The 288,358-nt window shown below is 40.9% G+C and overlaps 10 protein-coding genes and 1 non-coding gene across 19 annotated transcripts; 5 read left to right on the forward strand and 6 right to left on the reverse strand.

Annotated features, from left to right (window-relative positions):
- Positions 1 to 50,773: 50,773 nt before the first annotated feature.
- igf2b (insulin-like growth factor 2b) lies at positions 50,774 to 58,368 on the reverse strand. Its single transcript, XM_028407712.1, has 4 exons — positions 58,169 to 58,368; positions 57,222 to 57,372; positions 55,589 to 55,770; positions 50,774 to 54,220 (listed from the first exon to the last, which is right to left on the reverse strand). Exons 1-4 carry the CDS (start codon positions 58,241 to 58,243, stop codon positions 53,981 to 53,983), a joined length of 648 nt encoding a protein of 215 aa, XP_028263513.1. The 5' UTR covers positions 58,244 to 58,368; the 3' UTR covers positions 50,774 to 53,980.
- Positions 58,369 to 60,200: 1,832 nt separating this feature from the next.
- Positions 60,201 to 65,373, reverse strand: th (tyrosine hydroxylase). Its single transcript, XM_028407779.1, has 13 exons — positions 65,194 to 65,373; positions 64,537 to 64,740; positions 63,787 to 63,961; positions 63,598 to 63,686; positions 63,427 to 63,494; positions 63,272 to 63,322; positions 62,675 to 62,820; positions 62,436 to 62,571; positions 62,200 to 62,269; positions 62,046 to 62,102; positions 61,319 to 61,414; positions 61,095 to 61,228; positions 60,201 to 60,558 (listed from the first exon to the last, which is right to left on the reverse strand). The coding sequence occupies exons 1-13, from the start codon at positions 65,275 to 65,277 to the stop codon at positions 60,399 to 60,401; spliced, it is 1,470 nt and encodes a 489-aa protein (XP_028263580.1). The 5' UTR covers positions 65,278 to 65,373; the 3' UTR covers positions 60,201 to 60,398.
- An 8,445-nt stretch (positions 65,374 to 73,818) lies between these two features.
- nap1l4a (nucleosome assembly protein 1-like 4a) lies at positions 73,819 to 80,943 on the forward strand. 6 transcript variants are annotated; one of them, XM_028407933.1, is made up of 14 exons: positions 73,819 to 73,937; positions 74,847 to 74,884; positions 75,024 to 75,096; positions 75,448 to 75,592; positions 76,104 to 76,418; positions 76,490 to 76,561; positions 76,646 to 76,785; positions 76,995 to 77,140; positions 77,686 to 77,705; positions 77,807 to 77,926; positions 78,388 to 78,423; positions 78,559 to 78,612; positions 79,570 to 79,604; positions 79,964 to 80,321. In XM_028407933.1, the coding sequence occupies exons 2-13, from the start codon at positions 74,869 to 74,871 to the stop codon at positions 79,573 to 79,575; spliced, it is 1,143 nt and encodes a 380-aa protein (XP_028263734.1). In that variant the 5' UTR covers positions 73,819 to 73,937; positions 74,847 to 74,868; the 3' UTR covers positions 79,576 to 79,604; positions 79,964 to 80,321. The 6 variants fall into 6 exon arrangements, with proteins under 6 accessions (XP_028263734.1, XP_028263729.1, XP_028263735.1 ...); XM_028407934.1 differs by lacking the exon at positions 79,570 to 79,604 and having other exon boundaries at positions 73,820 to 73,937; positions 76,104 to 76,190; positions 76,284 to 76,418; positions 79,964 to 80,943; XM_028407928.1 differs by lacking the exon at positions 79,570 to 79,604 and having other exon boundaries at positions 79,964 to 80,943.
- Positions 80,944 to 82,495: 1,552 nt separating this feature from the next.
- unc45a (unc-45 myosin chaperone A) lies at positions 82,496 to 88,658 on the reverse strand. Its single transcript, XM_028408616.1, has 19 exons — positions 88,502 to 88,658; positions 88,188 to 88,380; positions 87,278 to 87,453; positions 87,094 to 87,183; positions 86,789 to 86,956; positions 86,418 to 86,586; positions 86,135 to 86,305; positions 85,777 to 85,948; positions 85,382 to 85,682; positions 85,210 to 85,304; positions 84,911 to 85,052; positions 84,632 to 84,772; positions 84,405 to 84,532; positions 84,264 to 84,330; positions 84,053 to 84,166; positions 83,845 to 83,960; positions 83,428 to 83,545; positions 83,184 to 83,339; positions 82,496 to 83,097 (listed from the first exon to the last, which is right to left on the reverse strand). Exons 1-19 carry the CDS (start codon positions 88,523 to 88,525, stop codon positions 82,816 to 82,818), a joined length of 2,823 nt encoding a protein of 940 aa, XP_028264417.1. The 5' UTR covers positions 88,526 to 88,658; the 3' UTR covers positions 82,496 to 82,815.
- Positions 88,659 to 90,778: 2,120 nt separating this feature from the next.
- man2a2 (mannosidase, alpha, class 2A, member 2) lies at positions 90,779 to 105,084 on the forward strand. Of its 2 annotated transcripts, none has more exons than XM_028407756.1 (23): positions 90,779 to 91,105; positions 92,049 to 92,943; positions 93,338 to 93,595; positions 93,682 to 93,826; positions 94,799 to 94,970; positions 95,212 to 95,339; positions 95,662 to 95,835; positions 96,353 to 96,539; positions 96,994 to 97,171; positions 97,470 to 97,672; positions 97,843 to 98,025; positions 98,241 to 98,355; positions 98,459 to 98,529; positions 98,614 to 98,779; positions 99,725 to 99,961; positions 100,201 to 100,323; positions 100,613 to 100,727; positions 101,351 to 101,484; positions 101,589 to 101,730; positions 102,031 to 102,164; positions 102,985 to 103,179; positions 103,309 to 103,422; positions 103,753 to 105,084. In XM_028407756.1, the coding sequence occupies exons 2-23, from the start codon at positions 92,812 to 92,814 to the stop codon at positions 103,903 to 103,905; spliced, it is 3,459 nt and encodes a 1,152-aa protein (XP_028263557.1). In that variant the 5' UTR covers positions 90,779 to 91,105; positions 92,049 to 92,811; the 3' UTR covers positions 103,906 to 105,084. The 2 variants fall into 2 exon arrangements, with proteins under 2 accessions (XP_028263557.1, XP_028263558.1); XM_028407757.1 differs by having other exon boundaries at positions 90,794 to 90,890.
- A 2,472-nt stretch (positions 105,085 to 107,556) lies between these two features.
- On the reverse strand, positions 107,557 to 184,328 carry furinb (furin (paired basic amino acid cleaving enzyme) b). The gene is made up of 16 exons (XM_028407687.1): positions 183,324 to 184,328; positions 176,292 to 176,571; positions 147,687 to 147,785; positions 140,442 to 140,537; positions 137,968 to 138,096; positions 137,648 to 137,724; positions 125,610 to 125,698; positions 121,427 to 121,599; positions 117,537 to 117,749; positions 115,749 to 115,849; positions 114,090 to 114,193; positions 112,788 to 112,905; positions 112,382 to 112,561; positions 112,093 to 112,220; positions 110,086 to 110,214; positions 107,557 to 109,493 (listed from the first exon to the last, which is right to left on the reverse strand). The coding sequence occupies exons 2-16, from the start codon at positions 176,466 to 176,468 to the stop codon at positions 108,778 to 108,780; spliced, it is 2,529 nt and encodes an 842-aa protein (XP_028263488.1). The 5' UTR covers positions 176,469 to 176,571; positions 183,324 to 184,328; the 3' UTR covers positions 107,557 to 108,777.
- Positions 184,329 to 184,352: 24 nt separating this feature from the next.
- Positions 184,353 to 192,857, forward strand: accs (1-aminocyclopropane-1-carboxylate synthase homolog (Arabidopsis)(non-functional)). Of its 2 annotated transcripts, none has more exons than XM_028407686.1 (16): positions 184,353 to 184,674; positions 184,819 to 185,486; positions 185,564 to 186,303; positions 186,385 to 186,444; positions 186,566 to 186,636; positions 186,764 to 186,833; positions 187,925 to 187,991; positions 188,702 to 188,799; positions 188,914 to 188,991; positions 189,149 to 189,249; positions 189,708 to 189,797; positions 189,905 to 189,950; positions 190,082 to 190,223; positions 190,606 to 190,748; positions 190,861 to 191,014; positions 191,438 to 192,857. In XM_028407686.1, exons 2-16 carry the CDS (start codon positions 184,844 to 184,846, stop codon positions 191,854 to 191,856), a joined length of 2,922 nt encoding a protein of 973 aa, XP_028263487.1. In that variant the 5' UTR covers positions 184,353 to 184,674; positions 184,819 to 184,843; the 3' UTR covers positions 191,857 to 192,857. The 2 variants fall into 2 exon arrangements, with proteins under 2 accessions (XP_028263487.1, XP_028263486.1); XM_028407685.1 differs by having other exon boundaries at positions 184,353 to 184,660.
- On the forward strand, positions 192,850 to 195,884 carry LOC114437181 (uncharacterized). 2 transcript variants are annotated; one of them, XM_028407690.1, is made up of 4 exons: positions 192,850 to 193,028; positions 193,167 to 193,369; positions 193,935 to 194,126; positions 194,513 to 195,884. In XM_028407690.1, exons 2-4 carry the CDS (start codon positions 193,177 to 193,179, stop codon positions 194,824 to 194,826), a joined length of 699 nt encoding a protein of 232 aa, XP_028263491.1. In that variant the 5' UTR covers positions 192,850 to 193,028; positions 193,167 to 193,176; the 3' UTR covers positions 194,827 to 195,884. The 2 variants fall into 2 exon arrangements, with proteins under 2 accessions (XP_028263491.1, XP_028263489.1); XM_028407688.1 differs by having other exon boundaries at positions 192,850 to 193,369.
- A 9,171-nt stretch (positions 195,885 to 205,055) lies between these two features.
- rag1 (recombination activating 1) lies at positions 205,056 to 210,101 on the forward strand. Its single transcript, XM_028408358.1, has 4 exons — positions 205,056 to 205,159; positions 205,955 to 206,311; positions 206,385 to 207,511; positions 208,357 to 210,101. The coding sequence occupies exons 2-4, from the start codon at positions 205,977 to 205,979 to the stop codon at positions 210,099 to 210,101; spliced, it is 3,207 nt and encodes a 1,068-aa protein (XP_028264159.1). The 5' UTR covers positions 205,056 to 205,159; positions 205,955 to 205,976.
- A 2,286-nt stretch (positions 210,102 to 212,387) lies between these two features.
- rag2 (recombination activating gene 2) lies at positions 212,388 to 214,925 on the reverse strand. The gene is made up of 2 exons (XM_028408339.1): positions 214,847 to 214,925; positions 212,388 to 214,003 (listed from the first exon to the last, which is right to left on the reverse strand). The coding sequence occupies exon 2, from the start codon at positions 213,987 to 213,989 to the stop codon at positions 212,388 to 212,390; it is 1,602 nt and encodes a 533-aa protein (XP_028264140.1). The 5' UTR covers positions 213,990 to 214,003; positions 214,847 to 214,925.
- Positions 214,926 to 248,634: 33,709 nt separating this feature from the next.
- Positions 248,635 to 248,716, reverse strand: trnas-uga (transfer RNA serine (anticodon UGA)). Its single transcript has one exon. It is a non-coding gene; the product is annotated as a tRNA-Ser (tRNA).
- Positions 248,717 to 288,358: the final 39,642 nt, after the last annotated feature.

The following is a 288,358-nucleotide window of genomic DNA, read 5'->3' on the forward strand; positions in this document are numbered from 1 at the left end:
TCGAGTTATATCTGCTTATGCGTGTTTTTATATTACATGCATGAAGAGATACGGGCACCCGCGGGGTATGTAGGGATGTGTGGGTGTGCGGTCAAATGTGTAAGTGACCTCTGCAGCGAAGACTGCTAATTTGACAGGGGATGACATCATCCTATAAGACATGATCTAAACTATACCCTCTTAGATGTTTTTCCTGCTGCTGTATTGGCCACAACTAAATGACACTTTGGCACAGGCCCTTTTAGCAACACAGGACAGGTCTTCAGTATGACACAGGATCCAGAACATCTGAAGCTCTGTGCAGACACAGCAAATTTTCATTTAGTTCTAAATGACGTTTTATTTAAAGGAGTTTGTTACAACATTGTCAAAAGGCATTTCTCACACGGTTTCTTTTAAACAACCCTAAGATACAAAAGCTACTTTTCATGCAAATATTAGTGTTTTACTGACTCACAGCTATTATTGTAATACCATCATACACAGTCAATCCACAACACGACCTGCAATGATCAGTAACTTTAATCTAAAATCTAAAACCCAATTTAACCCTTGTCATGTTTTTTTTTCAGGTTTCTTGCGAACCTACAGCAGTACCTCATGAGAGGTTGGTTGTTAGGTCGTTTTAATTGGAGACGCATTGGTGGCACCCTAGATGCTACAATGATTAGTCCATCATATACTAGCTAGGCTAGCTCATTTGCCTGCTAACTGAAACTCATTAAATGTTAAATGTATTTTTTTTTATTCTTTTCAATATTTTATTATACTTATCTGGCCCTTCACATTTCTCCAACCTTTCCCATCTTTCTGTACTGTCTATGTGAATGTGTGACAAACTGTGTGAGTTGGCGGACCTGAGTGAGCGTAATGGGTGTGTGTCCTGTAGTCTGCAGGTCCAGGGGCCTTGAAGGGAGCTGCAGTTCAATCCAAATGAATAGGGGCATTATGTAAGTGCTTACAACATCGAGAAATTATGTAAATGGATCCGTTGCTACACAACAATGCTCCTCCTGTCAAAACATAAACAACATTGTACAAACGGCCAAATGTTCACAATGTTGAAATATGATGAAATATACCCCAAAGGAGATACACATGATTATATGTACACACATAAGGGAAGTTTACAACAGGCTTCTCTCAATTTTATGAATCATAGTCTGCTCCCATAAACGCTGTATTAACTTTTTGGCCAGACCCCACAGGCTTTCACGGAACACATCAAAAATTTTGTGTTATTAAGATTTGTTAGGATCTCAAGTAGTTCTTAAGTGTTTGAAAAGGGACATGCTATAGGATGATGAGTGTCTGGTCCACTTAGTTCATGTCTGAAGTTGTAAGTGACGTGGGGAGGTCCAGCTGCGAGCTATCATCGAACACAGCGCTGTCCCTCCTCATACACCCTTTATGCGTCACTCGCTGTTTGAACTTCCCTGGCTGTTTTTATTTGGTTATGCATCTAAATCATCAGGGGTCAAGTAAACAGCTCTGGCGGAGGTAAACAGCCAGAGGGATAGGCTTTCCTCTGGGGCCTTCAGCTGCTGAACCTTACACATACACAGGTAGCATGCATACAACTATGCTTGCATTAGGGTACAGATGAAACAGCTCATGTGTATTCTGCACTTACCATAGCGGGTTCAGCTCCAGGCTTTATTCTCTGCTGTCAGATCCAGCAGTGCTACACCATACTGATGGTGAGATGATGTTTTCAAGGATTCACGATGAACTCTGCACTCTCACAGGCACGCAAATACGCAGCCACCTCCTTACCAAATCAGGGTGAGCAAGAGAGAAAGAGGGGCAGAGAGTGAGAGGATCAAAGCCAGTGAGTGGGATGGATTCTCTGAAATGAATAGTGCTGGGGGATATTGCTTTAACCTTTGTCCAAAGCGCTGTGCTCAGGGACCTCCCTGTTTGTTTTAACGGCTCTGAGTTAGCAAGGGTCTCTCTAGCCTCAGAAAGAATCTAGGGTAAGAAGACATTCACTACATCTAGGCAGGTGTTTCACGTCACGAGACGTTGTTTATCTACAAATGGTGCTGTGTTCCTCTAGCCCCGCTGACAATGCATTTTTGTGGTCATCATGATTTTTTGGCAGTTAAGTCATAATCAAGGGGTTTGATCATTCTCCCAGTCAGATGTACAGTAGTGTTTTATTTCAGGGGTAGATCAAAAGTCTCTCCATGCTGTGTCGAACCACAACTATGATTATATTAGGATTTATTTGTTTTGGGTCCCTTCACTTCACAGGGAGGGCAACTCCTCTTTGCCACTCCCTGTTTTGATGAAAATGTCACAAGACATTAGACAAATCTGGATGCACATCAAAATGCTCACGTCCATTATGCACTTATCACACTGTGGGACCTTTCAGCACCGCCTTCTTTCAGGCGCTGAAAGGTCACACAGTGAAGCAGAGATGATGTTGGGGAGTGACAGCGGGACCCCTCCTCTCCTCTCAACACTGTCTGTGTCATCACCCTCCCCTCCCATCCCTAAAGGAACCAGCACACTGCACACTACACACACACACATACATTATGGACCACAGGGAGTAAAGTGCTTGTTGTGATGTGGCTATGAGATTGTGTGTGTGTGTGTGGTAGAAGCATGTTGAGTGTTTGCATGTTTTGAATGAGTCATTGCAAGTTTGCAATATGTCAGCCGCCTTTGCCTAATTCAATACCTTAAGCCCTGAAGAATCATCTTCTTGCATGCTATGCTCATCATTGGGAAACATGAAGGTCTTATTAAATGATTCCCCACATGTGGCTTCAAGTGAAGTTTAAACTTTCTCTCTTGAAAGTAATTAATCTTTTGCATGTTGTACATGGCAGCTGACCCCTTTAGGGTAAAATAATTGAGGTGGGGAAGCAGATGATGTGTACAAAGGAGCTTCAGGAGGGTCTGAAGATGCTAGCAGGATTGGGTGGTTACAATAACAATCTGTAAATGCAGTAAACACAAACACTCTCTCCTTGTGGCTGACTAAACGGGTTTCTCCAACTTCTTTGTCCCCCTTGTAATGTGGTGGGACATATTGAACCCCTTAGTTCTTTCTCCTTAGTCCCAATCAGACCCTCTCTTCTGGGTCTCCCTCCATCCTCCATCTCCCACCATCAGTGCCCCTGTTCACCTCAGCTGCACCACAGGGTGGGAAGAAGCAGGGTGAGGAAGAGCATGGGGATCTAGATGTGTACACAATGAAATAAATAATTAATTGCACAATTTGCTGTGCAAGTAATTGCTTTTGTCTCTACTGATGGATATTTAAATGTAAAATTGGAGTGAATATAGACGCAACACAAATGAAGTTATTTTAATTTGACTGCAGCTGCATCGATCCGTTTTGTGTGCTGTGACTAGCAAGTACAGTGTTATTGTTGGTACACTGTGCTAACGCATATTATAAAAAGTGTCTGATGCTTTTTAACCTGCAGCATTTTAGCTCTTTTGGTTGTTTCTTTGCATTAGATGCTTAGAATACTTTTTATTCTGCACATAATATGTCAGTAAATACAGTTTTCTTTAACTTTTTTCTAGGAAGTAGCTGAATGAAGTTTAGTGGTGGTGATATTGAAGCAGTTCCACTTCTGGTGGCTTTATTAAGGCATCAAATACTATAAAAGGGATACGAAAAAAATCCCACTGACATTTTGTTGATATAACCAGGAGGTGGTATGGTTTTGGCAGCACGTGTTGACAGGTCATATTTCAGACCACACAGAGAGTAAACAAAATGCAGCACATTCAGTGCATTATGTATTTCAAATGAATTGTATAAATTAGGTTAAATCTGACAGCACTAATGCCTGGAGGGTGTAAACATTAAGGAGCAATGCAAGGGAGGAGAAGCTGACTGCTGCACATGCATAGCAAACAAATATTCGATGACACAACAACCTGCCTGTTTGATTTATAATCAGCAATTACTTCGACTATACGTTGATATGGAGGGTCGACTGTTCATATGCAGGGTCTTTCTGGCTTCCACTCTCTTATCTCCATCCCTTGGAGGATAGTGTTCGTGCCTGTGGTCATGGCTTTGGTGACTTTGGTTTCTGACTGCCAGACAGTTCATCAACTTGCCCTGTGTAAATCTGCCTGGGTGGGAAACAATTTGTGGCTGATGACATGTTTTTTTGCGTTCATTTGTGCACATTCAGCACACGCCCGCTGGATTTACATATCATATCTATTCTGTCCAATAACATCTCTATCCAGTTAGTTTCTCAAACTGTCCTTCAACATATACAAACACAGACTCAGGGAAACTTATTGGAAGTTTATCAAAAGCCCCAACCTGATGCTGAAGCGTATTTCACCGCAGGCCAGGTGTATATAGTTGTTGAGTGTGTGGGTTTCAAAGGTTAGAGAGGGTGTATGGTGAGGGGCCTGGGTAATAACTCACTGAGGTCTCACACTCCTCTCAAAACAGCACAACAAGCCCCACATCAAGGGAGCTTTCAGAAGGAAAAGAGCAAAGAAAGAAAAGCACACAGCAGGAGCCAGAAAAGCCATTTTTCCAAATTATTAATATTGTTTTTCAAAGAAACCCAAACACTCTCAGGGGATTGGGAGAAGGGGGGCAGGGGAAGAGAAGGAAGCAGGTAGATTATCTGTCCCCGGTTTTTTGGTTCAGCTGAACTGTCAACATGTGAGAGACACAGAGAGGAGGAAAGAAAAAAGGTAGCAGCCTTGGTTATATAAAGACTGAAAGCTGAATGAAACACTATCTTTATGGCGCTGTTACAGCAAGAACTGGGACTGGTGCTTTGGCTGTAGCTAAAAAAAACATCCTCAGCTCTGAGCTTGTCGTTTTCATTCAGACTCTTGTTTTCTTTCAGCTAAAAGCAAGCCTCCCTGCCCAGAGAGCTGGCTAATACTGGACACACAGTCACACAATGTGTTTCTCACTTTCCCGCTGCCAAGCAGACACATGCTGCTACGGTACCATGGCTATAACATGAGGAAAAGAGATGGCTTAAACACAATGCAAAGTAATGTAACACAAAGGGAGAGGCTGATGTGGTAGTAAATAGCAGTCTGGGGTTGTTTCAAGAATAACAGCCCTCTGAAATCAGAGACATATTAACAAACCCCCTAGATTTCACTCATTGAAGAGATGTTTTTCTCTGTGCTCCGGGAAACACTGTTGTAGTGACGGGATAAGTTGTCACATTTAGCCAGTTGTGTACAACATGGAGGTCCATCTTGCTTCAATTAAAACTCCAACGCGTCTGGTTTTGATTAGGGGTCCTGGCAAAACCAAGGTGATTCCTTTCTTAATGAAAACCACCAGAGAGGTTGAGCAGTGCTAAAAACTGGTTAACAAAGAATAATAGTTGTGCGGGGAAGGTATCTCACTCTCATCCTCCTTCCCCTGCCGTTTCCTTCCTTCTGGCCTATATAGTCTACATGCCAGATGGACAGACCTTGGAGAGCTGTACAGGGTGATGGGGTACAGGGTAAAGAGTTTATGAAATCAGCCCCTTTCCCCGTAACACTTCTTTATCCATTTCATTCCTGCATTTTTTTTCTCCCCTTGCTTGTTTTTTTTACCCCTGCTCCCTCCCATTCGTTTGCTCTATGAGGATTTCTGTGAATCCACAGTGTCTCAGCAGAAGTAGACGCATGTTTCCGCTCTGAGCGGCTGAAGATTTACTCCCGAGTGGAGGTCTGTTTGCTGTGATTTGACATTGAACCATCACTTCCCTTCCTTGGCCACACAGTCACCTCCTCCCTCATCTTGTGACCAATGGTATTTGGTATTTACAAGCGCACTACATCTTATCTCCGACCTTGTCACTCTGTAAGTTCAAATTCCAGATAGGCTGCAACCACAGATGGTGACTTGAAACAATTAGGCTTGTTTCGCACATTGAGTGCCACAGAGCACTTTAGTCTGCAAGTCTAGTAGTGGGGAGCGCAGCGCAGGGTGAGTGACAGTCAGTGACAGCATAATGTATGCCCCTCTACTATCATCGACGTCACAGGATGCTCCGGTAGCCACAAGTGTGCCTCTTACAATGTGACTTGGCCAGTGTGAAGCTCATGGAAATGTGTTGGTCGTCAAGAGTGCAAGGATGCATAAAGCAAGTGCTGCCAGAAGCAGAAAGAAAAGTTGGATGGGAAAAGATACACACCACCCGGTCTTCTCATAACGTAGGGCGTTTCTCAGAATGCGGTCTGATCTAATGAGCAATTCAGCTGGTGACGCAGCGATTACCTCCTTTCATCTTGTCATCTCTTTTATTCTCTTATCTTTGATTGTCTCACCATCCTTCATCTCTGTGATCAGGTCGCCTATAGGGCGGCATGTCTGTGTCTCGCCCCCCCCCCCCCTCGCCTCAAAGGAGAGGAAGCCTGGAAGAGACAGGCCAACAAAATATAAGGATGACAAATACACAGACTCCATCTGATAGGTTCACGGTGTTGTAGATTAACTTTCCGAAGATGATCATTTCTTTTGTGTAATGGACCAAAGTGGAAAGATTTATCACACAGTAAAACTGGAACAAAAAAAGGAACAAATGAAAGAACAAAAAAATAAAGGTCAAACTTTCCGTCTCAGTGTTTGAAAACATACTAGATAGATGGACAAATTCTAAAATTGACTCTTCTTTATTGTTCATTTTCCAATAATATCCAAAAAGAGACTCCCTTTAGTCAGATTGGACTGCTATGTGTGTTTTATCATAACAAAAAAGTAGTAATAAATATGTGATTCACGGCTGTTCTACCGGTGCAGCTGGGACACCACCTGGGAGTAGAATTAATGCGCCTCCAGGGTACCAGGTTGTCCTTCGGTTTTTTTTTTTACCCTTGACAGGAACAGTGTTAGACAAAGATAATGGTTCAGGTACAAATACAACCTTTGACATTGTTAAACACTTAACTTCTTTAAGCAATTTTGCTGGTTTTTTGGTGGATGAGCCCAGCACTAAATGGGAGGTTTGAACTTTAAGCTGCCAGAGGCTGAACAGCTCTCTAGCAGCTACAGAGAGTTAGAGCTAATGATGCTCTGCTGGATCTGTGAAGCCTGCCTACCTTAATGTTTATATGAAAAACATTACTGTAAATCGGCTGTTAAATCTCTTCTGACACATGTCACCCAAACTCAACTCCTTTAACAAAATAGATGAAGCTGTCAGAAACACAAACATACTTATGAAAGCTTAATCTTCTGAATAATTAGACTGAGGCCAGTGGAGGTTGTTTTTGCATCAAATGATATATGTCTGCTGACATTTTACTCTAAACCGGGTGTTACAAAGCTTTTGGCCTGCAGCCAAAACCATACAGCAATTTCAAACCACTCGAAGTTTGTCATAAGTACATCATAGATATTATGGTTTGTCACTCTGTCGGTAAATAGAATAACTTTTATTTCACAGAATATAAGATAAGTGGCTTCTTTCTCTTGTTAGGTCACAATATTATTCAATTCAATCCATATATCTGTTTCCTCTAACTGTTTATTTCCATTCTTAATTACAACCAGGCTGGAGGCAATCCCAGCATGCATTAGGTGATGCATGGCCATGTGTCACACTCTCACTGATGGGGGGAATTTTTCATTTATTATCAACAGAAACAGTTGTATCATCAACATAAAGGTGATCATCTTCCCTGTTAGAGATGTACAGTTTTAGGGGTTACTTGTTCTTTACACATGTGATCCTTGGATAACATTGCACATGTGTGCCTATGTGCAGTCCAGTGACATAACTCCTCAACCACAATCTCCTTCTAATGAGACTTTTGGAGCATTTTCATCCATTAACCTAGAATGGTATGAATTCTACAACTTGTAAAGCCACCAGACTCACTGTGCTTGCTTTCTGACCACAACTACTCAAAGGCAAAAACATAAATCTGACCGCTTTATCCGACTCCCAAGGCTGCACAAAGCGTAACACTGCGGGAAGCCCAGAGGAAATGAATGATCAGGGCAAATAGTTTAGTAAAAGTATGCAAAGGGTTTTTTGAAACTTCCTTTATTTCCTGTTGGGAGACGAGTGACAGGTGTTTGCAGTGGAGCAATAAAGAATTGATGCTGCATGCAGGGAAATGCCGCTGGGCACCAGGGGACAGGAGAAAGGTTCCTAATGAAATATTGAATGAGACTGGAGATGGCTCTAGAGTACATCTGTCCTTCCTCCTTTACTCCTTCTCTGACAATGTGCTTTCTCTGGAGGGGAACTTGCACATTTTGCAGCTATGGAGAGAGGGTCTCTAACACCTGTTTTCAACCAACCTGGAATAGGCATTCTGAACCTTACTAGTTCTAGGCTAGAGACAAAAGGTAGCAGGTTGACCTTATTTGAATAGGAGATGAATAGGTATGAGTAGATAACCAGTAAAGATTGAAAAAGACTCCATACCTTTTTGTTCTGTGTTGGTTTTGCTTTTGTTTTTTTGGGTTTACACATATACTGGTAACAAGAGCCTACAGGTAATCAACACAATTTACCCCAATAGTTCCTCACACAACTAACAACTAATTTGATGGCAAAGGCTATGTTCTTTGTGCATATTTTATGTGTCATGCATAGCCTGTAAATAAACCCAGCTTGACCCCTGGTTTAACCCACATAGAGCTGGTGAACAAGTATAGCTGAATTTGTTGCACAGTTGCATAGGTAGGCTGCTTTCAATCTGAGTCAGCATCAAAAAAGAATGTTTATATAAAAACTCCATGCTTGTTTTATAACACGTAAAATTTAGGTGATGGAAAGAGTTGCATTGTTTTACATGAGGGTACTATGTGGGGACTGTCACGCTTTTGGAAACAGTTATGCATCTGCTTTTAAAGCATATTGCATAACATTTTACAGTGTTAAATGACATTCTAGATGGTAAAGGGTAGGGCTAAGGTCATTGGAGAATGGGTTGGAAAAGTTGAATGCGAATGTGAGTCAAGGCTGTGTCTACCTGCAGAATAGATATCTTTATATTTGTAAGCTCTCCTGCATGTGGGATAATTCATCTGAAATAGGAGCTGAGTTTGGATAAACACAAATTCTGATTTTATTCCAGAAGAGAAGATACCACAACAGATGTGGAGTGACAGGGGGATCATGGGAAACAGATCTGCATTCCTGAATATTTAGAACCATCCTCTTGAAATGCAAAATGAACTTCCACAATGCAAATAGCTAGAAGAAAGGAGCTTTTATGTGAAAGTGAGTCATTATCTGAGGAGCAGTTAGTAGTAAATTCCAGACGTGATTTGTGTTGATCTTGTTATCACTTACAGTATCTCATAGTAGTAACAGTAACAGTCTTTCCTCATCGATGCTGAGTCCTGTGACAGCCTGGCTGCACAGCAAGAAAAATGGTTTGATAGATTTCTTACTCTTTAAAGTAACTTAATCAATAGATTTAACTGCAAACCATTCTGAGAGAATTACAGAAGTATAACACGAAAACATCAACATGTCAATGTCACATGGCCTTGAATGCAACAGCCACCAATCTTGTGACAATAGCCTTCTCATACTTGGGTGCTAGCACAATTAAATTTTTTTAAAAGAAAGAAACATCGTCAGGCAAATAGAGCAAACTTGACAACCGTAATTGTTGATAATTGCTCATAAACATCCACTATCAACTGACACATGCAATGGCACGAACTGGGAGAATAGAATCAATGGCAAGAAAAATCCAGGCAGATGAAACACACAGGCATAGAGGATGTATTTGTTTGGGTCATTAGGAACTCATGGTGACCCAGTGAGCCACAGTGTTATGGCAGCGACAAGGCCAAAGCCCTTTCTTGCTTTGTGTGTATGTGTAGGGCCAATTGGCCTGCACTGATATCCTCCAGTTCCTAGAAACAAACAAGTTTGCATGGCCTCAAACACCAAATTGGAGGCATAGTTGGGGGCAGTTTTGGCAATTTGCTTTTGATTTGTCTGTCTGTGACGGAAAATGCATAATGAGCTGTTATCATAAAATAAGAAATGTCTGTGCTCGGTAACCTCTCGTCATTGTTGTACTAATGGCAGATATTAAAGGTCTCCACAGCTTTTGTAGTTGTTGTTTGTTTACAGCGTCAGCTTTATTGTATTTTACAGCAAACAGACGTTTGTGAGGTCATTAACTGTGGTGCTAATTTGCACCAACAAAAACATTCCCTTGGATTAATAGTTGCTTTATTCCCCAAAGGGTCATTTTTCACTTGGTCACAAAGACTGCCTTATGTTAATTCTGAGTATTCACATGTACCCAGTCAGTCTATAGCACAAAACAATTGTGAGATGTTTGATGATGGCAGCAGATGGTTCAGTGGTAGAGCAGGGTTGTCCATAGGGTTGTCCAATAACCAGAAGGTTGGCGGTTTGACCCCTAGTCATTGTTGTGTGTCCTTGGGCAAGGCACTTTACCCACATTGCCTCCAGTGCACTCGCTGGTGTATGAATGTGTATGAATGAATCAGCAGTGGTCGGAGAGGCTGTAGGTGCACCTTGGCAGCTAGGTGTCTGTCAGTCTCCCTATGTGAATGCGGTGTGAATGAATAATGCATCTGTAAAGCGCCTTTGTGTGTCCTTAAAAGCGCTATAAAAGTTTGATATATTATTATTACATTGTTTTTGTCTGGTCTTCCAATTTGTTGTTTTCACTCACTGTTTATTTTTGTTTTACAATGATCTTTTCTGTTAGTGCTTGGACAGATTTTGGCAAAAATTTGGCTCAGATACAGATTAACCTTAATTTAGCATTTTTTGCATTTTGTTTCACTGCAGGAAGGAGCTGTGTAGGGCAATCCACATATTTTTGTTTCTACTGCTGGAGCCTCCCCTGCAGGACCTCTTTCAAGGAGAAGAAAGTACTGACGTAGGCTAGTAATTGGGCCAGGCAGGGCTTAAAGCTGGTTGTTTAAACTCAACATCCTGGTTACAAATGGTAACCACCTTTATACATATTTGTATTGTATTCGAGTGTTTTCTAGTCAGTTCTGATACTGGGAAACTAACATAAACCCATTCATGTCAAGGTCAATGAAGCAATCAAGGTTACACAGGGAGGCCAAATCCTCGAAAGAGCAGAAGATTTAAACAGCCAAGGCGAGTGGGCGGTTGGAGTGTAAACAGTGTTTTGCAATCCTGTTGCACATTGTTGAACTGATACACCATCGCCTTGCAGCTGCACTCCTTTATAAATATCTACACTATTGTTTTCAGCTACCTTGAGTTGTTGTTGAGTGGAAAAAAAGGCCTTTGTTGTACCATTAAGGCTTTTATATGAAAGTACAAGGCCTTAATTATAGTGTGAAAACTGAGTACAGAGAGAGGAAAGAGAGTGAGAGAGCGACGACCTGATGGAAACCAAACACCTCCAACTCAGCGGTAGCACTTTGACAAAGGAGGTCAGTGCCGAGTCAGATAAAGTTTATTTATGTTTTTCTATTACTCCCTTTCATCGATGTCCGCAGCACACAGATAGTATCCCCACTTTGCTTATTTACTCAGAGAGTCCTACCTCTGAAAGGCTCTCATTCAGCACTTAATGTACATAACGCCTTTGGTAATTGTTGTTTTCCTCTGGCCCTGAAATCGCACCTCTTCACAAGACTAAGCTCCTCTGTCCTCTTGTTTATTTTCAAAGGCCTCAACCAGGACATATACCCTCAGGTCAACTTCAACAGGCTAGAGGCCTTGTGTCTGCCTCTAAAGTGCCCTGAAAATCTGTTGAGCTGACATAAATTTGTTCCAGTTGAATGAAGGAGCAGGAAGAATGTGGATGGTTCTGAGAAAGAGAGAAGAGTCCTGGTGGTTGGACGGACTCGGGTCTTGCCCAGACAGGGGCTTACAGCAGGGATTGCTCAGCTTCGGTCAGCTCTTCCTCGCTTCAAAGGCTGGGAGGAGAGGTTCTGTGAAATCATACAATAACAGTGAATATAACCACCCTTTCAAAACACAACTGGGCTGAACTGGATAGGTGGGAATGAGACAGGAGGAAGAGATGGGGTTTCACTGCTGATACAAGGAAAGATAAGAACATATAGTACTTGCTTCTGTGCTGTACAAATATTCTCACAAGCTTTATAAAACGGCATGAGAAAAAAAATACCCTGTTTGTCTGAGAACCATGTACTGGCAACACCCTGCCTTACATTTACACTGTGATACATATTCACACATGGATGTGACCTGAGCACTCAGCTGCTCCATTGGAGCACATCAAAAGGTTATTACTCAAAAAAAATAGCTGATGAGACAGACCCATGATAATTTCCCCTTTTTGACGTACTTGCTGTCTTTTACTCACCTTGAGGTCACACCCGCACACATACTGTATGTGAATACTGATAAAAGCTATATCTATATGGCACTTTTTCTACCTATACTCAAGGCACTTGTAACTCAAGCAACTATCCCAGGCACACATAATCATGAATTGCAGTGTGTCTGTCTGAATGTGAAATTCTGTGCTACTGTCAGTGTCCCAAGCACTAGCTACTGCACAAATACTGGAAAACCAGCTGCACACATCTGTACAATTTGACTTTAAAAGACTATAAAGACAACCAAATGTGCAGGGAAAGTTCCCAATCTCTGAGAAAGCACTTAATTTGTCAGCACGTGTGGAATATAAGATCCTGTGGATGCTGATCTATTGTGCATGTAAAATGCCTTCCCCAGCAGGGATCCTTTCTGTCATTGTCTCCTCTTAACATTAGGTGTGTAGTACAGTGTGAGCATTGTTGTGTGTTGCACATTGGACATCAGACATTTGACATTTGACTTGACAAGCTCATTAGAAAGGCTCATTAGAAAGGCTGGCTCTGTCCAGGGAGTTGAGCTGGAGTCTATGGTGGAGGTGATAGAGAGGAGGATACTGAGGAAACCCCCCCCCCTTCATGCCACACTGATATCCTAAGGAGCACAGCAGTAGACTAAGGCTACCAAAGAGCAGCACAGAGCGCCACAGGAGTTCCTTCCTGCCAGTGACCATCAGAGTGTATAACTCCTCCCCTTTCTGTAGGAAGAAGAGCTGGAGGAACAGATAATTCTCATACTCTCCACTGGCTCTCGCTGGCTTTCTCTTTGATTGCAGAAATTCTGACAAGTGAATGAAAATCTATGACGTCATCCAACGGAATGGTTTATGCCTTCTTTTTCTATGGTGGCTTTTCCGCAGAAGCAGGCATTTAGAGGGGATGCCACTGTAGGGTTGCCCTTCCTCTTCCATGGAAAAGGTAAACTCCACCACTGATATTCAACACATGGAAGCCATCAGCACCATGGACTGGAAGTTTGTGGTGTGGAGACTTTAAGCAGGCGCCTGCAGAGTTACATATGCACGTATAAATATACACAAAGATACTATACACACACAGGATACACGATGCACGAATAACAACATGTGTTTGTGATGCGGGTGTGAACGTGCGTGTCACTTGCATTTGAAGTGTGTGTGAGCTCCTGTTATTCTCTCTTTGACAGCTAAATCATCCCCTCCTCCCTTCTTGGTACGTAACCTCAGAAGATGATTAGTTCATATTTTCCCCCAATTGTATGGACTGGTCCCTGGTGGCGGGGCTGTAATGTGTTTTATAGATATGCTACAAGTCACCCTGTAAATAGGTCAGCAGTCTGAAGTGTGATGTGTCATGTGCTCTTTTCCAGCTCTGAAATGTCTTCTCTAATGAGCCCTAGTGATTTTGGAGGGGAAAACACCGCAGCCCTTTTTCCAATAAAGCCTCTCTCTGCCTCTCTGAGCCTTGTATGACAGAAACAAAAGCTGTTTGTCCTTTTGGGGATTTTGTGTGTGTCTGTGTGTGTGCACATGGCTGTCTCTGCCATTCTTTCTGTCACTGTGTGTTCTTTTGTCTTCTTTTATCTTTCCCCCATGACACATGTTTCTTTTAGTGCTTAAGGTTGAGGATGGTCACAATATTGTCACAGTATGATGTTTTAGTATGAAGTTAAGACTGGTTGTATTATATAAGGAGAAGAAACTGGAAACACGAAAGCCATTTTAAATGTTATGTTTGAACCTTGTCCAATTTCATGTCAAAAGCCCAAGCCATGTTTGTGCATGTGTGACAGCCACCCATCTGTTCTTTTTTCTGTGAAAGTCTGTGGTGACCTGAACTGCAAACTGGTGTAGACAGATATTTAATATGGGGGGGGGGGGGCAACAGTGGCGCAGTGGGATAGCAGGGTTGTCCAATAACCGGAAGGTTGGTGGTTCGATCACTGTTGTGTGTTCTTGGGCAAGACACTTCACCCTAGCCTGTGGCGTGCCTTGCTAGTCATTGTATGACACTGCTTGTGCAGCAGCCGTAACAAATTTCCCTCTGGGATTAATACAGTATCTAAAATAAAAAAAATAAATAAATAGTAAGGATTGTAATAATAATCACAGGCAAAATACATTATGCAGAGTAAACTTCATGGGTCCTGTATAGCTGAATGTTTAGGGGCACCCAATCAATCAATCAATCATGCTTGAGTGTTCGAGTTATGGTCTAAATGAAAAAAAAAGGTTGGCATGAATGGCACTGTACGTAACATGGCCACCTAAGCAGCCTGATAACACTAGTCATGTATGTAATAATACATTTTTCATGGCATAGATTAGAAGAATGTAATCAAAGCCGAGTCGTGATTATCACCGTGCTTCCACTGCTGATGGTTAACATATGCCGGTGCTCAGGTCCGCCCCCTTCTTTTCACACTCTGTGCTGCCCTTTCCCTGTACCATGGATTCACAGGGCCCCATTTCCTATCTGCAGCCAGTACAAAGGGGCACAGTATCACTCCTGCCTGACACTATATCAGGGGCAACACATTTCTGTGACTCTGTGTTGTGTCTTTGTCTGCCTCAAATAAAAAAAACATATTATCATCTTCATTATTGCAACTGCTTATGCATCACCCACATGTGACAATAAATAACATCATTGGCCACCAGTGCTTCCGTATCTGACATGAATCATAACAGCCAGTTCTACCACTGGACTTACTTCCCAGAACTTTTACCATTGGCCTGTGACAGAAAGGATGATGATGGGAAATCTTTGTTTTCCTTTTGATAGTTGGTGTTTTCTTTTTTCCTCTGCCTCACATTTTTTGGGAAAGCCTGCTGTATTAATCAGTGACACACATGTGTGCAGGGCTCCCCGGAGCCTTTAGTTCAACAGGCTTAGAAAAGAATTTCCAGATTTTATTCTGATTTGCGTGGAAATTTTAGAAGAAAACAATCTGTTACTGTTTCCAGACTCCTGGTCAAACCAAACCTTTGTGTAGTCTTCTGTTGGACTGCAAACCTTTGGGGGTCTTCCTGTCTCTTACATAATGCAGCCAGAATGTTAAAAATGATGTGAAGATATAATTAAGGTATGAATCACTCATGATCAGATATAGAAGCCATTATGAGTAAAATTTACAGTGATTAACAACATTTATCAAGCTAAAATAACACTCATTACACATTAGGGATAGAAGAATTCACATATGGCATTAATAAAATCCATCACCCTGCTGTGACCTTTGCTAATCATCAAACCAACATGAGAGAAATATAGCTGAGATTTGTCTTTAGTCAGCATTTTATCATGTACTAGAACACATTAATGAACACCAAGTATAAAAAAAATGAAACATTGATGCTAGGAATGGACCTGAATGGAACTCAGTTAGCATGATCGACTCATCGAGCCAGAGGAACGGGTTTGAAGTTCATGTTGTCATACCGTGACATGGGAGATAATAAGGATTCTGCCTTTGTTGTGATGACTTCTTGGAAATATGGGCACATAAAGCTTTACTGCCAGGCAGGAATGTGGCTATTAAGCACTGCCCATGACATGGAGTGGGTGCCAGGCCCGGGCGGCAACCACACTGTCAGCCTCTGCTCAATGTACAGAACTAAAATGGCTGTAACTGAGTGTACATTGTGTGTCGTAGCCTTCACAAGGTCACAAAGGCACTAGATGTGGGCCCCTTGGTCTGCACATTACACAGAGGGCACAGCCATGTGTCAGTAGCCTTGCCAATCTTTCAATTCACCCATTTCATTCTCTCAATTCTGCATCCATTGTGTTTCCTCTGGTGTGAACTAAAGGCCTTAATTTCTGCCATGACAGAGCACACAAGACTGCAATAATCTACCTGACCTCGGCTTTGGACATTGGCTCTCACGTCCTAGCACGACTGAGCCCTGCACATTAAGTTCATTACCTGACACATTAACCTCTAAATAGGCTCTGCTGAGGGGGCCTTAATCTGTCTTTGGCCACACAGACACTTTAATTCCCTCGCATGCGCTCACAAACAAACACATGCAGACACACACACAGACGCTCACTCTCTCTCAGAGACTCACTGAAGGAACCCAAGGGGTGAAGGGGCAGGATTTGACCGTTAGCGCTGCCGGCAGTGAACTCATTTAACTCCCTGCTGAATGATGTGTGCATTGTGTGTTTGTCTGAGTGAATGTGTGCATGTGTGATTGCATGTGTTGTCTCAGGCACTATCTATGACACCAAACCAATCAATCCCATGACTGGCTGCCAGCACTGTCCTTTGTTTGTCTGCTTGTCAGTGTGCTCTGAATTCACATCTATTTTAGTGTGTTTATTCATTTTTTAGCTAAACAAATCCTTCCATAAGGAGGCTGTTTTTTTTACAGCTTGAACCCTCTGCTAGCCTCAGCCTGGCCTACCCCAACATTATCCAGCGTGCTTCTGCAGGTGACTCCCCATCCCCTTAATCTCTATCTATTATTTCTAAATTTAACTGATCCAACCTGGGTAGATGGTGAAACAATTTAACAATGATTTTAACATTCCCACTCACCCTGGTTTTCTTGCTTCTCCCTAGAAAGAAGCCCATATAAATAACCTGTTCACTAAACTTCGGGCGAAGCTTGGATTCTTTATAGAAACAGAACCGCTTTCTCTCTCAGGGTCAGAAAGAAATTAGTGACAGCTTCCTTCTTTCCCATTCTTGACTATGGGGGACGTACTTTATTTGAGTGCGTCACCCAAATGTCTCCAGTCCTTGGACACTGCTGTCTCACCCACCACTGTGAATTATATATGCCTTCTCTGAGTGCACGCAGACATGCAAATAGGCTGACCCTAATTTATAAGGCTCTTTTAAGCTTGAGTCCTCCTTATTTGTCCACAGCAGTTGCTATGCCTTGAGTTCGTGCACTACACTTGTTTTATCTGTTCTTTGGGTAAGGACTGAATTTGGAAAAAGAGCTTTTAGCTTTGCTGCCCCTTTAGCATGGAATATTTTACAGACTAAACTTCCACTTGCAGCCTTTCATTCAATCCTGAGGGACAGACAGCATGGGACCACTAGACAGTGCCAGTGTTTTTAAATGTTAAATTATTGTTGGTTGTTGCATTATAGCTCTTGCTCTTCTTGTTGAAAACGCTACTGCAGTTGTAAAATTGTATGTTTTAAATTATCCTGTCACTTCCTTGTAACTGTTTTACGATGTGCTCCTCTTGGCCAGGTCACCTTTGTGAAAGAGATCCTGATCTTAATGGGTTTTATCTGGTTAAATAAAAAAAATGTATGCCAGAGGAAAGAGGAAAGGAAGAGAGAAAAGAGGAGAGGGGGTACTTTCATATGTGTTGGGAATTCACATGTGTAAGATGCTGTAAGCTCCCATAGTGTTGCAGTCAATGGAATTTTTAGTTAATCCTCATTGAAACTGGGAACTCCTTTCATGTTACGATGCCAAAGTGACCCATCGTGACCTTTTGTCCTCTCTCTTTGAGGCCTCGCTCTAACGATTAGCCCATGCTCACAATGCCGACGCATGGAGAGGCAGAGACCAATGTTCCTAGGGCTCCAATACCCCTCCAGGGTCTGGGGAGCTCCATCCTCACCACCCAAACTGGCACATCCTGAATCAAAACAGGCACCAAGAAGAAGAAAAGGAGCGAGAGAGTGAGAGGGAAAGCCGGCGAGAAAAACAAGTGAATAATAGAGGAAATCCTTGAGGCTGGTGATGGAGGGAAAAGAGGAGGAAGGAGAGGGGGGGTGGTGGTGGTAAGAAAGAATGAGAAACAGAAAAATACCAGAGCAGCAGTCAGCATGGCGGATAAAAGCCACTCTTAAGATAAGGTTGGCACAAATGTTTTTGATCATGTTGCAGGGTCCACGGCAAACTTTAGAGAGATTGCCAAGTCACAATCACAGACATGCACAGATGTCTGAGATATTAATGTTCACAAAAACACACGTCCAGGATGGGTGAATTACCTTACATGGCTGTGTCTTTGGCAGACGACTGCAACAGTGCACAATGAAAACCCACACACCGACAGAACCCCATTTGCACAAATGATGCAGACAGACAATATCAGCACTCTGATCAACCTATCAGAAATCTTTGACCTTTCTGTTTGGAGATTACAAAATCAAGACAAATTGCCCTCGGTGTCTGTGTTTATTTGTTGAATTTTGTGTGTGTCTAGGTATGTGTAGGGCTCATATGGAGAGAAAGTGTGTATGTGTGTGTCATTGTGCACACACATTCATTATTCATGAATGTGTGTGAATGCTTGCCAAAAACATATCGTTCAAACAAAGGCCATTTCTCAGTGTGTGGGTGTCTGTGTGTGTACACTTCAAAAACACATACTCACTGAACTCCTGTCATACCCTTCCAACATATGCTATGAGTTTGGCCTCTGTCCCAAGGAGCACTGCCATATGACTGAAAGCCCAGACAGCCCCAAACAATCAAACAATCCAAACGCTGAATTGCACTCAAGCACTCTAGGCATTTGTAATGTGATACATGGAGTATAGAATTCGACCATATAGCCACAGATTTTTTGATGTAAATTAGCCCCATGCTCTGATAGCTTTTCATCCTCATAGCTTGAATGCTGGGAGCATATTTCAGACCTCGGTCAAAGAAACCTCAAGTTCTCCCGGTATCAGTCACATTTTCTCTTCTAAATCTTTCCAAGAGTTCTCGGGATATTTCCAAGTAGCAGTACACAGGGTTACGTTGTCTTACCCTTTTAGATGAATAAACAGTGTTCAAACACTGTTTTCTCCTCTTGCCGCCAGTGAATTGGTGTTAAAAGACACTGACACACACATACACACTGTTTGCACAGCAGGACAGCTGCAAACTTAGAGCCTTGTCCATGTTTGAGATCATTATTTCCACTATGTCTCAGCAAAACTGTTTAAAAAATTAAGGATTCTGTCACAAAACAGCACACTGACCACACTGACACAAGTGACTTAGTATCAGAAAAATTAGTAAAACTTGGTGTGCAGCAGGTAGAACTACCTTACCTACCCCTTGCTTACTGGTAAGTCAAGATGTCAAGATGCAAAAATTATGAATTGACTAGAAACAGTGAATGTCCACACACAAACAACGTGATAATTTAACAAGGCAGGTCCCAGGACATTGTCTCTCTGCACTCGCGCCTGTGATACTTGATACTTGTTTTTTCGGCAGGAGAAACAATGAAGGTATTTAGTCAGATGTCACGCAGAGTGAGTTTGTCTCTTTCGCAATTCAAACCTTTGTTCATCAGGGCTTTCTCCCCTTCACACATATTTGCAAACATATGGCCGCACACACACACGCACACACTGCACCTTCCCTTGGTAGCTGGGTTCTCTGAGTCAGTGCTCTTTGTGTGTTTTCAATTACTCGCCCTCTGATCGCCCTCTCCTCCGCTGCAGATTCCTCTCTGTCTGTAGCCTGGCTAACGGATATGCAGCCACATTATAGGTGGAGAAAGGAAGGGCAGGATTAGAGAGGGGCTGTATGTTAATAAGGTCTGCCAAAAAGCACTCTCGCTGTCTCTCTAGCTCGCATAAACACACATGTTCACAATAGAACTGTTGTTTCCTTGCATTGCTGTGAAGCAGGTTGTGATAAGGCTGTTGCCAATACAGCTGTGTGGACCTCACATTATTCTGACATAACAGTGAACAGGCCCACAGACAGAATAAAGTGAATGGGAATGCATCTTATGGCTTCCTGTGGGCATCTGCAGCACGAACCTCCCCATTCACCATTCATACCTTTCTGTCTTTCTATTGTTTTTTTTTCAATAGCTCATGAATCAGTGTGTTGTTGTCTCTGTCAGGATAATGTTTCAGAGACTTCAAAGATCTTGGCACACTGAATCTCCTTTAATCGTGAGGAGTCATTGTGTTGATGATATGGTTATGACATTATGATAAATCTCATCAACGCTGAAGACGGTTAAGAATGATCCACTGAGCACACATGCTCAGCAGCATTACTTAGCTCCTTCGGCAGCTTAACAAAGCATGGCCTGTCTCCTCTCTTTGCTTGTGTTTTCTAGTCTTAATGAAGGGTTACCGATGCATCAAGGAGACCCCCCCCCCCTCCCATGTGTGTTTGTGTACACACATGCACACACAAAGAGACAAGCATGCGCACAAGTTACGATCTGCATTTCTGTGAATGAATCTGATAAACGTGCTTTGTTCTGTGCTTGGATGTAAATCAGCAGCTATTATCTGTGTCAGTACAGTTTGTCTGGGAAGGAAAAAAAATTGTCTGAATGTTGACTGAGCTACTTAACGCTGTTTAGAAAAGTAATCTCCTTAGCCAAGTTAAATATCTGTTCACATATTCAGACAGATATATCCAGCTTCGGCTCAGAGACGCTTGAAACACATGGGCAGGAGAACATGTTGTTTTCATCTGCCCCTCTTGCTGATTCCTGTGAGTACTTATCTGTGCAGCACCCACCCTGGCTGACTCCATTGTGCTCTGTTGTATCCCCCCCCCTTTAATCCTCAAAGACCAAGTTGAGGAGTTGTCTTGTGGAGGAACACCTCATTCTCCCTCATTCAAAATGAAGCAGAATGAAACCCCCCTTTGATGAGTAAGTCGATTAGAAACCTCTATTTATGGTAAGTTATTCAAAAGGGGCTCAGGTTGGTTAGAGGGATGAGTTGTTCTTAAAAGCACACACTGTACTGGGTGTTTAATGGCCAGGTCTCCTCCTCTTTCCTGTAGCTCCCCCTCTTCGCTTTTCTGTCCTCATCTTTCTTCCTCTATCAATCCTGTCTTCATGACCTCCAACAGCCCCCCCCCCCCACATCCCACACCCTGTCCCCTCTCTTTCCATGTCCTCCTCTTATCTAATTCTCCCCTGACCTCATTGCCAAGCGCGTGCACCAAACTGATTTATGCAGTGGCCATCACAAGACAGCAACCATTCTTGGCTGTGGCCGGAGAGAGATAAAACCACACCATAAAGACAGCATTGTTCCCAGTCCTGAAAACAGCCACAAGTGGGATAAATACTGCTGCTTTTTTTCACGGCCTCCTCAAGGACTCGCATCTGCGTGGGCTTGTGACTGATCTTACCCAGATCTCTGAGAGAGGCAGCATCTCTGCGAGCGGTTATGGAGATGTATTAGTTACCTACAACATCAAAGCGAGGGTCGATATTGTTGGCATAATGAAGACTAAATACAGTGAAATGTGAGTAATAACACTAGGACTTATCCAATACAAAAAAATTGGAGCAATCCACTAACAACATAATCTGTTCCCCTGTCCTGTCTTGTATTTTTTTTCACTTCATCTTTAATAAGTTGGTTTTCAAGAAGTCAGTTTCCAAGAGTGGCTTACAGAAAATTTTCATTATTTTAAGTAATCCCACAAATCCATGTGAAATTTTCACAAGAATGTTTACATGATTAAAACCAATGCAACATTATAAAGCAGACTTCTTAGCAGAATAAAACACAGCACACTGTGGGTCACTGCCTGTTTTCACAGATAGAAAGCAGAAAGGCTGGCACAACCTTTAAAATGCAGGTCTAGGAGCAAGGATGTTGTTTTAAACTGGGAATGCAATTGTTTTGTTCTGAACTGGTTCTGGAAGAAATGGGCCATGCACAGCATCCCGCTGTTATTCACGTTATCCAGTCAGTCATAGTCTGGAAGTTTAAGTAATGTGTGAAAAACTCATGAGAAGCATGAACACAAGAGAAAAAAGGTCCAAAAAAGGCAAGGTTTAGCCAGGAAGATGGCTAGTGACGTACTGATTAGTATAATGTGTAGGTGTTTTTTCACTGCCGAAACTGGAAGTGGTGTAAACGGTTACAGAAACAGCCCCCTGATTGAACACCAAGGAAAGGAAATGTAAATTTAGACTGCCGCCATGCAGTTTTTCCAATGGAAATCAAAATAAGTCTTGTAAAAGGTCCTATACAGAAAAACATTTTAGTTATCAGAACAGCAATCAAAGGTGACTCCAATTTCCTTGGTTAAACTGCAGCTCTTCTTGAGCATCCTAAAGCGAGGATGCTGTGTTTGGGTTTGTCTTTGGCTAGAATCTCTGACCCTGTTGTGTAGCCCAGAGCCAATATCAGTACACAGTGTGTAGGGGCAGGACTGTAAATACATTTGACCAGATTGCTAACTCTACTATACCTGTATGTAGAGCTTCAGATGTCTGTCTGAAGGGGGCAGAGAGGCCACAGTGGACAGGATAAACGTGCCCTTCGGCTGAACTCATGCAACATCAGAATCACAATCAGCTTTATTATACCAAGTATGCACACCCATACAAGGAATTTGACTCTAGTTTCATTTTGCTCTCAGTGCACTTCACAATGTAAATCCTGCATTTCCCGCAGGGGTGCCTTGAGGTGCAGACATGTTTATTGTGCTAACCTCCATGAAACATTCAAAAAGTGATGTTTTATATTTGCTTAACAGAAATAGGCTTTGCATTTGTTCGCTCACTTCCTTGCTTGCTTGCAGAGAGGAATTTGAATATAGAGACAACAACCAGGCAATGGCTGCATAATACTTGTTACAGCAGAGATATTTCACAATAAAAGCACTCTCGGGAAGGACAGGGATCATGCGTCCTAACCGCTGGAAGTGTTTTAATGTGTAACAGATGAAGGAAGTGTTGAGTTTGTGTTAATGGCCAACCACAGCAACAATCAGAACACTGTGAGGCTTCTGTCTATAAACTGATAATATTATGATGATCGCTCTTACTTCCTTTGACAATAAGTGCATCCTGTTTATCTGTCTTCAGTTATGGATTACAACACTGATACCTATGAGACTAGTCAGTTCAAAAATGTCTGGTTTACTGGTTAGGTCAATTAGGGAAAAATGTTTTGCCTGTGATGTGATCTGTGTTGTTTGTAGCAGGGGTGATTGCTTCCTCTGTCTTGTGTTCATCCTGTTGTCTCTGGTAAATTTCTGGAGGTGTGGTCAGATCCGGCCAGGTCTGGTCAGTTCCGGGTGGGTCAGTTGTGTGGTGTTAATCAGACCTCGTAGAGACTGCAGAGGTAGACAACAGATGCTGGTAGGAGTGAATCACTCTGCACTGAATATACCACATGTCTGGAATACAATGACCACTCAGTCCAGACACAATACCCACACATAAACACAGCAAATACGCCAAGTCACTGGCGACACTGGCATAGAACACACTCTGGTGTATGATCAAACACACACACATACACATAAATATGCACAAACAAACAACAGAAGGAAAAACGGAGGGGTTGCCCCATCATCTCATCATGATTATGACATTCACAGATGCCAGACATGTATTGGTTTCTCTGAATCATCTTCCAAATGCCAACTATGTCATTCCTTTTCTCTTTTCTTTCCCTCATTCTCTTTTGTTCCTGGAAGCTAATTTGGAATTGCAGCCAGACAGCAGCAGTGAATCAGTTAGACACTAAGCCATAGGATAAATGCCAGCCCTGAGGTTTTTGTTGGTCAAACGTTGCTCGTGCTGGAGGTGTGGGGGTGTTGGGTGGTCACTGTGATGTCTGCCAACACGGAAAAGACCCTTTTACCGTCACCTTGGGGGCTCTAAGTCATTTCCAGCCCTGCTAGGAACATTTCACACATTGGTTAAAAAGGGCATTTAGTCACTTGCACACTAATGCAGACGCACAAACACAATTGCTAACATCTTGCATCTTTCCCTTCTACCCCACCGCTATACACACACACAAACAGAACAGACACATATGCATGCACTCACAGACGACAGCCTAATTATACACAGAAGTTGCTAAGACCATTTCCAAGAGGATATTTACACTTGTATTTATTTGTCTTTTTTCAAATATTCGATTTATGTCTCAGACTTACTGGAAGCACATGCTGGAAACTGCCAGGGAAAGCATTTGGGTCCACTTTAAAAATGATATGAGGCCAGACAGACTGGGAGATGAAAGGAGTCACGGTGAAACAAACAAAACACAATGAAATACCATAATACAGATCCGAATGGGAAGAGAATACAGGGGGAGAAGAGATGAAGGAAAAAAGGAGAGGAAGGAACAATTTGGTGTAAACGTCTTTGGTAGTAAATCGCAACCAAATGGCCTAGAGAGCGCAATGGTGAAAGTGCTGAGAGATCCTTTGCTGTGATGGCTGCATGGATGGATGAGAAGGAGCTGCGTGAGATAATAAACTGTAAAAAGCTTCCCCCATCACTTTCCAGGAATTACAGCATTCAGCAGTCGGCACTGTTAACATAATCCCTGCCAGAGGTGGCTGGCTAAGGAAGGATTGTAATTTCATATACTTGAATTGAGTAAAATATGTTGAAAGGGAATGCGTGCATGTGTTTGTGTCTGCGTGAGCACTACGCTGTGTTACTGGTGTGTGGCGTCTACAACAGTGAGTCGGGTGAGTCCCGTGGTGAAGTCTCTCCCCCTGAGCTTGGCAATGTACACACACACACACACTCACAGGGGAGGTTCAACAGTGGCTAGAGGAGGGCAAAATCCAGCAGCATTTTCTTATTTATGGCCTATAAAATCCCATGTAATTTGGTGGTTAACTTTAATGGGTAATGGGTGAAATCCCTCTTTGTCTTCCTCTTTAATCGTTTCCACATTAAATGGGGCAACTGTCAAAATAAGATGATGTCATAATGTTAGGTCACCACTTGTTGCCACCGTCCAACACTTGACTTTACAGTGTGTGGCTTTTTGAAAAACTTTCTAATATGTGAAAGTAAGGAGGAAATTGTGAGAGCAGAGTGCGTCATTCTTTTTACAGTGCAGGTAGTTTTCAGTGTATGAGCTGCTAACGATTGTAGCCAAACTCGAACACGCTCTACAGTTGTGCTGCTGCAAAATGAAGACTGACAGTCCACAGTAGCCCGTCTGCTGTGGCATTGTGGCCACAGTGCATGTTATTTTTCTCCATCAAATGAGGATGAGAGAGATCCTCGGCTATAATGGTAACTTTATGTGGCCAGAATTCCACTACTCGCAAGTCTTGCTGCGATGGTAATATGGTGGACAATTTTATTCATACAGACATTCAGGAAATAGTTGTGCACAGCTGAATTTAGTTTTCCATCTGCAAATGGGCTTTAGTATGCTAATACTGCAAACCCCATAAAAACATGGGAGTGCTCTCTCTCCCTTTAATTCATCAGTCTGCTGCTGATGCTCCTGGACTGACCTGTTGTCATACAGTTGTAATGTAATTTGTTTCTGATGCTCAGCTCCGGGTTACAGCTTCTTTTATTATAGCACAATAATATTTTTTATATGTAATAAAGATGACTTTAAGTTACAGATTTGAATCTGTGAATGGTTATGTGAATTTTAAATGAACATTCTTGTAATAAATTAACCCAGATTACTGAAGTGAGTATAATCAAGGATGTAAGTTTAAGATTACACTACATTCCTGACTCTCGCCTACTTTAAATTTGACTTTTAAGATGGAGTCTGAGGGATTATCTTCTTTTAGAAGCCATGTTTTTGGAGGATTTTTGTTACTTCTGCTTCATTTCATAACCCCACTTTTTGATTGTCTTAATATTCCTAGACAAAATGTACAGATGCAAGTAGTGACAGATATCCATTATGGTTTTCCAGGGGATTCACATTGTTCATCCCTGTATCCAAATAGTCACAACAAACCAGTGTGCAGAGCCTCATGTTCATTCTTGCATAATTTGGTGAACAACATCTCTCATCTGAGTCTGCAAACAACCTACAAACACCCACAGGTGGATTCATACAGACCTACTGTCTTATTCAGGTTTTATAACTTAACAGAACCATTTTTTAATTAACCTTCCCATGTCTGTAAATATGAACTGCTGATACGCTGTTGTAAGAGAATATACACTTAATCGATGAAGAAAAATGTTTGTTGTCACAATCATTTCATGAGGTAAAAAAAATATTCTGTTGTAACTTTATGGGCAACAGTTGAACTCACAGTGTAAATATGACTTCCAGTTGAGTAGAATTTCTAGTTTCCTACAGGAATTGCTGAAATATGTATAGTATATACAGTGGTCTCTGTTGTTTTCAGTTGGGCATACTCACACTTCAGCAACTTTTTTTTGTGAGTCAAATATTATCAACAAGAGAAATGATGACTCAGACCTCTAAAACAGAACCGTGAAGGAAACAGATTTTCCAGCATCAGTGAATGAATCTTTTAGGTGGGTTGTGTCTGTCCGGTCTGACCTGATAAATCAGGCAGCGTAAGCGTGGTAACATTAACAATGTGGTCAGCCAGCTCCTTGTAACCTACACTTGACCTTTATGGGAACCTTGATGAGGCATACGTGGCCACTCCTGGGCGTGTGTGCCCATTGTTCTAAAGCATGTTGGTATAACAAGTTTTTTTCTTTTCCTTTTTGTCTGCAGTTAAGAAGAAGAAAGTTTTACCCCTTCATTTTTTTGGACAAACTGTGAGAGCTCTGTTTATTTTATCCATTCATCAGCGAGACACAGCTCTGCATGATTCATATCGACCCATTAAAGACACATTCCAAACTGCAGACACTTGATGTGGTCTAAGGGCAATCAGGCTGGACAATAGCTCCCTACTCACGGTTCACTATTCACCATTCACTGCTGTCAGGACGTGTCTTTTCAGTGGGGTAAAGGTCAGCAAAGCATCCTAAAGTTCTGACAGTTCACTGGTTCAAATGTTATGCAGTGTTACTGGTATATGTTAAGTAACATGTAGAGACAGCACACGGATCATCTGAAAGACATCGCAGAAGAACTAATGATGTAGTTTGTTTTGCTGTGTGCTCTCTTTGGGGCAAAGGTCACAGCATGAGTTTAACAGCTTGAAGAACACGAATAGGGAGAACTATTTCACTACCCACAAAAAACGAACTATATAGATTGGAGGTTTTTTAAGATTTACATTATAATGGCTTATTGCATGGATGCCTGCATGGAACAGTTTATACATTTTATCTGTCAGGAAAAAATATCCGAAATCAGTCAGCCTGTTTCTAAATATAAACTTCTAATGTTTGGTGTACAATTGTTACCAAATTGTGTGAATTTAGGCCTGTATTTATGTCAACAGTGCAGTTTTTCCAACAATAGTACAAATTCAAAAACAGGAAATCGTAGCAGTTTTAAGTGAGGCCACAACTTTTAGAGTAACATGTGTGGGAGCGATATGTAAGCATACAAAGTATATGAGCGAGACATCATTTCATTATCTCTTAAACAGGAGAATGGAGGGGTTGCCGGTAAATTTAAACATGATACTTACAGTTGCTAGGTGAAACAACATGTATATCACCGCCTCGAACTTTTACCCATCTAGCTCTCTTTGTGTTCTCTCTCAGGCTTTTCAAAGTGATTCATGGTGCGTCTGACCAGGCCTTTACTTTGGTTTTTAGATGTGTTAATGTAACTTTTAGGAAAAGATTGCAGTTTGGTACCCTTCTATATAGAACCTGGCAAGTTTTTGTGTTTTTGAGGTGGATTGGAATGAGATGAATGAGATCTTCAAAGAAGGCACACAACGCTCTGTGAAGCATTGACTCCAGGCGTTCATGTGGCTGGCACATTGTACCACCTACCTATGCAGTGTTGTAGACCTTTTATGGCATTAAAAAGGCAGTTTTAATGTTGTGGTTGATGACAGTGTGTCAACTGTAGGGGAAAAAAACACACTTGACATGTTTCTGAGGATTTTGTCATGACCTGATGAATCATTTATTTGACACTAGACATAAAGTGGGAAGGGAACAGTTTGTTTTAAATGTCAGACTTTTTAAATTGTGCCTGCACAAAGCTGTTAAAACCAGTGACGTGGGCCAGAGGGGTTTCAGAAGGGAGCATTGTAAGTCACCTAAATCCGCATGAACTCACAGAGACACAGAGAGACGAGAGAGTGAGAGAGAGAGAGAGAGCCCTCTGTCCCATGTGGATAACTGCAGATGGCAGCATACCACTATGGCCTTTGAAATCAAGGAGGCCTTTTAACAGGAATGTCATTAATGAATTTCTAACACTCCTCTAACAAAAATTACAAAAAAAATAAAATTAAAGTTTTACAGCACTTGGCTGCTGTCACAAGTTCAACTCATTTTACCGCTGCTGCGTGTTGAACACCCACCAGGTCATTATGACCCAGACAAAATCCCCAGAGGCAGCCAAGGAAGATGCAGTCTGCATTTGGCAGCAGCTTTTAAAAAATTTTTTTTCTGTTGTTGGTAGAACAATTTCATCACCTTTCATAGTAGGATGAAATCTTACGTGCTCACAGTGGGTAGGTCTTTGGTATGATGATGATTATTATTGACTCAACAGAGACCAACCTCAGGAATGTCTGGGCATCGTGCAGGTGATAGCAATTATGTCATCTGAGCCTTTTGAGGTCATATCCTGTGTGATGATCCTTTCACTGAACAAATATCCCTGAGTATTAATGGCGGAAAGGATGACTTCATTTCTAAATATTGTTGTAATACACTCTGTAGAAGAATGAGGGCATCGATGGCCTGTGAATACCACAAAACCACAGGTGATCCTCTTCTTCCAGCTGAGATCTGTTGACTTTCGCTTTAGAGACATTTTAGTTCTTTAACAGAGCCACTGTGATCTGATTTAAAATCAGTTACAATTTATTTAATCTGCAGATTTTCTAAAAGCACAGTGGCAGTCAAATGACATCATGATAAAAATCCATCTGTTGATCCACGTGATTTTTAGAGCATCTACTTCCCAGGCCATCCCTGAACCTAAAGTCCAAAATCTAGCAAACCAAACAGAATTATCTGCTCAAGGACGATCCGTGCTAAAGCAAAGTTTTTTGCTCCCTGCCTGGAAGTATGATTCACATGAAAGTAACTGTTTGCAGTAGAAAATGTGTGTTCCTGAGCAATGTACGTGCCCATATACTGTACCGTGAGAGTGTCATGTGCTCGTCTGCAGGTACTGAAATACGTGACTTTGTGTGCACCAAAGTGTGTTAGTGAGGGAAAACACAGATAGAAAGAGGAGGGTGGAAGTAAATGCCCCTTCACAATAAAATTAGTTCAGTTGTTTTGTAATTATCTTAAACCATTTGTGCTAAAGGGTACATATAAAGAGCAAATGGTCAAAAAAATATGATGACGACTCTTCATTCCCCATTTCCAATTATTTTCATCCATCTTCAACTGCTTATCCGGGGCCGGATGGCGGGGGCAGCAGTCTAAGCAGAGACGCCCAGTCTTCCCTTTCACCGGACACTTCTTCCAGCAAATCCCAGGCCAGCCGAGAGACATAGTCTCTCCACCATGTCCTGGGTACCCCTGGGGTCTCCTCCTGGTGGGACATGCCTGGAACAGGCGTCCAGGGGGCATCTGATATATATATATATATATATATATATATATATATATATATATATATATATATCAGATGCCCCCTGGACGCCTGTTCCAGGCATGTCCCACCAGGAGGAGATGAGAGAGAGAGAGAGAGAGAGAGAAAATTTCCAATTATATAAGTATATATAAACATCATTTGTTTTGTGTTCTTTTTCTTTATCAATGAACTTGATTTTATGAATGAAGGCTTTCATAGATCTATTTAAAGACCAAAGTCCGCAGCCCTGTGGGAGAAAGTTGAACAGTGAAATGTGGACAGTTGGAAAGGTTCAGCAGTGGGCCGGGCTAGGAGACTGATTTCCTGGAGATCGAAATCATGTTGTCTAGTCGGTGTATTGTTCAATGTTTAACACCGAGCCAAAGAAAGCTGCTATAGGCAATTGTTAAGAGATGAAATGGTGCAACATTTATCAAGTTGAAACTAGTTGAACATACTTCTGACTTTTTTCTCATTTCAAATGAGTTTCAAATAGGTGGAGATGGATGTACACTCAACAAAAATATAAACGCAACACTTTTGTTTTTGCTCCCATGTTTCATGAGATGGACTTGAAGATCTAAACTTCATTCCAGATACACAATATTACCATTCCTCTCAAACATTGTTCACAAATCTGTCTAAATGTGTGATAGTGAGCACTTCTGCTTTGCTGAGATAATCCATCCCACCTCACATGTGTGCCACATCAAGATGCTGATCTGACATCATGATTAGTGCACAGGTGTACCTCAAACTGCCCACAATAAAAGGCCACCCTGAAATGTGCATTTTGTTTCTGCTTTATTGGCGGTCTGGGGACTCAGAACCAGTCAGTATCTGGTGTGACCACCATTTGCCTCATGCAGTGCAACACATCTTCTTCGCATAGAGTTTATCAGATTGTCTATTGTGGCCTGTGGAATGTTGGTCCACTCCTCTTCAATGGCTGTGCGAAGTTGCTGGATATTAGTGGGAACTGGTGCACGCTGTCGTATACGCCGGTCAAGCATATCCCAAACATGTTCAATGGGTGACATGTCCGGTGAGTATGCTGGCCATGCAAGAACTGGGACATTTTCAGCTTCCAAGAATTGTGTACAGATCCTTGCAACATGGGGCTGTGCATTATCTTGCTGAAACATGTGATGTTCATGGATGTATGGCACAACAATGGGCCTCAGGATCTCATCACGGTATCTCTGTGCATTCAAAATGCCATCAATAAAATGCACCTGTGTTCTTCGTCCATAACAGATGCCTGCCCATACCATGACCCCACCACCACCATGGGCCACTCGATCCACAACATTGACATCAGCAAAGCGCTCACCCACACGACGCCACACACGCTGTCTGCCATCTGCCCTGAACAATGTAAACCGAGATTCATCCGTGAAGAGAACACCTCTCCAACGTGCTAGACGCCATCGAATGTGAGCATTTGCCCACTCAAGTCTGTTACGGCGACGAGTCAGGTTAAGACCCCGATGAGGACGACGAGCATGCAGTTGAGCTTCCCTGAGACGGTTTCTGACAGTTTGTGCAGAAATTGTTTGGTTATGCAAACCAATTGTTTCAGCAGCTGTCTGAGTGGCTGGTCTCAGACGATCTCGGAGGTGAACCTGCTGGATGTGGAGGTCCTGGGCTGGTGTGGTTACTCGTGGTCTGCGGTTGTGAGGCCGGTTGGATGTACTGCCATATTCTCTGAAACGCCTTTGGAGACGGCTTATGGTGGAGAAATGAACATTCAATGCACGAGCAACAGATCTGGTTGACATTCCTGCTGTCAGCATGCCAATTGCACGCTCCCTCAATGCTTGTGGCATCTGTGGCATTTTGCTGTGAGACAAAACTGCACATTTCAGGGTGGCCTTTTATTGTGGGCAGTTTGAGGTACACCTGTGCACTAATCATGATGTCAGATCAGCATCTTGATGTGGCACACCTGTGAGGTGGGATGGATTATCTCAGCAAAGCAGAAGTGCTCACTATCACACATTTAGACAGATTTGTGAACAATGTTTGAGAGGAATGGTAATATTGTGTATCTGGAATGAAGTTTAGATCTTCAAGTCCATCTCATGAAACATGGGAGCAAAAACAAAAGTGTTGCGTTTATATTTTTGTTGAGTGTAATTATGTTTGTGGTTGTCAAAAGACAATCCAGATTTAAAACAAAAAACACAATTAATTAATATTAATAAAATAAAGAGGAGAGTAAGTATGAGCTTCTGATAATGGTCAAAAACAAGGAGAATACCAGCCATATGTAGCACGTGGGGCTAAAATTGGGCAGCTGTGATGTAGGTTGTTGAACTATACCAATCAGAACAGACTCGAGTTTAAACATCAGCTTCATAACCCAGCAGCTGTCTTTTTAGAACATGCACTGCAGAGTTACAGAACAGGACCAATCAATCAATCTTCTACTTCTGCGAAAAGACGGGTTACTGCTGAAGTATTGGTGTTTCATAATGCTGTGTAAGTGTCAATGATCTTTTGTGTTTGACACGAGTGGACTTATTAGCTTAGCCAACAGATCTTATCAAGACTCGTGGTTAATCAGTGACCGGGCGCAGCATGTTGGAGCTGACCATATTGGAAGGGTCAATGCTGAAAACCTGTGCCCCCTATTGCATTTTGTTCTTGAAGGCCCTTTGGAAATCAGCTGACTTCAGAGAGAGATTTAAATAGTTCATGTGTAGAGGTAGTTCCAGTGAAAACCATGTGAGTGTGTGTATATTAAGTGTCTTCATGTGGACTTAAGACTTTAAACTGAGCTTCTGCAGAAAGTCTCCTCCATGAATCCTGTGTATTTTGTGCATGTGAGTAAATCATGTGCCCATTTACGTTTTTTTCAGTACTTAAAAGGAAAAAGGAAAAGATGGGACACAGTCTCTGGTTACAGCTTCTTCAGCAGCATTTTTTAGCTCCTGCAATATGCTGCATCCCTGGTACATTTGAGTCATCAAATGAGAATATGACAGAACAAAACAGAAATGACAGAAAACTATTTTAAAATAGCAACACATTGTTTTTCATTCCATCCAGATGTGCTTGCATTCTTTTATTTACCATCATGTGTCAATTCATTCTGTGACAGCCTCCATAAAATGATGACGGGACATGTTGGTTTATGACACAACAGACAGTTTTATCATCATAGACAAAAACAACAGGATGATGGGTTTTAGCTAAAATTCCAACCCTGTTAAGTGTTAAGGTTTGGGAACTTTGTTGTCATGGTTACAAAAATAACCACGTACTGTTATGGGATAGGCCATGGTGACTGTTTGAAAAAAAATTGAATTAATTAGTCTCCCTTAATTCAAAGATAAGTGATTTTATGGACTGATTGACAGTGGTTATTGGGACTATATAGAGCAAAGACTATGAAGTGTGTGTATGACTCTGCATGTCCACTGGGGCTCAGTTGACTGAGGTGGACATTATTAGGGTTGAAGGTCAGGAGCTCACAGCGGGCTTATGGCCTGGGGCTCGAGGTGAGTAAGACACATACGCACATCCGCAGCGAGTCACAGGCACCTTGTAAAAACTGTAAAAAAATTAGTCTAATTAACTGATTCAGTTAAAGATCTGGGTTTTCTGCTGTGCACAGCACAAACTGTTCCCTTGTAACTCATATCTGTGTGAGTCGCACACACACACACACACATAAACTGTCTTACCAGGCAACGTATTTACAGCATGTCATTTAAGTTTCAGAGAGCAGGATGTTTCGTAGATTCAAACACTTCCTGTTGTGGTGTTTACTGAGGACATCTCCTCATGCATTATGTGTGTGGATGCCATTTGAGGTGAGTGCTCTGTTCTTCCCGGCACACTTATGTCTCTGACATCTCAGGAGAGAGCGAGAGAAGATGAAAACAAAGAAGGACAACATGCTCAGTCAAGGAAAGAGGACAGAAGATGAGATGGGAAGCTGTCTACCAGATAGCCTGATCTGTTTACATTATACTTTCAACTTTTAAACTTTTAATAGCTTTTAAATTTTTCATGAGATTTGAAGTGAATCTGCACATCTTTGTACTGAAGGCTACTCAAACAGCAGCAGTGTATCAGCAAATATTTTTTGCTCACTTCAAAGTGTCAGACACAAAAAAGTGACACGTTTTTCATTAAGCAAAAATGATTATCTCTCTTTTATGTTTTAGGCATTTTTCTAAATATGCATTTTTAAATTTAAAGGAGGTCATTCCACCAAAAAAAAACTGATGGAAAAAAAATCTCTTTTTTAGATTGGAGCTTGCTTCTTTTTGAACTTAACCTCTGTTTATGTAGTCTGTCAGTAAAACCGGGTCTGGTCAGTCTGTTCTACATGCTCTAGGTCTGTGGGTGTAGATGAGTGGTTCAGGACCATGGACAGAGGCTCAGACAATTGCACAGTGTGTTATTGGATGATCTGCTACTGGAGCCTCCCTCTTCCTCTTATCAAGTGATCACTATAGCAAAACCTGAATTTCCTAGAAAGTAATCCTGCACATGAGAGACACGCTCAGAGGTTTAAAGCTTAAAATCTTAAAAATGTTGTATACTTTTATTAATTAGTGGTATCCCATAAATGCTGCACTTTCCAGTTACTGAGTATGTGTGTGGGCATGTGTGTGTGTGTGTATGTATGTGTGTGTTTTGGCGCCAGAGAGAGTAAAGTTCACCTTGTCCCAGACAGTTAGTCAGACCATTTAAGAGTGGAACAAACTGAGATAAGAGATTTTCCTGCACTTGCCTCCGGTTTGTGCTTCCAAATTCTTTGTAACCCCCAACTGCAGATTCTGTAACAACAATGAACAAAAACAGCAAGGGGAAATGATCTGCGAGTGCAAAATTTCATTCCCTCACATGATAAATCACTGGATGTTGCATGCTATCTTTAGCTTTATCACTTGCAACAGTGCAGCACTCACTCTATTAGGGAAGCGAAAACACATTCAAATGGTTACTGAAGTGTTTCTCAATAGTTCTGCAAGAACTTAGGTTTGCTGATCTTACATTTAAAAAGTGCAGTTGCGAAATAAAAGAGGTTATTTTCAATGTGGAAAAAACAATAGTCAAGTCTCTCAGTAGACTATGATTTAATTTATTTGACTTGACCTTAAAGAGCTTTGTAATTTATCAGATATATGATACGACATCTTTGAACGCTATAATGTGATACCTGCAGATTGAGTAAGATATGCACCAGGTTTACTCATGCTACCATGACCCAGGTCGGACACAACAGAGTGACAGCCAGAGGGCACAGCACCAACCCACATGTCAGGAATGGCTCCAGAGGTTTTGAGACCACTAACAGTTACCTCTTCTCTTAAAAATGGTAAATACTCTTTTTTAACATGGATTAGTGTGCATTTTCCTTAGAGAGATGCATATTGGTATATTTGTGTGCAATTATGTGTATGTAAATAGAATGAGTTTTAGGTTTGGGGTGTAAAAATTAATCAGTTTTTGTATTATCATTTATATATGTATAAGCCCATCTCTGTCGCTGTGGTTACTCCTCTAATGAATTTTGGAATACCACCAGTGATTACAATTTTATCGCTTCCAATGTACCACTGAGGAAATCTCACCACAGAAACCAAATAAAAAAATACAAAAAGATTGCAAAATACATTGAAATATACCTGTGCCCTTATTGGCAAAAGTCCTTTACCTAGGGTAATGCATGGGTATTGCAGCACTGCTCAGTCTCACAGCTGACTGTGGTCAACACATTCTGCACCTGCAAAAGAAAAGAGAAACTCATCATCTCCCAGAGTCCTTAAACAACAGTCTCATCTCATCCAGCTTATCCATTTCACTCTCTTCATCCATCTCCTTCTCTTATCCACCATGTCTGGGCACAGCAAACCCCTCTGTTCATCACTGAGTAGTCAGTGCCAGAGCCACTGCTCATTACAGCCCTACATCTGCACTCAATAACAGGCCGCACTCTGCATGAATAACAGCAGTGTTGCAGACATGAGTGAAATGTCAGTGGAAGACTTTATTACCAGCGGGCAGAGAAGTGTGTATGTGTGTGTGTGTCTTTGGTTGGCCTCTCTTCTGGTCTTCACTGCTCTAGTGCAAAGACTGTGGGTAACCTAGCTTAACCTCTGACCCTGCTCTTCCCCCTGGGTGACCCTGCCCCTTGCCCCTGCCTAAACCCCCTATTACCTCTTCTGCCCCCTCAGCTTTTGGCAGAGATGGATGAGAAGAACGCCGGCAAGACATCACACGCATTCTGCACCCCTCCTCAATGAAAACAAAGCTTGTGGTATTTAAGGAAGACTAGGAGGCCGAAGCTTTAATCTTAAAGGCTGACAGGCCACAGCGGCCTCAGACAGACCTGTGGAACAGCTGAAGAACACAGCGGTACCACACACAGTGGGGAAAGACGAAGGTGGGGGGTGACTGACCTCAGATAGAGACATTCCCCTGCATTCCTGCTGTTATCCGAGCGAGCTGTAAATATTTGTCAGCGGCCCGCAACATGTCTTTACCTTTCCCTACTGTTTCTGTTGAATGAGCCACATATCAGAGATCCCTGTCTGGGCATTGTGACCTGCAGTGTCTCAGGTGGCAGCCTGAGTCTCTTTATTGAAGTGTTTAGTTTCCCCAAAAGCACCTCCGGCTGCTTGTTTGCCCTTCAAGTAAAGAAGTAAAACATGGCCTTTCACTTTTACAACATGAAATTGTGGGAATAATGGAATGGAGGCGGAGAAGGATGTGGAGTGCTGACCCGCCTGTCAGGACGTCTAAACAAAGAGGGAGTGGAGGGTCAATCAGACAGACCTGATAAGCCTGGTCCAGGCCGCCACTGTTTACTCTGCAGACATACCACTGACCCACAGTCACTTCCTTCCAAGTTGGTCTTGGAGAGAGAAGATGATGAAGGGTGCAGGTTGGGGAAAATTGGGACAGATGAGTAAATTATAGCATGAAAATTAAGTTCTAGTTCTAGATATTGCAAAAGAACTTTGGGTTGTCAAATGCTGGGAGAAAAAAAGAAAGATTTCCTGCAGAATGTGAAAAAAATTAAGCGATGGAGATGGAGAGTGAAGGTGGATCCAGCAGGAGCTGAGTGTGGTTTCACTGTAGGGTTCTGAAAAGGTAATGTAATTTAGAGAGAATGGTTGCGGTTGCCTGTACAGAAAGAGGTTTACTGGCCCCAGGCTGGCCGTCTAGAGGGCACACACATCTCTTTGCAGACACTGGGAAACGCAGCGCCATAAAACTGAGAGAGTGTGTGGAGCTCCTCATAAATTAAGCCAAATAACAATGAAATAACAACCCAAAACATGCATAATAAAGAAAAATCTGTAAACATCTTTTATTTCACTTCAAGTAAGAACCTGGCAGCCTCTTTATCAGCTCTCTCGATACTTCTTTTAAGAGCTGCCTTTCCTTTGCTCTCCAATGTTTTAGATCATGACTCCACCAATTTAGTCTCCCCATTCTGTTTTAATGATTATTACCACCACAGACATAAACCAACATTTATTACCAAAGAAGACATCTCACTTAAAAGGTATTTCCTCCTATACTGTAGATTTTCTTCTCTCATCATCGGAGCAGCGGGTGGGGGTGTGAGGCTCCTCTCATCCCTGATGACATATTATCTTTTGGCTTAAGACGTTGACAGGAAACAAATTCCCAGGCATGACAAAAGCCTGGAATGTGCTACAAGGAGGTTGTCTCCCACACTCCCTCAGAGAGCCCACTCCACCCCTCCCCTCTACACTCCCCCATTCCCTTCCCTCTGAAGGATGTTTTTGTTGGGTAATTGATGCAAAGGTGCTATTGCTAAGAAAGAATGAAACATCAAACCATGGAGAAGTAGACAGGTCGGGTGTGTGTGTGTGTGTGTGTGTGTGTGTGTGTGTGTGTGTGTGTGTAAGAGAGCTTAAATCAAACGACTTGAGAATACCACCAAAGGGAGGATAAACCATCCTTCTTCCCCATTTCTGTTCTTACGTTTTCTGTTTTCTTTCTTCTCTAACCCCCCGCCCCTCCATCAGAGTCTTTCATCCTTACGTGTGTATCTGTGTGTGTGTCCGCAATTGTGTGCACCCCATCAAGACCTTGTAAAATTTTTAGGGGAAATGAGTGCAATACAAATTATGTGATGCCGTCGGTATATTTCTCTACCACAAATTAGATTATGTGTCAACAGCACATATTGTGTTCATCAGGCTTAATGATTACCTAATGGTTAAGGTTAGTGTGAGACTCAGGCAGTTGCAGGTTTGGCAAAGGTTAGGAAAATAAAACAATTTGGTTGCGGTTGTTAAGGGTTTGAAAGCCTTTGGTCATGGTTTAAAAACAAGAACTCACCACAACAGCATTTTTGTGTGCACCTTTTGTCTGTTTCTGCTCTGCTCGGTCACGTCATCTTTTCATGTATTCTGTGGGATGTTACTGAGAATTTCTTCTTTTTTTTATTCCATGTGGTTTGTATGTTTTTATCAATTGTAGAAAGAGGTTTAAAACAAACGAAATCTTCAAAATTTTCCACCTGGAGTTTATAAGCCCATGCCGGACAGACTTTGGCCTCTTTGCAGCAGACTGATGTCATAGGTCGAATTCCTGTGCAGAAGTAGGCCAGGCCCTGTATGATTGCAGATTGCTGACTAATCATAGAGAACAGACCGGGGAGGAGACAATGCTCAAGCTCAAAGGAGCTTTGTATTGACAGAGACTATCTGAGCGTTTTGATGCCACTGGGGCCTCAGCGACAGACCATCCCCATCCAGAGAGGTTGATGTGGTTTAATGCAGCCTGAAAGTGGCTTTATCAAATGCTCTGTTTGACAGAAAGACTGTTTGTGTGTGTTTTCGCTACTCCTGCTGGAGCATGCAAGCTATCTGTCTCTTATCTGTGCCTTGTATGTGTGAATCACTGGCTCACTTAAGTCCAAGGTAGAAGCAGAATGTAGCCAGTGTAGATGGTGTTTATTGTTCTGCTACTGAGCAGATCTCTCACTGTGGCCTTTTAGAAAGTGGACATGCCTTTCCATTGTGAGAGGGGGAGAGGAGAAAACAACAACAACAAAAGGAAGGGGGTAGGGGACTGTCTGCTTATTGTGTGTGCATTGTGTGCGAGTGCATCTGTGTGTGTGTGAGAGACATGTTGTGTAAGGCTTGAAGTTGCCCAGAGGGGGATTTGGGCTCGCCTGCTCTTAGGGCTGGGCATGTTCCTCGAATGCCGACCCTGGAATTCCACACCCTGAGGTCAGGACTTTTATTTGCAATCCCACCTTAAACAAATCTCCGAAACATTCACACACACACACACACACATCCTTGATATTCTGCTGTCCAGGGGAGGGAAATAGCTTTTGAAGCTGAAGTATTTACTCATATGCTAAGGCAGGTTAAAAAGAATTTGCTGCAAGCAATGACTACTCCACCAATCATACATACTGGTCCAGCACTGTCAGATAAAGCAGTGCAAGTTCTTTCATGCAAATTATGGTGCAAAGGGTCACTTTCTGAAAAAAAAAAGAAAAAAGAATCCATTAAGAGCAAAGGTAAGATCAAGGATTCCTGTTACACTCAACAAAAATATAAATGCAACACTTTTGTTTTTGCTCCCATGTTTCATGAGATGGACTTGAAGATCTAAACTTCATTCCAGATACACAATATTACCATTCCTCTCAAACATTGTTCACAAATCTGTCTAAATGTGTGATAGTGAGCACTTCTGCTTTGCTGAGATAATCCATCCCACCTCACAGGTGTGCCACATCAAGATGCTGATCTGACATCATGATTAGTGCACAGGTGTACCTCAAACTGCCCACAATAAAAGGCCACCCTGAAATGTGCATTTTGTTTCTGCTTTATTGGCGGTCTGGGGACTCAGAACCAGTCAGTATCTGGTGTGACCACCATTTGCCTCATGCAGTGCAATACATCTTCTTCGCATAGAGTTTATCAGATTGTCTATTGTGGCCTGTGGAATGTTGGTCCACTCCTCTTCAATGGCTGTGCGAAGTTGCTGGATATTAGTGGGAACTGGTGCACGCTGTCGTATACGCCGGTCAAGCACATCCCAAACATGTTCAATGGGTGACATGTCCGGTGAGTATGCTGGCCATGCAAGAACTGGGACATTTTCAGCTTCCAAGAATTGTGTACAGATCCTTGCAACATGGGGCCGTGCATTATCTTGCTGAAACATGAGGTGATGTTCATGGATGTATGGCACAACAATGGGCCTCAGGATCTCATCACGGTATCTCTGTGCATTCAAAATGCCATCAATAAAATGCACCTGTGTTCTTCGTCCATAACAGATGCCTGCCCATACCATGACCCCACCACCACCATGGGCCACTCGATCCACAACATTGACATCAGCAAAGCGCTCACCCACACGACGCCACACACGCTGTCTGCCATCTGCCCTGAACAATGTAAACCGAGATTCATCCGTGAAGAGAACACCTCTCCAACGTGCTAGACGCCATCGAATGTGAGCATTTGCCCACTCAAGTCTGTTACGGCGACGATCTGGAGTCAGGTTAAGACCCCGATGAGGACGACGAGCATGCAGTTGAGCTTCCCTGAGACGGTTTCTGACAGTTTGTGCAGAAATTGTTTGGTTATGCAAACCAATTGTTTCAGCAGCTGTCTGAGTGGCTGGTCTCAGACGATCTCGGAGGTGAACCTGCTGGATGTGGAGGTCCTGGGCTGGTGTGGTTACTCGTGGTCTGCGGTTGTGAGGCTGGTTGGATGTACTGCCATATTCTCTGAAACGCCTTTGGAGACGGCTTATGGTGGAGAAATGAACATTCAATGCACGAGCAACAGATCTGGTTGACATTCCTGCTGTCAGCATGCCAATTGCACGCTCCCTCAATGCTTGTGGCATCTGTGGCATTTTGCTGTGAGACAAAACTGCACATTTCAGGGTGGCCTTTTATTGTGGGCAGTTTGAGGTACACCTGTGCACTAATCATGATGTCAGATCAGCATCTTGATGTGGCACACCTGTGAGGTGGGATGGATTATCTCAGCAAAGCAGAAGTGCTCACTATCACACATTTAGACAGATTTGTGAACAATGTTTGAGAGGAATGGTAATATTGTGTATCTGGAATGAAGTTTAGATCTTCAAGTCCATCTCATGAAACATGGGAGCAAAAACAAAAGTGTTGCGTTTATATTTTTGTTGAGTGTAATTATAAAAGCCGCAGCTTGCAGACAAACTTAGGAACCATGATGCTTGTATAACTTACATCTTCTGCAACCTGAAAAATGTCTTTAAAGACTCAGACTGTAGCCGGTAAACTTCCGTTTATTTGCAACATTCATCTGCCAGATTGGATTTTGGCAGGTTTAACTGTCAGTATAAATGTGCACCAAAGTATCAAACCTAAACATCAACCTGGCTGTTTGTCCTATCCACCTGCTCTAAACATTATTCATCATTGATGCCCTGCTTGTTGTTGTTGTAAAATCCCCCGGCTGCCTCTGCACATCTTCTGTGTGTTCTCTGTGAGTCACCTTGAGATGAGAGGTCCTTGTAAATGTCAGCTATAGGGCGTTCAGCTGGACGGCTGTCTGTGTCAGAAAGCTGTTCTGGGGAACTGCTGTGAAGAAACTCGTTGAAGTGAAACTCAGTAAACTGTGTTGGGGGTCAGCCAGCTCAGCCCAGCCGTATGAGGACAGTCAAGGGTATGTTGGGAAACGTGCAGCCTCATATGGAAAACAATTTCAGTAAGCTCAGCATATGCTATGGAAATATGCATTGTATACATAAGGGGGGCTTGTCACAGCACATTTGGATCTTATTTATATCCACTTAAGCTTTTGGGGAAATTTTTCACTGTGTTATAAATTGTGTTCTATACATTGTTCTGCCACATTTCCCTGCTTTACCTTAGTAACATGGAGAAAACTAAGCTTAATAATTACGTGTGAAAGAGTGGTGAAGTGATATATGAAGAGCCAGAAATGAAGTTGATGCAAAGCTTTCTGTGTCCAAGCAGCTGTAAGGTACCTTCTAGAGTTACTTTTAGGAAACGTTAATGTCCTGGAAGTAAAGGGGAAAAGGCCCACACACAGTATGTGGCATATATAGCATGCCATTACAATAAAGTGAGGACATATTAAAAGGACATAATGGCTCTCGGTCATTTTTTAATAACATATTTTTAACAAAAAACATGCAAGGCCTTAAATTTATGACCCCACAGAGACAGCAAAGAAATGACAAATATGATCTGTCGGATGACTGAGCCAAACAAATGTAGGGTAATCTGCTACACTGTCAGCATCTGTCTCGTGTGTTACTGTTAGTGATGTTGCACTGACGATGTTGACAACCAAACCTCAAAAGCTACGCAGGGAACACTTTCCATACCTCCTACTGTTTCCCAGGAATTTGTGTTTAAGCAAAGCAAACACACTCCGGCAGACAGACACACACACACACTTAACACACGCTGTAGCCTAATGAACATAGCAGAGCAGCAAGCCATTACACATACCTCATTCATTTCCCCGTACTGTTTTCGCTCATTGCACACGTACAGCTGCAGACACTGCACACACGTACACACACACACACATGTATCCTCTTAGGCACACTATTTATCACACACACAGACACACACGCAGTCACAAAATCACACAGGCATGCTCCAACTTACGCACCGTCCCATTTTTTTGTTTGTGACACTGCGTTAGCGGGAAGCCCGGCTGTGAGCTAACCCCATCATGTTTTTCTCGTCTCCTCTGTTATGCTTGGCACCTGTTGTGAGTTGAACTCACATACACACTCACAGTCCCACACACACACTATTTCTTTGCCTTGTGCTATTAATAAATTTAAGAAATCAAAATTCTTTCCATTCCTGTCCATAGACTATCGCCAGAGGTTTTGGATATATCCGTTGTCTTTTGTATTCTACTATTCTCACCACATTTTACACCAGGGAGATTCTATTAATGGGATTTGTTGGTATTTGGAAGCATTAAGTGTATCTGAAATTATCTGTGGTGTAAGGAAAACATGTTAGGAATTTCCAAGACGAAGTCCATACAGAAATTTGTAAAGAAAACAAACAGCTGGACAAAAAAATGACCCCTGCGGGTTATTTCTCTCCAATGTGATGTTTTCATGGTTTTTTGGGTACACTCGTTTTCACACGTAGAGTGGACGTGATTAAAAAAAATGATACTGTGCTTTAATCTCCCTGTTTTTCTGCTGTTGTCCCCCTCCACCCCTCCCCCATGAAAAAAAAAAAACCCACACTGATGACACAAGGGAGTTGAGCCGCTCTGGCAGACACATCATCCCTTAGTAACAGAGAACTAGAAGGACCCAGACCACTGGACCCTCTGGACTCTCCCTGTGGTGTTCACAGGTGATCCAGCTGGAATGTGTTCCAGTGGGACAGGTGAAGAAGGACTTTTAGGGGGTGGAGAAAAAAAAAGGCCCTGTGGCAACACCGGCCTGTCCCCCTGCACTGTGCAGTTTCCTTCAAAAAACGTCTGCTGGCAAAACTCCGACAACAACTCTGAATCCTGTTTTCTTTGGCCGCTCAGATTATTTTCATAGAAAGAACATCTTTATTGATAAAACTTTGTCTGTTGTCCAGAGCTGTTTTGTTCACTTTTTGTTTGGTTTGCCAGTCTGTGGCGAGAATTCTGTCTCCCTCCTGACTTGTGGGAGATACATAATATTAAGAATGATTTTTTTGTTTTGGAAGGGAATAATAGCTGTTTTCATAGTGGAATTTACTAGAGCTGTTAAAAAAATGGAAACAAGAAATACCCCAGGATGTTTTCAGTGTTGGTAATGAAATGCTGATTTGGTACATATTTTTGAAATGCTTACATTTTGTTTTTTCCTTTTTTTCAAATTTAATAAATTAGTTTAAAAAAAGTTATTTATATCAATGAATCAGATATGTCTATTAGAATTTACAATATCTATGTGGTTGTCAGTCTTCATGTTAAGTCACTTGAAGCAATACATATGTGCATGCATATATTTACAGAGAATGTTGGGCTGTCTTGTTTGCATCCATACCACAATGCTTATACATTAGCTTAAGCTATAGCCTGACATACACTTCAGAAATAAAACATCATGCCACAGCAATACAGAGCAACAACTGTGATTGGTCCTCTAGCTAATGACAAATGACTAGTCAAATCTGTGTTGCAGTAATAAAACATGTTTAACGTTTAGTAGCAACACAATCCTCTCTGTTTTAGTGAAACCCCTGCACCTGCATCCACCAATGCTGTAGTTCTATAAAACAAATAGATGCCTTGATGTCATTGCAGTTGTTAAAGCTTATGTTGTTACTATCCACACTCTTTCTTTCAAACATTGAACAATAAAGCTGCAAATAAAGTGATTCTACTTGGTTAGTTAATAAATGCACCTTTCAGAAAATAGCCCCCCCCCCCCACACACACACACACACACTCACTTTTCCTTTCTCTGACTCTCAATATAGTCACAGTACAGGTGAGCAGCTGTCTGAGCAGTTACATGTGTTAACAGAGTCCAGAGCTGAAGTACAGGTACAGTTTGTGTCCTACACAGTAACCCACAGTCAGCTCTGACCAGCCCTCATTGTTTATAAGGCTGAGAGCTGCAGGTGGCGAGACATGCAGGAGAGAGATGACCTATCAGCAACAACCTTTTATTTTCAAATTTTTTAAAAATTAGTTTCAGCATGGAGGTCAAATAAAGACAAATTGTTATTTGCAGGAAAGACCAGGCAGTAATTGCTACCAGGCAGCGGTTGCTTCACTGAGAAGGCTTGAAAGCAGCAGTTTGTCTGGAGGAGCATCTCCCTTTTCAACCCGGCCTCAGACAGCAAGCTAACTCTCGCTTTAATGATAATAATAAGGCTAACTTGGTATAGCCTCTCTCCCACCGAGCCCACAATTACTAGCCTGGCACACTGTGTACGCACAGTCTGTCTGGGGAGCAAGCCACTGGATAATTCTTGGTTACCTGTCACTGCCACTTCTCATAAACACACTCAACATACAAATACTAAAAAAAATCATAGCTGAGAGCACATGAATGAATGCACATGTTCTGACATGCATTCAGGAATATGAACATATGCTGCAATATAAATTGACATGTACTGGGAGCCAAACGTGGATTTGTGGCTAATTTTCTTACCCAAAACACCTCGTTAAGGTGAAACCAAAGCTTTACCTCCTCTCCTGAGGTCATTCCAAATCTCTGCGGGTATCAGCATTCAGAGACAACGGAAAAGCACTGATGATGTGAGCCAATTACAAATACTTTAAGTGAATCTAGCAATATCATAGGCAGATAGCATTGAAGTTAGTTAGCACCTAAATTATATGACAAATTTAGTCTCCTCTGATAGTTGCAACAAAAGTACATGTGAGAGATAAACTAATTTATGTTGTTTGAGTCAAAAACACTAAATATAGTTAATGATAAAGCTGACTAAAGCCAGCAAATAAAAAAACACAAATATATGGTCTATAAAAGTCATAACTTTTCTGGGACTTACTCCAATCGAAGCCAAGAGAGCTGCCCAAACATACACATAAGGAATGCAGATTGTTATTCCCAGTGCCAAAACATATCTGATAAACACATGAGTTTATGTACTCATTACCACCAAAGGTCAATATATTTTCCACGATATCTCCCATTCAGCTACTTTTACAGCTCTGCCACATCCTCTGATTTAACATTATGTAGCTGATCATTAATCAGGCCCTTCCACACCTAGCCATACACGCCCCATTTATCTCCAGTGATCTCTTTGCTCTTCTCTATATAAGCAGAGCAGGTGAAGATACTGAACCAAGGGCCGATGTCCTGTGAGGGAGCTGGCGGCATGCTATTGATCCTAACTAATGCAATGTGGGCAAAAGGGCAGGCTGCATGCAAAGGCATGAACACACACACGGACCAAACACTTTCTACAGAACATTAAGTGTGGAATATAACTTGTTTTATACATGTACTTATTGCAGCAGCTTGCATCTGAAGTAACAAAAAGTGATCTAAATCTTAAGCTTCATGCACAAATGTGTTTATATATCTGCCTATGTGTCCTTCTTATCAGCTCTATTTAAGTGGCCCAATATAACAGTAGATAAAGGCTAATCAACAGAATTTCTTTGCATTTAAATGTTGCAGTTTAACCACCTCATGGCCATGAACAATCCTTGTTATTTTTCCTGTCTGATATGTGTACCTTTTTATGCTACCTTAATGAAAACATCCACTCATTTATCTGCCCCTTCCATGCTGTATTGCACCATTAAGATTAATATCTCTCTACCCCATGTTAAAGGACAGTATGCACATCCTTGTGGCTTTCAATTGGGATCCTGTCACAGAGATTAGTCATAATATGATCAATTCTTCCATCATGTCTTAAATTATTGTGCATATGTTCTCACTGTGGCACAGTTTACAGCCCTCCCATAGGCAGACCATTAATTGCTTGGCGCCTCTCAAGAAAAAAAAAAAAAAAAGAAAGAAAAAAAACAGGAAAAAAGCAAACAAAGAAACAGTTTTGTTAATAGCCTGCTGCTGTTGGCTGCTGATTTGGCCCAAGTAGTAATGCCAATTCTTTTGGAACACACACAAACATCAAACTGCCACCCATCATTAGCAGGGCTCCGTGAACACAAATGTGTGTGTGTGTTTACGTGTGTGTATAGGTGGTGCATGCTTGGATTGAATGTGTGTTAACGTGCATGTTTGTGTTTATGTATGCATATTTGCTTTCAAATATTTTGTGTATAAATAAATCTTGTGTTTGTGTTTGTGTGTGTTTTTTTTTCACAGAGAGTCTTCCCCTGACCCTGCCTTTATGTTTAAGTACACACACATTCATGTGTATATGTGCAGGCTGTATAGCATTGTGCATTTTTGGACGTCTTCCCATTCATGTTACTGAAGCATGAGAATGAAATTGACAGTCTTGAGCTAAGCGATGGCACTGCAGACACAAACAACCGCTGCCAGCTTCCATGGCAAGTCTCAGCGGACAATAGTTTGGAGCAGCCAAATGGCACAGTTGCAATGTCCTTCTCAAGCAATTTCCCCACAAATATTTTCACTCTTATGCCACAATGTTGTTTAGTGTGTGTGTATGTGTGTGTCTGAGCTCGCATGTGCGTGGGCTATGACGATAACTGAAATGTCTGTCATTCTTACAAAAGCTTTATGATTTAGACAAGAGAAACAATACTATGAAAACTTATGAAAGGAAATTCCAATGAAATGACTGACGATCAATTGTCATGTTAATTGTTTTATGAGCCACAAAATGTGCGTATGATGACAGTTTCCTCGGAAATCATTGCAACACAGAAAACAGAAGTTGCACAAAAACAAAAAAAAACAAAAAGTAAAAGGTCAAGAAGAGGAAGAGAGAGAGTGAACTCTCTAACCTCCGGGTGCTGGTGAGGGCCAAAGAAATGGAGCTTATCTTGTTTATGTGGAGAAGATAACTAGAATGCTCATCTGGCCAGAGAGAGGAACCTCCACCATAGCTGTATGCTGACACTGTTCACTTGGGACTGGAGATTGGCGCCTGTTTGAGTGTGTGAGAGCATGACAGCTGGACACACATGCTGGAACTCAGTCAAGTGTTGCACAAAAGTCCAACTCTCAACGCTTGTCATTCAAAAGCACATAATAACATCCACTGGGATCTGTGTATGGTTTTTTAAAAATGGGAAAACATGCAGAACAGTTGCTCTGCTGTGTGTGTGTGTGTTTCTTTTGAATCAGCAGATTTTTATATTTTCAGTAGAAACTTGCAGAAACTCGACATCTTGCTGCTGTATGTAGTGTTGTCAGTTTAACCGTAGCTCTTGCAGCACTTGTGTTGTTTATCTCTACCTGAACAGAAATAATATTGCCAGCCACTCCAACAGAGAGTTATTTGAAGTGAGGGATAGGTATGGATCATGGCCTGCCTTGTAATTAGGAGAGATTGCTATTTTCCCCTCAGAATGGGCTCTCCTATCCTGATCTGTAATTATATGTTGTTCAAACATAGAGGGGAGTGTCCCTGGTTATTGTGCAGCCTGCTTTATTGTGCCTTGACTGCCACAACAAGTGCCAGCATCACTGATTGTTTGGTTTGGCCTTTGGTTTTTAAAGTCAATTCTTTTTTTAGTTTATCATTAAGAATAAAAATGCATCCTCCAGAATTTGCTTTTCTGCCTCATTTTTGCACGCTATAATGTGTCAAATGCATCCTGACAGGGAGGCATTACCTGTGTCTGTGTATGTGTGTGCATGCTTGCAGGTGTGTGTGTGTGTGCGCGCGCATGTGCGCGTGTAGTCCCAGGTAGTTCCCCTGTGTGCTCCACATAGTGACACTGACGTGCAACAATGATGAATGCCCTGAGAGAGTGAAGTAAGTACCCACCTGGATAATGTTATAGTTAAATGCTCATGCTTTTTAAGTGACAATCAAACACAGACCAAAGATAAACACTGACATTGTGCAGTTGTTTTTGTGGTGCCCAGATAGTTTGTTTTGGCCTTGTCAGCACACTCATGCACTTTAAAGTTAAGTTCTTTAAAAAAGAAAAGGAGAAAAATAAGACAAGACTTATGATCTTATGGTTAAATGTTGTTAGGGCAAAGGTTCCGTGCCTGTGACCTTCTTATCTTCTCCTTGCACAGTTTTACTTTGTAGAAAACTTCCACTTCATTGTTAATATGTCAGAACCTACGGTTACATAATTAGGAAAGCCTCGTCGCAGCTCCTGGTTGATTAGGAATCAACAATTAGGTAGTTTGTGGGGCGCTGAAGAAACACAATCCCCCCTTTATGCTCTGCCTCTGCTGTAACTACCTCAGACTCCATGCAAGGATGTGGATCAAATGATATTTTTTTACATTATGAACCTACATTCTTTTGGGGGAAAATTTGCCAAATGGCTGTTTGTGCATGATTTACAAGAAAGGCAGCGCTGGATGCTTGAACCCATGCTCACCGGAGTTATGACTATTCCAGGGGGCCAGTACAGTTTGTCCTGGCCATAGAGGTTCTGTGGTATGTCCCCCTTTCCCTCTAATTCACCCTCTCACTGTCTCTTTCTCTCAATCTCATTGCCTTCTCTCCATCCGCTTTTCAGTCCACAGCAATTAGAGAAGCAAAGTGGGAAAAGAGGAATGTGTGAGCACGCTTTGTGAGGGTTGAGGGAAAGAGAGAGGGAGTACAAGAGAGAAAGTGAGAGATAAAGAGATAGACAGAGGAGGAGAGGACAAGAAAGGAGAGGAGAAGGCCTGTCTTAATTGGCCTGTGTGGCCACGCTGGGCTGTGATGGTCTGGGCTTGCCAAACCCTGTGCCTCAATAGTTGGCCTGGCCTTACATGCATCCCGTGCATCCGGCCAACCACAACTAACTCTAGTGTGCTCTTTGGCAGTTTCCAATGTCAGGCCTGGGAGAGTTGTGCCACCCACATCTACACTCCACTCCACAGTTCAGGAGGCCTTGTGATGGGGATCGATGCGTGGGTGTGGGTTTATGGTTTATTTGGCTCCACCAGTCTAGGTTGAGGTGGCATATATCTGCTCCATCTATTGTTTTACTTATTTAGGATAATTTTATGGTGATTTTATGTCTGGACTCCATATTTAGGTTTAGCTGTAAATATAAATTTGACTTAAAATTACACTTGCCCAAATTACTATACATACCTTGGGCTGGATTACAAAAACAAAAACCTTTCAGTCATGCAGTTCTGTTGAAAGTTTTTGCACAACAGTGTGATTGATACCATTTCCTTTGATCCATATTTATTCAAATCTTTCTTTTTAGTCTGTGGCCTAATCACTTACTCTAACGAATGGTCTTGACACCCTGGTTTGGCTTGTTTTAGTTGACTTATAAAGTGCCAAATTTTGCCTTGTCAGGCACAGTGGTGACATGACGAGCCCTGAGGACCAGAGAGTCCCTGATCTCATCTCCAAGCTGTACAAGTCATACTATGAAAAACACCTGCAGGAAAAAGGTTAGGTCCCAGAGCATGCACGCACACACATGCACACACACTCAAAGTCAGTTTTGCTCTTTGTTGGTAATGATGCATCAACAATAACACATTGTTTGGGAAAATATTGCTGCACAATCATTTGCAAAAAGCATGAAGGTATGTGAAAATATGCCTGTGTTTAACATGCAAATTTAGCATGTGCTTGTTGTGTGTGAACCTGTGGAGCCTCCAGCCTTCCTTCAGAAACAAACAGTTTTTGACAGCAGACACTTGCAGTGTTTATCCTTCATTCTGCAGGAGAGGATTGGACTCCTCAGTAGGGCAATAAGGTTTCATGAGACAGGCAAAGGTGATTTAATAGAGCAATTTATGACCATAAAACACAGAACATGAGCTCCTCTACAACGATGGCCGACCAGCCTCTCCACTTTGCCAGAAGCAACACATGTGCATCTCATCACTGTAAGACAAAACTTTACACTAAAGCCAAAGAAAAAAGAGATTTCTCCACTTCTGGCTGTAAAGTTCAAACTCTTTGATACCAGCCTAAAACATTACTCATAGCTACAGCAAACCCTGAACCAAGATGACCCTGGTTCTCCAAACCATTCCATTCTTGGAACAAAGACACTGCGCCGTAAATCTGCCTCTGTAAGACACATTTCATGGTGGGTGTGTGCATGCATGTCAACAATGAAAGGTTGTGCCATTTTCAGAATATGCTTGTGTTAATTTGAGACAAGTGGAGCTAAGGCTAAGTTTAGCGTGGAGGGATTGCAGCTAGCCTGCTTGTCACTACGTGAGTGCAGATTTCCAGTTTGGCACACTTTGCCTTATCACAGAGCAGACAGACAAACAGACAGACAGACAGAGACAGACAGGTGGGGGGTGGAGGTACGGTGTGAGAGAAAGAGAGAGGGTGCTAAAAACAGCTGGAGATTCTTTGCAAGGCCTCAAGACGTAATAAATCATTTACAGGGTACATAAGATTTAATTGATTAAAAAACGACTTCAAACATGGCCCTCAAGCTCAACACACACACACACACACACACACACTTAGACTCACATGCAAAAAAAGCACACATCCAAGACACGTGAAGAAAGCAGTATCTGTTAGACGTGGTATGTTTGATAAAATGTTTTTTTATTGATATTAAAAATGAAAGTACATGAATTGTGCATTTCGGACGTTCTAGCGTGCAGAGGTTAAATCAATAAAATACACACAGGCTGAGTGAGCTACTGACACAGACAAAGTTGCCATTTGCTCGGCAAGATATCTCTTCATATTCAGCAAAAAGAAGTGGTTGTCTTTCACACCATTCATAAGAACACTAGAGTAGCCTGTTTGAACTTTACAATAGTGAATGAATGCAGTCCTAGCAGGAAAATATAAAATAAAATAGAAAATATAATAATAATAATATTAATAATATAATAATAATCATAATAATTGCACTGCCTGCTTTGTTGCACAACTGAAGTAGAATATAATAAGAGACAAGATGCAGCCTTGATAATTGAGATCTCTCTGAGAAAAAAAAAGATAAATTCTCTCAACTCTTCACCACAGTATGGCGAGTATCCACTAAGTCTCCATTTGATGGGGTGATGATGCATGACAGAGGAGGAAGCTGTAATGTGGCACAGAATGACCTTGTTTCTGACAGTGGTTTGTCACAGAGAACTGGATTATTGTGGCCAGGTGTGGGTAACAACCTCAGCTGCTCTTTCACAACATGATTAAACTGAGCAACTACTACACTTGTCCCTCGGAGAGCACAGATTTTTTTTTTTCCTGAGTGCTTCAGAAATGGTTCAGCGTGATAGCCCTTCATCAAATGCATACAGGATGCATTACTGGAAGATTGTGAGGGGGATCACAGTCATTGTCTTTTACAAACAGAGACTAGATAGATAGATAAGACAGATAGATAAGATAGATAATCTCTCTTTGGCAGACAATGACCGTTACATGACCTTTGCTAGCATCATAGCGACATCATTACTTCCAATTAGGGCATCAATAGGATGACTTAGTTAAGTCACATGTAAGCTGAACCCTACATTTACAGCTGAGTGGACATTTATGGTCTCATGATCCCCACCAACAGCAGCAGTGGCACTGGCACATACAAGAGGCTCCTCAGAAGATCATAGGACACCATGCACAATTACAAAGACATGATTTAATGAAGGACTGATCAATCCCCCTCCCTCCTCCTCCCCCGCCAACAATACTAAAGTGGCTTCAAAAACATAGTGGGTTTGAGTACAATCAATGTTGAACAGTCACCGATGCTTTCATTTTCTCAGACAACCCTGACAGGCTTCTGGAAATCCATGCAGACCAACATATTCAGAGTATGTGCCTTATTTCTGTGACATAACATGCCTAAGCGATCCAGGCTATGCTGCTGTTAAAATATTAATTTAAAAAGTAACTATGGCAAATGAAAAATGAAGAGAAAAAAAGACATTATTTTTGGTACAAAGCATCTACAAAAAAAGCCTTACAACTCCAATTGGAAAACAGAGATCATAAAAAATAAATCCGTCAGTTGAGCATCAGTGCTACGTATATTATTTGGACCAATTTTTCAATATATTTTATAACAAAATAAATAATGCCTTTATACAGTGCCCTTATTTGTATTTCAACAAACAAACAAAAAAGCTTGGCGGCTCATTACGCAAGATACAGCTCAGACTAAAGGAAAATAACACAACGTCCCTGGAAACTAATTATATATCTATATATCCATATATATATCTATATATATATATACCTATACATATATAGATATATATACATAGATGTGTATATATATATTTTCAAGTATTTGTTTTCAGGCAAAAGCATGTGAATACTACTGATATACAATAAAATAAAATGTTAGTTGACATTATTGCTGTTTTTTTCCCTTTGAATATTGTGCCTTTCTTTAAAACTGTAAAATAACATAATAACAATAACCATGAAAACAAAAAATATGCCTAACTTGGAAAAACAGGAATGTCACGGTACCAGAAACTGACAGGGTTTTCCTTTTTTTCATTGAAACATTGATATGAAAAAAAGACAAAATAAAATATAATCATCATTATCCCACTCGTTCTTTGTCCATGCCATGTTTCTTCCTGTCATAGCAGTCTGCAAAGCCATGGCAAACAGAACTATAGTACTGTCCCAATCCAGGTTATCCACGGTGTCCCATATGTGTCCCCACACTGCTCCATGTGTCCAGCAGCCTCAGAGGAAGAGAGGGGAAAACGAGGACTGGGTCTCAGGTCCCCCTCCCATACTTGCCGCTTATGCTGGCAAACTAGTAATGAGCCACTGCTAGCACTCGCCATGAGCCTAGATGCCAACACGGCCTATGTTTTTCCTCAGTGACTCTTCCCCCTTGACATTGCCACTGCCAGGAGCTCCCCCATATCCTTTTATTTTCCTTTTCTTTAAAGTCACACTTTCCTTAAAACGGAAAGTTTAATATTCATTCTAAGAAAAAAACGTGCTTTTCAACCTCTTCTTTGAGTCCATTCCCAAAGCTAGCACCATGACATTTTTTTAAGCTACACGTTCATTGTTCATAAAAAAATAGTGCCATTTTTTTCTTTACTTTGACGTAATCCGTGGCAATGTGCAATTTTGCAGACTCTTTTCTGCTTTTTGTTTGTGATCAAAAGGTGCTGGAACAGGAATCTAATTTTACTAAATAATTCCTTACAGTGTGGAAGTCCCTTTATAGGTAGAGGTGCAAACTAATAAGAAAAAGAACTAACAGAGATTTTCTTTTTGCCTCAGGAAAGATGATGTGGAATGGATTCTTTCATGCAAGCCGCTCTTCACTTTCAGTTGTCTTCCACAAGTAGAAAAAAACATTCCGCTAGGTGTCCTCTTGACACTTGCAAACCACAGATCTCTTTCATCTTCTTTTCTCCCTTCCCTTTTTCTCTTTTGCTTAAGGATCCACCTGAATTGCATTCAGCCGAATTGTTAACTTTTTGTTCAACATTTGTGTCTGTGCCTTTTGTATCAGTGACTGAAAGAGAGAGGGAGCAGAAGAGTTCAGACAGGAAGAATGTGAAGGCATGTTTGTGTGCCATAGGAGGGAGGGTGGTCGGGGTTGAGGGGGGCATTAGAAAAAAAGGGGGCCAGGGGTTCAAGACGTAGTGGATGAGAGCAGGGGGGGGGGGATTGGTGGGCTCGGACAGGGCAGGGGAGGTCAAAGAGGACTGCCACAGAAATGACGTCAGAGACAAAGCTATAATCCCCTAGTCTTTTTTTTCACCCTCAAAACTCTTGTCTGTGCAAAGGGCTGGCAGCGGGCTCATTTGTGGTTGACAAAGTTGTCCGTGGTGAGCAACACGGGAGGCAGTTTGCTGGGGAGGCTGATCAGGGGCCTGTGGAAGATCGACTGCTCCTGGGCTTTAATCTTCTCCGCCTGCCTCCGAAATTTTTTGGCCCTCAGGATGGCAGGGACACCCCTCCGGAGCCGCTGGGCCGCCTTCCTCTGCCACGCCTCGTATTTGGAATACTTCACGGTCACATGCTGCTTCCTTGGGACTTCCTATTGTGTTGTGCAGGCGAAAATAAGAGGAAAAAGGGAAAAGAGGGAGTCAGTTCATTAGCTGTGATAAGATACTGTTGCAAGTGCTCATTACAATGGAGGAAAGCCTTGTTTATTTTGAGAAAACATTCAGTCATTGTTGGGCCAGTAAAATGGAAATCAAATGTCATTCTTATGGTGCTGAACGTCATAACAGACTCGCCCTGCCTCCGACTTGCCCTTGTTTTGGTTTCCTTGACTGAGAGAAGCTGTCAACAAGTGCTTGGTTTAGCCTCTTTAACATACTGTCAAAGGAAAGGGCGGTCACTCGTCTCATATACATATGAGGAGCATGTTGTCATTCACCCAACAACTCACTGAACTGCGTAACCTCCATAGACTGAATGAAAGGACACATAAACACATTGTCATTTCAAAACGTCTATTCTTACACAGCAGGCTGGTTGTTGTCCTGAGCACCACAGATTGAGATAGAGTGGGAGTAGTGGCAGCAAAGCTAGAATTTATGCGTGAGTAGCCAGTGCTCCATCTGAATGGCTTGTTTTGGTCCTGCCGCTTGAAGAGTGTTTATCCCCCTTCATTCACTCCAGGCCTGCTCAAAAGCCTCAGAACAGCTGGCCCTCAGAGCACGCTGTACCCATCAACTTTCTCTACCCAGACAAAGTAGGGACATGTCCAAACTAATTCCCTAGCAGCCAGCTTTTTTCCCCACTTCCCACAGAAGGTCCATTACTTTCCCACTGACATTTGCAATATTTATATAATTTTTTTAGGTTGTATCTTTTGTAATCTAATGCCACCAGCACCGGCTGTCTGACTAGTATAAAACAATATGAACAATGACTGGTTCTTATTTAATGGTTCTGTGCAATATATTTTACAACAACCTCAAACTATATTACCTAACACATTTTAGTACAGCCCAGTCTTGTGACTGCAGTGAAAAGATCTGACGATCTTTCTGAGAAGTTCTGCTGGCCAGGTCAGGTGTTTCCTGAAAGCCTTTTTGTTTTTTGTTGTTCCATGACAACACTTGGAACATGTTTTCTTACAGACCAGCAGTCACCATCTCTCTCAGACACACACACACTAGTCTACTACGGCTCTGCCTTTTCCTTACATATAATATGGTGTGGCTGTCTTTGTGTTTTCCACGATGATCAGCACTTTGCATGGAAGGTAACTGCTTACATTGACCATTTAACAAGATAAACCTGCCTGTGTGAGGGTTTCAGTCGGTGCTCAGTGTCAGTAACATAGGGGTGAGGCTCAGAGGTGAATGGAGGCACAGGAGATGGGAGGACTGATTGAGATAGGGATTAGCACTATTTCCCATAGTGGTGTGTTGTTGTTGTTGCTCAGATGTACCTGTTTTAGTGCGGGCATCACGGGTATGACCTGTAGAGAGGTGGCCGACACGTCCCTTTCGGACTTGGCGGGTTTGGCACAGTACTGCTCCAGCAGGTTGAGGTCACAGCTACGGAAACAACACTCCTCTACGATCCCACGGTTCTGGGTGCGCCGATTGTTACCCCTGCTGGTTGGCCTACCTGAGGAGGAACATAACACTGGCATCAGTAATGGATCTAGGTTGTTTTTGCAGGATTGCTTCAACAATCATAGCAGCCCTTGGAACAAAGAGGATAAAAGGAACTCTATGACCAACTGCAACAAATCTTTTTGTTTGTAGAGGATAATCTGATTAGGGCTATCTGGAAGTCCTTAAATGAACGAATACACACGTAAACACCCTGTTCCAGAGACCCAAAGAGAGCTACAGAGACAGCTAAGCTCTCAGACAGACCTTAGGGTGAGCAAATACATAAAATGGAAACTCCTCTGTGACCTTGTCCTTTGCCAAGTCAGCAGAGATAGGCTGAGGAGAGAGAGAGAGAGGGAGACACAGAGAGAGAGAGAGAAAGAGAGGTGGTGAGGTAGAGAAAACAGGAGAAAAGGGATCAGTGCAGAGGGGGAGCAGGAGGGTCAAAACAGAAGCAAAGAATGCAAAACAAAAGAAAAAGGTGTAGAAGAATAAGGTGAGAGGGTGGATGGTTAGCATGTTGCACAGGGGAACATTATCCAGGGATCAATAAAGGGCCTTCTTTGAAGTCCTGCGACCCACACAATGTTGGAGAAATCTCATGAGAGGGATGGCTAGATTTGATTGCAGGAAGAGGAACATGAGAGAGGGTGATCCAGGAGGTGGGGGAGGAGGAAGAGAAGAAGAAGGAAGAGGAGGTGGGAGCACATCTATGTTGGCCCAAATTGGATAATGATCTTTTCTGATTGGAGAGAAGCTTAGCACACAAAAACAGCTTGTCTGTCAAAGTGTTTGAAATCTGAAGAAGTTATGCATGTCACAAACACTGCAGACTGTGCAAACAGAAGCTTATCCAGTTGAGGATTAACAGCTACCACAATGCTTTCACATAATGCTTTACAGCTACTCCATCATAGCCACAATGGAAGCAATGATCAGAATTGATGTTAATGATCTTTCCTCCTTAGCCTGACATCAATACCCACCCACCCACCCCCCATCCAACTCATCAGTGAGTGTGGTCTCCTGGCCTGGGAACACTGGTGCTGAGGTGACTGGTATGCCTCTTGGGGTGCTATTACTTTACTGGTAAACAAGCGGCCCATTGTGCCACTGAGTCGTGTGTGTCTTCGCAGCTCGCAAGCCTTTCATATGCAATGAGAGGTATGGGCTGTAAGCAGACTCAGCAGAGCAGCCTGGACGAGGTTTTGAGACACACAGCTGACTATAATCTCCCTCAGTCTCTCAGCCTGTGTGTGTGTACGCGCGTTTTGGGAGTGCATGAGAAAGAAAAATAGCAAACACGCATTCCACGCAGCCACAGACAGTCTCAGCTATCCAAACAGATGTGCGCAAACGAACAGAGATTCAACAGAGCAAAAGAAAAGAGAAGAGGAGAAAAGAAAGGAAAAGAAGGGAAACGCAGCGCATTGTGAAAACGTATAATGCTCTGGAACCTACTGAAATAGAAGCCTCTGTCTCCACAGACAAACTGCAGCGCATCCACCAGTTCTCCCCCACACAGCGTCTCTGCTGAGGCCATTTCCACAACGTAGAGCGCCAGGGCCAGCGCAAACAGCAGCGCACGACTGGTCGAAGACATCTTCTTGACCTGCAGACAAAAACACATCACTGTCATCAAATGTAACCACATCATTTTAACAAAGAGGTAGCAAATAGTATTCATTGAAAACCCTAGATGACAGCCAGATGGTTGCAAAAATAAGATCCAGTTTTACGCACGAATTCCAGTGCCAAACGCTGTTATATGTACTGACCTACTAACTCAGGAAAAACGTCTATTGAGACAAATGATGTCAAATGTGCACATTCCCCTCCTCAGGCTATTAGCTGCTGTCATGTGTGTCGCACCTGGGAGAAGTGCTTATTCTGGAGGAAAAAAAAGTCGACAGTATCTCAAGCTTTCACACTCTTACACAACTCTCCAGAAGTTGCAGAGCCGGCTGCTTGATAGTTAACTATCTGCAAAAAGCCAGACTCAGCATATATTTTCCCCTAGCTCACCCTGGAGTGAGCTCACTGACCCTCAGACCTACCGCCCCCTATCTGCCGGCAAAAAGACCAGCTGTTTGCTTTCCGTATCCAGCAAACAGCGCACCATCCTGACCAGAGAAATCTAAAATACCACTTCTTCTCCCGTTCAACCTCAACAGCTTCAACCGCGAGCCTTAATGCGCTCTCCGTGCCATTTAATGCATCTTCAACTTTCTCTGCCGCACGCAAATTAAGAGATGTCCGGCTGCACAAAACTGATGCGCGCATTGCATCTACTAAACCCGAAGCAGTTTTCTCCTACTACAAATAAAGCAAAGACAAACATCGCTACAGCCCTGCTACAGGTCTGTCGTTACGCGCAGAGTATAAAACTATCTGCTCCTTCTGGTTACCTTCATTCTGCTGTTCTCCGTTCTCCGGCAGGTGTGGCAAAGTGAGTGGTGTCCGTGTTTTTGCTGGGTTTCCATGTCAGATGGCAGTAGTCAAAATGTTGGGAGTTATTTGGTTGGAGAGGTTGCAGGTGAGTTAGTTTCCCAGTTAGTGAGATGGTGTGTGAGAGGCTGTCCCAACGACCAGGCGACAGACAAAACTTCTCAGTGAGAAGTATTATATACCAAAACACGCCCCTTACACCCACCCCACCCCCTCGCTCCTCCTCGTCACGGCTGATAAAAAATGTCCCAGAGACGCTTTATGGAAAAGTGCTTAAAGGGAGAAAAAGCTCAAAAAAGAGAGAGGAAAGGAGAGGGAGAGAGAGAGGAGTCACAAAATATGGAACACTTCCATAAGTATTTTCCACGTTTACGCACTGTAACCTACAATCACAATGTTTACACACAGAACGCAGACTGAACAAGAATAGACGTAATTCCGTCGACTCCAAGAAAAATGTCAATGTCTCCGCCCTTCTGTAATTAAGATTAACATCCAGTGGAATCAGTGTGGCCAAGGTCTGCGGCTTTCCTCTGACTCAGATGTAGATGCAGTCACTGGGGTCAAAGGTGTCTGACAGTGGAGTGGATACTGAACAGAGGGGAGAGTAGCTATATGCAGCAGGGAGGATGCAGCAGTGAGCGTCTGAAAGCTTGAAATGCAGCTTTATATATGATGGAGAGCCAGGATGGATACAGAAGACAAACAAAACCTGCAGTCCCTCTGTGGGTTCCAACAGTAAAACTTTATCCAGATGTTGTATAGGTCGCTTCACAATAGACAAGAGGGGGCTGTATACGTTGAGCTGGAAAATGTGATGTTATATAGAGGCAACCACGTTGACTTTTTTCTTTGTGAAACGGTGTGACGCTTCCCTTATGTAAGTGTGTCTTTTGCAGAAGGTAAAAAATTTTTGGACACGTCTTGAGACTCAGACTGACACCTACTGGTCCTGTTAGTGAACCTCGCTCACAACCTCTCACTGTATCCAGGAAATATGTCCGAACACAGTCCCCGCAGTTTAATATCGTTCCGTTATGTTAACATGGGAAGGCATATACAGCTGTATCACAAATAAGGCAGTGTGAAAAGCATGATCATTTTATGAAAGTGAGGCTGTATTAAAATTATAATAATTATAATAATTATTATTTGTACTCCTCACTTAGCTGCATGTCTATTTTCAAATCTAATATCTTATAATGCTTCACACATCTACATCTTCACAGCTTCATCTATTTCACTGTGCTGCTATGATTTATATTCATCAGCTTGTTTTTCTTATTTAACATCAATTAACAACAGTAGATGGGCTTACCAATGCTTTAAAAAGACCTATCCCTTTAGTAAATTCGAAAAACATGCAGTGAGATTATGAGCCTACAGCTTGCTGGACAGCTCCCTCTTGTGGCATACTGATAGTATCGTTAAATAACCAATCATTAGCAAAAAAATAAAAAATAATTGTAAATAATAATGTACATTTTTCAAGCTTGATTAATCATGAAAACAGGACAGTAAAGCATAAATCTGCAACTGTTTATTGTCTGACAGATTGTTACTTACATGGAAATATCTTTTATTATTTATTTATCTTTTTTTTGCATTTATGCATTTACACTGCGAGACAAAAACAGCCTTAAATACACTGCAAGAACAAAAACTGATTAGTCAGCATGATCGCATAATCAAATATTGAATTCACATATCCTGAAAATAAAGCCTTTTAACAGAGCAGCTATAGATATATTTTTTTCTTAAAATAAAATAAATAACCAAAATATACGCCTTCATCACATATTCATGTTTCTTTGATTTTAAAATAAGTATACCATACAGTTTTTAGTCACTTTTGATACATTCATAATCACAGTTCCTTTCGATTTTGACACATTTCTCAAACAACACAGTTTTGCTTTTAAAGCATGAGCCCCCTAATTTCACAACAGCATCCACACCTGGAGATTCATTAAAATATCTTTGGGACTACTTTTCTTTTTTTGTTTGTTTTGTTTAAATGGTTGCAAACTGTGTTGCCTCAAACAGCCAGCCACAACAAGCAACAACTCAGCATCATACTGGAAGTACAGCACAGAAAGTAGAGGAACACATTGGTCTCCTCGCAGAGCTCAGCGGAGGGGGGGGGGGGGGAGTGAACAAACAGCAGAGTCGTCACAGACGGGAGCATCATCATGACAAAACACTGAGGGCGTCTGCCAGCACCTTTAGCTCATCCTTCACACCTTCCAGGCCTCCTTGAATCTTCAGTGGGTTGTCCAGGACTTCAATGCTGCTGGTGTATGGATCAAACCGGACAGAGAAGGGTCGCTTGATACCAGCTACATAGGTCCTGGTTGAATGTAAAGATGTAAAGAGGTCAGAGAGCAGTAAACAGTTGTCTTTAGCTCCTCATGAAAATATGCATTGAAGCTGTCTCGGAATTGTAAACCCAGACTTCCTTCTGACTGAGCAAAAAACTAATTGTTGTGTCTGCATACACATTTCTATCAAATAACACACACTCACCTATGGAATAGTATTCACAACAGTCATAAATGCTTCCCCAAATATCCGTCTGCTGATGTTTTCTCCTCCAATGTGGCTGGGATGTCATGTGCTGTATTCTACCAGAGACTGAATACTATCAAAACACTCAGTAAAGCTACTTGTTTTGCAGGGCAACATTTGATGTGTTTGCCAAATAAAACTCCAGCATTTGCCTTGGTAAGAAAGACCACATTAGTAACAGCTGTCTTCTCGCTGCTATGGCTGACCTACAAAAGTTTGTGGCCTCAGGGATTGGCTGTTCTTCGACCTTGTCCTTGCATAACCCTGTTTTGTTCCCTTCTTTTTATGCTTATGTATTTGTATGTGCATGTTTGGTACCTGAATTTCTCCTTTGCATTTGCGAAACTTTCCGAAACAAAGTAGACAGGCTGGTAGGTCTGGTCCTGATAAGGCTGCACTGCTGCAGCATCTGGATCAAACTCCCTAACCTCTGGCTCATCAGACAGAGAGTGCTGACAGGAAGTTAAATGAAAAAGATGGAGAATTAGTGGACAGTTCAGTCGGCTGAGATTGTTGCTTAAAAGAAATAAGCTGGAACGTACCACAAGTTCTCCATAAGAGGAAAGCAGCCCAGCTCCATAAGCCTTCATCTCACCATTTTGTTTACATAAGCCATACTCGATTGTGAACCAGTACAGCTGATGGGGAACAGAAAGAAGGCTTAGCGGGTGAAACATTAAATCCCTTCTTTGTATGTCATGTTTAAATTAGGGACTGTATAAAATGAGGTTGGATTTTTTTGTTGAAATGAATTGATGTGAGTGCTTTAGGTGATTGATCAGCTAACCAAGCACCCTCTTGTGGTTATGTGAAAGGTGCATGTAAAATCTTGGTAGGGCGGGGAGGCATCTACTTTTAGCATCCAGAAAAAGGCAGGTACTTTTAAATAAGATTTACAGGTAGATGATAGATCTATCACCATCAGTCGCATGCTAACATCTGTGCTGTCATCACTGTAATAGATTGTTGTCACATCCACAATTGCTCACTACTCACATGGTTTGAAACCAGGTTCTCAGCCGAACTTGTGATATCACAAATCCAGACTCTCTCCTTGTTTTCATTTGCAGACTACGGTACTTTATATTAACTGTCACCGGCAATCAGCCTATTGTATGTTATACTGTATATCGGATACTTTAATCTCATTCCTAGTCGACAGGGGAAGATCCAAAGGAAACCTTGCTTTTTTTTTCAGTCCATCTCTTCAGTTTAGTTATTCTTATATAGTCCCTGTGTGCTGTTAGTGTAGAAAGAGTTCTTTCTTACTGTGGACAGTTTCTCAATATCTTCATCTGAAGCCCCCAGAGATGCCAGACCTAGGTTCTACAAAATAAACAAATAAAAAAAAAATAATAATAATTTTACCACAATACAACAACACAACATGGGCTATAATTATTATATATGTGTAACCCCTAACCTGTGAAAACTGGGCAAAAGTGCGGTCAGCCAGCATGGGTACGTGTCCCAGCAATTCATGGACACAGTCACTGAGGAGGAAGAGAAAAAAGTGTTACCCTGTTCACACAAAACTGACCATTCAGTCTGAATGTTGTAGAAATGATCCACAAGTCCAAACATGCTTTTTATTATCAAGAATTACCAGTCCATTCACAACATGTTCGCATGACACTGGCTGAAAAGAAGTGTACTCACGGTTCTGGGGAGTGCATAGGGGAGGAGGCATGTCGGATGTACTGGGTGCACTGGAACACCCGGAATGCTAAACTGGCCAGAAAATCTCTGGCTGAGAGCAGACCTGCTACAGGACGCAGCAGGAAGCCTGTACGCTCTGTGTGTGTGTACAGGAGACAGAAAAGCAAACCCTGGTAATTGAGCTGTGTATTCACAAAGCATAATTTATTTTATTTGATCGTTTATCATCCTGTGTTTACCTTTCAGGAAACATGACACTTCTTCCAACTGTGGAATGTTATCCTGACTGTACCCACAATGCCGTTCCAGCAGACGAAAGGCCTCTAGGTATTCACTGCAGGCATGGGTGCTGTATAAGTCCCTCAAAGTTGAATAAACTTCCCGCCTGAGAACAGAGAAAGGAGAGAAAAACACATTTCTGTTTTTAAAAAAGAAAAAAAGTCATTTGTATATGTACAGCAACTGCAATGAAGCTGTTATCCAGTTTAAGGACCTTTCCGTATATTTAATTATTATTATGTTTTTGTATGTCTTCATATCAACTTATATTTAAGTTTTTATTATTCTTCTTTTACAGTTTAGCAAATCTCATGTCAAATATTTTTCACCTCCCTAAAAAAATCAATTATATAGAAACCAAATTATCAATAAAAGTGAAAATCCACTAAGTGAAAAGCTGGTCTCCATTATGAGTTTAGACTCATATATTTTGTAGTCCTGGCTTGTTTGTTGTTGCCTTTTGTCAGGCATAAAATACAAATCATTTACCACTGTCTCAGAGTTAGATTCTACATGCAACCTTTATGTATTAGCAGTCATTTAAAAGCAGTCCTTACCATGTGCCAATCTCATCCTCTGTGTATTCCACTCTGGGAATTGTCTCCCCACTGAGGAAAAACACAAGGACACGTTCATCAGAAATAACCAAATTTCCATGTATTTTTTATGGCTGTCTGTCTGCTCAGAATTTAAACCAAAGCCTGTATCTTACTGTTTGTATCTGAAGGCGATGTCTCCAATCATTTTCCTCCTCTCTCTGTAGGCAGGGTCTCTGTAGCCCTGTTCAAATCAAATATATCAGACACAGATCACATTAGTCCAATGTAATAACTAGGCAAGAAATGAGAATTATTTCTTATGCACAGGCAAAGTCTGTACTTACAGGATGGTCTTGATCTAAGTCTGGATCGAATTTTGTGACCAGATGATGACACCTGTCCAAATCTGCAATCTTCTTTGGGAACCAGTGAACTAAAAAAATTAAGAAACAAAATAATTAGTGCAGTTTTGAAGCATGTTTCTACAAAATAAATAAGGTTTTAAAATATATTTTTATAAAAAGAAGCATCACATTTGACTTCTTTGGTGGTTTTCACATCTTCTGCATTTCTCTTGATGGAGCTGATCAGAGTGTTGACGTCTGAGAGGTGCAGCTCGCAGCGGACAAAGTACTCCAGGCCCTCCAGGCTGTCCTTCGACTTCCGACGTGGTCGCGTCTCCAGGTGATGAATGTGGGCTTCAAATGTCTGAAAATGCAGTCAACAAAATTGAGATGTCACTCAATTACAGTATATTCAGCAAGAGTATATCCAGCCTAAATTTGTCAAACATGAAGCAACGATTAATGTAAATTATGGATTCTGTTTAACATAAAGATGCATAGAAATAACATCAAAAATATGCACATTTGGGACAATAAGACAAACTAACATTGTATTGTTCTTTAGCTAAATGAGGACACAGCATTCACCAGTTAACAAGAGTGCTTTCAAACATATTCATCAAACATATGTTTATATATATTTAAATATATATATGGCAGATAAATTATTTACTAAATGTACTGACAATGTAGGCCTATAATACATTATTTTAACAATTAATTTGGAGTTGCCAGATTGTGAGACCTCAGTTTTTATATTTATTTCACACCTTATCAGAAAGTGGGAAATCAATAACAGTAAAAAAATTTTTTAATTATATACAACTGCTCTGTAAATCTGTATTAAATAATAAACGTGGATAAATGTAGGAGCGACATAGAAGTTAACCATTTATAAATGTATCCATTCTTAACCATGGAAAAAAATGTTTTAAATACCTCAAACACTTTGAGCGTCCGCGACAGTGCAGGCGTCTTAGAGTTTCTTAAGGTGAAGAAGAGGTTGAGGAGCGCCTTTCCGTCGTCTTCCTCAAACACTATCTGTTCACTAGACTCTGCAGCTTCTGCCGCTGCAGCGGCGGCTTCTCTCTCCTTGCGCGCATCCTCGATCAAGCTTTGACGTCTGCCGATGAATCTTGGAGACTGTTCCAAAAAAAGAGAGAAACCAAAGTCCTGCATGATTCAAAAGAACACATAGACAGAGCACTCGGACACAAGCGACAGGCAACAGCTGATATGTAGCTATATATATATATTTTTTTTATTATTATCTCTTTGGAGTATTGATGGGATTGAAGCGCATGATAAATCTAAATGCGCATTAAAGCTGTAATGTAGAAAAAAACTCAGTTGAAAGTTATATATCAGCAGTTTTAGGGATGTATTATGATGCGTGTATTTAAAAATCTATATTTAATTGAAATTGCGCTCCAGGCACATGTGCGTAAAGAACAGCTCACCAACATTTCCTTAGCGCAGCTAAACAGTATTACTGCTTTAGTAGCTTTAGTCACCCAAAGATAACTACACTTCACTTTACTTTGCTGAATAAATGATTACAGGTTGCAGCTTGTAATCATAAAAACCATTATTTACCGTGATGGAATCGGACCTCTCCAACTCGGATGTTGCTCTGCGGATGCTCTTCGTGGAGGACGTGGAGCTGCTTGAAAGGGGCATCTTTAGGCTCACAAGTCTTCTGTGCTGAGAAGTGATCGCGCTGTTCTCTCTCTCTCTCTCTGTCCCTCCCTCTCTTTCTCTGTCTGTCTGTCTGTCTTTCTGTAGACCTCCCGGGCTGCGCTGCGCGTCCAGAGTTTTCTTTTTTATCTCAGACAGGGTTCCTCTTTTTATGGGATCATTTATTTGCAGCGTCTGACGTCAAACTCGCTAATCCCATCCCAGCTCATACAGTATATATGACCTTTAGTAAGACCTTTAGTGTGTGTACGAGCACAGATTATAAAACAGATTATACAGAATATTGTTGTATAGCAAATTAAGCAGACCATGGTTTTGTTTCTGTAGTTAATTTATGTTGATTTGATTAACATTTGACAAGTGAAGCTGTGAGGTTCCAACCACCACTGTAGTCATCTTTTAGACAATAATCAAAGCTTTGACCTCCAGGCTTTACATAAAGGTTAGACCAGAGAAAAAGTCAGCTGTGGAAAATTAAGTCACTTTATCAACTCAATCCAATCTCCACAGCTTCTCACAAATTAGATTGGATTGTATAAAAAAAAACGTGCAAAGGGGAAAGAGAACAACACATTGTTTTCTTGTTTCTGCCACACTATCTGTGTTTCTTACCTCAGCAGCGACAACATCAAGTGAATTTGTACTGCTTTTGGCTGACGACTTTGGTGGTTTAACATGATTGTCAGTGATGTACGGTGCCCACAGGCAAGAGGAGGTAAAAGGATTACTTGTGGACCTCTGGCCACATGCTGCCACAGCAGCAACCTTGTAAGGGTGCAGAGAAAGCAGCTGGGTCCCAGCGTGACTTCCACCTCAACCTGAACACACAGACTGAAAATGCTAAAGAGCACTGATGTAGCCTTAGGCACAGAAAACAGTGGTTCCTTCCTTTATTAGAGGGCCACAAAGTTAGAGTAAAGAGAGAAAGATAAAGCAAACAGACAGGAAGAAAGAGCTGCCTTTACACTTTGTTTTCTGCCTTGAAGTAAATTGGTATCTTTGAAAACAGAGTTTATGTGTTTTCCTCCTTATCTTGACCTTTTGTGAAAGTGATATGACATAAAAAGGCTGAACAGGCAGAAGCCTGACATTTTTCCAGAGATAGCAGCAATGATCAATTAAATGCTTTTGCTCCATCCATGTCTTTTAAGAACTTTTTAAAGCAATCAGATGTAGACAATAGAGTAAAATATAGCCAGATGTCATTTGTCATTTAAAATACACTTCAAACTCACAAAATGTAGGCTAGCACAGCTTTAAAACCAAAAATAGAATATTTAAATATTGCAATGTGCACTGAAAACATTATTCGAATGCAACCAGACTTTCTGTGTCTGTGGAAGAGCAGCAGACCTGCAGGCTGAATCAGCACCAAGATAAACTGATATCTCTCCATGTCCTCCCTTCAAACGTCTGCTTCTTTCAGTTCAGTTTATCAAGAGATAACTGCTTATTTGAAATTTGTCACAAAGCTTTCTTGATTTTTATGTATGCCCACGAAAGACAAGCTCAAATACACAGAGTATTTTGAACTTCTGATATATCATTAAACAGAATAAATATAATTTGAACTCTCCCTTTATGTAAAATCTGTTGGTTTTTGAACATTAAATATTAGAATATTTACATTTCTGGCTCCGAATTAAATAATATAAGGGACACTTAAGAGAGTTTTGAAAATGGCGAAACAATTAAAACAATGAATTTACCTGGTGCATCGTTTCCGACTCTGTTCGCCTGCTACTACTCATCGCAGGTATAAAGGCCACCTTTTGTTAGAAATGTTGCACTTGAAGGGGCAATACCTCTCTGCCATCTGCACCTCTGTGTTTATCCAATTCCATCTTCTTTTCTGGAAGTGTCGTACGTTTCCACAAATGACACCAGGATGATAATTATTACAATTATGTATTGATTCAGCTGCAGCATTGTGGCTTTGTGAGTGTCAGCTTTTCCCTGCATAATTGTGGGACTTCAGACGGGCTAATTGCAGCTAGCACGAGCAGCTGGGCTATTATTCATCATCCTCCACATTTCTTTTCTCCCTCTCTCTGCTGAACAATGCTGCTCACCTTTGTGGAGGTGATTACACTCATCCAGTTGATGAAGAGAAAACAGAAAATAAATGTACTATCAATTGCAATAATGTTGGGTAAACAGCCTCAAAATAAGCATATCAGCTTGGGGTGCTTATGCACGATGAGCCAAACCTTCATGGAATTATGTGTGGGTGTTTTTGGTGTATTTTTTATGATTCTGTCCACAACCATTATGTGTTTTTACTGTTTAATTTCTGGAAATTTGCATCTGTGAGTCATCTGTATGCTGTCTGATCAGATTTAAATACAAGCATACCACAGGTACAGCGTCACAAACATACACTATAGCAAATCTTTCTTAGACCTGACTTTTCTTTAGTCACCTCACCTGTTTTGGGGTAAAACAGACAAAAGATAATTAGCATTTTCTGTGAGAGGAAACCTCATACCTGCAGAGTTACCCTCTCTTTTTTAGGTAATAGATGTGTGTGAATATTGAAATAGTCAAAAGAGTCCTGAATCATGTCAACAGTGCAGAACACTACAGCACTACGTTGACTGGTAAACACTGATTGGCTTTGTGTGTCATTGCTCTAAAACCAAAAAATACAATCTATAACAATGTGTGGTGATAATTAATAAGTCATAACTGCTACTTGCTTGCTAGCGAGGCTTCATATATTTTGATTTTGCAGTGAATCAGAAGAGTTTAAAAATATCTTTATTCTACTTTATTCCTCTCTGTCTTTCTTTTTTAAGTATCTGTGAGTGCCGATCACTGTGATTGTTTTTGCATGTGTCAAAATACAGCTGCCAAGTGGAATGAGTAATCACACAGAGTGCTCCTTCAATGCTTCTGTCTACATGTGTAATGACAGCGGTGGCATAAAGTGTTCCAGGGGTGGGCGAGCGTTTGAGGGACTGATGCTCAATCGTCCATGCGGACTGCCGTCATCACGTTGGTGCCATGGTGGCCAGTAACTATACAGCTGTGTCTGTGATATGACCACACACATTACCAGCTCGCCACTGTGACCCCATCGTGATTCACGACACCCAAACACAGACTTCCTATTCACTCTATTCACAAATCTGTTGTTTAGGCTATTGGCCTCTGCCATAGTCATTCTCACAAACATTTACAGAGTGCAAATGTAATTTAATGTGATCCCATTATGACTGAACAGAGCCGGTTAATTGAAGATTTCTAAATCAAGCACAAGCCTAAAGTGATTTTTGTTTCCACTTAAGGAAAACAAGTCATTTCTGTCAAGTGTTGCTCATTAGAACATTTAGAAAAGGATCTGCAGATGGGATGACGGGACTTCTTAGAATAAAAGATGATGTATTTAAAATTTCCCACTCATTCATCTGGAGAGCAGTTAAAAGAAAGTGGTGGCATTAACCTTTTGAACTACTCAATGATGATTCTCTACCACACATTATCCGGGCTTACAGCTAAACGTGTTATGCCTCTCGCTCAGTCTTTGTTTCTCGCGCAGCCTGTGCTTTTTTCTCTAAATGTCATATCTGATCAGTCTGACTGTGGTCCGGATGCATCTACTCTGTGTGTCATGTTGGATATGCCCAGCAGGACAAAAAAAAATCACAGGGAGTTATAAGTCATTCAAGAACAATTTCCATCAATCACTTTAAGTGTTCTAAGTCTAACTCACTGGACACAAATAGCATAAATTTGTTTGTTTCTTGTTTACAGGCACATAGAAAAATCCAGATGTTGATGCTGATGTTGAATTTATGTGTGCATCTTTGTATTTTCTTAAAGCCGCCACACAGCCATGGAAGCCTCTCCTACAACTCAGCACTTTTCACCTCTCTGATTGTCCAGAAAAATAAACCTGGTTGTAGTCATCATCACCGGGTGGTGCTGGGGTCACAGAAGCAGCACGCCAGTGTTGTAACAGCACCCATTTCCCCTCCAGCTGTGAGAGAAAGCATTGTGGCTGGAGAGACTGTTAATTGAATTTAACCTTTCCTTAATGGGGCTCCTGTCATCTAGCAGCCTGGAGGGTTGAAGTTACTGCAGCTCGTGTTGAAAATCAAGCAGCTGGAGCCTCAGATCACCCTCACCTGTAGTGCTACAACAGCTTGTTCTGCCCGTCACATCACTACACCTTTAAATCATTTATATACAGAGTTGAAAATAGTTTTTTGTAATGTGTTCACTGACCAGAAAAAACCTGAAAGCATGGAATCAATGCTAGCTGCCACATGTTATATCTACAGACCAAATACATTCATTAAATCTGTGATGATGATGCACAATATTACCTAATACACATATACTGAATATCATCCAGTGTTTGTCATCCATCCTTTAACATTGACTGTTATGAGCCACCATCTAGATGCAGTATATGTTGTTATACCTACCAGTCTAAATCACCTAAAGCAAACAGCAGTTTGTGTTCTCCACAGACAGATCTTGTTAGGACAAGATGAAAGGTAGCCTTCAGGGTCCAGGGGGACAACAGTGACCGACCATTGCTGACAGGAAACTGAATGATTTGCTGTGTTCTCATGGACACAGAATCATAACTGCTTTTCTTTCAAAAATGTTAATAATGAAAATGAAAAAGAAACGTAAAAAAAGTAAGTGTGCCCTTGACAGAAACACCTTAACTGTCAGAATTTGAATAAATGTGGTTTTGTTTGTCATATATTTGATGCTTAAATTACAGGGGAAAAAATAGTAATAACAACACAGAAAATCTGTCATGGTGGGTGTCTGTGCATGTGATAGTAGGTGTTATGGGGCGTGTTTTTTTAAAAAGGTTTATCTGTCTTTGCAGAATCAGAGTGATGGAGACGGCAAAGGACAAAAAAACGAACCAACAAACAAACAAGATGTCATGATTGAAATTGCTCATCGGCGCAGATGAAAGTAAATTGCGCTCAAATTGTGTAAAGCATGAACAGAGAACTCAGCCTGCCATAAGTTGGATCGATGGCTCTGCAACATTAGTTACGCATGCAGGTCCTTCTGACGCATCCACCTCTGAGGAGATATAGTAGTTCCGTTTGCCATTTTTCCATCCCTCACCCACCCCCGACCACCCTCCCGAGACCTCCTCCTGTGAATAATGACTGCAGCTGTGTCAATGTAGCAACTAGTCATGTGTGCGTGTGCTTGTTTGTGTGTCCTATTTTGATGGCTTTTTACAGTCAGTGGGTATGTGTGTGTCTGTCTGATTATGGTGTACAGATAGGCCATTACCCATGCTTTACGAGGAGAGGGGCTTAATGGACAACAGAGGATGCAGAGGCAGGATGGCTGGTAAACACCGCCCTGTCCTTGCAGCCATATCAATACTGCCATCTGGGAGTTTGGCCACTTCATTCACAAAACCAATAGCCCAGTGGGATGAGATGGGCCAATGTAGGCACTGTTCAATCAAAAGAAAACACAAGGGCCATCATGACATCCACTTCCCGGATGTCAATTCTTTTCTTCTTTTTGCTTTAACTCTATGTGTTTGCAAACGAGATTGGCAAGAACACCTCGAGTCCAGACCGCTCTGATTCCAGACTCTGACCAATATGAGCAACAAAATCTTTTGATTTGTGAAAATATTGATCAGATGGCTTTAAAATGATAAACAGCTCATTTGGCAGATCTGTCTGAATATTTCCACATTCAACCGATCAATACTCAAGGATTAGCTAATCAATGTATGAAAATGTGAAGGTAGCTTTATACAGAGGTTTAATCACTCATTCAGTTTTTACTACTGAGTTCTATTCATGGTTACAGGCCTGAGACAGTCTAAGCAGGGTAGTTTGGCATGTAAATCACAACGAACATGATCTTTGTCCATCTCTAGTATTATTGTTGACGGCTTTTCCAATTAAAACACCATCCGTTCTAAGATGTTTATTTGCATGATCTGAAGGTGCTCTCTTTGCTGAAGGTGTTTTCAATCTACTCCTGTACATCAGAATCAGAACTTCTTTATTCATCCCTGAGGGGAAATTCTTTAAAATATAATATAAAAATAATAATTATTGTTATGAGGTCAGTACAGCAAGGAAAGTGGTACATTTTTTTATATTGAAACATTTTCTGATCTAACCTCATTTTGTGGATTTAAAGATAGGAAAACTTAAGTTTAAAAAAAATAACAAATTGACAAAATGTTGTGTCTAAATGTCTGTCTATACTTCAGAAGAGATCCAGTGTTTGTGTTGTTCACATGTTGAAAATTTAAGCGATTTTCAAGGATAAACAAACTGCTATCAAAGGATTTAACCCTTCGGGCATTACAGATTAAGTTCCATCTTGGTCCCCTGAAAGCTCTGCAGCACACTAGAGGATGGGCACCTGCTTCTCTCTGTGAATGCACAGTAACACCAGAGTTAATGTAAAAGAACAGATTAAGTAGGAGGAGAGGAGCACTGGATCATTGTTATATCTGTGTGTAGTATGCTACTGATGATGGCAGAAAAGCTAGTTGTATTTCCTACCTTCTGCTTTGAGCAATCAAACCACAGAGATTCTTTTGGCACCAATGATCTCCACCTAGCAGGTTATGCTCAGTGAAATTGTACATTTGCCTTATCTTTACAACATTATGGTAGCATGAAAGTGAAACCTCTATCCACCTGCAGACAGGTACTCAAAGACAAAAAGGTGAAATTCACTGGTCGTTTCTGTATTGCTTCTCTAGTAATTCAAATAATTTGAACAGACAGATGCAGAGATTTAAGGTCTGGGTGTTATTGAGAGTTAATCTTGACTTCTTTATATGTACAGAGGAAAAACTTCCAGTATCATCATCATTGAAATGTGTGCTGGGAAAGACTCATTTGAACAGCCAGGTGTGTGCCCACTCACCAGGAGGACTGGACAGAAGAGGGGGTGTAATCTGAGGACTTGTTGAAGGGCTGAGGCTGTAAAGTACAGCTTGGTGTGAGAGCTGCAGGTGTTACTATTGTCTTAAAAATGTTACTTCAACAGAGACTTCTGCAGTGGGTTGGAAAAAAACAAGTCTTGCATTATAGCACACCAAGCTCATCATATGTTTGTACTGTAGCACTTATGTTCTTAATCTCTGGTTCATCCCAAATGCTACACAATCACATTTGATTTCTTCTGTGAGTACAGACCCTGCTGGTAAATGTCACACTGTGACAGGCACAAAGCCTGGTCACAACAATCCTACCCCGAGGGGCCCCAGCGCTGTCACGTCCTCTCAAAGTGCGTGGAGTACACAGTGGTTGATAGCAAACAGAAAGACGGACGGAATTTAGTGGTTTTACGTCTGTTAGCCTGTGGGCTGTTTCCGCAAAAAGCACATTTCCTAAAGAAGAAGAGCTCAAGAGCTCAAGCTCAAGAGTAGAATGTGACTGCACATGATGATCATTGATGATTTAGTCCTGTAGGATGTCCTGTGTGATTAGGACAGAACATTCTCACTTTATTTTGAAGTGAATCTGATGCTGTAGATTTGTCTAATTTGAAATGTAGTTTCTAATGAAAAGCAAATGACTGAAAGCTATTATCACCTCTCTGTCGCACATAATCAGAATTTACCTTGATGTCATCTCAGGGGTCCGAAGAAACACTGATGTTATCCAACAAAGCAAATAAATTACAACTCTCGTGGTACTGCTTCATTCAAGGCTTACTGAGGCCTTTCCTTGAAGTTGATGGGGTTTTTTAAATAATACTTTTTTTGCATAGCTTTTGAAAAAGAATGCCCTCATCCTTTGCCAAAAATATCTGAAAATGATTAAATCAAACACATGCAAGTGCTTCACAATATAATATAATTCACCATATAGACATTTTGTAAATGTAATAGAGCTTTTAGGTGCAGACACTCTTTTATGAAGCATAGATGTATGAAGCCCTCTTGTGGCTTACATATGATCTGTAGAAGCACTCACAATCCATCCCACAAATCTGCCAAGGTCCAGGGTTTGAAATCATTCCACTGACCTCTGTTGTGACATCCTCCATGTTAACTAAGCATTCCAAAGAGCACCCATACCTGCAAGAGTGTGTGGCCCCCGTTTATGCTTGATGGTACTCTTCTAGAAAGTTGGCAGGCACAGCTGAGAACTTGTCAGTGATGCAGATATCTAAGCAGGCTCTGATCAGGGGGTGGGGTCCTAAGCAGACCTAGGCTATAACACTGTGTTTTTCTCTCCTTTTCACCTGATAACAAGTCACTGTTTGCAGTTTCATATTCACACCCACAGACACAATGCCTAATTAAAACTGCTCATGCAAAAATATGTGGTCAATATGTGCATGTTTATTTATTTAAAAAATGGCAGAGGTGGTTTAAGATTAAAATGTATTAAATTTGAAAGTTTTTATTTAAGCCATCACTGCTTATTTATTCTTTGACTGCCTGTTTGTACCTGCCTATTGTATTGAGTAATAGGCGTAATAGGTGTAACTGTTTCTCAGGAATGAGGTTTTCGCAACTTAGGACTTGAATGCAGCACCATATCTGACTCTCCCAGCCGTCCAACCAGAACTCAGGATACTGGGGCGCGTGTGTCGCTTGCGCGTGGGGGTTGAAGCGGAGACGCGTGAGCGAGGCGACAAGCGAGAATTCCGCTCATTTAGAGGTAAGACTGCCGAAACAGTTAGTAAGCACAGATATTTCGTCAATACAAATATATATTGGCTGGAAGGCCCGCTAGTCATTAAGATTATGAGACATTAAAGTGATCGGACAAACCTCTGCTTAACCGTCTTTCGAGATTTTGTTCTGACTCTGCTTTTACTAAACCCCGTAGCTTACGGTAGCTAGCTAGTGTTAGCTTGTCAATACGGCCGTTGGTACTAAGCTAGCAGCTGTGTCGTTAACGTGTATTTTAATTTAGCTACATACGGAGGATGTATATTATTATTTCACGGACGATTGGAATTAAGGATATTGTACAACTCGTTATCGTTCACACTTGCTGTTAACTAAATTGCTTACTTCATAGCACGTTGTAGTTTCCTGCTAGCTAGTTAGCTAGCCGGGCTAGCTGCTGTCAGAGCTTTGGCACCGCCCATACAACTTCAGTAAATATTTGTATGGGCTTGTTTGTAAACTGATGTTACATACGTGTAATAATTTACATTTACCAATAGGCTTCTCGGGTTGTCAGAGTTAGCAGCAGACACTTTACATATTGTGAACAGTGATATGCTAACTTCGGTTGCCAAAGCCAGCGTTAGCATGTCAATGCGTCATCGGCCTGCGCTTGCTCAACACTCGTGTTGATCACCCGACGTTAGCTGGTGTGCCTGTCCCCGTTTTGTTTGCCGATACTTTTTAATATCAGATTTTACACCGACTGTTTGTGTTGGTGACAAACGTTCTCCATCAATAGAAAAACGTTTGTCAATGGAAACCCCGGCTTGTTGATAACACTTCATTTCCTGCCGTTCACGTTGTTGCTGCTTCGCTCTGCCAGTAGTTACTCAATCACTGTCATTGTTTACAATAGGTACATTACTAATACAACTGATTTGTTTCTAAGCAGAGGAAGGAGCTGATACTTGATCATGGATGCCAATAAAGGTAAAGGCATTTGTATTGTAGCCCTCCACAATAAAATACACGTTTCAGTTCATGTTTACATGTTGGTAAGAACAAGAGCAGTGCAATGCTGTAATTGATAATTGTGATAAATGCATTAAAAATGATCTTTTACCTTAAGGTAAAGGGGATCAAGGAATGCAAAATCCAGGAGGGCAGTTGGATAGACCTGTCACCTTTAACTTTTTGGAAAGGTAAGTGCAGATGGTGTGTACCAGGTTTTTGGGACAGTTGTGATATGTATCAGCTGTATATTAATGTAATCAACCAAAAGACCACATAATAAGAAACAAAATTTGCCACACATGCTAAACAAAGACAGATCTGACCTTTAAAGTAGTACAGATGAAAGAGCCACTGTAGAAAACTACCATGCTATGTCACCCAATACCATACAAAGTCATTCTTCATCTTTTGGTAGCTCCAAAAATCTTAGGCTGAGGATTTACAATGGTTAATTCAGAACTACAGTTTCACATTGTTATTTTAGTTTTGCCTTACAGTATATAAATGGATCTAACCACGCCACTTCTCTTTTCTCATAGCATGCTTCCTAAAGTTGTGAAGAGGCGAGTGCATGCCTTGAAAAGGTTACAGGTGCAATGTGCTAACATAGAAGCTAAATTCTACGAGGAGGTCCATGAGCTAGAGAGGAAGTATGCTGCCCTTTATCAACCACTCTTTGATAAGGTACAGTGTCTTATGTTTTTATGATGAAACATTGTTTTCTCACTACTCTCGACGTGTAGAATTTCCTCTACATGTTTTATATTGATGCAAACAGAGTGAATGCTATGCAAAGGACAACAAGAAAGCAAGTCAGTTATGTCTTTTTTCTGCACTAATGGGTGTTCAAGTATGTCTCCCTGGTCTGACCTGAGGTCAGTGAGGTCACAGCCCTGGTGCTAAATTGAAAACTGCTACAACGAGTAGTCGACTGTTCTTTGTCAGTCAAGGCTATTTCCAGAGAGAGTGACAAGAAGTCTGCCATTCTTAATCACAGTGGAGAGTGGCAGCTGTAATCCCACTGCACCTGTTTACACTTTGTGCATATCGGGTGTTGATATCAGTGAGCAAGCTGAAAATAAGTTAACCTTACCAAATGAATGTCTTACTATATAGAAATAACTCACACCAGTCTACAAACCTCTGTTTAAATACATTGCATTGCAATAAACAGTGTGTTTCACGTATGTCACAGAGACGAGACATTGTCACAGGAACAGTCGAACCCACAGATGAGGAGTGTGAGTGGCACAGTGATCGAGAGGAAGAGGAAGAATTAGCTGTAAGTACTACGTTAGACATCTTTCTCATTGAGACTTTTCAAAAGTTTAAATTGCTTTATGTAATTGTTTACATTGCCCTGCTCACTGTACAGGAGGAGGTGAAGGAAAAAGCTGCTATTGAGGATGCAAAGAAAGAGGAGGCCAAGCCAGAGGAAGATCCAAAGGGCATCCCTGAGTTCTGGCTCACCATATTTAAGCGAGTGGACATGCTCAGTGACATGCTACAGGTACATTTTAATGATTCACTTCATTTTTAAACAATTCTGAGGCTTTCCTGACATGACTGTTGATCTTCTAGGAACATGATGAACCCATCTTAAAGCACCTGAGAGATATTCAAGTCAAGTTTTCTGAGCCAGGACAACCAATGGTCAGTGTTGGCACGGGGTAATATGATGACAAACACAATGCATGCCAGGTCTTGAGTCACATTATCTTTTTCGGTCTTTGACAGAGTTTCACATTAGAGTTCCACTTCGAGCCGAATGGTTACTTCAACAATGCAGTCCTCACTAAAGTCTACAAGATGAAGTCAGAGCCTGATGCTTCAGATCCTTTCTCTTTTGAGGGACCAGAGATCATTGACTGTGAAGGGTGAGAACAAATAAACATCTGTGTTTTACTGTGGTTTTGAAACACGAGTTGATATTGGAGTGGATATTGTGTGGTTAGTAAACCATGTCTTTCCATATAAATATCTTTGCAGCCCACATACCAGCCTCCACTTGGCATGTCCTACAACTTTTACCTTTTTTGTATCCCTGTTCTGTTGCCGCTCACGTTCATGTACTTCTTACCTCTAGCTGTCAGATAGATTGGCACAAGGGAAAGGATGTGACAGTCAAAACTATTAAGAAGAAGCAAAAGCATAAAGGCCGTGGCACTGTCCGCACTGTTACCAAACAGGTGCCCAACGACTCGTTCTTCAACTTCTTTAACCCTGTCAAAGGTGAGAACACACAAAGATAAACTGAAAATATGGTACATTTCTCTGGTTTTAAATGTATCATTCAAGGCAAATTGTCCTACTGTTTAATAGCTTCTGTATTTGTTTCACATGATGGTAACTACATTTACTCTGTGTATAATTGTAAAAAAAAATCATGACATCTGCAAGGACAGAACTTATGAACAGTTTAAAGTATTTTGGCAAAAATCTTAAAAATTGGCCTTTACAGTGGTTACAGCATTGTGCTAAATTCAACAGCAGGTGGCACCAGGCTGTGTGTGATTGTACACTGTTTTGTGTAGGTGGAGCAGTTGGCCTGTGTTCTTCTGTGAAGACTTTGTGGGCATGCTAACTTTGGTGATACTAAACATTAATTTATTATGTGACAGGTAGAGATTAAGGAGCTTTTACAAAAATCATGATGTAGCCTCCCTGGCTCAACAATGCTTATCAGACGTCTTGATGTATAATTACTAAATCATTGCATATGCATAGTATCTTACCTTAATAAAGTTCCTAAATTGTGTATTTTTTTCACCTTATAGCTTCACCAGATGGAGAATTGGTAAGCTAAGAACCGTTTATTCTTCATGTAATAATTGTTTTGCATGTTATTCTCTTCCCTCAATTTGTTGCTGTGTTACACGCTGTCTTCTTGTTCTTTAGGATGAAGACTCTGAGTTCACCCTAGCCACAGACTTTGAGATTGGTCATTTCTTCCGTGAAAGAATAGTTCCCAGAGCGGTGCTGTATTTCACCGGAGAGGCCCTGGAAGATGATGAGAGTGTGAGTGTTTTTCCTCTACAACGCAGTAACCAAATTAGACTTGAATATAGCTGCAATGCACAAGTCAAGTCAAATTTATTTATAAAGCACATTTAAAACAACTTTCGTTGACCAAAGGGCTGTACACAGGAGTCAATCACATATTAATAAAATCAAAGTAAATTAGTAAAAATACAGTAGACAAGATAAAACGCATAGGAGATGGAGATAAAAGCCAAGGTGAGCTGCCTATTTAAGTGTTAAAAGCCAAAGAAACCAAATAAGTTTTGAGTCTGCTTTTAAACTCTTCTACAGACTGAGCAGATCTGACTTGAAGAGGCAGACTGTTCCACAGATGCAATGTACAAAAATTATTCGCACAAACCACAAGATGCATTGCATTGCAGAGTCATCTGTGCTGACTCTAAAACATGCGACTGTTGGACAGGTTTTCATTGTCAATTTTATTGGTTGTATTACAGTTTGAAGAAGAGGAGCTGGAGGAGGGAGATGAAGAGGTTTGTAATACTACATTCAGTCAAACATTGTATTTAAACTGAAATGTTGGACAACTGCTGTTCACACAGAACTCGGGAGGGCAGCTCTCACTGCACACAACACTGCAGTTTTCATCTCTTGGTTTTGTGTCACAGGAACAAGATGAAGAGGGTGATGAAGATGATGACGATGGAGATTTTGACCCCAAGGTCAGTTTGAATTATTTTGTGAAGGATGCAATGTTTGCACATTTTCTTTTAAACTACATTCTGATGAGAGTTGAACTACTAGGTTGTAGGATATAAAAACAAGCAGACAATGTGTGACAGGTCAAACCAGAGAAAAGAGCACACAGCAAGTGTGGTTCTATTATTTGCACAGATGTATCATAACTGATAACTTAAATGACGATACCACAAGTTAACCTATAAACAATGCAAATGCATTGTGGGACTAATAAAGGTTTTCTTAATCTTTTCTTAATGGTATGTCTGAAGGTGGAATGAGATTATTGCACTAATTTATGAAATTATGCTTGTATTGGGAAGGACAAAGCTTCTGTTGTGTTGTTCATGGTGGGCTTTTATCATTCTTACTTGGAAGACTGCTGTCTCAGTTTGTTTTTGCTCCTGCCTGGCATTTGACACCAAGGAAAGAGCTGTTGTCTGTTGGATTTGTCATTTGCCCTTATGGTGCTAAAGGTATTACTTGCTGCATCTTAAGCTTGTAAACACCTGCTCTTAGCAACTTTGTACTTTACAGTGCAGTTGCATTATATTCACATTATATTCTAGTTACATTTGAAATGTATAAAGACGATTAAATTATTATTTAATGTAAGGGCATTAAGAGACCGTCATTGTGGTTTAGCTGCTGGCGTGGTTCATTTATGAGCTAATCCAGTTTGAAAGTGAGTATATAAGTATAATCTGCCCTGCAAGCAGTTGTTTTTCAAGGCACCAACAATGCTGCTTTGTTTGTGAGTGAGGTTCTTCAGTACATTGTTGTGTTGTGTTTGTCCCACGTTCCTGCTGTCAGCCTGTGTTTTGCTTCAGGAATTCATGGTGCTTATTCGTTTCACTGTGCACACCTTCATTTCTGAATGTGATGATTAAATTTGTTCATACTGTTGTCTCTCCCTACCCCGGATTTCCCCTCCATTACAGGCATAATCAAACATTCTCACCCCATGCATTTCTAGGTAAGGGAGAAATAAGGCAGGCAACCCATGTACATTACACCCTGTCTTGTCCTATGGCTTTGGTTTATCATTCTTGCTGTCTTTCTCTTTCACTACATCTCTGATTCTCTTTGTAGTCAGAGGTATTTATGATTCCTAACTCACATCTTGGGTAGAAATGGCTTTCTTTCTCCTTCTGTCTTTGTTTCCATCTAGTTCCTGCTTTAGTCCCATCCCAGGTTTCTAACATCATTTCCCTTTGCTGGTGCTTTCATTTGCTATCTTGTTACCCAGCTCTAGTTGCCCGTTAGTGCCCAGTGGCCTTTTAGCTGCCTGCCTTGCTCTTGTCTAATCTATTTTCTGTGTTATTTTCCCTACAGAAAGAACAGCCCCAGCCTGCCGAATGCAAACAGCAGTAACCATGGTGACCAGGGGAGGTGGAGACCTGCTGTCCTTCAGATCACTTCTTAGCCATTCAGCAAGTCCTCCTACTCTTGCAGGCTCTGCCCTTTTATGAACTCTCATGAACGCAATAGAACGCAAACCAAACTGCATTTTTACAATGTGCATGACTTCTTTTTCTTTTGTCTTGCGCCCATCTCTCACCTCATTATTTGGCTACATTCAAATTCAAAGCAGGAATTGACTCCTAATTCAATTACCATGGCATCATAGAGAGACAGTGTTCTTTGCTAAGGTGCAGTAGGTTACTACTGCCGAACTCAGAACATCATTATTTGAAAAGATATAGGAATAAAATGGATCCCAACTTTAATTTTCATTGAAGTAAGTCAGTTACTCAGGGTTTTTTAATGCCAACAAGAGAAGTGAACTGCTGAAAAGTTTGACTTAATCTCTCACTGGGGTTGTGTTTTTCTTTTGTTACAGTGTGTTTTTTAAGAGACATACAATGTATCAATTTGAATTTAATTTACGTTTTTTAAGTGTTCATTGTCATGTCATTGGACTATTTATTCTAGTGTCATGCCGCTGTATGGAATGGTGTATTTTGGGGAAAGCTTCAAGGCACACCACACTTCTAGGCTCATTGTTATTGGCTCAGATTTTATTTGGGCTAGTAGATCAACAAAACGTGAATACTGCCAAGTCATGTTTTTTATTATCAAAGACTGAAAATTTCATTTCGAATAGTACTTCTCACCTCTGCCCAGGTGTATTGGGCTTAATAAGCATTTAAACTAAGCACTTGAGTGGACACAAAAGCACTACTTAACAGCCTGAGACAGACTTAGTTGTACCTGAAAATCATCATATTTCTTCTTCTTTGTCACTTCACTCCAAACCTAAGACAACAGGGATTAAAGTAATTTAGAAAGTCTTTTTCAGTCTATTTAATGAATACAACCTGAGCATCACTAACAGTCTGAATATACCCGCCAACAGATTTAATTGAAATCCATTAAGCTTTTGTTTATAAAAGATCACTTCTTCCACCAATAGGGCTGGGTGAAGGAAGTTTGGTTCCAATGTAAATTCTGTTGCCACAAAGCCAAAATCGATGTATACGCCGTCCTTTGTTTGCCAATTGTCATTAACATAATATAATCTAATACAGCATTACAAGTTGTTTAAGAATATATATAAATATTTCTGTTATCGTAGAATGTCTGTGGAAAAACCAATTGGATCAGGGTGCCAATGTATTTTATATAATACTGCACTGGGATATTGGCTGTTTGGTTAGACACATTTGCCTGGTGACTGTTCATTGACTGCAGCGACAGCTAATGAGTACCCACCCCCTCTTCTCTTTTTAAAAAAAGATTGTAGATCGTGTTAAACGGATCTCTGAGCCACGGTTGTCATCTTCAAACCTACCACATTGGACCGTGTGCTAGCAATGGCCTTAACTGGTTCTTATTCACAATTTGTTACTTGCGCAATATTTCTTTTCAATTTGTACAGAGGTAGTTAAGATATTCTATTAAAGTTGTGCGACATGCAAAGGTGTTTTGGGTGTCCTTTGTCATTTTTATGTGTTCACCATGTGTGAGTTGAGAGCTCCTAGTACAGGCTGCATACGTCTTAGTTTGTGATAGAAGGGTGTGAGTTAGAGGGAGCCTATACTGTGGATCTTACATTACCAATATGCTATACCATTATAAACTGTCACTCAGTTTGGAGCAGTGTACTGCAGTGTAGGTTGTAATAGCATTAATGCAGTTTGTTTTAAAACAGTGTTATGCCAGGATAATGCTTCCACAAACATGTAAGTTATCGCAGTGCTGGTAAAGCACCTTTGTCTTTTTGTGCTGGGGAGACCTCCACTGGCATCACTTGGTAATGGTTCAATTCAGACTGGGGCCTTTCTGTGGAGTTTGCATGTTCTTCCTTCCTCCCACATCAAGACATGTTAGGTTAATTGGTCACTCTAAATTGCCCATAAGTGTGAGTGTAAGTGTGAATGGTTTAGCCAATTAACAGTCATATTGATATGGAATCCGAAAACAAGGCACACTAGGCAGTAGTGTTTTCCAGGAGTTAATAAGGGGCATAATGACGTTTAGCAAAAAATAACATCATATATCATAGTTATCCAACAACCAAGACTTTTTAATTGACTGCACAGAATTTTTCTCTTGTAAAATATTGAGGAGTTGTGCAGGAAAAAAAAGTGTTTGTGTAGATGGATCAGAATTTTGCAGAGCTGTGATGCATACGATGCCACGTAAATATCAGTGCAGTTTATACAGTGTGACTCAGCTCACAACAGGCACAATGGGTGAACATGGAGCAGCATGTCTATGGTGCATATAGGTAAACACAGCAGGTGACAATACAGTTTCAGGACATGTTTATTTTTTATGTTCAGTCCAAGAGACAGATCATACAATTACCACATCAGGAATGTAGCAGAATGTAGAATGTATCAATACCTGATACCGAAAAGATAAAATCATATGAATGTTTTAGCTGACAAATTATTACAAAATATTGAGCTAAGTAGTGTGTATAACTGAATATAATGATATAATGACAAAAACTTAGCAAATATCAAGGAATGAAGTTAAGCAAGTATAAGAGTGAAATTGGAAAATGCATTTCTGCAGGATGTGCACTCAAAGTCAAAGCTCATCTGTGAGTTAACACTTGTATCTGCTGGTTTTAGTTTAACATTTCTTCATGGTTCTTAAGACACATACACAATTCAGGAACCCTTTACCTGCACAAGTGAAATGATTTATTGGTCCATGTAATTCTTAGCTGTGCTTCAGGGCTCCGTTCCTTGGCCATTTTCTTGCCTGCCTTTGATAATGGCATACTCTACAGCTTTATCTAGACAGTTTTGAGCAATCTTAGAAACAGGGAGAGGTGTGCCCTCTCCTCCCTTTGCAAGTACAGAAAGAATCTCCAGAGCCTCACTCTCCATGAGCGTCTCAGCGAGGCTCTTCTCTGCCTGCATCATGTTATATACAATGACTACTCCACGATGACGTAGGTCGGAAATTTCACTGAGCAGCAGAGCCTGGACAATCTCCAGCCAGTGGGTTGTCTGAAAAGAAAGGACAGTGAGAGTCATGAGAAATAAACCGGAGTAAGGAATAATATCAGTGTGTGTGTCCTATCTGGTATTCTTACTGTCCCAGGGATGCGAGAGCAGAGTTCCGGCTGTTCAGCGGTCAGCATGGCCAGAGTTCCTGCAGCAGCTTTTCTCAGCCTCTCGTCTTCCTCTCCACTGTAAAGCACCAGCAGCTTAAGGCGATCATTCCCTGTGGCCAGATACAGCTTCTGCACCTAAGAACAGACCAAACACTCACTGCTGTTAGTCAATGTTTCATTACATTTGCTAAATAAATTCTCTTGTTATAATAATCTGCCTTACCTCTTGACTTAAAACCAAATTACACATGCACTCTGTGGCAGAAGCTCGTACTAGATCATGCTCTTCAAACATGTAGCCTTCAACTTTTGGTAAAGCTTTTTCCTTTATGATCTTTTGTCTGTGAAACAGCATAATAATTTAAAAAATACACTTGTAAAAACTATGTTCTTTAGAAAAAGAATTAATTAAAGACAGAATTATAGATGCTAATAAAACACAAATACAATATAAATAAATAAATGTAATTTAACTGTTCAACATTCAGAGACTTGAAATTCTTTCTGCTTTACTGTATAATGTAATATGACATTGCTTGGATTTCCCTACAAAAAATGTTTTTTAATAAAGTCATCGATTAGGTGAAATGATTGATTAAATGATTGTATTGTTAGGTAAGCTCTCCCTCTAGTGGCCAACCTGAGTCTATCATTGATTCCAGCCAGGTTGGTGAGAGCCATCAGTGACTCAAAGTTCTGCAGCAGGGTGCACTCCAGACTGAGAAGGCTAACAAGTGGGCGCACCACTTCATAGATCTGTCAACAAAATGTAAGACAAGGTCAGAAAACAGGTATGAGGTATTTGTATAGTTTAAGCAAGAGGACTCTGCCCTGGCTGCTTTTTTTACCCTTTCTCCTGGAAAGGCAATCTCTGGGTTAGATGTGATGGTTATTTTTGCTAGAGCTTGTGCCGCTTTGATTTTTCCTAAATCTGTGTTGTCAGATGTAAGTGGGATCAATGCCTGTGAAGGAGAACCAAAAACATGAATCATTTAAACGTCCTGAAGCACGGTGTTCAGATCAGCTGGCTTCATAAGCTAGGTTTCTAAGGTCCTCTACCTTTCCTCCACCCTGTGCCACCACTGTTCCTCTGTCTTCCTGACGTTCCACCAAAGCCAAGAACACCCTGCCGTGAAAAATCACATTAACCAGAAAATCTACAGAGGGGAAAGTCAGAGGAAAGTCAAAAGATTTTTGTACCTGGCAATACATTCCTTACAGGCCTCTGTGAGGGCTGGACTCTCCTGTTTGACCATGCACACTAAAGCAGACACCACACCAGCCTCCAGCAGCTTCACCAGCCTTTTCTCCACATATGATGGCGCATCCTGACATAAACAGGGCACACAGATGGAGGTAAGGAAATAAATGGGCACTAAACATTATTTCCTCAAACCCTACAGAAAAATCTAAAATATAAATTATACCTTGGGATGCTCCTCAGGCACGTGCTGCTTTGCATACTTGGCCAGCTCCACTAACTGGGGGTCTGGCTTCTCCACTTCATAGCTGTTGGTGCAATTTACTAATGTAGACCCTACAGCAAAGAGCACAGTCTTATCCTCAGACTGCAGGAACACACAAAAAACACAAGGATGTCAGTATTTCTCCATCAGTGTCACGGCAGGAATTTGACTGCATTAATGCCTTATGTTTTGTATGTCAAGTTTTAAAAACAAATCCTAAAATACAACAGTCAGGTAAACCTTTGCAAGTTCAAACATAGCGAGCAGTGCGTTCTTGTCATCAACTAAGTCCTCCTTAACATCAGCATCAAAGGTGAGGTAGGCGAGACCTTCCACAGACCAGCGGCGTGAGGTCGGGGGCAGAGACTCATTACACAGCCACCTAACAGAGAAAGAGAAATACCTTGCCTTTTATTATAAATCCCAACTTCCGTGTGTTAAAAGTTGTTTTTAAACAGGCATTGCAGCAGTGTAGGTGAGGCATAACACATCACATTTAATCTATACCCAAGGTCTATATTAAACACAGGCAAACATACTTTCTGCACTGCTTGGCAAGCTTAAGTGTGGAACCTTCTGCAAACTGCTTCATGCTGAAATCTGTCCCTCCTGCTGATCCAAGCTTGCACAAACCCTATGTAAAAAACACACAAGATTGTTAGATCTACCTTTATTTAGAAATGTTGTTCTCAAACTATCTGCAGTACCCACCACTAGGGCTCTCACGCGTATCCTGTCATTTTCACTTTTTTTGTAGAGGTCCTTCAAAAGGGCCACGCCGTTGGCTGTGATGAAGGAAGCTCTCTTGGCTTTGCCTGCAGCATGGATGAGAGCCTCCACAGCTACCTGCTGGTGTGTTACATCTTCTGAGGCACAAAGAGAGATCACTGCATCCATCATTCCTGACATCTCCAGAGTTCTGTTACCAACGTCGCTCGGTCCTTGGAGGAGCACAGATACTGTCTGAATAGCTCGCAGCTTGACATCAAGGCCAGGTTGGCTAAAGTGTTGCCTACCGAGAAAAATGTCAGATTAAAAGTATTATTCACAAATTAATGTCACCTTAATTAGTTCTTTATGCACAAAATGTTGTCCTTTAAACTTACTGAACATATTCCTCACATAGTTTGCTGAAATTCTCCCTCTCTTTGTCACTTTTTAAGTCATCATAGAGTTTGCTCAGCAAGACAGAGCAGCTCATAAGCGTGTTGTCTGTAAGTGGTAATCCTTCTGAGAGCTCCGGGACGGTCCCAGAAACATGTAAGACTTTTTTCAGCCCTGCAGGAGAGCAAGAAGTTCAGTAATCTGGCTGCAATGACTTTATGCAATGATTTTATAAAAATAGGCTTGAAGAAAGATCTAAAAAATATTAACATTAACTGTCAGCAGGTCCAATGCTATTTGGTATCTATCAAAGGTTAAGGATATAAGACATATTTTATTACATGCATGAGTGTTTCATACCGTGGTCTATAACCCATAATGTGGGAGAGTTGTCAGGGTTTTTCAAGGATTTGCGTGGTACTTGTTTGACCAAGAGGTTGATGGCACTGTCTCTGCCCGGTCCTGACACGCTGGGTGCTGGCATCATATCCAAGAGGTGCCGCAACATTGAACGTAGCTCCTTGGACGGTTCTGTGTCGAATTCAGACATGAACACAGAAAATAGAGAGCTGACACATGCAAAAAAAAAAGAATCCGGTAACCTTCATGAGAATAGCTAATAAACGCGGGTGTCAAAGCTCACCAGGAAGTATTGCTTCATCTTTTCCTCTGATCTCTCTTTTCATGCCCTCTGTCAGAGCCTCAAACATCACCTGCAGGAGGTGGCAGGCAGCCAGAGACACAGCAGAGGCTCCTGATCCCATTACTACACACAGCTGCTCCATACCCAACTCATTCACAATAGCCATAGTCTGGAAAGAAAACAGTGGATGTCAGCAATAAAAAGCTGGAAAGCAACTGAAACTCTTACTAGTATAGAGAATATGATATTCTGTAGTTTTACACTACAGTAGATGGAGGTAGTAATGCATAGAAAATTAAATGAAAAAAATAATTTTAGAGAGCCAGTAAAGATGAAAAATTCATAATTTTAGAAGGAATTGTCATACTTACTCTAGACTGGTGTCCTGTGCATAAACCAACCAATGTCCTGAGAGCAGAAAGCACAACCTCCTCCAGCTTTGACTGAAGAAGTTTCTGAAGTAGTTTCACTCCATCATTTCGGAAGATCTGCTCAGCTCCTGCCTCTTCTCGGGACAACACCACTAGATTCTGAGCAGCCTGAAATTGATTCCAATACTCCATGATGAAAGGATTCCAATGTTTTTTGTGAGTACAGATTTACTAATGCATAAAGATAAATGAAGAAAATTCAAGCACATTTAGAGTAAACTACAAAATGTGTCAGCCATGCTCACCTTCTGTCGATCTGAGTCTTGAGCAGATGCATCTAAGAGAAGAGAGAACATCTGCTGTACACGAGCATCTGTGGAGTTTAGTTGCACTGACTACATAGGAGAGAAAAAGTAAGAATTTGGAACAGCCTGATCAGGGTATCATTTCAAATACAAGACAAATTTCAATAACCTGACATTATATCACCTTTTGCTGGATCTGTGCTCCCAGCTGTCTGAGCAGATCCTGGAATGCTTTGTTTTTGGGTTCTAGCTGGGCACACCTCTGAGCATCTAGAAAGGCCTGGTCAAGCCGCCCAAGTTTCTGAAAAGCCTGCGCCCTTCGAAACCTGGCTTTCACATCGCCTGGGTCAGTATCAAGTGCTGAAAAGAGATACAGCAGCAATGTTCACCACAACTCCATATGGTAACCTAAAAAAACCTAATTCCTAAACCAGGTAACATGTCTAAGTGATGTCATGTATTGTATGTCATGTATGGCATGCAATTAGAGTTGCATGAAGAAGAGAGCCTAGAATAGTCACTGTCTATAAGTATGGTCAATACTTCTGAATTAGACCCCAAATCGGGTCTATACAGAGGGTGAGTGAAAAGTTTGTTCCCAGGTTATGGAATCATTTTAACCTAGACCTATCTCCCTAAACAAATAGTCCATAATCTTATTGTGTCACGGATATTGTCACTGGTCTCTTAGTGGTTACAAGTACTGATCTTTCAGGACACAGGTAACTTTCCAGACTCTGTCAGCCATGTTCGAATGCCACAGCCCACTTCTGCAGCATGTTGTGAGGCACCCTCACTGACCTCCCTGGATGATAAGCCCCAAAACTGAGTGACCACTGCTTGTAGCTTGAACTTTTTCACAATCACTTGATGAGTCAAACTGCACCAGAGATGCTACTCCTTTGACCTTATATTATATCTAGCAATTACAACGTTGGGATGAGGTTTAGCACCTAATATGCATGTTCAACATCTTGAAGACGAACTAACTTAGATGCACTCAGTAGCTTATGTTCAAGGTAAAGCCATTGTGCCAAACGATGTATCTTACTGCGTGATCTTGTAATTCTACAGTATACAGAGGATTGTCAGACCTTTGGAGGCATCAGCCTCTGCCTTGCTGTACTCCTCCAGTTTAAGGTAGCAGGCAGAGCGGTTGCGGTACAGGACAGCACTGTCTGCTTGGCTGTCACTCAGCTTTAGTGCTTTAGTGTAGCAACAGACAGCTCCCTGCATGTCGCCCGCCTTAAAAAGGCTGTTCCCCTCCTCCTTCAGGGCTGCAGGCTCCTAGATTAAAGAGGAAAAGGCAAGTTTAGAGTCCTCTCATGACAGAGAAGCTTCGGACATTTTTATCTAAATGAAATTTGCTAAGCTAAACAGGCTAAGCATCTTTTTATGGTTGTCTTACCTTTTCCTTCTCACTCTCACTCATCTCCAGGCTTCTACGCGCAATGAAACGTATGATAATATGGTAAATGTACTTTAATTTAACTCTACGTGGTCAAAAACACCGCTAACTTCAGCCAAACATGTCACATCTTGCTTCGTTTCCGGGTATTCGGAACACGTTGATGACGTTTACGTAGCATCCCCGCCCCTTCGTCCCACGTATATTACCATAAAAGGAAGAGAGTGGCTAAAGTATCCTTGTCCAGCAGCTCTACTTTATTTGGTTACATTTCCATTCAGTGGATTTCTGCAGTCCACACAGGCACACTGGATCAGTAGGAAGAGTTAATGAGTAATGTTGCAAGGAGACTGAAGTGCTTAGTGTGAGATGGCCACACTCCGTGTTAGCCCCATTGTTTGTAGTTTTCATGTAATAAGAAAACAGTGTTTGGGTTACCAGATTGTTGTTAAATGTTTTGGCTGGTTGCATTGCATATCACTTCCTTATCAACCTACTGGCTTAAACTTTTTAATGACTAATGGCAATCTATAGTGGACTAGGTGGCCTGATCACAACAGTGTTGTAGCAAATCTTATATGAAATACATAAACATAAAGCATCAATGATTGTAAATGAATATGTTCACACGTATGATATCCAGGCACCTCTGTGGTATTTTTTTGTAAAACCCCACAGATCAAAAGTGCTGAAGAAAATCTCCTGTTATTGTATTTCGTGCATCGCTCCCACAGGGAATCTCATTTACTAGGGCAGCCATGCACTATTGTTGCGTGTCCTCTGTTGCCTTGGAGACAAGGTACTTCCCTTTGGGGCATGTGCTCAGGTACACTTGTTAGGACTCTCATATTACCACAGTAGCTTTGTTATTTTAGAAGAAAACCATACAAAAACTATATATTTCCCAGAGGCTGGACTTGTTTTACATGCTTATACATAACAAAGCAACAGGAGAGCCATGAAATTCACAGAGGACAGCAGAAGGAACCCAAGGATAATACCCCCAGCCTGAAATCAAAAGCAGCTGTGTAAATATTTATTCCTCATCACTACTTGGTTTTGTGAGAGATTATGGTTTTTTTTAAAAGAAAAAAAAAGACTTGTCATACTGATGTACTTATCGGAACCAATAAGTTTTTTAAAAACCTCTTTGTTGCACTTTGTAGTTTGTCAAAGTTATGAGTCTATTATTAGTAAAGCCAAAACAGTACCAGCTGTTTCCCACACAGTATGATAATTAATTAATGAAGTGTCAGCTAATCCTCTCTTTCCATAAACACACGCTGTGTCTTCAACAAGCCCTCAAAAAAAAAAACCAAAAAAAAAAAACATTTTCCACACAGTTGTTTACCTACATGGTGCTGCAGCAGTGATGTGAGGTGTTTAGCATTGGTTCCACACTCTTTGCTCTAAATAATTACAGCTCTCTGTTTCTTAGAAGAAACATGATATTATATTATATATATATTATATTATATATATATTATATTATATATTATATATTATATTATTCAAATACTATGAAGAACTTGAAACCTCTCAGATGTTCAAATGTTTTTTTAAAAACATTAAAAAATCTTAATCTTAATCCATTGGCATTGTATATAAAAGTACATATGAAGTTATTCAAACTAGCTCCACCTCCAGCAGCTGTAACACATTATACCCCACACAGTAATAAATATTTAGTTATAGAATATAACATTAGTGGATCATTACTTATCTAATAGTGTTATATGTAAACATTATACTATTGTATACATTATTTACTCTTTCAAAGTCCTATTAATACGTTTTAGAGTTCATAGTTTTGGAAAATTGGAAAATAACTAATAAAAAAAGCCACCCATGTAATAAAACAGTGATTAAAGTTTATAATGATGAGTTTATTTCCAGAAATCAATACTTTGGATTCAATTACACACTGTTTGTGTCAGCATAATCTTACAATTATCTGTCTCTCTTCTACTGAGTGTATTTATTCTAACAGGGTCATGTTCTTGTAACCATGACATGAGGACAGATTGATTGAGTACTTGTTTATTATTTGATGTGTATTTATACCATTGCCTACGTCACAGCCTAACACATAACCGAGTCATTTAACAATAATTATTTTACAATTTACAAACTCATATCGCATTGCAGACATTCAGACTGGTGCTGTTCTAAGAATAAAAAGTTGGTGCATCTATTTAAAAACTTGCTGAAGCTCTTGGTCAATCATCCGCTGCTGCGCATCTCCTCTCCTCCCATAATCCTTTGCAGCAGCTCAGCGGTGCTAGCTGCTAAGCTAGATCAGCTACTTCTGTAGGTAATCTGACAGCCTGGAGCTAAAAGCACGTACACTGCAGGGCTATACACTCTTCCGGAATACTCTTCTTGATAGGTAACGTCAGATTTTTTTTTTCTTTTTGATAGTGTCACGGTCGTACATACATACTGGCCAAGGTTTAGATGGAAAGTGAATAGTTAGCAGGGAAATATCAGCCACGTATTGTCTTAATGTTATCAAGCCAGGATCCAGGCTATCGACGGTACCACTCGATATAAATCTGCCGTGGAGCAGACACAGCTGTGACTGCTGTTCCTACACATTCATCAGTAAGTTTAAACGCAATCTTCGTTCTAACACTGTCCGACTTTTATTAATCAGCCCACAAATCAGTCGGGTTAATGTAACTTCACGGCACATCTGATTGCTAGCGCTAGCTTGTTTTGCTGCATCTTTGTAATATGTAAGTCTACAAGACGCTGGAGTAACAGGGATAATTGAAGTTTGACAGGGGACTTTAATATGGTGAATGGCTTAAGGAGATAGCTGCATCAAACTGTTCCTGTATATCTGCGCTTAGGCGGGATAGCGTCCAAACACATATATCTTAGTGCTTAGTGCTCTTATGTTTGAAATGACCAAAGGTCGCCTGGCTAACAGCCCATAAATAGACGACAACAGTCAATTGAACCTAAACAGAGGTGTCACCCCATGGTCAGTAACCCGAAGAATTCAGTTCATGGGTATTTGATATCTGTTTGCGCATGCATGTATTCATTAGCTGATTGAAAAGGGCTGTTTCACTTGTGCCATCATGTGAGCAGCTTAGGATTAGTCATATTTACATTTTGTCACATGAAGGCGGAAGTCGTTATTGAACGCCAGCCATCCAAACAACAAAGCCTTTCATGTTGGAAGTATTCTGGCCCAGATGGTCTAAGCAATAACCGTCTTTCTGCTGACTTGAGGCTGTTTTTCAGTCAGCCTTAGCTAAAATAAGTGCCAGGTTATTATCTTAACTCCCTGTGGTTATGCTAAAATAGTTAGGAAGTGAGCGGATTATGATCGTGGATTTGCAGGCAGACTAAAACACGAACACCTATTAGTGCAGTGAGGAAACACAGGCCACTTTGCTGCTCAGTTGGATCTTCTCATTTGTTTGCTTTGCTTGTAAGATCCAAAAAAGTGTCAGTGACAGTCTCTCATAATAAGTTTAGTGTGAATATGTGTTTTTTGTACATGTTTTATAACCCCAAACTATTTCCCTAACAGCTGTGAAGATCCTTATGTGAAATCAGCTTCTTCTTCCGATCAAGGACAGACACACTGCCCGTACTCTCACAGCAGATATGCAGTCCCTATGCCACTGAGAAAAGAATGACATTTGTCTCATTTTAATTCCTTGAGCTGCTTTGGGTACAGTTTAGGCTTGATTAAAAAGCTGCTCGAAGCCAAGTTGGCCTTTTTCTCAGCCTGTTTCTTTGCACGGCCACAGCCGCCTGTGTTAACTGTTATGGCACTAGAGGCCAATTGAGCAAAAGGGAACTCTAGCTGCATTGAAGGATTAGACTGCTGTGGGAGTGGGGACTGGACCAGGAGAGCAGGCCCACAGTGACACACATCATGCTGCAGGGACACTAGGCTCCCTGTGTGAGCCCCTTCAGTGTGGCGCTTTTTTTTTCTTTTCCTGCAATCTCATCGATTTGGATGGTTGAGCACAAGGGTTACTTTGAAGAGCCCACCGGTGGCTGTGGTTTGGCCAGAGCTGCCAGACTTCTTGCCAGCTATTGCTGATTTAGTAACCTTCTCCATTGCTACCACTCCTGCTGCTCCTTTCACTGTGGTCTGCAGTATGGTTAGTGGGGGCTGAAAGCCTGAACCGGTAATACTGGCATAGTTAATTTTTTTTTTTTGCACTGTAAAGGATTGCATTCCAGATTTGTTGGACTCTTTCTTTCTGTGGTGGAAAAAAAACACAGCGTCAAGGTCATTTGTTAAAAATTGAAACCTGGAAAAAAGACTGCTCCAGAGGAGGATGAAGCTGAGGAAACAGGTGACAGTGTGTGGAGGGGCCATATTCTGTGTGGCTGTGTTCTCACTATATCTGATGTTGGATCGAGTCCAACATGACCCTGCAAGGCGACAGAGTGGCGGCAACTTTCCACGGGTAAGAGTAATTGCTGTTGTGTTGATGCATATCTTGTCTGAAAACCGTTTTTCTGCAGTTGTTTTTATGTGTGGTGCAACAGGAGCTGTTCATATTATAGATGAAAATTAATATCTCTACATCGCTCAGGCCTGATTGCTAATTTTGCTAATTTTTTTTACATCTGTTAAATAGGGCTAACAAACAAAAGCTAGTTTTGAATATTCAAATACAAACAGAAACATCCTTACTGACAAATAAGGATGAAAATATTTTACATTTCCTGTGCTTTCACGGTTTTTGCAAAATGAATTTCTTGTCTTAAAATAAATAATTGTTTTCTCTTAAAGACAAGGAGAGATTTTTGTTAAAGAGCTGTGTGGTTTTACTATTTCTGTGTGTGTCTATGTTTTAGAGCCAAATCTCAGTGCTGCAGAACCGAATAGAGCAGCTGGAGCAGCTCCTGGAGGAAAACCATCAAATCATCAGCCACATAAAGGACTCTGTGATGGAGCTCACAGACACAGGAGCTGTGTCTCCCAGTGGCCACCTGCCGTTCAAAAGTGCCAATGGTTCTTGGGTCCTCCCCTTTGATGGTCGTCCCACATTCCTCTCTCTCAAGCCCCAGGACTGCCATTTTTCTGTGGGCAGTCGTAGCCAACCAGACGTTCAGGTAAACTAGCTGCTTTGCTATAGAGGGAATACTTGTTGGCCTAAACTCTTTTTAAAGGTTCTTACTTGTTAACAAATGTGTTTCAGATGCTTGATGTGTACTCCCTTCTTAAGTTTGACAACCCTGATGGCGGTGTATGGAAACAGGGTTTTGACATTACTTATGAACCTGATGAATGGGACAATGAACCACTGCAAGTATTCGTGGTCCCACACTCTCACAATGATCCAGGTAAGTTGCAGGAACTTCAGTGAATATGTCTGTGCTGCTTTTAAAGTGTGTCTCTTTAAGAGTATTTGCCTCTGGACACTATCTGAACAGCTTGCGTCAGGTGGTTAAAAATAGTTTATTTTTTTGGATTGAAAAATCAGTCCAGTTACTCGTAGGTCTTACCTAAGTGGGAGGAAAGTTATAGGGGTGCAGAAATCGTTCAGAAATGGATTCATTCATTCTCATTATCATTAGCATAATGCTGACATGATTGACGGCTTTGCCACAAACAATAGAATTAGGAAGATATTGGCAAAGGAAAATTGTAGCTATTTAGAGTGGTTGGATTGGCTGAGATTTTATTTTAGACTGACATTTCCATTAAACTTGTTTACCCGCCCGGGCTGCATGCGTGCTAACTTGACAGTTATTGATATGTTGACAGACTGAAGGGACTGGTAAATTTTGTCCATCAACAATGGGAGCCGACTTCATTTTGAGCAGCAAGTTTGCTCTGAAGTTTGCTTTACGTTATCAGGAGCTATAGACTGTAGTTTTCTTAAATGAAATCATTCTGACAGCGTGCACCAAATATACCTGACACACATTTTGATTCTGCATAACTGATGGAATATATATTAACTGACAATATGTGAGATAGTTATTGGACAATATGTCTTTAGCTTGCAGTGCTTTACGCTTTTGCACCTTTAAAGTGCTTTTTAGCCACTTTTTTAGAAACCACTCTGCTAAATAGCTTTCTGAAAGGAACAGCTCTCCTTAAATAAAATATGAGTTTTATTTTTGATCTATTGCAGTACTTTTTCCATAGCACCGAGTCTCTTTACCTGCCCTTTCTTCATGCTTTGGCATCAGTCAGCTTGATATGGGTAAAAAGGAGTGTATTGTTTCACACACAGTCCAATTTGTTGTGGACTGTGTGCTTGCCAATGTTTGCGCAGATTGCTTCAGTTCATCCTCTTGTGTTGTTAGGCTGGGTCAAGACTTTTGACAAGTACTTCACAGACCAGACGCAGCACATTTTAAACAACATGGTTGTGAAGCTGGCTGAGGATCCACGCAGGAAGTTCATCTGGTCTGAGATTTCATTCTTCTCCAAGTGGTGGGAGACTGCAGACATCCACAAACAGGAGGCTATGCGCAAGTGAGTCACAGATTTGTCAAGCACACAGTTTTACCCTTTATTCGCCCTCAAAAATTTAGAATTGGTTGAGATTCCTTTGAAGAAGAATGGCACAGTACAGTACAGTATTTCACACAGTGGGTGGTATCTGCTGGCAGATTGTGAAAGTTCTAAAAATAGCTTGTTATCTGGTTAATGTGACTCTCCCTCTTTAGGGCTGGATTATCCCCACCTTACTTTCTTAATCCTTTCTTTTCAACAGACTGATCCTGGGAGGACAGCTAGAGATTGTTACTGGAGGCTGGGTGATGACAGATGAAGCCAGTGCTCACTACTTTGCCATGATAGACCAGCTCATTGAGGGGCATCAGTGGCTGGAGAGAAATCTAGGTACACAGTGCATCATACCTGATACTTCAAAGGATTGGTTTATGAAAGAGTCCAAAGTGGCTATATTCTGTCTGTAAATTCGAAGACTTTTACCTTCACAGCCATTTGAACTAAAAATTAAACCACTCCTCGCAGTGCTCGATAATGAAATCTGAGCTGTCATCCTATTTGCAGCAGACATAGCTGCTCACTCAGTGGGTGATGAAGTACTTTGTGGTACTTCTAGTGCGTCCTGCTGTGCAGAGTTATTTCCTCAAAGATGCATTCCCTGCTTTATCCGAGCATGAACCTGAAATACTTACTTCTTCATACTTCATCATAGGTATAACTCCTCACAGTGGGTGGGCAGTGGACCCGTTCGGTCACAGCGCCACGATGCCCTTTCTGCTGAAGAGGGCCAACCTGACCAGCATGCTTATCCAGAGAGTCCACTACTCCATTAAAAAACACTTTTCCTCCACCCGCAGCCTGGAGTTTATGTGGAGGCAGGCCTGGGGTGAGTGGACCAGAGCCAGCGATGTCATCTGATTCATGTGCTTATCTTTGTTAAGCTTATTGCAGAATGAGTCATGCCACTTCCCATAGCCTTTGAAAGAGAGGGGGAATTTGGAAGGACAGCTGGGATGTACTGGCCTCAGAGGAGCTGTCCAAATTATTATTTCTGAATGATTTGGGTGTTTGCCAAGGATTTACTGTTCATTTGTTGTTAATGGAAAAATCTGATGGGCCAGATCTTACCAATGCACGAGTTCTTGTGGAAAATCATTTGGTGATTAAATGTTTTACATAATGCTTTGCTATGTTAGTCTTAAAAGTCCCCAGAGAACGTTGTTAGTGTGAACTTACCAGCATGTTCAGGAGCACCTGTGTCTGATCACAAATATCCCTCTTACTCAGAACAAAACCTTCTGTATCAATTATATTCTGCTATTGTGAGGCCACTTTCAATAACTGAAATCTCTTAAGGAAATGCTTTGTGTTTTTTTCCCCCCTTTGCTTCACTGCTTTAACAGATACTGGGTCAAGTACAGATATTTTTTGCCACATGATGCCATTTTATAGCTACGATGTGCCTCACACCTGCGGGCCCGATCCAAAGATCTGTTGCCAGTTTGACTTCAAGAGGTTGCCAGGTGGTCGGATAAACTGTCCCTGGAAAGTGCCACCAAAAACTGTGGTTGAGGCCAATGTAGCAGAGAGGTAAGCTTTTACTTTGTTCCACTCTGAAAGGTTAAATAAAAAGATATCTCCACACCTTGGTGTGTTTGTGAAATAATCCAATATTGGTTGGGTAACAGTTCCAAATGCGCACACAAACAGATTGGTCACTGCTGTTGTGACTCTGTTTTTTGTAATACTCTCTTACAAATGAGCTCAAAGTAAACTTGTGCCAGTCTTAACTAAAGTGTAGATGAACAGGAAGACTGACATTGGCTGCTGCTAGTCCTGCAGTCCCATTAAGCTGCTTTTAAAGGACTCAAGGAACTTTCCAAAGGACATATTTCAATAGAAAATACCCTCAGGGCTAATTTGATCTCCCTCCCTCCAAGGGCACAGTGATTTCCTGGTAGTAGACTATGCAAAGCAGCAACGAAGATGTCCTCTCAGTTTTCACTTTGTTTACCTATCCCTTTCTGTTCCCTCTTTTATTCAGGGCAAACCTGCTCCTGGATCAGTACCGTAAAAAGTCCAAACTCTACCGCAGCAAGGTGCTTCTTGTTCCTCTGGGGGACGACTTTCGCTATGACAAGGCCCTGGAGTGGGACCAGCAGTACATCAACTACCAGAAGCTGTTTGACTACATGAATTCTCACCCAGAGCTGCACGTTCAAGTGAGAAAATAATTTGTCAACTGTCAAGAATAGTGTTGCCAAATGTCTTTTCTTGCTCTTTTTCATTGTTTTCAGTTCCTCTCAGCATGCATGCCAGTGAACAGCGCGTCTCTGTGTATAACCTTTCTTGTGATGATAAATCATGCATTGGTATTTTAACTCACTGACAGAACAAAGAATCTGTCTTGACTTGATGTTTGCTTCAGAAGATGCCATGTAATGAATATTTTTTTCTGTTTAGATATGAGTGAGACTCTTACTTTTTTTGTTTTACTAACATGTCATCTGCCTCCTTCAGGCTCAGTTTGGGACTCTCACTGACTACTTTAATGCTGTATACAAAGCAAATGGAGTGGCACAAGGATCCAGACCTGCTGACTTCCCAGTGCTTAGTGGAGATTTCTTTGCCTATGCAGACCGTGAAGACCACTACTGGACGGGTTATTTCACATCCCGACCCTTCTATAAGAGCCTGGACCGTGTGATTGAGTCGCATCTCAGGTATGGCTGAGAAAATGACATCATTGGTAACTGGGATGAGTTAGAAGTTTCTACTGCAGCATTTCAGAGTTCAGAGTTCCAAAAAATGCAGTGTCCAGATTTTCATTTGCATACTCGATGTGAACATATCATTTATGTTGTCATAAACAGTGCTTGTCACTATCCTTTAGGGGGGCAGAGATCCTATACAGCCTGGCAGTTGCGAACGCTCGTCATGCCGGCATGGAAGGTCGCTACCCGGTCTCAGATTATGCTCTACTAGTTGATGCAAGGCGCTCTGTTGGACTGTTCCAGCATCACGATGCCATTACTGGCACTGCAAAGGAGAATGTTGTCATCGATTATGGCACCAAGTAAGAACCTGAGGGTTTAGGAGGAAATTACAGTATAGATTTAATTCTTTAAAAAATCGTTGAGATGAAATAGAAAATCTGCCTCGTCTCCTCTTTTTAATCCTATGTCTCTCAGGCTGTTTTATACTCTCCTGTTCAATACATTGATGGGGAAATAACAAGTTGTCTCCTGTGACTACTGCACCAGGCCATTCATTTTTCTTCTTCCTCCTTAGATTACTGCGTTCACTCATCGGCCTGAAGAGGGTAATCATCAATGCTGCTCATTTCCTGGTGATGAAGAACAAAGAGTTTTATCGCTTTTACCAGACAGAGCCTTTCCTGGAGACGGTAAGACGAACCATGGGTTGACACTTCTGCCACTGTATTATTAACCAAATAGAATAAAATGAGTATTCAGTGTGATTTGTGTGTTATATTTCCCTTCTTAAAGGATGACAGGCGAGCTACACAGGATTCTCTGCCTCAGCGCACTTTAATTGAGCTGGACTCAGCAGGACCGAGGTATTATCTGCATCCCTTTTGCTTCTTTCATCTCCCTCCTACACCATCCTGCGCTTAAGATTGCTTTCTCCTCCTCTCCACCAGGTACTTGGTTCTGTTCAACCCCATCGAGCAGGAACGACTGTGTGCGGTGACAGTGTTGGTGAACACAGTGAGGGTGCGGGTGCTCACTGAGGACGGACAGACCCTCCCTGTGCAGCTCAGTGCTCAGTGGAGCTCTGCTACTCAGATGAGTGCAGAGGTATTTGAGGTAAGCTAAATTCATTAGGTGGCTGGTTTCTGCATAGTGAGACAGGTGCAGCACAGTGTGTGCACCATCCTCCATTAGTTTCTGCACAGTTGTGCAGCCACAGCAGTGTGCACTCTGAAATATTTTGACAGGCTCATAACCCAATATGAAGTCATTATAGTTACAGGAAGAGAAGACATAAAGCCACTAATGGTACTGTTAAACATAAGGGAAATTGTCAACCGGCAATCCACAAGAAATGTGGAAAAAAAAGGGGGAAGTGCACTGATTAAACATTCACAAAGTCTTTGTAGGTGTGACAGGACTGTAATGCTGAACAGATGGAGCACTCTTCTTGTCTGTGTACTGTTTTATCTTGTTTAAGCAATTATGTTTCAAAATCCAGCAGATGCAGTTTAATGTATTTTTTATGTTGAAGTTCACATTTCTACACACCTTGCCCTTTGCATGTTACTTAAGAGTTATACAATTGGTGATTTAAGTGAAGCAAAGTTAAGGTGTCACACTGGAGTTTGTGGCAAAAAAGGTATGTTTCTTCAGAATAGTGATTTGCGTTTTTTTAATAGCATTGTTTTCTGTCTTCTGAGCAGCAGTAAAGTGTTTTTTCTTTCTGTTCTCAAAGGGGAATTACTTCCAATCACATGGAATTGAAAGTTGTTAAAACATTTTTTTTCCACTGACTTTTTATTTAACTTTAATTTGTTATGCCAAAATAAAAAGGCTTTTCTCACAGTAATGAATGAATGTAAATGTAAAACAGCAATACAAACACCATCTCTCATCACATTTTAATTACTGCACTGTTGCTAATGTGTAAACACTTTTAACTTAATGAATGCCTTGTGGTCAACACTCGCTCCTCTGATTAACCAGGAAAATGAATCCTCAACTTTTTGGGCTTTGTGTTTTTATTTCTATCCAACCATTGTTCAACTCTCTCTCCAGGCAACATTCATGGTCCGTCTCCCACCTCTTGGTCTGGCAGTTTTCAATCTGTATGACTCTTCAGACTCCCCCATGACGCTCCGCTCCGACACCCTCCTCAGGCTGTCTGGTCGGGGTGTCACCCCCCGGGCCACGGACCCGCTTCCTGTACGCTCCCAGCAGGCTGACTCTCAGACCTTTTACATCAGCAGTCAGTCTCTGACACTGGGCTTCTCTGGAACTACTGGCCTGTTAGAGGTTTGTTGGCCAATATCTTGTCGCATAAATAAGTTATTTAATGAAAGGGTTTCGTTTTTTAGGAATTTCCTTGGTTCATTTACAAACTGTCAATGCAGTAGTCTCTTTTAAAGTTTGATGCTTTGGAGGAAAAAGCCAGGAGCTTGATTTCCTATTAACACCTGGCTGTTTAATCAAAGAGCTTCTGTCCTCTTATCTCTTCTGTAGCACTTTTTTAATGCTTCCTTTTTCACCTACAGAGTATCAAGCGCAAAGATGATCCTCAGGAAGTGAAGGTTCAGATTCAGTTCATGGTTTACGGCACTCGCCCATCTAAAGACAAAAGTGGAGCTTACCTTTTCCTACCCGATGGAAAAGCAAAGGTATTCTCGGGGATCTTTCTCAGATGTTTATTTGCCTCTCAAAAGGCTTTGATTCTTCCTCCCCTGTGTATTGTTGCATTGTAGCATGCTGGGGAGCTTGGGGCAGAAATGCAGGCAGGCTGGGTGATGCTTCATCTTCAGATGATTTGAAGACAACAAAGTGCTAATGCCTTAGCAACCACACTGTATCGAGTTTTTTATTCTTAGTGCCTCCTTCTACTTCCTGCTCTGTGGTTATCCTCCCATTTTAGCACACACTCTCTTCATGATTGTGTCCTCCTGCTTTCAGCCCTACAACCAGAAAGAACCACCTGCGGTGCGTGTTGTGGAGGGCCCTCTTTTCTCTGAAGTGGTGGCACACTACCAGCACTTTCAGCAGACCATCCGCATACACAACGTGCCAGGTAATAAAAGAACAAACCTGCCCAATGGAATCAGTTCAAATTGCGTTTTCCTAAGACACCAGATGGCACAGCACAACAAAGACCAATATGTTGAATTAAATGACAATTTATAAATGAATTTGTTTTTTTGTTTAACCCTCTGAACCCTAAGTGGTTTCTGGTTTCAACTCACATTTATAGTTCATGTAGTCACTGCAATATCAAGACCATGCTGTATAGAAAGGGCATAATCTTGGCTTGAAGAAGAGAGAACTCAGGCCTGTCTTTTGTGTGGTATAATTAGATTATAAAGAATGACAGAGTACAGGGGGGAATGAAATTACAAGTATATAGTCGTAAATTGCAGCCTCCCACTAACGGCCATTTCCTTGTCCACAAACAAGACAATTTACTCCAAGTCTATATTTTGAACAGATGTAGTTTCCTGCATATTGTTTTTAAGGTACAATGTGGTACTGAGGCACAGATTATTTGTGAGACCTACAGTTTTTCTGGGTGCTCCCTGATCCTCATTGTAACACATATTACAACTTTATTCTTATAATATTACGACCTTTTTTTCTTGTAATATTTCCTTTGACAACCTTCTCTGCTCTGACTAGATTTCTGACTGAATTTTTCAGGGGTGGATGGTTTGTCTGTAGACATCACCACCACGGTGGACATCAGAGATCAGACCAATAAGGAGCTAGCCATGCGACTGGTCACTGACATCCAGAGCGGAGATGTCTTCTACACAGACCTCAATGGCTTCCAGGTCATTATCTTTCAGAGCAAAAGAGAAGAATTTGATTTACTTCTTACTATACCATCCAAACATACAATAACGTATTTGATATGTTGCGTCATCTCTCCTTGCAGATACAGCCACGTCGACACTACCTAAAGCTTCCCTTACAGGCTAACTTCTACCCAATGCCCAGCCAGGCGTACATCCAGGACAGCCATCATCGCCTCACACTGCACACAGCTCAGTCTTTGGGCATCAGCAGCCTGGAAAGCGGTCTGTGTCTAATTACATTTTATTTAATGTTGTGCCAGTTTCTTCATTTGATTTTTCTTTCACTGGAAGTTAACTTTGAAATGTTTATCTTTTACTGTCTTTTAAGCAGTAGCACTCATCTCAGATTGCAAAACAGTTTTCACACTGCGCTAATCCTTTTATCATTGTTCTGTGCATAATAAAGGCATTTGTAAATGACGGGTAGCTCAGGGTGTTTGTAGTTATTGACTACTATCTGAGACTTCAATACACTGGCTTTGCATTAAAGCTGCTCTCTCCCTGCTCCCCATCCTGCTTCAGGCCAGCTTGAAGTGATTATGGACCGGCGATTGATGCAGGATGATAATCGTGGGCTGGGTCAAGGTCTGAAAGACAACAAAAAGACAGCCAACCGTTTCCGACTGCTGCTGGAGAGGAGATCAACTGGGAACAAGGTCAGTGAGATGACAGCAGAGGTCCTTTTTGAACCAAATGCGTGGAATTCCAGCATATTACATCTGTGTGATGTTGAATGACTCTGTGCAAGGTTGTTAAACATAACTTAGATTTGTTTTTGATTCTGTATTGTCAGTAACGCCTTCCTTCCATTTTTTTCCCAGTACTCATTACCAACCCATCTGTCTCTTTGGTATCCTCCCAACTCTCTAATTTTGTCTCCCCTCTCTTCTTTTTTTTTCTCACTCCATTACCATCAGCATGACGGCTTCTTTGCCAAACTCTCCTCCTTGTTTTATTCCTACCTCTCTAAAATTTCGAGTGGCGGAGTTCATGAGGTAATGTTGCCTCGGTAACAGTGAGGATGCTTGTTAGCCCATATTTTAGCTTTGTACATAGCTGTAGCTCCAGCTCCAGGTTTTTTTCCTTCCCTCCCTTGCATAGATGTAGCCAAACCAGCTCATCTCTCTCCACTTGAAGATTCACAATTTAAGTAAATGGATGCACATTGGCAGAGAGTGGAAGTCATTGGTTGCTGTTTTATCATTCAGCTCTCTATTAAAGCTGGTCCTTGTGAAGAAGTAAGGCTGGCCTTCCACAAACGATTAAATCCAAAACAATTTTTAATACAAAATTGGACATCACAATGCCCTGATGAGTAATGTCTGTCTGGACTAGAATTAGAAATATACCTCCTACTCTGACAAAGTAATTAGAGCCTGTTCCTGAGGGCTGTAGAGCTTTTCTAGAGGTGAGTCACTGATTTTGTAATAGTTACTTTTACTGCAGTCATTTAAATCTGTCTCTACTCTCCTCCAGATGACTGACAGCTCAACAAACAGCTTCCCATCTATACTCAGTCACATGACCAATGCCTTTCTGAACCATGATGTCTTGGCACTGCCTGTTCTGCCCAAAAGGCGTGGCATCCCTCAACTTCAAACATTCGCCCCTCTTAAGTCCATCCTCCCCTGTGACTTCCACCTGCTAAACCTGCGCAGCATCCAAAGCCAGGTGAGGAGATAAACAATAAAAACAATAAAATAAATAATATAATAAATAAACAATACGTATGCACGTTTCTTCTTTATATACTCTGTAAATTGATTTTTCTTTTCTTTCTGTTTTTTCGGTGTTGAGCAGCAGGACCCCCAATCGCCATCTCCGTACACAGCATTGATTCTTCATCGTTTGGCGCTGGACTGTGGCCTGGAGGCTCAGAACCTCGGATTCAACTGCACCACCACACAAGGACAGGTCAGTGCATAAACCTGTGCAGGGACTTGTGTGGTATTTTACTTAGTATTTTCACCTGCAGTAGATTTTGGTCACAAAGACTCAGTTTTTTGTTTTAAGAAGCAGAATCAACATGTATTTTTAAAACAAAGCAGTTACACAAACTAAATTATCGACACAATGGGTGGCCAAAAACTCTCATCATCATGTGTGAGGAAAACTTTAACTTTAACAATCTTTAAGCATAATGTAAAGGTTTCAGTTCCTCAGTGGAAAAAGCTGTCAGATGCCAGGAGAAGCAGTTAAATTGTTATTTTTACTTGACCTTCCTGTCCTCCTCTTCCTCTGCAGCTGAGTGTGTCGGCACTGTTTAAGAACCTGGATCTGCAGCTGCTCCAGCCGATGTCTTTGACCCTGATGCAGTCCAGCATGCCTCTGGCCAATGACTCCACCATCACCTTGGATCCAATGGAGATCTCTACCTTCAAGCTGAAACTGCACTAAGAGCCGCCCGCACTAAAAGCAATAAAATCCCACTAGACTCCTTGGACCTATAACTGGGCCTGAGCTGGCCCACAGGCTGGCAACAGTGGGGTCTGGGATCTCTCTCTCTCTCTCTCTCAAGGCAGGGTCAGCTGTAGCAGGACTGACTGCACAGCAGGGGGCAGGCAATAGCAGTTGTTGTGGACGTCTCAGAGAGCAGCAAATACCAGGGTGAACTCAAGCTGTTCCAGAACAAGTCAGACTGCCAGAATCGCTCATCAGATACAACCGCGTTTCAAAAGTGATATATGTTTTAGCTCTGCTTTGTAAGGACTTATGTCTTTTTCTATCTGCACTCCATTCCGGCCTGAACTATTGAATGTAAATATCCCAAATAAGTGGTGGAGGATGGGGGGGTCCGGGACTGGTGCCACATCTCAGTGCAATTTACAAAGCTTTATTTGGTGTATGGGTTTTAATTTTTTTTTAAGTATGTAGAAGATGACACAGATCACATCAGTTTTTTTGTTTTTTTTTGACAGACTCGAATGCAGCAAAGAGAATGTGTGGTCTCTTCATCTCAGCTCGCAAGGCTGGTGTCCTTAATCTGATTTTGAGAGTTAGTAACTACACAAGAACAGTGTGATCATGAATCATTCTGGATGACCGTCTACCTTCTGTCAGCTGTTTTTTTGCTTGTAGATAGTCCGGAGACTTCTTTCTTCTCACTGTCCTCCTCCCTGAGCTTCCTCTTTGCTGCTGGAAAAAAAAAGAAACTGTGGAAGGTCAAAGTTCCTGTTGGTCATTCCTGTACTTGTACTTCAATGTGGAGAGGATGTTTTGTGTACCACACTGTATGCAGTAGAAGATTAGACAAAGACTATACCTCATATATATCATAGAGCAGATATATTGGTATGTGTGTGTCTGTAGAGTGTGTTTACGTGAATAATTGGGGTGTGTATGTATTGAGGCTACAGTGTGCACTATCAGGGACCATTAATAGTACTGTTGGGTGTCATCAATTAATGTGGTGTCTTTGTCGAGCAGTGGGTCATATCATAAGAGGGGATGCCCAAAGTAAAGGATCAGTTCACCCAAAATACAGAAATTCACTTATATGTAGCAAGATGAAAAACTTGAAAGATGTATTTTTTACTTGTTTGCACATATTAAAAGAATGAACTAAAAAAACTTAAAGGGACCGATCAGCGACTGTTGCTTTTGAGAGAAGTCTAAAATAACCATCACAATTATCAGAGCCATTTTTTTTATATCGCTTTTATACAAACAAAATAAGATTATCTGGCTCATTTGCTCAAAAACACTGTACTCATTACACTCAGTTATTGATGCCAAAATAATTGTTTCTGAAATGTCTACCACTGCCTCATAGTGAAACAGAATTGATATTAGTTCCAGTAAAAGCGATGGCGAGCATCTTAGTCAGCTTTTCAGTGTGCTCTAAGCAACATTTTGATACTTCATACCAAACTGCCTGCACAACTCTGATATTTTTGGGGTGAACTGAACCTTTAAAAATAAGTTGGATCAAAACATACATGCAGGAAAATACAGTTCTTAAAGTAAGCTGCATTTTTTTTTCTCTCTTTTAATTTCAGTTCCACAGTGCTTCTTATCTTGAGGCTGTCTTCTGGCACTCAGGCTTTCCCGGAGTATCTGCCTTTTACTGTGGAGGATGTGGTTATCTGTGACTAAATCCGAGGCTGGACATCTTACAGCCCACCTATGTCACACTTTGTCCTGTACGGCCACATCTCTCTCACACCCCCGGTGTGTCCCATCACTTTGTCTTCATTTTTCCACAGGACGTCCTCTGACCTGACATGTGGTCCGCCACAGTTCAGTACTCCCATCTTTATGTGTCACTGCGTGTGCTGCAGAAGTCCATCTCTTCCCCCTCCAGCTGTGGTTAACATTTTCTGTCAGACCAGACTTCACTGCATCTTAAATTGCACTTTCTCTCCCGCTGTCTTATAACCTCTGTCATAACCTTCCATCCTGATGTGTGTCCTACTTTCTGTAGAAATGTCTCTTTCTGTTTTTTATTTTTTTTATGTGATATGTTGTAGCTGTTTTTCTTTGTTCAAAGGTAATATATGAAAGACAAATCTCTTCTGCATTTGCTATTCATGGTTGGATTAAAGCTGCAGCAGAGGTGGATGTGAATAAAGATCAAAAGGTTGGACTTAAGTTGATTTGTGGACCACTAATTTGCATGATGTTCTGGGGGGGTCAGTAAAGAGTGACTTTTGATCAGTAGGGGGCAACGTTGAGTCTGTATGAGAAGTGTAGCCCTTTCCTACAGGAATGCTGTCACATCCAGGAGTGTAGTGAGACATCAGCCCTTTTAAACCCAACCAGTGGTTGGTCTCACTCTTTAAGGAGTTAACGTGACATTTAACTAAGCGTTCAAATCACATGAAGCAGTGAGTTTACTTCCCTGCGAGGCGAATGTGTGGAAGGTGTCTGTAAACATGAAAAGTAAAGTATCTTTGTTCACAGTGCATAAAAAAAAAGAATCAGAGAGACGGGACATGAAAAACAGACAGCTGATCAGTGCACTACACAAAAAGAAGTGGCAGCAGTGTGTGTGTGTGTGTGTGTGTCTGGGGACGCTCAGGCTCTGCTGCTCTTTTAACTTTATCCTTCAGCATCAGGTTCAGCACACACACATAATATGTGACATGCAGGAATAATGAAACTGAAAGCTCAGCGTCTGATTGATCTGCATGTGAAATTAACTGATGTGGAGCTGGTATTTAATTAATGCAATATATTTCTTGTTGCCTGGTCTAGTTAATGGACAGCATTGGACAACACATGACAGCTAATTAAGACGAGGCAAAAGGCACACTGGAAGAAAATCAATACACTGCTCATACAAACATGAAATGTTTGTTGAAAGGTGTGAATTGAGGGGAAGAAAACCTTTTAAACTTTTTTTCTCTAACAACACAAGCCAATTCACACTTTGCTTTTCACACATGCTGCATTTATAATGCAAAGCGTGACACATCTGAAGGGGCAGTGAAATTGTGCAGCGAGTTCTCCCGGCAGATCTAATTATGGACCACAGAATGAATGTACCTTCACCCATGAACCCAGTTACCTGCACCTCTGTAGAGTGGAGGGAGGGAGGGAAAACTGCTAATGAACAAAGCTGCTACAGGCAGGCGTTTGTTTTCCCGCAAGCATTCAAACCCTCTCCATCTATATTCATTTAAACTTTTAAGGTGGGCAAACAGATATTGGAGCTGGAGAAAACAGTTTCTCTTGAAGGCATCTTGGCAGCACTGCAGCTGGAGAGAGCAGGAGGAGGAAACGCTGGCACAGTGTAAGAGCTCAACACCCAGCATGGAGAAAACACACTTTAAACAATGATATATGGCCATGAAGAAGAAGAAGAAGAAGAAGTGATGAACCATCTGCTCTCTTGGGTGCTGTTTCTGTGTCAGAGGAATAATTTAAAATGCATAAAAGTTTTAAAGTCTGGCAATGAAAAACACAGACAGTCATACTATACAACAGCCAGAGTCAGTTTATTCCAGCATGAAACTGATCTCCACAAAACTAACACACCATTATCAGTTAAATAAAAAAGGATATAAAACAAACATAGAAAATGCAATACAATATCTCTCCTTCTTCACTGTTACTATTCTGGCCTTTAGATCCAAAGGCTTTGATTGAACTTGTGTAGAGTCTCCACAAAGGAACATAAAGCATGTCTGTTTTATTGATGATGCTCACACAAGAAACAATGGGAGGGAGCTTCACCTTGATGGAGATGTTCCTAAAGAGGGCTCCCAAAATCAATATACAGAACACTCTGTGGGGAAAATAATGAGAAAATTATCTTTTTTTTTCTTACCAGCAGAAGCAATGAAGTGTGGCAATGTTGCAAAAGGTCAGCCAAGCAGCTCTGGGCTAATGTCATTCAAAACATAGTGTTGCTCTTACAAGTCAGTGAGTAAGAGTTTGTGAGTGATGTATCAGCTGTGCTGCAAATTTCCCACCGTGGTTTGATTGAAAACAGAGCATCATCCACAGCTCTCCTGCTTATCAAACAGCCTGCGGGATGTTTTATTATGCTGTCCCAGTGCACTGCAGAAATCTTCAATTTAAAGTTTTCTTATTATTAATGAACATCCAGTCGACTTCATAACCTCTAGCCCTGCAATCTGATTAAAAAAAAACATATAACAACTGCTATTTATCAGGACTCTGCACTGATGGCCAGGTATTAGGGACAAATCAGATACAGATTTGATAAAGTTAACAGCTTAAAGGTGGACTCCGAAAACATCTGGGTCAGTTTAACCCTTCACAGCCTGTACTCACTCTAACTCTGAAAATGTGTAAAATGTCTGCCTGTGCTTCTTGTGCCTCTTTGTCATGTCAGAAAACTCCAGTTATGTCAACAGGATTAGTCTGATCAGGGAGGCTCTAACAAAAGTGAGTCTTGGAGTTGTTATGGGAAATGTGAGCTGCACTGCTTGACCTATATTTGTACAAAAGAGCAGTGTATCATGGCTGCTTTGTTACCCAATCTTCATGGGAGTGCAATTTTTCTGGAATACCCAGAATTATAACTTGCACAAAAAATAGCACATAATAGTAGCTGAAGTAGTGACAGTAGTTAAAGAAAAAAAATAAGCTAAGCATTCAAAAGGTAACAACAAATTAAATGCATAATAAATACACCTGACCTAAAAAGGGAATAATCACACATTGTAAATTAACAACTGTAAATAAATACATAAAAACAAATGAGTGACTGATTAATTTGGCTGAGGTGCTGCTGGGACGGTAAGGCCTCTCCTTCATGTATCACAGATCTAAATGTCGTGGTGTCAGATACTGATTCAGTTAGATTGAGCTCTGAGTCTTAATAAAGGCTGTCCTCTCACCGTGACCGTCCACCTCCTCGCTGTCTGATTCAGACTCATAGGCGATCACGTCCTCGTCTGCCCACACAGTGGGGATCCCTTTGTAGCAAATCCGTGCCTTTCTCTCCCGTCCCTGGCGGAAGCCAAAACCAAAGCCCACCCTCATTCCGTTTGTTTCTGAATGCCCAGAGGGCAGTTTGGTCCTCCAGCCCAAAAAAGTGCCACCTGACCGTATCTGCAGCAAAAGGAAGACCCCGACGAAGGCAGCCAGGATGAAGGCACAGCTGAGAACGGCCACGACGGCAGGCAGCGGACTGGACGGAGCAACACTGAGCTCTGGTGGCTCCTCAGTTTCTCCACCGCTGTGGTCTGCTGCTGCTGCTGCTGGGATTCCCCCTTCTGGCTGCACTCCATTGCCCTGGAGTCCACCTGTGAGAGGGGATTTCCTCTGGACCTGGTTCTGGTGCAGACAGGAGGTGAGGACCAGGTGGCTGTGAGGTGGGCAGGACAGGCAGTCTGTAGGTCCAGTGCCAGAGCAGGTGAGACAGGCAGGGTTGCAGGGCAGGCAGGCCTGGACAGAGGAAAGGTCCACCCAGTTCTCCAAAGAGAGGTTAAGGAGCTGCAGACCTGATGTGAAGCCCGGCGGGCACAACTTCACACAGCCTTGGAGGAAGAGAGAGAAGCCAGGACTGCACTCTGAATGAGGAGAAGAGATGAAAGTGGGGTGAGGTTCAGTCCAATAAAAAATGCCATCAACCAATGGTGCATATGTACTGTATTTTGTTTCAGGGAATTTGCTTTGATTAGGAGGTGTTTTTGGTCTATAAAAGATCAAGAGACTATTTCACATGATGTCTTCAAATTGCTTCTTTTTGTTGATGACAGAATAGCAATACATGGAAACAGAGTTCTTGAAGTAACTATTGTAATATAGATTATATCTAAATTATTAAAAAGTCTAGAATAATTAAAGGGAAGGTCTGGAAGGAGAGAGCTCATGTGCCTCACTGAGGAAGTCATCCTCCTTGATGATTGTTGATGCAGTTTTAATCTCCCCCACCCACTCTCTGATGTGATACATGTGCATATCCATTGTGTACACACGCACAAACAGTTAAGGAGGACTGTTATAGTGTATCTGTATTCACAGCATCCGTTTTTTCATCACACTCTGACCTGCAGCCTGCTTTGTAACAGTGACTATGTGCCTCCACTACTAATCAGCTCATTCAACTCAAGTGGCTCTTGTTAAAAGTTTGTGTGTCACCGGAAGCTCAACTGATCTCACCAATGCAGATCTGCTGCGCATCAAATGTCTTGCAGCTGTTGTTGGACGGGCGTGGGAAGTCAGGCGACGAGGGATTGACGACTCTGGGTCCAGTACCCCACAGGATGAGAGTGAACTGTCTCAACACACCTGAGAGGAAAGGAGACGAGAAGTGGATGAGGAGGAGGAGGAGGGGGGGGGGGGGCAGAGATATTAAGAGAACACCAATTTAGCACTTCTCTGAGAGGGAACAGGGTGAACTGGCTGAGAAGAGAATACGGAGGTGGAAGGAGAGGAAACAAGTGATGCACAACAGAGGAGGAGGATCAACACCAGCAGAGGAAGAGTTCATATCTGGTTTCCCTCTGAGTAAAAAAAGCCACAGGAAAACTCTAGGACTCAACGTGTCAACTCTTCCTGACAACATGCTGCCTGTTGACCTAAAATACAGTCCACATGTCAGCAAGAATAACATTTTTGAGATTTCAAGCTTTGACTACTGCTACTGAATAGCACTGAATCATCTGACCAGCAGCCTTTAATGCAGATGTGTTTCTGAGATCTGACTGCTGACCCCCTCTGCAACCACTGATCTCACCTCTCCACTCTATATGTACATCATCCGTATGCACAATAATGTCAGTGCTGCCAATATGCAGCTGTGAAGAAATCTAAATATAACAAACATAAATGACTGACTTCAGTTAACAGAATCACTGACAATGAAATAAAATGATCCAAACAGCTGTGATGAACCTCTGAACACAATGTGTTCCACTGTGCCATGTGCAAATGCACACAACTCTCTCACATAAATCCAGCTGCTGCATTAAGACTGCAGGAAAAACAGCTGCAGGCACCAAAACAAACTTCAAAGTTTTGTCAAAAGCTGCCAATAACATTGAGAAAGTCCTGTTAATCTGTCATATTTACTTTACTGAAAAGTTGATGTTTTTATATAGTTCAGGGGTCAGCAAGCTTCAGCATTAAAAGAGCCATTTGGGCCTGTTTACCCCTGAATAAAACACAGGTAACACAAAAACCTATTTGACCACTAAATTGAAGAGAACACTTAATGTATAGTTTATTTTTTATATATTAACCAAAAACGCCACTTTATGTTATTTTGAAAAAAGTAAATTTCCTCTGTGCCGTACAGCAGTCAACTATCAACCTGAATATGAAAATTGATCATTTCTTTCACCTGGTTAATGTGATTTCTGCTCCTGAATTTCACAGCACAGCATATTGTATCCATTTCAGGGCTATGACACGTCACTTTGAATTTCTTGCAGGATTGGGAGCTCTCATCTCTGAGGCTCAAGTGACGTTTACTTTTGATGTATTTCATGATTTTAAAAAACCTGCTCCTACAAGTATGAGGGTCCAAAGATCAACAGGACTCCAAATGCTTTTTCATGTTCATGTGTGAATGGTATTCCATGTTTTGAATACAGGTTTGTATACAAAATATCGCACACAGGATGCGGCCGCAATGCATATTTTCACAAAATTATAGTTTTATTAAGGTTTTGTTTTAATGTCACAAGAGCTCCTCAAACGCAAAAATACTTATTAGAATGAAAAAAATGACATCAATAAAAAAAGTAACTTTAAATTGAATGGCATTTCAAAAATGAGCTCGCCCTCTATAAGCCACATGAGCCACAGCAGAAATATGAAAGCACGCGGCTCCCGAGCCATGGGTTGCCGACCTCTGATGTAGATAATTCTGAAATAAAAATTATTATTATATAATTATTAACAGGGGCTCAGGAGACATTTATATACACAGTACTAAAAGAACTAGTTGAATATGCTTCAGGTGCATTTTACTTGTGATCGAATCTCTCGAGACACACTAATGCCAAGACTGAACAAAGCCAGGAGTCATTAGAGAAGGTGTGGAACAAGAAAACGAGACACTGAAAAGCTTTTTTAACAGGACCTGAGTCAGTGAGGGGAGGTTAATGCTGGTTCGGGGTAGATCTGATGAGCTGAACACTTAATGATGATGAGTGGACTTACCATAGTCATGTCCATTAGGTGCTACGTTTTCTATTTCTAAGGTCCACTCTCCCTGAGGATCCTCATCCCATGAGTGGGTAGTCATGAAGGCCCAGTCATTGAATCCCTCAGAGGAGAAGTCATTGGGCCTGAATAATAAAAGGAGGAAACATGTTTGTTCTTTTTTCTGTGTTTGAATGCAAAAGAGTGTTTTTCTGGAGAGTGAACCCGTGGGAGCATCTTTGTGTAACTAAAATTGAAATGTGTTAGGTGTTAGGGCTCGTCTGCCGAGCGGTGTTTTACTGTGTACCTGGGGAACAGCAGGGTGGAGCGTGTGCCCAGTGGGCTGACGAGATGAATGGCCAATTTTCCTCTCTGGTTGTGGGAGAGAGTGAGGCGAGCCTGAACGTGTTCCAGAGAACTGACATACTCTGGTCGTCCCCAGCAGGCATCCACGTTCTTGCTGAACACCAGCTTGTTGCCGATGTCTCTGTGGATTTGACAAGCAGAGGGGACAGTGCTTAATGTTGTGTGGCTGCAGAAATGGACACAAACAATCGCGCGGTGCTACAAATTTAGGCAACTGCTGAGGCTCCGAGGAGAATGCTGTGACACCTATCAGGCTGAGAGGAGTGACAGAGCCAGACCAGTAAGTGCCTGTGACGACACTAAAACTTACTGTAGTTTACACACACACACACAGTCCTCCTTCTAACCTTGGTTCTGCAAGCATTGTGTTAATGCACTGGCGCTGTGGCCCCACTGTTGTCCAGTTCTGTGCCAAAGCCACCATAGCACCTGCATCCAGGAGCCCATAACCGTATGAATGACTCACTGTTGAAGAAAGAAAAGAAAACAAGATGGAGAGGTAAGGAGTGAATAAAAAAAATCAAATTTGTAATAATAATTAAACGTCTTTTTAAATGTATGTTTTTAAATGGTTGAAACTCTCAGGCACCAATTAGAGACCTTCATCCTCTGTTAACTACACTGAAAATCAGGATATGTGCCAAGTTCCATTTCCCATGAACATGTGTTGATGGCTGCCATGCACAAATATGTCATCCTATTCACAATTATGTCTCCAAAAATGGCTCCACTGCTGCTGTGGACACTTTCTGTATGGCCTAACGCACCATAGTGTTCACTATGCTCCAAACCTACTGGACTTAGTGTGTAAATATACTATGTTAAGAAATGTACAAGTAAATAGGAGAAAAAAATCTCTTGGTAAATATCATAAGTTCCCTCACATCTCAGCTGGCGGGAGAGACGTGTCTGTCTGTGTTTGACTGAGAGTAGCTGGCAGGCTGAGCCTTGGCAGGGGAATAAGGCACAAAATAAACAAACTTATCCTGCAACTTACAATCCACAGAGAGGCAGTGTGTTGCTGGGACTATCATCTAAATGGACATTTGCAGGTATGTTTACACACTTTTTAATTAGGTGCCGCTAAGCAGCTAATCAGCTACCAGCCAGCAGTCTTCATGTAAAGCAATGCACTTTTCTTTGATGGATGCGGCTTTTTTAATAAGGGCGGCACGAAACATGACACGTTCATGAAATAGCAGATTTGTTTTTCCAAAGTGGGTCTCTGGCTTTGTGAGGAGGATGTTGTTTTTGATCGCTTTCGATTAGTGCGAGAGATTGATAGAAAGCTGATGACTTATTCAAATATGTTTTTTTTGATTGGCTGGCTGGAAAATAGAAACTAATGATATACAAATGAATGTAAATCCAGGGAACTCGTTATGAATCTCACCATGAAACCATAAAATATAAATAACTTCCTTCTGGTTTCTGATTTGTCCTCAAAGCAGAACAGAGGATATGGAATTTAGAAATGTGTCTGAAGTGATGCTACTGTGAATCATGACAAACAAGATTTTTTTTCAGACTCACACTTTCTGTGTGCTCTCAAAAGGTTTTGTTCTATGTCAGGATTTAGGGACAAATATGAGACCTGTTGACACAATCTGTGCTTGTTTTGGACTAGTAATGGTAATCAGTCACTCTACCTCTGCGTCCCACTCCATTGGTCTTCCAGTCTCCGGCACTGAGGTGCCCGGGCTGGGACGTTTTCACCACCAGATGCTGCATGTCCCTCCAGGTCAGGTTCATACTGCACACAGAAACAGGTTAATCCTATTGACTTTCTGTCATGTAATAGCTGGAGGTATTGCTTTACTCATTATGCACATTATGCTGAGCTCAACTGTGCAACAATACAGCAGGAGGAAATGTGAGGAACTATGGGATGCAGAAAAGGTCAGGAGACTGTAGACACACCTGAATGTGATCCATCTAAGCACATATCTGTCCACACATTTTGAAATACTATACTGAGAACCCCGAGGGATGTTCCAGTCAACTATAACAAAGGTATGAGCTCACATAAAGGTTTTAATAGAGGCACATTAAAAGGTACATCCTAACCTATTGTGTTGAAAGGTCAGGAAACAGTAAAAGAGTGGATACAATACCATGGAGGACCATGTCTAGACTTCTCTGTAATTATTGTTTCTAATGAGGTCTGGGACTGCGGGATGCGGTCACTTTCCACACATTAGGATCCCAGTGAAAAGTTTATTTCTCATATAAAGGTATGAATAGACACAGTAGTGAGCATCAGTCGGAGGAAAAGGGAAAAAGAGAGTTCCGCTGGTTAAGATAATCAAACTGTGAATCACTGAGTGCTACACCACGCTGAACCGAAATAGAAACACTGAATTGCAGTGAGGCGCATCACCTCTGCCACTCTCCGCATCAGCATTCACATCTCACATCCTCTCATGTGTTATTAATGGACAAAATCCCCCAGATCCACTCAATGTCACCTCAGCCAAGAGCAAAATAATAAAACACCAGAAAGCCAAAACACTCTGCCTATTAAATGATTCCATCTCTGTGAATACCAGTGTGGTCCCAGTCTGATAAACCAGCTACCCTGTTATTACAGCTGCCAGTCAGGAGGGGAGCATGCTATGGCGGGGGTGGGGGGCAGCTGCTCACTGAGAAATACCAGTTTAGTGTTAAAAGTGAGAGATAGTCCACATCCTGAAAAAGCGAGCTCAGCCAGTATCTGCCCATTTGTTATATCAGAGCTGAGATGAACTGAGGTCACATACCTGAACAGAAACCAGGATTTGATGTGAAACCTGTCAGCTAATGTGAAGAATTATGCACAGCGGAGAACTGCTAATTGATGAGACTGACTTAACACTTGCAAGATCTGACTACAGATACCACCATAATGGCAAACACATTAGAGCTGCTGACAGAAACTTGGATTCTGACACCTGGAAGTCCTGAGTGAGCGATAATGAGACACATTCTCTGGTTTAAAATCTTCACTGCCGGTCCTACAGGTAATCAGATGTCTGTGTGGGCTGCAGCTGCTGATTTGTCTTGCTAATTAACTGATTATCAAAAGCTTAATTTGCTGTGGAAAGAATTTTTGGCCTGGGATTTAAGCCAATGCCGACTCCCAGTCCCAGAAGTGTCTGTGCATAATGCACGCGTGCACACACAGCGAAGCAAAGCTAATTAAGTTTCCAATAAAATTAAATAAAAAAAATGTTTACACCTAAGAGTCCATGATGTAAAAACACACTGACTGCAGAGCGACTACAAAAATAGCTCAGTGGTTACAGTGGGAGTCTGTCTTTCACACTCACTTGGCCTCCAGAGCCAGAGCGATGATCCCAGCAGCCAGTGGTGCTGAGGCTGAGGTCCCTGTGTGAGAGTCTGTGCATTTTTGCCTCAAGTCTGTGGTCACCTTGGAGACAAGAGGAGAGAGAGAGAAAAGTGCACATAAATACCAAAGCAGACACATGACACACTGAGTTTCCCACATCAGCATGAGCGGAGTTCACGGTGAGAGAAGTGTTAGACAGAAGAGGCCCGGGGACAATGGGAGTTCTGCCTGCTGTCTGAGAAAGGGAGGGAGGTTCAGTCTCAGGTCTGTGGATGGCTGCCAATGTGGGTCACAGCCAGGGCAGTGAATGTCAGCCAAAATCAGCCCAGCAAGGTCAGGTGGTGGTGAGGCAGAGTATGTTAGCACTCCAGGTACACCTCTGCTCTTGCTCTCTGCCGATGCCAGAAAGCTAATGAGGCCCGTCTGGGTCACGACGAGGACACGTCAGAAATGACAAAAAAGCCAAAAGCAAGGCGGGCTGTGAAGGTTAGGGACTGAATCTTGGTTTTGAACTTTTGGCCTGACAGATTGTGGCACTAATGACCATTATCTGCAGGAAAATGTCCGTGAGTCAGAGGAGTAAACAAAGGGAGGGCAGGTGTCTGCACAGGCCACCTGTTAGATTTCAGGAGTGAACAAAAAACAACACAGATTTCACATATTTAGGAGTAAAACAATTCATTGGTAAGCCAGTAGATTTAATGACTGAGTAATCTGGGAACTATAACCAACTTTAAAAATAGGATTTTTCTGTTGAAATGTAACGTTTTGTGGGTTTTATGCACAAAGTAAAACAAGTCAAACAGCATCACTCTTTTCAAAAAAAGAATAACTTAATGAAAAAAAATCAATGGATTAATGAACAATGAAATGACCGTTAGCTGTGCCCCTTGAGGTTTTACTTTTGAAACATAATTGCCAAGTCAATTATTTACAAAATTACAACAAGGAACAAAACAACAATCACTCCTATAATTGCTCTGTTTTACTATTGAAAACCCATTTTTAAGAATGAAAGAAAGAAAAAAAGGAAAAAATAAAAGGACAGAAGAAAATGGGACAATGTTTTGAATCTCGTTCTTTGATAATAGGAGCGTATCCAGCACGCTGCCTTGAAGGGCAATTAGTGGACATTTCTTTTTGCCACACTGGAGGTAATGTGTTTATTTTTGCAACCGTTTGTTCTTTCTAGGTGAGAACATTGGGAAGGTTTGCAGAAGGAGTGCAGCACACACTGGTTTCTCTGAGGCTCCTATGGACAACATATATAACCTGAAGAGATGACAGGCGAACGTGCTGCCTGCAGGATTTCTTTTCTCTATTTTAAGCTGCAAAACACAAAAATCAAACAAACTTGAATGTAAATACTAGTCACGGACAAAAAGCACGATACAAAGGAGTGCTGCTGTATATTTTAAAATGACTTCAATTTCACCCATTTGATGAGCTGCATCTGCTCGCCTGCAGCATGCCTCTGGTGTGTTTTGGAAGGAATAGCAGATTTATAGTTGTTTAATGTTATTGCATGTCCCTGAGGCAAGTCTTTCTTCAGCTGACAAGCCGCTTCAAGGAAGCATGTAGCATCCCTCAGTGTTTGTCAGCTTTGCTTGTGACTGTGCTTCTTTGATGGCTATTTATGATTTGACACCATGTTAATGTGAATAAACTCTCAGAGATAAAGTTCTTTTCATAAAATCCTCCTAAAGTAAAAAAACACAAAATCAGAGAAAAAATCTGAAAGCATGTGTGTTTGTGTGTATACACCCACTATCTGTTTCTCCCCTGGGTTTCCGGAGCTGAAGGTGGTAGCGAGGGTGGAGGAGCAGGGCTCGCTGTACCACGGCACGCTGCCGGATTGTGTGGTGCTGCTGATGGACAGGGTGTAGATGCTATTGGTGTAGCCGTCACAGTTGCAGTTGTCCTGTTCTCTTCCACCGTTACCTGAGGCCCAGACAAAGATGGAGCCCAGTCCGCTGCGTCCCTGTTGGCACAGAAACAAACACACCTTCACATATTTGAAGTCAAGAAAGAGAAGAGGTTAAGAGAAAGAGACAAACAAGAGCTGCTTTAAGTGAAAAATTGCCCTTGACAAAGCCGTTTGTCTCGCTGCTTAACTGACTTGTCATTTATGGGCTTTCTTTCAGAAACACTGCGCTGCTGTAGGCACAACCCTTATTAATACATCATAATGTCAGGCGGCTTATTGCACGCAGAACATCAGATAACAAACAGAAGAAATGTAATTACCAAATTTACTCAAGCCAAATATAATTTCAGGGCTGATAAATGACAACATGATATCTGGCAGAGAGACTGAGCTCCTAAAACACAAACAGTATGTGAGACATAGTCCACTTTGGTTGGGATGACAACAATAGGGCAGAAAACTTCAAATGGTTTACGACCCAGATTAAAATTTCAGCCGTCATTTTAGCAGAGTAACAAAGAGCGTCCTTTGTCAAGTCAAAGAACACTACTCAGATTAAATTGCTTTGTTTGTTCCAAGACACACAAAGCATTTTCTATGCACTTGTCTCCAGCTGATTAGATTAGTGTAACTCTTCACCTGCTGGAAAGCCTCAGAAATCGATGCGCTGCTTTTAGCTATTACCAATCACAGCAGCTGCTCGCAGGTAATTTGCGCACATTTTCTGAAGTTCAGCCTTTCCTCTTCTGGTTACCTCTGGCCTTTAGAATTGATTTTCAAGATTTTTCAGGCACAGGGTTGGTCGGCCTACTTCCTACACTGCTGACCTTCTTTCTTTCAGTATGTTGCAGATTATAACTGAGGGTCTGCTGACCGGCTCAGGCTGACTGTCCCCAGGGTCTTGCTGGAGACAGGGACAGTGGGGCAGCTGCGCTCAGCGCTGTAAAACAGCCTCTGGGACTAAATCCACCTCAGTGTCCTTTTGTTAAGGTTGTACTTATTTTTAATTGGCTTTAATTAGTTGTACCATGTTTTATATTTTAATTAAAGCGTGGAAGCACATGATCTACCCACCTACAGCTGAAACCAAGTGGGTGAAAAACATTCAGAAAGAATAAAAGAAAGAAACCACAGGATATGTGAAGAAATATATACAGTATATGGTGATGATGTCTTTCCACATCCCACATAAAGAAAGCAGGATAATTCAAACTGTTACCAGTCAGAAGCTGAATAAAAAAATCACCCACTGTGATTGTCTGATTGTCTATATATCCTCTCTATATGTTCTAGTTCTGCAGGCTGTATGTTTCAGCGTAGTGGTGCAGCACAGTAAGACCGTCTTAGGTTTGACTTTGCTCTCTGCATGTGTTCTCTGTGTGGGTTTCAGGCTCCCTCCTACAGTCTAGTGGCATGCATGTTAGGTTAATTAGTGATTCTAAACAGAATGTAGGTGTAGGTGCAGCGGCAACCTACACAGCGTGTGTCTCTCCTCATGTCCAGCACCAGCTGGAGTAAGCTCCAGCCTCTCTCTGCAGAACACGGTTTGTGCAGCTGACGAGTCCTATACTGCAGTAAGTAGTAGGAGCAGACCATCAGAATCAAACAGTGGCACCTGAGTCTGGTGTCTTTAGGCGTCTCCCACTGCACAATCCGAGTGGAGCTCTTTTCTTCTTTGTTTGCTTTGTGCCATTCAGCACGTCTAACACCACGCTTTGTGCCCATTCACACAAACATTCTCAGTATATTCATTTCTTTTGGTGTTATAGTCTTGTTTTTTGGATAAAACAAAACAAAACAAAACAAAACAAAAAAAAAAGAATAGCTGTTTTAGGTCCCAGTATTTGATGGGAAATGCTGCTTTTGTATGTTTTCTGTCTGGGCTGGTTGTTAAATAAAATGTGTCACAGCGATGACAAAATAAAATATAGTGAAATATTCGCCTTCTTATCACAGCCCGTGCAAGGCTGTCTTCTCTGACATGATTAATAATCAGAGAAATGTTGAGCTCATAAGTGTACAAAGGGAGCTTAATTGGTTCTGAACACAGACTTTATATTAGCTTGTTCAATGCATTTAAAAAAAAAAGAAAAAAGAATGACACATTTAATTTTCTTAATGGTCTTCAATATCATCATTTCACAGGTGATCTATGCTTCTACTGTGTATTTTGAAGCAATAGGAATCAAATTGTATCCTAACACTAGAGTCTAGAATCTAAATAATAGCCCTACACCTTCCGGCCCAATCTATGACCCGACTCTGCCTTTGCTGCAGGTAACGGGACCAGACACTAACACTCCGGAGCGAAAGGTTATCTGGCTGCCAGGAGAACACGCTGAACCACAGAGCTCCTGTTGTGTTGCTGTCAGGCAGTTTTTTGCTCACTATCGTGCTGTGATATGTGGAGCATTTCACATTGTGGGGATGTGAAACATGAATCACTTTCATTCATTTATACGCCAATTAATGCTGCCTTTGAATCTAACTATTGTTCTTCATCAGCGACTGCTGCTGTTTCTATTTTCTCCCATCTCACATTTTTCATTTGAGCTGTTCTGCTAATGCCTTTTGAAGTAGCATGCTGACACATGAAAAATGGGAGCATTACACTTAGATAATATGTCACACTGTTTTATTCCATCCGAGCCTAAAAGATGAAGACGGCAGGCAATTAACAATCTCACCTTGAGTTTGTCCTTTCCAATATCTCTCCTTAAATACTGATACAGTTATATTGTATAAGTGGGAAAATGTGCATGCCTTATTTTTATTTTATTTATGTAACAAGAGTATACTTTCTAACAGGCTTTTTTTCGCTGACATGAGAGAAACCGCTGTGTGTATACAGTACATAGTTTTTAAAGAAGTAGTTCAGCATTTTTTCACTTTCACTTCCTTGCTGAGAGTTAGATAAGAAGATCAATACGACTCTTATGTCTGTACAGTAAATACGTATGAAGCTGGAGCCAGCGGCCTGCTAGCTTAATTTAGACTAAAGACTGTGAAGAACAGCTAACCTAGTTTCTGTGGAAGGTAACAAAATCCACCTACCAGCTCCTCTGAAGCTCATATGTGAACACTGTGTGTATTGTTTTAAAAAAAATGTACTGGCCTCGGTGTTGTTCTGAAGTCTGTTTTTCCATTGATTTGACCTACAACCAGTTTCAACCTCCAACCAGTTGTCCCAATAATTAATAATTGTAGAGAGTACTGCGTGAAAGGAAACAGATTTTAACACAGTATTGGGAGAAAGTCTCCCCATAAAAATCAATTTTACACTTTTTCATTTATGAAATGAGTGGAAACTTTGTCTTCCCCTGTTGGCAGTGAAAGAGATTACACAAATAAACATGACAAACACTGCCATCATGTTTGTATAATATATAATATATAGTTACTGTAGTCTACTAACATTTTGCAGCAATGAGCCAGTACAGGATCGAATGTAACAGTCTCTCATTTATCTTCACTAAAGCTTTCAAAAGACCTCATGTTAATTACTGAACCTGAGAGATGTGGGTTTCTTTTTTTCTCGCTGTCTCTGGCGTTTATGCTAAGCTAAGCTAAATGGCTAAATCAATCTTCTCATTCAACCAACTTTCAGCACTAAAGTGATTAAGTTTCTCTCAAAATGTTGATCTATGGTTCCAAAGCGCTGATGTGAGTTTGATTGTGTTACCATAAATAAGTAATGGAAGTTATTAGTAAATTAAAAGTCTAAGACTGACCTTGGTGATTCCCTGGAGGAAAGCCTCTTTAGCCAGCTTGGCAGGGCCATCCAGTGACTTGCCGTCATCCTCTGGACCCCAGCTGGCACTGTAAATGTGGATATGCTGAGGGTTGAGGCTGAGAGAGTGAGCCTCCACCACGTCTGTCACCTCCCCGTCCAACATACGAACTCCTGCAAAACGAGCAGACAACGCAGTGAGGATCAGGCTATCAAACGAGAGAAAGGGTGAAGAATGACTGACAGGATGACAGATGGGGAAAACCATATAAATCCTCTGATAGATAGCTGCAAAAACCTGAGGGACATAAGATGATAAAAACTTGTCAGACTGAGATCGGTTGGAGCGCATCCTATTTTACCTTAAGCCCCTAAAAGAAAAAAAAAAAACACAACAGAAGACCGATGAAACAAAAAGAAAAAGCCAGAGACAGCAGAGTTCCAGTTTTAATGAGTGTAAGTGCATGATGCTTCACCTGCAGACTTCGCTTTGATGGATACTACACTATTTTAACCATCGCATAAACAAACCCAGCTGGTTGTTATAAAAAGAAAAGCTGCTTCCTGACCCCAGCAAACACACAGAAGGGAACAGCAGACAATAACAGACTGCTGACAATAGAATAACACACACACACACAAAATGCTCAACAGACTGGTGTGTCCACAGGGTAGCACCAAATGTCACCTTTCATCATACCTGAACATGGCCCAGTCTGAGCCTTTGAAGTGAGCAGCCTCAGATCAGTCCTCTGAACATTAATGGCTGTAGAGAGGCGTGAAATGAACCACCCCCAAATAAGGTCCATTACTGATAGAGGGCCCCCGGACCTCAGAGGCAACACTATGAGTGGCAACGTCCACATTAAGACTTCAATAAGCCATTCTAGACAACCTGCCTGGCCCTGAAGGCACAAACATATGCCAGTAGGGTTGTGGCCAAGGCAGCAATTACTCTGTTGGCGTGGAGATATGTCGTAACGCAAGTTTGAATACTGAGTAGTCTGAAACAAACATAACTGGGGCTGAACATGCAACATAAAGCACAATGTTTGCTCAGTGATCGTTATGCAAGCGCCGTACCGCAGCAGTAATGATAATTACTGTCGTAACAATTCTCATCAACTTCCTGCTGCTTGACGATTTCTTATTAAGACACTGCTGTGCAGGTTGCCCGCAGTTCCACTAATTCAGAGGTAGCAGGTAGAGATGCAGCTGTGTGTGTGCATGTGTGTGTGTGTGTGCAGGTGGGGGGGAACATAGGTACAGTAGGTGGAAGGAAAACATACAGCGAGCCAAGTAGGGTCAATTACAGGTTTTAAACACTCATCACTAATCATGACTCTGTAAAGATGCACACAAACATGCCTCAGCTCACGTGCACACACACACACACAGATAAAGAGCATTTGGGAGCAAATCACAGCTGTTTATAAACAATCCACTGACCCTATGACGTGAACAGATTCACAGAGGAGTAATTTATGAGAACGGGGCCAACGCGTGGCTCTGTCGGGAGATGAATGGTAATGAAGACAAAGAAGGAGAGTTATGAGGAACATCTGTGTACGGGACTGCTCGGGGCTCCACAGGCTCCGCTGAGTCTTGTTGGCTGCCATCGTGGCATTGACAGATTGTTTGATGACAAAAGTTACTAAAAGCCTCCTTGGAATACTTTATCAAGTGTTTTTGTTTTTTTCAGGAGACAAAGAAAAATAAAATGCTCTCAGACATAATTTGTGATCTTGGGTTTAATGTAAATGAACGGCCCTACATATCTTCTTTCTTTAATGCATATCTGCACATGCTGACAGCTTTATTATTCTGTTTAAACAAGAGCCTGCCCTAAGACTCTTATTTTGACCAAATTTTGATGATGATTTATGAAGACGGCGGTGTGAACAGACAGCCACTGGATTGTGAAGTAAGTTCTCTTGGCATCGACTGAACTCAAGAACCGAAGAACTCAACGAAACACTTTGAAAAATTAACTTGCTTTTCATCTGGTTGGTGAAGGAAAGACTGATGCCTCAGGCAAAGAGCCAAACAAAGGTAGGATGAGTCATAATGTGTGCTAAAACTTACATTCACTCTGTCATAAATAATAAAATTAAGAACTCAGCATCTTTATATCAACTATTAACAATGCGACATAATCTCTTGAGGATGAGGCATTTAAGACTTGTCTGGCAAGCAAGAAATGCATTTCTGTATAATTACATTAATTTACATTCACACTGGTTTCCCGAATTTGCTTCAGGTCGATTATATAAATGATGTGCATAAAACTGGAGAAACCTTATATTGACAAGTCCTTTGACAGACACACAGCAGGCTAAACGAGGGCACAAGATGCTTATTTCCACATGAAAAACAGCAGGAAATGATGAAAAAGCTATTCTTCTGTGTGGCACTCGATCAAGGACTATTCACAGTGTGCTACTGCTCGTCTCACGGTGTCATGTCTGAACTGCACCGCCAATGAGACAGAAAACAACAGTCAATGGTCCAGAAAAAACACACGATATCAGCTTTGAAGTCTCTCTGCGGGTCTTCAAAGACATGCTGCACTTTTAAATGTGTTTTTTTGCAGCAGTAAGTTAAAAGATGATGGTACTGAGATGAAACACATCGATGTCTGTGTTGGCATTTGTGAGTTTAAAGTCGCACAAAAGGCGATCTGCTGTTTACAGTCAGTCTGAACCTTCCAAGGGTAATGGCCAGTCAAATGTGTTTAATGTTAAAGCTCTCTAATCAAAAGCTGGGCGGCCTTCTCTCACACATGCACTGCCTCCGCTCAGACAGCTCAGCAGGACTGTTGCTGTGTATTATAAGAGATTTTTGCCAGTACTGTTCATCTTATTCTCCTCATATACAGTGCTGCTTGCAAATATGTGAACCCCTTGAGCAGTTTAGATGTTTCTGTTGTTTTACCATGATTTCTCATTTTATCATTACCAGTTTTTATGTCAGAAATCTCAGATCTATGTTTTATCAGTTGCATGTACTTGTTTAGTGGAACTTGTTTAAGTAGCCCAAAAACTACATGAAACCTGTATTAGTGTATGTTCAAAAGTATGTGAACCCTTGTAGCTTGTGGCTCCTCCTTTTGCAGTCATTACTTCAACCAAACATCTTCTGTAACCTCTAACCAGTCTCTCGCTCTCCTCCTTGCAGAACTCAGCCAGTTGAGAGAGGTTGGAGGGACATCTGGCATGTACCATCTTCTTTCAACATTTCAATAGGATTAAGATCTGGACTTTGACTGGTCCAATCCAGAGTATGAATCCTTTTTCCCTGAAGCCATTCCTTTGTAGTTTTGCTGGAATGCTTTGGGTCATTGTCTTGTTGCATTATCCAGGTTCGTCCCAGCTTCAACTGTCTGACGGATGGCAGGAGGTTCTGGTCAAGAATTTGTTGATATACTTGGGAATTTATGGTTACTTGAATAATATGGAGTCGTCCAGTTCCAGAAACAGAAAAGCAGCCCCAGACCTTCACATTTCCACCACTAAATTAAACTAAACTGCTCAAGGGGTTCACATACTTTAAAGCAGCACTGTGATATGTGTAGATATGTGTGTATATATATATATATATATATATATATTATATATATACACATATATATACATATATACACACATATATATATATATATATATGCACACACACACATTTCTTTAACATTACATCTCTCTTATAATGGTATTAGCATGATAAAATCACAAGCAGCAACACTGCTATTAGTTCCTGACACTCTTGCATCAGCCACATGTGATCATTAATCAGTGTCATCGTATATGACAGTTCGTTTTAGGGCGATGATACTTTTGAATTTTAAAGCTTTTATTGGTGCATACTAATGATGTGCCTGTATCATTAAATTTCTACCTGGGGGATAATTTTATGTTACATTTTAAATTACATTAACTTCTGTTTATGATGATTTTTATTAGTTATAAAATCAGAATTTCAGCTATGACTGCTGGTAATTGAGCAGCCCTTACCTTTTTAGTATTAATAAAAAACAGTGTACGGTTCACCTTCACATTAATTAGTTAGAATGTGAATTTTATTGGGCGTTTAGTTTCTAATTAGACTATACTGAACTCATTTAAATTAATATTGTACTCATTAAACATTATGCCTAATTAAAAATGCCCATGGCCTGCTTCACTTACCTCCAATCTTAGCATTGTAGGCCACACCTACACCGCACACACCGTTGTTGGCTGCAGCAGCAACTTCTCCAGCACATCGGGTTCCATGCCTGAGAAGAGAAAAATCAATGTAAGGAGAGTAATACTAAAAAAAAAAAAATTTGCAGTTAGTAAAGAAGCAAGTGAACTGAAACCTGGACAACTCCAAAAACAATAGTCAAAAGCGACACATAAATTACATACATTTGAAGCTTTTTTTGCATGTGCAATAGATTTTAACGACAAAGGCTGCAACCTCGGCAGTGAAGGTGATCAGAAGAATCAAGGATGTCTTTTCACACAGCACAATACTCATCAACAGGTTAAAACCTCACTGATCTGTACCAGAGATCTGTTAGACAAGCTTACAGAGGAGCTGAAACTGCTACAATAATAATAAGAGAAATTAATGTGTGGAGCAGCTGAAATTGTCACTTGACAAATTGATGGCAGCTCTTGTGTTTCGCTCTCAAGGAGTCTTATTTAATGACATTTATGACATCTTTTCTCCTGTGACACAAGATACAAGGTCACAAGTGACAGACTCTTCTGATCAAAAATGGCTAAATTGAAACCTGAGGTCAAATATTAAGACCTTTCTAAAACTTTACCTTGACAATAGCATGCCCTGAGACATGCCCATGAAATATGACATGTTATTGATTGGCATGATTTATTCACTGAGCCCTTCATTAATGCCTTCAGCCAGCCTTGAGTTTCAAGGAACAGAGGCAGGTTCCCTATAGAGACGTGTGTCAATGTCAAACACAAAGGACTTCACAAAAAGCACCTTTATCAAGATCTTTAGAGAAAGAAAGGTCCAAATTAAAATCTGTACAGATTTTCAGCTTTCCAGACAAAAACAGGAATGATTAGTGAAACAGATTTAATTTGTTGCATTGACTTTGCAGTTGAAACCGTGTGATCAGACTGTGAATGGATGGAGCAGGGCGAGCATTTGGCGTTTACCACAGGTCATTAAGATTGTCTCCTGATTACAGTGCACATATCTGATTAGGAAGCACGCAGTTTCACACCCGTCTCTGGGATGTGCTGTGTGAATGTTATCGGAAAACACAGCTAATTACGTCTCCAGTCCTGTTTAAGAAGAGGTTAAAAAAAAAGCAAATGACTTCCTTTTTGATCTCCCAACCTCACTGATGATGAGGCAGAGGACAAAGTCGTTTCACAGGGTCAGAGTACGGATACACCTCCAGCTGGGATCCTGATTAGATTCTGTGTAGCTCTGTGATATATTAACCACCTGCTAATTCTGCTCGCTCTAAAACGTTTAAGCAGAAAATCGCTGCTGTTTTGTTCCAAATTCTTCTTCTACCTGTCTCTGTTTTTTGTTACAAAGTCAGGATTTATATTGGAACAAAAAGAGGATGGTGTGGGTGCTGCTTCCTAACAAATCATTTATTCCATGACCCGGCCTGTCAACAACTACAAGCATTAAAGTGATCTTTAAACAAGCAATCAGCTTTCCTGACAGGGCTTATTTGTCACTGACAGCCATGCCCTTACACAAAGACCCTGGCACATATGGCAGTCTGTAATGCATCACGCACGCAATTAAAATGTTATCAGAGCTTAAACTAAATTTTTTGTTTCACAATGCATTAATAGATGGATTCATTTGATGTGAATAGATTTTTGTTTTTAAAGCAGTAGCACAGCAATATTTTTTGGCTTGAAAGAGCTTGATATCCTAATAGGCATTAGAGAATCATTAAACTCACATACACAAACCTGCTCATTTCTGTGATTATTAAAGAAACATTTAGCACATGAATAAGCTGGAGGCACAGCCTAGAGTCTCAGTTAATCAGGCTCCAGATATGCTGCTCTCTGTGCAGCAGGACATCTCTGTCTCCATGTGAAGCTGCGGGCAGACCTTTTAGTGTGCAGCCATTGTTTAATCAGAGCACTAAAGAGGTGCAGACCTGCCCACCCATTACATTTTAGCTCACAACAGTGTGTCTGACAAATTTCTGACAGACTGTATTACAGGTTCGTCCACACAAGTCAGTCATGTTATTATGGACTGAAGACGGCACAGAGTGGGTGCGCAATGGTGACTGACAGTCTTTTCATATCGATGAAAAAAAACATCTATGGCAGCACTAGCCTCACTACAACGTTTTTATACTATAAAAATATGTGGTGAGAAGATTTAATGTTGATGGTAATTCATCTACCGTATATAGCACAGAGCAACTGTAGATGTAATCTATATTTGAAGATGCTAAGTGCTGCTACTTTAATTTAATGTTGCCGGGGGTCACCGTAGCACTCCAGTGTCTGCATTAATGCGACAGAGTCTGATGCACATTCCCATTAATGAGCAATATTTTTAGAAATTAAATGATTCTAATAAATGCATTTAAGTTTGGTTAGCAACACACCGTTTTTTTCTTCTTTTGCTGTGCTGGTGAATTCATTGCCCAGTACACACATAAAAAAGCATTAATTACAAAAGGGAACATGTTGTTCTGTTATTCTTTCATACACAGGCCAGAGAGCCTGTAACCATCACACACAATGGCCAAAATCACACATAGTCAGCAGTCAGTACTGTGGCTATAGCCAGATGGCTTGGCTGCATGAAGACGTGCAGTTAAATTACACTGCAAATAGCCACACCATGTATCCGCTGTCAATGACTTTTGCTGAAAAACAAACAAATCTTGGCTTACACTGTTTGTTATGAAACACACACACACACTTCATTAATACCATGATTTTGACAAACCAATCACATCACAGTCTCAATGGAATGATGTGGTATATTAAAATTTCAGTTTTGAGTAAATGGTAATTAGTTTATTCAATTCAGGTCGGCAGTGCCTTCAGCCGAACATATCTGCACGCATTGTTATTGTTTCATCCACAGCATCATAAAAAGGCCTTTCTGCTCCAGACGGCACATTTCCTCACACCGAGGAGCCACAGATGTGTTGCCAGGCAGAGGATTCAGCCAGAGCGAACACAGAGCCAGAGGCCTGGGAAGACATTCATAGAGAGGCCATACACAAGATCCAGCTGTTTAGAATACTATCTGCAGGGTTGCATGCATGTGTGTGTAAGTATCTGCTGGAGCAGACCACAATTGTATCTTTTAAATGTCCATAAAATGAAATAATTTCTGACTGAATGCCTCTGCGATATATCCATGTCCATGGTGTGGTCACACTGTAACAGATTTCACTGTTTTAATGCTTTTACTGTGTTATATTTGCAATTTACTGTGCACTTTTTGAGAAGGTTTTGTACCAAAAAACATGGTAATATAGCAAACCTCTTAAATAATTCAGCCTCACCTTGGAAAAACACAATCACAGTAAATAAATTACTTGTATGTGATCCAGCGGGTCATACCAACTTACTTTACTGAGCAGCGGACAGCTCAAATAAAGCCTAAATAAAAGGAGCTAACCTCTCGTATTCACAGTGTGACCTTCCTTATCTAATCAGAAGAAGCAAAGGGGACAACGTGAGGTAAAGCGTTTATCACTCCTCCCCAGGACAGGGCACCATATTTGGTGATGTCATTGCCATTCATTGGTGAATTTAGACACGTTATACAAGCCCATCTCTCTGTGCATGAGGGAAGGCTGTACAGAATCAATACCGTATATAATGAATTCTGCAGTGTATTAATGGACTAATCTATTATTTATACAGTCACAGTATTCTACAATGCTTTGTTTAGATTTTTCCCTTTTGCCTTTATGGATGAGGATAAGCTAACACAGGCAGAACGCTGTGAAGGGATGGCAGGTATAATCCTATCGAGGGTCTAAAAACATAGTCTAAACATGTGTTGACATTTTTCTAAATGACCCAATATGGGTGGGATGGGATCCAAAAATGGACATTTATGTGACCCCGCTGTACAAGACGCTGCTGTAGATTTTGATTGCTCCCTCAATGATGCATTCTGACAGTTGATATGGCTGTGGCAGCACCATATATACATACTGTGCTTGCTCAGGATACATAATCCTTTAATTATATCTGCCCAGGGTGACCAATGTTCTGTTTACTTACTGAGGGATGATGTGAATGTTCACCGTCTCATTACTGAATTTTGAGACAATTCCCAGGCAGCCTCAGTATTTATGTGCTTTCAGTCACTGTAGCTGTGTGAGAGATTTGCTAAATGTGTTTCTGAAAACAAACAGATAACTAAGTTTTTTTTGTTTTCTTTCAAATCACTCATTGTCATTGTCTTCACTCTTTTATTGTATTGGCACTGCAGGAGAAAACACAAGCATCTTGTTCAAAACAATTCCCGACATTCAGTTACATATTAAAAGACTTATGTCAGGTATGGCACAGTCCTAGCTTAGCCACTATCAACCCTTCACGGTACAATTTCTAAAACACAATAAACTTATAAATAAAAGTTTCCCTTTAAAATCCTCACCTTCCTTTGGATCAACACTGCATTTCCCATTATATCGCTTCTGCAACAATGCAATCTGTAACAGTGTTTTGATACTCACTTCCTTCAAACACCAGTTGTTAGTTTAAAGATCACACTGAGGCAGCTCTGGTGACATCATTAGGATTTTAAACAAGAAAGCTTCAGCTGAGCCACAGAGGTTTTAATGGGATGAGCGGGAGTAAATTTCAGCTAAATCAGTGTTCCCAAATGATCCCCCAATGCTTTCTCATGCAGTACTTGAAAAAGAACCACGTCTATTTGAGCATTAAACGTTATGTTTATAGATGGCAGACGTGTGCGACCACACATATCAGCTTGTGTAGTGTTTGTGTTTGTGTGGAATGTGTGTTAAAATATGCATCGCCGAGTGTGACTAATGTCTAAACCTTGCTCTGTTGGTTGGTATCTGTTTTAGACGGACTGAATACGGTCCGTTCATTGTAGCTGCCAAAGGGATTAGGCTATTTTCTGCTCTGCTCGGCTCAGCTCCGCTCTGGCCTCGGGCAGATCTGTTCAGATGGTTACACTGTAGTGTGAAGTGGAGATATCTTCGTTGGGGTGGACAGAATGAAGAGGTTCTGTCAGAGAAGATAATCTGACATATAACACCTTGGGCTTGAGTAAACATTAATTAAATCCTTGTCTTTTCTGTCTGCCTTCCTGTTCTTCAATACAGTGAGCAGACGACAGGGATCATCTGAAAAAGTTCTCGGTTCCTTAGAAACTATACTGATTGCAATAAAAATACAGATATATTCATATATATATGGATGCTCTTCATCCAGGTCATAGTCATTTCCAAGAGTTTAAATCGAGGCAACTGGACTCAAGGATTGGGCTCAAGGACTCAAGGATTGTTTTTTGAAGACGTTTCACCACTTCCCTGAGTCCAGTTGCCTCGATTTAAACTCTTGGAAATATATTCATAGGTTTTTCTTTCCTAAATTGCACAGTACATCAAGCCTTTGCTATACTGAAATTAACTTTTTAAATTGGATTAAATTCGTGGTGTTGACTTAAAGGTAGGGTAGGAGATTTCATTCTGATGCACTTTTTGTTAAATTAGTGTAACTTCTCTTTACAATCCGATAGCAACCGATTAGTTCTGCAGTTTTGCTTTAAAACGAGGAATATTAATCATCTGTGGAAGCTATAAAACGCTAAAAACATCAGCCAATCCTCCGAGGCGCCCCTGCACGTATAGTTGGCTGGTTGTCACTCTCTTCCTGCTCTGCACGCATCAAAGAGGTAGATGCATGATGGCCGAAGGGAGGCGTGGCTTCGGGGTGAGCTCCGAGAGAAAGGGCCGTGTGTTTACTTTCAAAATCTGGCTGACTCTCACTGATTTTTTCAAAATCTCCTACCCTACCTTTAATGCCAACGCAGAGCAACTATACTCATACTATACTCAACTATACTCATAGACAGCAATTATGCTGTCACACTCATACTTTTTATATGCTCACTGATATACTAGCATCAGTTTTGGTCAGACACAATGAGTATTAGTAAGTCTTTACTTATCTGTAAAACTCTGCATCTTATTGGGTGATATTTGTTTTTCTTTATTTTTTCAAGACAAAGTTGTCTTACCCATAATATTGTGAATCCCTGTTGGAAACTACACAGAAGATAGACATAATATAACTAGTCATGTGACTGATGTGCATGTATTTATGTGGGAGGAAACTGCTATAGACCTGGAAGGGGAAAAAAAATCTCTACAAAGAAAAAGGGCCAACAATTGAAATGTGTTTTTTTTTCTTACACACAATAACAGCTGTGCTAGTCTAAAAATTGATTATTACTCTGCTTTATGGCGCACTGTGGCAGAAGAGGAAATAAACTCTTTTACTGCAACTATCGTGATTAAAATCACCATCACCTGATGATTAAGTAACTGAAAAGGACATAAATGAAAGGAGCACAGCATCTGCATCTAAACTAATTAAATAAAGTCATCCAAGCAACAAAGGATGTTTAAATTATTTCAAGTGCCAACATGGAAAAAAAAACACACAGCTCCACATCGCATGGAGTAATTTCCACACACTGCAGACACTATTGCGTTAACATCCCATTCATCAGTCTCTAGTCAAGCGAGGGTAATATTGATTGACTCCAAGTGATCAGTAATGTCTCGTAGAGTGGGGTTTGGCGTATAGGACTGCCACCTCCAATCTCTAGGAGCTATACCTCGCTGAAATGTTTAGAAAACAGCAGCTTTCCATCACACTGTCCTTTTCTTTGGCATAAATAATAGCAGGATAAACTGCCAACATCCCCTCTGAAAAGTCTGTCTGGCTGGCTGTCTGTCTTGGAAATAAACAAGCTGTCCCCAACAGAATAAACAAGACAAGAGGAGCAGAAAGACGGCATTGAGGCTAGAAAAAAAGGAGGCAGCTCTGTAAATAATAATTAATAAACTCACTATAAATAGTGGAAAGCGTTTATCTGCAGCATGCAATGGCCAGAATAAATAAAGTGTTATTTTGTGGGCAGGTTCCCAAAGTCTTGATTTCTTATTGTTATTTTTTCCATTTAAATCTCACAGAAGCCTTCTTTTGACTCTTTCTGAATGTAAAGTTTACATGTTTATCCACTGGTACACATTGAACAGCAGCTGCTGCTAATCCAACACACACAGACTGCACTGAAGTTAGTCTGTTTACAAAATAATGTTGGAAAAAAAAGTGAGCTCCACATGAGACCATGAATGATTGCAGAATGCCAATTCCACAAAGGCCTGCGTTCTAAAGTGTGTCAGCCGCGGAGTGTAGTAGGTGCGCCCTGCTGTGTCAAACACTGTAACAGAGGTGCTAACGCAGACAACGCAGGAGGAAGCTGTCTTCTTTGATTTGTGCCCTCCTTCAGTCTGATTTGTCCCGTGTCACCCCCTTCATGACGGAGATTTATGACCTCCATAGAGACTTAGAAATGCATGCGGCATATGTACAGAATGGATATAGATTTGCAGAAACCAGCACAAGTCATTTCTAATTGCATTCGCACACTTAGAATAAGGTTCATTTAAGGCCTCAGCCACTTGTCCAGCAGCATCTGGCCAAGGACAGCATGCCCGCAGATAGTATTTAACCCTGTTCCCATTCTTCTTTTTTATAGTGCTGCAGTCGGAATTCAGATTGGATGGAGATTTATTTGACGCGATAACCACCAGTGACACATTGAAAATCTCTTCAGAGTTAGTAACCTGTTTAATTTTAGCAATGTGGTTAAAAAAGAGAGGTGATGTTATGAATTCTTTTATAATGAAAAATAAATCATAGCTAAAAGAAGAGAAGTAATGTCTGTGGGGTAGGTGTACACATCATTCACAGACGAGGCAGTTTTATATTTCAGAAGCAGATCAGAACATAAGAAACTTCAGTCCTTTAATGATATATATATATATATATATATATATATATATATATATATATATATATATATATACATACATACACACACACTTTGTTTAAAACCTCACTATAATCCAGTTATTGGAACTTATCCACTAAAGTCTACAACCAAAGGCTTTGTAGTGTTGTTTGAAATCTTAGCTTTTATTGTGCAACTCTAATTACAAGCCACACCAAAACTTAGTGTGCACGAGCTGTACTCTACATCGATCCACACAGACGCATGTCTGTCTTTTTATGTGACAGAGACCATTCGAAACGCCTGGTGCATAAATATGTAGCATGGCCCTTCTCTTTTATTATTGCAATTATAGTCTAGAAATGGGGTGAAATGTGTACATGGCATAGTTATAGATGATGTTTTTAGTTTAGTACAGACTTCCAATATTATTTAGTCCAATAACTTAAGGTATATAATGTATGCATGTCAAAACATTTTTCTCCCTGATCTCAGAATGATACGAACCCTCCTTGCAGGGGTATGGCGTTCATCTTATATGAGATCATATAAAGATTGGCTTCCTGGTCTCAGAGGAGGAACTGTGTAATGAGACTCAGACTCAGGTGGCAGTGGGCAATAAAACTGGTTTACTTGTGATCTGTATCTGTCAGACATGGGTCATTGCAACTCAAGGTGTATTACAGGCTTGAGCCAGTTTACTAGTATCTGGGTTCAGACTAGATTTGCCCCACATGTAGCATAAAACCAGCTACTCTAATTTATGCTGCATTTTAACTAAAATCTAGACAGTTGTATTTAAGAGTTTCTCACTGCCAGCAGACATACAGCTATCTACAGATCAGATCAGTTGTATAGACAACTGATTGTCTACAGTTGTGATTATAGTGACTATAATGAGTGTAATATTTGTCAAACAAACCTGTTGCTAAAAATGTCCCTGCTGAGAGAGAAATGATGTATAGCAGGTTTACAGTTTGAGTCAGAAGCTCCACACCAGCAAGACAACAAGGTGGTGCTCACAAGGACCGGGTGCCGCCCCTCGGCAGGCTTCTGGATGTTGGCCCATCAGATGAAAGCAGTCTTTCAGGGAAGGGGGGTACGTTTAAAAAGCCTGGAGCCAACATTGCTTCCAGTAGAGACTGAGCTGCATTACAGGCAGTACTGATATATGCAAAGCTATTCTAGTGGAGTCCCAGAATAAAATAAATAAATAGCATGTTGTGCCCACTTGAAGTCCTTAAAAAGTCTCTACTACTTTTTTTAAAAAAAACTGTAGGGCTTTCCACAGCCATTTACTGCAAGGGGTGACTGCCCAACCCTAACTAATGTCATAAGTAATTAATATCTTAGTCAAATTAAATTTGAGTAGTGTGTCTTTTGCAGCAGCTGACACATTTAGCATTCCTCTTATCTAGTGTCTTTCTGCTGAAGAAGCACTTTCATGGTCAGAGAAACAAACAGCCATGTGCCACCAAGGACAAAGCAATTTGTTGGAGCAAGAGAAGCGTGCAGACACTCTTCTTCATCGCTCCCAATGCCATCACCCAAATTAGCCACTGCACCTCTTTCCCGTAGCCTTGACTATAACCAGCGTTAGTATTCAGGGGATCATGGGTTGATTTAGATTAAAAGACAAAATGCTGTGTAGCATGCCAATGTTTTTTTAATAAAGGCTGTAGCTACACATTTTCCCATGCAGGCATGCAGATCTCAATTAATGGACCCCACATAAAAATTCCACACAGAAGCTAAGAGCTCACCACAGGGCAAGCAGGCAGAGACAGCATGAGTGTGTGTGTGTGTGTGTGTCTGAATACATTAGATAAAGAAGGCAACAGTAAACAGGTAAGCTACTTTCACTTGTGGACATTAATAGACAACCTTAAAGAGAAAATTAATCACCCTGACCTTGTGCAAGTGAAAATAAGGCAGTTTTGACGTGTAATGAATAATGTCTGATGTGAATATGGCTCCAGCACAGAAAGATAATAATCCTTTATCCTTGATTTTCACCTTGTCACAGAAGTATACTTTCTTCTAATTCTCTGCAGACATGCACCATTTATGACCATAGGTTTTTATTTACTTTGATCAATAAAAAGTTTCTGTACAAGATTATCAGCACTGTTATGACCTTACTAACTTACTTTGATGCATATACACACATTTACTGAAGCACATTTTGTTGTCTGATATGATTCACAGTATTCTGTTGCCTAGAACGACTCATAATTACAATTAATAATCTGAATAGTTTTAATGTGACACTTTCATAGTTGTGTCTATTTGGATCAATATACACATAAAAAATATGTAATATGTAATGTAATGTTATTATCAGAATTAATAACCCCATAACTGTATTGAGCGCAGAGCCTTTTTTGCCACTGATTGATTTTTCTAATAATTCTGCTCCACTGGCAGGTTGTGGTCAGGAACTGATATTAATCCTGGTAACCCCCCCCAAAGACCAACCCCCATACATCTGTATCCCACTGACGTGATGGAGAAGAAGTGCACTAAAGTAAAGACAGAGTACCAGCTGGACCAGGCTTTAACCAGCCTGAAACTACTGTAAGTCTGCACACTTCCTCTTCGGCGATAACTGCCAAGTCAAGATGGAGCGTCTCTATGGAAAAAAGCCAGAGATGAGAATTCAAAACTCAGCCTTGCGTGTCCTCAGTACAAATGAACCGGCCTTCATGACTCCAGAAAATGCCTGTGTCTGACTCGCCTTTGCTTTTTGTTGTCCTATGAATATATTCATATAATTTCATTGTGGGGGCTCTGCAGAATTACTCACTGGTTCGGTCTGGTTCGCTATGTGGTGATTTACATGAATCATTGGACATTTGTCCACAGGTCACTCTGAACACTGAAGCTTCACGCTGTAGACACACAGACACACCCTTGCTCTTCATTTCATGCCTATAAATTGATCTAGTCTAAGATAATTGCCATTGGCAAGGGCAATAGAAAGTGTGAGTGCAAACCTGTGCATGATGAGTGTGTATGTGTTCTTCAAAAAAAAAAAAAAAAAAAAACTTGCATTGCGCAGCTCAGGAGCTAAAGTGAACCAGACTCAGAGAGTAATCCCCTCCAGTAGTGCTTTGTTCCATCAGCAGGACGGAGTGGGATCTACTTTACACTGACAGAAAATGGCCAGGGTCGCTGTGCATGGCTGCTCTGTGCTGTGGGTGATGACGAGATACAAGGCCTACACAAAAAAACTGCTGATGCTAACTGCTTTCAAAATAAATGAACACAACAGATTAAAAGATGAGGACAGAAAAACAAACAACTCTTCCTCAACAAGAGAAGCGGCTTAGAGGGATGTTTATCGTGAAAGTTCAAATACGAACACCCGCTCAGAAATGATTCCAGTTTCAAATAATAGCTTCTACAATCTCTGAACGTATTTAGCTTCTTTTCTTTTTGACCAGCTGCAAGTCAATGCTATGCTCTGATACTGAAATGAAAAGAAGAAAAACAAATAAACAACTAGATAAAGACTTAGTGCCAGGCGTCCTAAAAAAAAGAGATTTGAGACAAATCCTGCTGTGCGTTTCAGAGGCTGGATGTAGCTTCTCATCTGCTCCAGGGGGATTGGACCAAAGCAGAGGACCAGAGCATTTGGAGAAACAGTGAGTGAGGGGAGGGGGACACATGTTCACGATTCAAGCTTGCTGAAGCCTTCCATCACTAAATTGGGGACAAACATGTTCTAATGTGATCACCAAAGACTGCAATGGAAGAGCATGAATCACCAGGGGCAAGTAAACAAGTATTGTACTGGCAACAAATAAGTGACTGTGTGGCTGTGGGGCTGTACGGGCTGGACCTTGAAATGCAGCTATAGCTGCTTGGCTTGTGTACTGAAGCAAGTGGAAAAAAGGGAACAATCTTTTAAGACTTTGCAGAATCACTGCACCAGTGCTTTCAAACTTTATGTAATTGGATTCTAAATGTAAATGCTACAGCCAAAAGCACTGGACCAAAAGCTGTATAGACTGGATTCTGGATTTCCTACTACTGCTGTTTTCTGTCAGCACTTACAGGAGGCCACTTGGTTAAAAAAAGGTCATCCTATTCCAAATGATTGTTCAGATAATAAATGTGATTGCTCCTGCTCATAATGAAATTAATCATGTAAACCAAATTGCCTTAAAGGTTGAACCAAAATTACCTGTTCTCATTTCGCTGTGTGTATCTTGGTTGTGGGTCAGCATCTTTATCATTGACGTCATAGCTGGCCTCAGGGTCCTAAGATAGACATGAAAAAGGTTAGGACACCAATCAAGTGTTCTTAAATGTCATTTAACTAGATTGTCCCCAATTCTGGTTTATTTTTTCAGAAATGGAAAATGCTACTCACAAATGGACTTTGACTCTAATGAGTAATTTGGTGGCATATAGTTAATAAAAAAATAACATAAACAGCTAAATGTCAGTAATGCACCATTGCCAGACACAAAAAATTAAACTATTTATTTTTTGTCGACTTACATAATTACTGATGAGGTCAGGATGATCTTTCTCAATACCATCATCCAGGATAGTCACCACCACACCTCTTCCTGTGTAGCCTTGAGCCCAGGCGGCTTTTGTATTCAGGTCCTGATGTGTTGGGCTGGACTGGAAGAGACACAAGCCTTTTGTTCAGCTGTCACTCTGCCATGACTGACACTTCCCAGACTGCAAAGGTCTATCAGGGGGAAGCTTAAATCATCTGCTAAGACCTTTTACACGCTGTGTAGGAAAAACACATCATTGCTCGATGCAAAACTAAACATGGAGACATAAAAGGGAAGATCAGAGATAGTTCATGAACACTTTAAATCCAATTTTAATGCATCAACCTGGCATGTCTGCTTCCTCTGATTGAGTTGCCCAGTGCGAGCATCTTACTGCTGTTATGCTGATGGCAGAGAAGACACACAACCTGTTGCAGGTCACAAATCTTGGTGAGAGCATTTACCTCTCTTGCAGTGTGAGAGGAAGGTGGAGGGAGACAGATAGGGATAGGAAGGAGAACAGAACAGTTCTACAGTGAGGAGAAAGAAGAGAAGTGCTTGGGGTGACAGAGATGGTAAGATAAACAAAATGAGATGGGAAGACATCCCAGACAACCTTCTCTACCCTCTCTTCTGTTTCCTGCTGAGTTTTCTCCACTGGGTACAACTCCTGCATGCACAAGTTCTATAATAGTTCTGTAATAAATCCTCTATTTTTGCAACAAACTGATGAAACTCCAAAAATCATACATTTGTTTTGCTACAAAGAAAAACACCTTTGCAGTGGCAGCATGTGCATTTTATCAGCTTTATTTGTTGTTTCTTTGTTTGTTTTTTACACAACTCCAATGTGTGTAGAATACTTTAAGTACTTAAAAAGGGGCTTAAGTCCTCAGACGATTAGAAGCCTAATGCTGAATGGCAGAGGTGGTTTCAAAACTTTTATTCACTGGTGATTTATGTCTGGGACAGTCAGTGTTGTCATTAATCCGTTGCAGTGACAGAGGTTTTGTGCACATAAAAAGAAAAAAAAGGGGGGGGGGGATTTGGGCAAATTGAAGCATCTTTGAGAAAAGCTTTGAATAATGAAACAGACATGACGCCAGGTCCGTTTGCTATCAGTGTTTCACAGGTGATGCAGTTCAGCAGCGGATCTATCCTGACATGCAATTTTGCATTCAAGCCAACACCCTGGAATGCAATGTATTAAAAATTGGACGTTGTGTTGGTGGGTAGGACGGCAGAGCTAACAGATGAGATGCTCTGTAAAGCATAAATAAAAACAGGATGCAATGTTTTGATTATTATATCAACTAATTGGCTACTAAATTCATTGGAATTGGAATTCATTAGTTTCAATTGAGGAGATTTGGAAAGCTTTAGTACGCTCTATCCAAAAGTTCAATTTTTTTTCAGTAAAATGCAAAGTTTTCATCATCTACACTAATAGGTTTAAAATATTCATAGAATCTGGAGAAGGGCCAAAAACCAAGGCCAAAAACAAATATTGAATGGTTGTGATATTCAGACCCTTGGGCAGCAGGCACGTCTCTGTTTTATGGAAATCACTGCATGCTTATCGCTGTATCTACAAATGAAGTTAAAACTCTACCATGCAAAAGAAAAACACACACTAACAACATCCAGAAAGCTATCTGCCTTCTCTGGGCCTGAGCTCATTTAAAATGGACTGAGGCGAAGTGAAAAACTCTGGTGTCCGTGATTTCTGTTCACGGATGTCATGTCCTCCAGACTAATAAGGAGAGGGACCATCTGGGTTGTTTTCAAAAACCAACATCCACATGTCATGAAAAAAAAAGCTGCATATCTATGAAGGCACCATGAATGCAGAGCGATAGTCTGCAGGTTTTCAGAGCCAGCATCCAGGCTTCATATTTCACTGGGAAGGCCTTGCTTATTTCAGTAACACCCCTCCGGAGGCCAGACCTGTCACCCACTGAAAACGTTTGGTGCATTATGAAATAACAAATGCAACAAAGGAAACACCACATTATCGAGCAGCTGAAATCCTACCAGGACTAGGAAGACATTTTGCTTTCCAAATTACAGCAACTTCCAGAGAGATGATAATATGAGCACATATGTCTTTGTCTCTTTACTATTTTCAATTAAATATAGGGAAGGTCATTTTAACAGTATTTCATATTAATGACATATTTAAATGAGGTTTCCTCACAAGCTCTTGAGGCACTGAAATTACTGAATGCAATTTCTGGAGCTTCAAAACCCTGTACTGACGTTTTGAATACATAAAGATGAACAATCATTACATCGTCTACCCACACTGTACAGGCTCCAATGTCTTTGTTAATATTACACAGATATTGCATTTATATAATGACTGTAGTACTACTGCACATAATGTATACTTAACATCTGACATTCTGTACATATCAGTCATAATGATAGTAATTAAAAACTACACAAAAAAAGACCAATACACACCAGGTACCACTGCTTGGGAAAATCTGGGTCTGCTGGATCTTCATAAACATCCCTCTTCGTCCTTTTTTTCACCACTTGCTGCTCAGCCCACAGGACCTTGGGTGCCCACACATGCACACACATACAGCAGCACAAACACACACACACACACACAAACAAAGAGAAAGTGCTTAATTTACACATCCATCCTCATGTGATATTGTGTCATTAGTGATGTTCTAATTTCAGGAATTACTGCAATGTCCCACAGACTGGAGACGTGGAAAAACATGGTCCCAGCTGTGCTCAAAAAGTAATAACTTGAAAGAGAAGCAGAGATGTGCAGAAAATCAAATTTATTTCATTGCTCAGATGCAGAGGGAAAGTGGCTAGCATGTAGTGTGCTGAGCAGCGGCCTTTGAAGTCATGGAGGCCACTGATATATGCATGGGCTCTCCGAGGTAGGGTGACAATAAATGCTGATATTACACCTAGTAAATGCCATTTTATAGCTTCGCTTTGCAAGGTGCAAAAACAATCCCACACATTTTGTCTGACAACACCATGCCATTTAATGTCTCTCGACTTTGAGTTTTCATGCTTGTATCTATGTACTTGGATAGGTATTTCCCTCTGTGAGCATGACTGACAATATTTAAATATTTAGAATGCCAAAAGACATCTGCAGAATTTGACTTTCACTATGAGTACTGATAATATTTTAACAGTTCGTATCGGGCTGTGAGATAAAGTCAGATCAAAAGCTGGCATTTGTAGTGTAATAAAGAGCTGCACTAAAAATACCTCCATCTTCTATCATTTTAAAGCACATCCAAATTTCAACTACTTAAACTGAGAATGGAAAATCCAGGGGAACAAGGAGACACTGAGAATTCTGTGGCCTGAAGCAGAAGGAAGCAACTTTAGAAAACTTAGAACATTTACTTTTTAATAGCTCCCTTCAACACTAACTTACATCCAGCAGTCTTGGAGTATAAAGATCCCTTCTTTGTAGAAGAAACTCCATTACTGACAAAGTGGTGACCACTGAGCTCCCTCTTCATCTTGGGGAAGAGGTAGTACACTGAGGTGAATCAGGTGAACAGGGCAAGTTCAGCTAGACATTGTGGCTGAATGGCTGCAGCGTTGTCCAAGTAGTCCATCCTAGAAACTTCCAACAGAGGCCATCACTTCTCCTGTCGATCTCAAAACGTTTCTAGGAAATTGCTCAAGATCTGGCTCGAAAATGGCAAGACTGGCTTGAAAGCACTTCTTCCCCCGCTGCAACCACATTCTTTGACTGCTGAAGAACAGTTTTGCTTTTTTGTAGTAGATGGAGTGGGCTTAGAGTAGAGACGCTTATTGTCTGCAGCATATAGTGCTCTCATCTTTGGTGAAATTTTGCTGAAGTTGAATAAGCTTAAAGATGCTCCATTTTTGTGTGAAGAGCGCTCAAGTAAAGTGCGTCTGAACCTGTGATTTTTGTTTACAATGCCCTGGAGATTGTCAAAGGACAACTTGTTACTTCAGTAGCACTTTTCAGCAGTTTTCATCTTTCTGGTAATTTCCACGCTGCTGTCAGTGTTGTTTTCTGGTTGTGAAGCATTCTGTATTTGCTTGATTTAATGATTACATGCTTCTATGGAGCGCACAGACTGAAATGTGGTCAGAACAGCTACAGAAGGTGTTGTAACTCCAAATCCAGATAAAAACTTTGCCTTAGAGAATGAAACCATTAACATTATTTAAATGGCCCTAGACTAATTAACATTTATCTCATTTCATTACATCTAGAACTGCACACAACTGACCTCACTGCACTGCTGTCGAGTGCCAACCACATTATTAACAGAGCAAAATTACAACACATAATTCAGGTAACCTGAATACACTGTAGTATATAGTGTTTCAAATGCATAGTTAATTATGGTAAATAATTAAACATGAGCACATTCAATATTCTTATCAATAATACAATTTTAATGAACATTTGACATCACATATAATTTACGTAAAATAATTGTCGAATTATTGCAAATTGTAGATCATTTTTCATAATGTTTCAGCAAGATCACCCACACTTGAGGATTTTGAAAAACAAGGTGATTTATGATAATTCGAGAACAGAGAATTTAACACCACCCTGAGGTCTGAAACAAGGACAAAGACTACACAAACACAAAGAAGCAATCATACGCAACAGGGAGGTCTCTCCACACGGGCTAGGACTGTAATCTGCTTGGGCTGTAAACTGTTCCATCTCTCGCACACAGTCCTGAGGGCTTTTCTGTCTGATGACTAAGGGGAAGCCATGCTGGTATTGTTTGTAATGCTGAGAACTGTAGAAAGACACCTAGTACTTTGATTCATATCTCTACTGCTCACAAAAAATAAGATCTGTCGAAGGATAAAGTCAGAGGGATTTATGATTCTGCTAGCAAGACAGACCAAAAATAACATTTGACAGATCTTAGTAGGGTGGGGCTAAACATGTATTATCATCACAGCGACCGATGTTGACAAATAATCAGGGTGGACTTGCAGTGGTCCTCAAGGATATATATAATATAAATAAATGCAGGTTTGTTATGTTTCAAAACTATCAATTATTTCAAAATTATTAACCCTTACTACTGATTAATGTCACATGACAAACAGCTACTGACGAATGCCTCTCAGAGATTCAGTAATGATTAAAAAGGCTTGTAACACAACTGCTGCATTTGCATTTATGGGACATGAAATGGTGAGTAAGTCTCTGCTGCATCACAGTGGTATGTTGATGGGGGAATTGCATATGCTCCTGCAGGATTGGTATGCTGGAGAGAAACGCCATATGCCACTGGAGGTAGGGGTGAGAAACCACATGCCACATGATGAGCTGCAACCTCATCCCAGGTACATATCATCATGTATATGCTGGGTGAGATCCTTATGCTGAAGAAATGCATTTGATTATGTGGCTTTAGCAGTGTGCTGCTGATTAAACAGACAGGCTACAACAGAATAAGAATGTTAGATAAAGCTATAGCTTTAATTGGTGTTTCTAAAATCAAATTGCATCTATATATAAAACCATGTAAACAAACACACAATATGTAATTTTATTTAACATATTTGCATTATCAGGGAGGACAAATATATGTGGATATTTTGCATATCAATTCATGCCAGTACATATGCTGTGTACTGTACCTTCTCTTGTGCTGATATCTTGCTTTCTACATTCTCAACAATGTATTCTTGTTTTGGCTGTGCACTTGTAAACCACATAATGCTTTTGTTTTAGGTTAACAAGGCGATCGCAAAGATGAGAGCTGATACATAATGTTTTATGATATTTTAAGTCATGAATATATAATCTTTATTGAAAGATAATTATCAAGACCCTTTTATCGTCCACCTGAACGAGCACTGTCTACCTAAAACATGATATATTGACAGCTTATTCCTTTGTGCCATATCGTATGCAAGCTGTAAAAAACCACACCAGACCCAGACATTAACGATAAGCATCCCTTCACCTACAATTTTGCGCCAAGGGTCAGGACTTCCCCAGGGAAAGACAATACTCAGTTGTATTCATAAAAGTGCAATGAGCTTTCTAGAAGACCAAGTGTAAAGTACTGTCTATCAATATATATGACCACAGACAGCTAAACACACACAGACATCCCTTGCCTTGTTAGTAGGATAATGAAAAGAAATAGCATATTCTTTTGCTCCCATTTTCTTGTAAATTACTGGGTAATTTTTCAGGCTTCTAAAAATAATCATATAAAAGTATCTGAGAGGGAGGAATCAATCTGTCATGTAAGAAATACAGCATTTCCTCCAGTTTCTCCTGTGACTCATTAAAACATTATCATCAGAATGCAGAGCAGAGCTACCAGCCTGATTAAGTCAAAATGTATGTAGACAAACTAATGTATTAATAGTTTTCGATATCTCCATGGATATTTTTTTTAAGTATGCAAAATATTTTTTTCCAGTATGGTCTAATGAAGCACCTAAAAATACTGTGTACTCTGTAGTGGAACTGCAAATTAAAGGAAGTAAGAAAGCGAGGGAAAAAATAGAAAATAGAGAAAGAACGCAGAGAGAGAGACAGATGTGGTGTAAAGTCCCTCCAAAACACACTCTGCAGTAAGCTGCCTTACTCTGCGGTTTCTATAAAACCAACAGCAGCCACCCCAAAACAAATCAATTCTTTCCTTCACAGAGAAGATGTGGGGTGTGGAAAGAAGATGACAAACAACCCTACCAAGCATAATGGTAAAAGCTGCTGCTTATGCCGCTGCCAATGTCGTCTTGCCACTGCGCGATTATTCAAAGGGGGCTGGTGATAAGGAGGCATGTTAACGCCATGGAGCAGAGGAAAAGAGACAATGGTGGTAATGTGCGATACAGCTGCCGGATTACAGAGAGGAAACACTGTAACGAGCTCAAAGCTCAGAACTGACTAATCCAAATCCAGCCATTATGTTTTCATTATCTTTAAAATGTGTTTTTTTCAAACCAGGTGAAGCATAACCTTTTTTTTCAGGGATCTGATGGTCTTAAAGACCCACGTGCATATACAAATACACTTAAATAAACACAATCCCACACACTTCTGCTGTGGTGTTTTTTTGGCAGTGGCCATGCTTTGCCTGTGGTTTGCTCTCTTTCTGACTGTGTGGGTGGGTAACCCAGGGACAAACTGTTGCTCCTCTGCCAGAAACCTGATGCCCTAAAAAGCTGGAAAAGTGCAGTATTAAGTTGACCCCCTGACCTTCCGATGGAGAAGAACCTGTGAGATGGGATCTCCTTTGTCAGAAATGTCTTAATATTAGATAAGGCTTTATCTCTGCAGCTCTGCTGTCAGAGCTCCAACTGCTTCCTCTCTCATTTGGTATTGCCAAATAGCATTTACAGAACACACAGTAAACATCAATGTCCAACTTGCTGATTAATTCTCATCCTTGGTAGCCACTTATTGGGAGCATGTCAACTTTCGACTGACTGCTTCTCATCTCTAATGTAATTTTCCAACATTATTTCTGCATTTTGCCATTTAGTGCCGCATTTGTATCTACAATCCAGTACTGCAAATTGCTCATTAAATTCTTCTCAGTAACACTGAAAAATATCCTTGACTCTGTTTCTGTAATACTAAATCTCATTTGTTTTAGATTCTCTCTTTTTTTTTTTAGATACTTGAAACAAATCTTATAATTATTTGAGAGTCATGCTAATGTAGCACCCAGACAGACACCCCTGCACCCATATGCTCTCAGAGACTTGTTAACGTCCATTCAGGCTGACCTCTGACACCACTGGCCCTAGAGAATGTCACCAGATCTCACTAATGATGTCTTGGGGCTTCGGTGCTTGTCAGACCACATAAGTCCTTCATTCAGCCAGCTTGACTTGAGCTCGGGGAAAAGACATACAACAGTCCTTGGGCTTTACTTGGCAGATCTACCTTGCTACAGATGGCCGAAGTCTTTTCTCACTTCGTAAGTGCCACCTTCTTAGAGCCAGTCAGGCACCTCTTAAGATGCTTTTAAAGCAGCAATTACCAATGCTGCCTCTCCGGTTTCCGGTGTAAACATGACAGTCAGTGGTCTAAGTCTGGTGGCAAGAACATTTTATTCTAAGGGTGGCTAAAGCACATGTGTGCACAGGGTTGACAGGTATTTGATTTATCTATTTTGTCAATCAGTTTGGCACTGACTTCAGCAGGGAAATCTATAGCATAATGTGGATTGATATCTTTTAAAAAAACACATTCAACATTATGTATGACGGATTCTAAAGGTCAGTTCAGTCAAATCACAAAGACACCCATGTATTTGTTCTGCCCATACTGTATTCAGCCATTAAATGCAGATACAGTGAATGTTAAGAGCACTGAGCATTTTCTTCCAGCCCTAGAGGCATCCATTATAATTGTAACAGTAACTGTGACATTGTCAACCTACTATTTTGTACACGACAAAGAAAGCCATTCGCTGTGACATTTCTGGAGTACCCTTATTTCTGTTATTATAACCTGTATGACATTTTCCACACTCAGGATTTTGAGCATTCTTTTCTCTTTCTCTTTTGCAGCTAAGGCCTAACTAAAAACCGGAATTAATATGACCACAGCTTGCTCCATCCTTAGACTTCAAAATGTAATAACCCTTAATGCTAACTTCAAACTTAAATTTAAGATGCTGTTTGCTTTGTTTCTGTTTTTTTTTATGTGCTTTTGGTATTTGGTAAACTTCATAATGTCTTCATAAGGCCGCAGTGTAATCATCTATACATTTCACATCTTATTATCCTTTTTATGTTCAAGAACATGTTTTTCTTAGAAATTCTATCTGCTATTTTCTTAAGAATTATTTTCTCTGTGGTTGAGGCGCTTTGATCTGGAGGCTGGAGATGCATATATTTAGCTGTAATAGAGATTTGAGTGTAATGTTTATAATGTGAATCAGTGTAGAGTCTTATCCAGCACTAACCAACAAATTTGTTCATAGCCAATGCAAGAACGTTATCATGTAAATATATCAGCTCGTGGACTCCGCTTTCATTTTATCAAAATTCATGTCTATAAGAAAGGAAAGAAGTGTCACCTTCTCCTCAGAAATCAATACACAGTGTTTTGTTTGGTGGTTATGATCAAACATTGTTCTTGTGCCCAAACAGTACAATTAAAGAACAGATGTAGTGTATCTCCAAAAAAAGCTTCCTTCCTATATGTTGACACTTCTGTGCTGACTGAACCACATCTGGTAACAGACACTGAGGTTTTTCAGAGTTATAGTGCAACCATTTGAAACTGGTGGTGTGGGTGGATGCAAATTCATAGCCAGATGTCCACATAAAGATGGCATTTGGGATTTTCGAAAAAAAGAAAAATCCTGTTTTTAGATGTTACGCTGATTAATGCCAAATTTCCTCTCCAGTCAACACAGGTGCAAAAAACAGTTTTTAAAGAGAGAAAAAAACAAGGCCAAATCATAGAGATACTCCCAGGGGCTGTGTTGTTTGGATGCACTGATTGCGCATATTTATAGCTATAAGGTACCCTGGATTAGGTCAGGAGGGCAGATGGAAGAACGAGTGTGGACTGCAAAGGATACGGAGTTTGACAAGCTGTCATTGATGCTGGCATTCCTTTTTCTCTTGTGATATGCACCCTCTCTGTGTGTAATCCAATCTGTCTTTTGGCCTTTTGTTGCCAACACGGACTGCTACAATGAGCTGTGTGAGAGCTGACAACAGTCTTACCTGTGGTTCTTTTTGCAGTCTGATGTGCATCCCCTTGTGCCCAGACAAAGCCCTCTTCTCCACGGCATGGTGCCTGAAGTGATAATAATCTCCAAAAACCTGCCCAGACACAAAGGAAAAGGCAATGAGTTCACCTGCAGCAAGGATGGCCAGATAACACTCTGTGCTCACAAAGGCATTCATGTGCACACTAAGAAGATGTGGAAATACAATTGATCTCAGAAACAGCTGTACATGTGGACACCAGAGCCGTGCAGTTTCTTGTCCATATTCAGAACTGAGAAACCTCTGCTGTGTAAAAATGTGATAAAACAAAAATTATTCCAGTAAGATCCATAACACATCAAGTCAGTTTTATATATAAAAGTTTTCTTATTTTGACCACTGCATTTGAAAAGCTTTGTATTTTTTCTGGTAAAGTACAAATCCTCACAAGGAAGCTCGGCTGAAATGTCAACACTGACCTTATAGTCCCTGTTCATTTTGTATATGAAAAATCATCTATGTTGTCATTTGAATGAATGACATAGTTTTGGAACTTTGTTCCATGCTACACAAAAGAAGTATATGTTGCCTCCTCATCTGAAAGTATTCATCAGCATAAGAAGATGTATTACAATATGCTAATTCCATGAATTACAGGAGAAATGTGATGTTTTAACATGGGTATAATCTGTCAGAATGAGTTAGGTTTTATTGGCAAAAACCAAATATTGTACTTCTGTTCTTATGATTATGAATCATCCCCAACACAGCTGTGACTGATCAGAATCTAATGGCATATGACACTGTGCAAAATATTTTCAATCACTTCTGACAGGAGTTGCCACACAGGATCACTGCGTATCTGCTACAGTCAAAACATGCAGCTTATCTGTTTATTGAAGTCAAAAATTATTTTTCTGTCATGTCAACATATGTATTATGGAGATTTTTCCATTTCACAGCCTCACAGCAGGATATTTATAGTAGTGTCATTATTGTTTCCTCTGGAGGTCTACATGTTTATTTGCATACAGAGCGGGGATCTGCTCACAAGTGGTCACTCGAGATGCATTTGGAGGTGCATGTGAATGCTGGGTGTGAACATGGCTGTTGAACCTTCAGTGTTATAAAAGCCACATGAGATTTGTCAAGTTTTTTTTTTGTCTTTTATTGTCATTTAAATGGCCTGGTACATTTTCACTAGCCAGTGCAGTGTCGATGAAGACACTTGTCATCCAGGTTATTCATCATTCATTCATTATTCTCAAGAGCTTGAGCCAGCTTCGTCAGTTCTAATGAGAACTGATGCTTGGAGAAGCTGCCAAATGTCTTCAAGGAACTCTAACAAGTCCAGTCGCTCTACTTCATCAGAATAACCAGAGCAGCATCAGATGTTTTTCAGGTAAGGATATGAATAGATCCCTGGATGATGTCTCTGCATACTGTAGCAAAAATCCTGAGCAACACCAGCTAACCTGAAAGCAAGGTGAATAATACTGATAATGTCAAACACATATAGAAGTGCATCTGCCTGAAGACATCCATTACACCACAGCAGAAGGACACCATTTATCAAAAGTGATTTATGCATGCATTAGAGGTGCATAAAGTCATAGCTTTTTTGTAGTATTCTTTGTACCACTGCCATTGTTCCCTCTAACACCCTGCTCATAAAAGCGCTTTTACAGACAAGTGATTGGGTGACAGCTGCCACCAAAGTGGCCTAAAACCTCAGGGGGTGTTTTTTTTTCAATAGTTATGATACACACAGCAGTCTGAGCATCACCTTGTCAGCTTGACCTGAGAAAGAAGATAATAAGGACAGCCAACAGAGAAAAGGCCTGTGCTAAAAGACAAAAATAACCAAACAAAAAGGTAGAGGAAGAGGAAGATGAGGACCCGCCCAGGCACTCTTTACACAGGTATTCACAGGAGAACAGCCTCCATTTGAAGAGGAAGCATTGCAATCTGTACAGTAGCGCCACTGGGGACTGGCTCACCTTCACAAGCCCAGTGGAGCGGAGGAAGAGAGCGGAGAAGAGGAGGAGGGGGAAATGACGGAGGGAGTCAAGAGGGGGGAGGCAAGGTTTGACAGGCCGACCCGGCAGGATGGATGTGTGTGAGGAGGGAGAAGAGCAGACGCAGCAGGATGGAAGGCTCTCCTGGGGCTGCAGGCTGATTCTGCGGGCAGCCTGTTTGCGAGCCAACCAGACTGGAGCTTTAGAGGCCCAGGCTGGCAGACTTATATCAGTGCCGCCAGCCTTGAAGCAGCCAATTTGACTTCATTTGTCAAATATTTGTAATCAAGACTTGATTTTTTTAATGACTTGCTGTGATAATTTCTACATAAACCATTGTGGAGATCTTAAATTATTCACTGTCATGCAAAAAAGATATTTTTTCCACTCATACTGCATGCAATTACTGGTAGAGAAGATGAATACAGCTGCTTTTGTGAAGAGACAGCTTTGCAAAAGAGAAACCCTGAAGTGATTAAACATATGGCAAGTAAACGGAGAAATTCCACAATGAAAGATGTCTCTACTGACTTAAACCCTGACAGACATGGGCAAAAAAAGCTTATGTGTTTAAAAGCCCTGATAATAATGACTAAATTTCCAGCATTCAGGCCAAATAAGCAATATAGTTCCACAAATGCTCATTAAATTAGACAACAAGCCAATGACCTTACAGACCTAAAGGTCTGAAAATTTACGTCAAAGCAAAAATGGAAAACGCTTCAGAATGATGCAAGATTGAGTTGTGATGAAAGATGTGACCTCAGAAATTAATGAGACCCACTTTCACATTGATTGCAGCAGGGCATACAGCTAATTTGTGCTGCTCTGAGGTGGATTTTCTGTGGGACAAACCTATTTCCTAGAGTGCTGATGTCCTCATTTTGTCCAAGTGTGTGTGTGTGGGTCTTGGGAAATTGAGATGGAGATGAAAACATTGGTGTAGCAGTAGCCCGTGAGTGTGGCGAATCATACCTCTCCAAAGCCTGAGCTGGAGTGCATCATACCGTGTGTGTGTGTGAGTTTGAGAGTATGTGTGTCAGTGGTAATAATTGAGAGCACTGTAGGTCATTAGTCACTCTGCCACTATGCTCGGAGTCTGCATTAGAGGCATGCTGCCCTTTACACTTTTCATTGGGCAGTCCTGGAAGTTGCCATCTCATGTGTTTCTTACTTTAGCTGTTTGTTTGACTGGTTCCATCTTTTATGTACACCTTTGTGCAGTCTTTAAAAGATTGCTTTGTCGATTTTCAACCTTAATGTTATATACTTGAATCAAGGGTATTGTGTGAACAAAAACAACAGCTTATTTTATGTCTCTATAGCTCTGAAACTGTTTTTATGAGGCATTGTATAGATGCCACACACTTGTGAAATGGCATCCTTTAATTAGATAGCAGTGCACATATTCTTCAGTGATATTATAGTGTATTGTGTGTTAGGTCAAGAGTCCACACAGCAAAAGGAAACCATTGGTGGATATCCAAAAACTGAGAAATATCTAAGCTTCCTGATGCAACAGAAACTGGATTATTGTGCTCTCCTTTTGTTGGATGCAATCACTGTCTCCAGCTCCAAGCAATCCTGTGGGATCTTCACAATGCATTAAAGTTTTAGACAGAGATAATGATGTAGACCTTTTACAATACCCCTTCACGATAAATTGGGCACAACAAGCAGGACTGAGAAGACAAATGAACACTGAGTAAGTAACATGTTTGTTGTGTAGTATTGCACTGGGCAGTAGGGAGGCACTATTTGCATGTGCAGTGCAACCTTCTTTTATTTGGTACATTAATTAGTAATGTCTTTAATTAAAAGTATGTCTTAAAATATGCCCAAGAATCACAAATTGTTTGCCTGTTCAACAAACCACTGACATTTAAAAAAAAACATTTTAATGACTAGGATGTAGTCTTGTAATAAACTGTATTTTTTTACACAAAAACTGCATCTAAATCTGAATTATTAATGTAAAACAATTCAATTTTTATGTAGGTTCTCAGTGAATGCAAGAGTTTGTTGTCATCCTAAAAATATCTATCTACCTAGAGGGATATTTTGAAAATAAACTGCATGTCAGCTCTGTGAGAGAACAGAAAGAAGATGTGCCAAATTTATGTTGTTAAGACATGCCCAGAGGTTTCCCTCTGGTCAAACTCAACTCTGCACATCACACTAAAAGAACCCTGCTTCCCTCAGAAATATTGCATAAAGAAATAAGACAGCACTGAGAATGGAGGAGCACAAAAGCTGCTGAATGTACCTTCAGGGAATTAAAACAGAATTTTACTCTCTGTAACCCTTACACTGAGTAGAAGGTCAATGTATGGCTTTGCAGTGTAGATTTCATTTTAACCATACTGTAAGTATTTTTCAGTAAACTTTATGTTCTCAGACAGTAAAGACAGGTAACAGTAAAAATGTCCTTGTAAATGTCAGTGAAAGTAAAGCCTGAAATATATTATTATAAAGGGAGCATAATAATGATCTTTTTCTCCACTTCTTTGAAACACCAAGCATATATTTATATATTATTAGATTATTTTTTAAAATCCAATTAATTTTATTGTGATTCTATCAATTTTTTACAAGAAACTACTAAAATATGGTGATATATATTCTTGGTAAAATATTTCTCAATTTAGACTCAATTTAGTCTCAGTGAAACAAGATACTTTTCCAAAACCTTTTTTTAAAAGAATCTATATAGATATTTCTATGACGGTAACAGATGAGCTGGCAGGCAGTAAAACCTACTGCCTGCTCAGCACCAAACAGCAGGCAGACATCTTAACTAGATGGTTTATACAGTGGGGGCAAATAGCAATTAAAGTGCCAGATATTTCCCTCAGGAGTTGGAAGCTTATAGAAAAAAATGGGTATTTGGCTTAGATCTGCACAGAGGACAGATACATGACTGAAAATGACTTGTAAGCAAAGTACCTTAGCTGCTGTGCATTCTCTTGTTACATGTTCTACTAATTATGTATGTATGTATAATTAATACAGTTTTTGCTGCCAAAGCCACATATGATCCACCCTCCTGTCTGTCACCTACCAGGCTTTGCACTGGGCCTTGCAGGTGGTGGGTCCAGGGGTCACCTCCGGGAGGACTAGAACACAATGGAACACTCCCTGCAGGGAAAGGGTCTGTACCAGGTGGAGGATTTTAAATAGCTCAGGGTCTTGTTCACGTAGCAGTAAAGGGTGCTGAGCCAGAACACGAGAGATGAAGTAGTTGATGAGAAAGGGAGGTCTGGGTGTCTCTACACCACCTGTTGATACCACAATTCTGATAGATTTAGCCTTTTAAATAATACATGGACCTTAAAGAAGTAAAATAAATATCCTATTGTTTGACTATATCACAAACATTGTGTACATGGTCAGAAACTTCCTTCACTTCCTTCACTTACCCACTCTAAAATTACATTCTAGCCCAAAAATGTTTGCATATTAATGCTTATATTATAAAAATGGCTTAAGCCAGACTTCAAAAGCTTAAATGTTTGAAATACATAAAAACTTTACTTGTTGGCAATTGTGGATTAATTCTGTCTGAAGGTGGCACAGTATGCCCAAATGTAGTTGCAGCTTCCACAATGGGAAAGCCCTCTGTTGTGGCGGGCTTTGCAAGAGAACATCTGTTAGTCTGCAGGCATGGATGCCAGGACGGAGCTGTGTTATTATACTAATTAGCATTTAGCATGTAAAAATATTCTTCCATGTCGGCTCTTGGTTAGAACTTCCTGTACAGATCACAAGACTGACTTATGAGACTGAGCCTAAAATGACATATTTATGAAGTGAGATTTGTCTAAAACGGGTTCATCTCATGTGAAAGTCAAGTATTTCAAGCTTGTAATTTGAACAACTTTGAACTTACAAGTGTGTGCACTTGTGTGATACAGAAGGATGTGGGAGCCCACACGTTTGCTGGCTGAGTTTGAGTGCAACTGACATTAAGATCGCTTATCAAAAGCTTTCTGTCAGTCTGGGAGCTATATGAGGCTTCAAAGAGCCATCAACCAGTTGCTCTTGTTTTTTTTCCTTCTTCACCATTTCTTCAGCCCACTCACCACATCAATGTCTTCACTAAGGATTTTTATTTCTCTAACAATCCTTAACCTACCATGTTTTCTCTACCTAACACTCACTGTTGGTGACAGAAAAGACACTGTTCAGAGGTCATAGTATTTTTCTACACTCCACAGAGAAATTCAAGTAGACCGCTGATGTTTTCAAACTCAGTGGTTGTTAAGACTTCAAGGTGACAGCAATACCATGCTGTGTTTCTGACATCTCACATTCTGCTGTGTCCTGTTCTGGTGCATGCTACAGTGACTCCCTTGGTCTCCAGCCACCTCCAGCCACAGTCAATATTGGCCGGAGGGGATTGGCTTCAGATCAGTGGTACTGAAAAAGGGATGTAGCAATCTTTCACTGGGCTGTAGACTGATGTTATTTAATATTGCAGTGTATGCACATACAAGTGTTAGGCAACTATCCAATGTAACAGACAGACTGGCAACCAAGATGTTTTTATTTTTACCACTCTCATCAAGTTAGTGAGGATAAAATTGCACTTATCCAGAAATGTGCCTGGAATTCATTTCATGCCAGACACTCTTAAATGATAGGTGACAGAAAAAGATACACAATGAAATCTAATATGTCTTATCAGCAAACTGTAATTCTGCAGGGAGACTCAAAAGAATCCAAATATTGAGAGAGGTGGTGGTGTTGAATGAATGTAGAGAATGAGAATGTGGATTCCAGCTGACTGATACAATGTGTGTATGTATTCAGCATAGGGACTGAATACAAATATTCTATATCCAGCTTGGGAGTTTAAAGATCCACTATACTGATATTGACTGAGACAGAGTTCCACATTAAGTCTATTCCCATAAGCCTGGGAAAAGTGCATAGAGGCAAATCAACCTTATCGGAATTGGTGTCAATCCATCTCCTCTTTCAGAGAAAAACACTAGCATCGTTGGTTGGTTAGAGACACAGCAGCAATAACAGTAATTCACTCTTAACAGTGGACTCCTTAATTCACAGCCGGTGATAACCTTATATAAGCCCACTAACCTTGATGGAAAATGCTTCAATAGGCACATAAATGTGAGACAAACAATGCTCTTCTGCTCCTCTGTACTGTTGAAAGGCAGTCAGAGGCAGCTTCTGTTTCACATCTGAGATAAAAATGTCAGTGGCACCACAGAGCTCATTGATTGCCACAAAGTGCTCCAGCCTACTCACCTCTTTTACTTTTCCTTGTATATATGTTGCCTTTCCTTTTATGTATGTTGCTGATTTACACAAAAAAATACAAATACATGTAACACCCTACAGAGATGGGTTCTTTCAGTTCAGCAGTTGTTTTGATTTGTGTTGGTATTGTGTGATATTTGCACTTAGGCTATTAAAACAGTTTTGTTGTTGGCGTCCACTGAGCCACCGGCCTGCCATCGTTTGGACTAATTACATCTGGAACTCCGGGGTTCCGCTTAGTGGAAGCGGCTCATTATTTTACTCTGAAATACAAACTAATTGAGTGTTTTCAAATGAAGGGTAATTATTTGTTTGCATTTTAACACTAATTCTATTCACCAGCTCAGGGGACTTGCTGTCTTGAGAAAAGCTGAGCCACAAAAAAACAGTTTTGGCTAATTGTGTGGCTAAAAAGCAAATATTTAACAAAATGTCTTAAACACCTTCCCTCCAGCAGTCCTGAAGTAAAGATAGTATAGGCAGCATGAAAGGTGTTAACATTTAGTTATAGGCTATTGAACACCTTGAAGAAAAATATCTCAGAGTTATATGAGCAGTGGTGGGGAAAGCAAAAAGTCCTTGAAGATAAAGAGAAACTAAATCGTGGTGTGTACTGCCAGACCTATTCCTATTCAGGGAGAGTATAGGACACAGTGGAATATGAAAGAAAGAAGGAGAATATAAGTGACGCAGGGGAAAGTAATACACCGAAGGATCAATAGATGAATAGGTAGAAAGCTAAGTAGAAAACTACAAAAGAAATGTGTCACAGAGTCCATTATTGATACCGACCTTTGGCTAATATTACCGGTACTATATAACAAGCTAGTCTTACAGTAAAGTCAGAGCAATGTCTACAATACATTGTACACATTAAGGTCTCAGTTGTGAGATGCAACTGGAGCAAGACTCGAAACCCTCGGAACATGAAGCTTTCAGGCATTAAAGGTAGGGTAGGAGATTTCATTCTGATGCACTTTTTGTTAAATTAGTGTAACTTCTCTTTACAATCCGATAGCAACCAATTAGTTCTGCAGTTTCGTTTCGTTTAAAACGAAGAATATTAATCATCTGTGGAAGCTATAAAACGCTAAAAACTGTGGAGTATTGGCTGGTTGTCACTCTCTTCCTGCTCTGCCTGCACCAGAGAGGTACGTGCATGATGGCCGAAGTCACAGACTGGCTTCGGGGAAAGCTCAGAGAGAAAGGGGCGTGTGTTTACTTTCAAAATCTGGCTGACTCTCACTGAGTTTTCAAAATCCCCTACCCTACCTTTAAAGCAGTAAAACAACTGTAGTAGTCACATTTAAAGGGTGTTTACACAGATATATGCAAAAACCGCATGTAAATTCAGCCAATGTATTGTTGTTGGAGACGTTTGACAACCTATTTTCTTTGTACGCTTAATGTATAAATCTAAGCTCATGTTACAGTACTATCAACTATCCTCTCATTCACCACTGTTTGCAAGATCAACATCATCACAAAGAATAAAGTTCAGACAACTCCCTTGGACTTCCACAATCCCCTCTAACCCCCAAAGGCAGACTGCTGTCAGCCAACAGAATGTAGACACTGGACAGCTGTGGAGCCTTTATTTTAATAACACTGTGGTTATTACATTATTTTTTTGTGTGACACAGAACTCTTGAACTCCATCAATGAGGGTGTCACCCTGTCATTACATGTCTGAGTAAATATTTGAATATAAGCTACATCTTGATTTAACGGGTTTAGACTTAGATTATACCAGAAAATTAAACAGCCACAGTTTGTGAATCTCAACATTTGCTGCAGACATAAACAAATGTAGCAAAAGTAGCATTCTTGATGTAGCTTATCTCTGTGGTGTGATTTTTCAGGGAGCCGATAAGGGACAGAGCGGGGAGAGGGGTCTTATCAAAAACCAACCACACACACACACACACACAGAAATGCAGAGCTGCATCATTACTCAGGCAAACCTTGCTAAGAGAGGCACTGATACATCCGGCTAGCATCTTGAACTCACAAACATACTGGTGTTCAAAGTAATTTATATGTGCGCAAGGATGGACACACACACACTAAAGATTCTGAGCTATAGCCCAAAGAACAGAAGACTTGGAGAGATAAAAAAAGACCTTGCATGTGAGGTTTGTGTGAGAGAGAGAAAGAAATGTTAAATATTTCAGATCACTCCTTGCCTTGTTAATTTGAGATTTATCCCACTGGGGTGATTCTTAAGTCTCAAATCCCTGTCTTGGTTAGAGAAATGCACTAACCAAATTAATACACACCCCATTTTGACAGTGCTTTAAAGGAGTGTTGAATATTCATGTAGTCAGCGGAGAGCATCTACTACATCGTGCAAATGTGTTTTCCTTGTATTGGTAACACAAGCAATCATGCTGTTAACCTGCCCTGATGTCACACAGCAATGGTCTGACAAGCCCAGGGGTGAAGGAAGCTAGGCATCACTCCATGAAATGCTGCTGTCACCGCTCATTGAGCAAGAAATAGAGATAGAGAGCAAAACAGAGTGACAGACAGAATGGTGAAGGAAAGGAGAGAGGACGAGGCTAAACATATGTTCACATATACATTGGTAAACAGAACCTTTGCTGAAACTGGAGCCACAAGGGGCCTCTTTCTTTCCCCGTGGGGTAAAAACAGGATAGATGCACATGAAAACAAGTTCAGTGGAAAGCAAAGGACCAAACTCAAACTGGGTTAATTTTCGAGCCATGACGGGTAAATAAATAGACATTCTGAACAGATGAGCAGGATCATCGCTCCTTGGATCTAAAGAACCTATGCAAAACAAATGTGCCACTGCTGTGAGTATATCCGACAAAGAGCTTAGGCAATGAAGTATAGCATTATGCAAATTGGCACAGTTAAAAAATAAAAAACACATCATTGATGTTCTGAAATACTGAGTATGTCACAGTGTTTAATATTCAAAGGTGTTGGGCTGCACACCTGCTGAGTGCTGTTGGCCTTTAGTTTATCCTTGAAGGCAGCATGTCCCCCTGATTACCATGTCATAAAAATTTAAATGCAAATCTGAACAGCACAAACATGCTGCACTTGACTTTGCTATGCAAAAAGAAACAAACAAAGAAATATTTATCTCTTTTCCTCCCCTACTATATATTAATGTAATATATATATCCTCAATGACTTTGTCACAATCTTTTGTCCTCAGGGTCAGGACAGAGCTCACTTTCCCAAAGAATGACAGTCCTGCCTCTTTTTACTTGCCTTGTTAGTTCAGAAACAGTCAGTCCATGAAAAATCGATGTGAAGAGCACTCAAAGGGTTGTCCTATTGATTTTTCATAGACTCAGATCAGTCAATCTATCAATGGATGCAATAAGGGAGTCAGAAACACAGAGAGAGGCGCCGTGGGTGTACAGCAGCAGTGATGGACTACTGAAAAGGAAATGTGCAAAACGTCCTCTGCCGAGTATGTGCCCTTCACTTCAAGGGCTCAGCTCAAGAAAATGGAAGCTGTCAGCACCTTCAGATGTGCAACAAGAAGATGCAACCCATGAAAAAAACAAAACCCCAGAGAGGGAAAAATCACCACACACTCTCACTTAAAGATCACAGGACAATGAAGAAACACCTGCGCAACACGTGGTGACACACTCATACCTCTATATCTGTCTTCCACTCTCCCTGTATGATGAGGTCAATAAGAAAATAAAAAGACAACTTCAGCCTCCAGCTGTCCCCCCCGGCTTCTTCCTCAGACAGTGGCCTGCTATGGGGTGCCAGGATTCTGTGAGGATGCTGGATTATTCATTTGTAGAGTGTAACTCAGCCCACTGCTCTTTTCCACGTCACCTATGCTGAATTCCCTAATGCTAAAACAGGCTCTGACAGAGCCCATCACACTAGTTTCCAGAAACTGAAGTAAATAGGTTCCACATCCATTTCCATTCAGCTCTTGTCAGTTTAATCCCTTAACTCTGTGTCTTTCAGTCAACCCCAAGTGACTTCCTCTGGTTCCATCTATTATACTGACATGTTCAGTGCTTATATTGCATCCCCTCATGTTGCTGTCTTTCTATTTTGTCATCATAAACCTGACAGATTCAGACTGAATGTGAGCTCGTTACAAATGATCACATTTATCTAGTATTCCAGGAAATTGTGGATTTTATCCTGGTCACTTTTTCCCTCCTAAGGTATAGTGATCTGATTTGTTGGCTTGTTTGTGTCCCTTCAGAATTTTGCAGCCCAATGCAGCAGGTCAAATAGTGCAGTAGGTTAGCTGTGTCACTGCTAATCCAGCATGCTGCAACTTAAGTGTCAAGTGTGTGAGCTGTCTGCTGCCTGTCTTCTCAGGGTCAATAACACCCCTCTATCCTTAGGTTCTTTTTGTAATTTTAATAGACAGGGAACACACAGTGTCAATGCTACATGTCGTCTGTCTGTTATACTCTATAAGTATACTGTATAAATTATTCCAAAAGGCATTTTTATTCTGGTTATGGCAATAATCCCAGCAGCACAGCATGAAGACTGATTCTTCAATAAATAAATGCGGTCAGAAAACAGCATGTTTGGCATTATTTGATAATTCTATTTTACAACATTGGTTACTTTGAACTGCAAATGTGTAGACTTGTTATTCTAAGTAAATGCCACTGCAAATAAATAATCATGGCTTGAATTTGAATAAGTCTAGAAATCAACAGAAAGAGACTCACCACTGATCTTATCTAACTACATTTACACCTGACCATCCACCATGACCATGACCATGACCATACATTGCTGTGACTTTACATCCCACTGCACTCATTTTATATTGGATTAAAAGAGCTGATTATTCTGTTATACATTTTAACTGTTGACTGGCTGACTGTGTACGATAGTGGACTCCTAATCTCTCTATGCTACTTCATCTTTCTGTGTTTGATCTTCTGCAGATCTTTAAGGCAAGTGTGATGGTGGTAATAATAAATAGTGAGTAGGTGTATAGTGTATCAGATTAGAAACTTTTTACTGTTTATTTTTTGTGATTTAGCGAATAAATGCAGCTACTGTATAATATACATTTTATCATCAGACGTCTCTGCATGGTTATTTATGTGCTGCTGATACAGAATAAATACAAAACTGTACAAGAGACTATGTGACCATCTCCAGCTGTACCTGTACTTCTTGTCTTTAAGCCAAATGTGGAGGGATGCCAATCTACTGTTATAACACCTTGTCCAGACAGTTTAATGTTTGAGACTTCGAACAGAACCAAGTGAAGTTTGCCTGAAGCATTTCAATGGATTTCACCTGACAACCACTATATGTTTTATATACTAGATACATATAAACTAGTTACGTATAAACTAGATGAAGGAAAAAGGGTTCTATTGAAAACATCTCAAGGTATCCTGACATAAGGTCAATTGCCAGGCACTCAGGCCAGAAAAATACTGTACTATAAAAATGATAACAAACATTTCAAAGATACAGATATATGTACTGTACTTATATACCACCAAATGTACTTTAAAAATGAGGATACTTCACAGTGTTCTGATGACAATAAACAAAGGTCTCATGCAGTCTGCAGCACTCTGTTTCTTTCCAAGGCAGCTTACAGTGGCCATGGACCAAGAAAAGCAAGCAGACCGCAAGACCGGAGGGGGTGCGTGGATCTTTGAACCAAGCCTCGTTCAAATTCATGGAACATTACTGCCCTTCCTTGAACCACAAAAGTACAGACACTTGAAGACATCAAAACGTTGTGTCTTCAGACTTTGAGAATTGGGGTCTCATCGTGTTGAGAATGGAAACTTGAGCTTTGCATATCTTCATGACAGCCTGCATGAAAACATCTGTGAGGAAGCCGACTTTGTGTCCAAATCTGATGGGACAGCGGAGCACTTTAAAGCACCAAGTTATTATTAGTCACAGCACAAATACATCAAAAACAAAAAGCAAGACACATACAAAATCACCCATGTAAACAAACAAATCATTCCTAATCAATTTAGACTGTAAGTCACTTAACACATCTCGCAATACACATGAACGATCAAAAATAACAAGCACTGCTGCGCGTATACAGAGTTTTACAAATATGTAACGTCAAGGACTGTTAAAACAAAATATAAGCACATGCTTATATTGTGATACAGACATTCAACAGTACATTGTATTTCCATTTAGAGCTGTGCTAATCCATGCACAAAGCTATTCAACATACACCAACACCAGAACTGACAGGGTGAAAGACGTTTAAATGTTTAATCAGCCCATTTAATAATTTCTGTGTTTCTATTTACTGTCAGCAAGACATAAACACGGGGTGTGCCAGTATTGATGATGATCAATGTGACCAACCATAAATTTCACCATTAAAGAGGGAGACTTCTCACATGGCATTGCACTGCTTTGGGTTGGCTTTGTTAAAGCGCTACCATAAGCACTACCACGCAAAGGGCATGACATTTATAGCCGTCGCCTCTCAACATAACAGGGTATGATCAGCAGAAGCACAGTTTTACACACTAAATAGCTTTAATTAATCACAACCTATCAAAACCATTGTGGAATATCATTTAGCATACTGTCAAAGATAATCAGAAATTTGAATTCAGACACCCACACAGAGCTCTTTTTTTCTTATTTATAATTACTGTTATTATTATCATTATCATTGTTCTTTTCGGAAAGGTCACACCTACCACAGAGCACTTCTTAATAAAAGAAAACAAATCGCAATAACATTTTGAGACAAAAGCCATTTTTTAACTAATTAGTTATTTAATTTATGGCAAATTATTTTGGTTACGGGCTTAAAATCAGATTCGTTTTTCATATTTATTTTTAATAAAAACATCTGGAGTCTAAAATTGTAAATGAATTACGAGCGTATTAGCCGATATTGAATCAGAATGGTTCCCATCTCTTGCAATAAAAAGAAAACTTCATGCCTGGCTTTTTTTTTCCCCCTTTATGATTTAAGAGTTTTAGCATTTCACATTACTGCAGGGTATATAAATCTAATGCAGCTGAAATACAAGGATTAAACTACCACTCACATTTGCTGCGTGGGGTGCATGCATTTGTGGTGATACTGAAAACATGAGAGAACAGAGCACTTACTATAAAGGACTCCTGTGCAGGGTCCCATGATAGCCTTCATAACAATGATAAATGGCAAAAGCATACTGCTAAGCTACATCATATGAATAAAGCATTTAGGGCTTTTTCTCCAATACACTTAGAACGGGAGCATACAGGGATGGATTTCAGCAGAACAGAACATGGGGAGTGACATGTACGAATCCTTGTTTTTATTCCTCGTTTTGTTTTTCAATTTTGTTTCACACATCTATTACAGATCCAGAGACAGAGGGCTGGATGATCGAGACAGCCTGGTGTGCCGCACTGTTTGTTCTTTTGTAAAACAAGACAACAACAGTGGAGCCGGAAGCAGACTGCCATTAGCTTCTTAATGAAAAACTGATGAAAAAAATATTTACTTTTTTGACAGACTCTATGATGTATTCACTGAATTATAGCTTAAAAGAAATATTCTCAGTTGTGTAGGATTATGTCTCAACACAAAGTTACTGCACCATTTAGAAGTGTGAACACATCAAAGATGTTGAGGCTTGATGTGACAAAAGTGTCTGTTTCATATAAAAAAAGTGGATGCAACAGAAAACATAGATGCATGAATGCGTGGTCTCACAAGTGGAGCTGTTTCAATGCCAAAAAGGTGTTGTCTGGAAAATTAAACATTTTGTAGGACAACATAGTCAGTTCTACTGTATAACATCTGAGATACAGTATGTACCCTGCAGCCTCCATTGCAGTACAAATGCAGCACAGATGGAGGTTAGATGATGTTGGGACTGGGGGGTAGGGACTTAGAACAATAGCTACACAGATAGTAGACATAAATAATGCAGTCATCTTTCCCATTATAGAGTAATGTAGACTAGAAATGTATAATGCTTCCTACACAACCAGTTAATGAGGAGGCATTTAAGCAGTGGGTGCATCTCTCCTCAGCACAGCCCATTAGTGTATATAAATAAACTTGCTTGTCCAGTCCTTCGGGATAAAACCATAAATCAAATGTGTGGAAAATGTCTTTTATCAGAGCGGAGAGACACAGTCTAAAGCAAATGTTTTAGCTGGCACAGACTTTTGTGCTGCCAAGAACGTAGGATTGTCTGAAGATTCTGCTTTCAACAAAGTGGCCCTGTAGAGGCCATTTTTCACAGTTCCACTTTAAATTACTGTATATCTGAGACAAACTCTTTATCAAGAGCTAAGAGCACGGTTGTAGTTCCATTTGAATGAGAAACCCCTGATACGTTCTGGGTCAGCTGCTCCATTCTTTCATGTCACTTTTGTTTTGGAGAATACAATTTGAAGAACCCCTGCATCGTTTAAATTTTAGAGAGAACATCTGATGCGGTTCGTCTTTGCCCACAAAGGAATCTTCAGGAGACAGAAAATGAAGTGAACACTGTGAAAGTACTCTGTATTCATCGTCTACTGTGAATAGTATTCTTTCCACATGGCAGGCCCTCTGTCTACATTATTCAGTCCGAGAATGATCTGGCTGTATTCTAACTACTACACACAAGTCCCATCCCTGGGTGTGGAGCTGCATGATGGCACTTACACACCCATCCACCCATACGGAAGAATTTCCTAATGACTCCACATGGATCATTAGCCCCTAATTACACAAATGTTTGAATTTGAAATCCATACATTCTTTTAAAAATACACACACACACACACACTGTAAACAGTTATTGATGATGAAACTAATCCACCTGCTTTGTGTAAAGTCAGAGAAGATGTTACCTGATTTCTAATAGTGCCTGAGTCAGGGAGGCTCAGCAGCCTTGTTATTTCACCATCACTCTTCGTCTTGTCTCTGCTAAATCGCATCAGCTTGCAATTGACCAAGTGTCACGCTTCAGAGGGGAGCCTGATATCTCCGGCCTCACAGACCTTTTACTTCTGCATTCTGCTTCCCTCCAAAGGTCACACTTTTACTTTTACAGCAGCACAAAAAAACACAATGCTCTGCACAAGTTTTTTTTTGTCCCTTGGCCTCATATCAACCTTTCTTTAGGATTAGGGGCAAAAGAGAGAACAGTAGAAGTCTGAGGCCTGCGATTGGTGTTTCTCCATTGCAGAAACTCAAAGCAGGGATGAGGTGGAGGAATGGCCCTGTCAACCCTTTGTTTGTTTCCATTATGGTACAGACTGCACAATTGCAATCTCTCTGAGCCAACAAAGCCTGCACCTACTTGTCTTTTTATACTGATTTTCCCTTTCTGTGTCCTCTTTTCTTTGTTCTGCCATTTTTCATTATGCTTCAGCTAGGTTGCAATTTCTTGCTTCTTTGACTTAACTTCAGAGGTTAACCAGATGAAATGTTAGGTTTAATCAATTAAGGGCCACAATGACTTCCTTGATTTTTTTCTCATCCTCTGCAGGACATCTTTCAGATGGAACCTAAGCACCAGTCTTCAGATTCACTCATGCACCATCTCTTTGCCTATTTTCAGTGTCTGGAGCGACCACATGAAGCATTAAAACTTCTCTGCAGAAAAACGATGAATGATGGTGGATCTTTTTTATGCATAAAGCCTCACTGGTAAAACTGTGAACCACCCCAAAAACACCCATGACTTCCTGCAGTGGAAAAACACCACTTAACAACTCATTAAACTGTGTTTTGCTTATTACCAGTAGCTAAATGAATGGTTTTTGCACAGGAGCACAGCAGTGACGTTCAAATGTGTTCATTAGAAAAATAATATTCCATGTCAGTCAATGATTTATTTATTTATTTTTTTGCTTTTCTCTGATTTAAGCAGAAAAGTCCTTGACAGATGTTTTACATCACAGGCATCAAAAGTGTGGAAATCCATAACTGAAATGGTCCATGACATGTAAACCCACTTTTCTTCTTTGCTCTGCGTGTTACATGAATCATTTGCCACTTTTGATGCATTAGCTTGATGTGAATGTATGATAAGGGTTTCCAAGGCAAAATGTGCGCACATTATTTATAAGTATACATAGTATTCCCAGTAAGTTTCTGAAACGTTTCTGAACGTGTGCATGATGCATATATTCAGTTGTAATATATTACCGCTCCTGGCGGAGTTTGAATCGATATCTCCTCAAATTAAAAGGAAACTTGAATTGCTCTGAATGCAGAGCAGACTTTAAATCATGGATCCCTGCTCAAATTCTGTCTCTGACGCTCTTTTATCAAAATCAACTCTGTGTCTAGCTAGCAGTTACATTTCATAGGGTCTTAAAATATTCAGTTTCTGTATGTTAAATATCACAATATCACAGGAAAGTATTATTCTGGCATCAAATTCTATAATATCAAATAAGAGATAGCATTGTATGCTATTACAGTGATATGACGCATTTCCATGGCAGATGGCTGAATCTGGGCGTATATAACTTCCTAATAACTTGTCTTCAGTCACAGTCAAATTACTTATTGTTTGTACACTTGTAGGGCTCAGATTGCACTGTCTTGGCTATGTCATATTGTAGCGCAGAAGGGATAAAATGAGGTGTTCTCACCGCAGAATGTAATACTGGCTGAGCACTAATCTGATCTCTTGCTTGCATCTTTGGGTAACAATTTCCCCCCTCAGCCTCGACTGTACTGCTTTAGTTCTAATTCTTATTTTCATTTAAACCCTGCTTGGTACCCACACATATTGCATTTGTAATAACATTTTTTCAAAGCTTGCACCTGTGAAAAATGAAGGGGGTGGGAGTGTAATCTGATGTTAACAGTAGAGAGAAAAAAAAATAACATGGTTTGAGTCGTGACTCCCCGGAATGGTAGCGGTGAAGGTATGGGTTAAATAGGGAGATACATTATAGTAGATGATTGAGCTCCAATGCTTCTTGTTTGGTGGTATTGCTTGAACAGTGTTGCTGTTAGCATGCAGAGTTTTTGGAGGTTATGTGGGGAGCCCGAGGCTGTCTCCAGGCCTGCGCATTTTAACCTGCAGGAAGGATAAGGAATGAGCTCAGGAGCTCTACACTAAAAGTGCAAAGAAAGAGGAGGTATCACATTAAAGACTGCTCAGTAAGTGTGTGGATTATCGGCTTGACAGCAATTTAATTTAATTACTACTTAAGCTGGCAATTCACTTCAAGAATCATTGTTATTTGTCTGATATGATTTCAATTTTGAGACTAATCATGAACTAAAACAGCATTTTATATACTGACTAATAACAGACATTAATAGTTGCACACAGAGGTGTGCTCGCACAATTTCTACTTTGAGTAATATTGAGTAATATTATTATTAGTGTTAAACGGCAGCTGTAGCATTGACATTAGTCATAACATTTACTAACAGTGACAGCTATAGTAGTGACAGTAATGGCAATAACAATGACAGTGCCAGCTTCAGCTGTTCAATCCCAGCAAATGAGTGTGTTTTCATTTCAATTTGATCATTGCATCTCAGAATGAGTTACATTGATTGTTGCAGAAACCAGACAAATTTGATTATTTATTTTGGCAGGTGAATGTATCGATTTGTTATAATTTAAAAATGGATGCATTGCTCCAATGAAAGAATCTTTTCACTTTCTTGAGAGCCACTCAGAAGTAGTGCTTCTAGCATCCCATATTCATATAGTAAGTGCCTGAAGACAGCTTGATGTGATGGAGTTTTCCAACCCAAATCACTGCGGCTACATCTACCTGACATGCAGAGTGGTTTTAAACAGTTGGTGCTCCGACTGACTGTTGTAGAAATGATTCTGAAACACACACCTGTACGGGGCAACATGGCAGTTATGCTTGTTCTGAAGACAAAAGTGCCAAGGATTTGCTTGAATAAATGTCACACACCAACACATTCATTTAAAAAGTGAGCTCTGTCTATTGTTAACTAGTGTCATCCCTTGACTTTTTACTGCATTAAAGACCATTAATTGTGTTGTGCTATTCAAAGCCCTATTCAAAGATTCTACTGTATATTATGACAACTAAGCAAAAAGAATGATGATGATGATGTCTATCATAAGTTTATTATTTATGATAGACAATCACACTGCCTCTCACGAGGACTGCCCCCTAAAAGGAAGACCGAGCGCTGGCTCTGCAGCAGAGGATAAGATCATTAAAGTGAGCAGCCTTTGAAATCATCAATACACACCTCACATTGGTGCCTACTTCAATGCTTCCAAGAGTTCAAGTCTCTTTCTCACACACACACATCCCAACATCAAGTGTTCAGAAGCGAGTGCACAAATCCTTCATGACCAAACTCTGCACAGAATCTCCCACTGATGGAGACTAATAAAAAGAAATGTTTGGGTATAAATCAAAGAACAGACAATAATACCAGTGAACATCTAACGAGAGAAAATGTGGATTTTTTTTAATTCCATCCATTGTGCCTGTGAGATGTGCTGCAGACTAGGGGGATGCATGTGTGGGTTCCCGCCATGAAGCACAAAGGAGGCGGTGTGATGGTGGTGGGGGCGGGCAACATTCTGCAGTGACAAAAACACCTCTGGGCTATTTAACCAAGAAAAAGAGTGATGGAGAGCTGCATCAGATGCACTGACCTGCATGTACTTTGTGATGATTTGGCCCGCTAAGTGAAGGAAAAGCAGCTAACAAGGAGGTACTCCATGTAGGACTGTTAGAAAAGCACTGCAAGTGATAACCTCATGACGATGGTTGAAAGAATGCCAAGAAATTGTCCTTGTGTTGCCTTTTCTGTTATATAATGAAAATAAATCTAATAAAACAAATGTAATAATGATGAAATGGTCAGGTTAGGATTGTACCACAGAAATGTTGATTTGATAGGGACTTTCCACCCAAATATTTAAATATATATATATATTTTGCTTGAGTGAGGTGACACAGGGAAAGATACTCTTTATTGTCATATCTGACAGATAGAGCTCTACAGTAGCTTCCATGCAGGATCCTTACACATGACTTGTAAGAACATTTTATTTGTGGTGACACCTGCTCATGGGCTAGAATTAAATTCAGCTGCTAGAACTTCAGCCTTCAACCTGTCTGTTGGTTATGAAAAAAATCATGCCACAGTGTGATAGCAGAGAAAGCTAAGAAGTGGCTGCTGTACTCTTATTTAATTCTGAGATGTTTTTTACTCTTCTGCTTTCCCCAAGGGTCAGTAACTACGACTACAATTTACAAATAAACACATACAAGCTAAGAACAAACATGGATATCTGGGCTTAAGATGAAACGTTCATGGGGTCATGATTGACCTAAAGTGTGTCATTCAAATTGCACTATGCTGTAAAAGTCAACATATATCTACAAGGGAGGCAAAAAACGTGGTGGCCATAATACGCCATTGTATTTTTCCTCCCGAAGAGCAGAAGTGAATGCCTTACAAAAGAAACGTTCCATCTTCAATTCACCCAAAGCCATCCTGAGTCAATAATGGCTAGATTATGAATGTGAGTCGTTTTAAAAAAAGCTCTCCCTGAAGAAAAGGGACTTAAATGAAGGTAGACAATGCACACGCATGGCTGGCTCCATATCTCAGAGGAACAGAAAGCAGTCTGATAGACTTAATTCTTTTTCGCAAACTTGATCTATACTGTCTGGTCTTTGAGTCACCCTGCAACCCTTCCCACTAAAATAGCCCTCCTCCAAAGCACAAATCTTTTGTCGTCCACAACCTTACTGCTAACTTGTTACAGATGCACTGTTAGTAGCAGAGGTAGCTACAGCTTAATCCGTCAAAGATGCCTGGGTTTTTGGACCCTTTTGAATGATGATTTCTGTGCAAACCACAAACTCGTTTCTAGGAGACATTTTTGGAAACAGCTCAGAGGTCTGTGGCTGCAGGCTCTATATAATGAAGTGGTGCATTTAAATGAGAGACAGCTTGGGGACAAGGAGGTACACTTCACTCAGATCTGTAAACACTGAAATAAAGTAGAAGCTAGAGGATTAGAAAAGGGAAAAGAGGGAAATGCAAGAGTGACACAGAAGAGGAAAGAAAGAGGTGTGAATGACTGGAGACCAGACCTGCAGACAACCTGCAAATATTGGAAGAGTAAGAGATTAGGGGGTGTGAAATATAAAATGCCAAAAAGTCACAATGAGAAAGTATTTTTTGTGAAGTATTTCCCCAAATGTGATAAGACGTATTTAAGAGTATTTACCAACTATTTTTTTTTATATTAAAGAAAGGCCACCATAGAACAGGCCTATACCTTGTTCTTCTATTAAACTAAACAGCCTTATGTTATTTGTCTTACTTGCATGGCGGCATGTCATTTCTTATTCTACATGGTCGCTACAATTCACCTTGGCAAGCCAGAAGTGACAGAAATGTTCCACTTTCCAACATGTCTTTCTGGAAAAAAAATCCCCACTTTTTATCTCTTGTCCTTTCAACCTCTAAATGTGCTAAATACGCATAAAATATGATGCTATTAATTAGTCACTGTGGTGTTTTTTTTAACACCAATTTGTCCTGCACAAAGTGGCACAAAGCGGCAAAAAGCCCCCAACCCTAACCTCCCCATTGCATTAGGGGGTTTACTACTGTCAGATGTAAGAAAAAACATAGCAGTGTACTGCCAACAAAATAGCCACAAAAAATAATACTGTATGCTGGCAATTTTCGCCATGGCAACCTAATGCCAGAACAGGCTGCTGGTGTGCCAGTTCGCAGACATTCACAAGGGCTTTAAAATACGGCTGTAAGTCAGTGAGCGAGAGCAGAAGGTTGCATCAAACTCTCAGATAGCTAAAACCGTAAAAATAAAGGTCCTAAAAAAAATATGCACAATTCAATCACTTCTGAGGAAATTATGCTGACTACTGACTGACCCTAGACCTATCTAAAAACACTACATGCCAAATCCTTGGCCTAAACATTAAACCAAGATCTCACCCTAATTTTTATTATTTATTCTTTTGGGAGTTATTATTTTTATGCAGAAATGGAAATAGTGTCCCAACAATATAACTGTGAACAGATTTATGCCCTTTCAACCTGATTAAGCATACACAGCACGAAAACAGCAAAAGAAGCAAGGATATGCAAAAACAAAGCAGGAAGAAAGCAAGCTGGATAACAGTTAATGTGCTTGTTATAATATGAATACAATGTAAATGCATTGTTATTTGTTGAACCTGTTTTACTCTGGACAAAAATCCACCAATATCTGACAAAAAATGTGAAAGTGTGGGTACCGTGGGGAAAGCGTAGTTGTGGGTGGACATGTTCTTTGAAATAGGCTGACACTAACACAGGTGTTTATTACAGCTAACCTTTCATTTGAAGAAAGAAGCTGGTGGAATGCTCACACATTTGCACCTGACTGTGAAAATGTACATCCTCATGTCACAGTTCTAAAATAATTAAAACGATAAAGATAATACATAAGGAAAAGGACTTTTTCCACTATTGATTAACCAAGAAGAACCAAGGCTCTGCACATAGACTGCTTTTCAAGAACACTAACTAAAGATCCAAAGGTTCAAGCTTACTGTTGTTTAATTAAGTCACTCAGGGTTATGTCTGAAGTAGCATTTATCATCCTGGCAAAATAGGTTGAATATTAGAGTAGAAAAACAGCAGAATGAGGACTGTCCTAAACTGGCTTGAATAAAACAAAATGTATTAGAACCCAGAACAATGACAAAGTGTGGAAATAAGCAACATTAGCAATGCAAATGGTTCGTCAATGTATGTATATGACAAGTGAAGGTATAAACACAGAAAAATGGCTGATGCCAGGTGGACGGGAGAGAGGACCAGAGAGAACACATATGGCAGCTTTTATTGCCTGGAAGGCCCAAGCGAGCTACATTAGCTGAAAAGCGTTCATGTCAGCCACCTGCCCTCTGAGGTAGGCTAGGATTGAATCCAAGACTGTGGGGGGGCGTCAACAAGGACACTGCTGCACGCATGCCATCTACTCAAAAAGTGAAGTGTACTTACACACAAGAGAATAATCTCAAGTTTGGATTTATGAGGTTTACAAATTATAAATCAGAGGAAAAAAGAGCAGGCGGGAAATGGGGACAGACAGAAAAACAACAAGGGAAGAACAAATAAGATGTTTGTGTCTGAAAATGTGCGATCTGGGCCTCTTCAGAAATTTTTTAGGTTTTTGGAAGCTCATTTCATGCAGTTTAATGATCCTAGGGAGGAAATGGAGCTGCAAGAGTAGAAATAAATTAGGGCAAAGTCTGTCAATCAGTATGCATGAATATTAACACGGTGAGTTAATAATTATGAAGAGAGTGTATTAGTCAGGAAGCTGAAAATGTAAACAACCGAAGAGCACACTGCATAATCCATATTTCTCATCTCCACTTAGGCAAAGACCAACCAGTCAAATATATTATTTAAAAACTGTAGTAAAACTAGGTTATACAATTCTTCAAATTATAGTTTTATTATAACAAGTGGCATCAAACTAAGCCTCCAACACAGATTACTGCTAATCTTGAAGCTCATGTCTTCCACTGTAATTCCGTTGATTTTCCATCATCATGTCCATAAGGCTAAAATAATATCAAGTATTTCAATGTCAAACATTTGTTTGAACTTAAACAACATCAACATGTCTTGTTTTTCATGCATAAAAATTGTTAACAAGTTTGGCAACATGCAGTGCACTGGGAGTACCTGAACTAGTGGCTGAGGAAGCTGCAGTTGGAATGGTGAACACCGCAATATGAACTGTTAAACAGTACACATCATGCAATGGTTTATTGTTTACTAAATGCCTTGCACTCTACTGCAGCTGAACTGAAGCTTCCTCCTTAGCTAGCATTAGCTCAGGAGATCATCTGGTCAAATGCTACTGCCATTTATGCTGCAATTTGTTATGCAATTTATAGCGCACAGTTTGCCTTGTTTGTTTTGTCACATGCTGTGCCTATTGAATATAAAACAGCCCATCATACAACGTGTGAAAATGTTACTGAAAGGAACACAAGGCAAAAAAGTCAAACAAAAATCGACTTGAGACTGCCTGATGGAGAAAAACAGTTTGAATTTCTGCTGAGAGATCATCTTACGTTCTCCTAAAAATCTCTTGATACCATTATAGAACATTAGCATCTCTCCAGACTTTATCTATTGAGATTCATTAGTGCCAACGGCAAGACTTCACAGCTTTTACTCAGAGAGGCACTCCCTATTTTCCCTTTAAAGTCCTGTGGGAAACAGAAGACAGCAAACACTGCAGGTGCAGGAGTTGCCTGTCTATATGCTGCAGCACAGTGCAGTATGGGTTTATGAGTGAGACAGTTAAACTGTAAGAATATGAACATCTCAGAAAAGGTATGCACTGGAAAGAAAAAAAAAGCCTAGGGAACACACAGAGATGGAGACCCACTTTAAATGTGCTTTTTATGAAACTATTACCTTAAAATAAGGAAAAATATCAGCTAGACAAACACATGATGTACTGCTACACACACACACTCTCCCATTTGCACTGATATAACCAGTCGATCTGACAAATCTCATTTAATAAACTATATTCAAATAGAAAATAAACAACCACTTTTCACCCCAAGAACAACACCCTTATACTGTATGTCTAAAAGCATTTTTGTGTGCTGTTGTGTTGTGCTTGTCTCCCACAGCCACTAGATAAGTAGATGAGAGAGAGACAAGGATACATTTTGATGAATTTTATTTGATTATAATTCATGTCAATACAGCTCACTGTATCAAATCAAGGAAGAGAGAGATTTGGCTAGTAGGTTTGTGCGTCACAGTTGGCAGGGTCTCATGTGCAGAGTAATGGACAGTGGACTCAGATAGCAATTTTAACAAATACCGAGTGTAGTGTATGCTTGGAAAATTGTATTTTGAGAGAATATTATAGCACCATCAGCTGGCACAACATAACTGCTATCAAACATTTACTCGCTACCTGGAAATAGCCTGTTAACCATGCAACAAAAAAGGGAACTGGAGTGTTTTCCTGCTGTTTTTGAAGACGGCCACAACAAATGGAGCACATAGTGGGCGGCTGGGTAACAAAACCTTGATTTCAGATTACACTATAGCCACGTGTTTTGAGTGAGCTAATGCTAATAATAGACAAACAGCAGGGGACTGGAGATGGTGTGATGTAGAAAGAGAGACAGAAAGAAAGACAAAGAGCTTGGCATTAAAAGTCTACTCCAGGGTGATTCAGTCTGTCAACGCCCACAGAGCCTGCCCATCCTCATAAAAACAATGATTCTGACTCCACTCACCAAGAACACAACATGACATTTAGCTCTAAACCCTGGTCTGGAACTCCCACGCACACACAAAGCGTTATTGAAAAAAAAAACCTTATTGGACATATTACAGATATAACAGGGTTCTGTGACAATGTGTAAAGCACCGGCACACACTAGGAAGTCTAAATGACATTTACACTTAATCCTTGGTATTCGGCACACATACACACACACACTGAAACCTACCAAGTAACTGTGTACATAAACGTACCGTGACAATGAGGCATTTGTAAGCACTGCAGTGAACAAACAATCAGTTAGGTGATGATCCTATAATCACATTTGTAATAAAAAAATCCATTGCCTCTGATTATACATCAGCCTCTTTGCTCTCTTCAAGTGCCCTGTAGAACAACCACTAAGGATGATGGGAAAATGACTAAGCCGTTTTTTCCCTCTAAGCCCCACAGCCCTACGAAGCCTCGTCTAAACCATAGCCTCGCATAACCCACACTGTACTGTTAAGGTGCAGATACTGAATATTGGCTGTCATTTTCTCATAGCACCCACCGACGAGAGACAAAAATAAAACTTATTTGGGTGTCTCTGTGTAACAATGGAGATCTACTCCCACAAAATCTAATTCCAGACAGAGTATAATACAAAATTTCACCCTTTCAGTCATGCAGCAATCACGCTTTCAGTCCATACACCCCACTACACTACTAGCTACCCTCCTCTTTTTTTGTTAGCGTCTCCCAAATGTGCTTACAGCAAGATATCACCGTGTGTCTCATTTCTATGCTTCTTATTTTCTTTGGAAAATGTTAATCGTCTCTTTTTGCAGTCTGTCCTCAAATTATTATCCACATGCCCGTGCGTGTGCTCTCTTAACTTGCAGGCATCTATATCCTCTACTGGAATATCACATCAAAACTGCTAGGGTGAGATATGCAGGTTGTTTAAGGGCACACTTGTGAAATGGTGGTTACAGTCTTCTTTTATTCTTTGGGCCTGAATGACTTAATGTCTCACACATTAAACTGACAACCTGCCATTTGATGTGGATTCATTCCAATGCTCTCTTCCTGCAACTTCTGTCTTTGACCCAATCACTAATTAACACAAGGTTAAAATAAAGCTAAACATCTACCCACTAATCTAGAGGTATAATAGGCAGTGCACAGACCCAAAGCGTCTTTGTGTTGTGGTAAAATGAAGAGAGATAAACAGAAGAAAGGAAGCAATTAAAGCTTTTTTGGGAGGGGTGGGGGTGGGGAGTATGAAATGAAGAAGAACTGCATCAGTTCAGAGGAGTGAGACTGTGTCTACTAGACGTATGAGCAGAATACTGAACCTGTCATTTCACACATTTCACTCATTGATTAACTCTCTATCAAGGCTCAGCAGGAAGCATAGATGCGTTTAAAGGATGCATACAAGTAAAACCAACAACAAATGTTTAGAACTTAGAGGTTAAATTCCAACTAGCAAAAAGAGGTCACTTTTTACACTGAAGGCTATATTGCTGAAGAAATGCACTGAAGTAGCCCTATCCATAGTGAAGAGAGACCAAGGCTACAGCTGCATTAGCCCTGCAAGACTGTGGCATAAAGGACATCATGCAGAAGCAGCAACTGATGGTACCTCTGCTCAAATTGCTCCCCAATGCCAACAGACACTGAATCACTCTGCTGCTGGGAACCTCAGTGTAGGCTGTTTTTGTTGGACACTGTTACTGACTCCAGGACACAGTGAAAGTTTTATTCCTCATTTACAGAGAGGTGAAGGCATTTTTCAAGAGTCCAAAGATCAAAGATATTGAACAAGCAGTTTGCACTATTTGCATGGCTTCCTGTTACCCTGATAAACTCAATATAACTAATGTTGCAATAATGACTGTGAGAGCCGTACAACTCAGAAAGCTCTTTCTGTCAATACACCAGAAGAATTTTTTGCCTCAATTCTCTGCAATTACCATCAACACTGAGTGGTAAAATCACATAAAAGTGTTATCTTTTCTGACTATTTTAAACATGAACGCCTATACAGATAAGCTAACGGAACTACATACTTAGACAGAACTTGTGTCACTTATATCTGCTCGATATTAGCTCACATGGATGTCATTAAGTATAATAAAGAGAATTGAATATGTCTAATCTTGTCCAGACTGTCGTAAACCCATGTGACAGCTTTTCACTGGAAAAACAGACATCTGGCTTCGAGCTCCCGACAAAACTTTATCTTCGACAAAATACAGAAACAGGGATAAGCCCGAATTAATTTCGCAAACCTCTCTTTCAGAAAATCCTCTTTATTTGAGGTGGGTAGAGGTGGATTGGTATGTGCAGAACCTCCTACGCATATTCCTTAGAAGTACTCCAGAGGGATGCTCACTGGCGTGTGCAGCACTCAGACAGCCCACCAAAGACACATGCAAATGAAGTTGCGTCTCAAGTACAGCAACAGGGGAAGAGGACCAAATAGCGACTCACTGTCAAGTGCTGAGCACAAATATGAAAAAAAACTTAGCCTTGGAAACATTTTCAAGGGACCTAATACACCTCTGAACTTCTACTTCTTCCTCCTCATCCTTCAGCTTCTCTGACAAATGTGTTTAACTCCTATATATAAATATTATGAAACAACAGCTCAATTAATTATAATAACTTAGCAACACTCAAACAGAAGCTGAAGTGCTAGCAATAACATTAAATTACCTACATCATAATCAAACGTAACAACCTTCTTCTAGCCCCTAAAATAACAGCCTTATTATTCCTGTCTATTTCTAACACCACTCTGTAAACACCACTGTCTGCCAGTGTGTTTGGAAGTCATGCATGCCCCACTTAAGCTAAGAGAAATGGAGGAGGCCACACTTCAGAAATTTGCCGCACAAACAGGACAGCCTGCAGGTGTCATGTCAGGCTCTCAGACGCTTAGCTTTGATGTAGAATCGTTTTGTAGCACTGATTTTTACCTATTGTATGTGCAAAAGCACCATGGATACAGTCGTACAGAGAGAGCCACACATATACAGTACTATGCAGTATAAGAGTAAATAGTAAGAACTTACTTTGCCGTGGTTGATGAAACCATGTTCCCTGGCGATGCGGCCAGCCTCCCCTGGTCCTCCATTGATCTGGACAGCCCAAGTGTTGGTATAGACCTCTGCAGCATCAATCGACTTCAATTCAGCTGTCAGCAGGACAAGGACTGTCCATAAGAGCAGCAGGGCCACCCTGGCATCCATTAAAAGGAGAACTCTTCACAGGGCCGTCTATCCGTCCGTCTGTCACTGCTTCCCAGGCAGAGTGGGGCTGCTCTACCTTACAGAAGCAAAGTAGAACAGTGGCCTAGAGATGAGAGGACAGAGCATACTATTAGCCAAAACATGGCCTTCTTAACTGGGTCATACTTGAGCCTAATTTACCTTCCATTCAGAAAACACACCAAAAACTGCAGCAAAAATAAACATCACAACCACAGACCTTATCATGCATCTGAGCTGTCCACTGTCAGACTGAGAGAAAAAAAACAATCTTAACAAATGTGCAATGCATAAATATAAGGCCAAAACAGAGAAAGGCTCTGCCAAAAAACGAAATTATTTTTCAATCCTTCTTCGTCTTTTTCAGACCTGAAATGGTAATGTATGATAATAATATACAGCAGGCATGTTGCTGCAATTCAGGAAAGGCGCCAAGCAAACCAATACACAGCTAATGGTGACGAGAAGCTTCTGAGGGACAGGATATTTACATTTTCACACAGACACAGCTATTAATTTTAGGATACTGCAAAATGCAAATTCACCCATGTACCTATTTGGTTTGAAAAGATGCTGTTGAACATGTATTAATTGAATAGTAAAATAACAAGCGTGACAAAAGGGACTATAATTTGATCAGTTCAAATGAAAAAGATTCTCACACTGAGACATTCTGCTGGCCTTTGATTTGTACCTCTTTGAGTCATTGGAAAGGAGCTTGTATTTCACACATAAAAAGGAAAGCTTTGAGGTATAAGCGAACTGACTCGGGCTGAAAATAAAGATAAGGTGTGGGTAACCGCTAAGTATATCAGCTCATCCTCAGAAATATGAAAAGGAGCAAGATGATGCAGGCCTAAATGCCTGTCCTTTCTCACCACTGATCCCACCAATGTAAAATCACAATACCATTCAGTAAGTCCATCCCTAACTACTACAAAAAAAAGATGTTAATGGAAATCAGACTTAATCTACACTGAAAAATATCAAAGCCAGTTGAAGCCCATTATGACTAATGCCGTTTCTCTGGGAGGACTAAATTAGGATGGTAATTTATCTTCCACCTGGTGACCTGTCTTAGGTTGAGTCACACAGAGAAAAAACAACATGTGTTTAATTGGCCACCATCAGGTACCTTTGAATATTGATCACCCACCGCACACAAAACAGCACCCATTCTCATCTATATATAGAAGATAAACAGCAGGTAAGTCGTCCCAAAAATCCTGGCGATCCTTTCTCTATCTCATCATTAAATCCTAGATTGACTCAATGATGTCAAGATTGCAGCTCCGGGGGAGGGGGGGCAGGCACACCATCTGTTGCAGGCCCCTCTGCTGCACAGAAAGATGGCAGTGTCTTATGGCAGTGTCATACCATACCTACATCATACTTAAAAAGGTCACAAGGCAGGTCTGTGTGCTTCCATATTATTTATCAGCCCTTGATGAACTGATCATCAGCAGGTATGCAGACCTCTATAAAAGCAGACATTTTGGCAGTTTGCTGCTCTGGAGCATTCAGGTGTGTGTTGACACGATGGCAAGAGGGAAAGACATAAACAATAGAACAGAATACATAATAGAAATACTCTATTCATCCCAAGCTGGTATTTTGCAAATGGTGTCAGATAAGAAACTGTTGCTGCACATCAATCTGGAAAGGGCTTATAAACCCATTTCCAAACTGTTTGGAGTTTTTAACGTTCCTCAGTGAGAAATATTATTGACAGGTGGAAAGCATTCAAGACAGTTGTCAATCTTCCCAGGAGTGGACGTCCCAGCAAATTCATCCCAAGGTCAGACCGTGCAAAACCCAGAGAAATACAAAGACAACCCCAGAGAGCTACATCTCAGAGACTACAGGCCTCACTGAGCATGTTCAATGTTAATGTCCTTGACAGCACAAGACTGAACAAGTACAGTCTGATTGAAAGGGGTACCTTCTGCCTAAAAAACACATAAAGGCACAGCTGATGTTTGCAAAACTACTTTCAAACAAAGCATTTCAGTATAAACACCTCATACCAGCTGTCAAGCACAGTGGTGGAGGGCTCATGATCTGGGCTTGTTCTGCAGCCACGGGACCTTGGCACCTTGCTGTGACTGAGTTGACCATGAACTCCTCTGTACACTGAGGCCATCTGTCCAAAGGTGAAATCTACACTAGAATAGTTGAAAAATAAAACAATCAAGGATTTGGAATGGCCTTGTCAAAGTCCAGAGCTCAACCTAATTGAAATGCTGTGGTGGGACCATAAGAGGTCTGTGCATATGTAAATGCCCAAAACCCTCAATGAACTGAAGCAATGTTGGACCAAAGTTCCTTCACAACAATGTAAAAGACTGATAGGATTAAAAAGGGGATACTAGCATTTAAACAAGACCTAAGGAGATGGAAAATAAGCATGAGACATTTCTTATCCTACAAATTTATAGTGTAAAACATCCTATTATTTTGATAGACTTGTGAAATATAGCTGAGGTTAGTTAGCCTTTTAAACTGAATAGCAGTTAAACAGGAAAATTTCCCCTCGTAAAGGTAGGGTAGGAGATTTTGAAAACTCAGTGAGAGTCAGCCAGATTTCGAAAGTAAACACACGCCCCTTTCTCTCGGAGCTCACCCCGAAGCCACGCCTCCAATCACATGGACGCGCATTACCTGAAGACGAGCTGCGGTCAGAGCAGGAAGAGAGTGACAACCTGCCAATACTCCATGCAGGGTCATCCCTGGCTGATATTTTTAGGGTTTTATAGCTTCCACAGATGATTCATATTCTTTGTTTTAATGTGAAACTGCCGAACTAATTGGTTGCTATCGTTTGTAAAGAGAAGTTACACTAATTTAACAAAAAGTGCATCAGAATGAAATCTCCTACCCTACCTTGAGGAAGTTTAGTAAGTAAATTAATATTAATCTATTGCCCATAATGACTATGAGTCTTATCGAACGTGTCCGTTATTTGAGGAGTACAAATACATCCAACAAACTTATACTGAAAGAGCAGTCTGCAGGTAGCTATTGTATTTTCATTAGGTTCTCTCTCTAATAGCATTGTCCAAAACTGGCAACTATTTCTAAGCCAGTCTCAAACAATTACTGCGTCTCTGAAGAGTTAGAGGCATACAAACTCTCCAAAGAGAAGAATCTCTGCAAACACATCTGTGACTTCATATATACATTTGGAAGTGGGTGTGATTTGAGTGCAGGCGGAGAGGTGGAGGAGACATGACCAGGGGCTGTCAGTCTTCCCATGGAGCAATTCTTCTGAGCTCATTAGATGCTATACTGCAGCGACAAAAACACGAGCAGGGGTCTGCTGTCACTAAGACGGCAGAGAAAGGGAGGAAGAGAGATAGAGATAGGAAGACAGAGAGGAGGGGAGTGAGGTAGGGGGTCCCCCTCCCCCTCATACGGCACTGTGGAATATAACGAGTGCATTAAAACACAACAGCTGAAACATCGTCTCTCAACACACAGCCTAAAGAGGAGTTAACAAGAGGCTACGTGCTCTTACAATATACATCAAAGACATAAAACTGAGATGAAACTTCAACCTTCAAACCACAGGAGAACTAAGACTTCAGAATCTACAAACTACAATGAAAATAGAAAATCAGTTGCATAAGGCCCTTTGAGATTATTACCACACTGGAGTAAATGAGCCCATGGAAACGCAGAGGTGGATAAGTGACCTGCAGTGCACTAAAAAAACCATGTTCTCTCAGAACAGCAGCGGCAACAACAGGTGGCTCTTATCAAAACATTTTGCACAGACATTCTGACAAGAAAATTCTTAATGAGCAATCGTCTCCTCTTCCTCAGCAACGACAGCTCAAGTGTCTTTCAGGAGCATACTTCAAACCCCACATATCCAGTGGAAGCGCTCAGTGACCATCAGAGCATGGTTTTGTGGTATAAACTCACCAAAAAAGGCTTCCTTTTCCTTTAAAACCTCCTTAAAATTCCACTAGACTGAGAGGAGGAGAAGCAGCATCCATGCATCAACACTGTAAATTAATCATTGTTAGGATAACCTCATTAAGCTCTTGGTAAGCAGTTTTTGTAAGCTGAAGACTTACAGATTTTATGAATCAGACCTCTGAATACTGATTCTCTCACAAAAAGGTCTAACAGTATTCTGTTGTGTAAATACAATTTTGGTGGATTTGCGCTGTGTCAATTTGTTGCTAATATGATGATGACAACTAATAATGGGTCCTCGTCTGTTTTGGGGAAAAAAAAAAGCTGGATTGAGTCCATCATGCCACTTTGTGATTTGTAACTGGTGCAAACACCCATACATATCACTCTGACTTATAGGAAATGACTCAGTGACTTTACTGTTTCTAAGGAGAAAAATCCATATGTTAATTTTTTTATTGCAAAATCGTTACTGGGTAAATTACTGCAGCACATTGCCAGTCTAGTTTGCTGACATACTGCTATAACAGTAGCTATTGGAGTAATAGAAAAAATCCCCATCATCATCATCCAAACAAAGCTGAAGTTTGTTTATATCAAGCTATGTATGATCTATTATAGATTTTTATTTATATATTTTTATATTTATTTTTGATTTATTTTAACATTTACATGCAAATAATTAAAAATAGTAATACTATACTTCAAAATAAGTGCACTACTCCTTTGCTTTATATATTTACAGTTTTTGGCATCTTAAACAAAGGGCTTAATGTTCAATTGTAAAATATCTGGCCCTGGGTAAGCATCTTTGTCACAGCTCTTTAATGATCAAATCTAACGAGTCTGTGCCAAACACATTACATAAAAAGACATCAACAGGTCGTTATTTCTTTTATAACTATTGTTAGACTAGATCCATTATTTGTGCCTGAGTGAAATGATCAATGAATGACTGGGCCATCATTTCCAATACTAATTAAAGCACTAGCAGTCTCACAATTGCAGCCGTATTATCAATATCATCACACAGATGTTGTTTGAGGCCAGAAAGTAGACATTTTTATTTTCCTATACCCATCTGAAAAACACTGTTTCTGCTTAGTGAACAGCAGCAGAAGGCTACTGTCACATGAAAACGGCCAACAGTGCAAATATGATGTATCTGAGTCTGAGTAGTGTGCATTCCCTTTAACTTCCCTTGCTTTAGTATAAATCTGGAGGGATGTGATAAACATAACATGCCAAAATAACATCTACTCCTTATGGGGAGGAACAGGCAATTCCCGATGGCAACGACAGGCACACAGAGCTGTGACAGACCATATGCAGATTTCTAGCTCTATTTCAGGCTGCCCACCAGCCAAATCAACACCCACCATGTGCTCTGGGCTGCCCTTTCACAGAATAACTAAGGCACACAATCCAAGCAGCAGTATTTGTGAAGTACCACTGACAGCCAAGTGTCCTCTCCTGAGAGGGGAAAATTGCTCCAAGTTAAGAGTGTGATTGGAAAACCAGAGGAACTGCACAGGCATGTTGTGCCCTGTCAGGACAGCGGTGCACAGCTGGAAGTGAGCTGTGTGTTGGTGATCATCTGAGTGTGCAATAAAAATGAGAAAAGACACGACTGTGTACCAAGCACACTTGATCCCTCCTAAGTCACACTGTCCTCATGTTATACAGAGATGGATAAAATGTTGTCAAGGGCTACAGCAATGTGTCCAAGAGAGAGCGAGAGAGTCAATTCTATAAATAATGTCCCACACAAAGATCCAACCTGATTTTAACAGCCATCCAAATCTTGGCATTACTCCTTGTGTCCCCTCATCCACAACACTGGCTGCCCTAGTTTATAGATGAGTTATACTGTTGACAAGTTTGTCTTCTTACTCCCTCCCTCACCACTGCATTCCTGTTTTATGCCTCCTGTGTAAAATGTGTGCTCCTTAGAGCTCGCAAAGAACCACCACTGCTGTTAAAGCCGTTAGTCGTGACGGAAAGTTGTTTTGGCAGAGTCTATGCAACTTCCTCTGAGTAAATAGACATCAAACAAACCCCTTTTACAAGCTTTGTAACAAGGCAAGATGCAAAGTTTTCATGATGAGATACCAAAGACTATTTTTACAGGGCAATCTGTGATATAATCTGACTAAGAAGATTTGTCTCAGCAGCTGGTGACCTTGACTTCCTCCCTTGTTGAGATCCCAGCAGAGTATTACACTGGAGGTAAAAAAAAAAAGAAAAGAATGGTGACAGCACGACAAGGACAAAGACAGAATATTTGCTCAAACTGAGCAGACAAACTGCTTTTCTTCAATACACACTGTCTGTGTGAGCAAGAACAGTGCGCAGCAAGATCTAAACAATTCCAGCTCTGCCCGAGAAGCAGCAGCACTAACAGGAATTTATTACAGCAATTCACACCTTACACAGATAAAAGTACTTGATGATGGCTTAAGCCTATTATGTCTTCAGGATGAATAAGTAAGAGAAAAATGTGTGCAACAGAGGGTGGAAAGCAGGTAATATATCTGAACTGAGCCAAAAGCAACACAAAACATAATAGTTTGAACAACATGTTATCTTACCAACAATAAACTTACCAGAGAAGAGGCAATTCAAAGCTTGCAATTGTCTCACTAAGTCATGTTTCCTTCAACAGAAAGGTCCATCTAATGCTGCAGTGAAAAACAGCCTGCTATCCAGACTGGGGAAGGATTCACCTGACTGGGAGCACTGGTGAGGGACGCAGGCAGCACTGGCAGATGCTGAAACGCTTTCCGCAAATATACTCCCATTGTTCCCACCCACTCTGCCACAGCTCCCCTCCCTGCGTTTAACTCGTGGATATTTAGAGAGGGGGGGAAAACTAACAGAACAATCAAGGCAGCTGTCATTCGTAGCAGTTACCTTCGAAAGTCAGATGCCTGCGCAGACAGAGACGGCATGCCTCTTCCTCATCCTCTTCTTCTGCCTCCCCGGACGGAGACTCCCCTTTTCTCCGGCGCTTCAACTTTCCATCTAACCTGACGCTGTACGTCCTTTACTTTGTGTAGTTAGACCGTTATCCGCACGCACCCATCCTCGTCCAAAAAGTACTGAATTCAACTATCCCGTCTTGCTTGTCATCCACCTCCAACTTGCCACCACCACCATGGTTTAAATTCTGCCAGTTCAACTTCAGCCGACGCACCCAGTTATTTCTTTAAAGGGTTCTTCTAAAGTCATTTCACGTGGTGTCTTTGCGGACTGGACTGAGCCACTTCTGCAGGCTCGTAAAATACATACACGGACACAAAAAAGGTGGGATAAAAGAGGCTACGTGCCAACACAATACAGCGCTTCACTATTGGATGGAGATGACAACAAACTGCCACAAACCCCTTTCTCCAGGAAATACGTCACGTTTACAGCCAAGTGCTTATTATTGTGTGCGCTTGATTTATGTCACCGCGGTCGGTTGTAGGGGTGGGTCCATGGTCCTAAAGCGCGTGTAAACTCTCACAAAATGCAATTCACTCTTTATCAGACATATACAGCTCACCTTAATTAACGAATGACACAGAATAGTTCGTGCCATGACAAATTAACTGATCAAATATAAGTTGTAGCATTAATGTTGCTAATAGTCACACAACAGATATTAATTATTTTTCTAGTAGGTTCGTCATAATTCAAAGCTCGTTACAGACGTTTTCATCGCCATTACAATTAGTTCATTGCTACAAATTACTTCCGGGGTGTGCCTGTGTAAATATCAAGCGTACCTTTTTTTCCAGCTAGCTGATGTTTTCCCGCTGTGTGTCGCCGCCATCTTGTGGCTGCGCGCTGAACTTACACACAGGAACCAAGCGGCACACCGTCCGGTAGGGGGGGCCATAACACACAGCTCCCAGTCTGACTCTAACCCGCACGGTTGTGTCTACCAGCCTGGTCTAAGTGAAAACCAGCCCGCTTCCAGCAGCTCCTTTGTTAACACGGGCCAAAGTTATCCCGGAATAAGGACAGCACGCATGTGCCGTCAACCCGGATGCAGTTACCTTGTACGCGTCTGTTCCCTATTCCTCCAAGTTATGACAAATTTGCTGTAAGAACGAACTGCATATTTTTTGTAGCACCGGTTGGACAAAAGCTATGACACCCCGAACCGAGTTAATCTTCCGTGACACGAATCAATCTGCGTGGATGTCACATGAGTGACAGCTTCACAACAATCTGTTTCCGCAGACCTGCACTTTGGATTCACGGTGAGCAAACACAAGTGGGTAAAAAATACCGCGTTCACATTTTCTGTGCTCACAAACTATGACTGTAACGACGCCAAGAATGCATTTATATCCCCACGTTGGCGCTGCTGAAGTTAAAATACTCTCTCCGTCTTCTGTGATCTCTGCTTGTGTTGCAGATTCACAATTCATCCTGTGAGTTAGATGATGGACTTTCGCGGCAGGAGGCATGAGCGGGGCAGCAACTGGACCGACCCGGAGATTGTGGAGCTGCTCCAGCTGTGGTCAGATGAGTCTGTCCAGATTGAACTGGAGAGCTCGTTGCGCAATCAGCGTGTGTTTGACCGCATAGCGCATATCCTGCGAGAGAAAGGCATCTACCGCACAGGTGACCAATGCAGGGAGAAGATCAAGAAGATGAAGCTGGAGTACCGCCGCATCAAGGACAACCACAAACTGAGGTCGTGGAAGTTCTATGACGTGATGGACAGGGTGTTGGCGAACAGACCGGCGATTACCTACAACTCTCTGGGTGGAGCTGTCATTGCTCAACAGGTGTTTCAGAGCGCAGGGGCGCCTGATGCATATCTGCAGGGAGTCCCAGCTGGCTCCTTTGGTCCTGCCTCCACAGGGGGGTTTCTCTTTGGCCAACCTCCTAAAACTGGAGACTCGTTGGATATTAAATGTGAAGATGTTGAGGAGAACATGCTGAACTCAGCCATTGCGCCACCTGAAATGTACTATGGATCTGGAGATGACCAGGAGACCGATGGCCAGTCTCTACTGGAACCAGAGGACACACTGGGGCGAGCAGAGAGCTCAACAAATGCAAGAATATCACCTACAGGTTGTCACTCAGAATACAAACATCTTTCTTACTGTAAACATCTGCACACAGCTTATTTGTCTTCCTTATGTCTCCAGGTTTTGGTGAGCTGAACCTTGCTGGCTCTGCTTCAGTTGCCACTCAGGCTGTTGGTGGTCCAGCAGCAGCGGACACATCTGACCAGCCCAGCAAAGAGACTTCTCGTCCTCCACCCTGTGTGAGACAGAGGAAGCGCCGGCGAGGAGGCAGAACATCATGGGGCCATGTGGGCAGTACATGCTGTGGTCAGAGGAGCCTGGATAAAGCCCTGGCCAGCTTCCTGAACTGGCAACAGTCTGCAGAGGAGCGCCTTATCTCCCTGGAGGAGGCCCGGCTGGAGAGAGAGCTGCAGGCAGAGGAGCGCAGGGAGCAGCGTGAGGAGAGGAGGGCGGAACAGGAGCGGCAGCATGAGCTCCGCCTCTTCAGCATGCTCAAGGGGGCGTTGTTTTCTGTCAGACAGGGAGCTCCAAACGCAGCACCAACTGACCCGTCCGTCTCAACCCTCGCTGATCTGTCAGCTTCCCTGATGACCACAGCTGACCCCGCCGTCTCATCACCTTTACCTCAGCCACCCTCAGAAGCTGCTGCAGCTCACGAAACAACAATTTCACAACCCACATCTGTCCAGACCTGCAAACTGTCTCAGCAGGCTTTGGCAGTGCTGAGAGGTGTGGAAGCTCCTATTCATAGTGTCTACCTGTCTAAGCGTGGTAACAGCATCCGCCAGCATCAGGGCATTCTCCAGGAGGGCTTTGCCCAGTATCACCTGGACAAACACCACGACACAGACAACCCTGACGTAAGATGGCACAATGTACAGATGTAGGACTGTGTGGCAAAATAAAAATGATACAGCTGAGAATTTGTATTATTTTTTCAGGGTATAATCAATATGGGCACCAGTGAGAACAAACTATGCTACGATCTCCTTCATGCACGAGTAAGTTCAGAGTTGTGTATACCTGTGATGCAATGCTTTAGAGTGCAGGGTTCCATGAGACATGTTCACATCTGTTTTTAATCTTGTTTTATTGAAAAATACATTTCCCTTTCTTCTACAGCTGACCAAGCCTGACATGCTACATGTTGACCCATCCTTGTTGCAGTATTCAGACTGGAGGGGACACACTTTGTAAGACATTAAGCACACTTGTAATTTCATTTTTAATGAGAATCACATTTATTACGTGGCTTTTAGTAAAGCTATAACCTTTTGCAATTAACACTTGGATGACCTTTCCATTTTGCTCTTTTTCCAGCCTGAGGGAGGAAGTCGCAAAGTTCCTGACCCACTACTGCTGTGCGCCAAACCCACTGAAAGCTGACAATGTGAGTGTGGATTTTATTGTTGGAATGCAGCCACAATCATTTGAATACATTAAAGCCTGAGGGAGTTTAGGAAGCATATAAATAGCAGAGATAAAAAAAAATGTAACAGCATTCAGTTTCTCACGTTGTGTAGCAAGAACAGTACTGAAGTTCATTAACAGTGAAGTATTTACACTTTTTTCCACAATATAATACTGAGCTCTATATATCAACACATTATAATGAGTGTAGATAGGTGGCACTAAACAAATGTTAGAGGCTCTGACTCCATGTTACTTCTTGAATAATCGTTTGCTTGTACACAAGAACACTTAATAATGATAATAATGATAAAACACTGTAGAAGATGAAATGTTTTAAGATGGACAAATGCTGCATATAGGTCAAAGCCTTTTATTACCAATAGATCCAAATAATTTATCTAACTGGCTCACTAATTGGTTATAAAAAAAGTCAAAGTGCTCTAATTAAACTAACACTTTTCGATCAGGAAGCTGAACTCTCTCCCTGCTCTGCCCCGTACACAAGAACTCTGACACCCCACCACACCACCACTCACTGAACTGTGGACACCCCAGTACCCCCACGCCCCCACCCCTTCCCTGTCTATGTTTCTCCCTCACAAACTCAGTGCACCAGCTGCTGTAACCCTCCCCCTTTGTATCCTCTCTGCACCTCAGTCACTTTATTCTCAAATAAGCTGTATATAAATAACTGCACTGTTTGCACTATTAAAATCCTTTGCACTGTTCCTTAACTTTTGTTTCCTTGTATTTTGTGTGTGCCTTTTTGTAGGTACATATTTTGTATACCTTATTTACTATTTCTGTACTTTTTTTATACTTTATTCTTATGTTTCTTGTTGTGGGTTTGAGATCAATGCAATTTCTCTTCATGTCCAGTACATATGGCAGTATTGACAATAAAGCTAACTTTGACTTTAACTAACACCATTTTTTAGATGACCAACTTACAGTGCGGATGTATCAAGTGGCTGTTTTAGTTGGGGGATGAATTGTGGTATATTTATCAGGCCTCCCTTTGTGTCTTAATTGGCTCTATTGAATAACACAGTGAATGTGTTTCCTCAGGTTGTGGTGATGAATGGCTGTGGTTCCCTCTTCTCATGTATTGCTGCTGTAATTTGCGACCCTAAAGGTTAGTACACACACACAGAACACACCTGTCCTTGCTGTGTAGATATAAATATGTGTGGGCAAAAATAAGCAGAGATCTAACCTAGTTTTTTTCATTGCCTGTTAAGTATTAAAAATGATCACCAAATTAAACATACCAGAGTTATTCATACATAAGCTTAAAGAATACACAGTTATTAGAAAGCTTCATCAATTGTCTATTCTGTACAGCAAACACTTCATTTAAGCATAGCTCTTGCTTCATAACTAACTTAATATAAAATCACAAGCCTGTAATGTAGCCTATTTTCACCTATTTACAACCTATTTGTATCACTAACACAAAGTTAACCATTCATTTGTGCTAATGTCTGGCAAAATTAGATTAGCGCATGTTATGATTAAATGTGGTGCTCATTAGCAGTAAAAATGACCATTAATGCTGTAAAATATGATTAATATGGGTCAAATAAATCTCAGCTCACTAGGTAGCAGTTTAATGAGCAAATGTTTAACTACATATGAGGTTTAAGTCAGTAAAAATAAAAAGTAGTCTACTGTTTTCAGGAACGCAGTTGTATTCTGATCACCACATTTTATAATGTCAGTCTGCTGTCTGTTTGTTCCTCCCCGTCATTTACAGTATGTGTGAAAACATTTGAAGTTATGATTTAAAAGGAGATGCTGTGTGTGTGCATTTAATGCTGTTTGTGTTTTTTTCCTGTGTTGTAGATGCCATTCTCATCCCTACTCCTTTCTATGGTGTTATCACTGAAGATCTACATTTGTACAGTGATGTAAAACTCTTTCATGTTCCTCTTGATGGTGAGGTAGGAATATTTGTGAAATGTTTGTCTTTACGTCATGTGAGCTCAGACAGTAGAATGTAATGTCAGCTAAGTTGTTTGGATGTGTTCCCTTCTCTTGTTGCCTTTTATTTATAGGCTGTTGGTGAAGATGGCCGACCCTTCCACCTCACTGTGAGAAAGCTAGAAGAAGGTCTGAGTAGGGCCAAGAAAGAGGTAAGTCATGAAAGCCTTTGATGAATATTTAAAGACAAACAGACACAGTCAGGAGAGTCTGTTAAAATAAAATCCTTAGATGCTGTATTTGTTTTTCAGCTTTAACTGTAAAGCTTGTGAATACGCACTGTTTCAGTTTACTCCCTGTTTCTTGAAGGGGATCATCATTCGCGCTGTTATCCTGATGAACCCCCACAACCCTCTGGCAGAGATCTACACCATGAAGGACATGATTGCCTTCTTGGAGTTTGCCAAAAGGTATGTTTGCCCCACTATTATCTCACGCTGTGGCTTAATACTGTAATCTTACTGGTCTGCAGTCCTGTGGCTCTTTTAAGCACCTTGCCAAGTCACTGCATATAGTACCCACTGTGATCACTTTTATTTTATGGCCCAGAGCTCTGTCCCGTGTGTGGAATATAAAGGGCTCTTTATCACTTCTCCAAATCATCAGCATATTGTCAAGTGCAGCCATGGGCCAAAGAGTCTCCCCCATCGTCTGTTGTTTTTTTTTTTTTTAATGACCCCACTGGATTCATTTCCTTAGTTGTAACCATAAAGTGCACTGACACTGATGTCGGATATTATAGGAACCAGTTTACATTTATGTTGTATTTTCCTCCCATGAACAGTCATTAACAATAAAAACTATGGTTTAGTAGGGCTTCTATGACAATATTATATAATGTCTTTCTTAACATGTACTCTGGCCTTAGAAATGAGCTTCACGCCATTGTGGATGAAGTGTACATGCTGACAGTGTTTGATGAATCTGTCACCTTTCGCAGTGTCCTCAGTATAGACAGGTACTGTATGAACCTTACCTCTGCATGATTATTCTATTAGACACTTAATCATCACAATTGCAGCTGAAGACACCCTCTTATCTCCTAATGATGTGCCCTTATTTCAGCCTCCCCGACCCTCAGAGGACACATGTGATGTGGGGGATGAGCAAGGTACATGCTGTGCTGAGCACTGAGAGTGAGAGACTGTGTGACCTTTTCATATCTCTGCTGAAAGTACAGTACAATCTTTTTTTTTCCTTTTTTAGCACATGTTTGTGTTCACAGTCTTTGTATCATTCTAGGACTTTGCAATGGCAGGAATCAGAATAGGCACTCTGCATACTGAGAACAGAGACCTCATAGAGGCTTTGGCCCAGCTAGGCTCCTTTCATGGCATCCCTGGGACCTCACAGCACCAGGTAGCGCAGCTGCTTCATGACAGAGGTATGATTCACAGGTGCTTTTGCAAAGTATCCTCCAGTCAGACTTATCATAAGCTCAAGTGGGAAAATAATCCTAACATCATCCCTGTTTGAACATACCAAGTCAAAATTCACATTCTTATAATTGGTTGTTTTCAAAACAAGTCTCTTTGTGTACTGCAGAGAAATAATTCATAAATGCAAATAATTTTTTGATGCAAGCTTTTCAACAGTTCAACATTTCTGGTTCTTTCCCCACTTCCAAGAAACAACATTTCCTTTTTTTTACTTCTTCTGATGTGACAGGGGCACAGCATGGTGCTCTGCTGCACACCAGGCTGCACAAAAACTTGTGTCATTTAATTCACCCCTATCTACTGTCACTTCACATTCTCATATTATAGAGTGGATCAACAAGGAGTTTTTGCCTGAAAACAGATGCAGATTAAAAGCTGCTCACAGCTGCCTGACAAGGGAGCTGATCATTTTGGGAATCCCCTTCCTAGACAGGCCTGCTGCACTTTATGTCTGGGCTGATCTCAGAAAGGTTAGGCCAATGTCGGATGTCTGAACTTTTCAAAATGTGTCATACAGGTTTGTATAAGATAACATCGCTGTAGGACTAATGTGTCTTTTTTTTAATGTGATACATTTGTTAGTATCTCAGAGAGTCATCATTCGAGGAGGAGTTGTCCTTGTGGAGGTGTTTCCTCAGACACAAGGTGGTGTTGAGCTGTGGCCAGGCGTTCTCATGCTCCACACCCGGGTGGTTCCGCATCGTCTTCGCAGACCAACAGCACCACCTTCAGCTTGGTCAGTCACTAATGAATTATGCATATCATACATTGTGTTTCTATTTTTATACCAACGACTCTGTCTTATGTGTATTAGACAGAGGTGCTATTCCTTATTTCCTTATGCAACCTTATGCAACTGTAAATTACTCAGATGAGCTGAAATGTGCTAAAATGGATGAGATCCTATAGTCAGTATAGTATTTTATTTTTTTTCATCAAAATAATACTATAAATGTTTAGAGAAGCTTTTCTTCTCTAATCATCTAATGTTAATTCCACTTTCTGCCTTACAATAGATATGGATTAAATATCTATTATTTAACGTATTCACTCAGTGGTTTGTGTCATTCAGCTCATCTTCTGCCTCGAATGGCACAGTGGGGTATTGATTTAATACTTACCAACATGTTCTGTCAATGTTTGTTTTGCGTTATTTCAGGCCTGAAGCGCATTAGAGAGGCTTTGAAAGAAACTGAAGAAAAAAGGATCAGCCCTGATTCACACACTGTCAAAGACACCAGTGAGGAGTACACAAAGTCACTGAAAGAGGACAGTGCAGATTCAAACAATGCTGAGATTGTCAATTCAACATCATCACCCAAGAGCAAGTCATCGGACCAGCTGAAGGAGAGGGATAGCCCTGTTCCTGACACAGACCCGCTGGCCGCTGAGGAGTTTGTTTTGCAGGACTGCCAAGCATCTAAGCCCACAGAGAGTCTGGGTTCGCTGATTGGCACTCTCAGGCATCAGATCCGTTCCTCTGATTGGCTGGAGAAAAACACTCCAGAGCTGTCTGCTGGGGAGGACCCAGAAATTCTTGATGTATTCAAGGCACTGCTGCAAAGAGCCAGGAAGTAAGCTTAGAGTAAACAGGCACAAATGTTGCTTCCAAACTGCGAGAGGCAGTACTTCAGCGTCCTTTTCACTCCCTGCATTTATGGTGAAAAGATCAACACAGACACCTGACACAAGGTCGAGTGAAACGGCCAAGAACATGATAATGAGAAATGAAGAAATATAGTGCATTCAAGGATAGAACAGCTAGAACAGGAGAACTTTTCTATATGCATTTTGAGGCCTTATTGTGAAGCTGCTAAGGGAGGCTGCCTTGTCTTTTTGTAATCTGGAGTAAGAGTTGTGTTTATTCACTCTCATTCTAAGTGAATGCCAAATGTAAGTCAACCAAAATCAGTCATGTTCTGTTCTTGTAAGTGTTTTACATCATTACCATTTTGGTCAAATGAGCTTTATGTGATTACAATATAAAGTTAAGGAATGAAATCATTCATTCAGAGTAGCTAGTAATCAATAAAACAGATTTTCTATAAGCAATTTTTACGTCGTTATATCTGAAAACAACCTGTATGTGACCCGTGTTTTGTACAAAACACACTGTAAAGGAATTCCAGTGAGACTTTCGTTTGGGTGGTCTGTGGGTGCTGTTCCGTTGCAACAAAGGAAGTCAAGGGGAGGGTGTTGTTTGGTGACGAAGAAGAGTGGTTGCTGATGCTTTGTGTAATGTGAGAGTGGGATTTCCTTTAGTGTTTTGTTGTGTGTAATGACCCGATCACCCCCATACACAGTTTCTACATGACATAACTACATATGGTATATATTCGTGTTACACACTCCAAAGAGGGGATTTTTCAAACTTTTAAACTTCTGTTTTTTGTCCTGTTATTCTTTTCCCCTTTACTTTTTTCAGACAAACTTCTCCTTTCTAAGATATTGAATGACCAAAGTTCTAGGATCTTTCACTTTCTCTACAGTGTGGGTCTTAACAGTGGAGAATGTACGGGGAAATTTCTCCCCTGTGAGGGGGGGGAGTTTCCATTTCAGCAGAGGCGGAGCTACACTGAGGGGGTTTGATGTGTAGGCTTGTGGTCATAAACAGCACATGTAATATGTGTCAGTGTAATGAATGTGTTTGTACAGTAGCAGCAGTACAGCTAGTTCATCGGAACTAGTACACAGGATTAATTTTAGCATCTTTCTTTCTGACAGCTTTTTTTTAATCTCATCAACAAGAGGTAAGTACTTTTTCGTACATTTTAAAGCTGATTTAAATATTTAGAAAAACAAGATCAGTGGACAGATTTCATGTCGTAACTACACCTCAGTAGAAACTGGTAACGCTTTCTCAGACCCCCTCTCTGTTTCTCTTTTAGTGGTATAGAAATGAAGTTTCCCGAGTTTAGGGACTCTATCAGCCGCTTCAGGCTTGTTCAGTCCTTTCTGGGGTTAGCTGGCTGCCTGTGTGTGACCTATGCAGTGTGGACACCCTTCTGGCTGAATGAGAAGGGACTGTGGACGCAGTGGAATAACACCGACAACGACCAGACAACTCGAAAAGACGATATTGTCTTCAATGGTGAGCAAAACACTGTTTTCACAGTTTTCTACAGTCAAAAAGTGTCACCATTCTAAAGCTGTAAATTTGAGCCAGATGAAAGATGTTTAACGAATGGATCTTCATATAAAACAAATTCATCCCCTGAGTCTGTAGAAGGATTAATAACATTTGACAAAATGTGGGGTTGCAGAAGAGCTTCTCAGCAGTGGTCAACAAGTCTGATCTTGCTCCTGTCCCAAAGAAGAGAATTCTTTGTATCTATTGAGGCTCTCAGATTTAGCTGAAAGCAGATGTTTGGAAATCTAGCTTCTCTTAACAATGTTGGCCATTAAATTTTGTCAGTAGTGGTATGTGCTACTAGGTAAAACCCCAACCGAAACTAAATACTGGGTTGTTTTAACAAAAAGTCACATTATTAGAGTTTATACACAAAAATGACTACTTGATTTTACTCTCTTGTTTCAGTTGTTTTCAGGGACATGCTGTGGGGGGAGTTCATGACATTTTCATGATGCTGACTACTGGTAGTAGTAGAGACTTCATAAAAAAGCTCAGTTTAATGTGCCCTTTTTGTGTTCTCCAGCTCTGGAAGCACAGAGAGTCTTTGCAGTTCTGTCCTTCCTGATGGCCGTGAGCACCGCTGCTCTGTGTCTGGTGTTCGCCCTCTGCTGGACCTCTAAGACAGTGTGGTCCTACTCGAACACTCGCTCTCTCCTTATGGCAGGACAGGCTCTCTACCCCACCACACTGCTGCTGCTCACCATGGCCTCCACAGGTAGGACTGTATTCCTCTGAAATGTCTGGGCCACACAAGCACACATTTGCTTAATTAGAGTTTTGTTCTTTTGGTGTTAAATAATAACAAAATAAACAAAGTACTAGCATAAATGCACCCGTTTCAAATTAACCTCCGAATAGCCTTTTGATTAGGGCAGTTCATGTCAAAGTCACACCTACAGAAATTCTTTCATGTTCTGCTCATTTACATACCCTCCAGGACAGCAGTTTTTAAAGAGACTTTTACTTTCTTGGAATTGCTCCTCATTATCATACAAACTCTTTTCTGAAGCTCCAGGCATTCTAATAATTGATCTTAATGACTTTTTTTTCTTGTAGTGGCAATGATACGTGACTTGACTCATTTTTCCCATCTGTCCACAGGTTTCTTCTTCCTCCTCAGCTGGTCTTTTTTCACCTACCAGCACCGGGAGGAAATTAGTCAGGATTTCTCCAGTCTCGGCTTGTCCTACTGGCTGGGGGCTTTAGGTTGGGTTCTGCTGTTGGTCGTGGAGTTGATAGTCTTTATTGCTGAGCAAGCTGTAGTGCCAAACATCTTACCCGACTTGGAGAAGGCCGTGGAGTCATGGCGGATGTCATCTCAGCTTCGGGCTGCCAAGCGATCTTACAGTGAGAGTTATCAGCCTGGTTGCACCAAAAGCAACAAGACTCCAAAGAGGTACATGTCAGTACCTTGAATCAAGTTTAGAAATAAGAGCATGATAGAAAATGTACAGTCTGTGTAAGCAGCACAGACTAACACCCACAGGCTCAGTTTGAGTATCTGTGCTTGGAGAAAGTCAGTGGGACTGAATGCGCCAGCTTCCTGCAGGGCTGATGAAGGGGATCATTCTCCAGTTTGCTGTCAGCATGGACTGAAATAAAAGGGAAGTCACGCAAAAACTGACAAGTAAACAAACTGGGCACCAAAAGTTCTCCTGCTTACACAAAGTTCATAAGTTTAGTTTGCTCCTCAGCCAGGAGCAGACTCAGGTACTACCAGCTGTAAACAAAACACTGTCAAAAAAACATTCCTGAAGTTTTCAGCACTTATCATGTCAGTGTGAAAAAAACATCTTTTGTAATGTTCCATGTTTTTTTAGTGTGGAAATGTGAGCTAAATTGGAGGAAGACATTCATGTTTCAGTGTTATTCTGTCCTCATTAAAAGTGAAAAGTTTCAGCAGTCCTACTAATGATTTATAATCAGCTCATTCTCTATGTAGCCAAAATTTGCACTCATCATATCAATGTACAGATTTCCGCCAGTCTAATGTCCAAACAACTTCCTGTGCTCAAGTAGCTCTTTTCCTAATTTTAGTTTCTTTGCAGCAATTCGACCATTAAGTCACATTTCAGTCTCTGAATAGTTGAAACCTACCTGATACTTAAACTCCGAGAGGCATTATGCAGGCTCTAATCTAAGGTGCTGGTAATTAGTGATTTCAGATTTCTTGGTCGACAGTTGCAGTACCTAAGGGCGGCCCCCATTTTCAATATAGTGTTTGACTTGCAGATGCACTTTAACAGACCCATATTAAACACTGTTTTTAAAAGAAGTTAAAGTGATTTAGTTTCCGGCTTTAATGAGACACAAATACAGTGCAAAAGGAGCTGCTTTCACTGCTGCTGATAGGTGGAGCAGCCATTTTCAAATCTGTGGCTGCTTGTTGGCTTGTTGTTGTTGTTCTGCTGTCTTTCTGAGTAAATATATGAATTGTGAATACATTGAGCTTCTACATGGTTTAACCACATGGGGGCGCGAGTGGATTGTGTGTCAATAAATGACAATGAAAATGTGAGTTTGGCTGTGTGATATGTTCCATTTTAGAAATGTTGGACTGAATAAACCTAATAAAAGAGAAAAATATCTTGATGTGAAGATGTCAGAATTCGATTTGTACTCTTCTGCTGTCCAGACTCTATCCTTGATCCTGACAACCCAAACCCTCACCCTTCAAAGAGTATGTAATCTGTAAAAGAGAACAACAACAGCTCATGTTCTGTGACTAAACACAATGGCTCTGGATGGTTGCCTACCAGGACTTGCTCGTGTAGTGAAGTGAGTGAGTTTTTGCCAGCCAGTCCACCAACATCTGTCTCCTCCCTGAAATGCTTACCTCATACATTTAGAGCATACAGTCCTCTGTTCTGGAGAGCATTTGGACCACCAGGCAACAGACTGCCTCCAAAATCGTTATTTACTTTTCTCTCCCACCTTCCCAGGAGGAGAGGAAGCACTCAGATGCTGGACTGCTTATGTTTATGTTCTCAACCTGCCAAAGTAGGGGAGAATTAAGTGGCTCTGGCTCCGTTAATTGGGCGTTAATCAGGTGTTGCTCTAATTAAAAGGCAGTTCCGCCCTGTTGGGCCCTGGTAATGAGTTTGTTATTAAATCCACAGAGGATTTTTGTCTCTTTTTCAATTTACCAACAGGGTAGTACTTAATTGCTGTGTAAATGAGGGGAATGTCCTTGAAGGTCATGTTGCATCAGCATGCAGTCCGTGAGTGGTATTGTTCCCCAATCAAACTTTAAATACTATTCACTGTGACCTCTTGTATCCAGCTGTGACTCCCAGAAGAAACTGGGTTTTTTTTTCTTCAACTGTCATGATTTAAAAGAAACTTTTTCAAACATAATTTCATATTTTTTAAAAAAGCAGCTTACTCCCTTTCCTCTTTGAATAAAAGCACTTTTAAAATTGATTTCCTTTTCATCTTAAGTTGCTTTTATTTCCCCTTTCTGTGGCCTTGAAAACACACAGTCTTTTATGGCTGCCAGTGTCTCATAAACAAACCCTCCCCTTTTCACCTTCCACTGCCACAAGTGCTGCTCTTTCACCCTTTCTGAAAGAAGCAGACCAAAAGGTGGAGAATGCCTTCAGAGAAATACCATCCAAATCAATATGAAGATAAAAAAAGGAAAAGATAGAGATAGTGGGAGAGTTAGGCACAATAGAAGAAATGACAGATGAATGGTTAGGAGATGTTTCACACAGATAGGTGGCCTGATAGACACACAGAGATGGCAGGCGCAGATTGTTGAAGGGCATTTGCTAGAAAGACATCAATCAGAAGATGGCACAGCGATTGTTTCCTGCCTTGCAGCTCGCAGCACATGTAGAACACAACCAGGGTTCAACCGCTGCTCCTCGGATCAATTAGAGAGCAATTATGTGGCCATGTCCTACTAATTATTTCTGCACCGACACTATGCAATCCCAGAATGCGTGTGTTCCTCTGCTGTCAGTCTGTGCTGGTGTTCACTGAGGTATGTAATAAATAAATAAATAAAAAATTCCTAATCTGGTTTTCAGATTTAAAAGTTTCTAATCTGGAGAAAACAAAAAAAAGAGCTCTAAAAGGTGTTGTTTTCTCTTCTACCTTTTGGTGGTGCTGGTGTAACATGTATTACCTTTCGCTGGTGAACCAAGGGAGACACTGCTTTCATTTGATGAGTAATGAAATCATAGGACGCCTGTGCATGTATGCATATGTGCATGTTTGTCTATGCGTGTGTTTGATTTTTATTTGTTAGGCAGACAATGTGCGATTAATATTCTCAGGCTCATTTCCAGAAGATTTTGAGATAGAATTTGCCGGACTGCTTAGTAAGTCAAGTTTTATATCTGGCAGCATGATGAATTATAAAATAAAACCAGAACTCTCACTCTTTTTGCAGTTTTATTTCTCCGTGGTTTACATAATTCACTCAGAACATTTGTAACTTTCCTGACAGGTTAATGCTGTTAGGTTCAAAGTGAAGACACTGAGGAAATACGCAGAAAGACAAGATGGCAGGGGAGAGACAGACATGAAGATCAGAGGCGTGGAGAACAAAGGTGGTGGAGAGGATTTGAGATGACACAAAATAGTTTCACACTGTCCCTGCATTTCTGTGCTGCTTCATGTAGTGTCAGATTTTGATGAACTTTGTACTTTCTCTCCATCCCTCAACACCAGCTCTCAGTACTCCCTGACTGTTCTGATGTCAAAATCTAGAGTTTGACCACTGCAGTAGTGTGCCCTCTGCTGCTTTGTCATCAGTATAAGTGAACACTTTGAAATGGAAAAGTAAGGAAATTTGATGCCTGCAGTCCCACAATCTGTTTAAAAAAAAAGCAGAGAGACAGGGTGCGTGAGGATGTGAGGATGTGAGTACACCATATGTCCTTCAGTCATTTTTCTTCCAGGGGCTCAGTTCATCTTGCAGGTGGAATCAGCGATGAACCATTGCTCTTTGTGATGGACATCCCACCCAGGCCACCATGATGATTACATTTATTCAGCAGACTTGACTGTGAAGAAGGCAAACAGAAAGCCAGAGCTGAGAAACGAGTTTCTTCATCATTCTGCACTTCACACTTTAAGGCGTTTTCCCCTCCATCACATAACTCTGGCACTAACATTGTTTTTGCCTGAGTTCAGGCTTCTGTTTATCTGCCTGCCTCTACCCTTGTTCGTAAAGTGGTGTCGTCTTGGACATCTCAGTCCAGACAATGAAGCTGTAGTCACATTGTCGTCTCTCTTTTCATCCCCAGCCAACTGTAGCCTCTCCCTTCTCTTATCTCTGTGTGACCAAGGAAATTAAATTACAAATATAATCACTTGGCGCCAGTTTCTTTAACAGTGTGTCTCTGCTTTGCATATAGAGTGCGCTTGCATTGGGGACAGGACGTTGTGTGAAGTTACTTATTGGCCTATTTACGATAATGGGCTCTGCTCCACTCTGGAGTCACATACCTTTTTTTTCACAATGACAAAGAATGGCATGAAGAAGTGAAGCGAGAGGATGGAGGGGAAAAAATGTATAAAGGGCAGACATGGAAACTTGGCTGCAGCCATCTTTGGGAAGAGAATTTTGCATGGGTGAATGATCTAAAAGGCAATGAGAGGATCTGTGATGATAGGCAAATGCTCACCCAGACTCTGCTCAATATCACTCACTCTTGGCAGCTAGTACATTATACACAGTGTTGAGGAGTAACTGAATACATGCAACAGTATGTAGAATACAAAAATATGAGTAATTAGACATTAATAACCAATTATTTACAGTCCACCATACCATTCATATGCTGTTAAGTGATACCTTACTGGCATAAACAGCATCACAGAGCATCACTCCATCTACCAGCAGTCACCCAAACTGTTTATTACAACATGGGTAATATACCATCAGAGACTTTCAGAAACAAGATTGCTTACATATTTTTGTCTCTTTCATACGAGATTCACCAATGCCCTGTAAAGACTTGCAGGTACTGTGTTTATTAACACCACTGAAAGAAGTGACAATGAGCACAAGTCACATCTTCTAATCAAATTGTATTGTTCAGACAGACAATCAGGTCAAAATTATCTGTTGTTTGACAACCGACTGTCTCACGAACACACTGTAATACAGGACAAACAAATCCATCAGTCCAACCATTTAAATTTGTTGACCAACAGGCTGTAAAAGCAGGAACAACTCATCTGTATTTCATTTTCCCAAAAAAAAAATGCAGATGATAATTAGGTAGTAATATGCACATTTCAGTTCAGGTGCATCTAACCTATATACATACATTAGTGTGTGTGTGTGTGTGTGTTCCTGTGAATGACATCATATCACGCACAACCTCATCTGCTTTCATCTGTGCGTGTGCCATCCAATAAACACTTGAAAGTGCCCACTTAGGAGACAGGAAGTGTGTTCCATTATACCATACCATGCCATTAGCACAGCTTGTTAGAGCATTGTTGGTATGACATTAATAGTAATAGAAACAGTAAATGAGTAACTTCTGAGAGACTGTCCTTCATTTACTTACCAATGCCAAGTGCCACTCTGTAGACTCCTTCAGCTTGATTCTATTCAGCACACGTTTGATTATCCAACTAAATAAACAACCACCATTGCTCCACCCTCTCCCTGTCTCTCCTGCAAGTCTTACACACACAAAAAAAGAATGATGCGCCTTCTGCAGGAGTCAGGAGGGAAAACGTGCAACAGGAAGAGTGAGGTGAGATTGAATAGAAGAATAGCATTTTTATCATTATTATGAGAAGACTATCACAGGCTTCCCTCCTTTCGTTCCCTTATTCCCTATTCAGTTAGGAATTTATTTGCAGAGACTGCTGCACTGGCTTGTACAGGCAGGCCTGCAAATGCAAAACTGTATCAATATCTTCAGATCTACCGGGTCCCAAAGCTGTCGCTGAGCAGGTGGATGGTCTATTTATTTGTGATCTTTATGTATTCAGCGCTAGTTACTCTCCCCTGCAACTACAGGGACCACATGTTTGTCAGTCCCTTCCTGAGGCATCTCTGTGTTCTGCTACAGTGAACAAACGCCATATGCCCCTGTGTTGGGCTGCTCAGTTCTTTGTCAGTGAAGTTCAATCCGCATATGAAAAAGAGACAGGACTTTCAGAACTATTGTTCTCAAACAATTACTGTATACGTCTGTTACTGTGCTCGTAAAGCCCATAGCTATCATCTTCTTCGACACCAGCAGGTTGCCGTGAGAGACAGGACTGGTAAAATAATGGCTCCCTGTTGTATCATGTGAATCACTGTGATGACTGGTTGATAAATGTTTCACCACCTAGGCTTATGGCTCCAATAGCTATTTCTCTCGCCAACTGGACTGCCTGCCAAGTGACAACAACCTCCCTGCACAGGCCCCCACATATCCACAGCATCCTTAACAGCCCCTCCCTTTAGCTCCTATAATTACTGTACTCTGTAAGTCAGGTTTAAGACCAGCTAAATCAGCTCTGAATCGCAGCATGTTACTGCCGTGTCTATTGTTCCCTTGTCTGAGCTCTGGCAGAGCTAGTGCAGAAAAGGGCACAGCTGTCCTGGCATTTCCTATAATGGACTTTTTAGTTAAAAGACAGGGAAATAATAAGCAGATCTACGTGTGGGAAAAGACCTCTTTGTGTTTGGTGGGAAGTTAAGACCTGGGACGGTTGGGGGTTAGAGTTGACAGACAACAGCTCTGCTCTTTTCACACAGCTTGACACATAATGGGACCAATTTTTCTCTCTACATCTCTCCCTAGTGGCCATGATTTGCTCATTACATTGATGGAAGAGGACTGAGGAAAGGAGAGAGTGTGGATGAGAAAAAAGGCAGAATGACCAGTCAGGAGACAAATAGTGTGATATTCAATGCTTTTTTACAATTCACTATAACTTTCATTTCATTTTTAAAAAAGTGTGCTGATGTAACCCACTTACACAGGTATTTAACAACTTGCCAAGAAATCCTCTCTTCACGGATGCTGAATGTTTGAAATCTTAAAGAGTTGTTTGTGAGATGCTATCCCTCAGCTGACAGACCTTCTGTGTAAACCTGCACCAGACAATTTGGTAGAAAGGACCTAATACGTGGTTAAACACAAGGCAAATTCGGTGAGTAGATGTTTATGTGACTGAGGGTCCCCTGGCATTAAGAGGACTGCTCTTCAATCAGGGAAATTTACATTTAATTAACACAGAATGAAAGAGCATTGTTATTTTGATTAAAGACACTGGTCTTGTTTTCCCACTCTCCTCTGCTGCTCCTGGATCTGGCTTAGGGTTTAATTTCTTTCGGTTTACTGCGAGTGGATTAGCATCCATCTGGATTGTCTGCATAGATGCAGCAGGTCTATCTCACACTCCAGCACATTCATGTGTTCACACTGCAGTCTCTGCATGTTATTGCCCTCTATGTACCCCATCTTTCTATGTTAATAGGATTAGTTTTTTTTCCTTTCAAAAATAGTTTATAAATTAGACACTCACAGTTGCTCTCCACATTGTCTAACTGACCACAAGAATGGAACTGGTTCAAAACCAAAATAACTCTGCAGTGCCTTAGGGAAAGTTTTGATGCAGGACTTGGAATTAACTAATATGGTCCCAAGACTAGACTATCCACTAAAAATGAATATTTGGAGAGCTGGACATGAAAGATATTATGGTGTCAGACACACAAAATGCAATCAAGTCCTACAGTGTCACATGAGGTCTTCAGACAGCATCACTTGCTGACACTTGCTGACACTGTGTCATTGTAGCCACACTAACCTGTAGTTCAGAGAGAGGGAGTGAGGGCCTTTAATTAATGACCTCATTGGAATAATCACATATTTGATTGTTAACAAAACCAGAGGAAAGAGAGGGGCCAGTCCAGGGGGAAACAAGACATTGAGTGGGAGAGACGGGGGAGATGAATGAGAGGGGGATTTGAGTAGTGGGGTAAAGGGTTTGTTCTGGCAGGTAGCTTTGACGAATAGCTCTGCACTGAAGTCTACCTCTTTGAGTATTAATCTACCAAATCATGTCTCCAGATGAGGGATGGAGGAGGTGGACAGTGGGAGGTGACTCACAGTGAATCGGCTGGGAGAAGCTGTTGAATGTGCAATGAAATTTCAATTAGACATTTGCATACGAAATGCAAAAATATATTGCGTAACACAGAGTGGTAATATGAGAAGGAAATGTCCCCTTTACCCTGAATACAGTCACAAAGATGCTCACATTCATTATGACATTTTGAAATACCATGCTGCAATTTTGGTCATCTATTTAAATACGGACATTGCTTATGTGGAAGAAACTAGCGCTGATGTGGAATTCATTCAACGTTCATTCCTGTTATTGACACTTTTCCTCAAGCTGCTATGTGACTTGAGCTATCAGAGGATCTTTTTTGGACCTTTGGCTTACATAGTTCTGCCTGGAAGGCTTGATCTCTTTCCCCCTTTCCTTGTCACAGCCTGCAATCAGCCTTAAGCCCTTTTGTGTTCTCCATTCTGAGCTAAGCCTGTTATCCTGTGCAACTCCTTTACACAAGATCACTACTATATCCCTCTTCTCTGTCTCTCACCTAGCACACCTTCCCTGTTGTCACCCTGTCCTCTGTCTGTCTCAGCTTTACACACACACTTCTCAAACTAACATTTTCTGAAGTTTCTTGTGGATGGATTAAAAGGACTACTTTAAATGTATTTGGTCTTCTTGGTCCATCTGTACAACCTGTACAGCCCTATCTCCCCCTCCTCCCCCTTTTCCCATACACATACGTATACTGGCCAAACTATATTCCCACTCATCCCTCCCACTGCACACATCTGCTACATCCTCACAATCATGTTGCTCGCTGATGTTGTTTGGCTTTATTGTGGTAGGAATAAAAACACCCATCTCCTAGTGCAAGGTGTCAGTTCAGTGGTGCATTGCAAACTCCTGCATGTCCTCCCAAACTGCAGACTCCAGTCCCTCGGGGTCTCCTCTTCACATTCATAACACTCCGCTCCATGCCAGGTGGCTGTCTCCACAACTCCTCTCCCCCATAAATCAGACTGTCTTTGAGTTGATCAATAACAAGTCAATTAGCAGGCGTAGAGAGATGAGGGTCTCAGGGGGTCAGCGCTTGTTTGTCAGGCAGACATCTGCAGCCCTGGCCCTGTCTGCCATGGAGCTAGGTGTGTCGTTTACCTTGGAAACATGTGGCTACTTGGCTATCATAAATCTAAATATCAACTATAAATAGGCTTGGAGCATCTTGCTACAATCCATCATTTGCTTGTTCTTGGATATGTAATGAATCAAACATTGTGTACTTCAGATCTCTCAGCTGTGCCTGATGGATTTGTGCAGGCCTCGATTGTGCCCCGCTTGCCATTAACTTGTCTGTAGTTGCTTCTCAGTGTTTCCTATGAATAGATGTGTTTGTCACAAAGAAACAAACAAAAACCGCTACACCGTCTAAGGTCACACTTGGCCATATGCATCAAATATAAGCTGCAAAGGATGCCAGTTTTCATCCTGCTTTCCAGTTAAGCTGACAAGAGCGGGAGAGACCCAACTGTTGTTTGGTGCCCACTGACTGTGTATCTAATGACTTGGCTGGCAAATCTAAATGCAACAGCATTGGGCTCCTGTGGTGAATACACCAGATTAATCCCCTGGATAATTACAAACAAGAATGATCTTGGGCAAATACTCCCCATACCTGCTGAGACATTACACCAAATGATGCTGTCTAATTAAAACTCATTCTGAATGGTGAGCGACACAGCATTTGGAGTGATGAATGAAAAGTGCTGCTTTGGTACAGACAGAGAGATAAACTTTTTGATTTGTTGCAACATTTTAAAGTCACTTGTTTAGTGAGTCAATGTTGTTGCTTTTCTCCTTTTAATTCACAGCAGCAACAACCTGAATACTATACATCTATACGTCACAAAAACTGAAGGAAAAACACTTATCACAATGACAATAACAGTACTAAGGGTAGTAATGATTTTTACAACATTTATTTGTTAATTTATTCCTGCCCTTAAAGTCACACATCATTGTTCAGTTCTCCTGTTTTCTGTGATCTGCTGTGTGTGTAGCCTTTTCATAAGCTGTCTGTCAGTGAGGCCACCTGCAGGAGGCGAGCCTGTAGATGGATGTGACAAAAGGGAGATAAAGATGACTTTCCAGCTGAGGATCAGTGTGTTGTGGTATAAAGTTGTTTGTCTGGGTTATACTGTTGGATTCTGTGCATGCACATGTTTGTAACTGCTTTGGGGTTGACCTTGTTTTTTTCAGCTGTCTGTATCAGGTGGCAGGGGTTGACTGTTGGGATTCCACCATAGGAAGGGTATAAATACAAGACACAATGAGGCAGACAGGAGCAATCCCACTGCATGGAGCAACAAGATCTGGTGACAGAAGCTCCAAGCTGCAACAAACTTACACAGTATATGGAGTGTGTATAGGGCCTGGCTCCAGGGCTTCCCTTGTGCTCCCATGCAGAGAGGGCCCCTCAAGGGAGCTGACGCCAGCTGAGACTGAAAAACAAGGTAAGGGCCCAGCTGACACACATGCACACAGGCTCAGCTGTTTATCTCAAAGGAGAGTTCCGCATGTGAAGTACACACAGAGAGCTGGAGAATGAGGGAGACTGACAGATTCAAGCCTCCCAGGGAGAAAGCATAGAGAGAACACTGAAAGATGGATAGACAGAGGATCCACCAGTGTGTGTGCTTTAGGTGTACAATGGTAAGACTCAAAACTGCACGTAATAGTGTTGAAGAATGTTTAAATGCTTTATTGTCAGAGCTGGTAATGGAGCCAAGACAGCATGGGGAGGAAATGATATAAGGTCCGTCAGTGCATTGATCTTGCCTGTGCCGTATCTTAAGAGTACTTGGCTGTTGAAATATAATTTCCGCATTGAACAGTGTTGTATTTATGATGTTTATTCAATATAATAGCTTCTTATTTTCTTTTCTGTCCCATTTGGTCAATATCTATGTAATATGAAATAAGTTTGCTGTGTCTTCGGTTTTCCCCTGCATTTAAAATGCCAGTTGGAGGCTCCCGGGCTCCAATTCTCTCTCCAGCCAGGAAAATGACTAACATGGATGATTGACAGCCTTGCAGCTATAAGGTTGCCCATTTACAAAACTTGCTGTGTCAAACAAAAAAAAAAGAAGTTACAATTGCTTTCTGAGTGATGGGTTTAGGGATGGGAGAAAAAAAGATTTTGGTGCTGTATTGATCCCCCCAGTGCTTGTCTCATACATTTTACACAAGATCTAAATGCCACTCATGGTATAATACAGCAGTCTAGGTCGGGGCTCACTGTGTTCAGTGGGAATTCAGAGTCCTTAGTGTGTAAATTCAACAGGAGTCAAGTAAAGCTTTTAGATTGTTTCATAGGCTCAACATCGAGAAGGCACTAGCTTTAAATAGGATCAGAACTTTTTTCATGGACATTGAGACAATTATTTTAATAATTGTGCAGTCCATACAGTAAATCCCTGTTCTCCCCTCACCTCCTCTTCTCTCCAGGGTCCGAGCTCTAATTCCCATCATGGCGGCAGAAAGCCTGGAAACAGATGGTCCCAGATCCTCCATGCCGGCTGAGCTCTACCATCACCACTCTGAATACTCTCAGTGGAAGTTTAAACTGTTTAGGGTGAAATCCATGGAAAAGGCCCCTCTCCCCAGTGAGACTCAGCCTGAGAAAAGAGCCTTGTTGGGGATCTCCCCTCCTGAAGCTCCAAATATAGAGTTAGATCATGGAAAGGATCCAGGAAGTGTTATGAAATTGTGCCTAAGAAGGGAAAGGGAAGAAAATGTAGAGGGCCCTGGCAGGAGAGTAGATATGAAGCTGCTGGAAATGGAGAGCCACATGAGCCACCTCAGGTATGAGATGTCACCATAACACTTTAGTATGCATTTCTTTACAAGGACTTTATAACACTTCTCTTTTATGCAGGGGCTTGTGCCGTGTCTGTGGAATAGCTCTGAGAAAAGTCAAAGGACCGGAGCATGATGTTCATGGCAATCTTGATGATGTGAGCAAATGTGCCCTGCGTAAAATGGGCTGCAAGTCCACAAGCTGGCCAGAGGTCATTCTTAAAGTCTTCAAAGTAGATGTGACAGAGGATATAGAATCTGTACATCCTCTTTCCTTCTGCCATCGCTGTTGGCTGACTGCAATCCGAGGAGGGGGTTTCTGCAGCTTCACCAAAATACGAGTCGTTGAGTGGAACCCCCACTCTTCCGTCTGCTACCTCTGCTTCCCCAGGAAACCTTCGTTCCAGAGGACTGGGAGGAAGAGGAGGAAAGTCATCCCCAGAGCACAAAGCTTGCCTAAACGGAGCAGGTGGGACCTGAGCGACAGTATTGCTGTTGGTGAAAGGAGAATTCTGAGACCATTCGGAGATCGTCTCGGTCCTGTGCTCAGAGGCTGGAGGAAACACAGCATCCAGAGAGACCAGTGGGTGAGGAACATCACACACTGCCAGAAAGACCACCTGAGTACCAGGCTGATCTCCGAGAAGCTCCCTGTGGACTACATCAATTCTTTCACCTGCCTGGTGTGTGACCACCTGCTCTCTGATCCAGTTCAGTCCCCCTGTGGGCACCTCTTCTGCCGCAGCTGTATTATAAAATTAACCCACGTTCTGGGGCCTTACTGCCCTGCCTGCAACTCCCCCTGTGCTCGTGACAATCTCACCCCACCTGCTAAGACCTTTTTATCCGCCCTGTATTCGCTGCCTCTGCTCTGCCAGAATGACAGCTGTGGCGAGCAGGTTAGGTTAGACTCATTTAAGGCTCACTGTCTAAACCATGAACTGGAGAAAGATACAAACCAGAACTCATCAGAACTTGATAACTACCTGCTAGCCAATAAAGGTGGAAGACCCCGTCAGCACTTGCTTTCGCTTACCCGTCGTGCCCAGAAGCACCGCCTGAGAAACCTGAAGAACCAAGTGAGGGAGTTTGCAGATAAAGAGGAGGGCGGTGACCTGAAGTCTGTGTGTTTGACGCTGTACCTGCTTGCACTGAGATCTTTGAATGAGCATAAGCAAGCGGATGAGCTGGAGGCCATGATGCAAGGTAAGGGACAATTATCCCCCTTTTGTTCGATCACAACACAACCCTGCACAGCCCTCAACCAGGAACACTAAACAAATGAAAATGATGATAGTGTTTGCTCATTAATATTTTCACCTAACTCTGAGGAATAAAATCATCTCATAAATAAAAATGAGTTGAGAAGTTCACAATTGAGCAGAGAGAAGAAAGTTCTCTGTGATTTTGATTAAAAGCATTTCATTATTGTCCATCTCTGTCTATTGAACCACGGCTGTTACACGCCCAACCCCCACTTCCTCCTCCCTGATTCTTTCCCACTCTTACACGTCTTGTCTGTCAGTCTCTCATTCTCACACTCCCTTTAATGCACAATAACAACTCTTGTGAAGGGGCTGTTAGAATCAAAACAACATCAACGGCTCTTGTATCTGCAAATTACACAGACAGCACCATCCTCCTCTCTGGGGAATAGAAGCCAGCTGGTGTCTGTTTTCATCTGCAGCCAATACATCACTTTTGCCAGCTTCACTGATTCACCCTCTGTCCCCTTATAACATTTGGAAATTAGGAAATATTGGATTTTGTAATCATGGGCTTGTGGGTTTTTGACAATGATACATTCACATTTGGGTGTTAAATTTGCGATTCTTCCTGTCTCATAGTAGAAATTACTCCAGATATGGGAAATCAAATGAGGAAATGTGAATTACTGCAGTTCTTTTCAAAGCATCAGAAATGGGCTTCTGCAGTTCGGTGTTAAATAATTCTTTTCATGTATCAGTCCTTTCTGCTTGCTTTCTTTTTGCTGTTTTTATTTTGCCTCTTTCCGTCTCTCTGAAACTTTCTCTCATTTTGTGTCTCTGCAGGAAGAGGCTTTGGGTTGAACCCCGCTGTGTGCCTGGCCATTCGGGTCAACACTTTCCTGAGCTGCAGCCAGTATCACAAGATGTACCGGACTGTCAAAGCCACAAGTGGCCGCCAGATCTTTCAGCCCTTGCACACGCTCAGAGCTGCAGAGAAGGAGCTTCTTCCAGGCTTCCACCAGTTTGAATGGCAGCCACCTCTCAAAAATGTGTCTTCATCTTGCAGTGTTGGCATTATTAATGGTCTCTCTGGATGGACTTCCTCGGTGGATGACTCCCCTGCTGACACCATCACTCGACGATTTCGCTATGATGTGGCACTTGTGGCAGCATTAAAGGACCTGGAGGAGGACATCATGGAGGGGCTGAGGGAGAGAGGGATGGAAGACAGCGCTTGCACCTCAGGCTTCAGTGTCATGATCAAGGAGTGTTGTGATGGCATGGGTGATGTCAGTGAGAAGCACGGCGGAGGACCAGCTGTTCCAGAGAAGGCTGTACGCTTCTCCTTTACTGTCATGTCTGTCTCTGTGCTTGCAGACGGTGAGGAGGAGGAGGTTAACATTTTCACCGAGCCAAAACCGAACTCAGAGCTGTCCTGTAAACCCCTTTCCCTTATGTTTGTGGATGAGTCAGACCATGAGATGCTCACAGCTGTCCTGGGGCCTATAGTTGCTGAGCGTGATGCAATGAAAGAAAGCAGGCTTATCCTGTCCATAGGCGGCCTGCCTCGCTCTTTTCGCTTCCACTTCAGGGGCACAGGATATGATGAGAAGATGGTCAGAGAGATGGAAGGCCTGGAGGCCTCTGGCTCTACATACGTCTGCACTCTGTGTGATGCAGGTCGTGCAGAGGCCTCTCAAAACATGGTGCTGCACTCCATCACCCGCTCTCATGAAGAGAACCTGGAACGTTATGAAATTTGGAGAACCAACCCTTTCTCTGAGTCTGCAGATGAGCTGCGGGACAGGGTAAAAGGAGTATCTGCCAAACCCTTCCTGGAGACCCAGCCCACTCTCGATGCACTGCACTGTGACATTGGCAATGCCACTGAATTCTACAAAATCTTCCAGGATGAGATTGGAGAAGTGTACAAAAAGGGCAACCCCAGCAGAGAGGAGCGCCGCAGCTGGAGGGCAGCCCTAGATAAACAGCTCAGGAAGAAGATGAAGCTTAAACCGGTAATGAGGATGAATGGGAACTATGCCCGCAGGCTAATGACCATGGAGGCTGCGGAGGTGGTGTGTGAGCTGGTGCCCTCAGAGGAGAGAAGGGAGGCCCTGAGGGAGCTTATGAGGCTCTACCTCCAGATGAAGCCTGTGTGGCGTGCCACCTGCCCAGCCAAGGAGTGCCCTGACCAGCTGTGCCGCTACAGCTTTAACTCTCAGCACTTTGCCGACCTCCTCTCCTCTAACTTCAAATACAGATACAACGGAAAGATAAGCAATTACCTGCACAAGACCCTGGCTCATGTGCCTGAAATCATAGAGAGAGACGGATCCATTGGAGCCTGGGCCAGCGAGGGGAACGAGTCTGCAAACAAACTGTTTAGGCGTTTCCGCAAGATGAATGCACGTCAGTCGAAGGCCTTTGAGCTTGAGGATGTGCTGAAACACCACTGGCTCTACACCTCTAAGTACCTGCAGAAATTTATGGAGGCTCATAAGGACTCTGCCAAAGCTTTCCAAGCTACCATTGACCCAGTAGAGATCCAGGATGATGAGGACAATTGTCTGGAAAACGATTTTTGAGTTTTCCTGAGATATAAACATTTATTGATTTGAAGAGCGCTGAATCGCCTCTATCTTCATGTATTCATTTTGTACTGTTGCTCCAGATGTATGGGCATATGTTCTAAGGTTCTAAGTTCTTTTATTGTTGCCATTGACAAAATATGTTTTGGACCTAAAAAAATTAATAGATAATAATTTAATGACTCTTTCACTCCTTTGCTCTAGTTTGAACAGGCTTTTACAGTTACCGCTCTGCAAAGATGAGAACACAGAGGAGCACTTTGCTGAAGTAAAACACAGGTTTTTTTTTCCTTGCTCCCAGTACTTTTTTTATCCTCACCGTCTGTGAAATATGGTGCATTTTATTGTATTGCAAGGATATGACACATTTATGAATTTATATAGAGAGGATATTTATGGAAACAGATGAAAGAGCTGTAAGTCATGGTGCGAAATTGTGTTAAAAAGACCACATTTGTGGCCACTGTATTAATATATCATTTTAGCTGGAGCAAAATGCAATCACAGAGACCCAAATGTTCTTTGTTTCATGAGTGCCCTCTGAAAAAGATTACTTTAGTGCTTTATCGGACTCCCTGAGGGCCAGAATAGATGCCAGGTCACTTTGAACCAATTTTTATCTCTTTTTAGTTTTTGCACAGTGGAGGATAGATGATACTTATTTGAATTCTTCTCATAAAATAAAGCATATACTGGCCTTTTTGTTGATATCATAAAAATACAGTATGGTCCATTACGGAGCCTAATACCCCATGGACTGTTCAGCAGGCAGGGATTTTTTTTCCTTGAGTTCTGTATATAGCCTGCATGGCTCTTTTTCTTGGCTGATATTTCTTCACTGCCACAGCTGACAGAGGAGAAGGATGTAAACTGTTTTGTTGGCAACTTTATTTGTTTGATTGATTGGTGATATTGTCTTTTTCTGCCCTCCACATTTTCAATTGTGACAGGCAATTTTGTTTTCTTATTTGATTGAATGTTTGATTTTATTCCACCGTCCTGAGTTTAACCATGTGACAGTTATGAAATATTCACATTTGACTGGACAGTTGTCACAGTTTCACAATAACACTGTGTTAGAGTGCATTATATTGCAACTTGTCTCATATTTGTTTTTTTGCATAATGAATTGCATTTCTAAAGTAATGGATGATGGATGATTCACAGCATTGCACTTCATATTTCACTGGGTATTTCTTCATATTGTTCTTCAACACTTACACTAAACAGCAGGTAAAACTGTCTGCCGATGAATTTTATTGGTGATTTACTTTGCATAGCTGGAGTGGAATCACTATAAAGGTTCACTACTTTTTAACATCATGTTTGTTTTTAATGACCTATTTTTATGTTTCTGTTTAATTTTCACTGAACCAGATGGCCTCACTTTAGGGGAGGGAGTTTGTACTTTGTCTGTTTCCACCAAAGAAAAAATAAAGATGAAAACATGTTTGATCCCTATATGTATTTTTGTTAACATTATATATTATGATTGACTTTTAATTGACGTTTTAATGTCACAAACAGCACAGATTTCAGATGTCGTTACTACTACTTATTATGTTTACTGCACTCTAGGGATACAACCACATATAAAAATACTCACACTAGACATAGGACAGAAAGATGTGCTACACTGTTATCTCGTTTTAACAGCTATTAAGGACATTTTTTTATAAATAGGTTAATTAAAAAATACACATTATAGATTTAACTGACCTCACTTTCAAATATTATAGATAATATATAGATACCTAAAACTATGCATAAAAACTAAAATAAAACCATTATATGTTCATGTTTCTTGAAAGTGTAAGTCTATGTGAGTGTTGTGTTTATCATTTTATACCTTACCTAAAATGAAACCACTGAGTTGCTATCATGCACTTTTTCATTTTAAAATATTTTGGTACATAATCTGCCAGGGATTTTGTTCATTTGGATGGATAGAATACATCTGATTAAATAAGCACAATAGGACTTTTGATACAAACTGGTGAAGACAGTATTTTGAAGTGATTTTGTTTATTGCCATCACAAATTTTACTGAATAAAAAGAACAATAAAAGAATGTTGCTTATGTAGTCTTTTTAAACTGCTTTACGAATTACAAAAAAACTGTTAAAAATGTTTATAGCAAATGAAACATCTATGCAGACACTTTTCCTGTCATACAATGTAACATCAGTAAAAAAGCAATCAGTCATTAAAGTCACTCAAGAAAATAAAAAACATGCAGAAATCATCTTGAGCATCCTGCATGCATCATAATGTAAATTTCTGTCATTCAAATAGTCTTCTGAAGAAGCTTTTCTTGGCGGGAGACAGTTTAAGTGTCAGAGGTGTTTTTCTGTCCTTGACTTTCAGGGGGGTGCGCTTCAGGGGCAGGATCTGTCGTGGAGGGGTCATCTCTTGGTATGGCAGGCCTCCGTGGTCCAAGCAGAAGTATTTCTTACTACCCTCAGAGAGCCTGAGCAGCAAGGTCTCAGACAGCTCCATGCACTGAGCATGAACCCAGTGTCCCTCCTCCCCTCTGGAGCAGAAGATCATGGCTGGTCGGTGGAGCTCGGTGGAGTAGTAAGGCTCCCATGTGTTTTGGTCAACCTGGCAGCCCAGGCAGCATTTGATCCAGTAACCAGTTTGTGATTCATCCTCTTCATCATCTTCATTGTATACATCCTCTTCTCCATCACTGCTGCCCACCAACTCGTGCGGCTCACGACCGAAATAGAGCTCCTCAGAGTCCTCAAGTGGAGTAGAGTCATCATAATCCGTCGACTCCTGGCTGCAGCCCTGTGTTCCGTCCTCCTCTGTGCTTTCTCCCTCTGTTTGGAACTTCACCTGGTAGAAGTAATGTATATCTGGTTGGGATGGTCTTCCCTCAGTTGGTACACCTAAGAGGACACATCCTTCGCCAGTACTACCACCAAACCAAGTGCGACTATGAATGATATCTGGGGTCCATGTGGGTCCTTCTAGTGGCTCAAAGTGGATCCCTTTCTCATCCAGTGTCACAGCGCTGCACTCCATCCTCTTCTGTGAGTCTGACTGATATCCACCTAAGATGATATATCTGTGAGAAGGACCTGTACGAGTGATGATGGCACTAGAGATTGATATGCCGGTGTCTAGTGTCTCACAGGAAAGCAAGGGGCTGCCCTGTAACAGCTCCACACGCAGGCGAAACAGGCGGGGTGGCCGTGAGTCAGAACTGAGCGAGTGACCCCCAATGAAGTAGACGCTGTCTTCTCTGGCAATCGCCAAATGGAAAGACTGTCCATCACTGAGCTCAGGTAAAGTGTGAGCAGAAGAGCAGCCAAACTCCAAGTCAAAGAGGAACACCTGAGGAGGGCAGTCAACAACACTGTTCCAGCTCTCTGTGGTCCGTTCTCCTGCAGGCATGTAGGACCGACCACCGAACAGCACACAAGCTGTCTTCCCACGGCTCTGCACAATGCTCATTGTGTGGCCGTATCGTGCACCAGGCACCTCTCCAACCAGCTCTTTCTCTTTGCAGCGCAGTGTCAGTTTACGGTTGCACCCACGACTATCTGTGGTCAGCATATACAGACTTGATGAGATCTCATTGTTTGGGGTGCGACCACCGTGGATGAGATAACTCTCTGGCAGGCCATCATAAGGGTCAAGGCGGCAAACAGCCGGACAACGTAACGGAGGGAGGTAGCAGGACTCACTGGAAAAGGAAATGGCTCTCAGCTTTAACTCGTCACACTTAAACCGCACCCCAAACACCCCTGTCGGACACAGGCGCTTGGGCCAGCCTTTCTGGCCAAACAGCAGAACATCACCATCCAGCTGTAGCAGAGAGCAGCCAGGCTGCAGGAGGCTGCCACAGTTCACTGGCGTTAATGGCTGCAGGGTCATTTCCCAGCAGGTGCCTGCGTCAAAACACACAATGAAAGATACAAACACAATGTGTCAGTCAGCTGTTGTTTGTTTTCATTCAGGGTCTTTAAATTTTGACTTCCTGTTTATTACAGTAACACGTGGAACCATGACAGCGACCACTTATTCATCAGGCAGGACACTATTGACAACATTTAAATACTGCTATGCGAATAAGGCACTATTAATCATAGTAACATCACTATGACATAAATAAGTACCAGTCTAAAAGCTACATATATATATATATATATATATATATATATCATTGATACAGCCATCAAAACAGCACTGTAGGCTGACTTTTACCACTATTATTATGGCAACATGCATGCTGTTGCTGCTTGTAAAGCACTGTAAAACAGTAACAGCAATCTGAAATCACATAGGAAACTTAGTGCAGAAACATTTTGTCTACTATTAACCTCATATTAAAATGATTGTTTATCTCAGCACCAGAAGTTTCAGGAAGTCATTTTTGTAGCACTGTGCAGCACTTATCAAAAGTACAAAGTGTTTCAGCAAGCAAACATTTATAAAAATACTAAAAGTCATAAAATCACCTCCACATACCTATGAGTGGAATAACAACTAGAATCACGTACAATCAGCAAAAGCAATGTGAAAAAAGTACGTTTAAAATGCAAACAGAGCCACTGACTCAGCCGACCTGTTATTTCAAACAGCCCCGACCCTCTTGAAGCTTAAATAAATGCCCTGTTTAAAGCTTCATCAGCAATATGAAAACATGCAACCTTAAAGTAACAACAGTACAATATTATTTAATGAACCTAGGAACTGTTAATACTCCCTGTAATATATTCTAGTATGCTTACCTTGGCTAGATGAAGTGTTTCAGCTCTTTAGTGTGAATCTTAGTATCACTGAGACAACGCTAAAGGGCTCTTTATGTCGATGAACTCTGACAAAGGCAGGAGACGGCAGACTTTGTGAAGCTTCGTTGACTCACAAACACTTCCAGATCTTGAGGTTAACAGTCTGTGACTGCTGTGCACTGGCAGGTGTGCTGCTTGAATGCTTTTACTGAGGCACTTCAATGATATCAGTTATATTCAAGATGGTACTGCTTGGCCACTGAGAGACGATTTATTCACATGTTGAGAAATATAACTGGCATCTCTACTGTACTCGATGTCAGATCCAAAAGATTTGTCATTTTTCTCTTTCTTTGCACATGTTTACACAATTAATACATGTCTGCTTCAGTGAAAAGATACAATATCAAGATGAATCTTTAAAACTGTGATGAGAAACAACTCCAAACACAGCTCTCTTCATTCTTTTACTCTGCTGATACACCTCAATGTGACCTTGTAATCATGTGCCTGATGCAGAAAAGCCACAGCAGTGTGTGTGTGTGTGTGTGTGTGTGCTGTACAAATTGCAGTTTAATTTTATAATAAAAGAAACACATTAATTAACTAACATGGCAAAGCAACACAGTTTGGAAAATATCCATGTTCAACCTTAATTATTGTATTAACTCAAGCAGATGCAAATAGCCATTTAATCACATTTAGACAAACCAAAGGTTTCATAATATGTTTCCACCATTAACGAGTAAATTAACTATAATAATTGGAAATTCCTTAATGAACTGTGGTTTTCTAAAATAATTCCTCCTAATGCCATTTTCTAACAGTTGGAATTTTCAGATAATTAACTTCACGTACATGACTGAAATACCAGTTTATTTACCAAGGCGAGGGTTCATAACTCAAACATTCTATTCAGAAAGACCTAATCAAACTTTTCCCATGTTTTTACTTTAGGAAAAAAACAACAACAAAACAAAACAAAACTGAGCTTGCTCCCACAGGTGGTTGATGCAGCATCCTCCTGTGGTCATATAAATAAATGCACAATCACACAGTCAGGGCACGTCACATCATCAAGATCATTTCCTAACTTACTGATGCCTAATGTAACACAAAATACTAAACATCACTGAAAATTAAAGTAGTAAATAGTTTTCACTTCAGAAATTATAAGACAGAAAATTCAGGACAAATTTGGTGCTAGGATTAGTTACCGTATATGTTTAATGTAGAACATAATATTTTACTAATCAGTGAGTAAAAGTGGACTCAACAGCAAGTCAATGAATGGCAGGAGTCAAGGGCTGATAACAGCCATTTAATCAGCTGATAATATCCAAATCGGTTTGGGGAAATTCTGAACTATTTGTTGCCACAGTGATCCCTCGTCCTCTAGTTGTAGACTTTGATAGCCTTTTATGACTTTGACAATTCATGTATAATCTCAATTCAGATGTGGGATTTCTCCAGGTGCTCCAGCTTCCTCCCACATTCTAAAGATGTGCTTGTTAGGTCAACTGGTCACTCTAAGTTGCCCGTAGATATAAGCGTGTAAATGGTTGTCTGTCTGTATGTTGCCCTGTGATGGACTGGTGACCTTTCCAGGGTGTACCCCACCTCTCACCCGTAGATAGCTGGGATAGGCTCCAGCCCCAGGCTCTATCAGGTTCAGATGATGGATGGATGGATGAATGAACTCAAACTCGAGTTTTTTTTATTTTGTTTGGCTTATTTATATATTGATTTATTTTTTCATAAATTGATCAAACCCCCCAATACTAAGAAATACACCCTATACATACTTGAATATTTGGCTGTAAGACTGAGTCTTATAGATCCACAGCCTCAATGGACATATCACAGTAATAACTCCTAAACCAGGAGCTTAGGAGCCAACGCTGTTCATTTCAGTGAACTTTCTGACATTCACTGCTGAAAGACATGCTGCGAGTATGAGTCATTAATTCGCACAACATAATGCATTATCCTGCCATGGTGCTGCTTCATAACAGAAGAGAGAAACAAAACATCATTCTTCAGCAGTGATGAATACATTATAGCAGCTGGCGGAGTCAGAGATATTCCTTTGCACACACTTCAGTTTTAAAGATTTGACCTACTGTAAGTAAAAGCACATCCCATATACAAGTGACAAAGACATCTCCAAACACCTAGAGAGAAAAAAAAAAGAAAAAAAACTGAGATGGAAGCAGATATCTACCCACTCATTAGCATAATGTTTTTCTGCACAGAGTGGCTGAGAGAAAACTTGAGGAGTGTGCAAAACAAAGGCAGAAACCACAAGTGCCTGGAAGACCGTTACAGCTTGAAAACACAAAACAGCAGAGCACCTGTGTGTCTAAACTGATGCTTACAGTGCTGAGTGAGAGACTGAGAAAAGAACCCTGTTACCAGAGAAGATATAATGCAATCAAATGTCAGTGGGATATGCGGAAAGTCTTTCTTCTCCCCTCTTTATTTTTGTGCGAACTGTTCCATCTGTATAAATTCAGCCTTGGAAAAATCAACCTTTTTATAGTCACCTGAAGGCATCCACACAAAGTGGTGCTGAGACGTCTGCCTGCTACAGTGTGCAGCCACAGCTGGGATGGTGCAGAGAGTGTGTAGGAGGCACAGCATTGTGTGGCAGACCCCAGGCCATGCAAGGATTTGTACATAATTGATAGAACAAAGTAATTAGAATCTACGGCAGCACCTGTTTCTGTCCCTCGTAATGTATCACTACCTGACTGTTCCTACCCCGCAGTGCGGTTTTGACGGATGATGCGGTGACAGCTCTGATGTTCTGACGATCACCGTGCAGTGGTGTTTATCACTATTTAATGCTACGGTAATTGTTCACCTTGTGGTGATTGGTGCTAAGAGCTGCTAGTTTTTCTACCTCGCTGTGGTTCATGTTACTGCAGTATAGTGGTTATTGTCTAGCGATAAGTGACCTCTGTTAGTTTTCACATTCGGATAATCACATAAGGTCTGACCTGTTCAGTGTGGGTGGGTGTCTGCTCATATTTTCATGTCATGGCATGCTTAGGGGTAACATCTCTTTTATTTGCTGATGATGTTGTCTTTCTGGTGCTGAGTCATAGGGCAAAGCTTTTGATTCACCAGTTCTATGTTCATGAACAAGCTCGCAAATACAAGCAAGTGAAGTGACAGTCAATGCACTACTGTGTAAAAATGGAAACATGAGTGGAGTTTGCTTTTAGTGACAAACCTACTCATAATTTTGACTTGAAACCTTGAGTGTGTTTTTGTTGCGCCATGGGCAACCCAGTTCCATCCCATAATGTGTAGGAGTAATTTTAAATGTATTGTTTTGGGAACACTGGCATGTTTTTCAGGCAACATGAATTTCAAACTAATGGATTTCAAGTGAAACTGCCTTTCCGCCCTGCAGTTTATTTATTTTTTACTCGAATAGTGATATAATTGAATATATTGTTTAGTACAGACTGACACAATTTGTCTTTGTGACAGCCAGCATGACGACTTTGACATGACAACCTTGCTCTGTTTTTAACCTGTTGTGGAAAATTAGATTGAACAGATTAAACTTCACCACAAAGCCATGAGGGGGGCATGAACCCAGGACTCCTTGGCAGGGGCAAATGTCCAATTCCAATATGTGTGCAAGAAAGAAAAACACATGGAAATGAAATAAAACTATGTTACTATGGGACACACCCCTCTGCCTGTGATTACTGTGCCCTTAGTTGTACACTGCCAGCCCATAGTCAGCCCATAGCCTGCCTACAGTCCTCAAAAGCATATTTGGACAAGCAAATTACTAGGATATGCATGTGATGGCATTGGTTCACAGTGCTTTCATGCTTAATGTTCCTTAGCTGTAAATCCCTCTCTTTTAATTTCGCCCCTGATACTCTTTGATTCCCTTTGCTTCTGTGCTTTTTTTCTGTGTAGGTGAGCAGCAAGGTTGAGCTGCTTTGGAACATGGTAGAATGCCAAAAGGTTCATTCTGCCTTGGCAGCAGCTGTTGGAAACCCTCAGAGTCTGTCTTCCTGAGCCCTCCTGAGCTCTTCTAGATCTACTTCATTTAGCTGTTCATGGGATGTGACTGTTATATGTTGAACAGGCAACTTAAAGCCATGTTTTAAGTCGATAAGCTTACACCTATCCTCACACTGCCTGTCCCTGCTCTCAGTGGGTACTGCAGCGAGCAGACACATACCCCCTGCAACTTGACTTGTTCTCAGAGATGGAGGGATCAAGAGACAGGGGAAAGAACACAGTTGTCAGAACGGAGCTGTGACAGCGACAGGACACCTCTGCGGCTGGGCCTCGCCTGGGGATCAGGTCGAGGTCAGCGGTGTGTTGATCCTCTGCTGCAGCCTCGAAGCTTGATGGATTGAAGCTTTGAGTAAGAAAAACCTCCATAACAGTTTTCTATCACGCCAGAGCCCCTCATTGAATAACACCTCTTCTCCTCCAGCTGTCCCTGTGCTTTCCTCCTATATCTCTGTCTGTCTCCTCCAGTTTATCTCTGTAGTCCTTCCCATTGCAGTGAGTCTTGATTTTCTTTAAGCAAATGGCCAGACTGTTTCAGCGCAGGGGGAGTTTACTTCAGATGTGTACACTGAAGCATGAACAGGACCTCAGGCAATGCCAGCTATTGATTTTACCATGATTCTGATTAGAGGGCTCCCTGTTGCAATCGATACCATACATCAGTGAACTACACAGTAAAATTGATGGCCCCAGATAGGATCCTGTATTTGGTTTCCAATTAATTAAGCTGTTGATTATTTTTAAGATTAAAAGGCAGTTGAGTGTGCACAAGATCCCTCGGCATAAAAAACAGTTCTCCATGAGAGCCCCTCGACTGTCCAAACACATCGGACACTGGGTGTAACAACTGCAGTCAATAACACCACTTGATCATCAGGATTAAATTTTATGGGCTGCTCGACACTGTACACTGTGTGATATGAGCAGGATGTAAGATATTCCTCTCATACAGCTTCACTGAGTGTCTTATTATCTTATATCGTAATGAATGATGGTGCAGCTGCTTTGACAGGTACCAGCTGTGGGAATAGATGCTACAGTGCTGTAGGCGAGGCTGGAGGTCCAGATTCTGCGCCCCCGGTGTTATTTACTGTGTAGAATGCTGCTATGTATGCAAATTACTTATATGTACACAGCAGATATGTATGCACTGAGGTATGCTCTCATAACATTTTGACTTGACACACCAAAAGCTAATCATTTTAGACGCCAAACTTTGTCCTTTGTCTTATCAGCATATTCAAGTAGTAGTTCTTTGGGACAAGCAGAGTAACTTCTTGTTTTTTAAAAACAAGTTTGTAACTGTGCATATGGATCTTCATTAATATTAATTTATCCAATTTTTTTCTGATTATGCTGAAATTAGAAAGGTAGAGGTTTTTGCCTTGCTTTATTGATATGAGGCTCTGAGACGGCTGCAATGCTATTTCATGGAGAATGGTTCCTTTAATCGAGGCTCTGACAGTAAATTACATTCACTGATTTTTAACAATTTGTACTAAAAAGAATGGAAAACTCAATAAAAGTCATATACTTCTCATTCCATGAAACAGTTCCTCAGTAAGTCTTTGAGCCATAGGCGTTTATGTGCCAAACTTTAATTTATATAGATGATACTAAATGGATATTATGAATGTGATTAAGCAAGTCATTTTGTAGAAATTATCTTTATTACCATTTTTATGCATAATCAACATGCAGATTGTGTAACTATCCTGCTGACAATTCTGCATGTTCCTCACCGCACATTCTATAACTAAGCCCTGCTCTTGCGGTGCCTGTGAGTATGAGTGAGTGAGTGTTAGGCTCATGCATGTTCTGTGTACTGTAGACCTGCTCGCTCATCAGCATGTGTGTGATCTAGTGTTGAACTTTTGACACAGTGAAGTGCTCGGCAAAGACTGTGGAGTGCTGGGTGCCTGTGTAATCTCTGCCAAATGGTACAGATGTGATTTGGCTGTTGACTCTGTGGTGCCACTCAGAGATGCTGACATAATGGAACGGCTTACTGTGAACTCCCACCTTGATTAGCATGAGTAATTATGGATATGCTGCCCTAAGCGTAAAATCAGAGTGAAAGGAGGTGTTCTGGAAAGTAGCTGTGTCTCTTTGACACTGAGTGGCCTGTAATTGCCTCTACCACACGATCAATGACTGCTCAGCATTTGGCACTTGGATGAATCAGCTTGTCTGGATTATCTGTGGACATTCAGGCCAACTTTTGACAATAATTATTTATTTTACTTTACTTATACTTTACTTTCTTCACACGCATACTTTGACTAATAATTCCTTGCCAACAAAGAGGATGCAGTTGAAAACGAGTGTTTGAGCACTTGCTGACAATATGATGATGTTCCATTTATCATGAGCATGGAGGATAACAACATGTGCTGAGTAAGGGATGCCCCATGACACTCTGACATAAACTTGCAGTTCGCTCAATGACATGTTTCCCTCCTCCCTGACTGTTAAGTCCTCCTCCTGTCATTTTCCCTCATCCCCATCTGCACTTGTGTGTCTCTAACATTAATGTAACTAAAGGTGTGATTAAAATTACAAATTCCCTAGAGGCTGCATACAATGTAAGCATGCCTGAAATAAAAATGGTTTCTCCTGTTAGACAAGACAAAACTATGAGCAAAAGCCCCATGCTTAGCAACAACACAACAGAAAATGAAATGGACATCAGCATTAGCTGTTTAAGTGTCTGCGTGTGCTCATCTCTGCTGCAGCCCAGAAGCCATTTTTTAAGGTCAACGGCTCATCAAGAGAAGTGACAAGAGAGACAATACGCATCCTGCTCCAAGGTGCATCCGTTTATCCATCCGCCTTTGTACAAGCTCATACTCTATTGTTAAGGGATTTCCAGCTGGAAGATACACTGCTGTGTAACTTGGGTCTCCTCCCAGTGAGCAATTCTTCTTCTGCCTCCTTAGTGAGTGTAGGTAACCTTGTAAATACAACCTTATTTCATCTCCTTGTGTTGGCAATTTCATTCCAACCATTATGATTCGCACCTTGCTTAATAGTTTATTTAAAGACTTTTGAGTAGAAGGTTGCATTTAAAGTGTCATGCTGATTAGGGTGAGACCTTATATGCAGCTCAAGTGCCTCATAAAACAAAGACCACCACCTCCTACTGCTGATAAAAAGGAATTATTCACTATCAAGCGGACAAAAAGGGCCTTTGAAATTAACTTTTACTACTGCTAATGTCGCGCTAACTACTGGTGATATCCTCCATCAATATCAGTGTTTATCTTGTAAAGAAAAGAAATTTCAAAGCAGCATAATTCATGCTGCAAAAAAGGAAAGCTAGCTGTTTTATTATGACTTTATTGTGATTACCAAACTAAGGAGGAGGAAGGGTTAGCAGGCAAGCAGGAGGTAAAGAGTGTCAATATTTAATAGTATTGGCTCCTTTAAACTGATTTAAATTTCTTTTTATGAACACAGGGCAGTACATAATCATACACCCAAGCCTGTCTTTGACAATTACCTTCTGCTCTCCTTCCAGATTTCTAAGTTTGGAGCTTCACAAATGCTGTGATGTTTTGTCACTGCAATTATCAGGAGTTTTTTCTCTTTGTGTGTGTGTTGCACTGTTTTTGACCCTCCTTGCTCTCTTGTGTCTGTTATCTGCCTTTAGATTCCATTAGCACAGTGACAGAGAGGTGATTACTGCCAGCCCATGCCTTTTAATACAGATTAGACATCATCTGTGATGCCTTTCATGTGACTGGCATCACACCCACCCAACTTATTGTCTGAGGCCCTTTGCCTTGAGCTGTTGATACGACCTGCTGTGTGCTCCTGTAATGCTCCCTGTATTGTGTGCACTTTGGCTCGGTGAATATCAGTATTTGACACAACTAATAAAGCCTTTCATTTTGATGGAATTCACTCTCAGTGCAGCCGTGCTGGCTGAAGCCTGTGTTTTCTCTCAGTGAGACAGAGCTGTTTGCCCCGACTGTGGGTGGAGCTGAGAGACAGACTGCGTCAAACAAAATTGTTGTGTTTGGCAGGCCCTGCCAGCACTTTCTGCCACTTTCTATCCCTAAAGGTTATAAAACGCAATGCTTGTAATGTCCACCGGTTCTGCAGCTCTGAGAAGGTAAAATAATTACTTTGCAAAATTATCATTTCCATGCATGATTTCCTGGTGATACAATTCAATTACAATGACAAGCAACCCTTTCAGAAACAACTGGAGCCTGATTTTAATTGAACAGCGAGTCAGCTCTCATTTCCTCTAATTTGATTGTCACACTCCTGAATTGCGTTTGATGATCACACAAAACAAAGGCAATGAGATAATCATTTGCAGTGTAATGCTGTCCTTATTTTAATCTTAAAGAATACAACAGATTTGCCATGCAGGTGAGAGAAGCTGTCATTTCAAATCAGGTCGAACCACTGGAGCATCCAACGTGAAGATGGGAAAAGCTGGAAAAAAAGGACTTAATGGTTTTGTCTTTTCACGTCTCGCCATGGACCTGTCCAAACGCAATTAAGTGTCCTCCGATGGCAGCATTCATTAGTGTGTGCCGGTGTACCCGGAGAGACTTGTGGCGAAAGTGTTTACCTTTCTGCTCACACATTATGTATCTATATAATGCTTTAATGTATGCTGTCAACTTGTCCTCTGTTTGTCATTCCATTACATTCTAGTTGGTGGTGTCCTACCAGGAAGGTGAAGATAATGATGCGCTGAGTCACCTGCTTCTGCCACCTGACGCAGCTCTGACTGACCCCCTCCGCCACAGGCTCGAGGACAGGGACAAAGTGTCACAATCATGAACACTGACAGCCAAAAGGCACTTTAGGTGAAATAAAATACCACAATGGTGAAGTGTGTGTGTGTGTGTATTGCTCTACAAAAAACGGCTATTAATTTACGAAAAAGGATGCTTCAAGATCACCCTTTGTGACTACTGCTGAAATCTGAGCCAGCTGTGGTCCATTCTGTGTTTTTACCCACCATCAATCCCGGTTGACGCAAGTCAGCCTCCACAGAAAGAAACTTAACAAAAAGAAATCAAATTACAGTCAAAAATGTTTGTGTCATGACAGGGCAACATTTCCATTTATCTTATCTTATCTTATCTTTAACACAACAGTCTATAATGATAATAAGACTGCATAATTAACTACATGGCCACTTTCACTTTAAATGAGAGATCAATGCCCTCAATGTTGACAAGCCATCCCCCCTCTAGGCATCACCTGACTGCATGCCTGCAGCTCATGCTCAGTGTCCATTTGTGGATGGCTATGACCAGGGCCACCCCCACTGGGCTTCAAAACTGCTCTTCAGAGATGGTTAATTCCACTCTTTTACCAATTTTCCCATTTTATATTTAACAACCGATCAATGAATTGATTTGATCTAAGTGGGGATTCAACAACAGGGTCTTTTGAGAAGTAAGAAACTCGAAGGAAAGGCAGCATGTGTGAGTGTTTGCTATGAGTGTGTGGGTACAATTGTCAGCTTTTCAATGTTTGTAGCCCACTGGGTGAACATGCTGCACTGTAATTAATTTCATGTTGCTACAGTCTGTGTCTCTGTGCTTTTCTGTAGAAACAAATGGCTTACAAAAGAGTGGAAACTTGGGAGGTAAGGGCAAAATGTGTCAGCTTATTTAATGTAGGTTTATGTGTGTGTTAGCATTGCACCTGCTTAATGATGACGTTTTTTTTTTACATATTGTTATTGCTTAGATTATTTCACTATAGTCTGCTTGCTGCATTTCTTTCATGAAATCATGTGTGATCCTTTTCTTTGATGTGTGTATCTATTTGTGTTTGTGTGGAGTGGCAAAGAAGGTACAAATAAATGATAAGACTGAAAGAGAATCTGGCAAGAGTTCATAGAGCAGAAAATCAGAACATGTTACCCACATGTTGGTTTACTTTACACTCCAACATTGAAAAGAATGTATTGACATTTGCATATTCAGACAGAAGCAATGCATTTTTAATACCTGCTCCTGACATCTCACATTTAATTGGTGAACTGCACAGTGGAGCAAGACCAAAAGGACAAGACCTTTTCAGGATTAATGTTAACTTTCAAAGCAACACAGCAAAAAAATAATAATCTCACTGCTGTGACACACATCGCTTCAAAAACATTTTGAGTTTATTGTGCACATATGACAGATTTTTTTGGATAAAAAGAATCGTTTTACATGGATAAATATGTTTTTTCTCCTGCAGGAGTCCTGCAAAGCAGCACAGACACATTCTCCTCCCAGGTGGTGCCCCTGCCTGCTGCGGCAGTGAAGTAAGGGCCATGACCACAGCCTTTCAGTTGGTGCTACCCCAACTGGAGAGATGAGGATTGTGATAAAAGGGCACCCCCCGAAGCCCGCCACCCCGCCTGTTCCCACTGTTGTTTGCAGGTGCACTGTTAGTGGGGCACCAACAGTAACACCCAGGTGATAAGGCTGAGAGAGAGAGAGAGAGAGTATGGCCTCCATGTGGCACAGCTGTTCAGAGTTAAGTACTCTTTAGTCCCTTTCTGTTCAGATTTCAGAATTGTTGTAGCAATAACAAAACAGACGCACAACTTCAAAAAAAAATTAATCAGCATTTTCCTGTAATGGGCTAAAACTGGAATGTTTTTCCACAAAGCACAGCAGCTAAATGTCCTACTACTGAGAGACACTGTGCCTTTGCTTGTTATTACAATACTATGTTTACCACCCAGATTCAACAAGCAACACAGCCATTTAGTCAGTTAAGCCCAATGTACTGCCAAGCAGACAGCAGCTGGAGCGCACACAGCTGAAATGGTACAGAACACATTTGGCATTCGCGGGACATTCATAGCAAAATAACTTTTTACCTCAGCCAGATGGGTAATTGATGAGAAGCATGGTAATAGGTAGAAAGCGATGCTTTTTGATGCTATACAGATACTAAATGTGCTACAGCGAGGACACAAGAGGTGACTGTATGTTTCCTGACTGGTGTTATTTCAGGATGGAAGACGGAGTAATTTGTCCATTTCATGGGCAGATGGAAACCAGAGTGACAGAGGATTCACTTTTACTTCATCTCCTCTCTGCTGCTATGTGTCTAATCCTGCTGCTGATCCCTTGATAAAGTCTATATTAACACAAACAAACAAGTACAAATGCTGCTGAGGTGCACTAAGCATGGCAAAGTGATGATGACTCTTCAATATCAAACAAAAAAAATGTGGAAAAATACATGCAAAATTAAAAACAAGGTGCATGATCAGGACAGAAAAGATCTATTATTACACTGTACACTGTACATAAAATGCCACATTTTATTTATGTACAACTAGCATAAAATACATGATTGTGTATTAATAAGCATTGATTAATACGTTTGTAATCTGAATGCATGACCAGTTTAACTCTTTGCATGATAATGCAGAAAGGTTGAAGACAATATTTTTGGGTGTATGTGCTTTGGGTAAAAAATAAGTCAGGCACTGTGTGGGCAAAAAATGTGAAGTCATGCAGGAATGTGGATTTAGACTCAGGGGAATCTGACCTGTTCCCCTGATTTAGCATTCTGAGACAACTACTGTACCTGAAGAAGGAGCTCAGTGGTCACCCTGTTAAGAGTAATGATGACTGCATTGCTGCTGGACCTCTTTCTGGTGAAATAGGGGTTCATTTGAAGGATGAATTGACTTCATTTGAATTGACTCTTTCTCCTTTAGGCGACAAACTCATCAATCATGCCTCATAAGTATCCATAATCTCATCTGTCTGCTCCACAACTGATCTGCATCTTTATGTGGAGAATAAAGTAACATGAATAAAAACAAAAGCATCAGCTGCATTTAAACCTCAGTGAAAAGACTAATTAGCATGACAGTATATGTGCTTTGATTGAAGGGAGATAATGTCTCAGTCAATCAGGTCTGATGTGCTCACAAAACAAGTCAAGCATTAATATGCAGTGAGCATCCAGCACACAGAACCCACCATTTTTAGTGGAACTGTTTTTTTTTTCTTCTTTTTTTTCCCCAACCAATAGCAGAGCTTCCTTCTTTTCAGGATCTGCTTTGTTTACAGCCTTGAGCTTTAGCTTACATTGGTAAACACACTTCTCATATACTGCAGTCCCACTCGTCCCCTGTCAGCCACAAATATTTTATAGCCGATGATCTTTTTAATAGTTCCCAAGATAATGTGTCAGAGATGTATAAAGATGGCTTCACCACAGGGATTTTCACCTCAGCAGCAGGAATCCTGATGCCAAATGAAAGAAGATGCATGCTCTGTGCAGAAAAGACACATCACTGTAAGGCGCACACAGTCACCGGACAAAGCATATCACATGTAATATTCTTGCTGAGAAAAGTTTTCTCCCGGCCTATTTAAGGTAGGGATAAAGAATTGGTGCTATCAATATTTTATTATTTTGCCCTTGCTCCATGTGTCTCCATGAACTGCTTGCACCTTGGGTATAATCAGTGGAGGTAGTGGGGATTAGTTTCCCTCTGGCAGGAAGGTCAGTATATTTCTCCTCCTGTGGGGGTCACTGTTACCACATCTGAGGCAATGAGCCTCGTCCAATGGTCCCACTGCACTAATAAGTTATGGTGGCGCCTTCACACAGACCACCAAATTTCTGCGACACCGAACACATGCTCACATCCAGACACATGGCCCACACACACACATGCACCATTGCTCTACATGCATGAGCATACACACTGGGAGGACTGACAGTGAGAGAGAGAAGAGGGAGGGTAACACTCCCACCACACTGTGAAGGCATAAATTCAGCTTTCAAACACAACTAAGCGATTGGTCTAAAATAGCTGCAATAAATTTCAAAACTTTGAAAACAGGAGACAGTGGGAAGCTTTGCATTACAGCCATAATGCAGCTCTCTTGTCAGTTATGCTACTTACAGCTTTGAATAAATGGTTTATTATTATTATGGATAAATATATCTGTTTGAACCAAATATAGAAGTTATAATGTGCATAATCTTCCTGGTATATATTGCATGGGGTGGCATCAGGTCAGTGAATGTTCAGAGAAAGAAAAGGAGACTCTATGGCCTTATTTTTAGAAGCCACCCCCGCTGTTCCTTTGTGGCAGACACTCACCTTGCCAGTCCTCGGGACAACACCACCTGTCAGGCCTTGCCTTGGGCCCCAGACAGAGCCCTCAGTGGTTGAGACTGGATTTTGTGGCGGATCAGTGGGATTTACGAGGACAAACAGACACTGTATACTTCCACATATGCTGGCAAAAACTCAATTTGGTCGTACTGCACCTCATCTCCACTTTTTACCTGCTTGAATCCTGGCCAGGACAGGGACAGCGAGGGAAAGCCAGAGAAAACAACAGTGAAAGGGTGTTTCAAGTTCAAGTAAACATCTGTGTAAAGTTGTCAGAGTATTTGACATCTAAGTAAAAATATTCTAATCTTTCAATTAAAATGCAGCTGTTCCATACAGACAAACTGACTTTTTACATTTTAAATTATACTATACTAACATACTAAAAGTGAGGACCTGTGCTATCCATGCTCATAGTGCTAAAAAATTACTCTTTCTTGACCTTTACATACACAGCACATGGTTCAGTCATTAAGGTAGATCAAAAGACAAAAGGTGACAGTTGTTGCAGTGGCATATGACACAACCTATGCTTAACCTTGTGCTTTCTTTTTGTACCGTCTTAATAACAGGAGGAAGAAAGAAAACCATCTGATAAAATCATACTGGCAGACAGTCATTAGGAATCGACAAGTCTTTCCAAATTTCATGGTAATCTGTGCTTTTGTTAAATTATTTTAGTGTGGATTGAACTGACAAAGTGTCAGTGATAGTACACACACACACACACACACACACACAAAGCTCACTTGTACCAGTTTGGCACTATATTTAGTCTACAAATTTCTGTTCACTACAGGGTTAAATCAGTGAATGGAATATAAATGCAACTGATGAGTCATTGGAAAACAGCACTGCAGAACAGAATTCAAAGAAGTGACAGAGGTAAGTGCAGTTGCTTATGTGTGTGGTGTGTGTATGTATGTGTGCACAAAGCCCTCATAATCCAGGCCTGACCAAAGGCTCTGACACACACACACACACACCCTCACTGATAAGATAGCAGAGGCACTGTGGGGAGGTTATGGAACAGAAAAAGCTGCATTGGAACTTAAATCCATGAGTTTTCTGCTTGCAATCAACTGAAAACACAGCCAGAGATCCATACAGCCAAACAAACATTAGCACTAAAAAAGGGAAAAAAATAAAACATTTTGCTGCTTAAATTTGGATGCCATTCACATCTGTTTGGAGAACATAATCTGTTTGTATTGTTACATCCCCACAGTATCCTGTATCCTGTAACTACCCCCTGTGTTATTGTGCCACTGAGAGATAACACCTATATATACACCTAAATTGAATGTTAGAGGAAAAGGGTGAGAGCAGGTAATTCACTGAGGTAATAAAGTAGACAGCTCCCATCACAGAATTGAATTAGGCTCACAACACAACTTACTGCCTCCCTCACTCCCACTTTAAACTGTAAACAGTACCACAGCCACATGTGATTCCCTGTACAAAGACAAGACCTGATTCATGCTACAGTAAGAAGATACCTTAGGCTGATCCTTGGTGCTACTGCTTATGATCATTAGATATTGTTACAGCTTTATGACATGCAGGTGTAGCCCGGTTTCCTTAATTATGAAGGAAAAAAATCATTTTAAATCTTTAAAAACAATTCATTTTATGTTGAAATAAATGAACAATTGTTGGAAGTTGATTTTTATGCACTAAAAAGTATTAAAAGTTTCTCAAACAATGTTGAATAGATGTGTTTCCCGATTAACCAATCAGGGAGCCCTGTGAGCCCCAGGTGATCAGCTTCCTGATCATGACTTCCTGTTTACGGATACCTTCGCGCTAGCTGTCTTGTGCAAATTTTGGTACATACAGAGATTAAACCTGTTGTCATCCACAGGGTAAGACATGAAAATGATCTTATAAATAAAGGTATATTAATTCTTGATTATGTTTAACAGTTGCTGGTTGCTATATTGTTACACTTAAACTTTAAAGAGTAGCATGAGAGACGGGATGATTTTCACCGATCTGTGGTGAAACGCTGTAAAGCTCATACATACACTGACTCAAAAACACTCTTTATTTTGTTAGGTTGATTGTAAGGCAGCTGATATTCATGTTAATTGGCGCTGATAGGTGCTAATTGTTAATGGTGATAGTCACCTGAGCCTGCATTTTGTGATGCTAACAGCCCATTGGCTTAAGGTCTAGCTACGTAGCTGGCATGATTAATGGGTGTCATATGCAAGTTATTGAAAAAAACAAAATTGTCTGTGTGTTTATTATATGTGTGAGGAAAAAAAGATACTGGCAAGATTATTTGATTTATGTTTATTACATGGTTGTGGTAATTAAGAGGTCAATATTTAGTGCATTCTCTCATTGTTACCGGTGTGAGGAGAGACAATTAAGCATGCTAAGCCTTTGATTTGCACAAACAGGGTGTGAATGTAACAAGCTGTTTGAATCTCATTTGACCTCTCTATTGTCAGGCGTCTGAACACCAGATCCCAAGATCCATAGATTCTCAGGGTGAGGTCGTTGGCAAGCTTCATCAAACTACTTGATGTGGTTCCATCTTGAGCGGTGAAGGATTTCCTGATTTCAATCCCTCACGGACTGTGTGGTAGGACATAATACATCTACACTAATTCACTGATACTGCTTGGAAGAAAAAGGGCCACAACATAAACTTTGGGAACAAAGTTATTTGTTTGTTGTTTTCCATTGAATGCTTTGCATGAAACTCTTTTTCATTGTATTATTAGTGGCCACAAAAAACTCAAACCATTGTTGTCTGTATCTTTTGGGCATTCAAAAACAAAAAGAGCTTAAACTTAAAGTCTTCTTATACCGGTCCAATTATCAATATTGATTATTACTTACCTGTGCTCCATTATTATATTATAACGAGAGTTACACAGTACCTTACTGTGGTTAAGCACTTAATATTTCCTCTTTTTGAAAATTATTTTTAGATTAAACTGGTATATTTAGATTCAAGCAAACCTGTGAATAAAATTTGACACTCTGTTTTCATAGCCAGTAGATAAGTCTGAATTTCTTCTTTGTAGCAGGTGTTTTATTCAAAGCCATGAATGAAACCCAGAAAAGTAATATTCATAGAACCAGAGGATACAGTGCACAGCCAAAGATGCATGTAAGCCTGTCACTGTGTTACAGCAACTTTTTTTTATCTTTTATAGATGAATATACAGACAGCGCCACAGCTGTAAAATTGCTTACACTTTCCTGTACATTTGGATTTGCTTACAATACCCATATATATGGGGCATATTGAAGAAAATACCTACAGCTCTGAAACTGAACAGTGATCATAGAACAGAGACATACATTTAAATTAAATACACAGAACATGGAAATTGAATTTTTCCTAAATGAAATAGGTTCCCATGCTAGTCCCCCGAAAGAGGTGTGGCTTCACTTCACACAACAACCAGTAACCTGCAGCAATACAAAACAGCATGGCTGCATTAAAATCTAGCAATTCAGCATCGTCTTTTCCCCACACTAGGGAGTTGGTTTAATGTGACAGTGCTGTATGTGTGTAACATGTTTCCTCTCACAAGAGGGGGCTAACTTGTCAGCCTTAATCTCTGCCCTCTCTCCCTGGTGGCTCTCTGCAGGCTCAGGGCAATCAGCACTTGTTTCTGTTGGAGTAGAATAAGGAGTGGGGGGGATCTCTGACATGATGCTGAGGCTCCTGAAGGTTCACTCATCCCTCTCCTCCCTAGGAGGCCTCATTCAGACACCATGCAGGGAACAATGAGAGGGAATGTGTAGTGTGCTTAGAGGTCAACCACTGCTTTCATTTTTAATAACTGTCTGGTGTCTGTGTATCTTGAACTTACAATATTTATGAAGCCTGTTTCTGTTGCAGACAGGACATAAAATGCAATAAATGCTACTATATTTCCTCTGGACTAATTAGACGTGGAGTCTTGGATATCAGTGTGACCCTGGTGAATGAGACTTCCATGCCTGCTGAGGACAAAAGGAAATTGTGAAATGCATGTGTTCTTGCATAATAAGGCCCCTTTAGAGAACCGTCTCAGCATAGCCTTTCGCGGTGGTCTACAGAAAAAGTGGAGGAAAAAAAGCAATTTTGTGTTTGGTTTACGGTTGGTGTCGAAGGGGTGAGTGATATGTATCAACACAGCAGCATTTTGTGCTTTGAAAGCTCATAGTGGCTGTAGCAGACAGGAAATGAGACAGGGTTTTTCATTTCCCTGTTGCTATCTTCACTCACAAACTAAATAAGGACCCCTTTGTGACTGGGTCCTGATTACATCTACCTGCTATTCACATTGCAAAAGGAAGATGGTAGTTCTGTAATCAGGAGTGTAATCTGCATCATGAATTTCATATTTATGGTAAATGCTAAAAAATGCAACACAGTCAAGAGCTCGGGGTGTGTGTGATAATTGATTTCACTTTCTGGACAGTCTTGGTTGTGGTGAGATGTGATGAGTGTGTGTGATTGACACACTGGTAAACTGTGAAGATGTATGCTGAATGATAGATAGATGTCATCTCTAAAGTAACAAGCAAGCTGTCTGATTTTATCACCTTATTATGTTGTCGAGGCTGCTAGATGGGCAAATTGCACATCTCTTGTCCTCGTGTAATTTCCCGTTTTCTCTGCTCGTGCCTTCTCTGTTTTTTATTTTTCTTTAAATCAATGCATGCATGAATTTTTTCCATAGTTCCGGTCCATCATTCTCATATTTTTAGCAGACAAACAGTACTCAGCCTTTTATATGTGTGTGTATGTGTAAAAATCTGCACCTGTCATGTGCTGTGCAGTTATTTAATATTTACTCCTCCTCTTTGTTTCTCATTTTTTTTTGCCTGCTTTTCCCTCCACTCGTGCTTTATAACTGCAGAATTTCTCTCCCAAGACGCCCCCCCCTGCATGCTCTCACCCATTTGTCTCTCTGATTAATATAAAACCTGCTCCCAGTAGGCGCACTATTTCACAGGAAAAACCGAAACAATTGGTGGCTGTTTGATTGGCCTTGGCCTTCATGGATGCAGGGGGAATTGAGGAGGAAAAGCAAAAGCATTTGATCTATTCATCCATCTGCATGGAAATCAATAGGCTGTGTCTCTCAGACACACCCCCACTGTCTGTGTTTTTTTTTTACTGCCCACAATCTGAGTCAGCTGCACACATGTAAAGTGGAGACCTTGAGTCCCTCTGTAACCACAAGACACTGCTGTCTGCGTAAATTCAAATCATATCACACATTAAAGAGAAACGACTATTATTGTTTAGGAAATCCAGAATACTGCTGAGAAACAAGATTGTTTATAAAGAGGAGGGACTGAGAGATAGAATGAGAGGTGTGACGTTGTGTGGAGCTTATTTACATATACAGTACAGCAGCAACAACAGACTGCATGCTTTCTGTTCCTGTCCAAACAAGGACTTGTGGCTTTGCCCCGAGCTATATTGGCTGCTTGTTAACCTTTTAGATGGCAATGAAAACAGGTTACTCTCCTCATTGTTTCCCTCTCTCTGATTCATAGTTTACTCCCCTGCAGGTTTGTCAGTGCAGGTTGTGCAGGCGTATTCACTATATATGTACTGTATGTCAAAAGGAGGGGATTGTCATATATTCTCTTAACAGAACACACTGTAACACTGCCCCACAACTGAATCATGAAACCACAACACTACCCATCCGGCCATGCTTCAACTGTATGTAAGCTGCATCCTGTGAAGAACTGCTGGCAGCTGAGGCTGTGTGACCGCAATCTATGTTGAAGACAGTGTGAAAGCAGATGGTGTCAGACAGATGGTCAATTTGAGTGTCTTAAGTGTTTTTTTTTTCAAAGTGCATGTTCTTTACAAATGGTCGTGGCCTCTTGAGCATTAGGTTGAATAAAAGGTCAAAACCAGATTCTACCTGAAAGTATGTCATTAGGTTAAAGCTGTCAAAGTTGGCAAGCAGCTGGTACACACAGTGAAGCAAGGAGTTATTATTACTCCCCATCACTACACAAAATACATTTGTTTCCCCCTTGTAATTAAAGAGTGAAATAAAATAAAATAAATTGCACACCTTCAAGGTAAATTTGATCACCTTTAAAAAAAAAAAGAACATACCTCACCAGAAGAATAACCTTCCACAATTTACAAGCAGTTGTTAAATTTGTAAATTTAGCACATTTTCCCTTCAAAATATTCAGAGCCTCAAAAATACTAAACATTAAATATTTACACTTAAACCCACTGTGGGCCCACACACACACAAAAATAAACCGCTGCAGAACTGTATATCCTTGGAAATGATTCAGCCTCTAACTCTTTGTCCTCAGCACAAGCTAAGTAATTGTACCTCATCGTCCAGTCTGAAGAAACAAACCCCCTATTGGTTGAGAAATGGGTGGAACCAGCAATGGCGACCTGCTGACTGGGGTAGTGGGAGCGTTGACATATAGTCAAGATGAAGGAAACCAATGGTGGTGTTGATAGTCTCTCACGAAGCACACAGTCACCTTTGCCTTTGAAACAGACCTCAGCAACGCAGCGATTCTCATCCACACACGTGCGAGTATCTAAATCCTCTTCAAGCTGCTAGCTGAAGTAAGCTTATCCCAGACGCATACACATACACTGCTTAATGCATAAAGTCCTTTCCTCCAGCCGTTCTTCCACAACAAACTACTTGAACTGTAGCCAAAACTCAAGCACAATGCATTCACACATGTAAAAGCAAAACAAACCACTGTGTCCAGTTTGCTGCTAAACTTTTATCCTTCTCTCATTCTCCATATGTTCTCCTGCTTCTTTCTGCTCTATGTACTCCTGACTACCCCCCCCCCCATATCTTACAGGTGCCACAGTTAAACTTGACTGTGGCAGAAAAAAAAATCACTACTGTTTGTACCTAAAGAATTCCAGTACCTATGTATGTCTTAGACAGCAGTGCTAAAAACAGCTGTAAGTGATTAAAGTAGTTATACAGCTGTTTATGCTGCCGATTAATGTATCTCAATGACACTGCATGGATAGCGAAATGTTTAAAAAAGATTGTCTAATCATATTCAGAGCACATTCACATTACCATTCATATCACTGTGGCATATTGTGTGCAGGTAATTATGCTAGTGCTTGCCAGTATGAGGAGAACTGCAATAAAGCCTCAAGACTCACCTTTGGAACTTCTGGAAAGGCAGTGACAATGAGTTTACATTAAGCCACATTAATCAGTGATGGTCTCTCATTCTAACTTTAAATTTTGTGTATCATAAATACAATTGGAGTGTGACCCTGTTAAAAATTAATTTTATATATACAGTGCCTTGCGAAAGTATTTGGCCCCCTTGAACTTTGTGACCCAGGCAGGTCCGAGATACTGTTGTGGAGAAGTTTAAAGCTGGATTTGGATACAAAAAGATTTCCCAAGCTTTAAACATCCCAAGGAGCACTGTGCAAGCGATAATATTGAAATGGAAGGAGTATCAGACCACTGCAAATCTACCAAGACCTGGCCGTCCCACTAAACTTTCAGCACATACAAGGAGAAGACTGATCAGAGATGCAGCCAAGAGGCCCATGATCACTCTGGATGAACTGCAGAGATCCACAGCTGAGGTGGGAGACTCTGTCCATAGGACAACAATCAGTCGTGTACTGCACAAATCTGGCCTTTATGGAAGAGTGGCAAGAAGAAAGCCATTTCTTAAAGATATCCATAAAAAGTGTCGTTTAAGGTTTGCCACAAGCCACCTGGGAGACACACCAAATATGTGGAAAAAGGTGCTCTGGTCAGATGAAACCAAAATCGAACTTTTTGGCAACAATGCAAAACGTTATGTTTGGGGTAAAAGCAACACAGCTCATCACCCTCAACACACCATCCCCACTGTCAAACATGGCGGTGGCAGCATCATGGTTTGGGCCTGCTTTTCTTCAGCAGGGACAGGGAAGATGGTTAAAATTGATGGGAAGATGGATGGAGCCAAATACAGGACCATTCTGGAAGAAAACCTGATGGAGTCTGCAAAAGACCTGAGACTGGGACGGAGATTTGTCTTCCAACAAGACAATGATCCAAAACATAAAGCAAAATCTACAATGGAATGGTTCACAAATAAACATATCCAGGTGTTAGAATGGCCAAGTCAAAGTCCAGACCTGAATCCAATCGAGAATCTGTGGAAAGATCTGAAAACTGCTGTTCACAAATGCTCTCCATCCAACCTCACTGAGCTCGAGCTGTTTTGCAAGGAGGAATGGGCAAAAATTCCAGTTTCTCGATGTGCAAGACTGATAGAGACATACCCAAAGCGACTTACAGCTGTAATCACAGCAAAAGGTGGCGCTACAAAGTATTAACTTAAGGGGGCTGAATAATTTTGCACGCCCAATTTTTCTGTTTTTTATTTGTTAAAAAAGTTTGAAATATCCAATAAATTTCGTTCCACTTCATGATTGTGTCCCACTTGTTGTTGATTCTTCACAAAAACTTACAGTTTTATATCTTTATGTTTGAAGCCTGAAATGTGGCAAAAGGTCACAAAGTTCAAGGGGGCCAAATACTTTCGCAAGGCACTGTATATACCACTAAATACTTTTTCAATTGCACTGTTATGGTAATATGTTAGTTGTAGTTAAAAGACCAGACCATAATGTTTCCCTAACATTGTACTGCTGAGAAACAGAGCTCCAGAGGTTTGATAATGTCACAAGGAATCACTTCCTAACCAGACCCTTACACACATATGTGTACAATTTGTATTTATTAAACAAAATTACATCATTTCCTTCAGAAAATATTTGCAAATGAGTAATGTATGAATATAATTTGTAGGATATATTTGCACAGAGCTATTTTACCATTGCTGGGTAAATGGATATGGATATATCCCCAAATGCTCTGAATCAAAGGGATTGGAATGTCCCATTGTGATACCTCCCACCTATCACAAAATGTCGCTGGTTGGTTGCACGAATGTGATAAGACCTGTATATATAATTTGTTGATTGCTTGCTGCTTCCGGACAGTTGATGTGACAGACACAGTTTGGTCCTGATGTGTAGCATAAAGGACATGAAAAAACCCGAAAGTTGGCATCAGGGCACATTCTGAAGGAAGAGAGGGACGCACAGTGAAATGCTGATTGAAAAGAGGAGAAAATCAATCAAGCAAGCCTGTCTGATTGACAGCTTGCCAAGGTGTTTTCTGTGGAGGTGTCAAGAACAGCACAATTGCTCTCCCCACATTCCCCCCCTCCTGCATTTCTCTGTCTCATCCATCACTTGCCTCTTCACCCATCATCACACTGTTGTCGTCTCCTAAATGTCTCACCAAACTCCCCCAGTATCTCTCTCACTTTTCACTCCATTGTTCCTTCTTTTTCCACCATCTTTCGCATCTTTTTTTCCAGTTGCTCCCTCATTTTCTTAGCAGAGATGCATTCATCGGCAGCCATTTAAGGCTACAGGCTGACACTCCTTTAATCTTGTTGTTCTGTAACCTTCAGGAGGAAAGAAAGAGCTGCTCCACTTGTGTTACCTTCATGTACCTACACCAATCCACCCTTTGATTTTGACGCTTTCTCATTACTCAACTCCAGTGAAGTGCCCAGTTTTTTTGTGTTATTTGTTTTCATTAGACTCCTCTCATGTTGGCAGCACAGACAAAAGCAGAATGATGGGAAAAGGCAATGGGCCACCAGTGCAGCTGCAGCTGGAGCACATGCAGGATAGCTGCAGGGTGTGGCCTTATGAATGGAAACATGTCTACAAATAATTCTGTCACTATGGTAGTGCCGCTAAAAGAAGTGTGAGTGACTCATTTGTCTCCATAAAAGGGCAGAGTATTCAGTTTAAATCACTTCTGACATTTCGCTTTGAACTTTTTGAGTGATTATCTGAACTCTTTATCTTTGTAAAGGTAGTGAGGAAACTCCAAAAGGAATTTCACACTTCCTTTTGGATACTATAACTTAAGCTACATTTTGAATATGTTGGCGCTCTTCAGAAGTGATATTTGAGTTTACTTACCTTTCTATTCCATAAAAACACAACACATGGTCAAGGTCTGAAAGGGTCACATATATGAAGCTAAGGGCAGCATTTTGGTGTATTCAATAAGATCATTTGTGTGATAGACTCCAACTGAAGCCTTTTAGCAGCAGAAATAGACACTATGTCGGTGTCAGTCTGTCCTTTTTAGGCAGTGAATTGACCGAAGGACCCAAACCATGATGTTGTTTTTCTCAGAAATAACCTTGAATATACTGTATAATCACTAAACCCAATCTAAAACCACAGAGAAAAGTGAAAGTGAAAACAAAACTTGAACGTAATGACCCCTGACAAGACTCAAACCCAAAAATCCAGCATCAGCTCTTATATGATGGCTCAGAGATGACAAAGAGTCGAGAATTACAATTTGGATTTGTTTGTCAATAAAAGGTCATAGAGGTGATGCGTTCTGTAAGAGTGAAGAAAGCAAAACACAGCACAGTCAGTAGTTGGTACATCAAAATCAGAAGTCTGGTGCATTCTAAAGTGGGCAGTATTGTGTTTGGAATGATTTGTCCACAATGGATTGCTACAATATTACACATCTATTGATTTACTGCTTTTTAAAACCACTTTCAGCTTTCTGCAAGTACATTAAAATTGAATGTCATATAACTAATGCACACCACCGTGGCTGAACAGTCAAGTTTTTTCACTTCTTAAATATGTGTTGAACGTAGATTGCTTTGTGTCACTTCCCTCCAAGACAGACTGCACGGTGAGAATGGATGGGAATCTGGGAATCAAGCCCTGTTGAAATGACTTGTCAGTCACTCTGCTCTTCCGTATTAAAAGTGCAGTGAAGTCATATTGACTCAACCATCCCTGAGTGCCCTTGCTGGCTGGCTTGGAGACAGAGGGAGCCTTGATGCTAATTATAATAGGAAGACAAAGTTTCCCCAGCGGGCAAGCAAAGAGAAATATAGCTGGATCACCAAAATGATGAATCATGTCTTTTACTTCCATCGCTATACAGAGTTCATTATTTTATCACTCACTGCTCTCAATATACAGTCAAGTGATGAATTGTGTTTAACAATACCAACTTTTTCCAAAGTTTTCCCAAGGGCAGAGGACATGGTGTGTTTTGCTTGATGATAATACTGGGCCTTGTGGAGGAGTACAGCAGGCACATGTGGGCATATTTTCAATGTTGGAAAATGTTGAACCACAGACGTGGCAATAATTTAAATTGTGCCGTGTGGGTGTTAAAGGATCATTGCGTAGGATTTTGTGACATCTAGTGGTGAGGTTGCATATGGAGCTTACAGCAGTGATTAATTTGTCTATTATGGGTTTCTGTACAAAACATGTGGGGGCAAAACATCAGTGGAAAAGAACTTTCCTTTTTCTTGTACTCATTTTAAAGTATTGAAAACAAAGAGATTTGTAGTTGCATGTCATATTCATACAGTTAATTGATGTAGCATGCTGTGTGTCTGGTTTTTGGAAATTGTTTAATTACTTTCCCTTCTCTAAACTTAATTGAGGTTAAACTCACTGAATCAGGATCTGCCTGACTGTTAGTTACTTGGCTTTAATCCCGGTTATAATGTACTGAACAAATCTTTATGCTAAGCTAAGCTAATTGTCTCCAGGTTCTTTACGCAACATACAGATTCCAATGAGATGCAGGCAGTCCCATCTAACTAGTGATGTGTTGCTCGTGAACGATTCGTTCGATATGAACGAATCTTTTATATGAATCGGGGTAACGAGTCCCCTCAGTGAGTGATTCGTTCTTTCGCTACATGGCAGGCAGCCGCATAAAGCTCAGTTGGCAGGACAGGAAACAGATATGATTCGTTCCTGAGTCGCGGTAGCCCCCGGATCTTCGTTCTGTTGTCACGTGACGGCCAAGCCACTCAGGCTGTGTGCCAATTGGCCAGCAGCAAATGATCAGCAAAGGAACTTGCGACTCGTTCACAGATCGTTCATACGAATCGTTCATACGAATCGTTCATACGAATCGTTCCGGATTGCTCATTTGTCACGCGAGAGCTGAAGCTCAGCTGCGGGGCTGTGGACTCAGAAACAAACAAGGAAATGAATGTCTGATATCTGACGCTCCTCAATTTGTCACGTGACACCAGGCAAACGCTATGTATTCATGAAATTATAATTAATGGTCTTTGCTTGTTGTTGATGTGTAGTGTTATTGTGTATATAATGTAAAGTGTGTTTGTAAATAAATGCTTTCTAAAATGACATCATGTTTTGTGTTATACTCTGCCATTAAATAATAAATATAATACATTACATTATCCAGTCATGAAATCATATGTAACCAAGGCTGCTCAGGCTGCACGGATCAGAGCTGTAGATTCGTTCTCCTCCTCGTTCTCGCTCATCGTTCATTTGTCACATGATAGGCTGCTCAGGCTGCACGGATCAGAGCTGTAGATTCGTTCTCCTCCTCGTTCTCGTTCATCGTTCATTTGTCACGTGACAAGCTCCACAGGCTGCACAGATTCGTTCTCGTTCACAGCTCATGTGTGTGTGAAGCAGTACACTCTCGTTCATTTGTCACGTGACAGCTACCTAGTCACTGTGGCACTGTTAAACAACACTGGCAGGGAGGATGCAGGACAGAAGTCACTGTACCGTGGTGTGTATTTGCCCTCTTATGTTTTCACATGCTTTGAATTGCTTGTGGTAGTTATACTTATTATACTTTGTCCCATATCAATGCGCGGCACTATACTACAGAGGGACACGGCGCCACCGGCTGTAAAAATGAACGAAATGAACGAAATGACTCACAATAAGATTCGTTCACGTGAGGGTTCGAGAGTAACTGATTTGAGTCAGTAAGAAGAGTCGAACCTCCCAACACTACATCTAACTACAGTAGGTAGGCAGATGAGCAAAACACGCAATAATGATAGTAGCTTCTTGATCTATTCATTGAAATAAACAGTTCTAACACAGTAATTAGACATCACAAGACCTAAGTAAAGCTGCAATTACAATACATTGCTGTATTAGATAATGATACTCATTAGATATTTGAAGTGGTGACCAGATGTTACCTGAAGTGGTCTGAATGTAGTTTACAGTGTAGTTTCTTCTAATGAGCATCATATGACCCTGTATGGCCAAGAAACACCATGTAAATAAACCTGGGCTTTCTTTGTCTGACTAAACACTAAGCCCAACCTGGCATGGCATTAAATCTGTCAATTTGTCATTTCTCTGTCTCTTTTCTTAATTAAGCTCTGATAGTCCATGTTAGTATCACTACACGTGGTGTCTAATTGCAGCATAATTTGTAGAATAGCATCTTAGATAAATGTCATTATTTCAAGGTGACTAATTTATTCACCAATCAATTTCTAACCACACCACATATTAATGATAAACCAATAATTACTTTTACATAGAACCTTGTTATGAGTTACATTAGAATAAATAAATGCAAGACAGAAAACTGCAGCACAGATGGGGAAAATGTGAAGCTGAGTGTGTGATCAGACAGAAAGGAACTGCAAAGAAAAAAAAGAAAGGAATAATCAATGGAAAGCAAGGGAACAGAAGTCCTGAGCATGTGATGTGAAAGAAGGAAAGGGGAAATCAATAAAACTCTTCTGATTAGAGACTCCCAACTTAAATGTGATAGTATAGTTCTCTAGGTGTTGTAGTGATAGTCTGTGTCTGTGACAGATGAGTCCAATCATTAGATCCTCTCAAGTTTGATCATCCTCTGAGTCTAATATCCTTCCATTTAGAAAGACGCCTCCTGGCCAAATCCTATGCTGGACTCAAGGAAAGTAAGTAATTCTCAGCAGTGAGAGTGGGAGTACAACATGGAGGTGGAATAAGGCGTGATTGTTGAGACAGAAGATTAGAAGGAAAGTGTTGAGTATGAGTAGAGGTGGCTGAATCAGGGGCAGAGATGAGAGCAAAGGCAAAGAAGAAGGGCTGCCGTAAGAAGAAAGGAAGAAAGATGTAATAGAAATGAAAGAGCACTCCTGCTGTTGATAATTGGAGCAGTGATGTGCCAACAGAGTCTGAAAGGTTTTCTACCTGAGGGTACTATACCACAGGGGCCTATAGGCAGTCAAACCACATTACAGCCCTCCTGTGTGCACTAGACAGTTTCCTCCAATAGCAGGAGCTCACAGAAACAGACGGAACAGAAATGAATGAGTGGAAGAAAAAGAGACTTTTGCTGCATTTTTTTCTGTCTCTTTTTCTTCAAGGCACACACCTGTGGTCCATAGTGACAAAGCGCTGAGGCCTTTTAAGCCAAAATTCTGAGATATCACCATGAAGTGGCCAGTAGATTTGGGATTATCTCAGCTGGAAACGCAGAGCTCTAACCAGCAAATTACTGGTTGTCCCCGGCTGAAAATAGGAACGGCCATACACTGGAAACATCATGAGCCTGTGTTTTGTTGCTCCTAGTTTCTGATGAAATCTTAGTTTTTGGGTTATTTTTACATTATTGTATTTTGGGTGTTTTTGTGTTTAACTTTATTTGTATTGTCTGTTTTTCGTCCCGTGGTTTTCTCTGTGTTGTTCCCTGTGTGGCCTGGCTTCCTTGTGGATTACTTTGTTTCATCGTCCAGTTTGTTTGAGTTAAGTTTTTGACCCTTCAGTTTGATTTGCTTGTTTGTTTGAAAAAACGGAATTAACATTAAACACTGAGCACACATACAGAAAATCAAAGTCATAGCATTAAAGAATCACTTGGTTTACAGACTTATATTTAGTGTTGCATGAAGTTCAGTAATTTGTATAAAGACATGCAGGCTGATGTCCTTTCTGGTGTGACAGGAGGTTTTCAGATCCAGCCTTGGGTCCTCTCTTCCATCTTTATGATCTGCCTGAAATTGTTCAGAGTTTAGCATGAAAAAAAAATCCTTATAAAATTAGCAATGCTTTGTGGAGCCCACATGAAAGCAAGATGAGCTCCAGCTTCACTTTGATGTGTTAGACACTGCAACAAGTGTCACCTAAAGATAGTCCTACAATTAGTACCATTGCAGTTATAAGTTAAAAGAGCTTTTTAGCATACATTCAGATTAATGTTAGAAATAAATGCATTTCTTTTGTTTAGCTTGGGATCTGTGGAGACTCTAAATCAGATTCTTCTCTGTTCTAACAAAGAAAACAGACACCTGCCTACTTGCAGGATGAAGACGTGTGAGACATCTGTGTTATCCAGTTAAGCACATGTTGGCTTACAGAGCTGTCAACCAGAAAAATACTTCACAGTACTGTTTTCGATCCAGCCAACAAGCAATACTGTACTGCACTGTCAAATTATATCTGAATCAAATTACTAATGGGATTTAACAGCATCGCACTGTTCCTATTTTGATGCAAATTAGCAGTTTGTTACAGTGTAGGTGTAATTGTCTCTCAGCTATGAGAGGGAGACAAAAGTTCCAAAGTGTAGCTTGAACACTTTAACACTGTTTATTCTCTTCTCATTCTGCAGCAGTGGTGTCCTCACAGCATGAAATTCAGTTGATTTGGTCTTCATTAATTTAAAATTTACAGGTATGTACCTAAATCTGTGGTGAAGTTGTGCGTTGATGAGTTGCGTGTTACACTCAGCAGGTCGTGTGTGGCCAAGTCTTCTTATCATCGTTATGACTGGCTGTCAATCCTGCTCCATAATTTTCTGAAGTCATTGTCAGCAATTATGTTATACGTGATGACAGCAAATGTTCAAAACATAGCACGCATGTGGGTAAAAAAATGACATCTGTATAATTAACTCATTGTTGTACAGCTGTGGGAGGCACAAATAGTGTCAGCATTATGTAAGTCCACAATGTTCTATAGGAGTCACAAATTAATTGATGGTATTTACTGTTCAGGCTCACTTTGACAGTTGTATTTACTGAAAGTGTTTGTTGCGTAATCTAATTATCTTGTATGTGCTGACTTTTATTGCTTCCAATTTTTCAATTTTGTCTTCTTATTTTGTAGCTATTGGATTTGTTTTTTAGTGTTACATTCCTTAATTCTGTACATTAAAGTGATGTTAGAGACATTTCCACTAATGGAAAAAGTCATCTCCTTTTGAAATGTCTGGAGGCATATTATAACACATTGTATGTTGATGAAGATTCTCAGTCATCCAGGTCATCATACGTAGAGAAGATTGAAGCAAGCCGAAGATTGAAGCAAGGCGTCTGGACTTGTAGAGTTTTCTAGAATACATTTTATGTACAATATCTGATGCAACTATTGCATCTTGCTTCAAAACCTAAATTGTGAGGCATTTAGTTGTCCTTTGATAACAAGTAACTTCCTGCATTCTTATTTTCTTTTGATATTTTTATTTGTTTTTGACTGCATTATATTCAGAGAGATAGGATACAAAAAGCAAAGGATCAGAAAAGGATCAGGGTTCACACAGCAGATGTTGATGTACGATAAAGATGGTATGCGGTTCCTCCGACCAGCTTGGATCTTTCTTTTGGATTGTACTAAGTGAGGTACAGAATGGTAAGTAAAGCTAGTAGTGGAGTAATATACACATTCAAAGCTAAACACTATATCTCTCTCAGTAGGAGAGGATTTTACCATCATCCTGTGTAACCTCAAAGGTCACTGCGGTATTGATCTTGTGTCTGCACGTTTTAGTTTCATGCTTACTCGTGCTCCCATGCTGTATCCCTCTCTGCTGTGTATTTATGTAGAGTTGTTTACTGTAGAAGGTTCTACATTGTGAATTATGCTGTGTTTTGTTTCTCATCCAGTGTTTTTGGTCCAAACAGCTGTTTTCATTTGTTTGGTCCCACTTGGTATGGTTTTGCTCTGAAAACCTGTGGCTGAAAGCTACAAGGGACAAATTGTAAACCACTGAGCAGCCCATCCTCACCACGAAAAACGCAGCAGGGCGAGGTCCATATTTCCGATCACTATTTAAGAAATGATCGTACAGATCATTATTTGGATCTATTAGAAATAAGACATGTGCATTTTTACCAAAAAGTGCCCAAAAAGACACGGAAGTGCCAAAAATTGCAGTTTGACAAATTCCACTTAAGGCAGGCTTCAAGAAGAGTCAATCCCCACCAACTTTTCAGCAGATATAAACATGTTGAGACCCAGTTATCATTCTGCAAATGTTCTGTAGAAACAGTTTGAGTCATTTCATGACTACAGATACTGATATAATGAGGTGTACTTACAGAATATAGAGTACAACACTCCATACACCCCACTGAGTTTTTGTAATGTATGCATGGCTAAAAATGCGACGTGGCACCACAGTATGTTGCCGTTAGCATGTTATGTAGCTTATGTCTGTTGCATGCATATTAATCAAGTAGCATTTACAGTTAAATTACAGAGCACACAAACAGACTCACATAATCTTGAATAATTTTAATATGTCTGCATAAGTGCTCAGCCCCAGATTACCCCAAAAACCCTGCTCTGACAGATGGGGCGGTGATCAGTGTCTTGATAAATGTCAGGCCAAACACTAAGGACCATTAGCAGCTGCTATTAGTCTACTGGGTAAAATGAGTTGATTTTCTTCCCAGCATGGATTTTAAAGGCAGCAGAATACACCAGCATTATGTGACTTATTTTTTTCTGTATCATTTTGCTGTCAGGGGTCCTCTACACACAAACAAATAAACTACACCACACAAAACAATATGAGACGCACACCTGGTGAAGGACAAATTTCAATCCATTTTCACTGAGAGGCTGCAAGAGGACAAGGTTTCAACGGGCCGATGAAACTGCTGATGATTTAATCTTTTTCATTCCATTTCAAAAAGACACCCCCCCTCCTCCTTGTGCCACTCATTCAATGACCTGTATTTCTTCGTCCCTGTAATAGCTCATAGTCAATAGTCCTTTCGGCACAAATGAAGTCAGAATTGAAAAGAGTGACTCTTTTAGGGTTTTTTTAGAACAGGGATTTAAAGGATAGGCGCCCTAAACCTGTCTCTTTACTCCATGTTATTACCAAAAGAAAGACAGAACGGTGAACGGTGCACACTAACAACTTTCAGACTGTCCACAGGGCTGATCCATCCCAGAATCACTGACATTAAGATCACATTGGGGGGCATAATGTAATTTACCTGCCTCATCAGCTAATGCAGCACAAATCCGTTTTCGTCCAAACAGGAAGAGCCACATACATTACCCTGATGACTATGCAGAGTCAAGGGGGAAAGACTAATGAGATAAAATGTAATTACTGTCCACCTCTGATTTGAAAACAAAATAAACCCTCCTGCACTCCCATTTGAGAATAAACCATCTTCACGTCACCGCCCGGCGATACGATGGGCTTTCCTGTCATTTATTTAGGCTGGCGTTCACGCTTCTTCATTAGGATTCCCATTAGCTGATGGCTCGGCCTCCGTACTCTTCCTGACACCCATGAGCTGATTAAATGAAACAGAGAATCACAGGAGGTGTTGAGTTATTGACATTCTAACAATATCTCACAGAAACTTTTCACTCAGTTTGCTCAAGTCCTCAATCAGAAGAGATCTGAACCCAATAAGACCCCAGACAGCCCGATTTCTTGGAAAACAACGCATTTTACTGTGTGAAGTTTCTTAAGTGCACTGAATACAGAAAAACACCAAACAACCTCTGTCTCTCACACACTCACTCCACCTCTATATTCCCCTAATACAAGGTGACTTCTCTTAGATTATAATGTGCCAGAGAGGTTAAATGAGCACACTCTGCTTTTTCTCTGCCCCCTCTCTCATCGTCTCATTACAAGCTCGAAACCTTCAGTAAAATTAAGTATCACAGTGTAGGTGAGCAGTTTTTTTTTTAGTCATGCAGCATTATGCCTCACACAGTGTGTGTGATGCTAGATGAAATTGATATTATTGATATAAAAGTTGTTAAGTAAACAGATTATGATCCCGAAGGAACTGACATGTAAAACCTTCGTCTCAAAACTCACAAGACAACGGTTTCATTTCCAGGGAGACAATGTTAGCCTCGAGCTTTTCTCGGAGAATGTTTATTACTGAGTATCATTTATTTATTATTTTTATTTATTTATGTTATACTCCACTTAACATATTGAGGAGGAGAAAAATGGAGTTGCTGATTGTGTGGGGGTATGAATAATTAACAGGAAATAAACAAATAAAATAATTAAAAAACAAAGGTAAATAATCTTATCATATCCAACAGCTGCGTTGATACCCGCACACCCCCACACCCATTCCTGGTATAGAAATACCCCTGTCCATGCAGTTAAGCTGCTTATAAATATTTGTAATTAAAATCTGAGAGGGAAAGCAGGGAGAGTGGCATCTTTATCACTGAAGACACTGCTGCTGCAGGTGTCTTTGATGCCCAGAAAGGCGTTCTGATCTGACAGTGCAGGAGCACAGACTCCAATCGGCTTGTCCCACTCAGCAGCTCCCTCCCAGCTCTTACTGGCTCTTCCACCCTCCGCCTCATGCTCAAGAGTTCATTACCCATTTGTTTTGCATTTTTCGTTTATTTCTTCTAAAATCTCGTCAGGCCAAGCTTTTAAATTATTTATCACCTTTATTTTCAGCATGGACAAAACTCTGATTTGGCAAAGCTGTGCACCAGCGTCCAATTTTATGTTATTGCACTATTTCTTTACATATAGGACATTAAATGATGATAATCATTTTTTTTGTCATACCAACAGTGTTGGTTTTGGGGTCAGAGGTCATAGGTCAAAGGTCAATGTACCAAATATTCAAGTGTTGAAGAGGATAAAATGAAAACAAGGTCAATCTCACACCAACATAATACAACGGTGCAAAAACAGCAGATGTTTTTCCTGTTGCATGAGTGTCTGGACAGGCGTGACTGTTTTCTGCAACTTGACTGATTGGGCATACAGCAACAAAGATTGTGAGATTCTAGCTTTTGATTCTGTCACATCTGCATTTTTATGTGGTCACAGCAAGCACCTGTTTCCATTGTAAAAGCTCTAAAAACACTGCTGCGTGCTACCTGCTCAGCACAATGGTTGGACCCAGCGTCTTTTTACACTTTGATATATTGAAAGGCCATTTCTGAACTACCTGTGATCCTATCCTATCTGTTGCTGACAAAATGCTAAATCCTAAATATTTCATTCTGTTAAATATCATGCTTGTGTTTTTTCTTTGTTAAATTTTACAGTGGGAGGCAGACAGAGAAAAATCCTGAGGCAAGTGTGAGCTGCTGGCGATCACACAGTCATTCACCAGCCTTCTATCAGTTGACATTCGCTCCATTTGTGTGACCCTCCCCCTTTTTTTTGGAACACTTAAGATAAGAAGGAATAATTTCAACACAGTGACATGACAACTAAAAGTGCAGCAGGAAAATCAGCAAAGTGACCGAAAAAAAAGAAAAGGCATAAATATTACTGACCCAGAGGCTAGACCAGGCTCTGCTCCAGCATTTCACCTGCTACAATGATTTTTGAAATTAAATTTAGAAACCTTTATTAGTCCCACAATGGGGAAATTGCTTAAAGAGAAGAAAGCAAAGAGCAGCATACACCAGTGAGTACACTGGAGGCTGATCGAACCACCAACCTTCTGGTTATTGGACAACCCTGCTATACCACTTAGCCACTGCTGCCCCAAAAGTAACTCTCGCTGCGAGCAGAGTTCGAACCTGCGCGGGGAAACCCCATTGGATTTCAAGTCCAACGCCTTAACCACTCGGCCATCACAGCTGCTTACATCTGGATGAAATGCTTGGGCCAGGCCAACCATTCCCTGTTTAAAATCAGCAGGAGAGTAGAGCTCCTGTTTATTTTTTTATTTTTACTCATACTGCAAAATAAGCCCAGGTTCTTGATGCCGTGTGAGCTACACCTCACACAGATATGACAAATACTTTAGATAAATGTTGTGCAAGTGTTCAGCTGGCTGTAGATGAGCTGAATGGATACGCGTATCATTGCTGGCACAAACACATTAAGGCTGTAGGCCCAGTCCACATTTGAAACACTGCTGTCAAAGGAAAGCCTTGCCGCTTGTCAACTGTGATTAATGCGAGGTCCCTCAAAAACAGCAAAACACATCAGATGGACTTTTAAAAGAAAGGTTACAGAAAACACAATTGCAGTGAATGAGGACATTGCTGAATTTCATACAGTTTTTTCCCCATCTGTCTCCAATCATCCTAGAAGCTTTGTCTCACAAGAATTATGAGACCTCTCTCTCACAAGGAAATTGCTTTTACAGCAACCTCATACTGCTCTTCAGCCATCCAGAGCGTACGTGTCTGTGTGTGTGAGCTATACAAGTGCTGACACAACTAAATACAGTGCCAGTCCTGCTGGACTGGAAGGTGAGCACACATCCTGTCAGACATTCCTTCTCTTCTAATTTGTTTGTGTCATCCCTGCGTACCTGTTCGTGTCATTTCAGGTTGGAGATTGAAGCGTAAGTGGCAGTTGTTTCATTTTTTTTTTGTCTTATCTGATAAGGTTGTTATTAACACTGCTGCTGCCTCCATCATTTGCTCGTGACACTGGTGTGATTAATATTGTGTCAAGGCAGGGAGAAAGTTTCTCCAGTGCCAAATGAAGTGGTGACTTCCAAAATAAAGGAAATGGAAGATGAAAATCAGGACCTATTACGATGGGGGACATTAGCAGAAAAGCACAGGGCCGTTATCTGTCTGTGAAGTGACCTTTCAGGAAAAATGTGGTTAGTGTCTATCATTAACCCACATCTCTCATTTTCTCCCCATTCTGCCATCTAATTTCTGCATTTTTCTCTATTAGATTTTTTTTCACCAACGTGTAAATTTGGTGGCACACTGTTCTGTACATAAGCAACTCAGAGGTTGATACCTGATAGAAATGACAGAAAGACTTGTCCTAGCAAGGCTTCAAGCACGGAGTAAACTAGGAGATTGAAAGATAGTACTACATAAACTGAACAATAAATACTGTTGCATCAAAAGAAACAGGTGCAAGTTATCAAGGTCCAGATAAAAGGTCCTATTACTGATTCATTACATTGTTTGTAGCATGCACTTACTTGAACAAAGAGGAATTTAATTAGAAATTGCACCCAATTCAGTGTCATAAATCACTCAATTGAAAATGTCTGGTATTTACAGAGCTATGTGCCTTCCTGTGTAAATAAGTGTATTTAATGTCTTTCACTAGCAATGGGATTTCTCACCATGATATCCAAGGAAAAGGCAGAGAGGCTTGTCAATGATGGAAGAAGCTTGCCTTGAGTTTAATGTTGAAAAAACTGTTTTAGCCCAGACTATCATTTTTCCTGGTATATTCATGTATAAAACTACAAAAACAGGAAAGACCTTTTACTTGTCCCTCTCTGTATGCCATTTTTACATCTTCCCTCTTTATTTCTGTTCTAACACTGTCCCTGTGGCTTTACCTGGGTGTGGGACACCTGTCAATCATTTACCAGTTACCTGATGTCTATCTCCAAAATGCCTGTGGCTCAGCCAATCAGTTTTTCAGCTCCATAAACAACTTAACTCTTACTGGTTGGTTCTTCAACTATCAGCCAATGGTCTTATTTAGTCAGCCTTATCTAGAGTCAGCATGTCTTCCATCATCACCTAGCACTTAGCACTATCTTAGCACTAAGTATTTGTTTTATTGAGATTGTATTGGTGAAATTATCATGACTATAAACTCCACAGTCTGGTAAAGAAAGAAAAGAGTGTGTATCAGCACATTGTGTTTCAGTGCAGCAAAGGCAGCATTTACACTTGTATATAGGACTGAATGTATATAATTCAAGTGTCTAGCGTCTGTGTGTGTGTTTGAGCTGCAGGCCACTGGGTCATTTTATCAGGTTTATGTAGTGATGCCATTGTCATGTGGAGGCCCCTGAGAGAACAAAACAACTCAAGTAATAAGCTGCAGCATAAAGGAAAGCGAACAATTCTACTAAACAGTGTTTTTACTGTTAACTTTACAAAATGAACAAAGCTTTTAAACCTTTGGCTCTCTCCCATGGATTGTCATTGTGTGTGTGTGCGTGCATATGGCCGCTTGTGAAGGAAGTCTGCTGCAGAGAGAGAGGGGGAGCCTGCACACATAGCAGGCCACAGACAGAGCCATTGATTGGTCTCATCAGGGTTCAGGGATATAGATGAGTTACAAAACCAACATTAATTACAAATCACTTCTGCCATGAAAGTCAATTAGAGCGAAAAGCAGCAAAAAGTCTGTATCAAACCAAGAAAAGTGTATGCACACTGCTCAGCTGAAGGTGTCTTTTGCTTGGCAGGCCTGCTTACTTTGTCCTTAGTCTCCTGAGTTTTTATGTTCCTGCAAGTCTTGTTTAATTAAAGTTAGGTCCTTTGTGACTATTTGTTCCTGTGTTCTTCAGTAATTAGATGTGTGGACAAATTAATGCAGATGCATTTTCCATATTCAATAAGTATGTTCCGCTGCCTTATCACTGAGCACATAATCAATACAAAGAGACACATGATATATTACAGGCCATAATAGTGCATATACTCAGCATGTGTCGAACCGTATGCTAATAAAGTGGCGGGGCACTGTGATACAGTCGTGAGCAGGTGCGGGGTTTACAATGATCCACAGGCAGGTTCACAGACGGTCCCTGTCAGTGGCACTTGAGAGAGTCCCTGCTGTCTCGCACAGGTTGCAGTGGAGCTGTGCTTTGCATTAAAATTGCAAGCAACACCCTCTTCAAGCACACAATCTCTCCACTGCACTCTCTTTCTACAAGGCAAAATAAAGTGCTCTTCTACCTTGAACTACATATAGCCTGCATCGCATTTTCTCCCAGTGTCACCCACTCTTTGTTTTCCGTCCTCAAACTGTCCTGCCTTCTGTCTTTCAGCCCCACCTGTCTCTTATCTTCCAGTGTTTCTTTTAGTATTTTTTGGAAGGAGACCACTGCCTGTGATTAATGTTTGGTGTGTAGCTGTGTATGTAAGCAATCACAATTCATCCGTGAAGTCTACTCTTCCTAGGTCTGACAGGCATGCCTGGGCACACGGAGCCCGGCAGTGTCTTCTACTCTACAAAGCTGATTTCAAATACAGCCATTTCAGGAGAGATGTACCGCAGTGGCATGAAGCAAGCAGGCTAAACAGATCAACAGCTCTCTCTGTCTCCCTCTCCCTGTCTCTCTACCTCACATTGTCTGAGCCTCCGCTTGCATTCCCTCTGTTTTATTGTGACAAGACACAGCAAGTCATGGCTTGAATACCAACGTGATAATTTCTTGACAGTCTCCCTTTATTTGTCTGCTATCGCCCTGATAAGATGATTTTCACTCTCAGGGTTTGTTTTGTCTTGGCAGAGATGGCCTGGAAGACTAAGCTCATCCTCTCTCTCTCATTTTGTCTCTCCATCAGTTGTGGTTCTCTCTCTGTGCACACATTGCTATGTATTTGAGAAAGAGTCCGAAAGCATAAGATGATTATGCGAGGATGCCACGCGGAGGAGAAATGTGTCCAGCCAAGCTCACACCAGAGAGAGTATTAGGAAATAATGGCGTGTGGATGCTTGGATACATTTCTGGTACTTCCTCATGTAATGAAAGGGAGTAAAAGATCTGATGTCCATTATTCTGTAAATTTCCTTTGTTTTCCTTCTTATTAGCACACCCCTGAGGGACATCTGGAGGCTGTGTTGTTGTTTGCAACTGTCTTGTGTTATCATTTGTGTGTAATATGAAATAATAATTAATGTACCACAACAGACAACTGGCTGTGGTCAGGAGCTGCATGCAAAATTAACATGCAAGAAAGCGATGGGTGAAAAATGCAAAGATGACTCACAGATAGATTAAACTGGGTGAGGAAATGATTAGCTTATATCAAAATTATGGCCATGTTATGCAGCCAAAGCCCTCTGCGGGCTCTGCAATGTGTGGTGAGCTGAATAAAACAATATAACAGGTTAGTAGAAGCCTGAAAATGGGATCAATTTTGCTCGATAAGCCTAGACAATAGTCCATTAAATTATTGTGGGTCACAAAACAAAAGGGCTCCCAGAGAAGTTTGAAAGCCACTCTGGTCGGGTGGATAGAAATCTGGAGCCCACTTGATAGCAGTGCCAGACACATTACACACAGGGCTGCAGAATAGCACTGAGACCGGGTATTTTGGCACACGAGCACACAAGCACTCAGAACAAAGCCTGTGTGTCCACAGATCGAGCTTTCCCCTCATGTCTCCTTCCAGGACTGAAACAGGAGTTAATTGTTCTCATGATGGTGTCAGGTGGGTAAATTGATCAATGCTAAAGGATCATTCCCTGTGACATTACCTCTGTGAGAAGGAGAGACAAACTGTATGAGAAACACTACTCTTGTTTACGCGACACCTGACGGGGTAAAAGGACACCTTTCGATTGCTTTCGCTCCGTTGGAATCACAAAATCAATTGCACAGCATTGCTCATATTATCTCTATTAATAGGTATATTAACCCATTCCGCTTCATCACACACTCCATCCTCCTTGGTTTTATCTAATAAAATTACATTATCAGAAATCCTTCAGTTTTTATTGTTAATGAAGCTGCAGTAGAAGACTATATTTATTTGGACTTCTATTAGATGCTACCACACAAATCACTGAGCTTCATTCACTGTAGACACGTACAATAAGTTGCATACAGTAAAATGTGTTCTTATGAATAAATAGTAGGTGGAGATGTGAACATGATCGATTGCTGAAAGACACCATACCAAGCATAGAGCCTCTGGTTGGGCTAGAAAAATTAAGCCAGCCAGGAGGATGCAAAAGTTGCATTTCTTCAAATGGCCACTTGAGGCTGGCACCAAGAGTAAGACAATTTTCATTGACTTCTTTTATAGTTTGAGCTTATTTAATTATTTTAGCTGTGCTGCATGTAAAAGTGTCCGCAGTTTAGATGGTGAATAAAAATGTTAATACTCTCAAAGTGCAGAGACTCAACATGCAGGCTGCCGAAGCTGAAAAAGAGACGGCGTTATGCAGGAAAGAGACAGAAAAATGCATGAAGTTGGCATGTAATGAGATTCTCCACTGGTGTGACATCTGACGTAAAGTTTACAGATGTTACCATCTGCTGTGTTTTCCCTTGTTGTCAAGACAGTGTAAGAAGTGAAGAGGGAAAATGGTGCATTGTATTAAATGTAGACATGCTGCCAGAAAACAAACCTCATACTGTGTTTGACCTGCTTTGATGTGCACTGTGAATTTCTCAGAACAGGTGGCAAGAATAATTTAGTGATATAAAGCAATTATGCATGTGGTGCAGGTTGCACCATGTCTGTAGGTAAAGAGGCCAAAAAAACCCACATAGCTCTGGGATTTATGCATGGGTGAAGTAGTTTGACATTTTGAAATGTTATTTTCACATGTATCTACAGAACAGCAACAATATAGCAGCATGCCTGCACTGTTTTGCCTTATATCACATCCACTACAATATTACCAAACACTAATCCTCTCTCCCAAAACACAAACACAGTTAACAACACTGCAGAGTGAGACCCGGCAATGCAGAAAAGAACGTATAGCGTTCCTCGTTCATCATGTTGATTGGAGAGATCAATTCACATTTGTGCTTTTCTCGGCTTTCCCTCTGGCATATCTCACAGATTTATTGTGAAGCAGACCTTTACATTTACCATTTCGAATGTATGCACACAGAAAGATCTGCTGGTCAGTGCTAACGCACAAGCAGCCTTTTCTTAATAAATAATAAATAAATTTAATAAATACGTTTGTAGAATAGAGAAAACGGGAAATTATTAGAGCCTGAGTGTGTCTGAGCCTGTGCTGCATTACCTGTCAGACCTGTTAGAGGGCAGTGTAGCTCTATGACAGAAGTGGAGCCACCAATGGTAGAGGGGGGGTAAAAAGATTGGTTTCTCTGAATTCTATCCCTCATTAGGTTCCATGCAGTGCCTGAATTACTTGCTGCATCTATCCATTAAAGTCCCTCTTTCTGTATACTGCTTACATTAAACACAGGTACGGTGCCTCACTGGATGAATGCAGGCTGAAATCTGACCTCATTCCCAGTCCCCATTTTACTGCGGCTCATGGCTGTGGAGGCATTCACTGGTTGTTTTTGTGTGATTGAAATGGTATATTCATATAGTTGCAAAAGTTTCTGTAGAGACAGACTCACAGAGTGTACAGGGTGTTTTTTTTTTTTTTTTTGTGTATTCACCAACTCCATTAGTGCCCACATCACATTGTTGGGGCTGTTTAGCACAGCACCGGCAAATGGTACTGTTGCATTTGGAATCCAAATCTCCAAATATTCACTGGCTGTTATGTTATGACGGCTTGTTAGCTTATTCATTCTGCAGGAGGCTATGGAATTTGACAGGGCGAGCTGGAGTTCGTGTCTCCAGGCCCTACCCTTGTCCACTCGGCTCCCTGCTTTGTCAAGGAGACTTAATTCATAGAGATGAGCAATCATCTGTTGGGTTAGAGTGCAACAAGTGCACTGACCTTTTGGTTGGCCTTTGCCACTGAGCTGTCTTTACCCTATAACCCACGGCTCATCTTCTTCACAGCTCAGGATTCCTGTTTTATATTGATGTCATTAAAATGATTCTGTACAGTATAAAGCAAAATTTACATCTAAAGAAAAAGCGTTTCTTTGCCGCTGAACTGTAGTTGTCTCCTTACGCATTTCTGTGTGTTTAGATCTCTTCTGTCCCCCTTTTTCATCGAGTGCTTCAGCTAACGGTTTGCCTCCTCCATAAATTAAACTCCAGCTGATGTATTGAGATTTTAATTGTGGCAAGTTATTTGGCTGGCAGTCCTTCAGGAGGGAGAACAAAAGACCTGCATGTTGTCCCTCTTTCCTTCCCCCTGCAGTTGATAATCAATGGAGGGACAGAGCTGCCAGCTATTGACTGAACAGAGATGAATGACACCGCTCCCAGAGGGTCCATTTGAATTTTGACAGGCAGGATTCAGAAGTCCTAGCCCTGCTTTGATGGTGCCAGGAAGAAGGCTTTTCACTGACACACTGAAGGTAATACCAAGTGCTGATACAGGGCTATGAGAGGACTGAAATACATTAAGCTGCAGAGATCATGTGTAGGCAGTTTAAATCACTGCATACATCCCTCATTGAATACTGCTTTTGCAGCTGTATTGTGTCTTTTTTTACACAAGAGCTGAATCGATGGTGAATTGAACTTGCGGCACAAATGTAAGCACGCGGAATAAATGTCAACAGAGCAAGAAAAAAATAAAAAGAGACTCTCACCTGGCTATTAGGAGGATGCCAGAAAACCTCCACACAACTGTCACTCTCCTCCTGCATACACATCTGCTCAACCTCCCTCTTTCTATTGTGACAATGCAAGTCATCCTCGAGTGTTTGCTGCCTTCAACACACACAGACAAGCATTTCCCCTCTTTTTCTTTACAGTTTGACCTTTGTTAAGAATCAGCAGGAAAGCTCTCAAAACATGTTTTACACATGTCATGCATCATTTGTCTTAGCAGAGACACGGCTAGAATTAGGTGAATGCGTACCGGCTTCAATGGGCTGCCCTCACTTCCCATGTGTCTGATGTTCTATGTTTGGCTCCCCGGCGAGGATCTTGTTAATGCTGTAGCAAGCTGGAGACTGGCAGATACACCTGCTTGTCATGGATGATCACCCTATTCTGGGCAAACAAACTAAGCTGCCTGTAGACCCAGTAATCCAGCAATATTACACATTAATAAGACTCTACAGCATGGCACCCCAGTTAGGATTAAAATGATTTTTCCTTTACTGCATATTGCCTTGCTAAGTACATAGTAAGCAGAATGGCTGTCAAGTTCATATCGCAGACTTAAAAATGTTGGTGTAGGAAAATCACTGGAAAGTGGCACCTTTTTTCTGTTCAATGCAGTAAATGTTAAACACTAGGTCCAACTCTAGCTCTCACATAACTCCTAAACAAACATTAGGTGAAAACAATGCATGATGCACTTTTGGCAAATATTTGATTATCTAGCCAAACTTTAATAACTGATGCACATCAGTACCACCCATAATTTTCCAGCCTTCTCAAGCTTATACATATAAAACAAGTGGACAATGTAAAACTACAAGTGAATGTAGTTTCCCTTTCTAGACATGTGTGACAGTGAAAGCAACACATCCTTTTTTTAGAGAGCTGATCCTGATGAGACATCTGCACCCAAGAGATGATCCCCAGTTAAAAGAAAACACGCCAGTATTTAATTACTGAAAGAGTCGATGTACAAATTCAATTAAGCATGAACAACAAGCAGCCACTGTGTTGTGGTCCCTCTTTGCTCCACAACTGATATGGACTTGGCAAAAAAAAAACACTTGCTGTTAGCTGGGTTACCTTAAATCACTCACTATTTGCCAGATGGTTGCAGCCATCTAAGACAAGTAATTAGTTTAAATACTCCTCTTAGTTAAATGGATTCCTGTAGTTTCAGTATGACTCCCTACCTGTTTCTTAACATCTTTAAAGGGCACTTCCAGGTTGGCATTCTCAGGGAATTAATGCGCAGGAAAATGAAACTAGACTCCTGAAACACAAAAAACACAAATGCACATGTAGAGTTAAAGCCTGGTGTCCCTGAAGGGAAAAGCAAGCCAAGCTAGGTCAAGGTTAACATTGACAAATATGGAATGTGAGTAGTTTTGACAACGAAGAGGTCAAAATTATCTATTCATACACATGTTAAAGAAAACAACATAAAAATGCTTTACATATATACGTTAGCACTGCTTTTTCAGCCAGCATCATCAGGAAAAAAAAAACATTTATATTTCCAGTCCTGCTGTGTAAGAATCAGCCTGCATGTCGTGTGTTGTTGGGGGCAGAACTCGTCACCATGTTAACTAAGATTGGTGACAACTAATGGAAGAGATCTGCCCTTATTAAATGTGTTATGAAAGCACAGCGGTGCCGCGGTCATGAAAATGATAGCTTTGTATTTATTTATTTAAATACTGTTTATATTTAATTTTTTAAAACAACAACAACACTATTTTAACTACTATTACTTTTGAAATAAAATTAAACCGGAAACATTCATTTAAAAAAAATAAATAAATAAAACTAATAGTGGCTCCAGGAAGTCCTACAGTCTAAAAGAAGTGCTGCACACATGGAGCAATGAAGTCTGCGTCCTTACAGCACACAGGCACAAAAGTTAGCTCCATTTCTCTTCCTGTTAGGAGAACTGTGGACTCTGTGTCCTGACAGGCTGGAGTCTACCTGCAGGAACAACAACAAAAAAAATCCTCATGAAGAAAAATAAAATGCAAAGTAACATCTTTTAAACAAAGTAAAAGAGTAAAGGGCCACCTGCCTGTGCTCCCTGCACAGAGTACTCGAGTAGAGATGACTCCCTCATGTAGTATGATGTATTTTTAAAAGGAACTACTCAAAATGACTGCTTCTACATTTGATGTCTTCCTTCACGTCACCTTTTCAACTTTCTAAGTTTAGTGAAATGTAAAATTACGCCTGTGACTCCTCTTAAAATGAAGTAACATTAACATCCTGAGTTTAAGTGCAGATAATTTGCCATTGAAGATCCTTTGAATCCTTCTCAACAGGTGTGTGATTATTCATCATCATTGTGTGGAGTAAAAATTAAAAAGACAAATTTAGTGCAGTGTTTAACATTCTCAGCATTCGGCAAAGGCTGTGTAGCTCATATCTGCGTACTGAGCATACAGTGGGGGATTTCATATAAGTCCAGGTACAGATGTTTAACAATCAAGGAGTGATTACCTTCACACACATCTGTGCCTTCTAGAACAACACCTATATTCAGCTTTTTGGCCTCACCATGGGAATCGTGTTAAAGGTCCTTTAAAAGGCACCTACACACGCACACACACACCTTGGCAGGGTAATAATGCTTATCAAGCACATGTAATTGCAAGCCTGAACCAAATTTCTCTAAGTGATCCTAACTGGTTTTGTCACTTGTGAGCGATAGCTGACTAATGCTCCTCCATCTGTACTGACAGTGTCACTCTAACCTACTCCAAGACATATTGCTGTGCTTAGCATTGCAAAAACAACACTCAGAAGGCAAGATACCAAAGCACAAGGTCTCAGATGTATTTTCAAAGGAAACAATATCTTAGTATGCATATTTTTCCCTGAAGCAATGTGTGTCCTCTGCTTGTTGTTTTTGTGACAGTTTGTGAAAATGTGAGAGGCGTAATCATGCTGCAGTGTGCTATTTTTTCAAGGTTGGGTGAGTAACAATTCAGAGTGGCTGCCAGACATTTAGTTCCAAATCCCCCCCCCCCCCCAAAAAAAGGGAAAAACTCAGTAAAACCGAACTATTTTGGATAGATGAGGTCTCCTCTTCCCCTCCCACAATGCACTGTCCTCCCTTTCATCTCTAATGCAAGAGGCAAATAGCCATTAATCACAGTTCACAGTGTCTTCCTGCATTGCGTTCTATAGAATGGGCTGCAGGGAGCATGCATGCATGAAATAGCTTTTAATTTCACACTATGTCACGTTACGGTATGTGTAAGGGTGTAAAGGTGAACACATGTTTTCAGCGTGATGTATTTAGACATAGCGACACACAAAATCAAGAAATCTATATAATATGAACATATAGTAGCCTATATATAGAGAGAAAACAGGAATGTTTGCGGTAGCCCATTCCAGCACACAGCCCAAGACGCTAATTTTTGTCATGATCCATTTCAGGGGAAATAATTATGCAGCTAATGCAATTTAATCCCTGCCCTTGCATCCTCCTCTGAGAAAGAAGCACATGCAAGCCAACATGAAGTTGGGGCTGTTCCCTCATTACATGCAAAGTGCACAACATTAATTGGGTTAGAGGAACAGAGCTATACCTAGAAGCAAAGGCGGCACAACATTTGGGGCATGTTTGATCCAAAGCAACTGGGATTACTGGTGGAAAATGTCAACGAAAATACAGATTCATTCTGAGAGCTGTGTTGAACCTGTTTTCCTCATTGAAGCTGGATGATAATTTGCCTTTAATTATGTCTACATTGCTCAGTGGTTAGTGCTGCATTTGGGATAGATGCATTTTTCTACATATTTATTCACTATCTTAGCTTTCTGTCTTGGTTATTTTGTGGATTCTATTTCTGTACTTTCTCTTCACAACAAGACGATGGTGTATTCTCAGCTTCTGAGTCATTGTTGGCAGACTGCGTGTTCTTTTCAGGCTTGTGTTGGTTTCCTCTTTGGTGCTCCAGTACTTTTATATACATTCCATAAGGCTCCATCCACTCACAAGCAGATTACACTGGTATGAACACCTGAAAGGATTTTTAAGGTTGCATGTCTGTAAAGATGCCATCTTGGTTTACTACATGCAACGTCATGCAGATATTCATTGTCCTTTTAATGATTCTTCAGGCCTTGAATATAATAAACACACACACACATTTTACTGAATGCCTTTTAAATGGATTGTCATAAAATCTGATACAGACACACCGTGTTAATGTTAAATCTGGGGAAGACTTGTTTGCTACTACAAATGCTGACTGCTGCTGCCTCAAGTATCTGACAACAGCAATCTGATCCTGCCTTGAACATGTTGATAATAATACATCTGTCTGGATTCATTCCATTCCACAATGCTTCTGTGAGCGTTTAATCAACTTTGTGGTGTTAAAGTATCCAACACTGCTCTGGTGACAGCACCACTAATAGCGCACGCTGTTCCTCTCTATTACTCATGACACGTCTCTCTTTATGGTATATTGCTCAACGTTTATCTTTGGATTTCATGATAGATTTTGGTCTGTATCAGGCCTTTACTGCAAACATGACATCATCACATGTAAATGGTAAATGGTCTGTACTTATATAGCGCTTTTCTACCTACTCAGGTACTCAAAGCACTTCTCACTACTTCACATTTACCCCTTCCAGTCACACAAGCACACACACACACATTCACACACTGGGAGCAAATTAGGTTCAAGTGTAAGGCCCAAGGACACATTTGCCTGCAGCCAGGGTGGGGGATCGAACCACCAACCTTTCAGTTACCGTACAACCTGAGCCACAGCCATGTACCACAATGGCCGGATTCAGATGATGTGGCGGGGTAAGATGGTCCTTTAGGCTGGCAGGAAATGTTAAAACAAATTTGTGATGATGTAAAATAAGACGTGTGTGTTGCTTTTACACAGTCCTATAACACCAAACCGAAATAAAATAAGTCTCCTGCAGATTGCATGGTCCTACAGCCATGATGGGAATGTATATAATTACTAAAACAGCCTGTACCAGAGTTGTCATGAGTCGGATTATATTTTAAGTTGGGTTAAAAAACACATTAACACCAAATATTGATTTAATTTTTTTCTCCAGCATGAACCAGCTGTAGCATTATTTGATGATGTAATCAGCTGAGGACAAACATAAACAGATCTGAAAGCATAACTAAAATCAATTTTTAGCTATAATTTGATATCATCCAAACAACTTCAAAGTTGGCACTGAACTTGTTTGGGTTCCTGGAAGTGTGCCTGTCTAGCATTGAGTAGATCAGCTGATAAGCAGAAGAGACAAACTCTTACCTGCCTCAAACTAATGGACTTTGGGTTTACTAGCCTGCCAAACTTTATACATAAACTACTGAAAATCCACTCTATAAGCATATTACCATGGTAACAGCTTCACTGAGTGTAGTGTGGGTGTCAGTCTCAGTTGTGATCATTAAATATGGAGACTTTACCTCTTGATGTATTTTTTGATATGGCCCATGTTCACCTTTCTGAAGAGTGTTTATATAGATGAAAAAACTGCAGCTTTTAAAATTTAAACTAACACAGCTGATGCACACTATGTGCTTTACCTCCCAACTCTAATGTCAGGGGTATGATTTACTCGCTTCTTTAAACTGTATTTATTTCAAAGCTTGGACTGTTTATCCATCCCTTCATACTCAGCCATTTATCCATTTCGGCCTCTGATCAAACCCGCTCCCTTTTTTAGGCATTAATATCACCCTCTAATCCCTCCATGAAAAAAGAATACTATTATGCAACTTTGGAATATCATGGGTAATTGCTTTTCGAAAGCTCCCAGTTTTCTTTCTATTGCTGATAAACATGTAATGGGCTTATTTTTATTTTTCCAAAAAAAATAAATAAATAAAAAAAAAACACATGACCTTCAGCTGTAGCTTTGCACAGCCTCTGACTATACAGAGTGGGGAGATCCCCGTGGACCACCTTTGAGCCTCAAGGGTGCCAGCTGCACACTGGCAAAGAGCTACCCGAATCAGACCTACCAGAAAACTGAGCTGTGCTGATAGAAGCAGATGCTTCAGTTTGTGTTCAGCACTTGCTCTGCATTTGTATGTCCATGTGTGGGAGTCTGTGCATGCATGTACCGAGAGATGGTGGTTATGGTTAGAAGGGACGGCGGAGCGTTGCCGGGGTTGCTAATGTTATTCCCATCCCAATTTGCTGCTTTTGCACGTTCATTACCACTGCAATTATATTGTTGGTGTGTATAGGAAGCATGGGTAAATGAATTAGGCAGGAGCATGTTTTCGAGTGGGAGTGGATACGGGAAAGCAGTGCGGTCTCTAAACCCTTTAATGAGGGAGAGATTTTGCTGAGGACAGGGCTTAGTAAATGGAATTTGAACTTGATTATAGGATAGCAGACACATTCAGTAGAGTCTGAATCCTGCTCTATTTACAGTATTTATCATCAAGGCTTTGGCAGCGGCCACTACCATCTGTATGTGCCCCAGTTTAATTATCTGACATACCTAATAATACTAATCCTTTAGAGTACATTACAGTCAATTTATTTGGCAAAGGACACAATCAAATGCATATTTAGGACGGCTTGCTGCACCTGATGATCATTTCAAAGCAGAATTCTTTACTTGCAGTTTGATAAGACAATTTTTTAGAGCTGAGCAGAAAAAGACAGACTAGAGTGAGAGAAACAGGGAGGAGGGAGAGAGAGAGAGAGAGAGAGAGATACTTTTTGATTGAAATGATTCCAACTGGGAGAGGAGGCTCTTATGTGAAATTAAATCAGCCACATGGGTAGGAGGAAAAGCAATTAATGACCTTTTTTGTTTTTGAAGTGAAAAGTTAGAGTGAGGTTAAAAGTCAGTGCGTTATCTCAATTAATTACTGTGTCGATGGCCAAACCTTTAAAGTGGAGCAGTTTTATTATTGCGCAAGCTTTAATGTTATTCAGACTCTTTTAAATCACGTCTATTAGAGTAAAGGATGGTTTAAGCACACACAAACAAAAGCTTTATGTAATGCTGAATGCATCACCAGTAGAATTCATGCATAAACGTGGCCCTTCTGTATGTCTTATGTTGCACACTTCTTTCATGTCATACTCTGATAGGGTAATCATTTTTTTTACCATATCCATATTATGTATCATTGGCCTTTTTTTAAATTTTTTTACACTCATTATTGGAGGCCACAATGCCACAAGGATGTGCAGATAAACATGCTTCTGGAAGCAAGCTCTACAGAGGTTTACTTTGTTGTTGAGCCATTAAGTCTGATACAAAGTCCTAAATGCTAAATTATATATAGGAAGATGGTTCTCTTTCACATTTGTCAAAAAGCAAGAGGATCATAAAAAATGCCACCAGTGCGAAAATAGTTCAAGCAAAAAGTTGATTTTATTCATAAAACAGCATCCATAAAACAAGATGTTTCCTGTTAAAATAGAGAATAAACTAAAATAGAGAAGCAGGGACAGAAAAATGTAAGAATGCATTTTATTGAATGCAAATTTAGTGTACCCCCTCAAGTGCAGCATGTGTGGTGAGCTGTATCATCGCCCCCTGTGGGCCAGCTATTTTATTCCTGGCTTGGTCTCTGATGCATTTTGCTAATACTTACCTTCTCCCCCTTCAGCCTGGTTCAGTCCAGCCTCTGCCGTAACCCTCGGGACACCAGCCTACCAGTTTTTGCTCCCTTGGGAATGATCTTTTGTTATCTTTTATTTAATAAATCTGTTAAACCGAGTCGCTTGGATCCTCTTTTCACCGCGCACAACACTGTGAGTCATCAACACGCAAGGCAAGACATATCATATAAAACATAGGCATCACTGATGCAATTTATTAGGTAGGGCAGGACTACAGAAGGGTGTGAATTTCAAGGGTAGAACACAAAGACAATTTGAGTAAAAAAAAAGAAGTGGATCAGTGATGCTGAAAACTAATGAGTGAAGTGGATGCAGGTGAACAGGATGGAGATCAGGTGATGCAACTGACATGAAAGTGGGGCGCCTGGTCTGAAATGACAGTGTTAAGAGCAACCATAACAGAATGATTACTCAGATATAAAAGCTGTGACACGAGACATTTTTCCACTTATAATCCCTGCTGCATTCACCCCTGCCTGTCCTGTTGTTATTACAGACATGCATAAGCCTTCTGTGACAACCACACGCCGCACTCTTTTTATATACTCACCTGTTCTGTTCTGTCGAGCCATGACATTTAGTCCGGGAACATCTGAAGCTGTGAAATGGCGTTTGTTAAAGGCCAGAAAAAATCATAAATATTGAATAAACAGTGGTTGTAGAGCATTCTTCAAAACACCACACATGAAGCACAACTCAACACAATGCTGAATGATGCTGATTTTTTATTAGAATAAATGTCAATGGGATGTTGAGACTGGTTTTCCTCAGACCAGACTAATTTAAATAAACCAAAGACAGGATGTGATTTTGCTTGCATGTTGTACAGTAGCCTACTGTATGTTGTATTTTGACTGTGTATAGAAAATCATTACTAAATAGTCAGACATCGACTAACTAGACACCAGGAAGATTTAATAGATTTACAAGGTTTGTGATGCGCAGTGACTACGAATTCAGCAGTCAGGATCATGTTTAAGAAGTTGCTTCATCCTCTTATCCAAATTAATCAGGTTGATTCTTTTAATTGTCTGAAAACTCATGCAGCTGCAGACAGAAACAACCTGAATGATACTCTGCTAGACTCTTTAATATTATCTCCATTGTGTGTTTGCGCTGCTTGTAAGTGTTCATTTATCAAAGGTTATCTTTTCCTGAGACCAGTGTAGCGAGATAAATATAGGAGAAAAGAAGAAGCGAAATCCTATTAATGGAATTAATTGTGAGTTTTCTGAAGGAGGACATCTGAGTACTTGACACAACATTGTGTGTTTGTGTGTGTGTGTGTGTGTGTGTGAGCAGAAACAAAGAGAAGACAGGTGACGGTGTGAATGCAGGCTGTCATTGTGTCTTGAATGTCAATTTCCATTTTTTTTTTCCTTTTTTCCTTCTCTGTGAGGATGAAATGGACTGTCAGAAGCTGTTCTCTGATACTGCACAGGTTAATTTGGGTCCAGGACAATGTGTTGGGTCATTGTGCATTAGGAGGCGTATATACATAAGGATGCACGAAGTGGGGGCTACATGTTTGGGCTGTCATTGCACTTCATTTCCATATGATGTGATGCTTTTTTCAGTACACAGTGCAGACTATTTTGCAAGTGCATTTGATTTTTCCATCACCGCTTGTGCGACCAGATATTGTGCAGATGTACGTATAGATTTATTTCCTGAATACTTGTCTTCTACATTAATTTTGTACTGTTGTCAATGAACAGGAACATTTGCGTTAGCATGCACTGAAACAGCCTCGGGGATGCTGTGATTAATGTATCCCACTTAGCTCAGGCGCATCCACACTCTCTAGACATGTTTTTTTTTGAGAGAGTCGCAATCATATCATTCAAATTCATGTCTTCGTTCACTAATATATCATACGAACGTGCTCCATTAGAGGTGCTTTGGGACTGCAGCCATCCATTTGAGCCAAGGTTAAAAGATTCGATAATAAATACAGACCTGTGAAAGTTGGCAGTCTCACAAACAGGGTGTGGTGGCGGTGGCGATGAGAACAATGGGGGGGGGGGGGGAAGGGATGAAACACTTTTCCTATGAGTTTGATGGCATGCATCATTGAAGATGACAAAATGTAAAAATTGTTTAGAGGACCTTATTAAATATGTATGAAACTGGATTTTCAAGGAGGGCATAGACAGGGAAATCCATCATCGCATTGTAAAATGCTGAAATACTATTAAAGTATGAATATTTAGTATCGTTTTTCCTGCTGCCGTGCAGACTGCTACAGACAAGAGAAGACTGAAAACATGGGTTTAATATTACATGTGACTTCCAAGCAAAGTTATTTTTTCTTTCTTTTCTTTGAATACATTAATTATAAGCAAGGATCCCTTGAACCTTCTATGTGTAGCACTTAGAAGCAGCATCTCAGGGCGCCAAACGGTTTCTAGATAAATAGATTGTCATAATACTTTCAGTCGTGGTGTGAACACTTTAAGATACTGCGAGAGAACTCGTCAACAAACAGCAAATTGACATTGGAACGGAGTGGGAACAATAGTGTTTACAACTACTCAATTAGAGAGATTAGTCAACCTCTCCAAGGTCACCAAAACAAAAGCACGTTCATGTCGCATAATCCCTCTAAGTCAACTATTAATTACCTCATGAGGACTAAAGGGCATTGACATGTGCCATGGCTCATGGAAGAGTCATTAGGGGCTGAAGAAATAATGGAACCAAACCTTTGTCTCAAATTTTTACCACATCAAGAGTCTGAAACCACATCCTGCAAACTAATTACAGTGCACAATTAACTCCATTTTATCAGCTTTATTAAGGTTTTGTACGTTTATAAATAAAGTGTAGCTCTATGTAGCTTACCCTTTAAGACCGAGGCATCTTAAGAGCAGCAAATATATATCACCTGGCCCAAACGATATTGTTGTGAAGCTCAGCTCAGCTATAGTAGCCCTCTGCTGTGAGCCTGCCAGCATGCTGTGTTGTTGTGAGTAGGGAGCCCACACTACAGCACCGCCTGGCAGTCTTTGGGTTATGTGAGTAGGTATGGAGGCGTATTTGCAGAGAAGAGAGAAAATGAGAGATAGGAGCCACAGCCAGAGAGCTGTCCCTGAGTGATGCTGCTCTGCTCCCAGCAGCTCCCTGTCAACTCCAAATGAGAAATTTTAGACATCCAGTGAGGTAGCTCTTGAAAGTGGAAATGTTTTCCCACCACTGCTGTGTCCTGTTTTTTGGACAATAACTTTAAAAGTTAGTTGGCTGACCTTCAAAGCCGAGAAACGATAATGGATTCCATTCATCTCAAGGCATGTGTTAAGTTGATTGGTAGATGAAACAGTGTGAAAATGCATGCTGTTTCAAGATGAAATAAGCTATGCTGGCAAACTTTCGTTTCGCTTTGAACTGGGGCCTGGATCCCTTTAAAGGTTGAATATTCAACACGTGTTAATGTGGGAGGTTACACATGGATACATCATGGATCCTGCTTCAGGAATGTCTGAACTCACTAACTAGGCCACGCCTCTGAAATGACGGTTTTATTTGAATAGAGGATATGAGGGAGAGGGAGAGGGATGAAGGGGTGAGGGTTGAAGGCAGGGATGAGAGTAGAGGAAATGAGGAGCATGTGGAGAAGAGGAGGAGGAGGAGTGCTTAAACTGTGAAACCCAGGAGGGGAGAGACTGTGTCTCTGCAGCTCGAGATCTTGCTGTAGAAAAGGATGGCAGGATAGAAGAGAGAGGGAAAAACAAAGGGGGACTTAAACGAGGTAGGAGGAGCAGACACACCTGTATATTTAGGTAATCACATAATGAGGTGTAGTGTAGCGTAATGAGGCTTTGCCTTGTTTCTAAACTCAAGTTAAAAACTTCAAATAATGATATGATCACAGTGAACACCAAAGCCTCTCTGATGCCTTTTTGCCTCAAAGCATCCTTTTCTACACTGTACAGGATCCACACATACAGTTTGATCACAGTTCATGGAGGATAAAAAGACACCATGACACCCATGAAATAAGAAATCAAATGGATACCAGGTGGATGTGACAGGCTGAGGTGTTCTCTTTGAAAAAAAAGGATGTGGATGCTCAGAAGTACTCAGGCTACATGCTTATGTTTGTTTAGGAAAAGATAATAGTGTGGATTTCTCTGCCATTTCTTTGTCTACCATTTGAATGAAAGACTAATTCATGTCATGTTATTTTTACAGTGTGTTATTACCACCTTCCTGAATCATCTCTGCCACAGACTTGAAGTAGACAGGAAAGAGTTTAGCAGCTGCAACCTTAAAATAAAACAATTAAGAAAAGGACTCGTTGCACAAAAACAAAAGCAAAAACTCCCACTTAGTCAAAGAGGCACGAATCAACAGGCAAAGATCACAGAACAGAGACAAGAACACCAACCATAAAATCACATCTGAAGTTCTGAAACAGTACATAGTAAGAGCACAGGCTGCATGACGTTGGACAGACCGGCCAGATGACATGAAATTTCTCATATTTTGACTCATTGTGTAGTGCTACTATGTTGTCTGGTAGGACCACTCTTAATGGACAATTCTTAGAATGCTTAAAAAAAAAAACAAAAAAAAAAAACTGTTAATTAAGTGTTAATTTGGTATAAAATCACCTCCTAATTCTGCCTGCTTTGTCAGTAATGTATCATTTTTGAGATTAGAAGGAAAAAAGCTCTACAATAAAATGAACATCCTGCTGTATGAATAATCGGTCTGTGCCGTTCCCTCGCTGTATGATGTCTCTTTCAAACTGCTGAGTAGACTGTTCTCATCCAAAGGGTCAGCTGTCACATTAATCTGTGACCATTAAAACAAAGCATTCTGTGAACTGCTGAGTCGACTGTTTCTAATCAGACGGGTGGCTCACAGGTGTTGGCTATGGAAATGATTCAGTCAGGTGCTTTAGGTGGGGGAGTGGGGGGTGGGGGTCCCGTAGGGTCAGATCAGTGCTGAGAACAGGTACATACTCTGTCTAATGGAACCTGGTTGTTAGTAGTTAATAGTTGTCAGCAATAACCTTTTACTCACTCACTGAATTGACTTTCAGGTTACCAGTTATATGCCTACTGACAATCTCTACTTGTGCGGAAGATGGGTCTTGTCTCCTCATTAAATCAACTCCATTATCAGTTTTTTAACACAAAAAAAACATATACTTAGCCTACAGAAGAAGCATGTCTTGCTTTTTTCCAGTGTCGTTTCTGATTAAATTCCATGTATTATTGACGTCCTTTTCTTTCTCATCTGAACAAGCTAATCAAACAATTTGTTAGAAGTCAGACATGCATGACATGCTTGCCTGGGAAACACATTTTGATCTAAGAATTGAGATGTTCCATAATTATCCTTTAGTGTGTTTACTCATGGTTTGGCAAACAGACCACATTGCAATCACTACAAAAGCTGCATGTGTGTTGCTCATTATGCACACTGAAAATTAACATCCTGTCCTCCAATTAGAGGGAGAAATTTGATAAAAGCCCTTCTTTTGGCAGTGTGTTAATTACTTGATCTTACTCAGGAGACCAAGTACCCTGGGGTGAAGTTTCCATGTGCCATTAATTTATAATTTTGTGATTGAGATTAAATACATATTTTATAAAATTACAATGCCGTGGATGCACTTCAAAAACCCTTATGTACTACCTTTTTTTTTTTTTTTTTTTAGGAAGGGTGAGCAAACCTAAGCCTCTTTGTGTTTGCTTTCACTTTGTGTAATGCCTGCATTCATCTACCTGTTATAGTCTGTGCAAACAATGAGGAGGCTGGGAAGCATTTCAGATGCTGTTGAAAAGGTACCTGAGAGGCATGCTTTTGTAGTACTTTAGGATCCCTAGCCAGGCAATTCTCTGCTTCTGTGTGCTCTAAAATTGGATCAATAGCATTTAAACCCTGGGATTGGAGGACTCTCACAGAAAAAAAAATGTCATGCATCTATACTCCCTTTTGTTAAAATCTGTACTAATGGAGCGTGTTCGTGCAGTATATGCCACATTGGTATTTTCTACTCAGACCCCTACCTTTAATTTGAAGTGAAATGCGGTAAAACTCTGCATGTTCTGCCTCACAGGGAAACATATTCATTTTCCTATTGTGAAAAGACAATGCAAAATGGAGCTGATCTTGTATATGTGTACATCCATCTAGTTGGACAAAATAGGGCTGTTAGACACCTACAGCCATTTGCAATTTGCAAAATTTGCATTTTTTGTCACAGTCAATGGACAGCTCATATAGGTAAAAAAAATAATAATACATGCCGTCCATAATTTCATTTATAATAAACTTAAATACTCCTTCAAGCAATAGAGGATATTTATTCATATGTATTGACATGCTCATGTTCTCTAACTGAAAACATGAGCTCGCTCTGCCCTGCCAGACAAACCCTCCCTTAAATTCTGTTATCTCCATAGGATTTCTTTGTTTTCTGTTCCTATGGAAATCTTTTGCAGCACTTCAAGGGCGAGCAGCAATTGTGCTGAATTGCCTCGGTTTGTTCCATTTGTCTGCCTGACTAATGTGCATCTTTAAACACAGTTTTGTGTTTCTTTCAAGCAATGTGTTTGGGGACTTGTTACAGCTCATCACAGGCATCACTTCAACAGTTTTCCTGTCAAGTCAGGCTGGTTGTGACAAATCTATTTCTGACAGAGCAAGCCGCTTCTAAATAAAAATCGTTAACCCGGAATTTCATGTTGGAGCTAAAGCTTAGATTTAATGGTTTCACTAAAAATGATCATTCTTTTGTGTAGGTGTTTACAGTGGTCTGACACCAACATTCAGAGACAACACAGGAAGGAGTTTCCATGGTATCAGGGTATTAAGCAGGTGTGTGTGTAAAGGTCCCTGTTGCATATTTGTATTCTTTGAAAACACAGTCTTAGAATATAATTTGCTTGTGAGTGCTTTCTTTGTATTCATCTGTCTTCTTTTGGTTCTCTTTATTGTAAGAAAGTGATAATTGCATATCAGTTTTAGGACATCGTTTTATCACGTATATGTGTCTGGCAGAAAGATAACTGATAATTAGTTTGATGTTATAATCTAATGTTAGGATTTGGGTTACTGTGTGACAGTTTGGATAATAGTAAAAACTTGTAGTTCATGCTGCAACCACTGGGGGCTGTCATTTCCTATAGATTCCCATGTTAAAATGGCCAACTTCACAGCAGAAATGAACATGTTTACAGCCTAGTACAAAGGACGTTTCTGGTCTCAAATGATCATTTGGATTTTTTTTATAACTCACTCACTTAATAATATTTGGACTTAAAATTACGCATAATTATGGGTGTTACCCCTTTGAGTGACAGGCGGTTGCTGTATCACAGTGCGAGTTTCCTGCTTCCACGATCGCCCGACCTCCTCAACTCTGCTCGTGCTCCCCCTCTTTTTGTCTGTATTTGGAGTTTTGGCAGACTGTGACACTGCCAACATGGTGGCGGTCGAAACGTCCCAGAGCCTCCCACCTAGCCTCAAAACAGCTCTACAGAAACAAACGATGACGTCACGGAAGCTCAGTCCATAAATTTTACTGTCAATGGTTAAAATACAAAGCATACAGTGCATGTCAGTGGCCCCTCACCACGGTCATTAACAACAACAACAACAAGTCAGGAGATGGTTGGTGTGATGCCAAAAACTGTCCCTAACACAAGCACTCTCAATTCTTATAAAAAGAAAACATCAACTGACATTTTAGAAACAGAAAGGTCAAAGGTCAACCTCAGTGGGACTTCATCATGTTATACAAAAACACAATTCTATTGAATTTACTGAAATGGGTATATAATTACATGAGCATGCACATGAATTTAAACAACATATAACCACCTGGCTGTATTTGTAGTCATGGCTGCCTTGAGTTCTTGAAATCTGCAGTGAGAGTGTGAGACAAAGTCTGAGACCGAGTGTCTCAACCCGAACTTTACAGAATCAAAGCCTGAAGTAAACAGTGACATTTAAAAAAACAATGAATGCATAATGAGGGCTTTATGTAATTATTCTGTCATCTGACATCACTTAATTAGAGGTTTTGAAAACTTTATCTCATAGCTGTGAGAGCACTGTCACTGTCACACCGCCTTTTAACAGTGACCAGCCGCTGCTCAGAGGAGACAATGATAGATCAGTAATCACAGCAACAATTGCGACCTTTAAAGGGATCACACCCTTGTGAAACACAAATAAAACTACACACTGGGGAAAGCTTGTCTGTGGTTAATTGTTGAAGCTGACTGATTAACATGCAGAATGGACAAGAAACAACAAACATAAAGTAAACTTTTACTGTTGTTTTTCCTCATTTTCCATGGTTGACTGACAGAATAATCCTGTGTGACATCTATCAAAAAATACTTCATCAACATGAATTCCATCCATTTGTATGTGCATTATGTATGTGTTTTCGTGCTTTAAAGGTTAAGATGATGGAGACATACCTGAATTCCTCCTTTCCTTTCAGCTTTTCATGTAACTCATTTCTCCCTTGTGCGCACACCACAAATGTACACACCTCTTGTAAATTTCTTTGATAGTGAAAAGGGAATGAGAGTAAAAGAGAAGGAGAGTTAGAAGACTGAGTAGGCTATTACAGGGGAAAGAGTGTATCCCCTGGAGGAGGCGCGGGCAGAGATGGCGTAAATGAGGGAAGCGCGGCGGCCATTCCTGTAGCCTCATTACAGTAATGGAGACCCATCCGTTCTGTCAAGGCCTCCAGAAAATCTTCTGTGACACGAATCCCTGCCTTTTTCATGCTATTCCTCATCTGCAGTCCAACACAAGACTGGGAGGAAGACAAGGTGGCACTTGCTGTTGGATTTCTGGTTGCACGAACAGATTTGTATGTCGGGTAGAGCACTAGGATCTTGATTAGGCTATTGTGTTCCCTGCCAGACTGTATAAAGGTCCACGGTGGTTGACTTTGTGGCCTTGGTGGGAAAATTGAGATACTGTATATTTCTGGTAACAATTGATCTAGATGATGTGGAGGCTCCCGCGAAAACATGTGCTGACCATTGCACTGGTTGCAGAGGGGGGGCCGTCAAAGGTGAGAGGGCACTGAGGGATTTGATGCTTGTAAAATGACGGTGAAAAAGTCTTATTTGGTTCACCAAGGGCATGGCTGCAATGACATGTTTTATTTCACCACCTTTTCACATCTTCATATGCCTTTGTAGTAAATGTGACTGATAGAAATGCTTTATATTCTGTTTTTTTCCATCATTACCTGCACATGTACATAATTAAATGTCAGCCTGCAAAAACACTGCACCCCAGTTGTTTAAGCATTTAGTTAGCTTGTAGTTAGCATGACTAGCAGAGTTCATGCTGAGGCTCTTCTTAGCTTAGTGACAGACTGCAAAAAAGCTGGACAAATAAGAGTAATCGACTAAAACCTGCAATATGCTCCTTTTGTGCTGAAATCTGCAGTCACTTCAATGACATTTTATAAACAGACCTACATATATACACATTTTACATGATATGATTCATAAGAGCGCCATTTGTACTACATATGGTCTTATTAATCATACACCTTGAAACCTATGCATGTACACATGCACAAGCCTGATTTCCACTCCTGCTGTTAGCCATGAATTGATGTAGACATTCCCTTATCAGCTGTTTTGCATATGAATACTCCTGACTGCTCCATTAAACTTACAATGAATACCCAGAAAAAAGAAGAAGCACAATTTCACCAGTTTCTCTACACAGCAGTGAGGTCCTCAGAGCGATAAGTCCAATGAATCACTATTACATCTTCCTGCAGCTATTTATAGCAGCCATCATGTCATTCACTCATTAATTAATTTCACACACGCACCTGCAAACGATCAACAACCATTAAACTGTGTCTCAATCACTGTCATCACGTTTTGGAAAGGTAATCAGTAATGATTTAGCTTTATAATAAAGCAGAATTTACAGAGGCTCACAGTAAAGGATAAAATACAAATTACACACAAGATGTAGTAGAAGTAGATCAAGTAGTAATAATCCTAGTAATACAACGGAACACACAACAGCCTGACATAATTTAAATTGCTGGGTGTGCAGACAGTCATTTTGTGTGTATACATCATTTATATTTTCTCCAGCTGAGTTCTGAGATTAATTTAATCAAAAGGAAGAGACTAATCAGAGAACTCACATGGTGTAGTGTCTGGCTGAATTCCTGCTCCACATGCTGCTTCGGAATTCTTTGGATGAATGAGATCTGGATTGTTTTCTCAGGACTTGTAAACCTCATGATGATTGCTGTGCTGTCTGGCTAACTTTTCATAGTTAAGGGTATAAGGACAAGTTGTATGGGCCGTAGGGGAGTGGCTATCACTAGAGCACACAGGAGCCAGAAGCTACCTGAAAAAAAGAAAGAAAGTTGTGACTCGCAGCAGTGGAAAAAAAAGAGGAACATGAAAAGGACCATGGATGCCACTTATTCTGTGTCTTTGATAATAAATGCACCTCCATCTACACAACAGCTCACAGGAAGGTCAGAGCTCTCAGTCATACACAGTAAAAAGAACAAAATTGCACACTACAATTGTCCATCTTATACTTCTCACAAATTTGTCTATGGATATCTGACCAAAGCCGAACTATATCTGAAATGTGTACATGTGCATGACTGGATTTATTGATAAACTTGGCCTCCAGGGGTCTTCTCTTTTCTGGACAAGACAAGGGCTTTTAATAATTTGAATCCAGGACCTATTTATTTATTTATTGATAGGTAATACTCCATATCCCCTTGGGGAAAAATTGCATTCAAACTGTAGGCTGATTCATCCCACCCCAGCCTATCCATACCACCTCACAGTACACCCCCCCCTCCCCCTGTACCCCTCCCAGTTATCCAAGCTCGTCGTACCATTTCCATACTGTGTTCACATTTCTTAGAGTGTGGCATCATCATCAATAGTCATTTAGGTGAGAGCCGCTTTCCACACCACCGGATGCAATGAAGATTCATAGCTACCATTTCAAAAGGGGTTGTGGGAGATGTACAGAATGAAGGGAGGAATGGAAACTGTGCACATACACCGCTGGCTGTTGGGTTAGTGCAGTTTGGCCTTGTAAGTCCAGTGAGGTGGAGGGTAAAGGTAATGGAAGACAAATGCCCAGAACTGGAAATGAGCTGTAATTCTGATAAGGAAACAACAGAGAATATCACGCCAATGCTGTGGTGTGTATAATGATGACTGAACAGATACTGAAAACAAGCGAACATGCAGCACATTAACCACCTAAAGATAATAATTAATAACAATTAACAAGAATGGGTCATGTTGTTGTCTACAGTTTTTTGTTTTTGTGATTACTTACTGTGATTATGGTATATAAAAACTTTATATAACTATAGATCCTCATACCTATAAAAGGTAAAAATTTAATTAATTAATAAGGTTCTTACCAGTAAAATCAATAGAACTACATGAGCTTTTTGCCTTCTGAAAGCTACTGGATTTGCTGTCATGAGTGCTTGTTACCAGTTGGTGTTCTGAGAGACACTGGTAGTGTGGGATATGGCGGTCATATGTTTTAAGTTCTTGGACAGAATTGCTAAATGACACACACATCAGTGCACAGATAAATGAAGAGGGAGCATGCACGTTTTATTAACATATGTGCATGAGTGTTTGGGGAATGAATTATGGCCAGCTTTCCTCAGATGTTTTACACTGCGTGCTGCGTAAGTGCACTGGACTGTCAGAGTGCTTTATCATTCTGTATTTTCTGTAAGTGCAAATATGCAGCCTGGAATTTTTACTGTTTTCACTCCATGTCAAAGCTTTAAGGATGCTTCATTTGGGTCAGAGGGGATGGGGGGACGTTGTAGAGCTGTCAAAAAAATAAACAAACAAACAAACAAACAACTTTAATTGTATATAATGTGCAAATCAGCAGGACACCACTAGTGCAGCAGTGCAGATGTTTTCCATAGGTGAGTGTGTGTGTGCATTCCTGCTCACCTGATGCATCCTTCTTTAGTAGACCAGAAGAAAGAGAAAAAAAGAAGAAAAAGTGAATGATCAAATGCTAAAGAGGTAATTTACTTGGGTAATGACCTTTCCCTGCTTCTGATGATTAAGGATGAGGCATGCTGATGGGCTCTGATAAGAGAAATACGAGCCTGATTCTATGACTATGCATATAGTAGAAGCAGAAGGACACCACCCCTACCATCACCCTGGTTTTAAAAAACATCCCACTTGATATCACTTTCACATCCTCACCCTAATTTATGGTCCTTTTTTCGAGGTTGGTGTAGCATGCAGATGCAAAGATCACTCCCTTTGCTCTTTTCATGAGACCTGCTGTAATAAGCCGGCTCCAGCCCTCTAATAAATCTATTAGCGAGCTGAACACTGTATAATGGCTTCAATCGGTGCTTTGGCTCTATGAGGTGTTGCATATTAAAGTGTTAGCTGCTGAAATAGCGTCGCAGCTGACTTCCAAGCGCAAGGAAGGCAGGTATGTCCAAATTGAAGGCCTGTACAGGGTCATATACTCACTGCAGAAAATGAAGTTGAGGAGTCATACAATCATGTCTTTCATCACCCTGGTAAGATAAGTGAACTCTTATGGGCAGCTGTGTTAATAGACATTAAGCATTATGATTACATTTCTAATAGAATTTAAATATAAAGGCAGATTGATGATCTAATTAGGTCTAAAGTAATTCATAGTGAGTGGACTTCAGATGCATGTATGCAGCTGCACTGAAGAACATATTCAGCTATTCAGTTTGGAAGGTGGAGGCAGGGGTAGTGGTGGTGGGGAAAGTGTTGCAATATTTTCATCAGGAGCTACACAGTGTTCTGGTCATCTGCACAGTGTTGATACTATTCTCCGCTCCACAGGGAGACTGGCTGACTTCACCTTTGACCGACCTGATTTGATTTTGTCAAATGTGTTCTCTCGCCCCGCCGAGACCAGGCCAGCTGCTCATCTCTCCCCAGCTTCTGTTCATCATGTTTGAGTCAGTGAATAAGAGAGGGAGAATGCAGTAGAATAAAGGGTGTCGACAGAGGTGGGTGTCACAGGACCGAATCAAGTCTATCACAGCGGCCTGTCTGAGAGAGATGGTTTTATCATCCCTGGCATCTCAGCATGCGACTGCAAATCTGCTGTAACTTTCTCAGTCTCTTCCCTTCCCTCCCACTCATTCTCTGTCACTTTGTTTTGTCTGTCTCTTTCCTCTGCTGGTGCCTGTTCTGCCAAATCCCTGGGCGGTTTGGCTGGAATATCAATGAATCAGTCTCTATTAAGCTCTCATATATATGAAGCTGTAAGTGAAGCGAAACCACAGCACTTGATGAGGCTGATGTGGGTGAGCAGCAATGCCTCTGGTAAAGCACTAGCCTCTCTGGTGGAGACCAGCATGAGCTACTCTGGAGAGTTGGAGCTCAGACTTCATTTATTACTATAATAATAATTAAGAACAGCAAATTCAGACTTTTATTCACAGGGAGGATAGCCAAAGGAAAATGAATGCTTTAAAGAGAAAATGAAGCTTGTCTCCAGGTACAGACCAAATAAAAAAAAAGGAAGTGAGAGATGGAGAGGAAAGAAGGATGGAGAGGAAGGAGGCGGACAGGAGACATAAGGTCCAGCTTTACAACACAGCCTGTGGGACTGCACACCTCTGTGCAGCATCACATCCCATTTCACACTGAATTCTTCTCACCAAGTCATTCAAACCTCTGGAGGCAGCCATATATAAAAACCGGAGTGCACACTTTAATGTGAAAACACTCAAGACTACAGGTATTAAGGCTGCTGGGACTGAAAAACTGAAAAGAATTTTATAAAAGAGAAGAAATATCATTTAAAAAAAAGGAGCAACAGCATTCCATCTACATGTACTCTATTCTGACTGAAGGGCATATATATCACAAACAGATGAAAACAGATTATTCGGTCACTAGCAATCATCTGGTGACCCTGTCAGAAATAACAGTACAAAACATTACAAAACAAAATGTATATACATGAATTCAAAGTAGTTCTACCTCCACTGCAACATGAATAATGTACTGATGTGATAAATAACACTGTACCAGTCAGTGGAGCCAGAGCAGTATACATTTGTCTGTATGTATGTATGCTTTTAAAGTGCACTTTTATACATGATTGTTTCTTAAACATGGGTTATAAGTAATAAAATAAAATAAATAAAAAATGGAAGTATAAAATTAAACAGTATAAGTCATAATTAACACAATTCTAAATCAAATATTTCTAAAATATCGACAACATCTACATAAGTAAAAATATAGACGTGTATTAAAAAAGCAGAGTTGAAAGTCTGCACTGTATAGAAGAATATATCAAAAACACGGAGTGAGGCGTCCTGACCTGTCATGTGACACCGTCCACTCGAGGTAACTTTTATCAAACGCACCCTTCAGCAGACAGCGGCCTGTTTAAACCGCGTAGTAAACGTCGCGGTTTCCGCACAGCGTGATGGATTAATAACGTCATAATGATGACAGCTGTTGGCCGTTTGGTGTCGGAAGTGGAGCTTCCTTTTGTCAACAATGTGGCGACTCTACAGAAGAGGCAACGTGGGTTCACTTCAACAAGGTGAGTTGAAACTCTGCTGGTACAAACCTGCCGCTGAGTCAATGCCACGGTTTGTGTTTGGAACATGTGACACTGCTGCAGCTGCCTGTGCCTCCACATGTTAGCACCTGTCTCCCTGCAGGCAGCCATTACATTAGCCTGTACCCATGACTCTGGGTAGTATCATTACTGTCTTCAGATATGGTGTATTTCAGGCAAAGGTTTGTGAATGTCATGCTAAAGCCTCAGAACACAGTTATTAGCCTCATGTGCAAACCTTGTCACTTTTTATATGCCAACTTCTAAACTTTTTAAGAAGAACAGTTCCCCCCATGGCCTCAGGGGGCTGTACCTCCATATTTAAATGTGGACATTGGCAGCTTGCATTGTTTTTGTGACAACTGTACAGGGAGTTTTTAGTTATAATAAGACATAAATATACGCATATTGATGAGGGTGATTGATGGACGAGTGCCAAGTCAGCATGAGTGTTCTGCTTCCATGCCTGCCTGCCTCTCTGCCTGTATTAGGAGAACTATGATAAGGTCAACGTGGCGTTGGTCGGAGCCTCCTACAGGGATTTAAAAGCTGCAGCGGCTAAATAATCAAATCCCAACTTTTAGTCTTGTTTTGACCACTGCACTAAAAAAGTAAACATTGGGATACCTTGTATTTAACAAAGATAATGTCCACTCTGCAAGGTGGAGTAGAAATGGAGATTTCCGCACCCCTGGAAGCAATGTGGCATCCAGATAGTAGATTTCTTATCTGATACATTTTTTTAAATTCAAAACAACTTGTGAGGGTTGATTCATCAAACAAGTCTAGTTTTTTTTATCTCTTAGATTCCCACATTATTTATTTTTTGTTTAAAGCAAAGGATGTTGCTGCAGAGTCATGTTTTTCATCCTTTTAGGGGCCCCCCTTAGCGGCCTGTGACCCCATGTGGTAGGCCCTTGCATATTTAACTGTAAAGTGTATAAACATAACAGAACACAGCTTTTAGCCAAATTATGACATCTGCTTATCTACTTCAGACCTGACACTCCACTTACTTGGATCCACACCAATATACCCGCCAAGTGTGAATTAGATGAGATGAACGGTAGCTGAGCAAAGCGAGGAACAGACGTGCAGACACGACATACATCACGTATGTGAGGTTCCACACAGGAGAAAGCTAAACATCTGGCAGCTTGGAGAATTAATATCGTCTGCGGTATTATTAGTTTAGGTCAGAGCGCATTCAAAAAAAAACATTTTTATTAATCTGCATAAGACTTACTGTACAGGCATTCAGTGCTGCTAATGTGGCCTCTAAATCTCTTGGTGTGATGAGGGTGGGTGGTTGAAGGATCACAGATTTATTGATTGGCTGCTGTAGAGATGCACCTTCTCATATCCATATAAGCTGTAATATTAGTGAGAGCCATTAATCACCCTGACAGAAACAAAATGCAGCCAGGCATCCTTTCCTCACAACTGAAAAAAAGAGAAAAATGGAACGGTTGGAGAGGACTGAGAGGACTTTTTTTCATATGCTAACATCTAAGTAGTATTCAGTGAGGGCATTGCAACACTACGTGGTTTTTCTTTTCCTGTATCTAAACTGAGTGATTTATCAGCTCCCTTTAATGTCAGGGTGCCTGAAACCTAATCTGTTTCCCCTCCACTGACTGCTGTCAGCTGTTTTGTTGATGAGATCAAACAAACTTATAATAAATACATCGCCTTTGTCGTTATAATCCTGTGTTTATTTTTGGGAGAACAACCCGAAAACATTACTTTGCAGCTCTTTTAAGAAAGGTATTTAGACAAAACTTTTGGGCATGTTTATTAATAGGATCGAGTAGTGAAATCTTTGAGGTGTTGTTGGAGTATTGCTAAGCAAAAATGCTCTGAACTTTTTTTTTCATGTTCACCATAAAACACATAAGTGATGATTTGTGTTGTTTTGCCAGCAGCACCCTGTGCTCTAGATTTGTGTTACTCGCGCAGTCATAGAAAACACAGCATATTGCATTGTTATGGTATACATGATATTGACTTGTTCATTACAGTCTTTTGACAGTTAACATTGGTTTGAATCTGATGGTGGGGTCGTGCTGCTGCTCAGTGATTTCTCAGTGATATGGATCATGGAGTCTGTTCTTCTGGCTTCTTGTGCTTTGAGCCACTTTGCTCCTCACCTAAAAAACATTACGTACTGAAGAGGCCCGTTTGTAATTTCTGTGTTTCAGCTCGCAGCTCTGCAGATACTGTCCACTTTTAATTTTATGCATGGTAAACACACAGATTGGGATATATATATGTGAGGAAATCGGTGTGAAATCAACATATCCGCGAACACAACTCCCCTGGAGCCTTTCTGTGATCAATTATTTATCTACTGAGGAGAGCCAAGAAACTATATTTAAAGATCAACTTCTTTACATTTTTATTTTTTATTTTTATCTTAAAAGGAAATGTGAGTATTGAGTATTTATGTTGATGCTTGTGATGAATGTCAAATGAGAGAGGCAAGTGTGCTTCAGGAAAAAAGGGAGGAAGGGAGAGATCAAACGTAGAAGGAGAAAAGCCTCGGAGAGTTGCTGGGATCTGAGGTTAAGGTGGAACCATGCTGACGGAGCATGTTGAGTGCGCACGCTCCTGAACTCGTCTCCTACTTCTTGTCGTTCACATGCCGCCGTTGAACCACAGTGATCTAAAAGGAGGGAGGAACTATCTTTTCGCCATGGTACTAGAATCCAATCAAGGGTCTCTGTAACTTGATTAGAGCAACCTTGCAACAAACAGAAATAAATTACAGAGCGTGCAGATGCAGCACTTCACCCAGTGTGTCTTGTATATGAGACAGATAACACCCAGCAGCAGAAGTCCCCTAATTTTTAACATTAAATGCTTTCATACCATGACACTGACACTGTAATATATCACCCCTCGCACATGTTTGTGAAGATTAACAATACAATAAATTCTATCTTTCTTAATTGGAAGGACATGCAGTGCTTTAATAATACATCAAACCCTGAATCCACTGAACCACCTGCTCCATGTTGCCGGCTTAATCCCCAGGCTCTATCCCTCATTTCTACCATTTGTTTCATATTTTTAAACTAGTCATAGGCAAATCTGGTGCTATATATTTTTTTAATTATTGCGTTTTTGGCAAAATGTGTGCTGGCATACTTTCTCACAGTCTTAAGTAAAACTTCACCCTCTGCTCTAGAGACAGAATGCAAGGAAGCTGAAAAGACATAGTGGGATAGGAACAATGTAAAAGGCTGACGGCTGTGATGCCAAAGTGTTTGTTGGATGTGCTAGTTTAACAAGGAAAAGGGGTTCATGATGGACAATTCATGATAGGTTGTAAAATAAACAGCATTCTCACACAGTGGTACACATGCGGCCACCAATGATGGCCAAGCTTGTAGGCTTTAAAATATTGTCACTCCACTGTACACTGTGTTTTCATATTCATCATCTTTTTTCATGCTTCCCTTTTAATGTCTTTAACTTGCATGATGTGAGGAGTAAAAACCAAGGAATAGACTTTGCAGTTTTGCCAGTTGCTGTTTGTTAAAAGCCTTTGAACCTCCAGTATAGGGAAACGCATTATAAGAGAGAAGTGGATGAAAAATTCAATTGAAGTTAGATTCACAATTCAAAACCGATTCACACATATGCCAAAAATCAATTGTGCAAAGAAAATAAATCCATGGTCAGTATTGTTTCAAAAGGCCTGAGCAACATTTTGTATATTGATGGCTTTTCCGAGCTCTCATGTTGCAAACAAAGAGGCTGTGATCTGCAGCTGGAGGTCCTGCTTTGTTCTTTCATAATTTCTAAAGACTGAGATGTCATCATTGACTGATCTAAAATAACTTAATAAAAAGCTCAATACCTATCTCGGCTTTTTTAGCTATTCTGTAAACTCTATTAAATCTAATTAGCTTAACGGTCTGTTATTTTTCATTCCTTGCTCATTGCTCAATGGACATGAGTCAGTGGTTTGGCACAAACTCATGTGTAGTTGGAGCAACAATATAGTAACTATATATATATCTGAATGTCATAGATCTAATACCCTTCAATATATTGTTATTAGATCTGTGACCATGTAACGTATTTATGCTGCATAATTTATGAACACTGTTAGATACATTTGTCATTGATTAGGGACCTGCTGACTCCCCACAAAAAAAACAAAAAAAACAATAGCATGTGTCTACAAGGACATCGACATCCATTACAGAAAATTATGAGCCAGTAGGGAGTCTGGTTCTTAGAGGACCCTAGTTGCTGCTTCCTCCTGCATCCCCAATTTAAAGACCAGCATTTACATTTCTATTTCATTTAAATAATTGCATCTCCTTAAATTCACAGTGATGTTTGTTTTTATTTGATAGCTCCAGATTAGCCTCAATTGAATGTTAATTATTCCCTCTGGTTAGGTGTCTCATTTGGGCTTCTGTTTTTTGATGAGACATGTTTAAGGGCCATATTTTTTTCTTAGACACGCTTCATCCTCTATTTTCCATTCTTTCTTTGGCTTTACTATATCTGCAAATCCCAGGCAGATGGACAGAGAGACAAGAAGAAGACTGGTAAAGAAAGTTATAAAAAAAAAAAAAAAAGATGCAGAGGTGTTGTCAGCAGAGAGACAGCACTGACACTGTAGGAAGGAGTGAATAATTGAAAGAGCCTCTAAAGAAAAGAGTCTAGTTTTGATGGTTGGGCTGTCAGCCATACACTGAAGTAAGGACATGATGCCAAGCAACTTTACAAGCCGTTGAGGGGCCCCCCTTCAATGAGATGGTAATAACCAGTTCTCTTTAGCCCTTCTTGCAGACGCTACATGAGAAAGATAGTTTAAGGGAGAATGCCTTTGTTCCTGGGGCTTTATTAAACTACACAAGACTCTGTCACCATGATGTGGCTGTGATTAAAGGGTGTGCAATTCTAGCACATCAGCTACTGATAGTCTCTTACAGCTGAACTAGCTGTTCTGGCTGGTATTTGTTTGCACTACAGTACGGTACATGCTGTGTACAGTGTATCCAAAAACAGTCCCGTGTAATGAATCAAAAGTCACTCTGGTAAAAGGTATCTAGTGGCGCAGGGTGGTGGCAGCAGTGGACATGCAGAGGATCCACTGAAGTTCAGAGAGCAGCACAGATTTAAGTCATAGAATCCTAGTTTGATTTCTAGCTGTGCAATTTAGCATTACATGCCATTTACAGAAGTCCTATATTTATTAAAAGTGGAGTATGATTTGTCGATTATTTCAAAACACTGTAAGTAGAGAAAATTGAAGACTTACTCCGGATGATGGCTGACCCTGGGAGGAGCAGGTAGTGAGAGCAGTTAAAGAGAAACCAAGATGGAACACTGTCATTAAAGTGGATCTCACTTACCCAACATTACTTTGAAACTCTCTGGAAGGATAAAGCCTTAAGCTGTGGGCTATTAGAGGAAATCTTTGTTCCATCTCTTTTGGTATGAAGACCACTGCTGCCAAGTTCTAAGCATCTCCAAATATTTTTGTGTTTCTCTGTATTGCTTAATTTATCATGATCAAAATTGCTCAGTAGAAACAGAAGTTACTAAAAGCATTCCGTCTACATCACTGCTAACTTTTTGGCTAACCTCCTAAATTTCAAATGACAAATTGAGTGTTTAACCCTTTCGAACTTTCAGCTGATAAAGTCTTGTTGGATCAGAGTGTAACATTATGATAAATATATGTTATAATATCAGATATATATAAGTTCCTTCCGTTTTTCAGTTTTTTAGACTTTTGACATTGTTTAAAAGGTACATGTTTTAAAAAATAATTTGATTATTAAAGATGTTTAATTTTCAGCATGTCTCCTAAGTTCTTAATGCAGTAATAACAAAGCTCATTTGGTGTAAATGTCCCTGCAGTCTTGTTGAACTCACTGCACTGGTGTAGTTGTTATTCAAGTAGTAAAAACTGATGTGCCAGATGGTTTGCTACACAGAACCTTTGAGGAATTTGTTTCAAAATGAAAAAAAATATATTCTTGTATGAATTCTAACCAGCCATCACAATCTAACTTCAAACGGTCTCATAGCTTAGATACACTACTAGTCTGTAGATTGGCAGTGAATTGATCATCTGATGCAGCATTATTTGTCATTTCTGGCTAGGGTTGGGCGATATTGGCAAAAAAATTAATCACGATTAATTGTGGCATTTAGCCGATAACGATTAATTTGACGATTAATTGATGACAATTGCACTTACATGTTTTTGACTCTAAATTGGCACAGTGTTCTAGCATGATACCGACAAATCATCAGTCAAGTTAACTACTTCATTCTAACAGGTTAAGCTGGTGATTAGGCACCAACCAGCCATGGAAATATGTATTGATAATATTGAGGCACAAACTGCTTCAAAATAATAATGAAGCAAACATTTAAAGTAACTTTGTCCTTCAAATGTTCTTATCTTAAGGTCACAAAGCATGTCAACATTAAAATTAAACAGACAAATAGACAAATAAGTTCAGAAAAGTCACATCAGTGATTATTTCAAGTTAAAAAATGTGTCTGCGCAAATGAACCTGTGACTGGAACATGTCCCACACTAGAGCATGTTTTCACTCAGACTGTAGAACAGCAGCAGAAAAAACAAACAAACAAACTAACCAGACAATTTCACATTTAAATGTGTGTCTGTGCAAATCAACCTACGTTACGTTCTTCCAGTGCTTCGTTTGGTCGTAAGCAGCACACTGACTAAACGTATCGCGGATTCTCGGCTGAGTGGAATTCTTTCCAATATCTGCTGGAGGAGACTTCGCTGTTGTAATGTTTCCTATCTTGCTGTGGAGTCCGTAAATAAAGATCGGAGTTCATTCATTTGATACGAGCAAAAATTCAGTTACTATAGCAACAACCAATGCTCCACGCTTCACCTAATGCATGTCGTGGCACTATATACAGCTGTAGTGTAGTGTAGTGTTGTGTCCTCGTCGCGCTTTCTTCGGCTTTCTTCGGCTTTCTTCGTGCTCGGGCTTATGGTGACAGACGTTGAACTTATTTTAGAAACGTGCTGCTCCGCATTATTTAACTGAACACCACTGCCTTCCACCATTATTGTTATTGTGGGCTCACATGTGCGCGGGTGATGGTGAGAGTACGCCGCACACAAAAATGCGTCATCATGACGAGGCACTAATTGCCGTAATCGATAAGTGGCAAATATTAATCGATTACAGTTTTTCTGACGATTAATTGCACACGATACGATTTTGCACAAGCCTATTTCTGGCCCTTACATAGCTGGAGGTTTGTTTGGGGTCAATGATCTGTTGAAAAACAAATGATGCTCATGATAAGTGCAAACCAGATAGGATAGCCTGTCACTGCAGAATGCTCTGGTAGCCATGCTGGTTAACCCCCACACCCCCACACCATCGCACCTCCACCTCCATGCTTCATAATGGAAACCACACAATATAGAAAACATCTGCTCACAATCTCATTTATACTCACCAGACAAAAGTACAGATTTCAGTTGATGTTGAGATGTGTCTGTTACTCGAACACTGTGAAGCATTGCTGTGGGCTCTAAGGTGAGATGTTAATTTGCAGTTTCTAAGGCAGGTAACTCTAATGGACTTATCTTTTGCAGCAGAGCATTTGATGGTTTTTGTTACTGCACTTAAAGTTCTTGAATTTTTCTGGGCTACCCGACCTTATGTTTGAGAATAATGATGGACTGCCATTTCTCTTTTACTTGATTGTGTGGTTCTTGTCATAATCTGGATTTGAACAGTAGGGCTATAAAACTTCTTCATAAGCCCCCTGCTTGCAGTACTGCTCAGTTATATTTATGGGTGTGCACATTTTTGAAGATGCCTGTGGAGTGGTTGGAGTAGATGGGATATTACTGCTATCAGGTAGCCATAATTGTGTGCATGTGAGACTAGCAGCAGAGGTTATTTTGAGCTCAGGAATTCAGGAGTACAGTCAGCTGAATAGAAGTAGCAAGTTTTCTCAGCACGGAAAAACCATAACCTTGCATCGTTCAAGCATTAACATCTCTATCTAATGTTCTCCCTTCCTTTCTTCAGGATCCTTTAAGCGATTGAGCCTTTAATCATCTACATTGCTCTGCAAAATGATGAATCCCCATGGGCGGATCAAGCAGAGCAGCATGAGAACATTTTTCCAGCAGTTTGAAAACGGGGAATAGAGCGTGCTCAAATCTGTCTATTATTAGTACTTATTTAGGTCATTATAACTGATTGCTGTTGTCCAGAGGTTACGCCTTTGTGTTTCGATGGGTACTCATAACATCACACACAAGCAGATGATAAGATTGCTGAAAGTAACAAACATGTAACACCCTCATTCTGACCTATTTTTCTGCATTTCAATGAAAATATTTTCACACATATGCCGTGTGTTATTTATTTAATCAAAACATATTATGCAAGTACTATCCGATAAGAGGTCGACAAAGAATCTCAGTCATCCAGGTCATTTTCATTCAAAGAGTTAAAGTGAGGCATCTGGACTTGTAGAGTTTTCTTGAAGAAGTTTTGCTGTTCATCCAAGGAACTCCCGTTCTTCTGGTGAGGAAACAGGTTTATATGTGGTGGAGGACCTCAGTGGGTGGATCTGTGTGAAACAAACAATAGCTCTAAATGTCTCCATACATACCTGTGTTCTATGTGTCTGTGGCTACGAGACTATGAGACTGCAGGGGAGCTGTGGTGGTGGGACTGTCTAATGACCTATAGTTCTGAGTGGACACATGGGACTTGAAGAGAAACTTTCTGGGAACGGATGGAAGCACTGCATTGTATGGGGTAGAAATATCCCACATAGTCCCAAACCTCTGTTAAGGGAAGGTTAGATGGCTTTCTTGAGTCCTCTTTCATACCCTCCCTGTCCTCCTGTCTAAGATGTGTTTGTCACTGTCCTCATGTATGTGAAAAGAGACCTTGTAAACTCAAGCTTTGGTTGATTGGCAGTGTTAAATCAGCAGAGGTCCAGACTTCTGCCCAGGAAAGGGGGCTTGTGTCACTTGTGTCAGTTCTGTTCTCGGTCTCTGTTTGCTAAAGTTTGAGTATCAAACTACTAGGGGTGGGACGGTTCAGGAAAAAAATCCGAACCGCTCGGTACACGTGTTTCGGTTAAGGGCGCGTGTTCTGTATGGTTCTGGACATGCGCATAAAGTAATACAGGGAGGCGTTTTTACCACAGCATATAGACGAGTGTTGGCAACTTGGCGTCTCTCGCTACATTTGGCGGCTTTCCAAACCTTTTTTAATCAAAAGCTACTAGTGACTCTCTCTGGTGACTTTTGGAAACTGACGTAAACTCATCACGCAGCAGGTTCAGCTGCAGGCAGAGCAGAGAGACCCACAGCACTCTGAGTCCAATCGTGCGCAAAGCTGCCGCTGGTCCCGTCAGTGCTTACAGAGCGGGATGTAAATAGCATATTTCATTGGCAAAAATAAAATTAAAACACGGACATCAGCACTGTTAGCTTAACCTAGCGTAGTCATAGAGTTCATTCTATCCAACTAGCATGTAATAAGCAACGGTGGACAAAGCAACACGCGTTCTCTGTCCAACGGTGTTTGTCTGTGTGTGTGTGTTTGTCTGTGCATGTGTCTGTGTGTGTACGCACATCGGGCCTCTGCGCAGACAGAAATGACATGCTGCCATGCAAATAAGATAAATAACAAGAGCTGTTTAGTTTGTTTAATAAAGGCACAAGGTGTAGACCTGTTCTATAGGAAAGGTTATCTTAAATGGCTTCTGTTATGATCTGGTGCTATATAGAAATTAAAAAGAAATAAAATTGACTTGACCTGATATCATGATAGGGGAAA

The sequence above is a fragment of the Parambassis ranga genome, chromosome 6 (assembly GCF_900634625.1).
Source record: "Parambassis ranga chromosome 6, fParRan2.1, whole genome shotgun sequence".
NCBI classification, from domain to species: domain Eukaryota; kingdom Metazoa; phylum Chordata; class Actinopteri; family Ambassidae; genus Parambassis; species Parambassis ranga.

Excerpts from the sequence above, each read along its gene's own strand:
- furinb (XM_028407687.1), bottom strand. The coding sequence starts at position 176,468 with ATGGATGCCAGGGTGGCCCTGCTGCTCTTATGGACAGTCCTTGTCCTG. Across the intron at positions 125,699-137,647 it reads ACACAGCGAAATGAGAACAG|GCATGGAACCCGATGTGCTG; the intron begins GTAATTTTGGTT and ends TTCTCTTCTCAG. Across the intron at positions 114,194-115,748 it reads GCTCTGGCTCTGGAGGCCAA|TATGAACCTGACCTGGAGGG; the intron begins GTGAGTGTGAAA and ends TTCTGTGTGCAG.
- nap1l4a (XM_028407928.1), top strand. Across the intron at positions 75,593-76,103 it reads ATCAACCACTCTTTGATAAG|AGACGAGACATTGTCACAGG; the intron begins GTACAGTGTCTT and ends CGTATGTCACAG. Across the intron at positions 76,419-76,489 it reads TGCTCAGTGACATGCTACAG|GAACATGATGAACCCATCTT; the intron begins GTACATTTTAAT and ends TTGATCTTCTAG.
- man2a2 (XM_028407756.1), top strand. The coding sequence starts at position 92,812 with ATGAAGCTGAGGAAACAGGTGACAGTGTGTGGAGGGGCCATATTCTGT. Across the intron at positions 95,836-96,352 it reads TATGTGGAGGCAGGCCTGGG|ATACTGGGTCAAGTACAGAT; the intron begins GTGAGTGGACCA and ends CTGCTTTAACAG. Across the intron at positions 97,172-97,469 it reads ACCCAGAGCTGCACGTTCAA|GCTCAGTTTGGGACTCTCAC; the intron begins GTGAGAAAATAA and ends TGCCTCCTTCAG.
- th (XM_028407779.1), bottom strand. The coding sequence starts at position 65,277 with ATGCCCCTTTCAAGCAGCTCCACGTCCTCCACGAAGAGCATCCGCAGA. Across the intron at positions 62,821-63,271 it reads GAGGATGAGATTGGCACATG|GCGGGAAGTTTATTCAACTT; the intron begins GTAAGGACTGCT and ends CTCTGTTCTCAG. Across the intron at positions 62,572-62,674 it reads AGTGTCATGTTTCCTGAAAG|AGCGTACAGGCTTCCTGCTG; the intron begins GTAAACACAGGA and ends ACACACACACAG.
- rag2 (XM_028408339.1), bottom strand. The coding sequence starts at position 213,989 with ATGACCCTGCAGCCATTAACGCCAGTGAACTGTGGCAGCCTCCTGCAG.
- rag1 (XM_028408358.1), top strand. The coding sequence starts at position 205,977 with ATGGCGGCAGAAAGCCTGGAAACAGATGGTCCCAGATCCTCCATGCCG. Across the intron at positions 206,312-206,384 it reads AGCCACATGAGCCACCTCAG|GGGCTTGTGCCGTGTCTGTG; the intron begins GTATGAGATGTC and ends TCTTTTATGCAG. Across the intron at positions 207,512-208,356 it reads GCTGGAGGCCATGATGCAAG|GAAGAGGCTTTGGGTTGAAC; the intron begins GTAAGGGACAAT and ends GTGTCTCTGCAG.
- LOC114437181 (XM_028407688.1), top strand. The coding sequence starts at position 193,177 with ATGAAGTTTCCCGAGTTTAGGGACTCTATCAGCCGCTTCAGGCTTGTT. Across the intron at positions 193,370-193,934 it reads AGACGATATTGTCTTCAATG|CTCTGGAAGCACAGAGAGTC; the intron begins GTGAGCAAAACA and ends TGTGTTCTCCAG. Across the intron at positions 194,127-194,512 it reads GCTCACCATGGCCTCCACAG|GTTTCTTCTTCCTCCTCAGC; the intron begins GTAGGACTGTAT and ends ATCTGTCCACAG.
- unc45a (XM_028408616.1), bottom strand. The coding sequence starts at position 88,525 with ATGAGTGAGAGTGAGAAGGAAAAG. Across the intron at positions 86,306-86,417 it reads AGATGAAGCAATACTTCCTG|AACCGTCCAAGGAGCTACGT; the intron begins GTGAGCTTTGAC and ends AATTCGACACAG. Across the intron at positions 85,949-86,134 it reads ATTATGGGTTATAGACCACG|GGCTGAAAAAAGTCTTACAT; the intron begins GTATGAAACACT and ends GCTCTCCTGCAG.
- igf2b (XM_028407712.1), bottom strand. The coding sequence starts at position 58,243 with ATGGAAACCCAGCAAAAACACGGACACCACTCACTTTGCCACACCTGC. Across the intron at positions 57,373-58,168 it reads CGGAGAACAGCAGAATGAAG|GTCAAGAAGATGTCTTCGAC; the intron begins GTAACCAGAAGG and ends TTTTGTCTGCAG. Across the intron at positions 54,221-55,588 it reads TGATGCCCGCACTAAAACAG|GAAGTCCCAAGGAAGCAGCA; the intron begins GTACATCTGAGC and ends ACAACACAATAG.
- accs (XM_028407686.1), top strand. The coding sequence starts at position 184,844 with ATGATGGACTTTCGCGGCAGGAGGCATGAGCGGGGCAGCAACTGGACC. Across the intron at positions 186,637-186,763 it reads GACTGGAGGGGACACACTTT|CCTGAGGGAGGAAGTCGCAA; the intron begins GTAAGACATTAA and ends CTCTTTTTCCAG. Across the intron at positions 189,250-189,707 it reads TTCTTGGAGTTTGCCAAAAG|AAATGAGCTTCACGCCATTG; the intron begins GTATGTTTGCCC and ends CTCTGGCCTTAG.